Source organism: Sarcophilus harrisii, chromosome 1, assembly GCF_902635505.1.
Source record: "Sarcophilus harrisii chromosome 1, mSarHar1.11, whole genome shotgun sequence".
NCBI classification, from domain to species: Eukaryota; Metazoa; Chordata; class Mammalia; order Dasyuromorphia; family Dasyuridae; genus Sarcophilus; species Sarcophilus harrisii.
In genome coordinates this window covers 700,141,875-700,392,673 of record NC_045426.1, presented here as the reverse complement: position 1 = coordinate 700,392,673, position 250,799 = coordinate 700,141,875, and the positions used below count along the sequence as shown (strand labels likewise).

The following is a 250,799-nucleotide window of genomic DNA, read 5'->3' as shown; positions in this document are numbered from 1 at the left end:
GCAGACACTTGAAGGAAACCAGGGAAGTAGGAAGTAGGGATGACATTTTAGACATGGGGCGGTCAATGAAAACATCCAGAGTGGAAAGATGAAGCATCTTTCAACAAGGAGGCTGGTGTATTTGGGGGTGAGGCATAAGGTATAAGAAGAGTAGAAGGTGGTGGGGATAACTGGTTATAAAAGACTTTGAATGCCAAACAGAGTGTTTTATATTTGATCTTGGAGCCATAGAGAATCATGGGAGTTTATTTAAGTAGGAGAATGATATGGGATTAGACTTGAACTTTATTTTTTTTTAATTTAATAGCCTTTTATTTACAGGATATATGCATGGGTAACTTTACAGCATTAACAATTGCCAAACCTCTTGTTCCAATTTTTCACCTCTTACCCCCCACCCCCTCCCCCAGATGGCAGGATGACCAGTAGATGTTAAGTATATTAAAATATAAATTAGATACACAATAAGTATACATGACCAAAACGTTATTTTGCTGTACAAAAAGGATAAGACTCTGAAATATTGTACAATTAGCTTGTGAAGGAAATCAAAAATGCATGTGGGCATAAATATAGGGATTGGGAATTCAATGTAATGGTTTTTAGTTAGACTTGAACTTTAAGAAAATCAGTTTAGTGACTTAATGAAAGAGTGGGGGGTGGGGTGACTTGGAGCAGATAGATCTCACCCTCCCAGCAGCTATTGTAATAGTCCAGGTATAAGGGGATAAGAGCCTGTACCAGAATGGTAGCCATGTCAGGGGAGAGAAAGGCACACGTGTGTTCAAGAGGTGTTAAAAAGGTGAAATCAGTGAAATTTGGCATGATTGTTAGGAAGTAGAGAGAGCTAGTGAGGAACTTGTGAGCCTCAGGGACTGAGAGGATGGTGGTACCCTCAATATTCAACCCATTTTTTGCCCTCTGATTGAGTGATCACCCATGGGGGTCAAGCCTCAGCTTAAGGTCATGGCCCAAACTTTGAAGACCATTAGTGTAACTCTCATCATGACATACTTTATCAAACACTTGGCTAAAATGTAAATCCTATTTTCAACATTTAACATTAAACATTTAACAATTTGGTAACCCAAGGAACCTAACCTGCCAAGACAATGTAAATTGGGTCATTGATCCCAGAGGAAGTGCTACATTTAAGGAGATGGGACAGCAGTTACCCTTAAGCATAGGAAAGATGGTGACCCTTTAGATCTCCGATACCTTTTCCATCCTGCAAGATCATGCACACCTCATTAACCACAACTCAGACATCCTAGTCTTTTCATGGCTTGGAGATGTCATTCACACACCATTGTCTGATGGCAGACATTTTGGATGAGTGTAAGAGCCCCTGTTTTATGTCTTACCTGATAGGAATAATCAGTGCTTATCAAATAATGTTCACCTGGTTGTCTGAAGCCCTTCCTCCTCCCTTTGATGCTACCATCCAAATAAGGTGGCTAAAGCCAACTCGCACTAGCTCAACAGCCGACTGTTAAATTTTCAATGTAAATACTTACAGAAATCAGCAAATACTACAAACCAGGGCTTGGTTTATTATTTGTTATTTGTCTAACCAGGGCTTCTTAAACTTTTTCCACTTGTGACCCCTTTTTTCCCGGGAAATGTTTATGTGACCCCAGGTATATAGGATATAAAATAGGTATACAGATCAAACATTTAATGATTATAAATCATAATTTCACATCCCATTCAGTTATGCAACTCCATATGGAGTCATGACTCACAATTTAAGAAGCTTTGGAGACTTAAGAAAATTGGGGGAGGGGGGGAATGTTAATGATGTATATTAACTTAAGAGTGTGTCCTGTGCCCTTTTTTTTTCTTCTGGAAATCTGGGTATTAAACGTTCACTAACACACCCCTGATTTCAACTCACATTCATTATCTTTCTTACCTGCCCCTCACATCCTACAATTTCTGCAAATGGTTTAGAGGTTTATAATTAGTCGGGGAATAGCTGGCAATCAGCACCCACTCCACCTCATATATTTTATAGAATCTTGTATGATTTGAAGAATTGTAGACTCATAATGACATTATCATTTCACAGCAATTCCATTTCTGATTTATCTTCAATAAAGTCTTCAACTTGACATTTAAAGCCCTCCACAATCTGGCTCCTTATGACCTTTCCAGGCTATTATATGTTTCTCCCCTTCAGGCATGCTATAGTTTAATCCAACTGGCCCCTTTGCAATTCCTGGTACACAGAATCCCATTTCTCACCTCCATGTGTTTTTATAGGCTTCCCCCCGCCCATGACTAGAATGAACTCCTTCCTCACTTCTGTCTCTTAGAGTTCTCAGCTTCCTTCCAGAGGCCACTTCTTGTTAGCTGAAGCCCTTTCTGATACCTCTAGTGATCTCTTTCTGTTCAAAATATATCAAAATTATGTGCTTCAATGTTTTGTATGGAATATTCTCCCTTTTCCTCTCTGGCTCCTGGCTAGTTTCAAATCCTAAATTAACATCATCTGCAAAAAGCCTTTCCAAACAAAGTTCTAAAAATATTTTTACATGTAATTGGAAGAATGTAATTAAAAATAATTAACATTAAAAATAAATAAAAAATTATTGGCCCTTAATTCACCCCCTTCCTGTTATTTACTTTATGGCTATCTGGACAGTCTGTCTGAGGCATCATAGTTATTATTAAAGCGGTTTCTGTAGCTTATCTTTCTGAGCTCAGAGAGGTCCTTTTCCCCTCTGAATCTCTCTTGAAACAGATTAAATGACATCTATCCCATGTGGCAATGGGAAAATGTTTATTTCTTTTCTTTTCTTTTGTGTGTTTCTTTCCTTTTCAACAAGGGGCTTAATTTCTTCCCTCAACCTCCCTTCCTGCTCCAGTGTCCAACTTACAGGATCAAAGGACCAATTTCTCTTAATGTTAATGGTGTCTCTCTCTTGATTATTTCCAGTTTCTCCTGTCTCTATCTTATATGTACATAGTTGTCTTTATGTTATCTCTCCCTTGAGAGAGAATCTTGTACTTTTATTGTATCCCCAGTGCAAATCCCAGTATATAGTAGGGGATTAATAAATAAATATTCGCTGACTATTTTTTGCCTCTCCAAATAGAAAGTAAATTTGAGGGCAGGACTGATTTTTAGTTATTCTCTGAATTCCCAGAGCCTACCCCAGGACTAAATAACAAGTAGATTTGCTTACTAAATAAATATTTTCTGGGTGGAATTGAAGTGACAGAAGCTCCAGGTACTTTACCGTTAAGATTCTTTTTCATCAGACTCACTTTCAAAGCAATTAATGAAATGAAGACTGAGAAGGTTAAGTGACTTTCTAAGGTTAAACAGGCTGAATTGAACTTAGAAACCTGGTCTCCTGAGGTTTAATGCTCTTTCTACTGCAGCACACAGACTGAAGTCTTATAAATCAGATAATTTTTCATATTTGTAAGTGTTCTAAAGAAAAAAAAAAGGATCCATTCCTTCTCAGTCTTTTTTGCTGGATCCTCTATATTGTACCCTATGACTTTAAGATTTATCCCAGCCTTTTTTGTCTTTTCCCTCTATACCAAAGCTTCTTAAAACTGTGGGTCACAACTCCATGTGGGCTCTCATAACTGAATGTGGGGGTCACAAGTGTATGACTTATTTTCAATAAATGTTTGATTTGTATACCTATTTTATATAACTATATCTGGATCACATAAAAAAAAATTTGGGTATTTTATTCCAATTCTCTAATGTGGAAATATATATAAGTATATTAGATTACTTTCCATCTTGGGGATGGGAAGGAAAGGGAGGGAAAAAATGGAAATTAAAATAATATAAAAGTAAATGTTGAAAACTAATAAGTAAATTTTTTTTAATTTCTTGAGCAAAAAGGAGTCAAATGGAAAAAAATTTTAAACCTCTGCTCTATATGACTTCACTTGGTGATCTCATCAGTTTCTATGGATTGAATTACCTTCTCCATGCTGATGATTTTCAAATCATCCTATCCTGTCTTAACCTCTCTGCTAACCTCCAGTCTTGCATCTCCAACTGCCTTTAATACATCTCTAACCCGTTATCTAGTAGACATCTTAAACTCAATATGCCCAAAATGGAACTCATTCTTTTTCCTCCTAAACTCTCCCCCCCTTTTAAATTTTCTTATTGCTATTGAGAGCAACACCATCCTCTAAGTCCTTAACTATATGAATATCATTTCATTTGATGCAAATAGCATTTATTTATTAGCAAAGCACTGGACTAGATGCTGGTAATAAAATGATAAAACAGAAACCAGCCCTGTTATCTTCTACTGAGAAATCTTTCCTAACTCTTTCTTCCCTCTCCAGGTCTTCTTTCTTTCCTATAATTTTACAAGAGCACTTTGTCTGGCTTTCTCTTTTGTATCCTCCCCACCTTTCTTTCTATTATGTTTATTTGTAAAAATTGTAATCCCTGTCTAATGTAAGCTCTCCGGAGACAGCTACTGTTGCTATTTTCCTGCTCATTATGCCCAGCTTTTTGAAGCGTCAGCTTTCTTACTTGTAAAATGGGCACATTAATCCTCATATACTTAAACTTCACAAACATAGGGTCTTGAAAATGCTAGACATTTAATAGCTGCTTGGTGAATGAGCAAATGCTTTAGAGACATATTGGATGGCCTTTTGTAGCAGGTGAGGTCTGGCTACATCAGAAGTTAAGCAGAAAGGGGAGGAAGTCAGGAGTCAGTATAGATAAAATTTACCCTAAACAGATGAGCTCAGGCTGTAATTCCTTCCCAAGGTTCCTGCAGTAACTCAGACCTCTCAAACAGCCTTCTGGTTTATGACACTCTCCCAAGTTCTTGACAGAATTATCGGCCCTTAATTCACCCCCTTCCTGTTATTTACTTTATGGCTATCTGGACAGTCTGTCTGAAGCATCATAATTATTACTAAAGCGGTTTCTGTAGCTTATCTTTCTGAGCTCAGAGAGGTCCTTTTCCCTCTGAATCTCTCTTGAAACAGATTAACTGACATCTATCCCATGTGGCAATGGGAAAATGTTTATTTCTTTTCTTTTCTTTTGTGTGTTTCTTTCCTTTTCAACAAGGGGCTTAATTTCTTCCCTCAACCTCCCTTCCTGCTCCAGTGTCCAACTTATAGGATTATAGGACCAAAGATTTAGAATTAAAAGATTACATAGCTGATTTATGGGTGAAGAATGGAGATTGAGAAAGATTAATTGAATTTCCCCAAATTTTGTCACTATAAGAAGTGCCAAAGTCAGGATTTTAACCCCAAGTCCTTTGAATCAGAAAATCAGAAAGAACTGATCACGGCATAGAATGTTGTGGTCTTGGAAATGAGAAGAAATTCTATGAGAGCATCATGCTTCCAATTATCAATGCCCATAGAGATCTGACCCCATGAAGAAGGCACAATCAGACTCTGCTTGAGAATCAACTCTATTGTCTCTAGAGTAAATTATAAACTTCTCTGCTTAGATTTTTAAAGCCCTACATAGCTTTACCCCAAACTACCTTTCCAGTCTCACTTGGACGCTGCTCTTTCTCCTGAACACATGGATCCAAACAAACTGATCTCTTTGTTTTTCATGAAGCATCTAGGTTTATTCATATCCTGCCTCCTTGTTTTTGCCCTAGTCATCCTTCACCCCTGAAATGCCCTTTCTCCTTCCCTTTTTCTTTTCCTTTAAGGCACAGATCCAGTACCATCTTCAAGATGAAGTCATTCCTGATCTCTCCCAACTGCTGATGCTTTCCATCCCAAATTTCCTTGTGTTTAACTATTCTACACATATTTGCATCCATTCACTTCATATTTATATGTGTATATTTTCACACATATCCTTTATCTCCCCATTAGAATAGTAGTTCATTATGAGTAGAGATTACTCTTAGCATTTACCTTTAGCACAGTGCCTGGCAATAGCAGGTACTTGACAAATATTTGTTGATTGATAAATAGTGAGTTGATTTTAATCTTGTTATAGCAGAAAGAGCATTGGATTTTGGATCCAATAGAATGTAAACTCCTAAAGGGCAGAGCCTGTTTTTCATTTTTTCTTTATTATCTCTCCCTTTTTAGTTCAGACTGAGGATTTCATCAGTATGGAGATTTCCTCCTCTAACACAGATTTGCAAAACTCCTTTTTCAATTACAGATTTAAGAATTCTTAAGAATTCATCTTAAGAAAGATGAAGTCATTTGCCTAAGGTCACAAGGACAATATACTCTAATTCAGATTTTCTTGACTGAAGTCTGGTCCTCTGCCCATTAGGTCACACTGCTTTTTATCTCATATAAATAGGTGCTGAATAAGTATTGGTTGAATAGGGCTGTATTGGACTGAGTTCTAGTTTCAGCCTAGTTCCATAAACATTTATCAAACACCTATATACAGGGTACTGAGCTAGGTGCTGGGAATGAAAAAAAAAAACAAAAAAAAAATCCAGCCCTCAAAGAACTAATGTTCTACTAAAGATGTTCTTTTGCTTCTATTCTGGTCGTTTTGATGATGCTGTAGGAAATGGAGATTTGCTTGAAAATTATGAAGGACATCTCTACATGGACATGGGTGTGTCCATTGTTGGTCTGCTGAGAATCTATGAGTTAACCAGTATTTAACCAGTACTTATTAAGTACATACTATATGCCAAGCACTGAGCTAAACACTGGGAATACTGAAAAAAGGCAAGGAGTTCACAGTCTAATAAAGGAGACATAATACACACACACACACACACACACACACACACACAAACTATGTATATAAAAGGGTCATGGATAAGATAAACTGGAGATAACAGGAGGAAGACATTGGAAGCAAGGGAGGTGGGGAAGGCTTCCTTGAAAATATGGGGTGTTAGTTGGGACCTAAAGGAAGACCAGGAAGTCAAGAGAGAGGGATGAGGAAGGAGAGCATTCCAGGACCAGGAGACAGCCAGCAAAAGTGCCTGGAGTCAGAAGAGGAAGGGTCTTGTGCAAGGAATAGCAAAGAAGCTTATGTTTCAGGATTACAGAGTTGAGGGATAGGGAGCAAAAGGTGAGAAGAATAAAATAAAAGAAACCTGGAAAAGTAGGAGGGGGATAAATTATGAAGGACTTGGAACTCCATATAGAGAGTTTTATGTCTTCTAAGAGGGAGCGAGTAGAGTTCATTGAATGGGCATAACATGGTGGGACAGCTTGGTGATGGAGGTTGGAGTCAGAAACACTCATCTTCATGAGTTCAAATCTAACTTCCAACACTAACCAGCTGTGTGATGCTGGACAAATCACTGAACTCTGTTTGCCTCAGTTTCCTCATCTGTAAAATGAACTGGAGAAGGAAGTGGCAAACCAATCCAGTATCTTTGCCAAGAAAACCAATGGAGGCTGGAAAATGACTGAGCAACAACGAAAACATGCTTGGCTCTGTGCTACAGGAAAATCCCTTTAACAGCTGAGTAGAGGATGGATTGGAGTGGGAAGACTTGTAGTAGGGAGAGCACCAGCAGGCTATTGTAGTAGGCTAGGCATAAGATGGTTTGAAACTGTACCAGAGTTTGGTAGTGGCAGAGAAGAGAAGGGGATGCATGGAAGAGATGTTACAAAGGTAAAATCTACCAGACTTGGCAACAGATTGGCTATGGGGGAATGGGAGAGAGTATGGAATGAAGGATAGCAACCAAGTTCACAATGTAGCTGTTGACCTTGGTGGTTATTTAAGGAAATTTGAGAAGAGGTTAGAGCATGAAGGAAAAGTAAATGAGTTTGCTTTTGGACTGAGATATCTTATAGGAAAGAGGACATATGAGAATGAAAGTTAGGACTGGATGAGTGGGTCTGAGAGTTAGCAGCATAGAGATGATAACTGAATCCATGGGAGATGATGAGAATCCCAAATGAAATGGAGAAAAAGGTCTAGAAAGAGCCTGTGGAAGGCACACAGAATGTTCCCATGAACCCTTGTGAGTGACCTAGTCATAGATCCACGGATGGAGACCAAGGAGGAGAATCAGGGTAGAGCACTGTTACAGAAAACTAGAGAGAAAAGAATAAATAAGGATAAATCAGGAGCGATAAACAGTGGTCAAGAAGGATTGAGAAAAGGCCATTGTACTTGGCAATTAAGAAATCACTGAATAGTGACAGGTTTCTTCTTCTTTTTTCTTCTTCTCATACTCCTCTCCCTCTGTCCACATAGGGAGTCATATCTTTACATGTAGGTACACTGTCCAAAGAAATATAGTTTTTGATTGCTTATATTTCATAAAGTGACTTGGATTTGGGGGACAAATTTTCCCCCTATTTAATTATTTTATCATTTCCCCCAAAAAAGCTGGGATAATGAATTCTATCATATAGTTTTCATTTATAATTTCTTGAAATATAGTTCTAAAAAAACAGGCTTTGAAAAAGCCCATTATGATTCAAATATTTGAGTATACCTCTAAACCCAAATCACTTCTGATTTTCATTGATTGGCCAATAATAGATCCCAACTCCAGTCTCTCTTGCTCATTGGATTTTGATGACTTAGAGTGAGTGTAAGTAGCAATTGTTTTCTGTTCTGGCCAGAAACTGAGGGTCTTCCCCTCCCAGATTGATTCTTTTGTGATGACGATCTGGGCCATCTTTTATTTCAATTCTTGCCTAACCTTTCATCAATGGATGGGTATTGCATTAGACAGAGACCTGGGAAAGACGTTAGCTTTCAAGTTCAAGGTCTCCTATTCCATCTCGGGCCATTGCCAGTTGTTTTGACTTCTGTCTTGATGCTGGATTTAGAAAACTGCAGTATAGAGTGAGAAAGATGATTTTGTATAGCTCTGCTTCACTTGAATCCAATTCACTTGCAAGTCAAGACATTACCTTCCTGGTGTCAATGTGCATACCCTTTGATTCAGTGGTGTCTCAGTGTTTTGATCCATCAGTGTCTCTATGGGGTCTGTATCCCCAAGAAATCATAAAAGAGGGGAAAGGACCTACTTATGTAAACATGTTTGTGGCAGCCCTTTTTGTAGTGGCAAGAAACTGGAAAGTGAGTGGATGCCCATCAGCTGGAGAATGCCTGAATAAGTTCTGATATATCAATGGTATGGAGTATTATTGTCCTGTAAGAAACGATCAGCAGGATGATTTCAGAGAGGCTTGGAGGGACTTACATGAACTGATGCTGAGGGAAATGAGCAGAACCAAGAAAACATTATACATAGTAGCACCCAGACTATGTGATCAACTGTAATGGACTTGGCTCTTTTCAACAATGATGTGATCCAAGATAATTGCAATAGACTTGTGATGGAAAGCACCATCTGCATCCTGAGATGGAGACTGAATGTGGATCACCACTTTTTGTTGTTTGTTTGTTTTTTTCTCTCATGCTTTTCCCCCTTTTGATCTGATTTTTCTCGTGTGGCATGAAGAATATGGAAATGTGTTTAGAAGAATTACACATGTTTAATCTTATCAGATTGCTTGGTTTCTTGAGGAGAGGGAGGGAAGAGAGGGAGAAAAATTTGGAATATAAGTTATTACAAAGGTGAATGTTGAAAACTATCTATGCATGTATTTGGAAAAATAAAATACTATTTTAAAAAAAGACTGACGGATGAGTAACAATTACTGTCTTTCTGTGTCACTATATTTCTGTTTCTCTCTCTCCAAGAAAGCAGACCAGCACCAGGAGACTGATCACATTCATGATGGATGTGGGAAGAAGAAATCTGTGTGTATGCACAATTCCCTCTCTAGGTAGGAGTTTAAACCACATTGTGGTACTACAAGTCTTGGGAAGAGTATAAGACTCTACAAAAAACTAACCCACTAGAATACTGAAGGTTTGCTCCAGTCTTATCTTTTAGGCAAGCTCCCTTATAAGGAGAATTGATGGATTATTCAAGTGATTTTTGACATTATTTGTATTTGTTTATGGGATCTTGAGTGCTCTTAAATTTCATATATTTTCAATGTATTGTTCTATACCACATTTGCATTTGCTACCTTCAGTGTCTTTATGGGTGATAGGCAACTCTAGAGACAAGAAATTTTCTGAGATAATTGGGGTTAAGTGACTTGCCCAGTGTCATGCAGCCAGGAAGTGTTAAGTGTCTGAAATCAGTTTTGAACTCAGGTCCTCCTGACTTTAGAGCTGGTGCTCCATTCACTGTGCCACCTAGATATTCTGACAGAAGATTTTCTTAGAGTAAATTCTAGGTGGGATCAGTCAGCTAAAGAGAAAAAATGGTCTTTTTGGGGTCAGCTTCCATGTTTAGACTTGGGTCTATGTGAGCCCAGGTAGAATTCTGAGATTGCTATGGCCCGTGGGTTACATTTAAAATGCAAAGGTACATGATTTTGTCGGTATGGTTCTCCCAACCCTTCTATGACTTAGTAGTTGGTCTTTAAGAATGGCTGTTGTCAAAAAAATAATTACTCTGAAGCCAGTCTTATGATGATTACTCATCTGTAAAATGTGCCATTATAGTAAAGATTTTTTAATTTTAATACCATCAGCGATTTCTATCTTCCCTCAATAATTCCTTCAATTAGTTGAATAGGAAGGAAGTCATCTCCCTACTATAAGTGAGATAAATATATTATTCAGTTTTCTTCTTAGTATTTTTAAAATATTTAAATCATCCGTCTAGAATTCATTAAGGTATATTGTGTAAGCTGTAGCTAGAAACCAGTTTCCTACCTGAAAGCCAACTAAATTTCCCAATACATTTATAACATTGAATCCTTTCTCCAGTCCCTATTTTCATAAATTTATCAAATACTAATTTTAGTATATATTTTGTTGGCTGTCTGGAATATCTCCATTCTATTTCATTGATAAATCTCTCTATTTTTGCCTTGTTCCAAGTAATTTATCACTGATTTTAATATATTAAAAAGGCCAGTATATCTTTTATAAGCTAGCCTAATTCTTTTCTTCTCTATGCTTCTTGTCATTCTTGTCTGTTCATTTTTTTCCAAATAGACTTCATTATAATTGTCTGTAAATCTCTGGTTATTTGATTGATTTTGTATTAGACATGAAGAGCAATTGTGAAATATTGTCATTTTTGCTATTTATTCAACCAATCTATGAACATTGACTGCCCTTCCAATTATTTGCCTTTATTTCTATCATTTTCAATTTTGTGTTGTCATTATAGAAATCATATGCCTTACCCAGGTTAATTCTCAAATATTTTGGATGCTTTTAATAAGTACGGTTTCTACTACACTAGTTCTTAAATGATGTCAAAGTCATATAATATTTTATGGTCCTTTACATTGCTCCAATACATCCTCTGACTATGGATTTGCCCACATTATTTGCTTGATGTATGAAATCTAGTTAATTTAATTCTTTTTTGTTTATTGTTTTTTAACCTGTATTTCCTTCTTGCAAAAGGACAGAGATCCCATATTCTGTTGGCATTATGGAAGCTTGAACCTACTATTTTTCTTACCTGGGCCAGTATATTCCTCTTTAAGTAACCTGGTCACCCACTGCTGTTAAGAACTCGCCATTTTAGCACTAGACTAATCATAGAGATCCAGTTGGTTTTAGACCTCTTGGAGTTCAAAACTCCCAGACTCAGACTAATTCACTGACCCTAGCCTTTCCTGCAGTAGAGGTCAAAGGGATTTACCACCACACTTGGTAAAACAATTTAATTCAACAAACATGTAATTTCTAGGATTACTTCCCACCTTGCACACTGGATTCCTCAGATAAAACTGTTCTTGATTCAAAGTATTCTGTGGGCCCACATCTTTTCAGAACCATAGCTCACGAGTCCCTAGAGATTTATTCAGCCAGAAGATGCAATTAATTCTAAGCAAAGGCATTTCATGAAATAGCATAACAAGAAAAGTAGCAATAACAAATTTCTCCTGTCAATCTGGGGCACATGTTCTCATAAATATGTGTCACCAATGAGAAGAATGGACACATGTGACAAAAGATACATGGAGGGTTAGCCACATAAAGAACTCTGTGCTTCTGGCACATTTGTGGAGGAGTAACTAATGCTTCTGATACTGCAGGGCTAGAATGTCTTCTTGGGACATCATTGTACAGCTCCTCCTGAGCTTGCTTCCCAATAATCTTGAATGGTATACCGTCTCTGTTGGGTACATAGTCTCTAGCGGATATATGGGCATGTCATGGAGTCTTTGAGGGGCGTTGTTCCCTGACGACTTCATACAGTCGCTAATTGATGTTGTTCTACTTGTCCAGTGATTGCTATTGGTCAATGCCAAGTGTTAGCTCGACCGAGAATAATATTATGGACTTTCTTACTGCTTCTGTCTTCTGACCTGGAGATTTTAGCTGAGATGAGATCTCATCTCCATAAGAAGGAGAATGGACTTTGCCACCATAGTTTTTAGCTTAAAGCCCATAGGCTTTTTGTATATCTTTTTTAAAAAAAGCAAAGATCTCGGGTTTCCAGTCATTGGATTTAGGAAAATCCTGAAACGGGTTTTTTTCTCCTCTTATGAGAACTGTCCATTTTTTCTGAGCCTTTATTCCAAGGATGTTTTCTCCAGAAGGAAGATTGGTCTGTTCAGGTGCTAAGGTCTTAGGAAGATAGAACATCTTTAGCAAATCAATGCCTTCAGGTTTAAGTTTCTTTTCTTTCCTCTCAACTTTGTGGTCACCCTGGAAAGCATCTCAGTCAGAGACCTTATAAGCACTTAGGGTTAGAAAGCTCTTGTGACATTCTATTTCATTTCCATTGTTAATCAATAGTCAGTGTCTGTTTCTAGAAAACTACCAAGGGTTCTCTGGATTCTGGGTCCCCCAGTTTCTCCACTTTGAGTCCCTTTTGGTCTACCATGCAAATAAAAGGGGGAAAATAAAGGAACAAACTAAATCTAGAGGACAAGGTCATTGTTTTTTCCCATCCTAACCCCATTCCTGATTTTATTGTATATATATATGGTTGACAACAACAAGACATCCTATGTCATCTAAGTGGCAGTAGATAGAGCTCATACCTGGAGACAGAAAGCCCTGAGTGCAAATGTGACCTCAAATACTTACCAACTATATGACCCTGGGCAAGTCACTTAATTTGTTTGCCTCAGTTTCCTCTTGTATAAAATGGAGTAATAATAGTATCTTCCTCCCAGAGTTGTTGCAAAGATCAAATAAAATATTTATAAAGTACTTAGCACAGTGTCTGGTACATGGTAAATGTCATACAAATGTTAGCCATTATATTGAGACTGTGAATTCTTATGTGAATTTCAATATACTTTCACCATGGCAAGGGCTTTTTTGTGTTATATACTCAATAATTTCTAACAAAAAGGTAGTTAATAAAGAGCTGGCCTTGGAGTTTCAGGGAGACCTCAGTTCATGTTCCATCTGTGAAAGACACAGCCTTGTGTGATCCTGGGGAAATCACTTATTCTCTCAATCTAAAGGCTGTAAAGCAGCAAAGTAGGAGCTGATCTGAATTGTAGAGAGATTTTTTTTTTAACCAGGAATCTCCTAACCCAAGCGTATCACAAGTCCAGTTCAACCCACCCACCTATATCAGATGCTTAATTGTGCATTTCAGGAATATTTATGGCATTAAATAATTTCTAGTTGCTGAATCTCTATTTCTAGCAACCCCCTCTACTCACATTTCCACTTCAGTTCAAAAATTAGTCACTTTAAGTGACAACATAATTAATGTACTTGTAATTGGAATAGATGGATTTCAATCCCACCCCTGATCCTTACAAAGTGTACTCATAAGCATGAAAGCGGTTCAGTGAATATAACAATAGACACAGAGTCAGAAAAACCTGAGTTCAAATGTGACCTCAGATGCTTACTAGCTATGTGATCCTGAACAAGTCACTTACCTTTTGTTTATCTAAATTTCACCATTTCTAAAATAGGGATAATAATAGGACCTTTCTCCTGAGTTGTAAGAAACAAATGAGGTAATGATCAAAAAGCACTTTTAGGGTACCTGGAACATAGTAAGTGCCATATAAATGTTAACCTATATTACATTATATTTTGTTCTAAGGGCAGCTAAGTGTAGATAGAGTTCTGGGCCTGGAGTCAGGAAGATCTGAGTTAAAATCCATCCTCAAACACTTCCTAGATGTGTGTTTCTGGACAACTCACTTCATTCTGTTTCTCTCAATTTCTTCAATTGTAAAATCAGCTGAATAAAGAGATGTCAAACCATTCCAGTTTCTTTGTCAGAAAACCCCAAATGGGCTTCCAAAGTGTTGGACATGAGTGAAATGACTAAACAGCAAAAAATTATTATTATTATTATTAATCAATTTAATTCTTGAAGTATCAGCTTTCTTATCTGTAAAATGAGTATAATAATAATTATATGTTAGACTTCACTAGATTGTTGTAAGGAAAGGCTTTATAAAATGTTTTTGCCACTGAACCTATCCAAATACATTATGGAAAGATTATAAACTGCCTTATTGTAGGGAACTCAATATATTGAAATCACAGCTATTTTGGAAGACTTGAGATTTTGAACAGAACTGCTGTGATGCTCACTGGAGATAAGGTTCAAGAAAGTGCTTTGCAAACTTCAGTCATGATATCAACTTTAGGCATGATGTCAATATCCACTATTATATCTATATATGTATTTATATATATACCCACTATTATTTATATATATATATATATAATATATATGATATTATACATATATAATAGTGGGTATTGACATCTGTATATATATACATATATATATATATACACATATATATATAATAGTGGGTATTGACTATTGCTAAATGTGAATGTGTACATATAGAAGCACTGACATCTTCCCTATGTGACTGCAAGGTGAATTTGCCTCTTTCTATTCCTACCCATCTATTAACATTCTTTTTATCTTTATAGTTTTTTTTTTTCATTTTTAGCTTTTTGCCATTCTAGACTTTGCTAGTGGGTTTTATGCGGTCCCATCAACCTTCCTCTGGTTTTACGTTATCCAACTACTTTGAACCCTCTTACACAAGACAGCCCATTTCCCAAGTCCATGATGTTTTGTTGATTTTTCTTAAGATGCTCTCCTCCTTCAATTTTACCTATTAGTGTTTCTAGTTTCTTTCAAGCCTCAGATCAAAACTTTCCTTCTACAAGACACTTTTCCTCAACTGTTGGTGCTTTGTGCTCTGAGATTACCTCCACTCTAGTCTGTCTATATCTTATAGTGACCTAGTTATTCACATGTTGTCTTCTTCATTAGAACGTGAGTTCCTCAAAGGCGGGAATTTTGCCTTCCTTCGTGTCCCCAATGTTTAGCAAAATGGCACATTAGTAAGTGCTTAATAGATAGCCATTGACTGGTTGATTGATTGATTGACTCTTGTTCATCACTCCAGTATTAGTGTGAAGATGTGGAATGTAGACCTCTCCTGACAGTAGATCTAGAACTCTTTCCAATATTCCAATTTTCTTTATGTTAAGAATTAGATTAAAATTAGATAAAAATTAAAATTAAAATTTCTTTCCTATTCCTATTTCCTATTCCCCTTATATGTCCATACCCACTGCTACCTCTAGAAGCTTAGTGTGGTTTGTTAAAAAGAATGTTGGCCTTGAGATTGGTGTCAGGAAAGGTCTGAGCTCGATTCCTGACTCTAACTATTGATTCTTGGGTAGATGGTGCCAATTCTTCCCAGCCTTGGTTTCCTAATCTAAAAATGGGGGTATTAATCTTTGTACAACCTATTCTGTGGGGCCATTGTTATGAAATGGCTTTGTAAGCCTAGGAATGAATTAGCCTTTACTGAAAAAAATTATGGTGAAAATCACTTCACTCTATATTTTTGATTCTATGATGTTATTTTTTCTCTCTGAACCTCAGTTTCCTCACATGTAAAATGAAAGGTAGTAAAACACTTTACTTTTCCATGCCTTGATTTCCATTTCTACAAAATGAGGTGGAAAAATTATATGTCTTCTAAGGTTCCTTATGTCTTCACATTTTGATACTATGATCTTAAAAGCCAAATCTAGTGTAGTCTATATATGAGTTGGGGGTGACATTTGGTTCCCCCTTTCCAATTTATTTGACATAATTAATTGGAGATATATCCCAGAGGGAGTGCCATACTAGCAAGTGACAGAGATGAAATTTGAACTAGTCATACTTGCCTCCAGTCTAGTAGCTGTTTGATGGTAATACTAACTCCCATCTCTATAAAGCTCAATTTTTTACAAAATGATCTTTTTATCTCAACCCCAAGAGAGAAGTAAGGCAAGGATTACTAGCTCCATTTCAAAGAAGAAACTGAGCCTTCCGGAATCTATCCTTCGTCACAAAGCCCAACAGGGCTAGAATTTGAAATTAGTTCTCCTCTTGTTCAAGTCCACATTCTTTCCAAAAATATAGAAAGTCTTCATCAAGCAATTAGCAAGCCTTTATTAAGCTTTTAGGAAGACCTGTGTTCAAATCTGGCTTAAACACTTATTCGCTGTATGGCCATGTGTAATGTGTCTACATTATGTCCACACTTACCACATCTCCATTTTTTTCATTGTAAATGGGGATAATAATAGCATCTACTTCCCAGGGATGTTGTGGAGATCAAATGAGATAATATTTGTAAAGCATTTAGCATATGGCAAGAGCTTAATAATTCCCTTCCCTCCCTCCCTCCCTCCCTCCTCCCTCCCTCCCTCCTCCCTCCCTCCTCCCTCCCCTCCCTCCCTCCTTCCTTCCTTCCTTCCTTCCTTCCTTCCTTCCTTCCTTCCTTCCTTCCTTCCTTCCTTCCTTCCTTCCTTCCTATCTTTCTGCTAGGGATTGTACTGAGTACTTGGGAATACAGAGAAAGCCTAACCCGTCCCTTGACCTCGAGGAGCTTACATTCTAAGGTGATGAATAACAGGGACATAAGTAGAAATATACAAGATTATACAGGGCTCTGATGCATCCATATCAAGACAACCATTTTATAAAATGATACAGAGGAAAATCAACATCCCAGCTCAAGTGTAAAAACAACGCGGGGGTGGGGGGTGGGGCGCAGGGGGGAGGAGAGAAGAGGGGGCGGGAGGAAGGGAGGGGGCGGGGTAGTCGAGTGGGAGGGAATGGGCAAGTTTCTGCTAGCAGCAGAGCTATCTCCGCCCCCTCTCCATCTAGCAGCCTCCTCTTCTCTCCCCTCTCTTCTCCTCTCCAGCTGCTGCTATTGCTGCCGCTACCCTCCTCCTCCTCCCCCTCTTCCTCTTCCTCCTCCTCTTCCTCCTCCTCTTCCTCCTCCTCCTCCGCTGCTCTCCCCTCGGCCGCTTTGTCTCCAGGGTGCCCTAGCTGCATCCTTGTAGCTGTGGGGAGCTGTCCAGCAGCCCCGCTCCTGAAAGCCTTCCCAGCCCTCCATCCCCTCGCCATGTAAGGGCCATGAGAACACCGCTCCCCACCGCAGCCTGCCATGGAGGATGATGTGTTCCAGCTGAGACAGCTGCCGTGAGTACCACCGGGGGATGTGGGGAGACAGACAGATGTGCGTGCGTTTGGAAAGAGCCAGACCGCTCCGGGCGGGCGGCATCTGGGCTCTTAATTGCACCGAGCCAAAGGAGCCCCGAGAAAATGAGTTAGGCCCCAAGGAAGCAGGCCATTTTCTCGGATGGGGAGCCAAGTTGGGTCTCTCTGACTCAGTTCAATTTTCCCCCGCTGGCTATGGAAAGATAATATGGGGAGCCCTGGGGCAGGGATATTGTCTGGGGTTCTGCCCAGTTCTGGAGGGATGGATTAGCAGGCATCTGTCAGGGTTAGGATTTAAGGAAGGTGGAGCAGCTTATTTCAAATGCTGATAGCCTCTTAAAAGCCTGGACATTTGCCCTTAGCAGCTCTTCGCCTTCTCAATGAATGACTTCCAGCCTCCGAAATCTTTCTGCAAGGTCTGTCAATTGGGAATGATAAAGATGTTTGCAAACAGCATTCTCCCCCCTCCCCTCTCCCCGCCTTCATCCCTACCCCTTCCCACCGAGATTCCCATCCGAGAGGAAAAGATGGGGCAGAGGGCTGTTGTTTATGAAGTGTGTGAAGGGTAGATCTGGACTCAGAGCTGATTATACTAGATATTATCCCTAGGAATCTCCTGCCTTTTTTTTTGAATGAATGGAGAGAGGAATTTTTTTCAAACCCCCAGCTTCAATGAAGCCCACCTTCATCCACTGGCTTAAAAAGCAGTAGAAATCCACTGCTTAAAGGGAGTGATTGTTTCAGGGTAAGATAAAATTGCCCTGGAACCCTGGGAAACACTCTAAAGCAACTGCTCGAAATTGCTGTCTTTGGCAGGGGGCAGGAGTGGGGGGCGGGACGGGGGTGTTGGGTGGCGGGGATGTTCCCTCCATGAAAATTTCCTAAGATGGGGATAGAACTACAAGGAGAAAGCGGTTCTGTGGCCATTTGGCCAAATCTCAGCTTGCTGAATGAGATTCCATTTCGACCTGTCCAGAACCATTGCTTATTACACCTTCTGTGGGTGTCTTTTTGTCCATTCAGCTTTTAAAAATAAAATAAAATATTTCTTTGGAGCACTTAAGTATCCTCTAAAGTCATTTTGGGTGTGGGTGTAATTGCTTCGCTAGTCAGATATTCCATACAAATACTGTTCTACAAGATGATGAGGAGGGAGCAATTCCATGAGGATTTCACTAAAGAGGGTACCTTGTAATTTCTGTTTCCTCCCCAGTGTAAAATTATTACATTAGACGGGGCGGAGGAGGAAAGGAGAGGGTGACTGTGCTGGATGTGACATGAAGGCTTTTATTAATAGAATGATGCTAATAGACATATATTTTATTGTTGAACACAGAATGATTTCATAAATAATAATCACATCGGACATTATACCAAAGATGGCCAGTTATAGCTGCCAAAAGCTGGTTGTCAGATGAGATATGAGAATACCGAAATACAAGTACCTGAGTGGAATTTATATGGCTGAGTTACAGAACTATGAAGCTTGCAAAGGGACCTTGGAGACCAGTTTACAGGGAGGAAATTAAGGCCTCCAGAGAGGGCAAGTAAATTGCTTAAGGCCACACATTTTCTATGCTAAGAGCCACGACTTGAATCTCTTTCTTCAAACCCAATGCTTTTTTCCCCTCCATGTTGCCTACACAAAACAAGGACTCTCTATTCCAACCAAAAGTCAATTCCAAGGGCCAATAGAAAAACAGTAGCCCCAAATTAAATCATATTTAATAAATGTGGGCTCCTGATGACATAAGGGAATATATCTGGCCATGATATACGAAATCGACATAAGATTGTAATTATAATTTTAAAACTTTGTGTTCTGTAACAGATCTGGTCACATTTCCCCCTCATTCAAAAATTTTCAACAACTCCCTATTGCCTCTAGGATAAAATAAAATTTTCATTGGCTCCTTATTATCCCTAGGATTTTTTTTTTTATAATCCCCATCCAGGCATTTAAAGCCTTCCATAGTCTGTTTTCTACCACCAGCCTTATTAGTCTTATTTTGTATTATTCCCCTTTACACACTATCCACTACAGTCAAGTTGACATGTCAGCTGTGCTTGTATAGGACATACTATCTCTAGCCTCTTTGCCTTTGCACAATTTATCAAGCATGTCAGGAATGCCCTCCATCCTCACCTTTGCTTCTTAGAATTTCTAGCTTTCTTCAAAGCTCCCAAACCTCTGGGAATGCCTTCCATATGAGGTCTTTCCTCATACCCCAAGTTGTTAGCTTTCTCTGCCTCTTAAAATCATGTTGTTATTATTTTTACACTCTTTGATTTACTTTCCTGGATATATGTTGTAGCTTCCAGTGGTATGGAAGTTCCTTGAAGGCAAGGAGTATTTCTTTTTGTCTTTGTATTCTCCTCTGCCTCCCCTGCCTACTAAGGTAGGCAAGAAATGTTGGTTGAATTGAATATAACTTGAGTTTCTAAATATTGCTGGAAGTTGGGAGTCAACTACAAAATAGTAGATAGGTTGTAAAAAGAGTGGAGTGTTGGGCTTGGAGTCAGGAAGGCTAGAGTGTCCAAATCCTTCCTCAGAAAATAGTTATGTGGCCCTGGTCAAGTCACTTAACCTCCCAGCCTCAGTTTCCTCATCAGTAAAATAGGGATAATAATAGTATCTACTTGACAGCATTATGAGAATTAAATGAGGTAATATTTGTAATACATTTTGCAAAAATTAAAATACTATATGAATGCTATCATTATAAAAACAAACATGGAAAGTATGAGAGAGAGAGAGAGAGAGAGAGAGAGAGAGAGAGAAACTGTGTGAGAGAGAGATGGAAAATGAAATAGAGGTCCAGAAGGAGAGAACAGTTAAGTGGTGCAGTGGATGGATGAAGCACTGGTCTTATAATTAGACTCATGTTCATAGTTCAAATCTGGCCTCAGACTTTACTAGCAGTGTGAGCCCGCAAGTCACTTAATCCTGTCTGCCTCAGTTTCCTCATCTATAAAATGAACTGGAGAAGGAAATGGCAAACTACTCCAGTATCTCTGCCAAGAAAATGGGATCATGAAGAGTTGGACATAACTGACCAACAACAAAATGAAGGAGTAGATGGTCTCCTGGGGACCTCCCACCACTGACATTCTAATGTTCTAGTTTCTAAGGTCCGTTTCAGTCCTAGTACATTATGTTCTAATGTGCTTATGGTTCTATCATTTTTTTGTTCTAAGGAACCTTCTATCTCTGAAGTTCTATGATCACACATACACACATACACATACACGCACAGACTTAGAGTTGGAAGGGAACATAGAAACCATCTAGATTAACTCCTTTATTTTCCAAATAAGGTAAAAGAATCCCAGAGAGGAGAAGTGAGTTGCTTAGCATGGCACAGCTAGGAAGTAAGTATCAGAGTTGAAATTTAAACTCAGATCCTCTGGCTCCCAATCCTGTTCTCTTTTCATTGTACAATGATGCCTCCCAGGTCCCTTCTAGCTTTAAATTCACTATTCCGTGTCCTTAGGTTCCCTACAAACATAAAAGTTTATGAACAAAACACGAACAAAATATCCACAGATTTTCTGACGAGTGACTAGATTTCAGCAAGTTTGCAGCACTTGTGAAATTTGCAAATGACTCAAGGGATGCCTCCCTAACCAAAGAAGTTGCCTGAAATTACTTGGATATGTCTGTATTGAATAAAAAGAACTGACCGTAAATATAGAAGAGCATTTAGAAAAGAAACAAAAACATGTTAATGATTTGTCATTCAGTTGTTTCAGTTGTGCCCAACTCATCCCAACCCCATTTGGGGTTTTGTTGACAAAGAGACTTGCCAATTTCGTCTCCAGCTCACTTTACAGATAAGGAAACTGAGGCAAACAGGGTGAAATGCCTTGCTCAGGGTCACACAGTTATTAAGTACTTGGAGCAGGATTTGAACTCAGGAAGACTTCAGGTCCATCATTCTGCCCATTGCTCCATATAGCTGTCCATGTAATTTTATAAGGCCCCAAAGAGTAATTGTAATCTATAAAACTACATTTGACTGAAATCAGAATGAATTTTGGAATTTTTGACAGTAATTTATCCTTAAAACTCAGTTTAAAGAACCACTCTACTCCATGTGTCACAGTGAATCCTGAATTAAGTAGCATTTATGCCATTTTCCATGCATGGTATAGACAGATTGCAGACTAGAGGTTTCTTTGAAATGTGGTGTAATGGAAATACTGCCAGATGTGGAGTCAAAAGACTTAACTTGAAATCCCACTTCTTCTTAGCCAGGTATGTGACTTAGCCAGGTTGAAGAAAGGAAATAAACATTTATTAAGCACCTCCTATATGCCAGTCACTGTGCTAAGGGCTTTACAAATAATATCCTTATATCATTTGTATTTTCTTTTATAACAACCCTGGAAAATAGGTGCTATTATTCACATTTTACAGTTGAGGAAACTGAGGCTGAGGTAGTGTGACTTGCCCGCAGTCACACAGCTAATAAGCATATGAAGCAAGATTTTCACTCAGAATCCAGGCCAGCACACTAGCCATCATGTCTTGAGCAAAGCATTTAACCAAGAAGCACTTACTGCAGGCCAGGAATGATGCTGGGCAATGGGGTGACAAAGACAAAAGTACAATTAGAAAAAAGTAGAAATGGGCCCTGCCCTCATGGAGCTTTTTTTCTGTCAAAATGGATGATATATACATTTGTAAGTGCAACCTGACTCCCAAAGCCCACTTGTATGGGCTCTTTCTTTGTTGGTGGAAATCAGCACCTGAGCCCCTGAAGTGGGGGAGAGGGGAGAACCCCCCCCAGACTTCCTCAGTCTCTTTAGCAGTAGCTTTGGAGGCTTCTGGCTTTACCCTAAGAGAAAAGAGAGAAGAGACCAACCCCGTTTCAGGTTATTGAAGGGAGAATAGACTGTGGGAAGAAGCCAACACGAGAGAAGTTTACTATGTCCATCACATCCTCATCCACAGCTTTCTACATGAGTGATTTGGGAGAACTAGTCCTTGGGTGAGATTCAGAACTCTCTTCTAATTGAGCTGAGTGATCACCATCCCAATAGGAGAGAGTTCTTTGATTCTCTATAGGCTGGTGTGTATTCTTCTGCATATCTCTTCTCTGATTTCTGTTTTGTTACTGATTTAGATAAGTGGATTTCTTTCCTAGTTACTATGTGTGTTCATTGTGGAATTGGAATTTGATGTGAAAGGATCAAGCCTTGGATATAAAAGATTAGTTTTTCCTTTTCCCATTGAGAAGTAGCTATCAGAAATGTAGTTGGAACTTGAAAACCATATCCTCTTGATTAATAATCTTTAAGGGAGTAAATAAATATAATTCTAGCCAGCCTTTCTCTCTGTGTGTGTCTATCTATCTCTGTCTCTGTCTCTTTCTTCCCTCCTTTTTTCCTTCCAAAAGTTCTCTCCCCTTCTCCCCTTTCTTTCTTCTCCTCCCTCTTTTTCCTCCTCATCCTCATCCTCATACTTGTCATCACTATCTTCTTCTTTTCTCTCTCTCTCTCTCTCTCTCTCTCTCTCTCTCTCTCTCTCTCTCTCTCTCTCTCTCTCTTTTTTTTTTTTCTTGCTTTTTCCTTATATATTTTGGCAGTTTGCTCTAATTACTTAATTTATCTCCCAAGGGACTATCTATCGGTATTTTCTGATCATTTTTCTCATTTCTCTCCATGAAGGCTGGCTGAGACTGGGCCATACCCACCTCCCTTGGAGAATGATGGGGGAAGAGGAGGCTAAATGCTGAAGAGATAGGAAACGACCAGATTGTGAAGAACTTTAGATGCCAAAAGGAGTTTATATTTGCATCCAGAGGTAATAAGAAGCTACTGGAGCTTAGATATGAAGTATGGAATTGACATAGCCAGGGAAGAATGTGAGAGGAGAGAAAATGTTATGTAGTAGTGCTTCTTGCTTTCAGTAAATCCCCACCTCTAAGAGCTACTATAGTTCAACTGATTGATTAATAATGGGCAATATAAGCAACAGTACTAGAACTCCGCAGCCTCTTGGTGTTACTGCTAGAATTCTGAAGGGATCAATAGTCAACTTCCCTCTAGAGATCCCAACTAATGAGTGGGAATGCCTTCTTTGGGAAGGGGCCTAAAAAGGGTGCTACATTCAGGGCTGGATATCCCATTTTTAGGAAGAACAGGTGGAGAATGTTTAGAATAAATATGACAAAAGGCATTCAGATCATGCTATATGAGCAGCGAGCGAAGGAACTGGGTGATGATGAGCCTGAAGAGAACAATTAGAAGAGACATGAGAGCCACCCACTTTTAACTTTGTGAAGGCCTGTCCTGTGGAAGATACAATAGACATAAACTCAGAGGCCAAAATAGAGAAAACTAATATTATAGAGAGAAATAAACTTAGACTGGATGTCAGAAAAAATTGACTAATTTTGAGAGTTTTTCAAAACTGGAATCAACTGTCTTGGGAAGTTTCCCAGTCTTCAAACTCTTCAAGCCAAGTGGGAATTTTATTGAGGTATGTGTTGGACTAGATGGTCTCTCAGGACATTTCTATCAGTGGGATTCCATGAATTTGAATGGAATTAGAGAGGGAAATTCAGAAGAGCCAGAATCTTCAAGGAGAGCTTCCAAAGGGAGGCAGAGAAGCACAGAATTCTCCATGAGGGAAATGGGAGCAAAAGTAAGGAGGTAGGACTGGGCATGTCCTGGTGGTGGTACAAGGATGTGGTTCTGATGAGAGCTGAGAAAGCATGGTAATGAAGAGAAGTGAACTAGCTAACTACTACATGCCAGATACCATGCTAAATGCCTTACTAATTTTGTCTCACTTGACCTTCGCATCAGCCCTGAATAAGTCCTATTATAACCACATTCTATAGTTGAGGAAACTGAGGCAGGGAAAAGAAATGTGACTTACCCAGGATAACACAGTTAAGATATGAATGAGGTTGGATTCCAACTCAAATTTCCTTTACTCAGATTACTCAAACACTCTGTCTGATTCACCATCTATCTGATTACTTAATTTCCATGACCTAATGAATATGCCAGTGCCCCAAAGCTTTACCTGCTTATAATTTTACTATTTATTTATCAGTAGATAATTTCCAGAGGAAATTTCTTATCAGGAGTCAACCCCCTACCCCATTAAAATCAGAGGGGTATAAAAAAAGGGGGAAAAAACCTGATTTGGAAGCTGGGGATACAGAGATAGTTAATATTGTATTAGGGGAAAAGTCCTGAGATCTGTGTTCAAATGTCAGCTTTGCCACTTGGTTTTTTTATGCCTCAGTTCCCTCATAATAACAAAAGTTAATAATAGCTAGCATTTTTGTGAAATAGTTGACAGATATAGTTTCATTTGATTGTGAAATCAGTGTTATTATTATCCTCATTTTAACAATAAGAAAATTGAAGAGTGATTTGTATGAAAGGGTAGGCCCTTTCAGCTCTTGATCCAATTCCTGCCTTCAAGGAGTTTAGCTTCTTCTGAGGTGTGGGCTGAGATGGGGATAAATTATTCCCAGATAAATGGACATAAGGTCATTTGAGGAAAGAGAGGAGGTGGAGGAGTGAGTAGGGAAGACGTCTTGGTGGAAGTGACACTTGAGTCACCTACAGTAGAGGAAGGTTCCAAGAGGCACTGATGAAGAGGGATGCTTTCCAGAAATGAGAAACAACTCAGACAAATATGATGGCAGGCAATGGAAAATTGGGCTTAGGGAACGGCTCATGATCCTGCTGTATGCAGTTCAGGAAGGGCAGTAACATGGAATAAAGCTTGAAAGATAGGAGGCCTTTACCTACCCAGGAAAGAGGGGAAAGACTCTGAATATATTATTATTGTTAGCCTTCTTCTCCTGTAGGAGTAGTGATGACTGCATTCATTCTCCTGGGGTAGGCCACCTGGATGGAACAGGGGATAATGCTTCCCTAAGGCTTTTGGGATACCTTAAGTATCCAGTTATCCCTTCTATATTGCAACTTGGCCCAGTGCATTCTTGATATATTGTGAATCAGCACAAGAAATTAAATGTGAATTTGGGGGGAGTTTAGTGAAAGCTGCAGCTGAAATATGAAGGCCAGCAGATAGACAGAAAAAGTTGAGAACTCAGAAATGCCTAAAATTTATGTATAGCATTGAATAATATAAACATATTTTATCTTTTAATATCATAATTATTCAATCTTTTTCTCTGGTATGAAGGGAGGGCCAAAAAATGGATTTCCAGATCACGGGGAGGAGGTTTCTGTCCCCTACTCCCCATGATGGGAAAGGGAAAATTATACTCTTGTTCACCGGGTAAAGATAGCTTTGTCATAGAATTACCTCTTTCCAGCATCAGGAGCAGCCCTTACTCTGAAACTGAGTTGTGCTGACTTCCATTCTAAGCAGGGCTACCCTGCTGATGAAGGGCAAGAGGTCTGCCATGGTCTTTCTAGCTCAGATATGGAAGCTCCCCAGCTGCATCCCTGCCTGTGGCCAGCCATTCAAATGTCCCTGGCCTGGAGGCTTTCACTGGACTGCTGCTCAAGGGCATCCAAATGGCTTCCCTGCCTCTGATGTACTTGATGGACCTTTCAAAAGCACACTGGCCAATCTAAAAGGAAACTGTCTAAAGGTCACTGTTGCCAGCCTGGTTTTTTATATAACTTTCTGCATTCATCCTCCTTCTCTCCTCTTTTGCTAGCTCTTAATACTTGGAAAGCATATTATGTGCAAGATTCATTCGGATGAGGAAACTGAGCTACAGAGAGGGGCATTGCCCAGAATCACACAGACAGGATGCAGTAGAGGGATCAGAACCCACAGCTTACTTGCTCTTTGACTATGCAACTTTTTTCAAAGCCTCAGTTTCCTCATCTTGAAAATGAATACCTCCCAAGATAGTTGTAAAAATCAAATAAAATTATGTATAGGAAATTTTTTTTGAAAAGTTGATGCTCTCAAGAAAATTTGGAACTCAAAATTTTATTTAAAAATGAATGTTAAAAATTTTCTTTACATGTAAGTGGAAACAAATTTTAAAAATTAAAAAAATTTTAGTTAACACTGTAAATGTCAGTTACTAACACTCTTATCATCTTATTCAATGATGTTTGGCTAGAAGCGATGTTGGTTCAAATTTCTCTCCTGCTTTTATTTTAGATTGCATGCTCTATGTGCTAATGTAAGGGTGGATAAAATAACTGCTTTTTGTAACTGGATATTATTAGTATGTTAGGATCTTAGATATAGAGCTAGAAGGCACATTAGAGATTTTTAAGTCCAAACCTCTTGTTTTACAAATCAGGAAACTGAGGCTGAGAAGTGAAGTGACTTGCCCAAAGTCATAGAGGTAATAAATGTCTGAAATGGGATTTGAATTTGTGTTCTTGACTCCAATTCTAATACCCTAACAACTAAATAATGCTGCCACTTATCATTATCATCACCAATATTATCATCAACATCCTTATCATTATCCTTACCACCACCACTACTATCATCACTATTACCACAATCATCATCCCAATCATCATTACCATCACCACCTTCATCATCTCAATCATCATCACCATCATCACCACCATCAAAATTTCACTTAATGGAGTTCAGATATAAATAGTCTGGGGAAAAGTTGCTTCTTTTGTGTTTTTTTATGTTTCATGTTATACAGACAGTTTTTTTTTTGTTTTTGTTTTTTATGCAGACAATTATTACAAGGTAGACAAAAAGATTGTTGTTATTGTTGCTGTTGCTCTTATTTGTATTTTTTCCAATAAGGTCAGATGGTCTTGGGAAAAGTTGACTTTTCTTATTCTTTTATATTAAGTGGTGCAATAATGAGAGCACAGATAAACTACTTCTTTCTTGGTGTTCACTAAAAATGCGAAGATGTTAATCCATTCTCTCTGGAATCCACTGAAAGCATCTTCTGTACAATAGCAGTAGCAGACAGGTGGATGGGGATGGTGTGAACCTAAGCTTGTTCCTATAAGCTAGTCTCCTCAGCTATATTTCTATACTTTAAGGGTGTTGCTCTTGTTGTTTTCCCTCTTGGAACTTGGAAATTGTATATTTGGGGGATAATGATATCTAGGAATGTATTAGAGCTAGTTCAGACTAGCTCTTGAGAGTCAATGATTATTTTTTCAGAGTGATCATTTATACCTCAAAAACCAGAAAACACTACAGATCAAGACTTGATTTATTGTTTTATCGATTATCCAAATTTAAGAAAATGATGGAGGAAATATGAATAATACAAGCTCAATATAAATTTGTGTCATGCACATGTTTTATTTTTTGGAGAGCCACTTGTTAAACATTTATCGGCAGACTGCTGAATCTATTTAAAATGTTGGGTTTGAGTTTTTGTCAATCAGTGTTATTATGCAAAAATGATTATGGGAAATAGTTCGATCTGAAATAATGATCTGGTCCCAATCCAATTTATTGTTTGAGTTCTCCAGGATATTTTGAAGGTATATTTATAGTATGAGGATTTATAGTCTTTAAGTCAACAAAAAATATATGTATAATTCTGACAGAATTCTAACCACCAGATTTGGTCTTGCCGGGTATTCAGTAGGTGTTAAATTCTTACAGTTTGCAGTGATGTGTTGCATAATCTCCAGCATTTCTTTGTATAACCCATATTGATCACTAAAACTGGTTCCAAGGATTATCCCTAGTTTCTTATGACAATGACCTGGTTCTGAATGGTCATCAGAAACCCTTCCCTTTTTGCAAAAGAATCCACATGATTCAGCTGTTTGTTTCTTTATCTATATATTATTAGTTGAATCACCCAGAGAGCACCTTTGTGGGATCCCTGTCTGGAATACTAGTCGTTTCTTTGGCCTCCATCGAGAAGGAAACCACTTTCGGTTTGGAAAATCCAATACCATTTTTATTACTGTTGTTATTGTTATTATTATTACTCCAATGGTACATCTAACATAACAGTCCAAAACAATACAATACAATCTGAGTATGCAAGATACTTTGTTAGGCTCTGGAGACACAAAAATAAAACAGAAATCAGTTCTTGCTCTTATGAAGCTTGCATTCTACCATGACAAAATGGTTCCTTACAAGTACCTGCTGAGAAATGCATCAAACCCAAATATTTCTAAACACAAGTTTTGGAAGAAAAAGGGACTTCAGAACTTACATGCCTGAATGTGTGTGTATATGTATAATAATATGGATATTAATGTTCTCATCAACCAATTTCTCACATATCTATTTCAAAAGTATGACGTGTTTATTGTGCTTTTTAAGTTTGAGGATTAGTCTACACCAGAGCCAAACTGAGGTGAGGGATAGGGGTTTTGCTTCAAGGAACCAAATTTACAAATACTGACAGCATTTGAGATCCTTTGGGAAATTCTTCCCCCATTCTTCTCTGCCTTCCCAGAAGGTACCTCACGGCACATTTCCCAGATTTCTGGGACCCCAATATTATAGTGTCCCACAATCATCTCGAGTGTCTTTCGAGCCACTATCTTCAAATGCAAAAATTCCTAGTTTGATTCTAGTCCGACTCATTGGCCAAACAATTTTGAAAAATACTCTGTGAGGAGAAAGAAAAATCTAATCATGAAAAACCAAATTAATACTTTGTATTTGTAGAGGATTTAATTCCAAAGCATTTATACAACTATTTTCATAGTTTATTCTTTCTATAGTACTGTGAATTTGAAAGGATCGGATTTACTCTGTCACATGAGGATTATTTGAATGAACTAGGAATGTTTTGTCTAGAAAAGAGAAAATTCATGGAGATGAGTGCTGTATCTGAGGGACTGTCGGGTAAAAGAGAGGTTTTATTTGTTTCCCTTGTCTGCCAAGGATAGAACAATGGGTAAAATTTACAGATAGTTTAGGATTGATATAAAGAAAACTTTCCCAACAAGAGGAGCCATCCCAAAGTGGAATGGGCTGCAGGTATTCAAGCAGAGGCTTCGGAGAGGGGACTTTTGTTCAGGTAGGTTTCTAAGGTTGCCAGATGGCACCATGGATAGATGACACGTTGGTATCGGGAAGACCTGAATTCAAAGACAATTGCTAGTTGAGCAATTAAGTGGTACTGGTCCTGGAGTCAGGAGGATCTGAGTTTAAATTCTACCTCAGGCACTTTATGTGACTCTAGGCAAGTCAATTGATCCTGTTTGCCTCAGTTACTCATCTGTAAAAATGGGCTGGAGAAGGAAATGGCCAACGACTCGAATAACTTTGTCACAGAGAGTTAGACACGACTGAAATGATTCAATAAAAAAAAAATGCTGTGTGACCCTGGGCACTTACTAGCTCTCACTCGACCTCAGTTTCCTCATCTGTAAAATCAGGAACCTAGATTTGATGACTTTAAGGTTTCTTCTATCTCTAAATCTGTCATCTTGTAAGTGACTTTGAGGTACTTTTGGTTCAGTTCAATGCAGTGTTCATTAATTAAACACCTACACCTACAGTGTTTTAGGCACTGGGGATACAAAGACCAAATAGAGGATATGATCCCCTTTCCTCAAGGAATTAGGCATTTGTGATTCTGTGATATTCTCATTTCCATCATATAGATGAGGAAATTTATGGATAGAAATGCCAAAATCTAATTTTATCTCACTAATCTTGACAAGAATATAATGGCCAAGAGAAAAAAAATATCATGGGATAATTTATCAAGAGCTGGAATAGACCTTCTGAGACCAACAAATCCAACCTCCTTGTTTGTCAGATGAGGAAAATGAGACAGACATTGGTTAAATAACTTGCCCAGCATCACACAGCTAGGAAGTGACTGTAGGAGGATTTGAGTCCATGGCTTCCTGGCTCCAAGTCCAGTGCCCCCATCTGTTAGACTACACTGTGATATATCCAAGGTTACATTGGCAGTAAGTATCAAAAATGGCATTAGAACTCTGACTGCAGAACTAATGTTCTTTGTCTTGTACCACACTGTCTCAGGGACCTGACAAAGACACAGCCTTATATTCTAATGTGCTAGCTATTCAGACTCATCCAGTTTAATTCTCTGGACAAGTCAACAAGCATTTATTAAGTGTCTACTGTATGCCAGTCACTGGAGCTATAAAGACAAAAATAAAACAAAACAACAGCCTGCCTTCAAGGAACTCACAGTCTAATTGTCAACAAGAGAAAGTCTTTTCTATTGAACCAGATGCAAGATTTTCCCACTTAACTGAGAGTCAGGGAAACAACTCCCAACATAATCATCCCTGCTTTCCTCTAGAGTGGTCAAGTTCCGAAGAACAGGAGAGAGTTCCAGGTCTGATGACGATGCCATCTCGGGAGAGCATGAAATCCAGATTGAAGGGGTCCGGTCAGACTTAGAGGCTGTGGAATTGGAGGATGGAGCTGCAGTGCCCAAAGAGTTTGCCAATCCCACTGATGGTAAGTAAGGTAATAATAACAATAATAATAACAATAATCTTAGAGTGATGTAAGGCTTACCAAGCCTTTTACTTATGGTATCTCATTTAATTCTCATATCAATCCTATAAAGTAGTATATTTTATGTATAAAAATATAAAGTTATTATTCTTATTTTACAGATGAGAAAAGGGCTGAGAAAATTTGAACACTTTGCCCAGTATCACACAGAAAATAAGTGACTAAGACAGTATTTGGGTTCAGGCTTGCCTAATTTTCCATTCAGTGCTCTATCCATTGGACCACGGCTTTCAGAATCTCTCTGCTACTTGATAGAAATTAAGAAAATTTTTTTCAATGAGCAGAAATCTATCTTCTCTTCCCCAGTTTTCTTCCATATTAGAAAGAAAAGAAAAGAAAAGAAAAACCTTTGTGACAAATATGCAATGCAAGTAAAAATAATTCCCATATCGGTTATCTAGCTGCTGTTCTTAGAAGCTGATGTAAGGTATTTTTGAAGGTTGAAGCTCACTTGTGGGTTAATATCATCAAAATATGCCCAGTACAGAGATACTTGCTTCAGAGCTCAGTGCATCTAAGTGGAAAGGCAATGGGGACTAGAAGTTTCATTAAGAGTGATTAATTATAGTCAATTTCAAAAACTAGGGATTATGTGCTGATCCCTACCAGTTATCTTGTTGGATTTTTTTCCTTTTAAATGATTATTGATACATTTTAGACATTGCCTTCATTTTAATATATCTTTATTGTTCTTGCCATTCCATCCAGCAATCTCTCTTTTATCATTTAAAAAAATCAGTTTAGCAAAATTAAGGAACAATATCAACCATTTCTGAGAATATCTGCATTATTACATATCCGTATTTCTCCACCTCTACAAAGAAAGGGAAAAGAAATGTTTTCTCATTTCTTCCTCAAGACCAAGTTTGGTTAATTATAACCAAATTATAATTTGATTTATAATTATACACTGCTCAATTTAATTGTTTTTCTCATTCTTTCAATTGCCATTGTTGCAGTCACGTACGTTGTTTTCCAAACTCAACTTCCATAAGTCTGCATCAGTTCACAAAACTCCTCCCATGCTTCTTCACATTTATTGTTTCTTACAGCACTGTCCCAACCATCTTGTTTTGAATAATTTTAGATTATAGTGAAATGGGTTCTGGATTATTGAAGAAAAAGAATTTGGATGGTGCTTTACAAAGCCAACCATACTCTAAGGTGGAAATTCTTCCTCTCTATATATTTATATTAGATAAAAGGAGCACTAGTAAGGAAAAATTGGTATCATACATTTACGTAAAGCCTGTCAACGGTGAAAATTCTAAAGAGTCAATGACATTTGATTTTACTTTTATTTTCCAAATGTCTTATCGATGCCCTCTACTTTTTTTTCTTCTTTTTTAAAAAAACATTTGTTTAACACTTAAATACAAAATAGAAAAAATAACATTATCATGTGGACAGCAGAACATAAGAGAAGATTCAAAATGTGTAATAACAGATTTCTTTTTTCAAGAAATCTTAGTTATTTCTGAGTATAATGGCCTCTTCATCACTTATAGCAAAGAGAAACTGTTCATTCAAATTTGACCTACGGAGATCTTTGCTATGTGGAGTACTCCACCTCGGTAGTCCCCCACTTCTCAAGAGGGGGAGCGTGTTTCATCTTGGGTTCTCTAAGTCATTGTAAGAATCCAGAGTTCAGCCGCCTGCTAGCATTTCTATTTGCTTTATATAGAATAAGGCCATTATACACATTTTTCTCCAAGTTCTATTACATTCCCTCTACCTCAGTGCATATATGTTTCTTTAATTCCTGACCTTGTTTTCTACGGCCCAATAATATTCCATTCCGTTTATATACCACAATTGGTTTAGCTATTCCTTAAAAGATGGAGTAATAATATTCTCCACAACCATAAAGCATTTATTAAGGGCCTGCTAGGTTCCTGGCACTGAGCCAGGCAGGAGGTGACAGTTATGAAGATGAACAACCCTGAAAGGGGAGAAACGTGGAAGGGACTTTATTGCCTCCTTAAACCTCCACCATCTTCCAAATCATAGAATTCGATGCTACAATTTAGATCCCAGTGACCTTGAAACATCCCCCACCAGGAAAACTATAAGGAAACTGACTCCTTTGTCTCATTCCCAGATACTTTCATGGTGGAGGACGCGGTGGAAGCCATTGGCTTTGGGAAATTTCAATGGAAACTGTCTGTCCTCACAGGATTGGCTTGGGCAAGTATTTGGAATGGGGGCAGGGTAGGGCTTCAAAGTCAGCTTTTAAGCAATCTAAAATATGGGTTTTGATTGTTTTGGGGTTTTTTAACCAATAATGAAAGAATGAATGAAAAAGCATTTATCGTGACTGCCATGCATCTCTTCCCATGAAGAAGAACTATAGATTTTAACTAAATTAAGCAAGCGATAGATGGAGCCTTTCTATCCCTCTGGCTGCATGAGTAACTTGGGGAGCAGTTTCTTTATCCCAGCCTGGTGGGTTCCCCGATGCAAAAGAAGACAGTCTTGGAAGCTGGGGCTGAGGAGGTAGAGTCAGTCACAGCAGTGATCAGTGTGTCTGTCTACTTTCCCTTTCTGGACACGACTCCCACTTTCTCCTCCTTCTAGATGGCAGATGCGATGGAAATGATGATCCTCAGCATTTTGGCACCCCAGCTGCACTGTGAATGGAGACTCCCCAGCTGGCAGGTGGCCCTGCTCACCTCGGTAAGAGCGGGTGCATGTCTGCCACCTTCCTAGAGTTTAATTGGCCCCACCCCCCCCCCCCTGGTCCACGTGCACTTGTCTCTGTCACTCAAGCCCAATCCCAGCTCAGCAGAGGAGATCCGAACCTCGGTGGGGAGATCTGGTTGGCAGCCTTTTCCCCCCCAGCACAGTCTTCCTGTCTCCCACCACCCACACCTTGGACAGCGACACACCCCAAGTAGATTGCCTCTTTTGTTCATCCCTGAGCCCCCACTCTGGAGCTGTGCATCCGAGTAGTTAAAAAGTGCTAGAATTGGAGAAGCCAGGACATCTTACCTCTGCCATTTACCTGTGTGACCTCAAACAAATCATCTGTCCTATTTGTGTCCCACCTTCCTGTTTTTTTTTTTTTAATTAACTGTCCTATAACATCTCCCTAACCTAGTTTCCCCATCTGCAATAGGGATAGTAATGGTAGCATCTGTCTCCCAGAGTTCTTGTGAGTATGACTGGAGAGACAGACAGAGACCAAAACAGAGATAGAAAGAGACATAGACACAGAGAGAGACAGAGAGAGAGACACACACAGACAGAGAGAGACAGAGAGATGGCTCCAGAGTCCTGGATGAGTGCTGAGTTCTCTCCTAGATTATAATCTATGATCCTGAGCTTCCCTCAGAGCAGCAGCAGACACCCTTGGTGTGATCCACAACCTGGATCCCTCCTAGCCATGAGACCTGGGGTAGGTCCCATCTTATCTCAGACCCTCAGTTTCTTCATCTGTAAAATGGACCTAATACTAGTTGCATTACCTCCCTCCAAAGACTTTGGAAGGAGGTCTCTTAGGCTTATGGAGTCACAGGCCAAAGGCATAGAGCTGGAAGAGACCCAAGAGGGCATCAAGTCCAATCCTTTCATTTTATAGAGGAGGAAACTGAGTGACATACAGTGCCCAAGGTCCCACAGCAGAGGTCTAAAGTGGGATCTGAGCCCAGATTTTCTTGATTCCAAGTCCAGTTCTGACTCTGGTGTCAGGAGGACAACGCGCCATATTCTGGACAAGTTAAGTTTGCTTTGCCTGTGGCCTCCCAGTCCAGAATTCTTAGAGCACTGACATTTGTTCCACTCATCAAGTGATGGTCACTCAGCACATAATAGCGATAGTAAGAATAATAATACATGGATTGAGTTTTATACTGCTTTAAAGTTTACAAAACCCTACACAAATATGATCCCATTTTGCCTCACAAAGTCGTTTGTCCTGAATTCTTGAAGACAACCACGGCATCAGGGAGGTGACACTGTGACATGCAAGTGAACTGGATTCAGTGAGGGAGGGAACGGTCTGTAAGGTCACCAGCCTCCCTTTCTCCTCCAAAGCATCTTTCTCTCTTCCTGTCAATCTGCCTCAGTTGTCTCTGTCTCTGTCTCTGTCTCTGTCTCTCTGTCTCTCTGTCTGTCTCTTCCTCTCTCATTCTATTTTTTTGTCTCTCTGTCTCTGTCTTTCCTCTATGTCTCTGTCTCTCTGTCTGTCTGCCTCAGTCTCTGTCTCTGTCTCTCCAGCCGTGCTCACAATAACCCTAGGAGGTACATGCTATCATTGTCACCCCTACTTTGCAGATGGGAAAACCGAGGCTGTGAATGGGATGGGACTTGCCCAGGATCACATAGCTAGGAAGAGGTCAGATCTGAGCTCCCCCCCAGCACCACAGCTGTGCTCTTCCAAGGCTCCTTTCAGCTCAGCATCTATGATATCATGATCTTCCAGCACTCAAATGACCAGCTGCCTTGCCATGCACAGGACATTTGCTTTTATTTTTGGGAAAAAGGCGCGAGTGTTGGGGAGAATGTCGACCTTGGGGTCCGGTCCTTCAGACACTTACCCCTGTGTCAGCCTGGGCACATCGCTTAACTCGTTTACCTCAGTTCCCTGAGCTGGAAAATAGGAAGATAATCAATAGCTGAGTTCAATATTTGATGGCACTGACTTAGCTGTGTGGCTTAGGCCCAAATATGGCTCTCTGAACTGTCCTGAAGGTTTCAGCTCTGACATTCCCTGTCCCAAAGTGTCCTTCCTAGCTGTTCTAAGGCCCCTCCCAGCTCTGACACTCCCTGTTCTAAGGCCCCTGTTCTAAGCCCCCTCCCACTCTGACACCCCCTGTTCTAAGCCCCCTCCCACTCTGACACCCCCTGTTCTAAGCCCCCTCCCAGCCCTGACATCCCCTGTTCCGAGCCCCCCCCCCCCAAGCTCTGAAAAGCTGTCTGACTCTGAGTAACTTCCTAACAAATGGGGCTGGCCATGGCTTATTGGGGTTTTCCCGGATCCTTATTCACCTCTAACAGAAGTTATCTCTCCTGTCCTGCAGGTAGTGTTTGTGGGAATGATGTCTAGCTCCACTCTTTGGGGAAACATTTCTGACCAGTACGGACGAAAAACAGTAAGTCAACCATAATCAGGAGAACTTGTGTGTGTATTTTTCATTGTATTCAATCACTCAATGAGCATTTATTGAGCACCTACTAAATCCTAACCACTGTGGAAAGTGCTGAGGATGTAAAGCAAGGCAAAAGCTACCTGCTGCCCTCAGGGAGCTTCCATTTAAAGGGGAAATGACATAGAAACACAGAGAGGAGAAGGAAGGTGAGCTTTGGGGGGAGGGCACTCACAGCTGAGGTGATTGGGAAAGTTCTGCAGAAGGTGATGTCTGAGAGACATCCAGAAGGAAGACAAGGATCCTAAGAGGCAAAGATGAGGAGAGAAAAATGCTTCAAAAACCAGGACCACCATGGCAAAGCCAGGAGATAAGGGACATTCTTCTGGATGTCTCTCAAACATCACCTCAAAAATGGGGCAGCGAGGTGGCACACTGGTTAGAGCACCAGTCCTGAAGTCAGGAGGACCTGAGTTCAAATCTGGTCTCAGACACTTAACACTTCCTAGCTCTGTGACCCTGGGCAAGTCATTTAGCCCCAGTTGTCTCAACAACAACAACAAAAAAGGGGAGTAACAAGTGAGGACACTGGAAGGATCAGAATGAGTAGAGTGGGAAGAACTTTAAATGCCAAACCAATGAATTTACATATGATCTAAGTGGGAAATAGGGAGCCTCTGTTGTTTATTGAGCAGGGGAGTGACAAACTCAGATATAAACTTTAAGGGAAAAGAATAATTGTATGGGGGATGAACTGGCCTAGGAAGAGACCAAGCTGGAGGCTGATGCAGGGATCTTTGTAGAGTGGTGACTTGTATGAGTAGAGCAAAGGCTAACTATAATATGTGAAAGACATTGTAGAAAAAAGAAATGGGACAATTTGGCAGCTGATTGGCCTAGGGATAAGGATGACTGACTGTGGGAATCTGGGAGGCTGTTGTTCAATTGAGTTTGACTCTCTGTGACCCCATTTGGGATTTTCTTGGCAAAGATACCGAGGGGTTTGCCACTTCCTTCTCCAGCTCATTTTACAGATGAGGAAACTGAGGCAAACAGAGTTAAGTGACTTGCCCACTAGTTAAATACAATTTGGGGAGAGGGAAGGTACTAGTAGTTGGGAGGCACAGAGAAAGACTTTATGCAGAAAATAGGTGTCTGAGAAGAGAGTGGTTTCCAGGCATGGAGGGCATGGGCATGGGCCAGGGCAAAAATCTGGAGGTGGGAGATAAAGTCATGTGAAGGACAGAAAAGAGGCCAGTCTGTCAGACTGAGAGGAGGCTGAAGGGATGGGTCTTGGAGCCAAACTGGGCAGGACTTCATCTTATCACAGAAGCCACAGGAAGCTCAGAATCAGTAGAGTAGAAGAATGACATTATCAGATTGCTTAAGAAAATGACTTTGGCTGGAATGGGGAAGAGACTGGAGGCAGAGAGAACAATGAGGAAGCTGCTGCAGTACTCTAGGTGAGAACTGACCTCAGGGGGTGACTGGGAAAGGAGAGAAGGGGTTGGATAAGGAATGAGAGCTAGGAAGGTAGACAAGGCAAGATCTGGCAGATGAGGGATTAGTTGAGGGTCTGGGATCCTGCTCATGGGATCATCCTGGAGACCAGAAAGATTATTGCCCTCAATGGGAGATAACTGATTTTTATCTGGTGGAAGTGCAGAAATGGAGGTCATGGACATGGTCATGGTCAAATAAGAGTCTAAAGAACTCAGGTGCTCTCTTTCAAATCCAGCCTTCCTTCTTCTTACTGCCCTAACACCAAGATGCTGCTATCCTGGGATGCCTTGGAGACTCTGTTCCTCGATGAATCATGTGCACTGTGATGGGGGAGGTTGAGAAAAAAAGGTTTCCTCGTCTCCTGCAGAGAAGAGACTCTTTCCTCCTCCTCCTCCTCCTTGGGCTGGCAGACCGCCCCTGCCTGACACCTCCCTCCTACTCCTGTCCCCTTTTTTTGCTTTGGCTGGTGATGATCGCCTGTCTGAAAGTCTGTGCTCTGCTTCAGAAATCCTAGAGGAAGGGGCAGAATGCCCCCCCTCCTAACTGTGATTCCTTAGGATGCCCTTTCCCCATGCAGCGGGGACAGTCCCATCCTTTTCCTTTGGGGAAGCTTTGCTCTGTTTGTTTTTTAAAGAATGAATATAGGGAGGAGACACAGCCCCTGCTGAGGATTTATTTATAGTCCCCTTCCCCTTGTGACAGGGCAGGAAAGACATAACAATCACTAATTTGTACTAACCCACGGTTCCTCCTTCTTCTCATCATTGTGGGCAAAGCACTTTAGGAACTTGAAATGGCTACCCAGAGATGAGCTGGGCTTCCTGGGCCTGAAAGTGGGGGAGTGAGGCTGAAGCAGTGAAGCGTCTGGCTCACTGAGGATCCTCAATGCACTTTATTTATTTTTACCTGGTAACCCTGCTTGAGTCAAAGACCGAGTGTGGCCATGTAAAAGCCCTCAGGACCCTGCTTCAACGAAGGATCCTGCTTTAAAGAAGGACACTGCTTTAACGAAGGATCCTGCTTTAACAAAGAATCCTGCTTTAATGAAGGATCCTGCTTTAATCTTCAGGTGGAACGACTTTCAAACTCAATCTGGTCCAATCAGTATCTAAATAAGAATCCCATTCTTTTGGTGGCAAAGGGGCCATCCAGTCTTCTCTTGAAGACCTTTACTGAAGAGGAACCCACTGCCTGCTGAAGCCATTCACTCCCCTTTAGGGCAGACCTAAGAGTTGGGAAATATTTCTCACATCAAGCCAAAATCTTCTCTGCAACCTGGGGCCAGAACAAGTCAGATTATAAACATTTATTAAGCACCTTCTAACACTTTGCCAAGTGTTCCTTGAATCTAATCTATCTTTCAAATGACAAAGAATTTAAATTTAAAGCTGGAAGTCCCTTTGGGCTTAATCCTCTCATTTTGTAGATGGGGAAACTGAGGCAGAGAATTTGAGTGACTTGCCCAAGGCCATACCGCTAGTCTATATCTGAGGTGAAATGTGAACTTGGATCTTCCCGACTTAAAATGTCCTGCCCAATCTGACATATATATATATTTTTTTTCATACATACCCCCCATAGACACACATATATGTATTTCTCCCTGGAATCTTCACTTCTCCAGAACAAAGTTTCCAGTTCATTTTGTATGACTTCTAACTCACCTAGCAACCTAATCACTCTCCTCTGGACCTTGGCCAGTGTACCAAGAGATGAGATGATTTGTAATTCACCCATTACTTGTTTTGTGTAAAGAAGTGCATTAAAAAAAGGGTTTGAGGATCAAAGACTAATTTGTTCTCTTCGCTGCAAGTCCTGGGATCTTCATCCATCACTTATTTCCCATGAGGAATGGAAACATCTGTCTAGCTCCTCCTCCGATTATCACAATTTTGAACTGAGCTGGCTTTGAGATTCTCAAGCTGCTCCTGTACACAGCTTGGGAAGTTTGGGCTTCTCTCTTTTCTTCATCCATCTGCCCCCATTTTCTCCTCTCTACTAGTATTCATGGTCTTTCCATTGTATGGGACTAATTTTGTTAGTTGACTTGTCGGCCTTTCTGTATATGCCCAGAAATTAGTGGTATACAGTAGGTGCTGAATAAATCCTCATTGATTCCCATTAACTGCTCAGTAACAGATCTCTGGGTCTAGGACTCTTAGATTCCCTTTGATCATTCATCATCATCATCATCATCATTATTATTATTATTATTATTATTATTCAAATAGAGTTGTAGCTTGCAACTCCAGATCCCCAGAAAAAAATAGTGTAAACGGGACACACTTTTAACTATACCTGGTATTACTAACATTTTGTCCATCCCTTTCTTAAGTCCAAACAATCCACAAACCAAGAAATCAAGCTTCCTATTTTTTGAGATGTAAATGCTTGCTCTGAAAGCTTAGCACTTGGCTCCAGAACTCCCATGGCGGGGGCTCATGTGGTGTTCTTAGAAAAAGAAGTCACAGTGCTTCATAGTCTTTCCCAGAAGTTCCCAGAGGGCCGAGCTAAAGGGGGAAGAACCATAATATAAATTACCAGTGGATGAGAAAGAGCACCCAGTCTACAGTCAGGAAGACTCGAGTTCAAATGCAGCCTTAGACACTTCCTAATTGTGTGACCTTGGGCACATTGCTTTGCCCTGTTGGCCTGGGCTTCCTGATCTGTAAAAAGAGCTGGAGAAGGAGATGGCCAACCACTCCAGGATCTCTGCCAGGAGAACCCCAAATGGGGTCAGGAAGATTTGGACCTGACTGAGCAACACCAACCAAAAACAGCAAAGTTTTCAGTAATACTGCAGTCTAAATCTTGGGAATTAACCAATTAAACAACAGCTTATAATAATAACTAACAGCACCTACTATGTGCCAGACACTGTGCTAAGCACTTTATAGTTATTTTCTCATTTAATATTGACAACCACCTCCTCAAGTGGCTCAAAAACAAAAAAAGGACCTCTATCACTAGACCCATCTGACGTCCTTTTCCTCCCCTTTCACCAGGCCCCTTTCATTCACTTCCCCTCATTCTTCTCCAGGATCAGGGAATTCAAAGCAAAGTTCATCTTGGATGAATCAAATTAGGAGTCAGTATGGATTCCCCAAGAAAAAACTTTGAAAATGCCCACCCCTCAATCTGTAACCCTTCTCCCCGTGCCAAATGCCCTTCCTGAGCATGGGGAACCCTTTTCCTAAGCTCTCCGCAGCATGGACACCAGGAGAAATGCCTGAATGATCCAACTTTTGGTGAGAAAGTCAAGGGAACTCTAAGTATCTACCAGCCCATAATAATAATAGTAACTCCTTTCCACCATAAGAGGCAGCCTCCTTTTCTCCCTTTCTTTTGGATCCTTTGTTATAAAGGGAAGACTCTCTGAAGGAGATGGTGGGGAAACACAGTGGGAAATTAAGGAGCCGTAAAACCGAGAGATTCAGAGTGCTAAGATTCACACCTAAATTCACACTAAACCATCAACAGACTTTGACTGTTGCTATTCTAAATGTAGGAGGGCAGGGAAATGAATGTAGTGGGTGGAGAGCCTGACTCGACTTGGGTCCCAGTGCTGTCTCTGATACCCAGACTGGCTGTATGAATCTCTAGGTGTTTTAGGAAACTATGAGGTGAGGGAGCATGGGGTGGGGTAAGATCTGCCCCGGAGAGGGAGCTTCTTCACCTGGAAGGTTCCACCAGTAAAATCATCCTTATCTCTACTCTCAAAATGAGACCTCTGTCCAATGACCAGCAAGTGGACATGTTAGACAAGGAGATGAATCCTATCAATCTTAATGGTTTGGCTAAAAAGAAAATGGAAGAAAGAAGGACATTTTAGTTCAATGGGGGGTGGGCACCAAGCTCCAGTGGGGAAAAGCTGAGAAAAGAATTGGGCCAAAGGCTTTTCTCCTACCCCTCAAAGCTGCAAGAAGTATTATTTCACAAAACATTTTGTCTGTCTGTGTATCCAGTTTTGAAAAATATTTGCACAAAGATCCCCATGAAAAATATAAGATGTCAAAAAAGTTTTCAATGAGATGAATATTTTGTGTCCGTTATTAATATAACATTTGTTAACGTTAATATTATTATCATAGGAGAAGGCATTCTGGGAGAATTGTGTTGTACAGAGATAAAAAGAACTGGACTGGATGTTAGGAGCCTAAGATTTAGGGGCACAGTCAGGTCCCAAAGAATCCCCCTCTCCCCCAAAGAGATCAGAGTCTAGCACCCTCATTTGACAGATGGGGATCTAGAACTCGGGCTTTGGAGTCAGTCTGCCTGGTGGTATGTGGGTAGTGTTCTCTCGTGGAGGCTGACCTCCCTGTTCTCTGCCTTGCTTCTGCCTCCTCCCGCTGTAGGGGCTGAAAATCAGTGTCCTGTGGACTCTCTACTACGGCATCCTCAGTGCTTTTGCCCCCGTGTACAGCTGGATCCTGGTCCTCAGGGGCCTTGTGGGCTTTGGGATCGGAGGAGTTCCTCAGTCGTAAGTAAATATTCATTCATTCACTAAAGACTCCAATCCCTCTTCTCAGTGTGGAGGTGACCCGGGGCTCCCAGAGGGCAGGTCAGTGGAATGAAAGCTGTGTGAGTCTATGCATGTCACTGAACTTCTCTGCCTCAGTCTTCTCATCCATAACCAAACCATCAAAAAGCATTTATTAAGCACCTGCTATGTGCCAGGTACTGTGCTAAACACCAGGGATATAAAGATGGGAAGCGATGTAGACCCACCCTCAAGGACCTTCCAGGCTCCTGGGGAAGACTACATGTCCATGTGAAAGCACATACAGCAATTGTGTATGTGTGTGTGTGTGTGTGTGTGTGTATTTAGAAATACACAGCACACATATGTGCTTATATATAAATATCAGAGAGTTTGGAGCAGCAGGGGAATGAGGGAAGGCGCCATATAGACTTGTCCTGAGTCTCAAAGGAAGCGCCAAGGGCCAGAGGCAAGGAGTGAGCACATCCCGGGGCGAGGGGACACTCTTCTGTGATTCACTACCATTGCTACTATTATTTTTACTATTGTTACTACTGTTGCTACTTCTACTTGTACTACCATTACTACTGCTAGTCTTACTATTAGTACTACTACTCTTGCTACAGTATTACTATTACTACCATACTGCTCACTGCCATTATTACTACTGCTAATCTTATTACCACTACTACTATTTTTACTGCTATTACTCTCATTGCTGCTACTGCTTTAATGCCTCTTACTACTATCATCACTACTACTATTTACTACCATTATTACTGCTGGTGTTATACCTCTTACTACCATTATCACTACTACTGCACCTATTTACTACCATTATTACACTGTAACTAAACTTGTATTGCCATTACTGTTACTGCTTTTACTCCTCTTACTACCATTATTATCGCTATTACTTTTATTACCATTATTACTACTGCTCCTAAACCTCTTACTACCATTACTACTTCTACTGCTTCTAAACCTCTTACTACCATTACTTCTTGTTACTACCATTTCTTTTACTGCTGCAAAACCTCTTACTACCATTATTGTTACTGCTTTTATACCTCTCACTACCATTATTACTACTATTCTTATTGTTATTACTACTGCTTTTACTACCATTATTACTACTGCTTTTACTATATTACTACCAATGCTACTAAACCCCTTACTACCATTACTATTACTGCTTTTATATCTCTCACTACTATTATTACTACTATTCTTATTACCATTACTACTACTTTTACTACCATTACTACTACTGCTTTTACTACATTACTATCAATGCTACTAAATCCCTTACTATCATTACTTTTACTGCTTTTACATCTATTACTACCATTAGGAGCATTACTACTTTTATTACCACTGATACAATTCTTACTACCATGATTATTACTGCTATCAAATTTCTTACCTTTACTACTACTGCTATTGCGCCTCTGAAAACATTTATCACTATTACTACTCTTATTACTATTGCTACTACTACTCCTACTATCATTATACTATTCTTACCACCATTACTACTCGTAGTATTCTTAACTATCATCACTACTGTTATTCTTACTGCCATTACTACTATTACTACTACAGCTTGTCTTAATACCATTATTACTGCTACTTCTTTTAAGATTATTAATTATTTCTTCTATTCTTACGATGACCATTACTACTACTGCTATTATTACTATTTCATTGCACTACTTGTTGTTAGTGTTGTTCAATCCAGTCCAATTCTTTGTGACGGCATTTAAAGTTTTCTTGACAAAGGTATTGGAGTATTTTGTCATTCCTTTCTCCAGCTCATTTGACAAATGAGGAAACTGAGTCAAACAGGATTAAGTGACTTGCCCAGGGTCACACAACTAGTATCTGAGGCCATATTTGAACTCAGGTCTTCTTGCTCTACTCAGTGGGGTCACTTAACTGCCCCAGCAACTATTTTTACTACTACTACCATCATTATAATTATTCCATTATAACTACTATTACGGCTTCTGCTATTACTACTACTATTACTCTTACTACTATTGCTACAACTACTATTATCACTACTGCTACTATTACCACCACCATAAAGTCCTACCGAACTGAAAAAGTTTTTTATCATGGATCCAGTGAAGCTAGTCTAGCTGTTGTTGAAGATCATGTCTAGCTTCTAGTTAAGGGAAGTTCTGGGCTCAGTTGGCTGTAGAGGAGTGAATGGGAGTGGGTCAGGGAAATAGCATCTTTCAAAGAGCATTTGAATCACTTGTCAAAGGGTAGCTATCTGCATTGGTGGAGAGAGTGTCAAACCAACAAAATCACAGAGGTTTAAGTTGTAAAGTGGAATACTGCCAAATTCATTCATTGAACAAATCCATACTGAGGAGGAGCAAGATCCTGGGGGAGTCTAAGAGGTGGAGGTCTCGTTTTCTCCAAAATGAGGGGCTTAATGGAGGTCATCTCTAGGCTCTAAATCCTATGATCTCACGAGTTCTGGCTAGAACAGGGCTGGGGAACTTTTTTTTTTTCCTGCCAAGGGCCATTCATGGACCATACAAAATTATCAACTTAAAAACTCAGTGGGAGCTCGTGATCCCCTGTGGTTGCCTTAACAAATGATTCCACAGACCTTTTGCGGCCTGTGGGCTGGGCATTGCCTCCCCCTGGGTTACAGTAAAAGCAGAGAAAGCTTCATGAGGCCTTGGGCATGGGGGGGTGGGTGTGGGGGATGAGCAAGGGCAGCCACACTCCCATCTCCATCATTCTGGGACTTTACGCTCGCTGGGAAATGAAGGCGCTGGGAATTTTACCCCCAGAGCAAGTGGCAGCCCATGTTTCTTCCCCTCTTCCCTCCCCATTTATTATTGATCCTTCTCCCAAGGCTGTGGCTGATGGAGCACTGGACGGCAAGTTGTTCCAGGGGTTAGACTTGCCTTTAAAGCCTCCTCACCTGCGAGTTGGGCTGTGTCTAGGGCTCCGGTTGCAAATCTTGGGACTGATTCACTCTGCTGCCATCCCTTTCTCTCCTGCCTGGCTCACTTCCCAGAGCTGGGCCATCAACCTGACAGGATGGCAAACATCCCAGCCCCGGGCCTTTGTTCATTGACTACGGTGCAGCCATCCGCTGAAAGATGGTCAGACCGTGAGGATGCTCCGGCTTTTCCCTTGTCGTCAAGTGAGAAAGAAGCGACAGGGCAGAGCAGATCAAGATCAGCGTCTTTGGAGCCGGCAAAAGCTGGACTCTCATCCCACCCCAGAGCCCACTGGCTGTGTGACCCTGGGCACAGCTCCTTGTGGGCCCTGAGCAGGCAGGTCCCCAGGGCTGTGGGCAACTTGTTAAGATTATAGATGAAAAGGAAAAGGAGCTAACCTACCCCGGGAGGGGTTTGCTCACCCGGGAGCTCCTTCCTCTGTGCACAAGTCCTCGGGTGAAATTACAGAATTCACAGGTTTTAAAGCTTGGAAGGAAGCATAGATATTGCCCAGTCCCAATTCAGGAAACTAAATTCCTCCATGGGAGGTCACACAGCAGAAGGAACAAAACTGGGCTGGGCAGCCACGTACCTAACAAGAAATTGTACAGGAAGGGGACCCTTGAGGCTGGTTTTTCCTCCAAGGCTCAATGGCTCCCTATTGCTTTTAGGATAAGATTAAAAATGGTGGTGGTGATGGTTGTTTCTAATTCTTCACAACCCCATTTGGGGTTTTCTTGGGAGAAATACTGGAGAGCTTTGCCATTTCCTTCTCAGCCTATTTTACAGATGAGGAAACTGAGGCACTGAGTATTTTTTTTTTTTTGGTTTTTGGTTTTTGTTTTTTGTTTTGTTTTTTTTGCCCAGGATTTCACAGCTAGGAAGTATCTGAGGCTGGATTTGAATTCAAGTCTTCCTGACTCTATCCACTGAGTTACCTAGCTGCGCATTGCCTCTAGGACATGATAAAAAAAAGTCTTTAGTCTGATATTTAAAAGCCTTTCACAATAGGGCTTCTATTTACCCTTCCAGACTTCCTAAATGTTCCAGTCTCATCACGCAAGTCTACTAGCCATTCCCCGGGGCTCCATAGCCCCAGTGGCAAGCACGGTCTCTGGCACATAGTAGGTGCTTAATCCAGGTTTGCCCACTGGGCCTCCTCTTCCCAAGCAGAGCGGCCACATAAGGTCCCTGGTAAGAGCTCGCTGTGGTCTTAACAGCGAACATCAGGAAATTATGTCAAAATTAGTCAGAGACGGCTGCTCGGAGCCTGCTAATTTCATTGCTCGCTCATCTGTCTCTCAGCACGATCGTAATCATGACAGAGCTCATCGCCAAGCCAACGCGGTGCATCTTCCTCCAGCCTCAAACAGGGCCGCCCCTGAAAACAAACCCAAACCTTGATTTTCTCACCTGGGATGACAGCTGGCAGGGCGTTTCCTCCCCACTAAGAGAATTGCTTATACTTGATCTCTGAGATAATGGGGACTCCCTGGTGGGCACTGAAAGGAGGCAAGGAGAATGACAGGGTCAGAGTGGGCTTCAGAAAAACCATGCTGGCAGCTGAGTGGGGAAACAACCACAGGGACAGGAGAAGACCCAGAAGCTAGGAATCAGGGGGTCAAATCCAAGTTCAGATTTGGGTATCTTTCTGGGTCTCATTTTGCCTACTTGTAAAATGGGGATAGTGATAAAGCCATTTCCCTCTTGCCTAAGGTGCTGTGACTGTAACCCAGAATGCCAAGCTGAGTTTGTCTGAGCCAGGCTAATCCTGAAGACAGCTCAAAAAAAACCTTTATACACACACAAACATATATATATAATATATATATAATATATACATATGTGTAGCATTCACACACATATATATTTGTATGCACAGATATTCATGAGTATATTTGCATATAAGTATATATTATGCAGGTATATGGATGTGTGCAGATGTACAAATGTATGTGGGTATATAAGTATGTATATTTATGTCATTTTCTTTGGCTCATGATCCCACCCAGGGATTTATTTGGCTGGGATTTTTTTTTTTTTTTTGCTGAAGTAATTGGGGGTAAGTGACTCACCCAGGGTCACACAGCCAGGAAGTAAAGTGTCTGAGACCAGATTTGAACTTGGGTCCTCCTGACTTCAGGGCTGGGGCTCTACCCACTGCTCCACCCAGCTGCCCTGGAATTTCTCATTTGGACAATATTATATCTTCTGTCTAAACCTTCCCAGATGTAAAATCATGTATTCACTCCACAAGTAAGTAGGCAGCACCTATTCTGTGCCAGGTCAGTACTAGGCATTGAGCATACCAAAAGAGTGCCTGCCCTCGGGAGGCTTCCATTCTGTTCTATCAGGAGAGACCACATGCATGAGGAAGTGTGCCAGCTTCTCCAAGCTCCTGAACCTCCATTCCCGCCGGCTCTGATGGGGCAGAGGGCCCAGGGTGGGCCCGCTAGGCCCCTCGAGGACCTGGGACGTCGGGGCAACTATTCTTTCCTGATGCTGTCGGCCAAGTCCCCGCTCTGCCGGGTTCTCTCCAATAGTGGTGCTGGCGACGGGGACCAGCATCATTTCACCCGTTAACTCCCAACAGCTTTTACAAAAAGCTAGATTATTATTGAGATTATTATTGAGATTACTCAGTCCTCAGGATCCAAGTGCGGACATGTCCTCCCAGAGCCCTGAGCAGTTTTTCTCTGCCCTGTTCAGTGCCTGTGGAGCATGAACTTCCGTTGGAAGCGTCAGCTCCTCCACGTCCATTCAGATCACAATTTGCCCCCTTGTTTTCCAGGCCGAGCATCTCGGCTCCGGGCACTGCTGAGCCAGCTCGTTAATCTGGGCTCGGCCATGGATTCTGGCTCCCAAGCCCGTGGGGGGTCGCTGCTGCCCCTGAGAGGGCCGTGGCTGTCTCCCCTAGTCCTTCCCTTCTGAGAGGCAAAAACCAGTAAGAGTAGGGGCCAACGCCCGGCCGGGTCTCCCCTCGCCCAGAAGCGGACAGTGCGTCTCTAACTCCAAAGGCCGGAACGGCCTCGTCAGGGGTCTGCAGGTAATCCAAAGGCCAATAATGTCTATACTTGTCTAGTCTGTGTGGGGACTTCGGGAAGGGGGGCTCTGCCCTCTCAGAAGGATGAGCCTGTCTGCAGAACGGAGAGGGAAGGGGAGAGATGGAGCTCTGATTTCCCTGGTATAGGGAAGTCTCAAGTGAGAAACCGCCCTTCCCCAGGCAGGCTGGCACCTCCTCTGCGATTCAGAGAATTGCCCAGAATACTAACAGGTTAAGTGACTCCCACATTCAGGGAACGTCAGAGGCACGATTTGAAAACAGGTTTTCCTGATTCCAAGTTCACATCCTGGCCACAGGAGCACAGATTTTCGAGCTGGAAGGGATTGTCTTGTTCGAATCCCCTTGTTTTACAGAAAGAGAAACTGAGATCCAGAGAGGCTGGGGAATATGGGAATTCCTCCACAGAAAGGAAATCCCAGAACCAGGAGTTGAACTCTTCTCATACAAGGCAAGGACAACTTGTTTTTTCTGTCTTTGTACCCCCATATCGCCAGCATCTAAGGCAGTAGGTTGCTCCTTGAAGGCACTTATTAAAGCTTATTGAATGAATGTTCTCTTCTGCTTAGAAATCTTGATGCCTCCAGAATAATGCTCAGACTTTTATCCCAACATTCAAGGCCTCTTTTCAGATTGATCCCCCAAAACTCTCCCCCCCACTTACTCTGGCCATCAAATGTTTGCCATGTTTTCCCACTTATGTGCCTTTATCGACCCTGTCTCCTCTACCTGGAACTTGGTTCCTTCTACTTTTCACCAGTTTAATTCCTACCCTCCCTTTAAAGATCAATGCGAACGTTTCCATCTCTTGTGTTCCATGGTTCAGTTGTTTGAATCATGTCCAACTCTCCTTGGTCCCATTTAGAATCTTCTTGGCAAAAGGTACTGGAATGGTTCAGCATTTCCTTCTCCAGATCATTTTACAGATGAGAAACTGAGGCAAATAGGGTTAAGGGACTTGCCCAAGATCACACAGCTGGGACGTATCTGAGGCTGGATTCGAACTCATGAAGATGAGCCTTCCTGACTCCAGGCAGGTGCTTTGTGCACTGTGGTCCCCCCCAATCCCAAAATGACAATTTAGTGCCTGTTATTTGCCAGGTGGCCCTTGATGCTACAAAGATCGCAACGGGAAAGTTCATTCCCTAAAGGCACTTAGTGGGGAGCTGATGCCCTCAGAAGCACATAAATGACACCTCATACAAATAAAGATAGAGTAATTTTAGGAGGGAGAGAGTGCTAATAACTGGAAAGGGAAGAAGAGGGAGTCAGGAAGGCTTCCTGTAGGAGCTGGCACCTGGATTTTCCCAGGTAGTGGTCAGGAGGGCAGGGGTCTGGATACAGGGGACCTCCCTTGTACAAAGGCTTCCAGGCCAGAGAATAGCTAGCAGGCCATTTCATTTGTAACGATATTCCCCCTTCAACCTGCCCAAGCACATTATAGATCCTCAGCCCTGTAGGGTCCACTCCATCTAATCCCCTCACTAAGACTCAGTGACTTGTCCAAAGTCTACTATTGTCTGTCCTTCATTCTCAGAAGACAAGACATCAGAGAGGGGATGGCATGACAAGCAGTGAATGGGATTTAAAGGAGGGAGGGCCGGGCAAGGTCACCTGCCTCACTTTCCCCTCCGGAGCCATCTGGGTCCAGTGGCCAGAGAGAGACGAGGATGACTGAAGATGCAACGGGAGCCTAAGGGCAAATGCTTAGTAAATGTCAGAGACAGAACTGGACCTCAGGACCTCTCCAGCTCCAGAGCCAGTGTCCGTTCCACTGGAACAGTGTTTTAAACTTTCCATGGGCCCCCTCAAAATAATCTATATCTCTGAATTTTATCGTCCCTTCAAATAATGAGTCCTCCCATGACATGAACCCTTTGTTGAATGAATGAAGGAAAACAACATTTTTAAGAGCTTTCTATGTTCCAGCACTATGCTAAATTATGGGTATCAGCATAAACAAGACTTTCTCTGGCCCCCAGGGGCTTTACATTTTTTTACATTCTTTTTTTTAATTTTTTTTGGGGGGGTGATTTTGTATTTTAACAGAAGCAGACAGCACAGAAAAAAGAAAGGTGGCCCCAAAAGGAGTAGCGGGGTTGCGGGGTCAATTAATTTGATTGGCACTTCCTCCTGTCAATCAATAATCCATCTTTTTCTGAATTTCTCTTCCACAGGGTAACCTTGTATGCCGAGTTCCTCCCGATGAAGGCCAGAGCCAAGTGCATCTTGCTGATAGAGGTATGGCGCTGCAGCTCAGAACACCAGCAAGGGAGAGGGCTATATGTTTAGTCATCATCCTCGGGCCCCTGAAGCTTCTTCCCCATCACTCCATTCCTCCAGGCCCGGGAGCAGAGTCCTTTCTGGGCCTGGTGATACCCCACCAAGGAAGGGACAGAGCATGGACTGGGGATCAATGTGCTTTAAGGAAACTCAAGTATTCTATCCCAAATTTACAAATCACCAATTATCTGAAATATAAAAGGACTATTACTAGGGTGAGTGGATAAAATCAGCCCTTGAGCCTCAGTTTCCTCCTCTGTAAAATCTTAGAATTGACTCACATGGCCTCTGAGATCTCTTCCAGCTCTGCATTCATTGATCTTATGGAGAAGTAGCAGGTCAGAGAGAGACAGTGCTGAGTGGTCCTGGAAAACAATTGTGTCTAGAGCCCTGTTAGCATGGGATCTGAATTCAAATCCTGACTGCCCCTCCTTATAAATGATGTGACCTTGATTAAGTTAATTCCTCTCTGTGTCCTTAGTTTACTCATCTCTAACAGGAGGAGTTAGTTGGTTGAGAAGCTTTCTCGGATCCCATCCAACTTGAGGCTTTGGGTCCTTTAGCAAGTTATTTGATTTCTCTGTGCCTCAGTTTACTCATCTTTAAGATGAGGGTCTGAGATGGCATGAGTTCCAAGGCCTGTACTCCTTTACACTTCTTTTTCCCCTTCCAGTTTTATATTCGGAGCCAGTTCTTCATACTGGCCATTTCTGCTGCAGGCTCCCTGTTAACGGGAGACAGCCAGCTACTATCTTGGAACACTCCCTCCAGACCCCACTGGGGTCATCGCAGGCTCAATGTGGCTTAGGAATGGAGGGAGGGGCTCCCCTTCCCTGTGTTCAGTTATTTTTTCAGTTGTGTCTGATTCTGTGAACCTATTTGGGGTCGTTTGGGAAAATACTGGGATCATTTGCTATTTCCTTTTCTAGCTCTTTTTTTAAAAACAGTTCAGGAGCTGAAGGAATCAAAGTTGTGACTTGCCCACAGTCGCATAGCTAGGAAGTGCTTGAGGCTGAATTTGAACTCAGGTCTTCCAGACACTGACCTCTTCTTCCCCTTCTGAATACCCCCACAGCAGCTTAATTCTCTAATTAACTACCTCAGCCTCCTGCCACAGGCTTAGACCTGACCGCAATGGCCGACCTCTTCATCTTGGCCATCCCGACTTGGTGACTTTCCCAGCTGCTCTGTCCACCTTCTCTGCCCCGTCCGGGGGGCCCCCTGGCCGCCCTGTCCCCCCTTGGGAGTCAACCTGTTCCCACTGACCATCCTCCCACACTGGTGACAATGGCCGCGCTGTCCACTCACCCCATCCACACTGGCCCCATTATGTAGAGTCCTAGTCTGGGGTTCAAATAAGTCCCCCCACATTTACTAGCCTTGTGATTGTGGGCAAGTCTCCTTCCTGTGGAAAAGAAAAGGGGCTAAAATGGTGAGCACAGGACTTGGATCCAAATCCAGCTGAGTTAGCTACCATTTATGTGAACTCAGGGAAATCTTATAACTTCAAGGGGCTTCAGTTTCCTTGTCTTATAAAGAAGGGAACTGAACTACAGACCTCTCAAGGCCCTTCAAGCTCTGGTTTGATCCTGCTACCTCTCTGGGCCTTAGTAATCCCATCTGTAAACTGGGGCAAAGGACAGCAATTGGTATAAAGTCTCTGGAAAAGGGAGATTGAGGAGGCAAGGAGGCAGCTGTTGTTACCTGGACTATTCAGCCCCGTTTTCCTGTTCATTCTGACGTCTGATTTCTTCTCTGACAGGTATTCTGGGCCATAGGAACAGTGTTTGAGGTGGTCCTGGCCGTGTTCGTTATGCCCAGCCTGGGATGGCGTTGGCTGCTCATACTCTCTGCAGTGCCATTGCTCCTGTTTGCCATCCTGTGCTTTGTAGGTACCTTTAAAAAAAAACAAACAATTTTCCCTCAACCAACTGAAATCTGCCTTTGGTGCCTCAATTTCCCCCTCCCAGATTGAGAAAGAAAAAAGCAAAACCCGTCACAAACACAGGGGATCAAGCAAAACAAATTTCCAACTGGCCACATCCAAAAAAAAAAAGTCCTTCCCTTCTGACTTGGGAAGTGGGTGGGAAGTTTCCTTCTGAGCCCTCTGGGATCACAGTCGGCCCTTGTGAAGGTCAGAGTGGCCATATTGTCACTGTAGAAATTGTTCCCCTGGTTTTGCTCTTTTTGCTGTTTCCATTATACACATTCATACAAATCTACCTATGAACAGATCTACAACCCGCTCAGCTTATCTTGATATTCCCTGCACAGATAGAAAGGGGACCAACTGTGTGATCTTGGGCAAGTCCCTTAGCCCTATTTGCCTCAGCTTCTCATCTGTAAAATGAGCTAGAGAAGGAAATGATGAACCACTCCACTACCTTTTGCCAAGAAGATTCTAAAGCACCAACTGAGCCGCCATCATGAAGGGGCTGTTGTGCCATAGAAAGAGTCCTAGGGTGGGGATGTTCGGGGTAGGCAGGGGAGGGCCTGGCAGGACCTAAATGAAGTCACATTGGGCTTCCGTAAAACTAGGGATATCGATCTATTCAACTCCAATAGTCTGTGTTGTGTTTTCTGAAGTTCCATCAGCTCTGAGGCAAGTCCATGACCATTTATTAAACACCTATTATATTTTAGACACTGTACTGGGTTCTTGGAAGGCCCCTCCCACCCCTGACATTCCCTGTTCTAATGTCCCTCCCACCCCCCACATTCCCTGTTCTGTCCCTCCCACCCTGACATTCTCTATTCTAAGGCCCCTCCCACCCTGATATTCTCTGTTCTAATGTCCCTCCCACCCCTATACTCCTTGTCCTAAGTAATGGACACTGGAAGTAGGGTCCAGGTTAAGCTGACATTTCCTTCTCCTTCCTTCTCCTTCCTCTGCACCCTCTCAGTTTGCCGGCTGAAGACCAGCCCACCATCTTGCCCCTCGATTTCTAAATTGCTCTGGAGTTAGGCTGGAAGGCTGAAGGAGTTTCTCTTGAAAAGCCCAAAGTCCTTCTACAAACCTTACAAATGAAACACGCCCGCATAGGTATTCATTTCTGGGCAGAGTTAGAGAAAAAACTCCACAGAAACAAATCCCCATTGGCTGCCTGCCTTCCCCATAGCAGAGCATCTCTTCTGCAAGTGGGCAGGCAGGCAGCAAGCATTTATTAAGCACCTACTGCATGCTAAACCCTGTGCCAAGGGCTGGGGACACCAAGAAAGGCAAAAACGTGGTCCCCTGGGTCCCTCATTCAAATTCTAAGCCCGATTCTCAGGTTACACACTGATTCTACAGAATTGTGGTCAGAAACACCCTCCCAGTGAGACACCCGAGACATAAATGGGAATTTTTGCACCTGAGACAATTGCCACAAATCGAAGGGCTGCACTCACCCTCTGGGGAGGGGGAGGGGCGGAGGATGGGAAAGGGAAGAACTCTCTCCAGGCTGCCATCTGGCAGCTTCCTATTTTAAGGAACTGGTCTTACTGAGCTAAATTCTATTGTTTCTGGGCTACAGGCCCGATAGCTCTGGTAGAGCCCTTTAAACTCAGAGCCGTGTCCCTCCCCCACCCCTCCAGCCCAAGTTGGTCACCCCGGGGGGAGGGTAATGGTCTGTTCTCTTCCCCTTAGTTACAGCTCTCCCCCCCCAACATCATTAGCAGTCCCAGGGGGGCCTCTCTGAGCTTTTAGAAGCATCTGGGGCCAGGCTTAGGACTGATGAAGAGCTGGGTTGTGCTAGGCTTGGGGCAGGCCAGAGACTGGACCTCTGAGAACAAGCCAGGTCTGCACCTGGCCCAAGATGGAGCTTCCATGACAATCCCATGAGCGTGTGGCTTAGAGACTCCCAGGACCAAGGTGTTGGGGATCCCCGCATCTTCCTCCTGCCCTGGATGTGACAGTAGCCATTATCTGGCTGCTATATTTACTCAGATGTTCAACTGCTTCGAGCTAGCTGTGCTGTTATTTTTCAGAAATTGTCTGCACCAAGAACCTTCCTCTCTCTTTCTCTCTCTCTCTCTCTTTCTCTCTCTCTCTCTCTCTCCCTCTCTCCCTCCCTCCCTCTCTTTCTCTCCCTTTCTCTCTCTTTCTCTTTGTTTCTCTCTGTGTGTTTCTGTCTCTCTCTGTGTCTCTGTCTCTTTCTTTCTCTCTCTCCCCCCATCTCTCTTTCTGCCTCGCTGTCTCTGTCTCTCTCTGATAAGGTTAGTGGTGATGAGGTCAGTGGCAGTAGAGAGTTGTTAAAAATCCCCCCTCACAGAGACTCTTCATGAAGGAATTCACAAACCCAAAATTTTAAGCGGCACAAATGAAAGTTTATGGTTGTAGAGGAAGCCAATTTTACTAAGAGACTGACTTCTTTTATGGCAAAGCCCTATTAGGGAAATGGAGGCTAAAACTGAGAAGAGAGGGCCTTCTCAGCCAACAGGGTCCTAGAAGCAGGACAAGCTGCTATGGACCTTCTGGAGAGTGAGTTCAGAAATTGCCCTTTTATAAAAAGTCTTGAGGCTTCGGATTTCAGAAAGCCAAAGTTCCCAGGCCTAGGTGCTTATCGGTATCCAGCCCAGATCTCCAATTGGAATTCAAGGGTCTGGCATCCTCAAAAGATCAAAAGGGTGCTTTTTGACCAAGATTTCTAATTGAATAATGACACTTAACTTATCTGGGGGATATGCTTTCCTGAAATCAAAAGGGAACACAGTTTCAGAGAGATAATTTTAAAGGGAACACAGTTTCACTCCCCGTTCATCTCTGTCTCTCTCTGTCTCTCCGTCTCTGTCTCTCTCTCTTACACACACACACACACACACACACACACACACACACACACACAGCATACCTGAACAGAGTCCTGTATAGCTAGAACTGGAAAGAATTATTAGCAAATCAATGAAACTGTTTTTCTTTTATTGTGAAGAATAATCAAAAATCGGCTTAAGAAAAACCTAATGCCTTGATTTTGTAAAATTAGAATGATGACATCTGTAAAGATTTACCTCCTGGGACTGTAATGAGGCTCAAATGAGATAATATACATAAACCCCTTTGTATAACTTAAAGGGCTATGCAAATAGGAAGTTTTAAATGATAATTAATCACTTGGTTAGTTCTGCATCTTTATCCAGACATTGCTCCAGTGGAATGTCAGGGGATTTGAAATCAACAGACCTAATTTTGTATCTTGGTTCTGTGACATCCTACTAATAGAACCTGGAGCAAATTAACTCAGCCACTTGGGAACTTTGTCTACAGAATGAAGAACTCTGTATGCTAAAAAGATATCCTAGAAGATCCAAGATGTAAGGAACATTCAAACTTTGGAGAAATCCATTAAGTTGTGAACTCCTTGAGGGCTGGGACTGTCAAATTTTGGGGAAATTCATTAGATTGCAAATTTTGTAAGAGCAGGAATTGTCAAATTTTATAGAAATCCATTAGATTGTAAATTCTGTGAGGGCAGAAACTGTCAAATTCTGGAGGAAATCCATTAGATTATAAACTTCTGAGGGCAGAAACTGTCAGATTTTTGGAAGAAATCCATTAGATTGTAAATTCTGTGAGGGCAGAAACTGTCAAATTTTGTAGAAATCAATTAGATTGTAAATTCTGTGAGGGCAGAAACTGTCAAATTCTGGAGGAAATCCATTAAATTGTAAACTCTTGAAGTCAGGAACCCTCAAATTTTGGGGTAAGTCCATTAGATTGTAAATTCTTTGAGGACCTTCTTTTGACTCTTTTTGCATCCCAGGTACATAGTACAGCATGTTAGGAACAATATTCAGAACTCCCAACAAGGGCGCAGTGAATGAACACACTCAGGATAAAAACAATTTAAACTTTTAATACCTTCCAGCAGGAAGCAGATACTGAAACTCCATATAAGTTCCCACTTTACAGATACTAGAGCTAGCAGTTATACCCGGTAATTGCTCCCTAAATCCTCTTTCCCAAAGTTTCCATTGGGGGGACCCTTCAGAGATCTAACATATCACTACCCTCCCATACTTCTGAATATGACTCCCCTCCCAAATCACGTGTTGCATGTTATGTTAATGAAGTCTAAACTCCTCCTGGGGAGATGAAGCTTACATTAATAAGGCTAATTAAGCATGCTCAGTAGCAAGAGCATTATGATCAAAATTTGACCCCAGGGGGTTTGAAGGTCTGCCATGTCTTTATGGTATTTGAATTATGGATGGGTCACAGCCCAGGATCCACTCCAAAACTGCATGTCCTCTGGATGAATGTGGAGCAATAAAAATCTCTCATCTGTTACTCCTTATTTGTCCTCTGTAGAATGCCTATCCTGACTTTTTATTTGTCTTTTTGTAAAAGCTCTTACTTATCTCCTTCCCCAAATCACAATCTTTCTTAGCTCTTTTCTTTTTCAATTGACAACCTTGTAGGCTATGAGTTTACTACTCAAGCCCCACACTTTCAGTATATAAAGCCCTCTTGAACTTTCTCTATTTGCTAGACTCTTAGCCACTAATCCTTTGTTTTTGGCCAAAGAAAATCTTTTGTGAGCATTACTGCTGGGCAAGATAGTGTAGACCACTGGTTTGACTTTCTCCAATTCCTCCTTGCCCTCCCACAAGGATTCTTGTTGATTTAAAACATTTTTTTTTCTGGGGCAGCTAGGTGGTGTAGTAGATAGAGCACAACCCTGAAATCAGGAGGATCTGAGTTCAAATTTGGCCTCAAATGCTTAATATTCCCTAACTGTGTGACCCTAGGCAAGTCACTTGACCCCAATTGCCCCCAACATTTTTTCCTTACCATGGCGATTAATAAAATTTGGCTCAATGTTATAACTGGTCCAAGATCTATTTAGAGTTTTTCAACTGTGGAAACCAAACTTTACAAATATCCCAAGTGTCTGGTACATTGTAGGTGCTTAATACATGTTTATCGATTGACAATCCAAATATATGATTATTTAATGATAGCATTAATAAACAGAGCCTCGTGTGCAAAAAACAAATGATTTACCTTGATGATAAATGTAAAAATGAATGTATTAACTTAGCTTCAAATCTTATCAATGTATCCCACTCCCCAAACCATCCCAAGTTTCCTGACTCATATAATCCTACTTTAGTTGGTATAGCCAAAGTTTTAACTCAGGATGTATTCTACTTCCCATTTTCCCTTGGTAATCGAGTATCCAGAATCAAGCAAATTGAATGCTTACTAGGTGCTGGGTACCATCCAATGCTTTGGAAATGCAAAGATAAAAAGGCATCAGTCTCTGCCCTTAGGGAGCGTCCATGTCCAAGGAGTATCTGGAATGACTTTCCGGGAATGGCCGTGACTGGCTGGGATTGACCTGGATCTCAGACAATCAGCCCCACATATCGGGGCTCGATCATTGTCCAGTCTTACACTGACTCTGCTTTGGGTCTGATCTTCTCTGCCTTCCCAGTGGCTTCCTGAGAGCGCAAGGTATGACGTGCTATCTGGGAACCAGGAAAAGGCCATCGCCACCTTGAAGAGGATCGCCACAGAGAATGGCGCACCGATGCCCCTGGGAAAATTGATCATTTCCAGACAGGTCAGTGCTCTCTCTGAGTGTGCTGGTCCAGACGGGGCTGCAGCTGACAAGGACTGGGCGAGTGGGAGTGGAAAGAGAGCTGAATTGGGAGTCTGAGGACCCGGATTCAAATCCTCACTCTGCGATTTACTTTCTGGGTGATTCAGGAAAAGTTATAGAACATCTCCAGGCCTCTGTTCCTCATTAGAACTTAGCAAAGTTCTAAATTTATGATTTAAATTTTATGGTTTAATTTTCCAGGTTCCTTGGAGGGAAAAATTTATTCTGTTTTATGTATCCCAAGAATACAGGACGAGTGAGAATCAGTCCTTGCTACCTCTGCTGTCCAGTGTAGAATCTGAACTTTTTATTATAGTTTTTTATTTACGAGATATATGCATGGGTAATTTTTCAGCACTGACCCTTGCAAAACCTTCTGTTCCCACTCTTCCCCTCCTTCCCCCCACTCCCTCCCCTAGATGGCAGGTAGTCCCATACATGTTAAATATGTTAAAGTATATGCTGAACTTTTTGTAAGACAAAGGGGACTGTGGGGACTAAATATTTATTTACCACATAGGTGTGGTAGTGGATAGAACACCGGGTCTGGAATCAGGGAGACTCATCTTCCTGAGTTTAAATCTGACCTTGCTTACTAGATATGTGATTCTGGGCAAGTCACTTTACCCTTTCTGCCTCAGTTTACTCATCTGTAAAAGGAGCTAGTGAAGGAAACAGCCAACCATTCTAATCATGTCAAAAAAAAAAAAAACCCAAATGGGGAAGACAGGACTGAAAAGCAATCGAAAGTGATAGATAGCATTAATAAACAGCATCTTTGACAAAAACAAATGATTCATCTTGACAAAAAAAGTATAAATGACATTTTCTCCATGAGCTTGTCTATTCCCACTGATTTTAAACAATAAGCCCGTTCCTTGTTCAGATAGCAATTTTATTTTGAGTTGAGAATTGTAAAGAGACTTTGTCTTTGTTTTGAAACAGGAAGACCGAGGCAAAATTAGGGACCTTTTCACACCCCAGTTTAGATGGACAACTTTATTGCTGTGGTTTATATGGTAAGAAGTTCTCTTGTTCTGATGTTTGTATCCCATTGACCATGTGGCCTGAAGAACTTCCAAGTTTCTTGAAGACAGTCTTATTAGCAATTCCCAGGCTGTTGTGATATTCCCATTACCTTGGGTGGCAGTTTATAGACTGTGCACTGGAAAGCTAGGTTGATATAGGGAAAAGAACAATGGATTTCTCTAAGGGAGCCACAGCATGGAAGGAGCATGGGAAGGAGGTCAGCCCACTCTTCCATCTGCTATCATCTTATTTTAATCAGCTCTCATGAATTAGGCACTAATTATGTGATGAGGGAGTTGATGGAAAAGATTTTCACCACTTTTTTTTTTCACCATTTTCACCACATTTTCACCTCAATTTTCTTTTTTTTTTTTTTTTTTAATAGCCTTTTATTTACAAGATATATACATGGGTAACTTTACAGCATTAAGAATTGCCAAATCTCTTGTTCCAATTTTTCACCTCTTACCCCCCCCACCCCCTCCCCTAAATGGCAGGATGACCAGTAGATGTTAAATATATTAAAATATAACTTAGATACACAATAAGTATACATGACCAAACCGTTATTTTGCTGTACAAAAAGAATCAGACTCTGAATTATTGTACAATTAGCTTATTCACCTCAATTTTCACCACTAATGCAAGCCCCTTAACCTCATGGGCCTTGGTTACCTTATCTGTAAAACAAGACTGTTAAACTATATGACTTCTAGCTCTAGATTTAAGATTCAAAAAATCAGATTCACAGTTTCAAAGTTCCTTCTCCTTTGAAGGAGAGAAGGGCTCATCTCCTCAGAGCCCAGCCAACCTGACTCAGGTCATATCCCAATGAAGAGTCAGCCAGCCTGGAAGGGAAGCCTGTTCCTTCCTTATGAAGCTCATTCTGGGAGCAGCTAGGTGGTACAGTATGTGGAGCACAGCTCCTGGAGTCAGTAGGCCCTGAATTAAAATCCAGCCTCAGAGACTTACGGACTATGTGATTCTGGGCAAGTCACTTAATTTTGTTTGCCTCCAAAAAAAAAAAAATCCATTCTGCTTTTATATGGTTTTTAATTGTTAACATTGAGAAGAAAATCGACTATTGGCAATCTCCACATGTTATTCAGAATAATTCTCTGTTTGACTACATCTATGGATGCTGGGCACACCCTTTAAATTCATTCAGCACCCTAGGGGAAAGATTCATTTGCCCTGCCCTAGTTTTACTCTGGTAGTAGGGAGCACCATGGATGTGAGTCAGAGTGATGAATAAAAAGCAGAATGTATTAGTTCTGCCCTGGAGAGGCTTGGAGTCTATTTTGACAGATAAACTGTAAAAATGGGCATGGGGTGGAGACGAAGTTCAGTGCATGAAAATGTAGTCTTAAATGGTACCAGACAAAATTTGTCATTGTCAGTGGGGAAGGGGCATTGTGGATGATTTTGTAGAGATGGGAATATTTAAAAGGATCATAGAATGCATGACCCTGGGTAAGTCCTTTCTCTCCAAGTCTCGGTTTCCTCACTTCTAAAAAGAGAACATTGGGCTCAATGAAGTCTCAGGCTCTTTCTAGTGTTGACTTTACGTCTCCATCCATTTAGCAATCGGTGAACACATATTGTTATATAACGTTAATGCATAATGTTTATGTTATGTTCCTGCTCTGTACCTACAGGTAAGAACGGTGCTATGTGCTAGGGAAAGTAGGAAAGTAGCAACAAAAATCAAACAGGGTCTGCCCACAGGGGATTTGGAGACGGTGATCACGTTAGAATGGTTCTTGTGGTTCTGTGTGCATCGCCCAGTAATGTTTTCTGAAATTGAGGGCAGCCACCCCTCTCGATGTCCCCGGATCAGCACTCATGGTCACCACGTTCATATAATCGGCCCCTTTTTGGGCCCTGAGAAGTCATAGCTCTCTGGGATGGTTTGTGCACCCCATTTTTGTGAGGAAATAGGGATAATGTGTGGGGGAAGGGAGGGGCGAGTAGCTTCATAGCCATTCCTCCTCACTGGAGTCTCCTTGCTTCCTCCCTGACAGGTTTTCCAATGCGTTTTCATACTACGGATTAGTTTTGCTAACTACAGAGTTCTTTCAGGAAGGAGATGTCTGCAATAGTGAGTATCTACGCTTTCTGCTTCTTGTTTTCTAATGAAATATTTTAGAACCAGACATTTGTAGAATCTGAAGCTGGGAGGGAGCTTAGAACAGGGGGTGTCAGGGCTGGGAGGGGCCTTAGAACAGGGGATGGCAGGGCTGGGCGGGACCTTAGGTCATAGAGCTAGTAAAGACCATAGATATCATTTAGTTCAACCATTTAACAGATGGAAAAACTAACTCAGAGAGAAGGAAGTAATCTCTCATCTCTATCCCCTTCTCTTCACTTCTACAAACCCACCTTAGTTCTGGCCTCAGTTTATCTTGGTGAGCAATGGGGATTGGGCTAAGGATAGAGGGCAGACTGGGGCTGGGCCTGTGATTTCACTGGTGTAGGGGATTCCCAGATGAAATATCTCCACTGATATTTCCACGTCCAATTCATAACTCGGGCTTTTAGAAAATTGCCGAGGAAATGCCTTGTTTGAGGTCACACAGGGAATTCTTTGGCTCCAAGGACAGATCTCTGTCCGCCATACCAGGCTGCTTCTAGTTGGGGAAGTGGAAGGGGCAGGATGGACAGCCTGAACAAATACGATTAAATACATATAAGGGTATTGGGTCTAGTCTCGGGCTTGGTCAGTAATTTATGGATCGAACACAATGACAGAAGCCTTCTCATTAAGCCTCAAGGTCCCCCTGCCCAGCCTTTGTCTCTGTGTCTTCATCACAGAGCGTGCGATGGCCGCCTGGCTGAGGGCTCATGGTTTGAAAAAATGATTTGGGAGCTAGGGGAGGGGGAACAGGAGTGTCTACCATCGGAACTTAGGATTCAATGGCCAAGCTCTTGCCTTCTCCAGGAAGGAGAGCTGGTCAGAGCCCGTCTGCTCACCCTCTGTCCACGGGGTGTGGTGCTGAAGGCATTAATTTAGTCCCAGCTATGCCCAGGGGCTCCGGGACAAATGGAAGGTACCCACGGTCCTTCCTGACCTGTGGTTGATTTGTCTGGATTCTGTCAAGAAGAGATGATTCCGAGAGATCCTGCAGGAGGCTGGCCATTTTAGAGATGCAGAAACTGAGACTGAGAGATTATTAGTACACATATATATGTGCGTGTATATACATATATAGCATTAAATACAAAGTGACTGGGAGAAAGTCACACAGAAACTGTGTCGGAATCAGAAATTAAGTTAGAATTTGAGTCTCAATGATTAGTGTTTCCCAGCCTACCTGTGTATTAACAAAGTTACTATGTATTAACATTACGTGGCCTTTATATGTATTTAAATTTATATGTACTGTATTGTAGGAGCAAGATGATGCAGTAGATAAAGGATGAGGTCTGCAGGCAGAAAGACCTGAATTCAAAACCAGTCTAAGATGCTTCTTAGTTGTGTGATCACATGACCTCTGTTTGCCTCCGTTTCCTCATCAGTTAAATAGGGATAACAATAGTATCTACCTTTCAGGGTATGGTGTCCCACTTTCTAGAGCCCCCAAGTTGGGGTGACAAAATGTACCATTGCTTTCTAGAGCCCCCACACCAGGGTGATTAAAATATCCCTTCCTAGTGGAGAAGTGATGAGGTGGGACTCCCGAGGATGGTGGGAAAATGGTGTCCGTTTATTTCAAGGGCTTTCCCCTTTATATAATGTAACAAAAACAACACTGAGCACATGGGACCACATAAACAACTTGCTATTGAAGGGAGTTTGCCACCTGGAATCACTCTGCCTCAATCTCCACACAGGTTGTCACACCCCCTGACTTCTCAGGAAGGCCCAGGGACCTCAGGGTAGATGGGGAGCTGAACCAGACAGTGTCAGCAGGTTCCCTCTGGGCTGAACGGTCTTTAACCTCAGCCAGAGTTCGCCCACTGACTGTGACCCTCTACACAGGGTGGTTGTGAAGATCAAATGGGATAATAATTGTAAAGCTCTTAATATAGTGTCTGGCATATAGTAGGTACTATATAACTTATCAATTGTTACATATATATATTTATCTTCTTCCTTAATAGAAAGCAACCTCCTTAGGGGTAGGGATTACCCTCTTATTTTAGTCTTAGCATAAAGGCTTTTGTTGTTGTTGTTAAACCATTTCAGTCATGCCCAATGTTCTATGACCCCTTTAGGGGTTTTCTTGGCAAAGATTTTAAAGCAGTTTTGCCCTTTCTTTCTCCAGTTCATTTTACAGATGAGGAAACTGAACCAAACAGGGTTAAGTCACCTGCCCCGGGTCACACAACTAGAAGTGTCTGAGGCAGGCTTTGAACTCGGGCAGATGAGTCTTCCAGAGCTCTAACCACTGTGCCACTTAGCTGACCTGGCATAAGGACTGGGAGCTTCATAATTGCTTCTTGGATCAACCAACTGATATCACGTATACTAAGTGCTTTTGCAGCCTTGTAGCTCTATAAAATTGAGCCCTTCTCAGCAAGCTCAGTACTCCCGTCATCTTACCGAGTTCAGACAGAAATGGTCTTGGTACAGGTGGCTCTCCCCTGTTGTTCTTTTATGTTTAACGTTCCAAGGACTTCTGTGCAGAAGGACGGAACGATTGCCCTCGTCGACATTTTTCCTCACATGTTTATTGTGGACTTCGCCATCACCCAACAAAGCGGGTAATTCTTTATTCCTAGAGAATAACGAGAACTGCACACAAAAGCCCAGCTCTCTGCCGGGATCTGCAGCTCACCTTTTCTTCTGATGTAAATAATAAGTTAAAGCTCTCGTCCTCAGAACTGTCCTTCTCTCTGATCCCTCCTGGTTTTCCCTCTCGTCCCTTCTCTGTTTAAAAACAACATAAAACAAAAACCACAATTTCTACCAAAACATCAGTACTGGGAAAACAAGCAATTACTCTGATAAAGGCAACGGCCAGCCATGATGTCAGCGGGCCAGTAGTGAAGAGCCTGCTCACCTCCCGTCGTAGGGGTGAAGGACAGTTATACACAATGAGGAACATTTTGGGACATGATCAATGCAGCAATTTTTTGCTTGACTATGCTTCTAGGATGGGCAGCTAGGTGGCGCTGTAGTGTGTAAAGAACTAGACCAGAGTTCAAATTTGACCTCAAAAACTTAACTACTTCTGCCTCGGTTTCCTCTTCTGTAAAATGGGAACAATAATGGCACCTACATCCCAGGGTTGTTGTGAGAATCAAAATAATCTTCATAGAGGCCTTTGCAAACCATAAAATGTTATCTAAATGTTAGTTAACCCACTTATTACTAATTATTAAAAATGTTGTTGATTGTTATTGAATTTGGAACAAGACAGTAAGTAATCCTGAAAGTCCCAGATGAAGCATTGAAATGTCCTTTTCCTCCCTTCCCCTTTCTTCTTGCCCCAGTGTCCAGCAGAAGGAAAGCTGTGAAGGCCAAGTGCAGCCTGGCTTGTGAGTACCTAACTGAGGAAGACTACATGGACCTGCTTTTGACGACTTTATCTGAGTTTCCAGGTAGGGGACCCACCTACTTCTAGAGAGGGGGCCACTCTCTGACTGACCTGTGCCCCTCCCACATCTGGAGCAGTCGTGAGTTCATTTACCTCCCACTTATCTGCGCTAATGCTAGGTGGGACAGTGGACAGAGAGTCGGGCTTGAGTCTGAAAGAACTGAGTTCAAATCTGGCTTTAAAAACTTATTAGCGTGAGATTTTCTATTCATGTCAATACACTAGAGAAGGAAATGGGAACCACTTCAGTGGTTTCAGTGCCAAGAAAACTCCATGGAATCAGCCGTAACTGAATAAATGAACAACAACAAAAGAAGCATGTGGAATGAAGGAAGGAGGGAGGGAGGGAAAGGGGGAAGAAGGGAGGGAGAAAGGAAGGGAGAGAGGAAAGAAGAAAGGAAGGAAGGGAGAAAGGAAAGAAGAAAGGAAGGAAGGAAGAGAGGAAGGAAGGAAGGAAGGAAGGAAGGAAGGAAGGAAGGAAGGAAGGAAGGAAGGAAGGAAGGAAGGAAGGAAGGAAGGAAGGAAGAAGGAAGGAAGGAAAGAAGGGAGGGAGGGAGGAAGGGAAGAAAGGAGGGAGAAAGGAAGGTGTAGGAGCAGTTTGTGGCCTTGAGGTCAGTAATAGAACAAGGGGAAAATGTCAGGAGTGTGGGGAAGACTCGGCCTGTCCCCCCACAAGCTTCAGTTTTTTAAGGTGAATGCTTTCCTAGCCTGTTCTAAGCCAGGAGACTGGTGTGGTCACGACTAGGGACCTTCCGCAGCTCCCTCTGACTTTACCTCCCCAATTAGGCTGTGGAATTATGTATTTAGGAGGACTGGAATGGTTTTTACAGATCTGGCATTCATGAAATGGTGCGTCGGACATCCCCAGCTACAGTTAATGGAAGGACTGGAGAGAACTACGGATGATATATCTTCCCCGGGCCCCTGACGCTTTCCCAAACCCCAATTTGTTAGGGATCTGTTTACTGTTATTCCTTTCTCCACAGGCATCCTTGTGACTCTGTGGATCATCGATCGCCTAGGCCGCAAGAAAACAATGGCCCTATCCTTTTTCGTCTTCTCCTTTTGTAGTCTCCTGTTGCTCATCTGTGTTGGAAGGTAAGCTCAAGAATGGATACTGGGTTAGGGGGTCCACCATCCCATGTCCTGACCACCAGGTTTGGAAAGGCAAGTATGATATAACGGATAAATTGTGACCCTGAGTCAGGAGAACCCCATATCCATATCCTACTTCCAACGCTTCCTAGGCTTGTGACTGTAGGTAGATGGCTCTCAGATACTCAATTTCTCCATCTATAAAATGGGAGCAACAATACCCATTAGAGCCTGATTCAAAGGGTTATAGTAAGGCTCAAACAAGATGAGATGTAGAAAGAACTTTGAAAACCTAAAAGCACATAGAAATGGCAGTTATTATTATCTGATTATGTCTTAAGAACTATAAGAAATTTTGGATACAAAAAGGGCAAAACCAATCCCTGCTCTCCAGGGGCTCACAGTCTATAAGAGACAACCAGCAAACATACAAAACACACGCAGGGTGAATTGGGGAGGATTTCAGAGGGAAAGCTCGCGGACCTTCAAACTAGCTCAGATGTTGTCTCCTACAGGAAGCTGCCCTGCCCCCTCCTACAAGCATAGTTCTTTTCTATGTACCTCTTGGTGCCCCTGTTTTCTTTTTTCTTTTTTTTTTTTTAATAGTAACTTTTTATTGACAGAATCCATGCTAGAGTAATTTTTTTACAACATTATCCCTTGCACTCACTTCTGTTCCGATTTTTCCCTCCCACCCTCCACCCCTTCCCCTAGATGGCAAGCAGTCCTATATATGTTGAATATGTCCTAGTATATCCTAGATACAATGTATGTGTGCAGATCCAAACAGTTTTCTTGTTGCACAGGGAGAATTGGATTCAGAAGGTAGAAATAACCCGGGAAGAAAAACAAAAATGCAAACAGTTTACATTTATTTCCCAGTGTTTTTTTCCTTTGGGTGTAGCTGCTTCTGTCCATCATTGATCAATTGAAACTGAGTTAGGTCTCTTTGTCAAAGAAATCCACTTCCATCAGATTACATCTTCATACAGTATCGTTGTTGACATGTATAATGATCTCTTGGTTCTGCTCATTTCACTTAGCATCAGTTCATGTAATTCTCTCCAAGCCTCTCTGTATTCATCCTGCTGGTCATTTCTTACAGAACAATAATATTCCATAACATTCATATACCACAATTTACCCAACCATTCTCCAATTGATGGGCATCCACTCAGTTTCCAGCTTCTAGCCACAACAAACAGGGCTGCCACAAACACTTTGGCACATACTGGTCCCTTTCCCTTCTGCCCCAGTTTTCTTTCCCTTTAGAATGAGGACAAGATTTTTACATGCATTTGGGAAAAATATGATACTATGGAATGAGGGCAGGGACGGCATCTCCCTAACCCCTAGTACTGTGCCTGGCGCATAGTAGGTACTTAAATACATATTGACTGATGGATGGTACTTGCAGATATCTCCTGTTTTGGGGCACAGATTAGGCCCATTGCTTGTTTTGTGAGATTCTTGCCCTTGCTACCCTGGGAGCCCTTGACTACCTCCCCTCACATCATATCACTCTGTCTGCTCAATCCCAAACTAACCACACTCCTACATTACTCAGGGTACTTGGAGACAGTGATAATGTCGAGGTTAATCTAATAGGACTAATATTATTTACATAATGCTTTCAAATGTGCAGGGTGCTTAACATGCAGTATTTCATTTGAGCCTAGAAACAACCCTGAGATCAGTACCACAGATACTACCACTACTACTACTCCCCTCATTTTACAGATGAGAAGGTTCATTAGTACCACAGATATTCCTCCTCCTCCTCTTCTTTCTCCTCCTCCTCTTCCCATTTCATAAATGAGGAAGCTCATCAGTACCATAGATAGTACCACTACTACTCGTACTACACCTACTACTACTCCCGCTATTTTACTGATGAGAAAGCTCATCAGTATCATAGATACTACTATTACTACTACTACTACTACTCCCCCTATTTTACAGATAAGAAAGCTCATCAGTACCATAGATACTACTACTATTACTACTACTCCCCCCATTTTACAGATAAGGAAACTGAGGTTCAGAGAGTTACATGACTCACTTAGGGTCACATAGTTATTATCAATGGTGGGATTTGAACTCTGCTCTTCCCGACTCCATGTCCAGCAAGATCACAGATAGAGAGCCCAGAGATCAAAGTCCAATCCTCTCTCGTTTCCTAGGGAAGTGTCAGAGAAACTAGATGTTGAGCGTCAGAGGCAAGACAAACCTAATGCTCCTTGACTCAGTATCCAATCTTGACTTGTAAACCATCCTCCCCCTCTCCATCAAGGGTTACCGTCTACCAGCCCTGATCTTTGTGGAGTAGTAAAGATGAACAGGGCAGGCCTTGGGGGATGGGAAATGGTCCCAGAACTCACCGCAGGTTATTGCTGGTGTCTGGCTGAAAAATGTCCTCCTGCCAGACAAACTCTTGATTCACTTCTTTCTCCTTTCCCCCTCCAGAAGTGTCCTCACTGTGCTCCTCTTCATCTCAAGGGCTTTCATTTCAGGAGGATTTCAGGCTGCCTACGTTTACACTCCAGAGGTAGGAGGGATCTGGGCAAGAAGGGGCAGCTTTGGTGCACCGAGGGGGCAAGGGCTGGCCGATCCTGGGCACACAGAAGCAACGACTGCCTTTCAGTGCAATCGTATTCCTTTGTTGTCCCATGGATTTTATTTTATCCCTTTAAAAGCATTGTTCCCCCTTTACCAGACCACCAAAGGGGTCCATGACACCAAAATAGACACGATCTCTTGGATGAGGACTTAATGTTGGGCTCCTCTTTCTCAGGTTTACCCTACAGCTACCCGTGCCCTGGGATTGGGCACCTGTAGCGGCATGGCAAGAGTGGGTGCCCTCATCACTCCATTTATTGCTCAGGTAGGTGACATCATGGGGAGGAAAAAGAGGAAGTCAGAGGATGAGGGATGGGACAGCAATGACGGCCCTTTCTCCCAAGCAAGCCAGTCTTAATGAGGGGGCCAGGCAGGGCTCTCTATAACACTGATTCTAAGCTCAGAGCAAGCTTCACAAAATGCATCTTCAAAACCACTTTGGCAGGAAATACAGAATTAGTTATTTTAACTGTAAATGTGAATGGGATGAACTCTCCCATAAAGTGGAGGCAGATAGCAGACTGGATCAAAATCACTTGACAAAAATGTCCAATAGTATTTCCTTTCTCTAAATATGGGTAAAGATGGTTTTCAGCATTCGTTTTTATGATTTTGAGTTCCAGTTTAAATCCATTTTAAAAAGCAAATTCTGAAGTCCAAGAGATGAAATGATGGAGTCAAAGTCACAAAGGACTAGGGTCAAGATTTGAAATCAGGTCCTGTCATTCCAAGCTCAGTGCCCTTTTTAGCCCATCCTCAAATTCCCTTGACAAAAATGTCCAATAGTATTTCCTTTTTTAAAATATGTGTAAAGATGCTTTTCAGCATTCATTTTTATGATTTTGAGTTCCAATTTAAATCTATTTTAAAAGGCAAATTCTGAAGTCCAAGGGATGAAATGATGGGGCTAACGTCACAAAGGACTAGGGTCAAGATTCAAAATCAGGTCCTGTTGTTTGCTAACCCTCAGGCCACATCTTGGGAAGTGTTTGGAGCAGGGCACCATGCTCTCTAGATGTAGGGGATCCCTATACCCCAAGGGGTCTTTGAGCAGCCTCTTGTGTCTCTCCCTGAAGGTGATGCTGGAATCATCTGTTTACTTGACTTTGGTGGTGTACAGTGGCTGCTGCCTCTTGGCCGCCCTCGCCTCCTGCTTCCTGCCAATTGAGACCAAAGGCCGTGGTCTGCAGGAGTCCAGCCACCGGGAGTGGGGGCAGGAGATGGTGGGGAAAGGGTCCCACAACCTGGGCGTGACCAGGTCCAACTCGGGATCGCAGGAGTGACGGCGCCTCGAGAGGCTGGATGTCCAGGAAGGCCGGAGGGAGGAGGTGGGGGTGATTCCCGGAGGGATCAGGCTGTCACTGCCAATGTCACGGGTCACGGGTCCAGACCTGTGGATTTGGACCGAAAGGAATTTGTGTCTTCAATACCGTTCACTCATATTCATCCAGTGCCACCTCGGGGATGGCAGGGGAGGCATTTGTTCTGGGGTCGCTCTGTCGGTGGGAGAGGGGGCGAGGTTTGTTAGCGCTGGCCCACTGCCAAGCTCCAGAGGTCCAGCGATGCCACGAGCCGACCATGCCGACCGGATCCAGGTATTCGACGGGAGAGCCAAGAGCCAAACGGTCCGTGTAGATAACCCAGCTCTGGGCTCATTTGCCAAGGAAGAGGACTCCGTCAGTCAGCCTGCTGGGTCCTGGGTCCCCACCTCGGGGGCAGTTTTCATGGGCATTGCAGAGAAAGGTCACTGGGAGCTAAGCGACCCTTATCCGGGTCTAAACTGGAGACAGAGGGGGAAGAAGCCCACGTGGGAAAGGCTCCTGGATCTCGCAGCTCAGAGTCCTCCCCACACTGCTCACTGCGCTATCACATCACCATTGCTGACCGTGCATTGGGACCCCGCTCCTCCCCCCAATCCCATCTCCACAATGCATGGGGGCAGGTCTGTTTTTGTCCATTGTACTCAGGCTTGTTCCCGATCCCGACCCTTTCTCACTCACTGGGGAGCGGGGATCCTTCCTGTCAGACAGCCCCCTCTGACAACTGCTTCCAGCTGGGCTGGGACATCGGGACAGAAAAAAGGAGGGATGGAAGGAGGGATCTCGCCTCTGATCCCTAGGGAGGTCCAGGAGGAACAGGGCTGGTGATGTCCTTTCTCCCCCTGGGAGGGCAGTTTGGGGGCCCGGTACCTTTTGTGGCTGGCTCTTCTGTGGGGACGAAAGGTGGGAAGAGGAGACCACCCACTTGAACGGCCTCTCTTTACCATTCACCAGCCATGAGGGCAGATTCCCATTTTGAGCCTGGACAGATGTACAGAGAAATCAGAAAATGTGCCCAGCCAACCCCACTTCTCAGTATTATTCCGAAGCTGGGGGGTGGGGGTGGGACTGAGTTTTAGGTCCTCCTCATCCCTCAGCTCCAGTTTCGTTGCTGCCATCCCTTGCCAGTGCTCATGACATCACCATCCCGAGGTGGTCCGGGGTGCCACTCATGCCCCCCGGGGGGGATGGTGGCCCTCTTTGATGGACAGAATGTGGGGGTCAGCAGAGAGAGAGAAAGAGAGACTGCCTTTTGAACTCAGCTTCCATCTGGGTCAGGAGAGGGGGACTAACTGGGTTCCATGTCAGTGTCATTCACCCGCCTGCAGTACTTGGTTCAGAATAGGATGTTTCCCATTGGGAAAGCAAAGGGATCAAGTCAGAAGGGAGAGCATCCCCATCTCCCATCAAAGGCCAAAGAAGCTGCTGACATTTTTTTTTGCTTGGAGATGTGTTTTCGGTAAACATTGCAAGGGAACAAAGTCTGTAAGTTCATTTATTATTAAAACATGTTGGTGATGGACCTTCACAAGCTCTGCCTTTGTCATTATGCCATTTCGTCCTCACAGGGGTCTGCGTTAATCCTACATTAAAAAAAAAAAAAAAACAACAACAATTCTACAGCTGGGAATCTCTTGGATGGAAAATTAATGAAAAAACATTTAATAAGCATTTATTACGGGCCAGGCACTGGGCCAGTTTATCGCTGGGATATAAATGAAAAGTGAAACCCGATCTACCCTTGGGGAGCGCACATTCTAATTGGGAAAGATGGCAGATAGGGGCAGATTCAGCTTCAAGGTGTAGAGGAAAACCTAGGAGTCTTTAGAATGTATGGGGAGCTTGGAGGGGATCCAACATCATCTGTGGGAGGAGGATAAGGATTGGAGTAAGAGGGGGATTCTGGATTCTCTCTGGTCCATTCTCCAATCTGTCGGAAACATTTATTAAGCACTTAGTATATACATAGTAACAAAGACTTACAAAGGCAAACCAATTCTTCCCTCCCCCCCCCCCAAAAAAAAATCTTTGCTCTTGAAGACTTAAATTCTACTATAGGGATCTAATAATCTCTTTAATTTCATCTGTAACTCTTAGTCTCCATGATGAGCTTCCAGTTACTTAAATGGCTACGGGATTAGTGACTTCTTTTTTTTTTTTGATCAATGACTTCTTAAAAAATAGTGTTCTATTAATTTTCCTTCCCCTTCCCAAATAGCCACACTCATAATAATTAAAAAGAATTAGAAGGGGAAAATCAGTTCAACAAAACTAACCCAATACATGAACCAATCTGACAGCTTATGCAATATTGCCTTACCCATAGTCCCCTGCCTTTACAAAGAAGTCAGAAAAAAGTGTGTTTTCTCCTTTTTTTCTTCAGGACCAAGCTTGAACATTATAATTACAGCGTTTAGTTTCTCTCTGGAGGTGGGGATGAGGTGTATGCCAGATTTTATTGATAGATTTGTTTTCATATTGCCTAGATTTCCTCCTATATTTTGCTCCTCTTCTGGAGAGTCCCCTTCCCCCTTGTAAAAAAGTAATCTGTTTCTAAATGAAAGAAAAATAGAAGTGAATTTAGCAAAGTCCATCAACATTTCAAAAAAGTCCATCAGTCCTGGGAAGAGAGTTATACCCTTCTCTGCAAAGACGTGTAGGTGAGAAAGGAAAGGATGTCTTCTCATAACCTTCCTTTAAAAGGTTGTTCTTTATAGTTTCACAACATTCAATTTTCTTTTTTTATGATAGTTTTTTTCTCCCATTAATGTTGTTGTCATTGTGTAAATTATTTTCTTACATCTGCTTATTTCTCTCTACCCCAGTTCATGTAGAAATTTCCATTCTCCTCTGCAGTCATAATGTACATCATTTCTTACAACAAGGTGATATTTTATGACATTCATGCACAACAATTCCGCCACCTCCCAACTGATGGGCATCTTCTTTATTTTCAATTTTTCTTGTAGTTGTTCAATTCTTTCTTAGTCATGTCTGATTCTTTATGGAGTTTTCTTGGGAAAAATACAGGACTGATTTGGTTTTTCCTTCTTCAGCTTATTTGATAGATGAGGAAACAGGTTTGAAATAGGTAAAGTGACTTGTCTAGACACAGCTATTGACTGAGGCTGGATTTGAACTCATGAAGCTGCCTTCCTGACTTCAGGGCTGTCTCTCTATCCACTGCACCACCTAGCTGCCTTTTTCTTTTCTTAGCTAACACAAAGAAACGCTGCTGTACATATTAGGAGGCCATCTTTTCCCCAGTAGCCTCCTTGGAGTATAAGTGAAATTCTGGGTCAAAGGGTATAGATATTTTAATCACTTCATTTGCAGAATTCCAAATTGCTTTCCAGAATGGTTGTACCATCCATAGTTCACAAACAAGGCATTAGTCCCTACCATTAATGATTTTCAATCAATCAATACGTATAGACTAAGCACCTACTATGTGTCAGGCTCTGGGCTAGGTATTAGGAATGAAATGATCTCTCCTCTCAGCTTCATTTACTTCTGCAAAAGGACTTGCCTAAGATAATACATCCTTCCCATAGCCCAAGGCTGGCTTTCTTTCCAGTGCTCTTTCTAGTCCTGGGGAAATAAGGCCCGGGACTCAGCTCCTCAAAGTACATTGAACCATCCCTCATCCCTGCAGCAAGATCAAAGATTGAGAAATAGAGGGGACTTCAGTAGTCCCCAGTCCAACCTCGGATTTTATTGATTCAGAGGAGGAATTCCTCTGAATTTCAGAGGAGGAAATTCAGAGAAGATCAACTTCTCCCAGGTTATATGCAGGTTCCTGAGCTAGGGAAGAAAGAGACATCAGGGGTCATCTGCTCAAGCCCTTTTATTTTACAGAAAAGGAAACTGAGGCACAGAGAGGCCAAGGGATTTGCCTAATGTCACAAAAGTCATAGGATCATAGACCTGAGTTGTGCCATTTATGACATTTTGAAGCATGACCAATGAAAGAATTTGTATCTTTCTTTCTGTCTGTCTCTGTCTCTCTTTGGGTCTTTTTTGTCTCTCTGTCTCAGTCTCTATCTCTCACTATTTGTCTTTCTCTTCTGTCTTCCATTTCTGTCTTTCCCTCTCTCTTTGTCCATCTGTCTTTTCTGTTTTGCTGTCTGTCTCAGTCTCTCTGTCTTTCTCTCTCTCTGATTTTTTTTTGTTTCTGTTTCAGTCTCAATCTCTCTTTTCTGTCTTTATCTCTCTGTTTCTCTCCCTCTCTCTTTCTTTTTGTCTCTCTCCCTCTCCTGTCTCTGTCTCCCTCTCTCCCTCTCTCTCTCTCCACCTTCTTTTCCCTCTCCCTCTCTTTGTCCCTCTCCTCCTCCCTCCCTCCCTCCCTCTCTTCCTCTCTCTTTTTCTCTCTCTCCCTCTCTCCTTTCTCTGTCTCCTTCTCCTTTTTCTGTCTCCCTCTCTCTCCCCATCTTCTTCTCCCCACCTCCCTCTCCCTCTTTGTCTCTCTCCTTTTCCTTCCTCCTCCCTTCCCCCCACTCTCTCTCTTCTTCTCCTTGCTGTCTTCCTTCCTCCCTCTCTCCATCTCCCTTTCCCTTTCCCTCTCTTTGTCCCTCTCCCCTTCTGCTTTTCTCTCTTTCTCCCTTCCTCCCTCCTTCTCCTCTCTCTCCCTCCCCCTCCTTATTCTTTCCCTCCCTTTTCCACCTCCAAAGGTACCAGCAGCTTGGGCTGAGGCGCATTTCTAATTATGATCAGGTGACTGAGCTCTCCTAGGCAATGGGAGTCATGTGGGTTTTCCCTGTAGAATACCAGCTGGCAATAACAACAGTCGGATGTACGGGTCAGCTCAAAGGCTTTCACCACATGGAAATCAGCGTTTCATGACAGTGTTGCGTATGGTGGGCCACAAGGTCTTTGTGGCAGGGATAGGAGGGGCAGGCATTGGGGCAGGGGATGAGAGAAACCGCCTCTTACAAAGTTCAGAGCATCTTTCTTGAAAGGAGTTTATGTCTTTGGAATAACCTCTCATTTACCAAAAGCTAGATGAGCATCACGCTTGAACATACAGCCTTAAAAAGTCCCAGACCCTGTTATTTAAGAGCTCCCCATTTAGTGGCCTTAGGGCCAAGAGAATACTCCTGATTCTCCTTCTGTGTCAGGACTTCCAGAGCTAATTTTCTCCTTTGTACAAGAAGGGGTGGGCCCAGTGGCCTATCTCCTGAGGCTTTGTGATCCTGCTTTTCGGTGGATTCGGTGGCCTGCCCCTTCGGGCCCTGTGACCCTGCTTTCAGGGGACCCGGCAGCCTGCTCCTTCAGGTCCAGTGACCCTGCTTTTGGTGGATTCAGCAGCCTGTCCCTTCAGGCCTGGTGATCCTGCTTTCGGGGGACCCGGCGGCCCATCCTCTCAGGCCCTGTGATCCTGCTATTGGTAGATTCAGCGGCCTGCCCCTTCAGGCCCGGTGACCCTGCTTTCAGTGAGCCCAGCGCCCTGGCCCTTCAGGCCCTGTGACCCTGCTCTTGGGGGACCCGCCGGCCTGCCCCCTCAGGCCCTGTGACCCTGCTTTCTGGCTTGGCATTCTGCTCACAGGATTTAGCCCAGGAAGGGACCGATCAATCATCACAGGCTCATGAAGTGCTGACTCTGTGCCCGGCACTAGGTTAAGAACTGGAGATGCTTTTAAAAGAAATAGAAAAACAGATAGGTGCACACATTCTAATAGGGAAGACGCCATGCAAGTAACCAGGATGTGCAAAGCATAAAAGAACCACACCTATTCCTGCCTCCTTCCTTTACAGAAAAGGAAACTGAGGGTGGGAGACTCAAAGGGATCTATCCAAAGTCATGCAGGAGGTGAATGGCAGAGCCTGGCTCATCTGACTCCAGAGCTAGCTATGGTTTTAAGCTGAAAAAGCCTAAATGGTGTCAACCCATAGTGGCCCTGGATATCAGAGGGTGGCCTAGTGGATAGAGTGTCAGACCTAGAGGTGGGCAAAGCCAAGTTTAAATCCAGCCTTGATCCCGGGCAAATCAGCATCTGTCTTAGTTTCCTCATCTGTTGATTTGTCCAGCATTAGCTCTCAAGGGGGACTGAGGACATCCCAAGTATAATGTCTTGACTTGCCTATGAATTGGACTGAAGTGAGTGCAAAGTTATCATCTCCCTTTCTCCTCTGGGGTTATCGAAGTCTGGGGATATAATAGCACCCTCTCCCAGAGTCATAGTGAAGATCACATGAGGTAATTTTTGTAATTGTCGTTGTTCAATCCTTTAAGTTGTGCCCAATTCTTTGGGACCCCATTGGGGGTTCTCTTGGCAAAGACGCTGGAGTGCTTTGCCATTTCCTCCTCTGGCTCATTTCACAGATGAGGAAACTGAGGTAAGCTGGGTTAAGTGACTTGCCCAGATTCACACAGCTAGTAATTGTATGACTCTTTGTGATCCCATGGACTGTAGCACTCTAATACTATCCATGATGTTTTGTTTTTTTTTTTTCTGGCAATGACACTGAAGTGATTTGCTATTTCCTCCTCCAGCTCATTTTACAGATGAGCTAACTGAGGCAAACAAAGTTAAGTGACTTCATAAGCAGGAAAACCCTAGATAAATGCCAGTTTTATCATCTGAATAATGAAATTTTAGTTTGGCATCTGAGATAACCTCAGGGGCCATCCCTCCTACCCATACTTGAACAATATCCCCCTCTTCAGAATCCCCTATAAGTGTCTATCTATCCAGACTGTGCTTGAAGACCTCCAATGAGAGCTCTTCTCCCCCCGCCCCCAGTCAAGTCAGCCCATTCTACGTTGGGACGGTTCCAGTTATTAAGAATCGTTCCTTTATCCAAGACTCCATTTTTCTCTTGTCGATTTCCACTCATTTTTCCAGGCTTTCTCCTCTGGGACCAAGTAAAAGCAGACCAACATGATAGCCTTTCATAGACTTGAAGACAGTTATCATGTCATTTCCCCAACCCCTAATAATTTTTTTAGCTTCTCTAGACTAAATATCCCCAGTTCCTTTTAAATACAGCATGGCCTCCAGTTCCCTCATCATTCTATAAACTTTCTGGTTTATCAAAGTCTTTTAAAAACCATGATTCTCTTCCAAGGCAAGGCAAGTGGGTGACAAACGAGTAGGAAACCCCGCAATCCCAGAATTTAAGGGTCAGAAGAGTCCTTAGTGGCTACCCCTGCCATCCAAAAGGAATCCACCTTATAATATCCTTGACAAGGGCTCATCCATCCCATACCTGAAGACGTCCCCTGGAAGGGAAGTGGACAGGAGCAGGCGGCAGCAGCCGCACAGGCTTGACACTTTGGGGTGTGAGCATTTACATTTTGGAAATCATCTTGTCAAAGCTATAAATGAGTTGATTTATTGTTTCATTGATTGTCTCAAGAATGTTAAGAATAGAAATTAAACTTAACCGTGTGTGATCTATGTCGAGCGTTCATCTTTTACCATTCCCTACTCCCATCCCACTCCCACCCACTAGCGTTAAATATTTCCCAGCCCAACCCTGGAGGAAACCCACCCACTCTAGTCTGCCCCTTCCTTCTTTGGCCGGCTCCAAGTCCTAGGAAGTATTGTGAGCAGATACTCTTTGTTTCTGCTTCTGCTCTCCAGGCCCAGCAGAACAAGTCCAAGTTCCCTTAACTTAACTTACTTTTCAGAAAACTGAAGACAATAAATTTGGGGGCTGCCAGGTTATTTTGCTAACTCACAATAAAGTGGTCCTCTGATACCCCCAGATCTTTTATAAACAAGTTGCTACTTAACCAAGGCTCCCTTGATGGGTTGATTTTTTTTTGAACCATATTTAAAACTTTAAATGGATCCTTGTTAAATTTCAGCTTCTTCGATTCAGCCACTCAGGGCTCCAGCAGGACAAGATCTTTGGGGATCCCGCCCGAAAGATCTTGTCTCTGGAGATTAAAAAATTTTAAACAATATTTCACAGTGGACTCCGGCTTTGTTTTAGGAAAGGAACCTTTTGGTTCACGTTATTCATAAAAGACAACAGCAGGAAGGTTTTCACAGACAATCTGGTTGATTGTGAAATTCAGCTTTTGGGGAATAAATAAAAGCAGAATGACTTGGAGTGAGAAGCAGAGGCTCTGAGGCCCGGCTTTGACACTTACTCCTTGAGTATCATTGGGCAAGTCATCAAACCTCTCTGTAAAATGAGAGGGAAGGAGAAATTAAACTGAATCATTCCACAAAGTTTCTTCCAGCTTTAATCTTATAATTCTTCACACAATGTGTTTCTATGAAGAGGCAAAGGGAAGGGAAGTTTCCAACTAGACTTTGGGAAATGATGCCGTTGCCTAAACTCAGGGCTTACAGAAAGGCCTCAGAAAGGTCCTGGGTTCAGATGGGAGTGTGAACAGACTGAATCCTTCCTGTCTTTGGACCCTGGGTGCCCTATTCTTGAGGGTTTCACATTAAAAACCAGCTAATTAGTTAGTTTAAATTTATCTTCCTCCACATATTTGATCTTGAGAAAACAAAAACAAATGGATTTTTTTTTTCTGAGGCAATTGGGGTTAAGTGACTTCCTCAGGGTCACACAGCTAGAAGTGTTAAGTATCTGAGGTCAGATTTGAACTCAGGTCCTCCTGACTTCAGGGCCAGTGCTCTAACCACTGCGCCACCCAGCTGCCCTATGGTCCCCCCACATGGGCAGACTTGGTTCTGTGTAAGAACTGTTCCTTTGACGTGTCACTAAGAATGTATAGTCCAAGGTCAGGACTCTCTCCCATAGTACCGTTAGACATTTGTCCAATGGATTAAACGGAATGAAATCAGGGGCTATGATTAGGAGAGCAATAGAGGGAGAGAAGGAATAGAGGGACATGAAGCAAGACATGAAAGGCACTGAGGGTGTGTGGGGAAGAGACATAGACTCTAGGGTTGGAAAAAATGGCCTGAAGTCTTAGTTCTTCCATCATCTACTAGCACTGTGAGCTTGAGCAGGACTCACTATCCCTCTGGGGCTCCCTCTCTCCATCTATAAAGTGAAAGGATGGGACTGTGTGATCTCTAAGGTCCCTTATAGAGTCAATGATCTATGTTCTAAATTAAGTCATTGGATTTAGACCTTCAAGAACCTTAGAAGACGTCTAGTTCAACGTCCGAATTTTACAGATGAGGAAACTGAGCCATAAAAGCTTACATATACCTTCCAAATTCTAAGGTCCCTCCCAGCTCTGCCATCCCCTGTTCTAAGGGCCCTCCCAGCTCTGCCATCCCCTGTTCTAAGGGCCCTCCCAGCCTTGACATCCCCTGTTCTAAGGGCCCTCCCAGCTCTGACATCTCCTGTTCTAAGGGCCCTCCCAGCCCTGACATCCCCTGTTCTAAGGGCCCTCCCAGCTCTGACATCCCCTGTTCTAAGGCCCTCCCAGCCCTGACATCCCCTGTTCTAAGGGCCCTCCCAGCCCTGACATCCCCTGTTCTAAGGGCCCTCCCAGCTCTGACATCCCTGTTCTAAGGGCCCTCCCAGCTCTGACATCCCCTGTTCTAAGGGCCCTCCCAGCTCTGACATCCCCTGTTCTAAGGGCCCTCCCAGCTCTGACATCCCCTGTTCTAAGGGCCCTCCAAGCCTTGACATCCCCTGTTCTAAGGGCCCTCCCAGCTCTGACATCTCCTGTTCTAAGGGCCCTCCCAGCCCTGACATCCCCTGTTCTAAGGGCCCTCCCAGCCCTGACATCCCCTGTTCTAAGGGCCCTCCCAGCTCTGACATCCCCTGTTCTAAGGGCCCTCCCAGCTCTGACATCCCCTGTTCTAAGGGCCCTCCCAGCTCTGACATCCCCTGTTCTAAGGGCCCTCCCAGCTCTGCCATCCCCTGTTCTAAGGGCCCTCCCAGCCTTGACATCCCCTGTTCTAAGGGCCCTCCCAACTCTGCCATCCCCTGTTCTAAGGGCCCTCCCAGCTCTGACATCCCTTGTTCTAAGGCCCTCCCAGCCCTGACATCCCCTGTTCTAAGGGCCCTCCCAGCTCTGACATCCCCTGTTCTAAGGGCCCTCCCAGCTCTGACATCCCCTGTTCTAAGGGCCCTCCCAGCTCTGACATCCCCTGTTCTAAGGGCCCTCCCAGCTCTGACATCCCCTGTTCTAAGGGCCCTCCAAGCCTTGACATCCCTGTTCTAAGGGCCCTCCCAGCTCTGACATCTCCCTGTTCTAAGGGCCCTCCCAGCCCTGACATCCCCTGTTCTAAGGGCCCTCCCAGCCCTGACATCCCCTGTTCTAAGGGCCCTCCCAGCTCTGACATCCCCTGTTCTAAGGGCCCTCCCAGCTCTGCCATCCCCTGTTCTAAGGGCCCTCCCAGCTCTGCCATCCCTGTTCTAAGGGCCCTCCCAGCCTTGACATCCCCTGTTCTAAGGGCCCTCCCAACTCTGCCATCCCCTGTTCTAAGGGCCCTCCCAGCCCTGACATCCCCTGTTCTAAGGGCCCTCCCAGCTCTGACATCCCTTGTTCTAAGGCCCTCCCAGCCCTGACATCCCCTGTTCTAAGGGCTCTCCCAGCTCTGACATCCCCTGTTCTAAGAGCCCTCCCAGCTTTGACATTTCTATGATTGTATGAAGGAAGCCAATCACGTCCCAGTTGTTAGCAGCAGGAGGGCTGGGAATTACTTGCCCAGGGAGCCCCTTGTCCTTAGATGCTCCCCTTTCTCTGCAAGATGGCCCCGAGTCCCCAGAATGGGCAGTGCCTCTAGCTTCAGGAAAGGGATCATTTCTTCTGTTTATCTTTTGGTTAAATATCCGGATCCCATGAATCACCCCCAGACAGAGTTTGGGGCCAGAGACATTAATTCCTGATTCTCAAATAAGGAGGACGTTTAGTGAGTTCATTTTTCTTCTTGCTACAGAATTTCCATGTGAAGCGATGCTTCCAAGAGATGGGAATATGGGCCAAGGGAGAGTTAGGTGGGACTGTTGCGGCCCCTGGGCTGAACTGGCTGACTTAGGTTCTGGAGGGCAGGATGATCCTTCTCTGCTATTGACCCTGGCCTTTCCCCTTCTCTGCTCTCCCAGTTCCAGCTCTGCCCGCTGTGGTCCAATAAGAAGTGCCCTAAGCCAGGAGCTAAGATATGTACATTCTAGAACTAGCTATGTGACTTTCAGTAAGTCAGTTTCTCTCTATGGACTCAGGACCTCAGTCTGCCCATCTGTAAAATGGAAGCTCTGGATTCAGTGATCTCTAAGGTCACTTCTAGCTTATGATTCTGAGTGTCAACCCCATATCTAACATGTTTGATATGACCTTGAGCAATCACCTTCACCTCTCAGGATCTCAGTCTGCCCATCTATAAAATGGAAGTATTGGACTCAATGACCTCTAGGGTCATTTATAGCTCTGAGATCCTATGATTCTGAGTGTCAATCCCATGTCTAACACCTTTGGTGTGACCCTGAGCAATCACCTTCACCTCTGAGGGCCTCAGTTTCCTCATCTTTAAAATGGGGGAGGTTGGGTGAGATTGCCTGGGAGATCCCATCTGTGATCCCACAAACAAACAAACTCTGCTCTTTCGTCTTTGCACACTCTCTTCTCACATGAAACCTTTTGGGAGATGACCATGTTTCGATCCGATCTGCAGGGCTGGAACAGCTCCTCCCAGTGTACCCAATGTGGGGGCCCGGTGACCCTGGGCTTCTTGGGCTGTACATTCTGGCGAGCGGGAGAACCCTCTTGGTTGCTCAGTTTTTTCTCGAGGCAGGCTTCCTGGCACAAAGGGCTGGGGATGGGGAGGAGGGGGTGGGAATGGCGGAGAATTGGGTAGAACAGCTCCCTTTGGGAGCTGAGATCCGGGCCCCTTCACAGGTGGGATGGAGGGATCCCGGACAGCTTCCGTTCTTCCAGGATTTGCCCAAAGACCCTTCGGGCGGCCCCAGTGGATTGAGCCCGTCCCTTTCCTTGCCATAGTTGTGAATGAGCTGAAAGAACCAAGAGATGCACGGTGGTCACTGCGCCTGCTGCGGAATAGGGAGAGAGCTTCTCTGGCCCAGAAAGGCCAGCTTTTAGAGTCCACTTACGTGGGGGGGGGGGTGGGGACTGACCCGGGAAAGTCCTGGGTCTCTGGTTTTCTTCTCCATCTTGGAAGGGGATGGTGAAACTCTCTTGTGGAACCCCATAATGCTTTTTGGAAACACTTTAAATCACCTCTTCTCAATTCTGACATCTTCTGTTCTAAGCCCCCTCCCAGCTCTGACATCCCTGTTCGCCCCCCAGCTCTGACATCCCCTTTCGCCCCCAGCCCTGATTCCCTCTTCAAGCCCCTCCAGCTCTGGCTCCCTGTTCTAAGCCCCCTCAGCCCTGATTCCCTGTTCGCCCCCCCAGCCCTGCATCCTCTGTTCTGCCCCCTCCAGCTCTGTCCCTGTTCGCTCCCCTCCAACCCCAAACCCCCTTTCTGCCCCTCCCACTCCCACTCCCTTTTAGCCCCTCGCCCTACATCCCTTTCTAAGCCCCCCACCCATTCCCTTTCAAGCCCCTCCCGCCCTGATTCCCCTGTTCTAAGCCCCTCCCAGCCCTGATTCCCTGTTTAAGCCCCTCCTCAACATCCCTTTCAAGCCCCTCCCACCCTGTCCCCTTTTCTAACCCCCCCAGCTCTGACATCCCCTTTCGCTCCCTCCCCCAAATTCCCCTTTCTAACCCCCTCCACTCTTTCCCTTTCCCCCCCTCACTCACATCCCCTTTCTAACCCCTCCCACTCCCCATCCCCTTTCTCCCCCGTCTCCATTCCCCCATTCTAAGGATTCTCTCCTTTCAGTTCTGACATTTCATATGTTCCAGTGGCCAGAGAGCTGGCTTTGAAACCAAGAAAACGCATGTTTGAGTCTTGCCTTTAACACATACTGACCAGGCAACTATGAGCAAGCCATCTAACCTCTAAGCCTCATTGGCGGAGAGGGGTGGGATGACATTGGAAGCTCACCCTGGAGTGCGGGTCTCCCTCCAGTCTCCCTCTGGCCAATGTGCGTCTCTCCCTCCTGGGGCCATCTCTCAGCATCTCCATTTCTGGGCACTGCTCCCCTACTTCATACCTTTGCTCTGACTGTCCTGTGCTCAGTCATGTTTGATGGATTGGGGGCTGGGGGAGGGAGAGGATTGTCTCTCTCTAAATGAATCCTGCTTCTACCCAGCCTTCTTTGGGATTCTGATGCCTTTCCAAGTGCCATGACTCAGGGTCATCTCCAAGCTAAAATAGGAATGGATTTTCAACTCGATTTCAAAAGCCGAGTCATTTGATTTTTTTAAACAGGGGTAAAAAAAAAAATTAGGGGAAAGAAAAGATGATGAATTTAATTGAAATGGGGTCCCACGGAGTGTGATTCTGCTTATAGACCAAGGAGGTCATTGCTAAGAAGCGAGTCTCCGTATTCACCCAAATACGTACGACAGTACATTTTGTGATGGCAGAGCATCGGAAACAGTAGAAATCCACTGACTGCAGGATGGGTAATTGTGGTACATGAAGGCAAAATGCAATGTTACTATACTGTAACAAATGGGGGGATGGGTCTGGGGTCAAGAAGACTCATTTTCTTGAGTTCAAATCTAGCCTCAGACACCAGCTGGGAGATCCTGGGCAAGTCACTTCATTCCGTTTGCCTCAGTTTCCTCATCTGTAAAATGAGCTAGAGAAGGAAATGGCAAACCATTCCAATATCTTTACCAAGAGAACCCTAAATGGGGTCACGAAGAGTTGGGCACAACTGAAACAACAACATAACAACAACACAATGACGTATGATGAATGCGGAGAAATGTGGGAAAGATCCCTAAGAGCAGGGGCAAAGTCAGCAGAACCAAGACAACGATGTACCCAACGATCACAACAATGGAAATGGAAAGAACAGCTATATACACATAGAAGTCAAAAGTGAAAGTTGCAAAATTAAAAAGATTATGAGGAGAAAAGGCATTTATATAGTCCTTCTATATACCAGGCACTGTGCTAAGCACCTCACAAATAATATCTTTTTAATTGTTACAACTACCTTGGAAAATAGGAGTTTTACAATCCCTATTTAACAGATGAGGAACCCGAGGCAGACAGAGATTAAGTGACTTATTACACAGCCAGGATGAATCTGAAGCTGCATTTGAACTCAGATCTTTCTGACTCTAAGCTCTATCTCCTACTGCTCAGGAAGCAGGAGTGGGACATTCATCAATGTTCTCATTGCACATATTTTCAGACTTTTTCAGCATATTTATCAGTTTTACTGATTTTTTCTCCTTTTCTTATTCTTTCTTTTATATTTAAAAGAATATTCTTTATTATATGAAACGGCCGTCTGGGAGGAGGAGGGAGAAGTATACTAGGGGGAAATATGGTTAAAAAAAAGACAAAGAATAAAAACATTTCCATTTTTTCTTTAAAAGATTATCCCAGGATCCCTATGTTGATCACCCCTGATATCTCTCTTATGACTTTGGGTAAATCACCTTCAATTTCCCCAGCCGAAGAGGCACCCTATTCCCTTCCTACCTCTTAGATCTTCCCTTGGAAGGAAAAATACTAGGGGAGAAATGGCAATATTAGCATTCTGGCCACAGGAGACCATACCTCTGCCTTGAAGGGCCCACGTGACAGTTTCTCTCTCTCCAGCCGGACTTGAGATCGCACTGGCCGGAAACCACTCCATGAACTTAGGATATCTGCATCCTGAAAGGCAAAGCTTCGGTAACTTGGCTTTTTTCACATTTTGTTGTTCTTATTGTTATTTAGGGAAAAGGAAATGTACGTTGTCACTTATTTATTCCTGTGTAACTTGAACAAATGACTTAACGGCTTTGAGCCTCAGTTTCCCTTTTTTGTAAAATTTTGTAAAATTACAAAAATTTTTTGTAAAATTTGTAAAACTCTTTTTGCAAAAAGAGTTGAACTTGCGTCTCTAGGATTCTTTTCAGCTCTCTGATGGAGACTGGGGATCAGCTGTTGGCATTTAGAATAGAAATACCCTGGGGAAGGGAGATCAGTGAAAAGGGATGGGATTCTGTAGTAAGCTCTGAGGAAAAAGCACTATGGACTTGGGGACTTCAGTACACGCCAGCCATATTTATGACTAGGGTGGAGCAACTGGGTGCTTCCCCCAGGTGCTGAAATGCAGATGGTGTCGATCTTGGGAGATGCTTTTTCCTTCTGATGGCCACACTCAGCTGAGCTCATCTACATCCCCAAATGAGTTCTGTCCTTTGGCAGAGTAGAAACCTCATCAAGTCTCAGCTGTACTTCCTCTCCCTGATGGATATAACCCAGGAAAGCCCCCACAATCACTCATTTTTTACGATGAAGAAACTGAGTGGTAACTGGCAGGTACCTTCCATGGCTACATCAAATTATCCTTACCTACCTAGCTGCAAAAACTTCCTTGTTAAATTTCTAATGATGGCAGCTCTTAGCACATACAGAGCCGGCATGCTTCCAGCTTGATGAAAATCAAGGTCCTTCATGTATACTTAGGTTGTATTTAACTTATACTTGAACATATTTAACATGTATTGGTCATCCTGCCATCTGGGAGATGGGGTGGAGGGAAGGAGGGAAAAAATTGGAACAAAAGGTTTGGCAATTGTCAATGCTGGAAAATTACGCATGCATATATCTTGTAAATAAAAAGCTATAATAATAATAAAAAAAGATAATAACAAAAAAAAAAGAAAAGAAAATCAAGGTCCTTTCTCATCCCCATGAAAATTCACCCAATTTATCCAAGTTTTGGTGCTTTTCTTTGGCTTCAGGAGCCCCAAAGTCAGGATGTCATTACAGGAAGTAGGACCCGTTGGTCTTGTCTTACCCGCAGTGTGGGCTCCAAGCGGCAGCAGTTTTCCCAAATGGTATTGTGGTCTTGGGGATCATTGTTCTCATTCCAGTTGCCCAACTGAAAGATCCCCCCCAGGGTGACCGTCTGGCTCCTGGGTCAAGAGAGAGGAAGATGGAAGTAGAATGGAGTGGTCCCGAGCCCCCCATTGTCTGCTCTCATCTCTCCCACCAACATAGACTTAATTACCTCCATCAGTCTCATCACTGCTGTTTGAATTCATTATATTTACTAAGTATTTATTATCATTTATCTTCACTATCATTACTGCCGTCTCCACTACTACCATTGCCTCTGTCACCACCATCAATCTTACCACCATCATAACTGGTGAAAAGCACTTTTCTGGGCTCTGGAACAGACAGGACGACTGGAAGAGACATAGCTCCTGCCCTCAAGAAGCTCACAATCTTCGTAGAAGGAAGATAGGACACACACACACACACACAGAGAATACTCCTTCTTCTCACTATATGAATTAAGTCCTTTCTTTGAAGACAGTATATAAGGTGAAAATCCAAAGTAAGAAAACAGAGAATAATCAGAAACAGACACTTTGGAGGATCGGCAGTAGGGATTGGAACCAGCTCAACCCAGCTCACAAGTCACGATTGTTAAATTTTCACGTTGAGCATTTACATGAATGAAATCATAAAATGCTACAAATTAGGGCTTGATTTATTATTTTGTTGACTATGGGCTTAAGGAAGTGAAGGAAAAATGGTCATGATATAGGCTAAACTCAAAAGTGTGTCATGTACATTTTTTTTTTTTCTTAAAGAGCTGGTTGTTAAACACTTAACCAGCACCTCCCTGCCTGGTACCATATTTTTGCTCAGGTTGAGGAAGACTTTCCATAACGCAAAAAATAATCCATGGAGTGAAAAAAAATGTAAATTATTATTTAGTAAAATGAAAATTTCTAAGTATCCATGTGGCAAGGGATGAGTATTCATAATATCTTATGAAAGGTTCATAAAAGGGGTGCATGTAAAGAACTTTGTGGAGGACAAGGGGAAAATCATCCATGAAAAAGAAGTCTTCATGGAGGTGGAGGCATTTGACTTGGGTTCCAAATCATGGAAATTTAATAGGCAGATTACATTTTTGTTTTTTTTCCCAGGTTATTTTTATCTTCTTTCTAAATCTGCTTTTTCTTGTGCAACAAGAGAACTGTATAAATATATACACATATATTGCATTTAAGATATACTTTAACATGTTTATCATGTATGGGACTACCTGCCATCTAGAGGAGGGGGTGGGGGGAAGGAGGGGAAAAGTTGTGACAGAAGGTTTTGCAAGGGTCAATGTTGAGAAATTACCCATGCGTGTGTTCTGTCATAAAAAGCTACAATAATAAAAAAGGTAAAAAGTTATAAAAAAAATTTTAATAGGCAGAGAGTGAGTAGAATATCCCAACTATAATCAGCAGAGTGAGCTAAGGAAGAGAGATGGTAAAATATGGAACAGTGGGTGCAGAAGCTTGATGGAAATATTGAGTATTGAAAGGGAGGAGCATAAGATCTAGCCAGAAATTCAGGATGAAAAAGGAGCACTGGGGTCTTGCATGACCGTTATCATCGTCATCACTGTCACCATTACCACTTTTATCTTTCTACCACCAGCATAACCACCAACATCAACACTTAACATCATCACCACGGCTTTCACTATCACCGCTCAACACCATCATCTCCACTACTGTGACCATGACTGTCACTGTCACCATTACCAAGACTCTCATCTCCACCACTGCCATCACCATCACTTCTGTCACTGCCATCACTACCATAGTCATAACTATTATCATCCCCGGCTCCAGCACCAGCACCATGACTATTACTAACACCACTAATCACTACCAGCACCATGACTGTGTCACTTTTACCATTAATACCTACATCATTACCAGTGTCACCATCATCACCCCCAGCACCATTATCATCACTTACACTACCATCACTACAATTATCACTGTCACCAATATGTCATCTCTATCACCACAAACACAACCACCAATACCACTGCCTTCATAACTATTACCATCACTACCAATTCCATCATCTCCATAACTATTACCATCATCACCAATCCCATCATCCCCATAACTATTATCATCACCACTAATCCCATCATCCCCATAACTATAACCATCACTACCAATCCCATCATCCCCATAATTATTACCATCACCAGCAACCCCATCATCACCATCAACACTATGACTGTTGTGATCACTGTCAGTACCTCCACCAACATTACTGTTACCACCCCCACCATAACGATTACCATCATCACTAACGCTATAATTACTACCAGCACCATGAGTATAACTTTCACTTCACCACACGTCAGTGGGTAATCAGTATCAATGCAACCATCCACACCATCACCACCACCATCATCACCAGCATCATCACCATGATTATCACTGTCACCATGACCATTGCTTCCATCATTATAAATCAAAAAGAATGGATTCATTCATTGTTCAATCTACCCCTGTTCCCAGAGTCTGGTTGGCTGGGCCTTTCTCACCAATTCTACTTGACCCTAGAGTGCAGAATTAGTGATAATCTCAAAAAGGAAACTTTGAGCTTGACATCAGGAAAATATTTCCCAACAATGAGAACTGTGGAAAGAGCTGTCTAGAGAGAGAACAGGCTCTTCCTCCTCCATTGGAGATCAGCCTGCAGAGGATGGGATTTGTATTCATGGTCAGATTAGACTAGATGAAGTCTCGTCTCTCTCTGACTTTGTGTGTGTCTAGGAAAAGGGTAACATCAAGCTGGACAGAGATCCCCAATCTTGGAGGACAGTTCATGGGGTAGCCCCATTATGAAAGGTTATGGAGGCCTACTTTGCTCTCTTCCCACCCCCAACTTCCCACCTTACCCTGGGATGATATAGGGAGTCTTGTAGATCCCAGCATCTGAATCATGAGTGATAATAAAGTGCTTCATCCAAGGGGCAAATACCTGAATGGCACAGAAGGAAAAGATTTTGGACGGCCTCGCCCCACCCGTACATCATGACCAGAGACTCCATCCGGACTAAGTAGGACGACATTTCTTGGTCCAGTACCCTGAGTTCCCCCAGGGGTCCTGACTTATGGAGAAGCTCACACTGGCTACACTCTCTGTAAGGCCCTGCTTCCCCAGCTTCTTTTGGGAACCATGTCTCCCCAACATTGAAAACAGGTGGAGGCTCACTCTAAATCTTCCTAGATGGACAGCTGTGGCGGAGCCAGAAAAAGTCATTAGTAGATCCTCGGCAAGGACAAAAAATTCTCAAACTCTTCTCCGCTCCATGTAGAAAGGTGTGATTTCCCATGGAGCCTTTACTATAACCCTATCACCTATTTCTGTAGTGTCGTGAAGTTTACAAAGGGCTTTTCTTATAACAACTCAGAGATATAGGCAACTTTTTTTCAGAAAAGAAGACTGAGGTTCAGAGAAGTGACCTGACAGTTTGTAAATTTCAGATGTCAGAGTCTATGCTCCTTCCACTCTATCATTTGTCATAACTTGTTCCATAATATGTCTCTGCGTTCTAAAAAGTGGGATTTTCTGATCCTAAACCTCTAGGTGTTCATTTTTTTTTTAAATCACCCTTCTTTCCAAGGCAATCTTAATAGATTTTGGACAGAAAATGCCATCTGCACCCATCAACATATGCGATATTCACTTCTTTTTTCTGTTGTTGTTTTTTTAATCTCTCCTATGGTTTTTCCCTTCTGCTCTGTTTTTTCTCTCCCAGCCTAATTCATAAAGTAATGTATACTAAAAATAAATAAATTTACTAGAAAAAAAATCATCCTTCTTGCTCTCCCATGGAGTGTGAATGCCAGATAGCTGCCCCTTCTTCTTGCCCCCCCATTCTCTCCCTTACCATGTTTTCCCATACTCCACCTACCCCTAGCTGAGAACAGAACCCTAAGGTGCCAGCTTGAGTCAGTCTTCCAGCTTCTGTCCTTCCTTCCCACAGTTCTCCAAGCCAGCCCTTTCTCTGAACACTTCCAGCCTCCTCTCTGAAAGACTTTCCATCAAAGCCCGCAGAGGTCAATCTAATCCCCCAGGCCCTGGACCCTGGGGCATGACGCAAGGAAATCTCTTTTGCCACCACTGCTCCCCGACACCCCGGCCGCCAGACCCACCTTGAGGACCTGACCCCGTCCAGGTTGCAGCAAAGGGTCAGCTTGCAGATTCCCAGCCCACACCCCGGTGCAATTGATGATGACATCTGCCCCTTCTCTTGCCACCTGAGGACAAATGACATATGGGGTTTCTGCCCCTGGATCCATCCCATCAAGGTTTATTCCCCAGATCCACCCCCATCAAGGTTTGCCCCAGACAGGAAGAGTGAAATTTTCAGGGACTGAACCTGATGCTCCATTATCCTTTTTAAAATTATTCTGAATTTAACAACTTAATGTTGTCATTAATCACCAGATTTAGCAGTACCAGCTGACTATAAGTTCTTTGAAGGCAGGGACTGATTTCTTTACATCCTCCATCCCTGGCATAGTACCTGGCACACAGTAGGCATTTAATAAATGCTGATTGGATTGAATCAAGTTGAGTTGAGGTGAAAGAGCCAGCAACTAAACACAAGGTTTTATGTGTTTTATAATAAACAAAATAATCCACAAATTCTTGCCATGTTTACAAATCCCTTAATGTTGAATCTTGGTTTCCTTATAAAATAATAATATTATTGTGTATAATAAGAATAATAACTAGGTAGCATTTAATAAATGCTAATTGGATCGAATCAAGTTGAATTGAGATAAAAGAGCCAGCAACTAAACACAAGGTTTTGTGTGTTTAATAATAAAATAGAACTGAGGTTCCCCCTGATCTCACTTTGGCTTCTTTCCCTCTTTTCTGGGTGGCTGGTTTCCCTGCTTTCACTGAGTTTGGAGCAGGGATGGCAGAGGGTTTGACACACGGTCCCTAAGCACTAGACAATTTCTCTGAAATTGTCACTTAACACCAATTGCCTCAGTAAAAAATAATAATAATAAAAATAAAAATAATTAAGCTTTTCTCTGCCCTTCATTAATCTCAAGGTTATTGATCATCCATTTTGTGATGTCACCTTGGAACGAAGACAGAAGAGTCTTAAGGGGATGGGGCAGAGGGGAGGTTCCTAACCAGGGACCTGAGAGGGTGTTTAGTCCAACCTATTATTCATTTTGTTGATAAGGAAACTGAGACCCGGGAAGATTGACTGACTTGTCCACACTGTCAGTAACAGTTAAAGGTTGGATTTGAACTTAGATCCTTGGATAGAGACTCAATGGTTTTTCCTTCATATCCCAAATGCCTCCAGTCACTTGACCTTTTGAGTTTTAGTTTTCTTGCTCTAAAATGGAAATTATTAAGACTCATAATAAAGGACTGTTGTGAAGTTTATTTAAATGTCTGAAGTCTGTAGTAGTTGTTGAGTTGTGTTGGACCCTTCATGACCCCTTTGGGGGTTTCTTGGCAAAAATACTGGAGTGATTTGCCTCTTTTTTTCTCCAGTTCATTTTACAGAGGAAGAAACTGAGGCAAACAGGGTGAAATGACTTGTCCAGAATCACACAGCTAGTAAGTGTCTGAATCTGGATTTGAATTCAAGTCTTCCCGACCCAAGGCCTGGCGTGCTATCCATTGTACCACGTAGCTGTCCGAAAGCCACTTTAAATACACAACATAATAAACAATACTCATTCTGTGTTCTACTTGGCTATGGAAATGCTCAGGGTAGAGTTTATTTTGTGTGCGTGTTTCGGAAGAGAAAAATGTAAGCACTGTGTAAATGATGGTTGTTTTTGTCCACAGTTACACAAAAAAGGGCACAGAATGAGCAGTTGACCTCAGGTCCTCTGCTTTCAGAACCAATATGCTTTCCACTACAAGCATTATTATTAAGCAACTATTGCACTTGACGTGCCCCATGTTATTGCTTTATTGATTTTTCTGTCAAGTTTATGGGACAAGGTTTTTAAGAAAGAAAATCAATCCATTATTTGTCTGCCTCTGTGTAGATAGTGCACATGTACCCACATGGCCTCTTATAAACTGGTAGCAAGAACCAGGAAAATTCATGACTGGATTGTCAATATAAGACCAGAGAGGTGTAATTCTTCTTCCAATTAAAGCAAAAACCAGACCGATTTCCTTCATTTCATTTTAACTATTTACCAGGGAACTTTTATGACAGAATATGAAGAAAAATACCATTTTGTTGACAGACGTTATTACCTAAGTTTGTCACTGATGGATTTTTGGCATGTTTTAATGCCAAAAATAATGGTTTTGCTGTATTTTAAGACTTTAAGCTTTGGGGGCAGTTAGGTGATGCAGTGGATAGAGCATCAGCCCTGAAGTTAGGATGACCTGAGTTCAAATCTAACCTCAGACATTTAATACTTCCTAGCTGTGTGACCCTAGGCAAGTCACTTAACCCCAATTACCTCAGCAAAAAAAATAAAAAATAAAAATAAATTAAGCTTTTCTCTGCCCTTCTTTAATCTCAAGATTATTGATCATCCATTTTGTGATAATGTAACTATAAATGTATGAAGTAAAAGAACATACAGAAAGAGATAGAGAGAGAGAGAAAGAGAGGGCCCCATTAAGCCCTGAGGATATAAAGAAAGGCAAAAACAGTCCCAGGCCTCAAGGAGCGTATAGTCTACTTGGCCAGACAGCATGCAAATAACTATGTAAATACAGATAATACTAGGGAATATATACAGGTACTATACTATATTATACTAAGTACATACATACAGAGTAGGTATCAATCACTTAATCAACTAATATTTATTAAGCATCTACTATGTGCCAGGCCTGGAGCCCCCTTGAATTCAAGTCTAGCCTCAGACGTTTACTAGCTGTGTGACACTGGACAAGTCACTTCACCTTATTTGCTTCAATTCCTTTGATTATAAAATGAGCCAAAGAAAGAAATGGCAAATCACTCCAGTGTCTTTGCCAAGAAAACCCCAAATGGGGTCATGTTTGACTTAAAAAGGCTGAACAACAAGTGCCAGGGACTGTGTTAATTAGGTACTTGGACTACAAAGAAATACAGAAGCATCCCCTGTCTGCCAGGAGCCCACCGTCCATAATGGAAAGTCCTGAGAAGTCAGGAAAAGGGGTTTCTGCAAACCAGAAGCCTGCTGAATTGGAGGGTTCTGGATCCTAAGGGAGGGGAGGCAACTAGAATCAAGAACAGCCTTGGGACCAGAAACTGGAAACTGAGTGGATGCCCATCAGTTGGAGAATGGTTGGGTAAATTGTGGTATATGAATGTTATGGAATATTACTGTTCTGTAAGAAATGACCAACAGGATGATTTCAGAGAGGCCTGGAGAGACTTACACGAACTGATGCTGAGTGAAATAAGCAGGACCAGGAGATCATTATATACTTCAACAACAATACTATATGATGATCATTTCTGATGGACCAGGCCATCCTCAGCAACGAGATCAACCAAATCAGTTCCAATAGAGCAGTAATGAACTGAACCAGCTATGCCAGGGAAAGAACTCTGGGAGATGAGTATGAACCACGCATAGAATTCCCAATCCCTATATTTTGGATTTCCTTCACAGGCTAATTGTACACTATTTCAGAGTCCAATTCTTTTTGTACAGCAAAATAACTGTTTGGACATGAATACTTATATTGTATTTAACTTATACTTTAACATATTTAACATGTATTGGTCAACCTGCCATCTAGGGGATGGGGTGGGGAGAAGCAGGGGAAAAATTGGAACAAAAGGTTTGGCAATTGTCAATGCTGTAAAATAACCCATGCATGTAACTTGTAAATAAAAAGCTATAATAAAAAAAGAAAAAAGAACAGCCCTAGGAGCCTCCCACCATTAACCAATCCATTCTCCCTCCTCGATTTACCTCCTCAAAGGACTGCACTTTCCTCAGGAAGAACTTGACTCCCCGCTCAGTTAACCTGCAAGACAATGTTTCAGCAGAAGGTGGCTAGTCAGTCACAAAGCCAGAATCCTGCCCAGTCTCTCTCTCTGCTCAAGGAACTTCCCTTCCACTGGACATCTTGGTATAGGGAAGACCTTCAGACAGAGTCCCGGTATCTCTGAGGCTGAAGAGATCTCAGAGGCATCTAATCAAACACAGACTGAAACAACAAGTGGCCATCTTCTATTTGTCTGAAGCGGTCCAGGTCTAGTGGATACCTCCTAAATTGGCCCGATAGAGAAGGTGCTAATGGAGCCAAGCTTAAATCTGTCCCCTTGTAGCACCTACCCTCTGCTTCAATTTCTGCCCTTTGGAGTCAGGCTGCAAAGATGGAATCACTCTTGGGTCTTTTAAATACAATACTGTATTATTTTGGGGACAATAGATATCGTCCTAAGACTGAGAGGCTGACATCTTTAGTCATATGAAAAAAATGCTCTAAATCAATAATGATTAGAGAAATGTAAATTAAAACAATTTACACCCCCCCACCCCTCAGATTAGATAAGATGAGGAAAAGATAATGATAAATGTTAGAGGGATGTGGGAAAACTGGGACACTAATACATTGTTGTGGAGTTGTGAAATGATCCAACCATTCTGGACAGCAATTTGGACCAAAAAACTATCAAATTGTGCATACTCTTTGATCCAGCAGTCTGGATCTATACCTGAAAGAAATCATAAAAGAGGAAATAGAACCCACATGTGCAGTAATATTTGTAGCATCCTTTTTGCTAATGGTAAAGAACTAGAAAATGAATAGATGCCCATCAATTGGGGAACAGCTAAATAAGTTATGGTATATAAAAGTAATGGAATATTGTTCTATAGAAAATGATGAGCAGATTGATTTTAGAAAGGCTTGGAAAGATTTACACGAACTGATGCTGGGCGAAGCAAGCAGAACCAGGGAAACATTGTACAGAGCAACAAATTTGTGCAATAATTATGATAGGCTTGATTCTTTAAAAAAGAATTCCAATTCCAATAAATTTTGGATGGAAAATGCCATCTGCATCCAGAGACAACTATGGAGGCTGAATGTGAATATTATTTTCACTTTTTTTTCCTTCTGTTTTTTTTTTTTTCTTGTTGTTTTCCCTTTTGTTCTGATTTTTCTCTCTCAACATGACTCACATGGAAATATATAAAAAATGAATATATAGGTATAACCTAAAAATAAATAATAATAATAAAAGACTGAGAGACTGAATTTCAAGCCTGCTGTGTTCCTGATGGGGATGGGGGAACACTCACCTCTGGGTAAGCCAGGGCAGGTAGCTCTTGCCCTCCAGGATCATTGCAGTATTGAACCACCCATAGCTAAAACAGTGAGGAGCAAAAGAAAGGAGAGGTTAAGAGGGAACAAGCACAAAAATTATTGTAAATTTTAAAAATCACTTTACTATAATTTGTCCTTTTTGTGCAAATACACTTGAAATATAAACAATTATGAGCAGATATTATAATTTTACTTTAAATTAAATATTTTTAATTTAATAAATTAAATTATTCCATCAGTCCTACCTGTAACCAGGAAACAGATCGAGCTCTCGGGATGTCAGTTTCCGAAACCCCAGAACTGTGTCCTTCCAGGTGGGATCCTACAGAGGGAAAAATTATGGCCTCATCAACTCTAAAGAAAGTTTCTAATGAACTCCCACCCATTCAGATATTTTCTATATCAAGCAACCAAAAAGCACATTGTGTCTGGGTTCTCAGTGGGCACCAGGGACTATATACTAAGCTCTGCGATGGGAAAAAAAGGCAAAAATAGCTCTTGCCCTCCAAAAGATTACATCTTATGGGGGGCACAATGTAATCATCCACTACAATGTATTCAAAATAGATACAAAGGAGCTTGGAAGGGGAAGATTGATACTTGAACTCCTCTGGGGCCACCTCCAGTCATCCTGATCTAGAACCGGCCACTAGACCCAGATGACTCCAGAGAAGAAAGTGATCTGGTGACTTTGCACAGCCCACCATCACCCAAATCCAATTCACTTGCAAATCAAGCTGTCCTGGTCTTCTCTGAGAATGAGAACAAGGGATAAACAATAACAATGATACTTGAACTGAATCCTGAAAGGAACTGGGGATTTCATCACATCACATGAAAGTGAAGAGGAAAAGATTTCCAGAAATGGTAATGAGACAGAAGAGGGAGTCTAAAATGTACAAGAGAGGTCAGTATGGTTTAATCACAAAATTTCTGGCTGGAAAGCAAAGTGTAAGAAGAATGGAAAGGGAGGAAGAGGCCATATTATATATAATTATATATGTGTGTGTATGTATATGTATAAATATATATATATGTATATATATATATATAATATATATGTCTATATATTATATATATATATATATATATATATATAAAATCTAAATGTCAGACAGAAAAAAAGCAGTCACCAGGATCCTACTTGAAAATTTCCAGGAATGGGCTAAGGTAGCCCATCATATTTATAGACAGCTCCATGAGGACCTTCTTCCTTATAATAGTAGCTGACATTTCTAAAATGATTTAAAGTTTGCAAAGTACTTTTCATGAATTTATCTCAGTTGAGTCTCACCACAACTTTGGGACATAAGTGCTAGGGGGATTATTGTCACCATTTTATAGATGAGAAAATTGAGGCTAGCTCAGGGAAGTTAAGCAAATAACCTAAGGTGACACAGCAAGGATTATCTTGTATCTAGAGCTGGAAGGGATCCAAGAAGCCATTTAAATCCATTTTCTAGATAGGCAAATTTAAGCCATAAGATAAAGGGACTTGGCCAGTATCACACATGTAAAAGTGAAAGAACTGGGATTGGAATTCCAGTCCTGGGACTCAGTTTAGCATTCTTTCCTTTCTACCACAGTAGGTTTCAGAAGCATATTTTGAACCCATATCTTTCTTATTCCAAGTCCAGCTTAATTATGTTTGCATTGTACCTAAATCTGTGTGGTAGTATATCTTCTCTATCACTGGCATTAATTCTACTTTCCAGAGCGATAAAGAATATAAGCAATACTAGAATCACAAAGACCTGAGCTTTGTGACTTCAGGCAAGTGACTCAACTTTTGCCTCAATTTCCTCATCTGTAAAATGGGGATAATAATCACACCTCCCTGCCAGGGTTGTTGTGAGGATAAAAAGGGATAATAATTATAAAGCACTTAGCCCAATGACTGACACATAGTAAGCATTATATGAACGTTAGCTATTATAAAGATAATATTATTAAAATCCTTTGTAACCCTTAAAGCTTTATATAATTGCTTGTTATTATTGTTATTGTGTCCCAGCCCCATCTAATCCAGACCCTCATCCCCTCTTGACTGTATTATTTCCATAGTAATGTAATCCCAGAGAAACTAAGGCAAGATAGAGATTAGAGAGTTTTTAATATTTTATTTGAGAGGGAGAAATTGGGCTGGGGGCAAAATAGGATCCATGTTACCCCTAGCGGCTGAATTGGACTCATGTCTCAAAGCATCCAGCAGCGAGTGATGGATTCCAGGGATTTTTATAGGGCTCCAGCGATCAGGGAAACAAAGCAGGGTGGGGGTGAGCACTGGTGAGCAGGAACTTCCAGGAACGGACCATAAATTCGGTTCTGACAGGTTGGGGGTAAGGAAGGATCATAAATCCTGATAAGTTGGGAGGGCTGGGAGCCACTCAGTCTGAGATAGAGATATTCCCCCCCACCCCCATCTGAGATTAACCATCTGTAGTTTATGGCTCTATGGAATGCTAGTGGTCAGGCCTCCCAACCCTAATTTATATCTGTCCTAATGATGAGGAAGGGGGGTTGCAACCAGGGAGACTGAGGCAGAACAATTCAAGGAACTGAGGCAGAACAATTTAGGGAAACTGAGGCAGAATAATTCAGGGAAACTGAAGCAAAGCAATTAAAGGAAACTGTGGCATAACAGTAATTGTATCCTAAATATATCCTCTTCTATCCAGACACATTTTAGATAGCAACACATTTCATCTCTGGTCCTCTGGAATGGTGGGTAGTTATTGCATTGATCAGAGTTTCTAAGTCTTTCAGAGTTGCTTATTTCCACAATATTCTTGTTATTCTATAAATTGTTCTCCTGATTCTGCTCACTTCATTTTGCATCAGTTCACAAAAGTCTTCCCAGTTTTCTCCCAAACCATCTCCTTCATCTTTTGTTACAGCCCAATCATATCCCATCACATTTTTACATACTAACTGTTCCACCATTCCATTTGATGAGCCTCCCTTTTGGTTTTTCATTCTTTGCTGTTTCCAAGGAAGATTCCCTCCCTCCCAGAGCAGTGGTCAAGTTGACTTACTGGGACAGCTTTAGTGAAGAGATTGTAGCCCGAGAGGAGGAACAGACCCATTTTCTTGGCTTCTGGAGAACTGATGTAACCCAGTAGGTAGTCAAAGGTCTTTTGGTTCCAAGCCCTGCAAGGACAGACACAGACATCAGAAAAGGGGATGGAAACAACAGTGGGAGTAGCTGCCAGCTCATCTCCTTGTGCTAGCCCCAAGAAGGGCTCTCAGTAGAGTGGTGAGCTGGTCAGGGTTGACCTGAAAAGGGATGGGGCTGGAGAAGGCCTTAGAAACCAGCTAGACATGTTCAATGGTCAATGGATCCTAGATCTGGAGCTGTGTGGGACCTTGAAGACCATCAAGTCCAACCCCTCCATTTTACAGATGAGGAAACTAAGCCCAGGGAAATAAAAGATCCCAAGATCTAGACCTGACAGGACCTCAGAGCCCATGGAGTCCAGCCTGTTGTGTTCACTTAACTCTGTCAGGATTCCTCTGCTCTCATTTTGTGTACCACCCCCCCATAACCTGACATCACTCACTCTTGCCCAGCTGCACCCAATTGTAGCCTCCTAGAGGCAGTATGATTCTATGGGAAAAGAACAGAACCTGAAGCCAGAGATCCTGAGTGCAAACATTCAGTGCTTATTATTTGTGCAACATTTATTAAGCACCAGGAAGCACTGTATTAGATACTGGGGATACAGACAAGGAATGAAAGATCCCCTCCCCTCAAAGAGTTTACATTTTATCAGATTTATATCGTGACATGGGAAACTCCGTTACAGGACCAGCCAGCACGGCCTGCCCACAGCAAAGAAAGCCCCATGCTCTAGGAGCACAGCAGAAGTGCAGTAGCTCAACAGTAATGCAAGTTGCTCAGATCTAGAGTCATCTCCACTCCGGATGTTCACAAGGAACATTTGTTTCCCACTTCCTTCCAAACTTGTATTGGTCTGATCAGCCACAATTGGGCACACTGCACCTTGACCCCAACAAAATTATTTTGGTCCTCTGAGAATGAAGAACCACAACTATATCCTGATGGGTGTTCATGTATCCATATGGATATAGTTATATTTATGTATATATATATACATATATGTATGTGTATACACACACACACACACACACATATATATATATATATATATATATATATATATAGGGACATAAATGAATATATGTAAAGTAAATATAAGGTGGTTTGGGAAGGGGGTTCACTAACAGCAGAGAGGATCAGAAAAGGCTTCATGTTGAAGGCATATCAAATCATACTTCTGAACCTCAGTTTCCTCATCTGTCAAATGAGTCAATTGGACTCAATGACAGCTAAGGCTTGCTCCAGTTCTGAATCGATTAGTCAGGGGTCCTAACTCCAAATCCCTTCTCGCCAAAATTCCCCGTACTCCGGTTTTCTTCCTCTATCACTAAAGAATAGGAACTTATTCTCACTAAAGTGTAAATGATCAATTTGGAATTTAGAGTTAAAGAACTGGTATAGAATCGTGTTTCTACCATTCTTTGCCTGTATGAGTAGGGACCAATCCCTTAAGTAACTGTACATGAGTTCCACCTCTGTGAAATTCCCTAATTAATTTCTGGGATTAATTAATTAATAATTTTATTTATTAGGATTAGTTATTGCATCAATTAAGTAATTATTGTTAATAAAGTGGGAATGGCTGTGTGTTGGTCTGAATCTAGATTGTACTCCTACTCACCCCAAAATATAGCTTATGGGAACAATTCCCAAACTTTTTGGTTGCAGAACCCTTTTACCCCTTAAAAATTATTGAGGATCCCAAAGAGCTTGTGCATAGGTGGGTTATATCAAACAATCAAAACACATTAGAAATGAAAACTGATAACATTTTAAAACATGAATTTATAATTTATCAAAAATAATGTTAAATTTATTACATGTTAACATGTTTTATGAAAAATAGCAATATTTTCCAAAATTAAAAAAAATGAATGAATAAAATAGCATTGCTTTATGTGTTTTTGCAAATCTCTTCAATGTCTGGCTTTAAGAGAAAATAGAGCAATCCTCCCATCTGCTTTTGTATTTAAACTATTGTAACATGTGGTTTTGGTGAAGTACATAAAGAAAATTCAGAGAGCAGCTAGGTGGTGCAGTGGCTAGGGCACCAGCCCTGAAGTCAGGAGAATCTGAGTTCAAATCTGGCCTCAGACACTTGACACTTCCTAGCTGTGTGACCCTGGGCAAATCACTTGACCCCAATTGCCTCAGAAAAAAAAAAGAAAAGAAAAAAGAAAATTCAGGTTCCTACACATACATAGTTCGAAAAGGGAGGAGTATTTGTAAGTAAATTATGTCTTTGCCTTATCATAAAAATAATTTTGATTTTAAATTGTTGTCATTGTGTGACATTTTATTGGAAAAGATGCTGGAGTTGTTTGCCATTTTCTTCTCCAGTTCACTGTACAGATGAGGAAACTGAGGCAAACAGAGTGAAATGACTTGCCCCTGATCATACAGCCAGTATTTGAAGCTGGATTTGAACTCAGGAACATGAACCTTCCTGATTTCAGGCCTAGTGATCTGTGCACTATGGTGCCACTAGTGGTACCTTTGACCTTGAGACTCTGGCTAGATCTTGGGAATCCCCAGAAGGCCACAGACCGGGCTTTGAGAGCCATTGGCTTGTACAAAATATGAGCACAGGGAAGTAAAGGAGAGAACTAGAATCAAAGTATTAGTGAGCTGGCAACAATGGAAATAACGAGGATGAGGATGTGAACAGTTGTAGTTGTGAATAAAACTGAGAAGATTGTATTGTTCTGGCTTAAAAAAAAAACTAGGAGGAAAGGACACAGGATTTAGAGTCAGGGAAACCTTCAAATCCAGCCTCAATTACTTACTAGTTATGTGATCTTGAGCAACTCACTTAACCTAGTTTTCCTCAATTTTCTCATCAGCAAAATGGGGACACACTGGACAAGGAAATGATAATCCCCTCTGGTATCTCTGCCCAAAGGGTCATGTAGAGTCAAATCTGACTGAATAAGAACAAGCTTTGTGAAATCTTGGGCGAATAATTTTGAGCCTCAGTTTCCTTCTCTATAAAGGGAAGGGGGTTGGGCTATATGACTTCCTGAACCCTCTTCAACCAACTAAATGTGCCATCCTATAAATGGAAAGCAAACCACAGTAATTCTGCTGAGTTTTTTCCCATGTATGTCTCTATTTTTGCTTTCATAGCCAAAAAGACTTCAGTTGAGAGCCACATTTTGTATTCAGGGATTCAGGCCTATATTGAGATTGTCCTCATCTCTCAGCTCCCTGAGGCACATTTGCACCAGGCTGCCTCTGTTTGGGCCCCGTTCCCCTTTCCTGCTCAGTGCTGTCATTCCTCGCTCCTCCTTTCCCTAGCATTTCCTCGTCTGTAACAGCACAAATGAAAAACCATTCAGATGGATCTGAGCAAGAATCTATCTCCTCATAAGTGCAAAAAAAAATGACCTTTGGGCCCTTTTGAGTTGTTTATTGAGGGGGAAACCTCTCCCATCCTGACAGGGAAGGGCTTGGGGGAGTCAGAGGGTTGTTAGAAAAGCTTTCGAGGCCACTGAATCCAACTAGCCCATTTTATAGCTAAGAAAACTGAGGTCCCAGAAAAGTGAAGTGGCTTATTGAGCATCACACAGCTAGTAAATGGAAAAAGGAGGATTCAAATTCAGAGCTTTCTGACTTATAGCTCAGCTCTCTGTCCACTAGGCCATTGGCTCCCTAATTTGGGTATATTCAACTCAAGGGTGACCTTTGGCTTTCACTGACACCCATCCCTGATGCCCACTGCACTTGAGGCCCCAATGCCCATCACTTACCTCAACTGAGGCCTATGTGAATCTACCCTTCTTCTGCAGCTTAGACCCTTGGTACTGAGAGCTAAATCTTGTTAGTCAGTCTCCTTCCTTAGCCTTTGTAACCTCGTTTTATACTGTGGACTTAAGAAATAGATAGAGCATAAATCAGAACATAAGTGACTAGTCTGTGGTCACATAAACAATATGTCCTGGAGATAGGATTTGAATCCGAGACTTCTTGTCATTCTTGGATGCTCTGACCATTAGACAACACCACCCTCCGGTGAGTTAAAATATCAATAATAATAACAATACCATAATAAAGGTCTATTTACATCTTGTGATCATAGGATCAGAGACCTTAGAAACTAACCCAACTCCCTCATTTTATGACTCTCAGTGATGTTAAGTGGTTTGCTCAGGGTCAGAGGCTGAAAAGGACCTTAGAGACCAGTTTTACACTGAGAGAAACTGAGGCTTACCATGGTAAGTAACTTGCCCAAGAATATATAGATGGAAAATATGAAAAGTATTTTCTGCTGTTTCCAGAACTAGTGTTTTTCCCCGTCTCTGGACAATTTGATTCTTTTTGTAAAAAAAAAAAGTCTTCTGCAAGTTCCCAGAGTAACAGAAATGCTGACAGATGGGCCACCACAATGACCTCCACATAGTCAGTAGAAATGAGTATTGCTGTTATTACTGTGGCGTCAATTAGATAATTTTTCCTGCAAATGAGTTGAAATGCTCAGTGGCCAAGGGGCAGATTGATATAACCAGTGCTTGTCTCTCTCGGGTAAGTACATTCAAGCTGCTAGCTCCACCCCACTCCTCCCTACTTTTCCTTGCTCTCTCCTTTTTTATTTATTTATTTATCTTTAATGAAGCAATTGGAGTTAAGTGACTTGCCCAGGGTCACACAGCTAGAAAGTGTTAAGTGTCTGAGACCAGATTTGAACTCAAGTCCTCCTGACTTCAGGGCTGGGGCTCTATCCACTGTGCCACTTAGCTGCCCCAACCTCTCCTTAATATATATATAATTTATTAATTTTAATTAATTAAATTTTAATTTTAATAAAATTAATTAATTTATTAATATTATTTTCTTTATTAATGTGTTATTTATTAATATATTAGTATAATATGTTATATATATTAAATATATATATATTTAATATTCTCCCCAATTACATTTTTAAACAATTTTTAAACATTTCTTTTTAAAACTTTTGAGTTCCAGATTCTCTCCCTTATCCCACCCCCAGCTCCCATTAAGAAACCGAATGTGAAGTTATGGAAAACATTGCCATAAAAGTCATGTTATGAAAGAAAACCTAGATCTCCCACCCTAATTAAAATGAAACTTCAAGAAAAATTAAAATTAAAAAAGAAAAAGAGAGTACGCTTAATCTGTATTCAATCACAATCAATTCTCTGGATATGGAGAGGATTTTTCCTCACAAGTTTTTCAGAGTAGTCATGGATCATTGTATTGTTGAGAGTATCAGTCTTTCCAGCTGGCCATCCAGAACATTGCTATTACCTTGTATGCAGTATATTTCACTTTGCTTGAGTTCGTGAAGCTCTTTCCAGGTCTTACTCACCTCTCCTGTAGGTTCTCTGAAAGGTAGGGCTGCCAGAGGCCCGCAGCCCCATCACTGGTTGTGAGTGGAGTGAAGCGGTCAGCATATACCTCGATGGTCAGGGGCCGTAGGGTGTGGTGGTAATGTTCATGGATGCACAGGGCCGTGGAAAGTCCGATCACTCCTGCCCCAATCACAACCACACGCATCGTGGAGGCTGTAGGGAGTGGAGAGAAGAGGGACGTCCTCAGAAGTGAGACAGAATGGGAACTGACTGCTTTCCAAGAGAAAAGAGCAAATGTAGTGAAATGAGCAGGACCAGAAGATCATTATATACTTCAACAACAATATTACATGATGATCAATTCTGATGGACGTGGCCCTCTTCAACAATGAGATGAACCAAATCAGTTGCAATAGAGCAGTAATGAATTGAACCAGCTACGCCCAGGGAAAGAACCCAGTGAAATGAGTGTGAACCATTGCATAACATTCCCAATCCCTCTATTTTTGTCTGCCTGCATTTTTGATTTCCTTCATACACTAATTGTACACTATTTCAAAGTCCAGTTCTTTTTGTACAGCAAAATAACTGTTTGGACACATATACATTGTATTTAATTTATACTTTAACATATTTAACATGTATTGTTCAACCTGCCATCGAGGAGGGGAAAAGTTGGAACAAAAGGTTTGGCAATTGCCAATGCTGAAAAATTACCCATACGTATAGCTTGTAAATAAAAAGTTATAATAAAAAAAAAAAAAGAAAAGAAAAACAAAGAGCAAATGAGTATGATTTGATTCTTCAGAATTCAAATTTCCTTCTTCAAAAATGGAGGGAGTTAGATTAAAGGGCACTCCCTACTCTAAGACATATCTCTTACCCTTAATAGCTGTGTGACAGTGGAGCAATCACTTGCTCTCTCTCAGGTTCATCTGCCTCATCTGTTAAATGAGAAGGTTGGACTAGACAACCTCTGAAGACCTTTGTTTGACTCTAGATTTGTACAAACTAGAGTAAGCCTCATAACATCCCTGGGTCCCAGTTTCCTCCTCCATAAAATTTTGGGATTGGACAAATGGCCTATTACATTCCAGCTCTGGGTCCATTTTCCTAGGTCACCTCTAAAGATTTATCCAATTTATCCTGCATATAGTTTGTGTGTAAATGGCTGTTGGCCTGTTATCTCCCAGATTAGACTGTGAACTCCTTGAAATGAAGAGCTTTCTTTTCCTCCAGAGCTTGACAATGCCTAGCATATAGTAGGTGCTTAATAATTGCTTGCTGACTGGCTAGCCAACCCCTCTAGGCAATCAAAATATCATTACCTTCTGGGGGCCACAATTTAAGAAGATACTTGAGCTAAATAATTATATGGAAGAGGTCAGTCTTTTAAGGTGAAGGGTCTTGAGATCAGATGGGTTGATGTCAAAGAGGGACTAATCTTGTTTTGTTTAGCCCCAGGAAGACAAGAACTAAGGAAAATGAGTGGAAGATGCAAAAAATAGATGGTTCAATCATTCCTTATAATGAGAGAGTCTCCAAACTTTGAGGAGATGGAGGGTAGTAGGTATGTTGTAAAAGGAGTCCTTGTTCAAGTATAAGTTGGGCCAGATGGCCACTAAGTAAACTTTCATTAGTTAGTCAATCAATAAAAAAGCTTTTATTCTTAGGTCTGGGTTGTATTATTCTGTAAAGCTGGTAGCTACCTGCCCTTTTCTGAAAAATCTTCACATAATGAAAGTCTATTTCCCCTGTCTCTGAGCTTTATTACCATTAGAAGAGAGAGAGAGAGAGAGAGAGAGAGAGAGAGAGAGAGAGAGAGAGAGAGAGAGAGAGAGAGAGAGAGAGAGAGAGAGAGAGAAGGGAAGGAGGGAGGAAGGAAGGGAGGGAGGAAGGAAGGAAGGAAGGAAGGAAGGAAGGAAGGAAGGAAGGAAGGAAGGAAGGAAGGAAGGAAGGAAGGAAGGAGAGAAAGAAAAAAGAAAAAGAAAGAGGGGAGGGGGGAGTAAGTGCTTAACTGAAATGATATTACTCTCTAATCCAGGTGACTGCAACCAGTTATTCATAGTCTACTAGTAAATATTCAAGTGTGACTTGGTTAATTACAAAACTGGTCACTGTAATCTTGCCTTGTCTGCTGGGTTAGATCATAGACTCCTAGATCTAGAAATGGAAGGGATCCCAGGGGCCATCAAGCCCAACTACCTCATTGTTTTATAGAAGGGTAAACCAAGGACCAATTTCAGTGACTTGCCCAACAGCACACAACCAGTAAGTGTCAGAAATACAAACACAGATTTAGAGCTGGAAAAGACCTTTGAGGCTTAAAGCTTTCATGTTACAAATGAGGAAACTGAGGCCTAGAGAATTTAACCTTCCTAAGGTCATAGAATTGATAAGTGAAAAAAATATAGGCTCAAGAATTATAGTTTTAGGAGTACAGGCCCCCAGAATACTTTTCTAGTCCACATCTGATCCCTTTCCTCTAATTATAGACTTATCACCTTAAATGAAACTCTCATTACCTCTTAGTTTACCTCTCAGTTCCCTGCCTGAAGAATCTCCTCCCTCCAATTCATTCTCCAAATAGCTTCCAAAGCTATCTCCTTAATTACAAATCTGACTGTACTTTTCTTCTTCTTTACTGTCTTCTCTACTCAAAAAACTCCAGTGGTTTCCTAATGTCGCTAAAATAAAATATAAATTTCTTGATTTAAATTTTGAATTCCTGAGTTCAAGTCTGGCCTCAGACACTTTAACAAGTGTGTCTGTATGAGCCTGGACAAGTGGCATCACCCTATTTGCCTCAGTTTCCTCCTCTGTAAAATGAGCTAGAGAAGGAAATGTCAAACACCACTCCAGTATCTCAGGAAACTACTCGATATCTCAGAAACTCCATTTAAATATTGAGGTGACTTCTGGATTTTAAGAGAGTGGCAAGTTTTCATTCAGCTCGATTGGTAGATGTTATTTTATCATGCATTGTGTTCTTGCTAAAATACTATTTTTTAAAACAAATTCTATATTAAGATTAAATAATCTGTCGATATCGTTTCAGCCTATGTCTACTTGTCTGGAAAGCTAAATCCATGGTGGCAGAGTCACCTGACTAGCACTCACCGAACTAGAGGAAGTCAGATAGATTTGCTCTGAGCCTGGACTTCCCTAGCACACTCGGAACCAGTTTTGATTGGGTCGATCCACGTGTAACAGAGGACTGGCCAATGATCTCAGTCCTTATGTGCTAAGCATGCTGGATGTAGGTTTCTCAGCCTCTTCCGTGGGGAGCCAAGAATCATGGTGCTACTGCACAAGCTCCTAAGCTTTGGGCTTATTGGACGGTCCTCCTTACATACAAATACACGTGTCCTTTGACCACGGATCAGTCCAATCCTATTGAAAGAGGCAGAGTCAAAGAATAGAAGGTTGCTGGCCGGTCACCCTAGAAAGCCTATTTTTAGGGCCTGTTTCTCTCCAATGGGACAAGCACAAACCACCAGGGAGTGCCTAGAATTCCCCAGTGAATGGTACTATCAGCACCATCTGGTGGTTAAATGTATAACTAGCATTTCTCCCTCACTGCAGAACTCTTTATAGAAATGATCTTTGAGATTCAGAATCCCATGAAATGAGTTCATATAATACTAGAATCTCCTCAGTCAAGACAGTTCTTCCACGGGTGCAGATCACTACCCAAACACATGTGTTGTTTGTTGTTCTGTCATTTTCCAGCTTTGTTCAACTCTTCATAACCCCATTTGTTTGTCTTTTTGGCAGAGATAACGAAGCATTTTCTATTTCCTTTTCCAGCTCATTTTATAGATGAGAAAATTGAGGCAAGCAGGGTGAAATGACTTGCCCAGGAGCACACAGGTAATCAATGTCTGGGGCCAGATTTGAACTCAGGCATCCAAAAAGTAAATGGAAATCTTATATTTGATTTTAGAGTCACCAGTGTCTGAGGACATATTTGAACTCATGAAAATGAGTCTTCCTGACTCCAGGCCCTGTGCCCTATGGTATCATCTAGCTGACCAAAGGAGATACTAATTATAAAGTTTTTAACACAGTGCCTGGCACTTGGTATTGTTTGTTGTATAATCATTCAGTCTTATCTGACTCTATAAAAAAAGATTTGTCCATAGGATTTTTCTTTTCTTTTCTCTTCTCTCTTCTCTTCTCTTCTCTTCTCTTCTCTTCTCTTCTCTTCTCTTCTCTTCTCTTCTCTTCTCTTCTCTTCTCTTAATGGGCTTTTCTTAGCAAAGATGCTGCAGTACAATTCACCATTTCCTTCTCCAGTTCATTTTACACACAGAACCTGAGGCAAACAAGGGTGAAGTGATTTGCCCAGGATCATTGCAGCCAGTAAGTGTCTGAGGCTGAATTTGAATTCATATCTTCCTGACTCCAGGCCTGACACTCCATCCACTGCCCCACCTGGCTGTCCCACCCAAAACTATCCTGTATTCCTCTTGTCCTAATTGCCTCAAGGGATACATTATGACCAGCATTTAGAGCCATTTACAATTTGGCTCCTAACTTTATCTAAATTAAGCATACATGATAAGACTGCTTGCCATCTAGGGGAGGGGGTGGAGGGAGGGAAGGGAAAAGTCGGAACAGAAGTGAGTGTAAGGGATAATGTAAAAAATTACCCAGGCATAGGTTCTGTCAATAAAAAGTTACAATTAAAAAATAAAAAAATAAAAATAAAAATAAACTAAGTATCCATGACTCCCCAAGTTACCTACTTACAGTTATCTGGACATATCAGTGTGCTGGAGCCAGCTCTAATCGGCTCCTGAGAGCTTGTTCCATTTTCAGGGAGAGCATTTAAAGCTTTGAAACTGGCAACTACCCACAATTCAAGGCTCGGGTTTCCTGTTTTATTGATTTAGGGAAATGATGGAAACAATGTTACTAGTAGAGATTAAAACTTAAAAGTGTATCGTGTCAACATTTTCTTCCCAAGAGCCAGTAGTTAAACATTGCCCAGTGTTTACATTCCAGCCTGTCTGCAGCCTCTGCACAGGCAGTCACTTCTCCTGTGCCTCAGTCTCCCCTTCCTCCCCATCATCTGGTAGAATCTTTAGGTTCCTTCAAGGCTCAACTGAAGCCTCTACAAGAGTTCTCCCCACTCCCCATCCTTCAGAATTACTTTGTATTCTCACTGGATATACCTTGTATATACCCAACTGTATACATGGCATCACCTCCTCCACCTTCACTTTTGGAGCCTGTGAACCTGAGGCATTTCATTTTTCTTCTTGGGGTTCTCTCATTATTTCTATCTCCCAGCACAATTCCTGGCCCCCAGGTTTATGGATTTATCCCTTGCTCATGGTTGAACGGCAGGAGCTCGGCAGGGTCAGAAGATGCTCTCTGTTGAATAGGATCATGGGTATGCGCTGCCTAGATTTGTGCTGGAGTTCTGTTTGCCCTTACGGGAGAGGAGGGAGAGGGCGGGGGTGGGGGGGGAGGGGGAGATCTCCCAAGAGTCGTCACTGACCAAGAGCAATGCCCCAGGACAGTCCAATTCCACTTCCCCTCCCCTTTTCTGCAAACTCTCCTCCCACAGACCCCACCTCCTGGCAGCTTGGCCGAGAGGCCTGAATGGGGTTTCTGTTACAGTGCATTCTTTAAAAAGGTCTTTTTTTCCCCTGGGGGGAAAGAAGGGGGGGGGGGGGGTTAATAAAGGTTCCAGCCCACAAAAATTGGACACGGGACAGTCTTCCTCAGCCAAGTCCCCGGAAGAAACAACCAACCCAGGAAGTTTAATCATGGGACTTCTCCAGTGAACAGTGGGCACGTGTGATTGGGCTTCCTGCCCACCAGAACCTAGGCACACTAACCCCCCCCCAAAAAACCAACCTCTATACTTTGAAGAAGTGAACAGGAACCACTGACAAAGCCAGAGGAAAACAGTCAATTGGTCAGTCGATCAACAAACACTCATTAATCCCTTACTATCAATCAGGAATTGGACTTGGGGCGAGGGGGGGTGGGGGGGAACATAAAGCAACAAAAAATACAAATAAAAATAATTCAAGTCAATTCTTAATGAACTCTGAATACAGACTTTTTTTTTTTTAATTTTTTTTATTTAATAGCCTTTTATTTACAGGATATATACATGGGTAACTTTACAGCATTAACAATTGCCAAACCTCTTGTTCCAATTTTTCACCTCTTACCCCCCCACCCCCTCCCCTAAATGGCAGGATGACCAGTAGATGTTAAAATATATTAAAATATAACTTAGATACACAATAAGTATACATGACCAAAACATTATTTTGCTGTACAAAAAGAATCAGACTCTGAATTATTGTACAATTAGCTTGTGAAGGAAATCAAAAATGCAGGTGGGCATAAATATAGGGATTGGGAATTCAATGTAATGGTTTTTAGTCATCTCCCAGAGTTCTTTTTCTGGGTATAGCTAGTTCAGTTCATTACTGCTCCATTAGAAATGATTTGGTTGATCTCGTTGCTGAGGATGGCCTGATCCATCAGAACTGGTCATCATCTAGTGAATACAGACTTTTAAATCTCATTTTTCGTGGGTTGTTTGATGAGTTTAGATGAGTTTGATCTCATCATTTTTCCTTTTTTATTTAGTCTGTTTTCTTTTGCAACTTGGCTACCTGGAAATATATTTTGTATGATTTCTCCTGTATAATCGATATCAAATGGCATTTCTTCCAGAGGAAGGGGGTGGGGAATAGAAGGAATGGGAGGAAAAGAGAATTTGAAAGTCAAAATTAAAAGAAAAAGGATTGTTACAAAATTGTCACCTGTAATTAAGAAATATTTAATGAAATAAATGTATATACATGTGTGTACATATTTGTTTGTTTGTTTATATTTACAAAAAGAGTCAAACAACAAAAATTTGTTAAATGACTTCCATGTGCCTAGCACTGTGCTAAGCTCTGGGAATACAAAGAAATGCAAAGGACAGTACATTCTAAGTGGGATGGGTGTGGAACAGAATATGTAAATAATTAGGTATATAGACAAGTAAATAAAGGTAGAGGTCGCTAGGTTGCAGTGGAGAGAGTGAAGGGCCTCTGGTTAGGAACTATTGAGTTCAAATTCAGTGTCAGACACTTACTAACTGTGTGACCCTGGGAAAGTCACTTCCCCCTGTCTGCCTCAGTTTCCTCATCTGTAAAATGAGCTGAAAAAGAAAATGACAAATTCCTCCAGTATTTTTGCCAAGAAAATTGTAAATGGGTCATAGAGTCAGACCCGACTGAAAAACAATTCAATAATTACATCAAAATGAAAGTACCCTGAAAGGGGAAGTTGATAGTAGAGTCAGAGCACTTGTTTGGAGCAAAAGATAAGAATTCTTAAGTAAGCTTTGTCACTAAAAGAATGAGTAGCCTTTATGATTATCTACCCTGCACCCTCCCCTCCAAAGTCTAGATGTAAGGTTGATCAGGCAATTCCCAGGTCAGCCCGATGAGCTTTCAGCAAATAAGACAAGCTCCTTGGGGACAATGACTATTTTATTTTTGCCATGGGTATCCCCGCCCCTGTGGTATATAACAGGTGCTTAATAAATGCTCATTCATTCATTCTAAGGTTTGAGTCTTTTTTTTTGGGGGGGGGGGAAGGAATGGGTTGCATTTCCCCATAATATCTTGGCTCTTTGCTTCATTTATGCCTTATTTACAAATGGTTGAGTCACAGTCAGGATAAATGAACCGAGAAGCTGGATGGTATGTTGAATAGGGCACTCAGAGATTTAATGACTTCAACTCAGAAAGATCCCAAATCCTGTCTCAGAAACTAGGTTTTTCCTTTTTTCTTCCCTCCCCCCATTTTATTTCTTACATTCAAAATAAAAAAAAATAATAATAAATTTATTTATTTATTTGCTGAAGCAATTGGGGTTAAGTGACTTGCCCAGCATCACACCCTAGGAAGTATTAAGTGTCTGAGATCATATTTGAACTCAGATCCTCTGACTTCAGGGCTGGTGCTCTAACCACTACACCACCTAGCTGCTCCAATAAATTAAATTTTAAAAAAGAAACTCATTAGCTGTGTGATGTGAAGTAAGTTCTTAACTTCTGTGTGCCTCAGTTCCCTCACCTGTAAAGTGTGGACTCCATGGTCTGTAAGGGATCTTCCATCTCTGATTCTATAATAGTAGGTAACTGTGGGCTGCTGGGGCTTGGCGATACCCCCTTAGTCTTAAATTTACCCAAAGGGGATCAGTTATGGAGTTGCCTTCTATTCATTTTTTGGGGGGAAGAGATCAGAGAGCATCAGAGCTAGGAGTAGATGTGGCTCTCCAGTATTGGAGCCATGTAGTCTCTTCCAACAGAGACTGGATGATCCCCTATTGGGCCTGTTATGGAGAGGGTTCATTCAGCTAGAGAAGCTGGGCAGGATAGTCCCTGAAGTTCCTTCCCATTCTCTAATCCTGGGCTAAGGGAAAGCAGCTGTGGAGCAGGACTCCCTCTATAATTCATTGTAGAAATGTTATCATCCTCCTTACATTTATAAACATTTAAAGTTTATGTTTATGTTCAACTTAATGTTACTTTTACATCCATGATCTCTTTTGAACTTGACAACTTGTAGTAGTAAATAGATACTAGAAGCATTATAATCCCCATTTTACAGATGAGGAAACAGACCCAGTTTTCCATTTGCTTACCTAACACCCAACTCACACCTGTGACTCCAAGAAGTTGTAGCGTGTGCAGGGTGTACACCTTGGTAAACCTGTCCCAGCAGATGGACTAAACCAGGATATGGGTAACCAATAGATCTCAGACCTGTCAATGAGTTGGGAAGGTATGGACCCCTAGGGTGCCATTTCTGTGGCAGAATGGGCAGAGAACAATTTGTTCCAATGGCCACGAGGGCGGCGCTATGGAGCTCTTAGAGCTGTCAGGCTCATCCACTGCATCCTGGGCCATCTCTGGTCATCCTAATTTTTGTCTTGCTACTTAGACCCTGATTATTCTGAAAGAGAAACTGACAACTGCCAAACTCTGCCTCATTTAAATCCGTTTCACTTTCAATTCCCCTAGAAATCATCTGTTTTTTGAAAATCAAGGACAAACAACAACAATAGTAGGAAGGTAAGGGCAGCTAGATGGTGCGGTGGCTAGAACACAGGACCTGAGTTCAGATTTCGCCTCAGACACATACAGCTGTGTAACCCCAACTGCCTTGAAAAAACAAACAAACATATGAAGTAGGTTTTGAATCCTGATCTTGATGTTACCAGAGTCTGTATTCTAACCACTGAACCACACTGCCTCATTCTATGAGTCTCTTAAGGTCTCTCCCAGCTCAATATTCTCAAGTTCTGATATTTTCTGAGAGAGGGACTTCTGCATTTTGGCATCTTTCTGCTGCCTTTTTTTCCCTTCACTTTCTGGTAGTTAAGCAAGATCTGACAAAACTAAGGGCATATCTTAGGGCGTTTGGCTAAGTTTCTAGGGGTTCCAGTCACTGAAGTCCCTGCCCCAACAAGAAAAGTAAAAGAAAGAAAAAAAGCAAACCTCTATTTCCCGATGTCCTAATATCCCATCATGGCGCTACTCAACTCACAGATTAACGGGGTGACATCCCACAAGCTGAAGCACAACTCTGGATCTCAATTTCTCGGCACAGTATCTGATACATACTAGATGCTAAATGAAAGTTTATTGAATGAGTGAACTTCACAGTCACTGAATGTCAGAGCTGGAAGGGACCTTAGAAAAACCATGTAGCCCAATCTCTTTTTCAGAGAGGAAGAAATAAGTTTGAGAGGGAGAATGACTTACCCCATGTTACCCTAAGAAAGCAAATGTCATATTGTATTTAACTTATACTTTAACATATTTAACATGTATTGGTCAACTTGCCATCTGGGGGAAAGGATGGGGGGAAGGAGGGGAAAAATTGGAACAAAAGGTTTGGCAATTGTCAATGCTGAAAAATTACCCATGCATATATCTTGTAAATAAAAAGCTATAATAAAAAAAAAAAAAAAAGTAGAAAACAAAACAAAAAAAGAAAAAGAAATAAAGTCATTAGTTTCCATTTGCTGAAATCTAATTTTTAAGGGGAAAAAAAAGGCAAATGTCAACGATCATGAGCAAAGTTCAAATTGTCCCCAGATCACTTCTTCTGTTCAGAATCTCCCTCTCTCTGTCTCCCTGTTCATGAGCACTCTAATCTCTCTGACCCTCAGTTTTTCCATCTTTAAAATAGAAATAATAGTACATTCCTCATAAGGTTCTTGAATGAAGCAGTACATGAAAATTATTTTGCTTTTTAGCCACTAGGATTGTCATCCCAGAGGAGGTAACATAGAAGAGAGGAATTCTGGGAGTCAGAGTTGAGGAAGGGAATGCGTTCCAGAACTGGAAGATGATCTGGGTAAATGAATGAAGACAGGTCAGGGAACAGTGATTTCAGAGAATAAAAGAAGGCCAATTTGGCAAGAAAATGGAGTGTAGGAGGAGAAGAAATGTGCAGTAAGATTTTAAAGTTTTTTTTAATTTTTAAAAATTTCAGCAAAAAAAAAAATTCAGCAATTTTAAAGAGAAATAATCACTGTTAACAAAAAAAAAATCTGAACCTAATAAATGGCAAATAAAATATTTTTTTTCCTTCTGCATGATAAAATAGAAATAGAAAATTGGACATGTGGGGCAGCTAGGTGGTGCAGTAGATAGAGCACCAGTCCTGAAGTCAGGAGGACCTGAGTTCACATCTGGCCTCAGACACTTAACACTTCCTAGGTCTGTGATCCAAGTCACTTAACCCCAAATGCCTCAACAACAAGCAAAAAAAAAAAAAAAAGAAGAAGATTGTATATGCATCCTCATACAGCTTACTTTTCCTTTTAAGTACATAATACTTTTTTTTTTTTTTTTTTTTTTTTTTTTTAGGCAACTGGGGATAAATCATTTCGCTAGGGTTACACAGTTAGGAAATGTTAAATGTCTGAGACTGGATTTGAACTCCAAGGCAAGTGCTCTACCCACTGTGCCATTTAGCTGCCCCTAAGTACATAATACATTTATCACATCACTCTCAAAACTGTCCTGGTGCCTTTTGGCCTTCTTCCTGTTCTCTTCAGTGCATTTTAAAAAATATTTCAATGATCCTCTTTTAAATTTTGGGGGGGCCATCTTATGGCTACCCCATTAAATTGTAAGTTCCTTGAGGGCAAGGATTGGCTTTTGCCTCTTTTTGCATCCCCAGCTCAACACGATTATGTGATGATCAGTTCTGATGGACGTGGCTCTTTCCAACAAGGAGATGTTTCAGGTCAATTCCAATAGACTCGTGATGGAGAGAGCCATTCAGAGAGAGGCTATGGGGGCTAAATGTGGATCACAACATAGGATTTTCACTTTTTTGTTGTTTTTTGCTTGCTTTTTTCTCATTTTTTTCCTTTTTGATCTGATTTTTCTTGTGCAGCATGATAAATGTGGAAATACGTTTAAAAGAATTGCACATGTTTAACTACATCTGGATTGTTTGCTGTTTGGGGAAGAGGATGGAGGGGAGGGGGGGAAATTGGAACACAAGGTTTTGCAAGGGTTAATGTTGAAAAGTTATCCATGCATACGTTTTGAAAATAAAAAGTTTTAATTAAAAAAAGAAAGAAAGAAAAAGAAACTCTGGTGACTCCCTATTACCCCCAGGATCAAATAGAAAACCCTCTGTTTGACTTTTAAAGCCGTTCCCACCTTTCCAGCCTTCTGCCATTCTGCTCTGCTTCCTGCACACTTTGGTTTAGCTGTCCCCAAAAACAACACTCCATCTCCCATCACCAAGCCTTTATATTGTCTGTCTTCCATGTCTGCCCTCCATCCCTTCTTAGAACTCCAGTTTTTGTTGCCAACTTCATAAAGCTTTTCCTGATTCCTCCCCCCACTCACTGTCTTCCCCCCCAAATTACCTTGTAGATATTTTCCTTATAATTTATGTTGATCAGTCATGTCAGACATGCCATAATCCTTTTGAGGTCTTTTCTTAACAAAGAAACTGGACTGGTTTGCCATTTCCTTTCTTTTTACAAATGAGGAAACTGAGGAAAAAGAGGGTTATGTGACTTGCCCTGGTCATATATCTGAGGCTAGATTTGAGCTCAAGAAAATGAGCCTGCCTCTGGACTCTATCCGCTATGCTGCCATCTAGCTGCCACATGATTTATATATATATTTTTTGTATGTTACTTTCTTGGCTAGATGTAAGATCTTGAAGGCAGGAACTGTTTGCCTTTTGTATTTATAACCCCTATATCTGGTACAAGCTTAGTTAATTCTTTTTGGTAGAGCGATTGTTATACGAACGTTTATGGCAGAGTATAGCAGGTCTGTTGCCTCCCTCGTGATAACTCTTAGAGAGATTGAGGCAGCCCAAGAACCCCACGATTTTGGAGGCAGCCCAGGTCACCCCGAGAATCCGTGCTGTGTTTGCACGTCACCAAAACTCCCAAATCTTTTTCATATGAATTGTCGACTAGTAATAGCTCCCCCATCTTTAACTCGAAAAATTGATTTTTTGAGCCCAAGGTAAGATTTTACATTTATCCCTAGTAAAATCTTCAATTCGATTCAACAAACATTTATTAAGTACTACTACATACCAAACAGTGCTTAGGGATACTATATACACTCACACTTGTGCATATACATTTGTGTGTATTTATACATATATTTATGTGTGTATACACACAGAGCAAGGCATATATGGGATAAATAGGAAGTCATTAACAGAAGGAAGGCCCTGGAGTTAAGAGAATTTGATAAGGTTTCCTGTAGTAGATGGGATCTTAGTTGGGAATTAAAGAAAGCTAGGGGAAGCTAAATGGTGCCATAGTGCACAGAGTGCTAATCCTAAAGTTAAGAACCCATCTTCTCGAGTTCAAATCCAGCCTCAGATACTTCCTAGCTGGGTGAGCCTGGGCAAATCGCTTCACCCTCTTTGACTCAGTTTCCTCATCTGTAAAATGGCTGCAGTGGGAAATGGCGGAGCACTCCAGTATCTCTGCCAAGAAAGCGCCAACTGAGGTCAGAGGGAATCAGACAGGACTCAGCAACAACAAAAAGAGCCCAGGGAGGTGAGTAGAGGGAGTGGAGGAGAGAGTGTTCCAAATCTGGAGAACAGCCAGAGAGACTTATTTGCTTCAACCCACTGCTCCAGCCTGGGAAGGAGTGTTCAAATCCCACTTCTGCCATCCCGAACATTAGCTCTCCTTCCCAGCTTTGGGTCATCTCCGTCCATAATAAGCGTGTCTTCTATACCTTTATCTGAGTCATTAATAAAAATGCCAAACAACATGGGATCTGGGAAAGTTGCTTAAAGGCTCTCTTGGAGACTCCTTAAATTAGCACTGAAGCATTCATTCATGATCATACTTTGGCTTGAACCATTCGCCCAATTCAGATGGAAATCCTTCCAATTGTGATATCACCTAGGACACATTTCCCTGTCTTGTCCCTAAGAACAGCATGAGAAACTTGGTCAAATGTTTGTGTTTGTGTTTTTGTTTTATTGAGGCAGTTGGACTTGCCCAAGGTCACACAGCCAAGAAGTGTTAAGTGTCTGAGGGTCAAATTTGAACCCAGGTCCTCCTGACTTCCGGACTGGTGCTCTATCCACTGCACCACCCAGCTGCCCCCAAATGTTTTACTAAAAGCCAGGAAAACTATGGATCCAGCACCGCCCTGGCCTACCAGTTTTGGATAAGGCTAGTCAGTTACAAGCTGTTTCTTTGATGATCCCTTTTTAAAAGCTCCTGTTTTATATCTATTTTACCATGTTTAACATATATTGGATTCCATGCCATCTAGGGGAGAGGGGAAGGGGAAGGGGGAGGAAACTGGAACCCAAGGCTTTTCAAGGATCAGTGTTGAAAAAACTATCCCTTATACTGCGACATATTTAACATGTATAGGACTGCTTGCCATCTAGGGGAAGGGGTGGAGGAAGGGAGGGGAAAAATCGGAACCGAAGTGAGTGCAAGGGATAATGTTGCAAAAAATTACCCTGGCAGGGGTTCTGGCAATAAAAAGTTATTATAATAAATAAAAATAATAATAATAAAAAAGAAAAAACTATCCTTGCAAATGTTTTGAAAATAAAAAACTTCAATTAAAAAAAAAGCTCCTGTTTTCCTTTTCTAAACATTCATTGTTCAGTCATTTTTTCAGTTTTATCCAACTCTTTATGACACTACTTGGGATTTTCTTGGCAAAGATACTGGATTGGTTTGCCCTTTCCTTCTCCAGCTCATTTTACAGAAGAAGAAACTGAGGCAGGCAGGACTAAGTGACTTGCCCAGAGTCCCATAGCTAGTATCTAAAGGCAAATCTGAATTCAGGTCTTTCTGATTCAAGGCCCAGCGCTCTATCCACTGCACTACATGTTCATGACCCTTAATAATCTGTCCTTGGATTTTTCCGGGAACCCAAGTCAAGCTCAGCCTGCAGTTTGTGTATTCCATCCTCTCTCTCTCTTCTCTTCTTGACCTTTGGGAGAACAGTGACCCTGCTCCCATCCTGTGGTCCCTGTCTCAAAGGCCCCTGACATTGGTTGACCCATTGGGGGATGTTGTTGTCTGGGACTTTTTAGTCAATTTATCCAGGCTGGGTAAGTGCTTTCTTATTGTTTTGTTTTGTTTTGTTTTGTTTTGTTTTAATCTAAGGTACCAAGTCCCTAGTAGCCATTTTTATTCTGTGCTTTTCAGTCCAAAGGCCATGGTCCTTGGCAGGAAAAACCAGAAACAAAGATCTGGGCAGCTCAGCCTTCTGTCTGCCCCAGCAATGATCCCGTCCACCCAAAGCCACAGTCCTATTCCTTCTTCGGTTTTCCTCTTTTACTCAATATTAGTTAAAACAAGAATGAAACAAAGAAACATTAACTCCTCTCATGTTCTGGGTACTGTGGTTAGGTTTCTTTGGCAGGCACCAGTAAATAGAGGGCTGGATTTGAAGACAGGAAAATCTGAGTTTAAATACAGCACCAGACCCTTGCTGGCTGAATGCTCCTGGTCAAGTCACTTATCTCAGTCTGCCTCAGTTTCCTTAACTGTAAAACAGAGATAAGGTTGTTTTTTTTTTTAAGTATGTAAAACATTTGGAAACCTTAAATATTAGTCTTTATTGCTAGCACTTTTATAATTAGAGGATGCCATAGGGCATAGAGCACTAGGCTTGCAATCAAGAAGGCTCATTTTCCTGAGTTCAAATCCAACCTCAAACACTTACTAGGTCACCTTGGGCAAGTCATTTTACCCCGTTTCCCTCAGTTTCCTCTTTGGTAACATGATCTGGAGAAGAAAATGAGAAATCACCCCAATATCTCTGACAAGAAAATCCCAAAATAAGCTCAAAGAGCCAGACACGCCTGAACAGCTACAAATGCACTTTGGCTTAAATGAGGAAGTCATGCTCAAGGTCAGACAGAAACTGAATTTCAGGATAGTTCAGCGATCGCTGATTGGACAAGATGATGGAGGGAACCAGCAGCAGAGAAATCTGGAGGACATATTGGGGCTATTTAGTGGAGCAGATTCGTTTTACTTGTGGTACGAGTGAGGTCCAGGTCCCCAGAGCAGCTGAGCAGGCTCCCTCTAATCCAGTTTCTCTCAGCTCTAGCTCAAGCCTGGACCCTCCAGGGAGACCATTTGCCTGAATCCTTCCCTCCTGCCCAAGGCCTCCCTCCTCGCCATGGCTGGCACAGCAGAGGTGCTCTGACTAACTGTCCATCATCCATCTGTCTCTGTAACTAGCTCTCTCTTTCCCAATCCCCATTCCAAGGCTTTTCCCAGGATCGGAAGCACCGAGGCAGAGTTGGGTCTGAAAGTCAAATCCTATAATGTCAAAGCTGGAATCTTTGCCATTCCTGCCCCTATCCCCCCACGATGCACCATCTTTCCTACAAGTCATTTTTATTGCTTTGACATGGGCCACCCTTTCCTACTTCAGCTAGCAGGCCCAGAGATCCAGGAGCCTCCCATCCTCCAGGGAAAAACCCTCTCCTTGCCCCCTCTCCCAGGGCTCCCCACCACTCACCTGCTCTCCTAGGCTCCTGGGTACAGAAGTTATGAGAGCAATCCCACAGCCCAGATCCTCTCTGCCGCCGGGTCCCAGCCTCCTTTCTGCAGACTCTCTCACCCCGTCCCGAGGCTGCAGAGGGAGGTCAAAGTCTCCCAGTGACTTTAGCAGCCCAAACAGCCAGTCAGAAACAGGGCAGGAGTTGAGGACAAGGTGGAGCTGAGCCCTTTGGCCTGACTTTGGAATGAAACTGGAGTCGGGCCAGGTCTTGGGGGATCTCTTGCCTCTCTCCCTGATCCAGGTCCTGAGAGGTGGCCTGACCTCTCTGTTTCATAAGGACGGCTGGCTGTGCCTGAGCCGTGCCCTGGCTGGCTGGTTTGATTGGGGGATGGGAGGGAAGCAGAGGGGGAGGACAGAAAAAATGAGGGGGGGTTGCCCTAAAACAGGGACTATCCCCATAAGCTCCTCTTCCCAGAGTCAGAGGGGGTGGAGTTGGGCTTTCAGGGTCCACATGGGCCTGGGCCCCAGGAGGCCAGAAAGCCAGGCCACAGGCTACCCAGGACCTTTGGCCAGGGGCTGCTCCCTAGGAAGGGCCCAGAGCGATGCCATCTGGGACAATGGGCAAGCCCGGATTCTCTGTGCTCAGGGAGGCGCCTGGCTGTGCCCGGGAAGATGTGTGGGCCTCCACTGCCGTCTCCCAGAGACACTTGCCATGGAGCTGACCCCGAGTCTGCTCTCTGGCCTGCTTTAGGTCCAACCTTATTTTGCCCCAGGTCCGGTTTCTAAGCCCTAGGTTCTGAGGTTTCTGGGCCTGCTCTGTCTGGAAGGCCCGAGCCCAGAGGTAAGTCTGGGTTATGATCATCAATAATTCCTGTTTGTTTTAAAAAATACAACTCTTCCCACCCTTCCCCCAGCACCAAATGAGGTCACGGTATCTGCCAGTTGGAAGGCCTCTCTGAGATCACTCCCTCCAGACCTCCCAATTTATTTTATTTCTTTAAAAATAAACTTTATGGATGCTTTTTCTGCTTAGATCTCCATCTTTTAGAATATAGATCCATTCACCATCCCCACCGCCATCTTTTGTCACAGAGAAAAACAGTTAAGCAAAACCAACCAACACAGCGATGATCCGGCAACATAGCCAACGTTATGCACCTGTAACCCCCCACCTTTCTGTGCTTCCTAGAATCATAATCTAATCCAAAAAAAAAAAAAAAAAATCACCCCTGGGTCCAATAGGACTCAGGCACTTCCCTCTTCTTCCCATGGGGCACCTAATTCTAGATCCATGCTCAAAGCCCAGGTTCAGGCCTCTGGGAATCTGGCATCTAAAGAGAAAAGTCAAGTTCTTTTCCGTAACTCTAAGACTCTTTACACTCCCATGAGTCTTGGAAAAATCATTTTAAGTTTAGTTTTCGTTCATATCTAAGGACGGCCCAAAAGAGTGAAAGTCCTAGATGTACAATAGAGATCAGATATAGGTCAGCTATTTATTTCCTCCATGCTAAGGCTCACATTAATAAACCATAAACTATTTATAGCAGCAATTTATAACTACTCTTATTCTCTCTCGGGAGGTTGGTTAAAAACAAGAAGCGTTGTGTAAGTCTGCTGAATAATCATTTCACATGATATTTGGGTTCTGGAGGGATGTCTACAATCTCATGGTCCGTGACGCCTGGGGGTCTGTGACTCCGATCTTCTCCATTAGCGTTATGATGAACGGAGGAGATACTCCCATAATGCAGTTAGTTTTAATCAAGGGGCTAGGGAGGCCCCCACTCTCATAGTCAGACGGCTAGACAGCTCCATCTCAGGACCACGTCTGGTCCCCCATGTTCGGGCGAGGAAACAAAGCAGAACCAGACTCAGGCCCCTGGGTCAATACCTGCCTTGTTGGTCATAGGAGTGCGGTCGCTATTTCTGGAGGGGGCAGAGGGCAAGTTGACCCTCCCCATTTCCAGGCCAAGGGAGCAAGAGACCACCCAGAGTTTGCTGTTACCCCAAAATGCCAAGTCCTTCAGTACTGAACCCCATTGTCCCCCCCCCCAAATTACCAAGAGGAACTCAAGGTCTTTGCTCTATAGATTGAGTTACAATCCAGCCCATGAAACAATAATAGCCTAGATAGCGAACTTATCAACGATCATATCCAGGGGTTCTTAACCTGGAGTCCGTAAACTTTTTAGAAAAACATACCTTGGTAAGTATATTTTGATCTAATGGGTTTACTTTGTAATTCTATGTATTTTATTTCATTTATTGAACGACATTTGTCTGAGAAGGGGTCTGCGGATCTCATCAGATTGTCAAAGGCAATGGTTCTCAAAGTCTGGTCCGGAGCATCCTGGGAATCTCTGAAATCCTTTCAGAGAGTCTACAAATTCATAATTAGTTTTTATTTTTAATGTGATCAATATCTAGAACTATAAACCACACAATCAAAAACTCTTTGGATAGATCCTCAATCGTTTTTAATAGGATAAAGATATTGAGGGCAAAAGTTTGAGGACCACTGGCCAAAGGGGTCCCTACGAATGGGGGTACGGAGGAATAAACCTATATACGTTGCCTACTATGTGCTAGGCACCCTACTAAATATTTTTTATAGAGATTATCTTATTCAATATTCACAACAATCCTGGAAGGCAGGTGCTATTATTATCCCTATTTCACAGAAGAGGAAACAGTAGCAAACAGGTTAAGTGATTTGCTGGGGTCACACAGCTAATAAATGTCAGAGGCAGCATTTGAACTCAGTTCTTCTTTACAGATCAGTGATAATATTAAACAGTCATATAACTGCCCCCTAGAGGACAGGGATTGTTTTATTTTAGCCTCTGTAATCCTAGCCCTGAGCATAGTGTTTGGTATACAGTAGGTGTTTAATAAATGTATTGAGTTGAGTTTAATCGAATTGTTCACATAATCTCATCAAAGTTGAAAGGGACATTAGAACTCCAGCTGGTCCATCCCATATCCTTAAAGAATCTTCAGTCCTATGTAACCTTCCTGTGCTCAACCTACCTTTGTGCTTTGAGATCCCTACAGAGGGACTGACCAGTGCTCCCTGAAGACCATCCTCCCCATCTGGATAGCTCTGATTGGTAGGAAAGTTTGGGTTATGATCTTAGATTTTCCTTTAATTCCACTCACACTTTTTAGACCTTTCCTTTCCAAGTAGGGCAACCCTTCAAACACTTGAAGGCAATTTTGTGATCCCACCTGAATCTTCTCAGTTAACAAGTCAGCCAAGCAGCATTTATTAATCACCTACTGTATGCCAGGTGCTTTGAGAATACTGTCTCATTTGATCTTCACAGCCTGGAAGCAAGCGCCATTATTATCCCCATTCTTGATTCGCTGGTTGTTGTCCGTTCTTGAGGAGGATCAAAATGACTTCATTTTGTTAGAGTCGAGTTGCGTATTGACTGTGACCAGTCAGACCAATATACTCTCAGAATGCTCTGCCACAGGTAAGCAGAATAATTATTTCTCCCTTGTATTACTAACTATTGGATCAGAGCCAAAGGTTTTCCCTTTTCAATTTCCTTACCCAGAAGTCAACCAGACTAGGAAATCTTTCTCAAAGACTATTCGTACTCATTATTTCCTCAAGTTGAAAAATTGCAGCTTCTCCCTTGTGTCAGATGGGCAATATGGAAAGTGAAAAATCTTTTTGACCAAGATTGGGTGGTCCAATCATGGACCCCCCAAGACCCTCATCGGCATAGAGCCTGGGCCTTCATTATAATATTCATTCTCACATTAATTGTTAACCAATCAAGAGCTGGTTGCCAACCTCAGGAACATCTGTTTTTCAAGGGCATATAAATTGTGAGCCCACAGCCATGGCTTTCTTTGGCACTGAAGAGTGTCACTGAGTTACTTTTATTACTAATGATGGCCTTCTTGATAAAATGCTTAAATTATGCAGAACTTTTTCCAAGGAAACTGAGGCAAACAGGGTGAAATGACTTGGTTGGGTCACACAGCTAGTAAGTGCCTAAGGCTGGATTTGAACTCATGAAGATGAATTTTTCTGACTCCGGGTCATCTTCATTCCCCATGGGTAGATCAAAGGATCCCAGATTTGGAGCTGCAAGGAACCTCAAAAGCTATCTACCCCAAGCTCTTAAATTTATGAAATTCGATACAAGGAAATTAGATATCTTGCCTAAGGTTATACGGGTAGTTACTATCAGTGGTAAGATTTGAATTCAGCTCATCTGACATCAGAACCGATGTCCTTTTTCCTAGATCAAGATGATTTTCCCATGAGCCCTTTGAGGCTGGATGGAGACAGGCAGAAGAATACAGCACAAACACCCCCAGGGAGACATCAATGAGATATTCACTAATTACATTTTTAGATGAAGGATTAGACTCTCCAATATTCCTCCCAGCCCTGACATCCCCTGTTCTAAGCCCCCTCCCAGCCCTGACATCCCCTGTTCTAAGGCCCCTTCAAATTTCTCTGATACTCTCCCTTCTAAGGTTCATCTTCACTCTGAGGCTCTGTGCTCTAAGGCTCCTCCCAGCTTTGATAGTCTGTGTGCTGCTGTCCATTCTGCTAATCCCAGATTAGTCCCCTTCCCACTCCCGAGCTCTGCTCTCCTTTCTCTAGGCCAGAATGAGGAACAATATTTTCACTGGGCTGAGTGAGGAAGAAGAGTTCAGTGAACCCACTTAGACACACTCAGGCAAGAGAAGCAGTGCAGTGAAGGGGGATGGAGGGAAGAAGGGGAGAGATAGGAAGAGAAAGGAGAATGAGAGAGGGGGAGAGGAGGGAGACAGAGACAGAGAGACCAAGACACAGAGAGGAAGAGAGAGGAAGACAGACAGACAGACAGACAGAGACACAGAGAGAAAGACAAGACAAATACAGAGAGAGACAGAGACAGGGACAGAGAGATAGAGAGAGGAGGGGCCTGGTGCTGACACTGACTCCACAGCAGAGGGCCCAGGCTGCCCGGCCACTGCAGTGCCCATCAGATTCCTTCCTGGAGAATTCCTTGGCAGGGCCCCCGGGCCTGATCTCCTGCCAGAACCGGGCCAGCGGCTGAGATCCAAACAGCCGACGCTTTGTCCTCGCAGAAACCCATTCCCCGCACTTGTGGTCCTGTCCCGGGAGCCCACTCCTGGAAGGGATCGGAAAGAGGAGCCGGGAGGCAGATGGGTCTCACCAGGGCCGGCCCCCACGGCTGGGCCTAGACTGCATGTCAGAACTATGATAACAGTCATGTTGTTCGTTGTCTTTCAGTCACGTCTGATTTTTTGTGACCCTTTGGGGGCTTTTCTTGGTGGAGATACCAGAGGAGTTCGCCATTTCCTTTTCCAGCTCATCTTACAGATGAGAAAACTGAAGCAAACAGGGTGAAGTGACTCACCCAAGTTCACCCACAGTTGTTTGTGATCCAATTTGAACTCAGGTCTTCCTGATTCCAAGCCTGGCGCTCCCTCCATGGTACCACCTCACTGCTCAATAATAACCAGGGCTGACATTTATTTTAATTTTTCATTTTTAATTGAGATCTTTTGTTTTTACATTACTTCTGTTTCTAAACATCTCTTCTCTCCCTACCCAGCGAGCCCATCCTGGCACAAAGATTAAAAAGAGGGAAAAAAAAAATCTTTCAACAAAATCAACCAATATATAAATTGGATCTGCCAGCATATGTAGTATTTCACCCCTGTAGCCCCCCACCTCAGCAAAGAAGGGATTGAGATGCATTTTCTCAACTCTGCTCGGGGACCAAACCTGGTCATTTAAATTCCACAAATTGGCTGCCAATTCTATAAAGTTTGGCCTGTTGCACAGGCCAAATCCAGGAGCTTTCCACCTGCTTTCATTCAGCCCATGAGCTAAGGATGGTTGTTACTTTTAAATTAAGTAGTCTGGGATAGACTAAAATGAAAGTCTCCCTGGAAGGCAGGAGTGGGAGTAGAAGAGGCCGGAGACATCTATTTTACCTCCCTTTGAGCCACCAGGGACAGAGTCCTCACGACCTGTGGAGCTCAGGACAAATGATGAGAGTCTGGCAGATTAAAGGGAAAATAATCAAAGGGTCTGGGAGGCAGGAGGCAGGGAGGCAGGGAGGCAGGGAGGCAGGAGGCAGAGAGGCAGGGAGGCAGAAGGCAGGGAGGTTGGGAGGCAGGAGACAGGGAGGCTGGGAGGCAGGGAAGCAGGAGGCTGGGAGGCCTTCCGCTGAAGGTATCTTTTGAGCCACGTTTTAAGGAAGCCTGGAAGTAAGCTGCTTGAGGGAAGGAAGTTTCCTTCCTAACTTTAGGACCTGACCCATTTATTATTATTCTGTCATTTGGATGGTGTCCCATTCTCCCTGACCCCATTTGGGATTTTCTGGGCAAAGATACTGGAATGGCTCGCTATTTCTCTCTCCAGCTCATTTTACAGATGGGGAAACTGAGGCAAACAGGGTAAAGTCTTGCCCAGGGTCACATAGCTAATTAATATCTGAGGTCAGATTTGAACTCGTGGAGATGAATCTTCTTGTCTCCAGGCCCCTGAATTATATCTACTGGATCATCTAGCCCATAGCAGAGACCTAAATGTAGCTAGGTGTACCAGGGTATGGAAAACTGGACGTGAAGTTAGAAAATCCCGAGTTCAAATTGGACTTCAGACATTTAATGGCTGGGTGACCTTGGGCAAATCATTTCTCTGCCTCAGTTTCCTTTTCTATAAAATAAGTATGATAATAACATCTCTTTCTCCCACTTGTTATGAGGAACAAATGAGCTATTAATTGTAAAGTCCTCACCATAGTGCCTGGCACATAAGAAGCACTTTAGAAATGTTTGCTATAATTATTATTATTAAATGAGATTATAATTGTAAAATACTTAATACAGTACCTAGGTAGCACATAGTAGGAGCTATATAAATGTGAGCTTTTATTATTATTATTATTCAATGAGATAATTATAAAGCACTTTGCACAGTGCCTGGCACACTATAAATGCTATATAAATAACTATTCTTGTTATTATTGTTCAAAGAGATAATTACAAAGCACTTGGTACAACATGGGGGCATGGTGAGTGTTATATAAATAAATGTTAGCTATTGTTATTAAATGAGATAATTGTAAAGTTCTTAGTATAGTACCTATGTAGCACATAGTAGGTGTTCTATAAATGTGAGCTTTTATTATTATTGTTCAATGAGATAATCACAAAGCACTTAGTATATCATGTAGCCCGTAGTGTTATATGAATAAATGTTGGCTATTATTATTATTAAATGAAATTATCATTGTAAAATATCTAGCACCATAATCAGCACATAGTAGGTATTATATAAATGTGATCTTTTTAAAGTATTCAATGACATAATTATAAAACACTTGGTACAATGCCTGGCACATAGCAGGTACAATATGAATGTGAGCTATCATTACCATAGTCAGTGAATGAAGGGCAATTGGAAGAAGTTGACCACACCAAGATATGGTAGGATTACAAAGACTGGGGTCTGCCTTTGCCTTTCTCCTCTTCCTCCCTGTATGACCATACACGAATCCCTTTTCCTCTCCCCATCTGTAATGGGGAAAGTTGTACCTAATTCACAGTTTTTGTGATTCTTTTATGAGATAACCTGTTAAGAGTTTTGCAAATCTCCAAAGCTAATATAATTTTAATTATATTATTTCTTTTAATTACATTTTAATGAAGCGATTTTCATGTGTAAGTACTGGGCCGGGCACCTGAGAGTCAAAGACAAAACCAAACTGCTTCCTGAACTTAGTCATCAGACATTCATTTATTAAGTGCCTGCTCGATGTTTGGGGCCCAGTGCTAAGCAGTGGGAATACAAATACAAATAAAAAGAAAGCTAGGGCCTCCCCTCAAGGAGTTTCCATTCTTTTTTTTTTCCCCCTGCTACGGCAAAAGGAACTTTATTTAAAAATAATTTGGGAACGTACATGGGTGCATGGAAAAGCTCTTTAGTTGGTTATATATGGGAATAAAAAATAATTAATAAATAACATTAGATCTCTAAACATGAACAATGCATTGGCAAAGTGGACTTGATCAAAAATGAGTCCTAAAGGTCTGTGAATTATTCGAGGAACTTCCATTCTAATGAGGGAAGACAATGGTTAATAGTGAGAAGGTGCCATGGAGAAGATGGGAGAATAGGGAAGTTAGAAAGTAGACTGACACCAGGCCTAGGCTCTCCCTAAAATGGAGAATCTCCAGAAACTGACCAATCAGAGGAAGAGACTGAGGAATCTTCCATCTTGAAATGGCTGCTGGGGAATAGAAAGACAGACCAGTACTTCCATGGGTGTGGACTTCTATCCATGGAGGGATTGTTCCCAGGGGGGATTGTGGAATCTCAGAGTCGGAAGAGATTTCTGAGATTGTCTAACCCAAGGTATTCCTAATCAGGAAGCTCCTCTGGCATTTCTGATAAGTGATCAGACTCCTACCTCTGCTGAAAGAACTCCATTAATGGGAAACTCACTGCCTCCTAAGGCATCCCAGAACACAAGCCATTCCCACTTTCTGATCCTATTCTCCTCTTGTCTGGTCCCTTAAATCTGCTCCCAACGTTAGAGAGAGCCCTGCTCAAACTTTCTCAATTACATGATGGCCAGGGATGCACTTTTGGCCCCCTTTTCACTCATATGCTCCTTGATGACATCCCCTTTTTGTGTGCTATTGGCCACTGAGGACTATTTACGCACCCCTTGGGTTCCCATTGGCCTTTGGAGTGATGGCTAATTCTATTTCCCACCTGTCCCTGGAACTGGCCCTACCCTTTCTGGGAAGCTTTCCTCAGTAGACTTTCCTTAAGTCTTATTTAGACTAGCATTAGATCATCAGAGCTGAACTGATTTGAATTGAATCAAATTGAATCTATGGCCTCATCTAGATGGATTTTCCTTCCACTGGCACACATTGTAAACCTATTCTTGCCTCCCCTTCCTGCTCAGTTCTCATCTATGATCTTTCTGGGGCTAGGACTGGGCCAGAAGCAGCTGTAGTAACCTCAAAACAGGGGATGTCAGGGCTAGAAGAGCCTGAGAACAGGGGATGTCAGGGCCAGGAGGGTTTTGGAACAGAGGATGGCAGGACCAGGAGGGCCTTAGAACAGGGGATGTCAGGGCCAGGAGGGCCTTGGAACAGGGGATGTCAAGGCCAGAAGAGGCCTTAAAATGGGGTGACGGAGTAGAACAGAATGCCCTCTGCATCTAGAAAAAGATCTGAAGAGACTGAATGTAAATCAACACATCCTGTTTCTCTCTCCTGTGATTTTTGCCTTTTGCTCTGATTTTCCTCCCCCGACCTGATTCATGAAGCAATGTGTATTTAAAATAAATAAACTTACTGCAATGAAAAAGAAAAAGAAAAAATGAGATGACAGAGTTGGGAGGGGTCTTAGAACAAGGGATGGCAGAGCTGGGGAGGAACCTTAGGACAGGGAATGTCAGAACTGGGAGGAACCTTAGATCAGGGATTTCAGGGCTGGGAGGGGTCTTATGATAGAGACTGTGGGGCTTGAAAAGATTCCTCTTTCACAGATTTAGAGCTAGTCAGACGAAGAATCATCCTGTAGAATTCATTTTTGTTGTTATTTGGCATATTGATTTTCTTGGCAGAGACACTGAAATGATTTGTCATTTCCTTCTTCCAACTCATTTTAAGATGAGGAAACTGAGGCAGACAGTGAAATGTCCAGAGAAACACAACTAGGAAGTATATGAAGCCAGATTTGAACCCCAGGCTGAAGGGGTGGGGGTGGAAGGGAGCGGGGCTCTATCCACATTATCACCTAACGGCCCAGTGAAGTTCAAACCTCTTATTTACCATAGAGGCCCAGAGAGGGTGAGTTGTCCATAATGAACTGAGAACAGTGAATGTTAAATAGGACCTTAGAAATCTTCTGTTCCAGTCATCCCCTTCTCCCATACCCCATCCCCCGACACTGTACTTCCAGCACCCATCATAGGGCCTGGCATGCAGAAGGTGCTTAATAAATACTAGTTGACTGATTGCCCAGAAGAGGAAACCTTGGACTAGAGAAGAAAATTGATTTGTTGACATGAAAGAGGCAAGACTAAAATGGCCGTTCCCTTGCTAATTTTACCCAGCATCTCCAAGTTTGGGGCAATCGTATGGCACCCCCTCCCCTCCCCCCCCCCAGGAGGACCTTTCTAGCTGACAGCGCCTTTCAAGAAAAGGCAGAAACCATCTTTTACTCAGTTGTATCCTCTGTTTTTAGCATAGCGCCTGGCACACAGTAGGCACTTATTAAGTGTTTGTTGACTCTTTGATGGTGGTGAGGGGTCAGTCAATAAACACTTATGAAGTGCCTACTGTGTGCTAGGAGCTGCTCCAAAGAAAGGGCATCTACTTTAGACTAAGCCGATTTCCCCCCCTCCCCACCCCCCGGCTGTTTCCCACTGAGAATCTCTAGATAGCACCGGGGAGGGGCCGAGCAGGAAGGGAGGGGGAAGGGCGCGGGGCGGGGGCGGGGGAGTCTGTGCGGGGATGTCTGTCTGTTTGGGTGCGCGTCTGGGTCATGGGGAGCTGGCTGAGCCGGGGCCCGGCGCGAGGATGCGCAGATGTAGGCGGAGAGGCGGCGGGGCAGCCAGAGCTCCCGCCCCGGTCCTGACTGGGGACTAGGAGCACGGGAACTGCGGCCGATCGCACCGCCCCTTCCCGGGGCCCTCCCGCCGGCCCTGGGCACTCGCCGTGCTAGGCCGCCTGCCCGCCCCCGGGCCGGAGGAAGAGGAAGAGCGAGAGCGGCGGCGGCGGCGGGAGGAGGGAGCAGGAGAGGCGGAGAGGGCGAGCCGGCGCCCGCGGCCCCCCGCCGCCCGCGGCGCGATGGAGGCCCCGGAGCAGCCCCGGCGGCCGCAGCAGCAGCAGCAGCAGCAGCGGAGGCCACGGCGGCGGCGGCAGCGGCAGCAGCAGCGGCGGCGGCAGCTCTAGCCCGGCGGGCCCCCGCCGCGTGCGCCCGTGGCCATGGCCTTGGTGACCCTGCAGCGCTCGCCCACGCCCAGCGCCGCCTCCTCGTCCGCCAGCACCAGCGAGGTGAGTGAGGGGCCGAGTACCGAGCGCCAGGACGAGCCCCCGGCTCGGCGGCGTCCGCCCGGCCCCGGCCCCGGCCGCTCCCTGGCTCTCCGGGGCCCAGCCGCCCACCCTCCGGATCCCCCGGAGGACTCTGGGTCGGATCTCGGTCTCCCCGGGGCTCTGAGCGAGGCTGGGCGTCTGTTTCCCTGCGGCTCTCCCTGGTTTCTACGTATCTCCTTGGAGCTCTCCCGAGTCCCTCCGCGTGCCTGCTGCCTCCGGGGTCCTTGCTGCGTCTGGCTGTCTCGGCTTCTACGTGTCCCTGGATCTCTTCTAAGTGTGCGCCTGGGCCCGCGGGCTTCCTTGCTAATATGTGCATGTGCGCGGTGCGGGGGCTTCCTGCAGCTTCCTCTGGGGCTTCCTGCAGCCTCCCCTTGGTCTGGCTCGTCCCTCATTGTGTCTGTGTGTTTGCTTCCCTCCGGGTCTTTCTCCTGGTCTCTCGGGGTCATTTCCTGAATCTCTGTGTGCCTGAAAGCCTCTGGATGTCTCCTAGTCTGGCCTTTCTAGATCGGCTCTGTGTGTAGCGTCTGTCACTTCCCTGCTGGATCTCTTAAAAATCTGTATTTCTGGATCTCTTTCTGCCTTTTTCTCCCTGGGATCTCTGGGTGTCTCTGGGTCACTCTAGATTTCTTTTTGAATCTCTCTGATTGCCCTGGGTTTTTCTCGATTACTCTGGGTCTCCTTTCAAGTCTCTAGATGGGTTTCTGGATCCCTGTTTCTCCTGCTTTCAGTGTCCTGAGCTCTCTGGTTGTGTTTGTGTGACTGGGTCATTCTGGGTAATTGATTTTTGAATCTCTACCTGTGTTTCCATATATGTGAGAGTCTCCGGCTCTCTCTGCCTTTGTGTGTGTGTGTGAGATGGAGAGACAGAGACAGACAGAAAGAGATGAACCTGGCTGTCTTTCTTTGCCCCTTTTTTCTTGGTTGCAGTGGCCAGGAAAGAGCCCGGGGCCCCTGATGGTCTCCCCCACGTCTCCCCTCTCCACCTGGCCCAGGCTGCCCTCAGGAGAAGGCTCGGCCTGGAGACATTCCCTGTCTGGAGAAGGGTGTAAGGAAGTACTGGCCCCAGGAGGTCGGGAGCCTACTAGAAGACTTGCCAGACTAGGAAATTGCTTAGTAACTTCTGGAGGCCTCCTGCTTGGGGGAAACTAGGAGGAGACCGGCGGGAAATGTTGCCTGAGGTTGTGGTGAATGTGCATTTGAATGACCTACCTCAGTCTCCTGGCTTCCAGCTCTGCTTTCTTGGGCTACAAGCCTAGGCCTGTACCAGGAGGCCTTGGGTTCAAATCCAAACTCAAATAACCTCTGAGCTTCATTTCCTCATCTCTAAAATGGGCATAATAATCACGTTGCTCTGAGACTGGACCTGGAGGTTCGCAGGAAACTCCCAGATAAGGAAAGTCCCTCTACCTGTGCTTATTTCCTTCCCCTCCACAGAGTCACTTGGTAGTTTTGAGCCTAGGGTCAGTCACACTGTCAGTCTGGGTCAGAGATGATATCTAAACCCAGCTCTTCCTGGTCGGTGTGACCAGATGTGTGTAAAGCCCCTGTAAATGTCAACTAATTATAATTAATTATGGTTATTCTCTGTCAGAAGAATCTAGGGCTCAACCCTGGGACCTCTAAAGGGAAGTGATAGGGAGGAGGAGTGGGTGGAGCCTGTACATCAAGTCAAGGACATGAGTTCTAATCCCAGCTTTACCTCCTAACTGTCTGTATAATTCTGGGCAAGTCACTTAAGCTGCCAGGACCTCACTTTTCTCAGCTATCAGAACTCCAGACCTTGCCCTTTCTGGCCAGGGAGCAGAGCCTTGATCGCCGCTGCCACCGGACACGGAGGAACTGCGTCCCTCCTCCCTCCCCCTTTTGTCCACTCATTCAATAAAGTCCACTCCTTGAAAAAGCAAAAGTGCAGATCTTGGGCCGGAGGAGAAGGACCGGCTTTAGCAGCGCCTCCTGCAGGTTCTTTAAGACTGTGAGGGGGACTCCCTCTTACTGAGGGAGGCAACCCCCCTGTCCTTTCTCCCTCCGGGGAAAAGCTGGGAAAGATCTCAGCTCAGTCCCCTGCTGCCCTCCCCTGTTGCCAGGTCTCTGGGCCCGTCGTGGTCAAAGTTATTGTTGGCAGATTCTTTTTATTAAGGACCAACAGTGGGCCCCGTGAAGAAGGTACGATTCGCTTTCTTTCCTATTGTTTCGATCAGAATTCTCATGAAACAACAGGTCTCAGAGGATGAGGTGCCCCTGGCTCCTAGAGAGAGGACAAGGACCCCCAATTCCTGGAGAGAAAATGGGGACCTCCAGCTCAGACTGTGGGGGATGTCCAGCTCCTAGAGACACTATGGGGGATCTCCAGCTCTCAGAGAGAGGACGGGGACCCCTGGTTCCTAGAGAGAGGATGGGGGACCCCAGCCTCAAGTGAAAGATGACTATTATTAAATGGAGTAAATGCCCTCAGCTCTAGGCTATTTATCAGAATCTCTTCTGGGGTGATCCCTGGGGTACTTTGTCTTCTCTGTTAGACTGTCATCTCCTGGAAGGGAGAAGATGGGGCTTTATCCAGTCTTTGCTCGTTGTCCCTTCCCTCAAGAGCATTAACTTCCCCTGAGTGTTTATAGAATGAATAAAGGCACCAAAGCAGGTGCTGTTGGAAGAAAGGAAAGGGGATACTTGATCCCTTCTTTGGTCAAGAGGATGTTGTTCTGAGCACACGAGGGGAAGGAGAGCTGGCCGCGGGTGCCGGGCACTGGCTTCAGGCTTCTCCTGCACTGAACTCATGGGGCCCACGGGAGGCCTTTGGGAATCGCCTTCCTAGGAGGGCAAGGTCGGACCACTGGTCCTCAGGGCTCTGATGGTCCCTGTTCTAAGCCCCTCCAGCTCTGACCACGAATGATGCCGTCATTTCACCCTGAACAAGGCCCTGCCATGATCTCTCAGTGTCTTTCCCCCAGAGACCTCAAAGGGCCCTAACCACTGACACGAATCATCATCTCCTCACAAAGCTGACTTCATGTTGCCCTAAAATGCAGCTGCTTTCTGGGGTGAGACAGAGCAGACTCAGGCCTCAGAGCCTTCCTGGCAGCATCTCCAACTCTCCCTCTCCCTTCTTCCCCCTCTGTCTCTTTCTCTCTGTCTACCCCCTCTTTGTTTCTCTGTCTCTCTCTCTCTGTCTGTCTCTCTATCTCTGTCTCTATTCCTTCCCTGTCTGTCTCTCTTTTATATATATGTATATGTGTGTATGTGTGTCTGTCTCTCTATCTCCCTCTTTCCCCATTTCTCTTTCTGTTTCTATTCTTTTTGTCTTCCTATTCTCTCTCTCTCTCTCTCTCACACACACACACACACACACACATACCCACATACCCACACACCCTCCCTCCTTCCCTCTTTCTGTCTTCCTCTCTCTTTCTCCCTCTTTCTGTGTTTCTTTGTCTCTCCCCCTTCTTCCCTCCCTGTCACCTTTTCCCCTCTCTCTGTCTCTCTCCCTCTTTCTCCCTTCCCCTCTCCCCTTTATCTCTCTCTCCTCCCTTCCTCTGTCTCTGTCTCTCTTTTTCTCTCTCTCTCTCTGTCTCTCTTCTTCTTCCCCGTCTCTGTCTCTGTCTCTCTCTCAGTTGTGAGTAAATGAGTGACATCAGCAGCTCAGGGCATGGAGGACAGAGACAAGGCCTGGCTGCTGTCCTCTGCCTAGGGCTGGATTTGAAGTGAGACAGCACCAAGTGATTGGACAGAAGCCGAACTCCTCCTCCAGAAGAACTGGGGTCGGCTCTTTCCCAGGGGGCCGGAATAGCAGCTGATCTGCTCTTGGTTGAGGGTATTTTCCCACTGGAGTTTCCTGACATTGATGAAAGCATTCAAGAGCAGTTAAAGTACCTACTATGTAACAGACACTTGGCTAAGTACTGGGGATAGAAGAAAAAAGGTAAAGTAGAGGTCTGAACAATAACAGAGACCAGGGTGGTTGGACAAATTTGAACTGAGCTTAATTCTTAAAAATGAGAATTTCTACAAGTAGACACAGATGCTTATTGTAGTAAGTTGTTCATTGGAATCACACAATTGTAGGGGGAAATTTACTCCATGACAAGGGATCTTAGAAAGGACCTAGTCCAACTCCCTTATTTTACAGTGGGGGAGACTGAGGCTCACAGGGTTGCAGGGTAAGCCACTCAAGGCCTCACAGACCAGACATAAAGGATACAGAATTCTAACCCAGTCCCTTGATTTCAAATCCAGTGGTCTTTCCCCCTGTACCGCATCTGTCTTTATCTTACAGAAGAATAAACTGAGGCTCAAAATGAGATCAGTTCAATTCAATAAATATTTATTAAGTACCTACTATGTGTCAAGCCCTGTGCTAATCAGAGAATCCTGTTTTAGAGCCAAAAAGAGTTTGGACCAGGCCCTGCCCAACCTTATCATTTCTCCGAGCCCCGCAGAGGGGAAAGGATTTTCCCAGCGTCCCGCGGGTCAACAAACGGCAGGGTTCTCTTGTCCTCAAGTCTACCTCTCTGTCCGACAAGGTTTCCCCATTTCTCCGGGTGTGGCAGGCCAGGCCGTAGGCGCCAAGCTTGGGCCGGGTCTCCCAGCCTTCTCCCTTGGAAAGAAGTCCGCAGCTGGCTCCCTGGCCGGGTGTCCTGTTCCTCTGTCACAGCGGTGCCAGTGGCCAGCTGCCCTCTCGGCTCGGCCTCCCATCTCTCCCAGCCATCGCTGCTTTCCAGGTTTCTCTTTCCCCTCTCAATGGGCAGCTCTGTGTGACGGATGGGATCTGCCAAGCCCCAGCGGGCTGAGCCGTTGGGGATTTTTTTTCTTTCCGGTTTTCTGTGTACAAGGGGAAAAATGAAGAAAAATAACTTCAGGCTCCAAGAAGCAATAACTCTTGACCTTTCCGAAATCCTTTAAGGCATATTAAATATTCCTGGGCTGCCTTTATATAAATAAACCAACCAGCTAGAATATTTCATAGTTCACATCTTGGTGATTTTCAAGGCAATTTTAAAAATTGTTTTTTTTTTTTTTTTTTTTGTGGGGGGAGGAGAGGGATTGGATGGAAAAAAAAAGCCTTTAGGTTTGGAGACAAAGGACTAGAATTTCAATCTGTTCTTATCAAGATTCAAACCACTTGCTTGGCGAGTCTCTTCTCCCTCTCTGCCTCAGTTTCCTTATCTGTAAAATGACAGGATTGGTTTTGAGAGCTCCCTAAGGTTCCCTTCAAGTTCTAGATCCACGTGCCTGGCTTCTTATGACTCGAATTTAAGGCTCAGCCCTACTTTTTACCACACCTGTGATCATGAGCAAGTCAGTCCCCTTGTTAACTACCCAGTGCTTCAGTTTCTCCATGTGGAAAATCAGAAAGGGCTAATCTTTGGGCTACCTCAGACTGGGCTGTGGGGACAGAAGGGCTTTGTGAATTTAAATGCACCGAGGAAGGGGACTTGCCCTTCCTTCTGACATTCCTCCCCGTTCTCTTGCCTGTAGCTGTTTGTACTTTGTCTTCCCCATTAGTGGGTGAGCTCCCTGAAGACAGGAAGTAGCTTTTGCCATTCCCTGGATACACTCAGCATAAGCACAGGGCCTGATACATAAGTCACTTAAAAAATGCTTGTTTTCATAAATTAATTGTTATTCCCCTCAGATGCTAATAATGATAACCAGCATCCCTGTTGTGTTTTTAAGGTTGGCAAAGTATTTTTAGATAGACTCTCTCAGGCAGCCTGGGTCTACAACCGTCATTGTGTCCCTTTTAGAGAACAGGATAGGAAAGGAGAGGATCTTTTTCCTTCAATTTTTTTTCTGGTTTCATTTTTATATCACCTTTCTAAATATATTGCCTCGCCTGCCCTCTTCAGAGAGCCATTTGCTTATGATGAGGAGTACAAAGGGAAGAGAAAGAGAAGAGGAGGGGGAAGGAAGAAAAAGAGGGGGAGAAGAGAAAGGAAGGGGAGAGTGAGGAGAAGGAAGGAGAAAACAGAGGGACGAAGGGAGGGAAACAGACAGAAGAGGGAGAAACAGCCAGAGAGAGATAGAACAAAGACAGACAGGGATAGGGTGGGGGAAGGAGAGAAAGACCCAGAGAGGGAAGCGTGAGAGAAGGGAGAGAGACAGAGAACAAAGACAGACAGGGATGGGGGAAGGAAAGACAGAGACAAATAGACAGACCGCACTTAAGAGCTCAAGGACACAATTCAACAAAACTAGGAAATGGACCAACTCAGTCTGACAGTATATGCATCTATCCCATTTTTGGGTGGTTGTGTTTTCAAGTGATGCTTAGAATAGGAGAAGGAACTTTGGACTTGCAATCCACAAGTCCTGGATTCAAGTTCTAGCTTCGCTCTTTAGCTGTTACTCTGTCCAAGTGACTTTCCTTCTTGCCTCAGTGTTCTCAACTGTAAAAATGGGGTTGATTGTACCTTTTTTGTGTTATTGAATGGATCGCTGTGAGGATCAAAAGAGATAGTTGTAGAAGTCATAAACCTTTTAACCTTATAGAAAGGACCTTAGATACCTGGTTTGGAATCTGGAATTCTGGGCTCCACTCTTGGTTCTGCTTCTGAATGCCTATAGGTCATTGACCAAACCCAGCAGTTAGCACAGTATGCAGTAATTGCTTAATAAGTGTTTGTTGACTGATTTAACTTACTCATGCAAACTGATCCAGCTAGACTGGATAATCTCAGGTGCCTCTTGAAGCTCTTAATTCTTTGATCATGCAGTGCTGTGGTTAGAAAGACATGGAGCCCAACTCCTTCAGTTTACAGAGGAGAGAACAAAACCCTGAGGAGCAAAGTCTCTTGAAAGTGCTTTGTAAGGCACAGAGGAGTCCTAGGGAGCTTGTTCTAGAGCTTGGCAGGTCCTTCTAGGCCAGGAGTGAGGAGGGACTTATTCAAGGTTAGAAAAGAAGCTACTGGGCTTGCCCAGAGTCCCACAACCAGAAAATGCTCGAGGCAGAATTTGAACTTGGATCTCACCGACTCCAGATCCACTACATCATCTGACTCACTAGTGGTTAGACATTACAAAGAGGCCAGTTTCAACTTGTTGTGGACAAAATCTTCTCAATCAGAGCTGTCTCAAAGGGTCATGGATTGCCTCGAGAGATAGTAGGCAAGTCCTCATCGGAGGTCTGCGGGGAGAGGCTGAATGACCATTTGTCAGAGATGTTGTACAGAAGGTTTAGCGTCAAATACGTGTAAGCTGGGCTGGTTCCTCATTCTGAGATTTTGTGAAAGAAGATTCATTTTCTTTTTCAATTCCAGGAGTGAGCAACTGATCATTACCTTTTATCATTTTTTTTTTCATTTTTTCTTAAATAATAGCTTTTTTATTTTCAAAATATATGCAGAGAGTTTTCAGTATCCTGCAAAAACCTTATGTTCCAAACTTTTCTCCCTCCCTTTCCCCCATCCCCTCCCCTAGACAGTAAGTAATCAATATATGTTAGACGTATGCAATTCTTCTATACATATTTCACAATTATCACGCTGCATAAGAAAAATCAGAACAAAAAGGAAGAAAATTGAGAAAGGAAAAAAAGCTAGCAAATGATAGCACAAACAGTGAAAATGAATTTGACACTCAGTCCTCACAGCCCTCTCTCTGGAAGCAGATGGCTCTCTCCATCACAAGTCTATTGGAATTAGCCTGAATCATCTCATCTTGAAAAGAGCCACGTCCATCAGAGCTGATCATCACATAATCTTGTTGCCATGAACAGTGTTCTCTTGGTTCTGCTCACTTCAGTTAGCATCAGTTCATGTGAATCTCCAGGCCTTTCTGAAATCATCCTGCTGCAACAATAATATACATCATTTATTCATCCATTTCCCAACTGATGGGCATCCACTTGGTTTCCACTTCCTTGCCACTAAAAAAAGTGTTGCTATGAACACTTTTGTGCATGTGGGTTCTTTTCCCTTTTTTAAATCGATCATCATCTTTTAAAGTCATGATAATGAAGTTGATAATATTAGTTTCTCTTTATACATCAGTCAAATCAATGAGCAAGCATTTAAAAAAATATATTTAGAACATAAGTACAAAATTGAAAAGAAAAATTGCCATGTGCATAACAGAATATAAGAGGTTTCAAAATAGTGTTAAATTTCCATTTCAAGAAAGCCTATATGATAAAAACAAGCATGTATTAAGTAGCTCTTATGCCAAAGCCCCATATTAGGTGCTGGTGACACAAAGATAAGAATGAGTCAATCTTACTCCTTGTGTAAGCTTGAGAAAGTCATTTCTCACTGCTGACCTCAATTTCTATAGAATGAGGAAGTTGGATGAGCTGGCTTCTGAGGTCCTAAAACCAGCCTCCTAAGACCTCTCTTTGGTTTGCAAAGCATTTTGAAGACACTTTGCTCTTCAGGTTTTTGTTCACTCCTCTGTAAATTGAGGGAATTGGACTCCGCATCTTTCAGGCTGGAGTATTTATTCCATAAGTACCAACGTCAAAAGTGAGGTTAAAATGAGGTCACATTTGTAAAGCGCTTTGTAAACCTTAAACACTATATGAATACTAGTTATTATTCCTATTGCTATCTTCTGGGCCCAAGAACGAGTCTATTTTGTCTTGTGTGAGACAGCCTTTCAAATATTTACAGAAAAGTGGCAACTGGGTTAGATTAGATAGCATCGATTTGTAATGGACCCAGTTGGGAAAGTTCCTTCAGGTCCATTGTCTTTCCACGAAAAGGAAGCAGATGGTGGGATTTATTTAGTCAATAGGCATTAAATGGCGCTGTAACAGGCCCAGTGCTAAATGCTGGGGACAGAAAAGTAAGACAGTCCCTTCTCCAATAAGTTCACAGTCTAATGGGAAAGATGGTCTGTAGGCAATTATGTACAAACAAGCTCTCAAGAAGATATATTGGGGATAATCCACAGAAGGAAGGCATTAAGATTAAGAGGGGTCAGGAAAGACTTCCTGGAGAAGGTAGGAATTTACCTGGGACTAGAAGTCAAGAGGTGATGATAAGGAGGGAGAGAATTCTAGGCACGGGAGAGTCGGTAAAAACAATCCCACTCTGAACATGGAATATCTGGTAGAAGAAACAGTTAGGAGGCCAGGGTTACTGTATCAAAGAGTAGTAGGGTGTGAGAAGATTGGAAAGGTGGGGGTCGGGGGGGGAATTGGGTTTTGAAAAGCTTTGAATGGCAAATAGCATTTTGTATTTGCTCCTGGAGGTGATAGGGAAGACGCTGGAGTTTATTGAATAGGAGGTGACAGAATCAGTCCTGGGCTTTAAGAAAATCCCTTTGGTGGCTGAGAGGAAGATGGATTGGGGTGGAGAGAGAGACTTAAGGTAAACAGCTATTGCAACAAGCCAGGTGTGAAGTGATGAGAGCCTGTACCAAGGTAATAGCAGTACCAGAAATGAGAAGGGAGCATGTTTGAGTGAAATGAAATCGACCAAGTGAAATGCACAAGAGATGCTGGAGAGGTGAAATGGACAAGAGATGATTCAATGGTGAAATCAACCAGAGATGGTGTAAAAGTGAAAAGGTCAAGAGGTGCTGCATAGATGAAATTGATTAGAGATGCTACAAAGGTGAAATGCACAAGAGAGACTGCAAAAGTGCAATTGATGAGAGATGCTACACAGATGAAGTTGACAGACCTTGACTTCAGCTTGGAAGTGAATGAGAGATAGTGAGGATGACTAAGTCTAGGGAATTAGGAATCTGGAAGATGGAAGGGGGAGAGGGTTTAGGGGGAAAGATAATGAATTCTCTTTTGGCTCTGTTGAGTCTCAGATGTCTTTGGAATATCTGGTTCAAGTTGTTTTATAGACAATTGGAAATGTAAGATCAAGAGAGGAGTTAGAACTGGATAAGTTGATGTGAAAGTCTTGAGAAAAGAAATGATTGAATCTATGAGAACTGATGAAATCACCAAGTAAATTATTAAGGGAGAAGAGAAAAAGGTCCATGACAACCCTGAAGGGCACTTATGGTTAGAAATCATGATCTGGATGAGGATCCAGCAAAGAAGGTAGAGAGGGAGCTGTCATAGATTGGAAGAGAACCAGGACAGAGTGGTATCCTAAAAACCTAGAGAGAAGAGACTATCAAGGAAAAGAAGGTCATTAACAGTGAGAAGTCAAGAAGAATGAGAATTAAGAAAAGACTATTATTAGATTCGGCAATTAAAAGATCATTGGCAGCATTCCCCAGTTGATAAATGGTCAGAGGATATGAACAGGAAGTTTTTAGAAAAAGAAATCAAAGCTATTTATAATGATACGAAAAAATGTTCTAAATCACTATTGATTAAAGAAATGCAAATTAAAACAACTATGAGATGATACCTCACTTAACAGATTTGCTAGCATGACCAAAAAAAGGAAAATGACAGGTGGTAAGGATGTGGGAAAATTGGGACACTGATGCACTCTTGGTGGGGTTGTGAACTGATCCAGCCATTCTGGAGATCAATTTGGAACTGTGTCCAAAGGGCAAGCTGTGCAAACCTTTTGACCCAGCATTATCACTACTATGACTGAATCCCAAAGAGGTCAAAAAAAAGGGGGAAAGACCCATATATACAAAAAATATTCCTAGGAGCTTTTTTTATGGTGGCAAAGAATTGAAAATTGAGGGGATGCTCATCAACGGGAAATGGCTGTTGTGGAAAAATAATGTGCAGTTTGAAATGACAAACATGATAGTTTCAGGAAAAAATTGGAAACACTTATATTAACTGATGCAGAATGAAGTGAGCAGAACCAATAAAACCTTGTATACAATAATAGAAATATTCTAATAATAATTCTGAATGCTTTAGCTTTTTTCAACAGTACAATAATGATTCAGGACAATTACTTATAAAAAATGCTATCCATCTCCAGAGAGAGAAACGATGGAGTCTGAGTACAAACTGAAGCATTATTTTTTCTGTATTTTTCTTGGTTTTTTGCCACATTGCTAATATGAAAATATATTTTGCATCATCTCATTTGTGTAATTGATATCATGGAAGGAGAGAATTTGGAACTCAAAATTAAAAGAAAAAGAATGTTAAAAATTAATAAATAATAAATGTGTTTAGTTTTTTTAAGAGAATTAATTCATTGGCAACTTTGCAGAGAGTAGTTTCAGTTGAATGAAGCCAGACTGGAGAGAGTGAGAGGAAAGGAGACACTACACATAGATGGCTTATCCAAGGAATTTAGCAATGAAAGAAAACAGAGATATAGGACAATGGCTTGTGGAATTAGAAGGATCAAGTTTGGGCTTTTTGAGGCTGTAATCTAAGGTTGGTCATGGGACAAGGCCAGATGGATGATAGGACACCACAGGGAGTGATCTGAGACTGGAAGATGAGGTCCAATTGAACTACTTTGTCCAAGGCTTGACGTTGGGAAGGGAGGAGATACAATCAGTGCCCATTCTGTCACTCTTCTATTGCTGATGTAATTGCCACTTCCCACAAAGGCTTAGATCAAATCACATTTTCCTTATGGAGCAAAGCATCACGGACAGTGGAAAATTCACTGGATTTAGAGTAAATTGGGTTTGAATACTAGTTCTATTAAAGAAAATCAAGCATATTGCAATAGATGGCATAGTTCTCCTAAGCCTGCAAGCTTCTTTTCTCCAGGTTAACTTCTCCAGTTCCTCCAGCCACTTCCCTGCGCTATCAGATCAATATGTCCTCTGACCAGGTTATAGATCGGTGGGATCTCTAGAGCTGGACATCGCACCTCCCTCTCGATGCATTTGGTGGTCAGATCAGCTCTTTGGTTGCCATTGTGGACAGTTATTGAGCTTACAACTCTAACCTTCCCAGGGATCTTCAAGTGAATTTCCAGGCTTCATTCAGACATAACCTGAAGAAGGATGAGAGGTCACATAACTGCGGCAGATGGAGGTTCCTTTCTCTTCCAGATGGGGCCAAATAGGGAATGTTCACACGTCATCTGCTGTGTTGTTTTGAGGGAAATAGTGCAGTTTTAGACACCATCGGGTTGTGGATTTAAAGTTGGAAATGATATTACAAGTAATAGAGTCCGTGACCTTTATTCTGAGACCCAGAGTTCAATTGGTACGGGATCACACAGCAGATAAGAGTCTGAGGTAGGATTTGAACTCAGACCTTCCTGATTACAAGCCTGGTGCTGTATGCACTGTGGCGCCCTCTAGCCGCCCCCAAGTCCAGCATCTGAGCAGTATTCTTTGGCAGTTACTCACACGGTCAAAAGAGGAGAATTTGAATGAGAAATGAACAGTTCATTAGAAGTAGGGGAGACATGATGGGTTAATGACTCAGGAGCTTCTTGCCCCAGGGTCAGAAACTTGGCTGATCAGCTACTAAATCTCATTGTGAAATCTGGGTGAGATAATTCCTCCTCCGGCCTCAGTTTCCCTATTGTAACGGAGATGGTTGGACCGGCTGTTGGTTCTTTATCCGAGAGCCCTGAGCTCTGGGACTGGGGGTGGGGAAGGTGAAGAGAAGATGGGAGTGCTTGTTACAAGCATTATTGAGTACATCCATGCCCTGGCCCAACCATCAAGTGACTCATGGTTAGTGGAGACTGAGTAAATCATCTGTTTTATACAAACAAACAAAAACCACTTTCAAAGGAATAGAAATACTTTTAATAATATAGTTTTATTTTAAAGTTACCGGATTCTCAAAAAAGGTCTTCTTGTATTTTTTGTTTAATAGTTTCTAAAATGACAATGATTATCCTGGGGATAGAGGGAGGGAGGAAGGTTTGAAACATTTGTATTGGTTGGAAACCTCTGGTCTGTACAGTGTCTCAGACCCCCCCTTCCCCCAGCTCTGCCATCCCCTGTTCTAAGGCCCCTCCCAGCTCTGACATCCCCTATTCTGAAGTTCCCCCCGAATCGTGACATCCCCTGTTCTGAGGCCCCTCCCAGCCCTTCTGTGTTCTGAGCACTCTTCTAGCCCTCAGTCTCCATGATTACAAACACAGATTTCACAATTTACAAATGCAAAACCTGATTAAGCATCTGCTGTACAGAGCCCTTGATTTAGCCATTAAAGAGGGAAAGAGTTCAGATACAACATGATTCCTAAACTCAAGGAGATGACTTGCTTGGTAGAGAGGGAGACAAAATAGAGAACATTATTCTGCAGCCCGATGTTGTAGCTAAGATGCCCTTGAGAGGGCCCAGGGCGCCGTGTTAGGGGAGGGCCTGTTAGTACGGAGCATGGAAGGGCCAAGAGAGGGTCCCTCCACAATGGCAGCATGTAGGAGAGGGCTAAACAAAGGTGTGGGAGGGATGCCGGGTGGGGAAAGGCCTCAAGTGCCAGGCAGAAGATTTTCATAGGAGACCTTAAAAGTCAGGGTTCAAGCCCTTTGCCAGGGGAGCCCCTCAACAGGATTCGCACCTGGTTCTTTCTGACTCCCAAGTCCGGCCCTCCTGTCTCTGCAGAATCTTGCTGCCTTTCACCCCTTCTCTGTAGCAACCCCTGAGAGCTTTGTCCTGATCACCAAGGGATCATTGGGGACCCAGGGTAGCACCTGCCCCCTGTGATGACCGTCTCTCTCTCTGTCTCTCACACTCGTTCTCTTTCTCTGTCTCTTTTCAGGAGGTTGGCAGCGATGAAGATCGAAAATTAAATCTCAGGTAAGTGGTGAAATGGCACCATCCCCCCGCCCCCTGCTCCTGCCTCCCGTGTGTCCGCGGTCCCAGGACTTCCTGTCCGTGCTCACTTTCCAGTGAAAAGCCCTTAAAACGGCCACCGATTTCCCGGCTCCTCGCCTTTTCCTGGGCTTGGGAGAGCCCAACTCCACCTGCCTTGTAAAATCAAAACAGAAAACGGCAAATTGTCATGCTTGCTTAACACACACAGATATATGTTCTTTGGGACAATAGACCTGCTGCCCTGTGGTTCGGGTATTTATTTTCTAAAGGCCTCAAGCTTTGTTATGATCGGTGTCCTAGGAACCAGAGAGGGGGTGGAGAGGCCTCGTGGTGCGGGGAAGGAGGGCTGGAAAGATGTCCTCTATCTCCTCCCTGGGCCTCAGTTCCTTAAACTGTGAAACGAGGGAGCTCACTGACCTCCTAGGCTCCCTCTGCCTCAGAAGCTCTCCTCTTCCTCCCTATGTGCAAGTGAAATTGCAAATCAGTCACAGATTTCTGGGTCTCAGTTTCCCCATCTGTAAAATGTAAAAGCCGGACCAGGTGATCTCCAAACAGATCAGTCAACAATAAGTAATATGTTTTGGAAATAAAATAGCTTAAAAAAAAAAAAAAAAAAAACTATCTCATTTGGGCCTCACAACAGCCCTTCAAAGTAGGAACTGTTATAATGTCCATTTTACAGTTGGGGAAACTGAGGCAGATATCATTTGAGTGCCTTGTCTGAGGTTACACAGCTAAAAAGTGTCTGAGGCCAGATTTGAGCTCAGGTTTTCTTGACAGTCTGTCCACTACACTGCCCAACATCCTGAGACCACAGTGGCGGCGTTCTGTGGTCTCATTCTGGGAGGATCCCATCGGAAGTGGCCTCCGGTGTCATTGGTAGAGTCACTGATGGAACAGCTCAGCTGGAGTTTGGACCGGGCTGCGTTTCTCTAAATCTAGAATCTGCATTTCTACACACAGAATGAAGGGGGTGAAGGCTCGGAGGGTGACGGTGCAGAGAAGGGAGCTGTGGGCACTCACGGGGTCAAGGCAGGCGGTCCGTGTGTGAGTGTGTCTGTGAGTGTGAGTGTGTGAACATGTATGTGAGTGTACATGTGTGTGCTGGATGAGTATGTGTGTGTGCTCATGTACGTGTGCGAGTGTGTTCAGGAGTAGGGAGAAAACCATTTTCGTCGTCCACTTTGCATGGAAACTATCTCTGAGGGTCCTGAACAGGGAGACACAGGGCGTCCTTGGTCTGTTTTCCTGTGGGGGGGCCCTGCATTTCTCAGAGTGAGAGGCCGGCCCAGGGGTTGCGCCCCCTTCGCTCCCCGGGGGCTCCAGGAGGGTGTCGCAACGGGAGTTTCTGGGACTCTGAGCTTTCCAAGGGAGGGCAGCAGTGGACCGCAGTGGAGCTGGCTGGAGGCACTTCCTGGATGACTTAGTCTATGGGAATGAGGGTGGAGGGTGGAGCAGAGAGCAGCAGAAATCTCTTTGGGAATCTCCTGATCTTTCCAGAGGAAGAGGAATTGGGAATGAGGACTTCAGTTAAGAATGTGAATTCTTCAGCCTAAACTGACTTGCTCTCTTTGTGAGGGAGGAGTCTCAGTTGCTTTATCTGTAAAGCGAGGGGAGGGACTGGCTCTATGGTTTCTAAAACCCTCCTTGCCTTCCTAGCTCTGATATTCTGCTCAAAAGTTTCTTCTAGTTCTAATGTTCTCTTAACTAAAGTCTTTCCTAAATCTGACCCCTGTTCTAGGGCCCTCCCAGCTCTGACATCCCCTGTTCTAAGACCCTTCCAGGTCTGACATTCCCTGTCCCAAGGCCCTTTCCTGTCTCCCAGCTCTGACATTCTCCATCCTAACCCTTCTAGAGTCGAGCCTCGGTGTCTCCCTTTAATGGCCCCAGCAGTTCGCCAGAGATGGGACCCCTCGGTTGCCCCCTTTGTGGTACCCAGGAGACACCTTTGTCCCATCACAGATTCCACAGAACTGGGAGCTGGAGAGGAGCTCAGCCGCCATCTTGACCGACCCACCCGCTAAAGGCCTCCTCACGATTTCAGAGCATTATTTTTTGCTTTGAAATGACCTCTCTTTGCGAACAAATTGCTTTAAAACAGAAGAAATGGCAGTCAATCAGTTCTAATTTCACTGATGAAACGATGGCGGCTTGTTCTCTGAACTTAAAACTTAAAGCTAGAAATCCCCTCATTTTTCAGAAAGGGAAATTGAGGAGTGGAAGCACACTCCATCCCTCAACTCCCCAAACAGGGCATCTGATCCATCCCCTCCCAACTTTCCTCCTCGGACATCCCAGATTTAGAGCAAGGCCTCTTATTCCCTGTGACTTTGAACACATCACTTAAGCTGTCTAGGCTTAGGTTCTTCCTGATGGAAAATACTAGGGAAGAAACATGGCAGAGGTCCTAGACTTGGGTTCTAGCCTCTACCCCTTGAATGACATTGGCCAAGTCATTTCATGAATGAATGGAAATTGAGACAAACAGGGCGAAATGACCTGCCCAGGATCACACGGCTACTAAGTGTCTGGGTCTAGATTTGAACTCAGGCCTGAGTCTTCCTGACTCCGGCCTGGTGCTCTGTGTACTATGTTACCTCCTAGCTGCTCTTCCTGATCACACCTTCAGAGCATCTTCATTCTGGCTCCCACTATCATGTCTTCCCACTGAGTCACCTTTGTGTATATAATGTATGCAGTTATTCACATATTGCCTCTCCCATTAAAAGGTGCCCTTGGAAGGCAGAGGACCCTGATTTCATGTCTGGTGTATTCCAGGCTCTCAGTCCAGAACTTGGTATACAGGAGGTGCTTAATCATTGCACGTTGGCCACTATCCTTTCTTTAACCCAGTCCGTTCTGCGGTCTTGATCTGCCTCTTGAGTAACAAGTGAAGGAACATTTAACGAGACCCCCAGTCTGGTAGAATTATCTAGATTATCTAATTATTTAGAATTATTTTTTCTGGTGGAACAACTTAGAGTTTAGGGAGTTTCTTCAGTCCCTTGCTGTTCGAGGAGCCTCTCAGCCCCGATATCACCTGAGTGCTGATAGAGCAAAATATTTCCCTCACTTTTTCCTTCTCCTCCTCCCACCTCCTCCCCCTCCCCCTTTCTTCCTTCTCTGTGTTGCTACCTACTCCTGAATTACCTTTTAAGAGATTGGCAACCACACTGCCCGCAGGTGTCAGGGAGCAGATGGTCCCATTTCCTCTGGCTTCCTTCCCATCAGGGGAGCATCAGGATTCACTGGGAAATGTTGTTCTGATTTAATCCGGATGCCGGGAAATCGAGTCAGCCGAGGGGCCCTGGAGGGTGGTCCCCGACTGGGCTCGGCCCTTCCAGGAGAGAATAAACTTGGGAGGAGAAATCGCTGGTTGGCGCTCATTCCAACATTCCCCCCTTTTTTGTGCCATGAAACTTTTGAGTTCTTCAAAGGAGTTGGGAACCTAGATTTAAAGCTAGAAGAGACTTTCTAGGCATCCATTTATTTTACAGATAAAGACCCCAAGGTCCAGAGGGATACATGACTTAAGATTATGAGTTATAGGGAGCAGCTGGGTGGTACAGTGGATACCAGCCCTGAAGTCAGGAGGGCCCGAGTTCAAATCTGGTCTCCAACACTTAACACTTCCTAGCTCTGTGATCCTGGTCAAGTCACTTAACCCCAATTGCCTCAGCAAAAAAAAAGAAAAAGATTATGAATTATAATTGGATGGGACCTCAAGAATTATTGAGATGAAGTCCCTTGCTTTACTGAAGTCCAAGGAGCATGGAGAGGCAGCTTGAGGCAGCCACCCAAGACCTGGTCTTGAAATCTGTTGAAAATTAATTTGATTCCCAGTGACCCTGAACAAGTTAGTTTCCTCATCTATTAAATGGGAATGATTATAGAGCCTACTTCACCTGGTTGCTATGATACTCATATGTAAAGTGTTTTTTGAAACATTAAAGAGTTATTATTATTTTAATTATTAATCATTAAAATGATTTAAAGCATAAAGCATTATTATTGTTGTTGCCCCAGATCACACAAAGAATAAATAGCAGGGCTGATCTGAACTCAGATTCTGTGAACTGTGAGAGTTGTCGTTTCTCTCCACTGTTTTTGCACAGATTTTAAGGATTCAGTCAGTCTAACTGGGAATTATTCTCATTTATAGAATCTAGTGTTAAAAGGACAGTAGTCAGGTGGGGATTTCCAGTGAGTTCCTCCCCACTCCTACTCCCTCCCCTCAAACCCTGTTCCTGGCTCCTGAATGATCACGGGGTCTGGGGTGATGTTATAAATTTCCAACTGACTCCTAAGGAGCTGATGTTCTTAGGAACACAGTTAACCATCTGTGTTCCCAAGACGCTAAATTCTAAGGTTACAAGATCCTTTTTTCTTCTATTTTGTCTTTTCCAGGCTTCCAACATTCTACAATCCAAGAGACTGTTTCTTGGAATTCTAGACCCTGGGTCTTTGATTCTTAGGTTCTAGGGGGCCATAGTTCTAGATTCCAGGACTCTTAAGACTGAGTGTTCCAGGATTCTTTCTGTGATTCCAAAACTCATAAGTTTGTTTCTTAGATTTTTAGGGGCTGGAGGTTTTAGATTTTGGAAATAAAACAAAATTCACAGTCTCTGATCTTTATTTCTCAGATTCTAGGTGTCTAGAATTCTAGATTTCCAGGATTCCGTGTTTGCAGGATTTAAAAATTTAAAAGTTTTTTTTTAATAGTTCTAGATTATGGACTTGGGGATCCTGCTAAAATTCTTGGTTCTGAGATTTTGTCTTTTTAAGATTCTAGGATGGTGGGTTTGTTTTTTGGGGTACATGTCAACAATTCTAGTGTTGGAGGAATATCTAATAAGTTAGATTGTGGGATCCTAAAATGGTGAGTTTTTTTTGATGTATCAAAGGTTCTAAGTTGTATACTTCTAGGATTCTAAGGGGAAATTTTTTTGTATCAATGGTTCTAGATTGGATCCTGCTGAAATTCTAAGTTGAGATTCTGTCTTTTCAAGATTCAGGTGATGAGAGGATTTGTTTTTGATATGTGTATATGTTCTGTGTCATTCTAGATTGGTGAACTATCTCATCATTTAGATTGTAGGATTGCAAGATAGAACCTACTTCACCCAGTTGCTATGATACTCATATGTAAAGTGTATGTGTAAGGTTCTAAAATTTAGCTAAACTTCTAGGTTCTAAGATTCTGTTCTTTTAGGATTCTAGGGTGGTCAGGTTTGGGGGATTTTTTGGAGAGATTAACAGTTTTAGATTGGAGGAATATCTAAAAATTTAGATCCTGGGATCCTAAAATAGGAAAGGGTTTTATGTCAAATATTCTAGATTAGATCCTGCTAAAATTCTAGGTTGAGATTCTGTCTTTTTAAGATTCTAGTTTGTGAGAAGATTTGTTTGTTGTAGGTTTGGGGGTTTTGGTCTGTGTGTCAACAATTCTAGATTGAAGGACTATCTCAAAATTTAGATTCTGGGATTAAGATAGTGAGGTTTTTGTGTATGTGTGTGTGTGTCAAAGGTTCTAAAATTCTAGATTGTTGGTTTCTGTACTTTTAGGGTTCTAAAATGATCTGGTTTTTGGTGTCAAGGTACCCATCATTCTAGATTCCAGGATTCCAAAGCACCGACCATTTCTAGATTCTTCTCATTGTTTAGTTGTTCAGCCATGTTTGACTCTATGTGTCCAACTTTGATTTTCTTGGCAAAGATACTTGGAGTGGTTTGTTATTTGCTTCTCCAGCTCATTTTATAGATGGGGAAATTGAGATAAACAGAGTGAAGGGTTGTGTAGTGGATAAAGCACCAGTCCTAAAATCAGGAGGACCTGAGTTCAAATCCTACCTCAGACACTTCCTGGCTGTGTGTCACATAGTAAGTATCCGAGGCTGGATTTGAACTCAGATTTTCCCGTCTCCAGGCTTAATGCTCTGTTGCGCCACCTAGCTGTCTCCAGTTCTAGATTTTAGGATCCTTCATTTCTTTAATTCCCAGACACTAGGATGATCTAGAATCTAGTACTCTGAAGTCTTCAGTCCTTGTTCCTAAGGTTATATGTTTGGGAGGAGGAAGGGAGAGGGAGGAGATTAGGATTCGAGATTCTAATATTTCTAAGACATTAAGATGTCTAAACTCTCAAGATCTCCTGTTCCTGAGCTATCTAAAATTCTAAATTCTTGGCTTCTGAGACTTGAGGGTTTTGGGGAATAAAGAATAGGAGATTGCCTGAACCTGTTCTCTGCTGGTTGGTTGGGATTTTTCTTTTTCTTTTATTTAATATATAATATTATGTGAGATGATATAATTTGTATATGTATATATAAATATACACGTACATCTATTTAACTTAATTTAAAATTAGAAGACTCAAAGACCTGCCCATCCTTTCCCAGATGTTCTTAGGAGTCTCTTTGCTTTCTGGGTAGCAGCCTTATTGCCGCGATGCTCAAGTCTCTAATTTGGGGGAATGAGATACGTGCGAATGGGCCATCTTCTTGTTAGTTACTGCTTTTCGCTTTAAAACTAGTCTCGAATCCTGGCAGTTTTTAGTAGGGGAGAGGATTTGAATAAAACTGCCTTTCTCAATGTGGCTCGTTTAAAGGGAAAACAAAAGGAATCTCCAAATTCAGCAAGTTCCCTGGCCAGCGAGCCGTCACCCTTCCACTTGTGGCTCAGGACAGAGAAGAAACGTGGCTAAAAAGTTAATTTTTAAGTTGACCTCGTTGGAATTTAAACCCATTTCTAAGAGTCAGCTGGAAATCCAGTGTTTGTGAGCAGAGAAAAGTCCCATCTGAAGTCCTGTAGGAGTCGGCCGGTTGCCCTCATGCTCAGACCCTGGCTGGAATATACTGTGCCCATGGACGGAGAGAAAGTTTGTGTTTGCTTCCATGTTCACATCTGTGTGTGTGTGTGGGGGGAGATATGGTTTTCAACACGCTTTATATCCACGATCACATGAGCGAGATCCCTTATAATATGAGCCCTCTGCAGGGGAAGAGATCCTGGGGCTAAAGAAGGGAAGATTTATTAAGCACCTACTAGATACCAGATACTGGTTGAGCACTTTACAAATATTATCTCACCTAATCCTTATACCCTTCAAGGTGAATACTGTTATTATCCCCATTTTACAGATGAGGAAACTGAGGTCCTGGGATAGTAAATGACATGGGAACACAGGATGATAGGAACCAGAAAGAACCTCAGAGGCTGAGTCTAATTTCCTCTCATAAGCTCTAGGAGCTGAAGGGATTCAAGGTCATATAAAATAACATAAGGAGCAGTCAGAATTTGAACTCAAGTCCTTTGTATCCCAGTGTTCTTTCTGTTCATTGTGTGCTATTATCCATCCCTCCCCTCTCTTGCTACTCCTGCTGCCCCAAAACTTATGCTCATCTATACATAGACACAGTAGACTTTGAGCTCCTTCTTTGTCTTTTTGTTTATTATGAAGGTAATCAGAGTTAAGTGACTTACCCAGTGTCACACAGCCAGTAAGTGTCTGAGGTCAGGTCCTCCTGATTTCGGGACCAGCGCTCTATCCACTGCACCACCTAGCTGCCCCTTGTCTTTGTATTTTTAAACCCAATACCCCATGGTGCAAGGGATAAATTCAAATCCTACCTGTGACAGTCACTTCCCTCTGTTGATTATCTCCTATTTGTAGGAGACATTTTGTTTTGTTTTTTAGTTTTTTGACAGGTTTATACCTTTAATAAAATAATTATTAATAGTACATTGTAACCTCAGACAGTAATTTAAAGATTACAATGAAACTGTAATCTTTGAAACTGGGAAAGAAACTCCCATCGCAAACATAGTTTGGGAAATACTGATTTCATTTTCTATAATTATCAGAAGATCTGAAAGGTGACTGGGTCTCTGGCTTAAGTCCCAAAGATGTAAAATAATCCGCCGATTGTCTCTCCGTCCCTCAGCACACACAACATAGCATAAGTACATTTCAAATCAAATCTTTATCTTCACATCTAAAAAAGGGACATTTGGGAAACCCTGAATAAGCCCTTCCGTAACTCTAAGACACTGTAGAAGGCTTAGCCGTTGTTATCACTGTTAGGCCATAGGCACTTTGTAAGTACAGTTTTGATTGGATCAAGATTGGATCAGAACCAAAGCTTTTCTTGACGTGGAGCCCAAATGGATCTCTTTGCCCTTCTATTCGTTGTTCCTCATTCTTAGCTCTGAGCCTGGGAGACTTGGGTTCAAAATCTCTCTGTTTATTATTTATTATTTTATTTTTTTAATTTTTATTATTTATTAGCTTGAGATCCAAAGCAAGATACTTCTTTTCTGCCTCAGTTTCCTCCGCTGTAAAATGGGGATAATGATGATGGAATCTGAGAAACGTCGAATTCTGGAATTATTTGATATTGGAGTTCAGAGGGTTTTTGTAAGGATCAAACAAGTTCGTATCTGGGAAGCACTTTGCAGACCTTAAAGGCAGTGTGCGAACGCTTGTTCATCATCCTTATTTCCCATGACATCCCTTTCACTTCTTGAAGATGGCCAGTTGGTCCTGCCAGACTCTTCCCTTCCCCAGGCTACGTGTCCCCATCTGGGGCACATTCTTGGGGCTCTGAGCCACTCCCCCCTTTCCATACCCCGAGTCCTGCTGTCTGTCTCCGGGCTGAGGATCGGAGAGAACAGAGCCTGTCCCTGGGAAACATCACAGTGTGTTTACATTTTTTTTTAAAAGCAGGGCTATTTTTGGAAGGGTTTCTGGGTTCGGGTGGCTGGTTTTTGTTGGTTTTGAAGGGCTCCTGTTGTCTCATCAGTGTGTCAGGAGTGAATATGTTCTGTTCTGGGAATAATTAATCCAGACGGGCAGCCGCAGCAGCCACCCGAAAGGTGGCTCGGGATATTGAACAGAGCCAGACCCAGCCCTTGACCGTTCCTCACTGGCCAATTCTGGAGGCCGGCTCTAGCCACTGCCTTCAGCCCCTTACGACCCCTACTCGGCAGAAGAGACTGAGCCCTTCAGAAATCAGAGCTTAGATACGATGGCCGTTGCGAGGGTCCTTCCGACTAGCTTTGTGACCCCCTCCTCTTCCATGACCTCATCCCTAAAATGAAGAGGCCGTGAGATAAATCAGAAAGACTGACCTTGAGCTGGTTCCTGGCATAAAGGGAGCCCTCTGTAAATTGATCTAAATCCCTCTCAGCCTCAGTTCCCTCTTCTGTAAAATGAATGGGAGGAGTCTGGGACGCTGTGACCCCCGAGATTTCTTCTGGCTCCAGATCTGTGATCATATGGCCTCCAGGACCCTATGTGTGACCCGAGAGAATTATCACAGTCTAGCCCTGCTCTAGGGGGGTTTCAGTAGATAGAACTCTGGGCCAGGAGTCAAATCTTACCATTGACTTAGACACACAGATTTTCCTCTTACTAGCTTTTCAATCCAGACAAGTCACTTAATCTCTGTTTGCTTCATTTCCCTATCCCTCAGTTTCCTTATCTGTAAAAAAAAAAAAAGGGTGGGGGGGAGCTGGACTAAATAGTCTCCTAAAGTCCTTCCAACTATGAAATTTTAGAGATGCTAGGGCCTGGGTGCAAGTTATACCCTCTACTTTATTTATTGTATGCCTTTGGATAAATTAAATACCTTCACTTCTCTGAATCTTAATTCTCCAATCTGTAAAATGGGGACATAAAGCCCTTAAAGGGGCTGCTAAAAGTGTGTGTGGGGGGTTGTAAACTGTTTAGGACTGGGAAGGGGTACATGTGCACACTCTTGTTTTCTGGCCTTTTTACTCATTCATCTAACAGATATCCTTCATGGGGCGCTTGAAGGCGGTGTAGGGCAGTGAGAACAGAGCTCGAGTCAGGACATTTCTGCTTCTTCTTGGGTGATCTTGAACAAAGGCTTTTCCCTCCTTAGGCCTCAGTTTTCTAATCTGTTAAATGAAGTGCCAATCAACAGGGAATTTCAGAGCTGAAAAATACGCTTCCATACTGTGGTAGCTCTAAGGGTTATAAAGTTTTTTTTGACATCAAGCCTAAATCTTCCTCCCTGCAGCTTTCTGCCACCATCCCTTGGTCTGCCCTTTGGGACCCCTCAAAAAAAAAAAAAATCACAAGCATTTATTAATCACCTTCTGTATACCTGGCTTTGTACTAAGCACTGAACATATAAGGACAAAGAATGAAATTATCCCCACTTCAGTGAAGTCATGAGATGGAGAAGCCATTGTCACTGCATCTTAGCGTATGTCTGGGGGTGTGGGGCAAAAGGAGGAGGGGGCCAGGATATGAAGGAGATCTGGGAATTGTTCTCCATGGGAGCTGATGAGATGCCCAAGAGGGAGGGTGCAGAGGAAGAAGAGAAGAGAGCCCAAGGGAACAGGGGGAAAAGAGAAGAGAGTCCAGGGGAGTAGAAGGAAAAGAGGAGAATCTGGGGAAACAGAGGGAGAAGAAAGCCCAGGAAGCAGAGGAAAAAGAAGCTTGGGGAGCAGCCACATTTAAGGAGTGTGATATAGATGGTGAGATCACAAAGGGGACTGAGAAGAGTGGACTAGGAGGGAGGAGAACTAGGAGAGAGCAGTGCTCAGGAGGAAATGGGGATGGGCAGTGGCCAATCAGCAGAGAACCTGAGGAGGGTGAGAACTGAGAAAAGACCATCAGATTTGGCCATTAAGTGATTCTGGGTTCCTTTGCAGAGAACAGTCTCAGTTGAGTCCGTTGGAAGCCAGATTTCAAGGAGGGAAGAAGAAAGAGTTCAGGGGCTAGAAATGGAGGTGACAGGTGTAGACAGCTTTTTCTTTTTGATCATAAAGTCATTTACTAAAAGCACTGTTATTCAAACACCAGGCCGATCTTTTGTTTTCTGATAATGTACATCAGCATTATTTTAACATGACAAAAATGATTCCAGGAGATAAATTGAAGGATGATGGATGGTTCGATCTTCTGAAATCCACAGCCTCCCTCCTTAACTAGATCACGTTCCCCCAGGTTCAACCAATCTTGGATTTAATGCAGTGATGCTCTATTTCTTGCCCAGTCACCCTGGAGGGGAGCTTCTGCTCCTAATTGGTTCCTGAAATCTGCGTGACTGGGATCACATGAAGCTCCAGCGTTATAAAGTAACCTAGAATCTATAATAAAATAATAGTTTAATGGCTATATTTGCAATCCAACACACTTAGAAGTGGTAGCGATTGACTGTTCCCCTTCAGAGCATTTTCCATTCTAGTGCCAGGTAGACGGCTTTCGCAAGCAAGCTGACACGATCCGGAACTCAACGGACTGGCTGGGGATCTCGAAGGGTTTATTTTAATGGACGAGAGAGGAATCGGTAGCGGATCGAGTGGGGCTGGAGATTAGTAGGAAGGAGGTGACCGGTTGTTCCTGGCCGGCTGGTTGGCGCTCCGCTGGGGCAGCTCCTGGGGGCTAGAAGGGATGATTCTCACGTCAGCCCCTTACTTTTCTCTCCAGTTTTACAAAGAACTTTCTTCCCAGTTCAAACATTATTGCAGATTTGGGGACACTGAGGACCACAGAGGTGATGGTTATTGCTTAACAAGAACTTGAACTCAGGACGTCTGCCTGGGGGGCTGCTAGATGGTACAGTCGGTTGGAGTCAGGAAGACCTGAGTTAAAATTCAGCCTCAGATGATCACTAACTGAGCAACTCACTTAACTTTTCTACCTCAGTTTCCTCATCTGTAAAATGGGGATAATAAGAGTACCAACTTCCCAGAATTGTTAGGATCAAATGAGATAATAAATATGAAAGACTTAGCCCAATATCTGTTTCTGCAGCAGATAATGTATAAATGTTGGGGCTGCTGGGGGGCTCTATGGTGGACAGAGAGCACCTGGCCTGGAGTCAGGAAGCCTCATCTCCCTGAGTTCAAATCCAGCCTCAGACACGTAGCAGCTGTGTGACCCTGGACGGGTCATTTCACCCTGTTTGTCTCAGTTTCCTCATCTGTAACACGAGCTGAAGAAGGAAATGGCCAATCAGTCCAGTATCTCTGCCAAGAGAACCCCCCCAATGGGGTCACAAAGAATTGGACATGATTGCGATGACTGAACAACATATAATATATAATATAATATAATATAAATGTGGGGCAGCTCAGTGATACAGTGGATCGAGCCCCAGCCCTGAAGTCAGGAGGACCTGAGTTCAAATCTGGTCTCAGATTCTTAACACTTCCTGGCTGTGTGACCCTGGGCAAGTCACTTAACCCTAATTGCCTCAATGCCCCCCTCCCTCCCCCCAAAAAATATATATATATATAATATAAATGCTGTCTGGGTTGTTCTGACTTATCCATGTCCGTGTGCTCCCGTGCTTCCCATCCTCCACACCAAAAAAAGTAAGCTCCTGAGGGCACGGGTTGTTTTGTGTCTCTGCGTGTCCAACACCTGGTTAAACAGTAGGTCCTTAATTAATTTTTGTCAAATGTTGTTTAATGAGTCCTCTGGTTTCCCTGTCCAGGCCTGTCCTCTGAGTGCCCATGGGACCCACAGTTTGCCCCATCCAGAGTCACAGGAAGAAAGATTTAGAGCCAGAAGCAGCAACAACAACAATAATAATAATTGCTGACATTTATGCAACATTGAGCTTTACTTATATGACAGTAAAATATGGAAAATCATAATAATTGTAATGGGAGCCACGTGGCATTTACATAATGCTGAGCTCTGTGTATATTATTTGATTCTCACAAAACACTTGTGAGGGAAGAGAGGAAACAAACATTTATTAAGCACCTACTATGTGCCTGATCAATACTGAGCTTTGTGTATATTATCTGATTCTTACAAAAAACTTCTGAAGGAAGAGAGGAAACAAACATTTACTAAGTACCTACTATGTGCTTGGTCCCATGCTAAATGCTTTACAAATATTAAGCCGGGATTTAAAAGCAGACCCCGACTCCTGCATTCCCCAACCCCCAAACCTTCCACAGGCCTTTTGGTGACCCCCTGCCGCCCTTCCCCCTCCGCGTGAAGTCGAGGCCTCCGGCCGGCCCTCTCTGTGAATGTCCTGCAGTGTCTGAAATGTTTCTGGACATTCCTTCGGCCTGAGAACAGCCCACGCCTGTCCGCCAAACAATACGGGCCAGCACGGCAAAGGCGTTTGTCCCGCAGCCTGCCAGCTTCTCCAGCTCATGACCCCCGCTCCCCGAGCCCCATTCCCAGCTCCCTGGGACCCCCAGGCTTCCCGCAGGTCACGGTTCTGCAGCCCTGCCAGCCAGGACGTCGGGAGCCGGAGGGGCCCGTGTCTCTCCCCGGGGAGCCAGAGGGTTCCCGTGTCTGTCTCTGGGGTGCAGGAGAGTCCCTTGTCACCGGGTGCTGGAGGATCCCGTGTCTCCCTCCGGGGTGCTCGAGGACAGGCTCAGCCACTCACTCCAGCTTTTTGTCCCTATCCCCCGTATGGAAAGCGGGCTGCTTCTAATCTGTCTCTGCTAATGATGCCATTGGGCAAGTCAACAGAAAACTGGTCTCCAAATCAGGAAGGCCATGAATTAACGTCCTCACTGTGTGACCCTGGGCAAGTCACCTGCCTTCCCAAAACCCCCAGCCACTCTCTAAGATTCTAAGTGGAATATTAATTCTTCTCCTTAATAATAATTACCATTTTATTAATTATTATCGTTCAAGTGAGTTTTTCTCTCACTGCGAGTTCCCTCTGCCAGTGAAAACCAATCTGGACGCTGATAAACAAAAATGTCCACCTGGTTTTATTTAACTAAGATGGTGGTTGGTAAAGGGCTCAACAGACATTGATTAGGCACTTACTGTGTGCCAGATCCCGGTCTCAGTGTGGGGGACGCCAGAACGAGGAGTGACATAATCCCTGCCCTCAGAGAGCTTACGTTCTCTGGGGAAGACAAACGTATTATGGGTTTATACAGACTGTCCCCCAAATCTTAAGCTCGTAAAGCTTATAACTTATTTTTGAAAAAAAAAGTTTGCTCATTTACTTTCTTTTTTTATCTGGTTTTTCTTGTGCAGCAAGAAAATTGTATAAATATGTTTGAACATATTGGATTTAAGATATATTTTAACATAGATTGGAATGCTTACTATCTAGGAAAGGGGGTAGGGGAAGGGGGAGAAAATCTGAAACACAAGGCTAGGCAAGGGTCGGTGTTGTCAAGTTATCCGTGCGTATGTTTTGAAAAAAAAAAAACTTTATTAAAAAAAAAAAAAGAAAAGTGAATTTAAAAAATAATTCTGCAAAAAAGAAAGAAAGAAAAAAAGTTTGCACTTAGGGTTAAGTGACCTACCCAGGGTCACACAACTAGGAAGTATCTAAGGTTGAATTTGAACTTGGATCCTTCTGATTTCAGGAATTGTATTCTTGCCACTGTACCCCCCAGCTGCCCCTTTCTTTTGCAGCTAATATTGTGAATATTAATTAATTATTTAATTAATCCGTGTTGCTACATTAAGAGGTCAGTGGAACTGGTTCCCAAGGGGTCAAGATGGATGAAGGAGAAGGAAGGGTGGCTAGTTCAGGGGTTATGACTGGAAAGAGCAGAGAGCTGGAGGATTGGAGGTAAAAGAACAGTTAAGGTCAGACAGCAAAGGGAAAGATGGGATCATGTATGATTATTATCATCTAAAGAAACTTCAGAGTTCATGAATGTGGAGATGGGACCCTTGTGGGTGATAATGGGAAGGTCCAAGGTCTGACCGGCTCCTCATGTGGTTGAAGTTCAGTGGGATAAATTGGATGGCTACAGTGGGTAATGAGTTCCCCATTCCTGGTAATCATTAAGCAAAGATTTGATAGAAGGACACTTGTTAGTGAGAAAATTGTTGTTAGGCTTGGGTTAGATTAGCTAGTTTCTGAGGTTCCTTCCAGTTAATCAGTAAACATTTATTAAGCACCTACTGTATGCCAGGTATTGTGCTAAGCGGTGGAGATATAGAGAAAGGTAAAAGATAATCCTCACTCTCAATGAACTCGCAGTAAGAGGGGAGACCGATATTTGTATCTTGGGTAGAGAAAAGCATTTACAAGCTCTTCAATCAGTAAACATTTATTAAGTGCCTACTGTGTATATACCAGTCACTGTGCTAAGCATTGAGACAAAAAGAAGGAAAGATAATCCCTTCTCTGAAGGAACTTATCACCTAAAGGGGGCAATCACATGCAAAACACACAAAAAGCAAGCTCTGGGCAGATTATTTGCTGCCTTGCTATAAGAAAGCTCCGTTCTGGGAGAGGAGATGGGGGGGAACATCTAAAGCCTTTTTCCTCCACACCTCTCTGCAGTACCCTCATTGTACCCCCAGTCAGCTCCCCCCTCCCCAAACCTCGTTCCCCACAGCCGAGGCAGCTCTGGGTACACTTCCTGCTGTGGTGAGATCCTCTGGAGTCAGAGGTCCTGCGTTCGAATCTCCTCACCGATGCTCACTCCCTATGGTGGCCTTCGTGGTGCAGACCCTCATCACCTCACACTGGACCTCGCAATGGCTGCTGGGGACTCTCCTGATCCCCTTAATGCCTCTGCTGATTAGCTCCTAATTTATCCTCTGTATACTGTTTGTACATAGTTGCCTGTGTGTTGTCTCCCATTGGATTGTGAGCTTCTTGAGGTTCTTTATATTCTTATATAAGATCTATAATATAATATTTATATTAATATAATTTATATACAATATATAAAATGTGTATTTAATAGAAACATAACATATTAATAATAAATTTATTTATATTCCCAATATTTAGCCCAGTGCCTGGTATATAGTAGGCACTTAATAAATGCTTATTGATTTGGTTCTCTCCCATCTCTGGATATTAAATGGATTCTCCTAAAACATGGCCCCAACCACTTCACCCTAACTCCTTAAAAATCTCCTTGTTTGCCCCTTGGCTCAAATACAAAACCTCCCACCTGGCACTCGCAGCTTGAGCCTTGCTCAGTCTGGCCCCTATCCTCCTTTCCCATAATGCCCCTCTTCGCCCTCCCTCCCTTCTGGTCACACCAACCTGCCCCGTCCCCTATGAGCGACCTCCTGGAACAGCCTCCCTCTGGCTTCCTCCCAAGGCCGGGTCCAGCACCCACTTCTAGGAGCTGAGGCCCCCCCCCACTTGACAGGTCACCCCCAAATTACTCAGCATCAAGTGTGGCTGAGTTGCCCTTCCCGGGCGGAACATAAATAAGCTTATTTATGGCCATGGAGGATTTCATTGGGTTCTGCCCAGTCTCTCCAGCTCGAAGGGAAGGCCTTTAAATATTTATCGGATTGAATTGAAGGAGACAAAGCCGTGTGTGAGTGTTCCCCGAGGGGCGATTTATTTCTTCGCTCGGCTTAGCCCACTTTGCGCTTCTTGATGATATCACACCCAAGCACAGTCCCGAGTGCTCCTTCAGCCCCTTTTCCCAAGAGCCGCCATATTTTGGTAGGTGTTGGTTTATCTGTCATTGTCCCCCACGCAGCCCCTAGGAGGGAGACGTCCTTGGGATCCTCGGTGGAAGGATGACATTCTTAGCTCTTTTGGCTCAGATTGGGCAGCTGTGTGGTGCCAGGAGTCATAATGGAGCCCAAGTTTGGAGGCAGGCAGACTCAGCTTCCTGGGTTGACATCCAGCCCAGCTGCGCAATCCTGGACAAGTCACTTCACCGAATCTGCCTCAGTTTCCTCATCCGTAAAATGAGCCAGAGAAGGAATGGGAAATACCTCCAGTGTCTCTGCCAAGAAAACCCCAAATGGGGTCTCAGGGTGGTGAGCACAATGGAAAACAATTGAACAACAAGGAATATCAGCGGAAAGGATGCGAGAGATGATCTGTCCTTAAAATATGAACTTAGAGTGCCGATCTCGAATGCCTTTTCCTGCCTTAAAATTCTGTTAGAGATGGTGCACTGAGTTTAGAGCCTGAAAGACCTGAGTTCAAATTTTCCCCTGGATACTTGTTAGTTGTGTGATCCTGGACAACTCACTTAACTTGTAAAGTGGGGGGAATATTCATAGTTTTTTGTGAGGATTGAGGATTACATCTGTAAAAGACTTTGCAAACCATAAGGCAAAATATACATTTTAACTATTCTTCTTATGTGCTATGGTTCCTCCTAGACCTGAAATCCCTCATTCTAAAGTTCCTTCCAGTTCTGATATCCCCTGTTCTAAGTTCCCTCCATCTCTGACACCCCTTGTTTTAAGGTCCCTCCCAGCTTTGATATCTCCTGTTCTAAGGACTTACCTAACACTGACATCCCCTGTTCTAAGGCCCCTCCCAGTCCTGACATCCCCTGTTCTAAGGCCCCGCCCAGCCCTGACATCCCCTGTTCTAAGGCCCCTCCCAGCCCTGACATCCCCTGTTCTAAGCTCCCTCTCAGTCCTGACATCCCCTGTTCTAAGCTCCCTCCCAGCCCTGACATCCCCTGTTCTAAGCTCCCTCCCAGCCCCAACATCCCCTGTTCTAAGGCTCCTCCCGCAGCTCTAAATGTCTTCTTGGGCTCTCAGTCATGCCCCAGAAAAAAAGACTGAGGTACCCCTTCCTGGTAGGGCCAGGCACCTGGCGTCTCTAATTGTCCCCTTGGCTGGAGGAAAACCTGAAGCCCCAGAGCTTTCTCTGGCTGAGAGATTCTGTTTGCCTGAATCATCACTTTTCTTTGTTTGCTTTCCATAAATAATGGATGAGAAGGCTAGGACAACTAGCTCTGTGATTAGTCTTTCTTCTGGCTTTTAATGACCCAGACTGTAATGGAGCTCAAGCTTGGAATGGCCTGGATGGCGAACTCCGGGCTGGGGACGCCTCTGAGACTCCCTCTCTAGGAGCTCCACGAGGGACACAGAGGGACACTAAGGCTCCGTTATCCAGCCTTGCTTAATTACCACAGAACGTTCTGATTTTCTGAGCCATCAGGCTCAGAACCCACAGAGATACCTGGAGCTTCTGCTTGGAGAGTATTGTCATGATGTAGTAGTCAAAAAAAGAACTGAATTGGAAGGAAGAAAGGGAAAGGAGGAAAGAAGAAAGAAAAAGAAAAAAGGAGGGGAAGGAAGAAAAGAAAGATAAAAGGACAAAGAAAAGGAAGTGAAGAAAAAAAGGAGTGAAAGGAAAGGAAAAAGGAAGGAAGAAAGAAGATAAGAAAGGGAGAAAGGAAAGAGGAAGGAAAAAGAGGGATGGGAAGGAAGGAAGGATCGGAAGAAGAGGAGAAGGAAGGAAAGAAAGATAAAGGACAAAGAAAGAGAAGTGAAGAAAAAAGGAGTGAAGGGAAAGGAAGGAAAGAATGGAAGGGAAGAAAGAAAATAATTAAGGGAGAAAGGGAAGAGAGGAAGGAAAGAGATGGGAAGGAAGGAAGAAAAGGAAAGATCAGAAGAAGAGGAGAAGGAAGGAAAGAAAGATAAAGGACAAAGAAAAAGGAGTGAAGGGAAAGGAAGGAAAGAATGGAAAGGAAGAAAGAAGATAATTAAGGGAGAAAGGGAAGAGAGGAAGGAAAAAGAGATGGGAAGAAGGGAAGGAAGGAAGAAAAGAAAAGGTGGGAAGAAGAAAAAGAGGAGAAGGAAGGAAAAAAGAGGTAAAGAGGGAAGAAAAGATAAGGGAGAGAAGTAAAGGAAGGAAAGGGAAGGGAGGAAGAAGGCAGGAAAGAAAGGGGGATGGAGAAAGGGAAGGGAAGAAAGAAGGAAGAAAAGGGAGGAAAGAAGGAAGGAAGACTATTATGTAAAGAATGAAACCTTTTCCCCTTAAGAGACCACTGCTGAGACTCTGATCCCAGTAATACTGGATAGAGTTGTAGGTTTAGAGTTAAGAAAACCTAAATTCTAATGTAATCTCAGATATTTTCTTGCTATTTGCCTGGTCAAGCCATTTTACCTTGGTTCACCTCAGTTTCTCCCTCTGTAAAATAGGGCTAATGGCAGCACCTCCCCTCAGGATTATTACCAGGCAGCACAGGGCCTGCTGCGAGTAAATGTCTAATAAATGTTTCCCTTCTCCACTTAGCTCTTCTGACTTGTGCTGTTATTGTGTATTCTGCTGACCTACTTTGCATAATGTGTTTGCACACTTAAAATCGCTCAGATTTGCCCATGGTTGTTATTCCAGAACATAGTATGTTCCATTTCCCGTTTCTTCCAAGGCTTTTAATTCCATTTATTTCATACAAGTGGTTTAATAGATGAGGAAGCTGATGCTCGGGGGCATTGATTTCTCCATTGAGCATGGTTCAGTTCAACCAACATGGAACCTAGAAAAAGTGGGATGGACTTTCTGGTCGAGTTCTCCAGTCTTAGCTTCTCATTTTCCAAAGAGGTTAAAGGTTAGAGTGCTAGAGGTCACATGGAGAAACGGTTGGCTGAATCTGCATCCAGAGGGAAGACTATGGGAGTGTGGATCACAACATGGTATTTTCATTTTTTTGTTGTCGTTCGCTTGCATTTTGTTTTCTTTCTTATTTTTTTCCTTTTTGATCTGATTTTTCTTGTGCAGCCTGGTAATTTGGAAATAAAATTGCACATCTATCTAAGGGAGGAGATGGGGATAAAGGAGAGAGAAAAAAAATTGGAAAATTGGAAGGGTGTTCCAACACCCTTTTGCAAGAGTGAATGTTGAAATCTATCTATAGATATTTTTTTGAAAATAAAAAGCTTTTTAAAAAAGAGAAAGAAATCATGGCTGAGTCAGGAATAAAAGTCAGAGCTCCCGACTTTCTGGCTCTTCTTTCCTAATTCTTCATCGAGAACCAGGATGCTGACTCAGGCGTGTGCTCCTCTGGTTGATTTCCATTAGTCAGAGGCCTAGGGATGCTGTCATATCCAAGCACAATGATAGTGGTCTTGGGCTTTGGTTTGGGGCTTTGGGCTTTTAGGTTGTTTGCCCCCAAAAGGGCTATTCATTGATAACTTCCTTGCTGCCTGTGGGTCACTTTGTGGGATGCTGAGCTAAAAAGCGGCTGCCCCACAAGGAGCTCGGCTCACTGTCAATCAGTCTCCCCCTTTTTGTTTTCCCTGATAGTGAATAAAAAATATGATAGAAAAGCATTCTGTAAATACTAAGTGCTTTAGAAATGCTAAGTGATAGAGTCATTGACAATGTAATGGGATTGTGATTTTTGACTCAGAACATCAGGTATTCACACTAGGACTCGGTCAACTTGGGTCTTAGAATGTCAGAAACAATCTCAGAACGTGGGATGTCAAGACAAAGAACATTAGACTGTCGAATATGAGGATGCAGCCCATTAGAGCAGAATTGGACCTTAGACTGTAGAATAGACCCAGGCTGTCACAGATGGAAGAGATGTAGAACATGAGGTATTAGATCATAGAATGTTAGAACCCAGACTGTCAAAGCTGGAAGGAATCTAAAACATAGGATGTTAGATCATGGGATGTTAGAATCCAGATGGTCAAAATTAGAGGAACCTTAGGACATAGGCTTTTAGATCATAAATTATAGGAATAAATCCATGATAACTGGATGGGACTTTAGGACCTTAGAATATAGAATGCTAATGTCAAAGCTGGACAAAAACTTAGAACATGGACTATTAGACCATAGAATGTCATAATTCAGTTTTTTGGCATTATATGGGACCTTAGGATATAAAATTTTAGAACATAGGATAGTAGAACTAGTCTGTCAAAGCTGGAAGGAACTATAAGACATCGATACTTTTAGACCATTGATTGTATAATTAAATCAATTAGAACTAAATGAGTCTTTAGAACCTTAGAACATAGAATGCTAGAACCCAGACTGTTAAAGCTAGAACACTTTCCATGAACTATTAGTCCATGAACATGGACTGTTAGATCATAGAATGTCATAATTCAGTCTTTTGGAGTTATAGGGGATCTTAGATATGAAATCTTAGAACATAGAATAGTAGAAGCTAGACTATCAAATCTGGAAGGGACTTTAGAACAGTGGTTCTCAAACTTTTGTTTTCAGTATCTTTATCCTATTAAAAAATGATTGAGGATCTCTCCAAAGCATTTTTGTTTATCTGGATTATATTTATAGACATTTACCATATTGGAAATAAAAACTATTTTTGAATTTGTAGACCCTCTAAAAGGGTTTCAGAGATCCCCAGGATTCTCTAGACCATACTTTGAGAACCACTGCTTTAGAATATGGAATACGAGAATCCGGATCGTCAAAAATTGGAAGGTACCTTAGAACAGAGAATCCTAAAACCCAGATTGTTAAAGCTGGAAGGGACTTTAGAATATAAGATGTTAGAATAGAGTACAAAGACTTGTTTGAACCATTTCTTAAAAGACCTTAGAATGTGATTTAAAAAAAAAAAAAAAAGAACAAAGAATGTTAGACACAAGGATATTAAAAACCAAACCATTCGATCTAGAAGTAACCACAAAACATAGGATGTTGGATTCGAATCTTAGAGCATGGAATACTAGAACCTAGAAACCTTAGAACCTAGACTGGGAGACCATAAAATGTCATAATTCAGATTGTTAAAGCTGAATGGGACCTTAATTGGAAGGGAATTGGAGCGGTGTGAAGGACAAAGGTTAGACTGAAGAACGTTAGAAACGAGATCATTGGAAGGAACCTTAGAATCCGGAAAGTTAGAACCCAGACCGTTGGAATTGGAAGGGACCTTTAAGGATCAGTTTGCTCAAACCTGTAGATGTGGTTGAGAGAAGCCCTTTTTATCTACCGGGGTCCAAATTGTCGGGGGATTTGCTCTTTTGAGCCCCAGCTGTTTTTCTGCACTTCCCCCTTCCCAAGACCCACTGAGCTGCTTTTAAAGCCGACGACAAAAAAAAAAAAGTCTGTGGGAGGAAAGTGATGAGAGGACCTTCAGCTGCCTGCCCCTGCCTGAATGGCCTTCTTTCATCAGGAAATACCAAGACAAGTGCATTTTCAGCCCCAGATTACAGGCGAGCCATTTGCCTCTCGCTCGCTTGGGTCTCCAGACACAGGTCATCGGGCCTCCAGGCCCAGTAACCGGCCGAGCTGATTTCTGCCCCGATCGTGGGCCCACTTGGGGGTCGCTCTGTAGGGGCTGGGGGAAGGAGAGTCACTTGGGAAGATGTGAGCATGTGCGGCCCCTCCGGGATGAGCCCCTTGAACCTGGCCGACTTCTGCCTCTCTCTGCAGCCCGCGCCGCATCCCCGCTGCCGGGACCTTCCCCGGCCCCACCTGTACGTATGCTCCCCCCCTCCACCTGCTTCCTACTGGCCCTGGTTTCCCGGAGGCCTGGGCTGCTCTGGCTGACGTCTGGAGGGCTGGGGTTTGGGAACAGGATGGAGACTGAGGGTTTTATAGCTTTGTGCCTAAACTTAAGTCTTGTGTGTTTCTTAGAGAGTGATGGGGGCTTGGGAAGCTTCTCCCACTGGGACAACTTCCTTATCCCCAGTTTGCCTCAATTTCCTTATCTGTAAAAGGGGGCAATAGTAGCACCTATTCCCAGGGTGGTTTTGAAGATCGAAGGAGATAAAAAAAATTATAAGGCTTTTAGCGCAGTTAGCTGGTATTGTTATTATTGTGGTTATTATTACATTCAGGATGAGGACTATAAGGCCAGGAGACTGTGGAGTGATGGAGAGTGCAGTGACTGCAAACGGAGGTCTCAGGTTCAAATCTCTGCTCTGCCATCCACCATCCGGGGGGCGCAGGATAGGCCTCTCTCATCAGCAAAATGTGGGAGCGGGGCTAGACAGTGTCAGGGCCTCCAGCTCAGAGTTTCTGAGTCTGATGGCTTGTTTTGAGCATTTATGGGGGCAGAACAAAATCTTTCTTGAGATGGGGATGGGGGTAAGGAAAAAAGAGACACAGAGAGAAAGGAAGAGAGAGAGACAGACAGAAAGAGAGGGAGAGAGAAAGGGATGGAGAGGGAGAAGGAGAAAGGAGGGGGAGGAAGAGGTGAGAATATTAAGAGCTAGGTCAGTGAATCTGTTTCTTTAGGCAGAGATGCCAAGATTTTATATGTTTGTACACACTCACACTCCCATGGAGAAGCTAAATTAGTAAGCGAGGGTCGTATCTGGTCCTCAGTTTCCCTAACTGAGTTTCTCTGAGGCAAAGTTTCCTCTGTGTAGAGGAAAGATTTAGGATCATATTGTCATCTGTCATTTGCTTGCCATATTGTTATTTCCTACTCCATGAAAAAGTCGTGGACCTTCTTTGGGCCTTAGTGTCCCTAACTGTAAAATAAGAAAGTAAGCTGGATGCTTCCAAGGTGTCTCTGACTCCGTGGGGCACAGGGTGCTGGGGGAGATCTGGAGGCAGAAGCCTGGACTCGGCTTGGGTGGTTGCTGATGACTTGGGCGGATCCAAGTAAATGCCTTGTTTGGGGGGCTTCTGGTCCCTCTTCTGTAAAAAGGAAGGGATGGGACTGGAATGACCACTAGGGTCTCTCTTGGCTCAATCTGCATCAGAACAGAAAAATCCTCTACATCTGGAAGGGACTGTCTTTTTCCACCTTTTGTATCCTCAGCACTTTGCGTAGAGCCTGGCACAGAGCGGGCACTTGGGTGAGTGATGAAAATATAAACATTGAACTGAGGGAACCTCCTAAGCCCATCCGCCCAGACCTCTCTTTGTAGGTGAGGAAACTGAGGCCCCGGGAAGTTTTAAGTAACTCGTCTAAGGTTACACAACTAATAAGCACGAGACAGGACTTAACAGCCTGACTCCAAGTCCAGTGCCCCTCCACTGGCAAAAGTCAGGATTGAATCATCACGGGCTCAGACGTGGGCGAGATCTCAGTAGTCTCCTGTGATCTCTGACTGGCCCCCAAAAAAGAATTCTCTCGGCCCATTCCCCTCAAGGGGTTACGGGTCCAGTCTTGGTTCGTGGACCTCCATGGGTGGGGAGCCCAATGTGCTGTGGGAAATGCTTTCCTACCAAAGATGCCTAAGCTTGGTTCTCTGCAACGTCCCCCCAGCTTCTGGCTCCGTCTCGGGGTCAAGCCCAGCAAGGGCTTCCTCCTCCGGCCTTTTAAATTCCTGAAGACTCTCGGAACGTTTTCAGAGTCGCCTAGAAGGTCACATTCATCCCCTTACGCCGAGGATCTCTGGTTCCTCCGGTTTTCTAGGTATATTTAGTATATTTTTGGATTTCATCTGTTTTGAAATTCTGGGTGTGTTTTCTGACATTGTACCTGTGCTCTGTGATCTCTAACTGGGTGGGAATGAGCAGAATCATTTTTCTCTCTTTGTGTGTGTGTGTGTGTGTGTGTGTGTGAGACAGATGGGGGAGGAGGGAGACAGAGAGAGCCAGAAAGGGAGGGAGGGGGAAGAAGGAGGAGGGGGGAGGGGGAAGGCAGAAAGAGAGACAAAGAGACAGAGACAGAGGAGAGAGAGACATACACAGAGACTGAGAGTAGAGACACAGAAAGATGAGAGAGACATGGAGACAGACAGAGGAAGGAAAGTCACACACAAAGGAGAGAGAGAGAGAGAGAGAGAGAATGAATATGAATTATATGTTTCACAGAGCTAGGGGAGTGTGGGCTATCAAAAGAATGCATTTTTCTTAAGAGACTCCACAAAAGGATGCTTTGAAATCCCAATGAATTAAATTTCCGTCCTTCCCCGTAAGGGGAATTCCGCGGGGGTCCGAGTCCTTCGTGGGGGGGTCCAGTCGGTCCCCTTGGGGAACCCGGAGCCCGGGAGCTCGGGCTCCCTGCTGCCCAAGCATCCTGTGGCCGGCCTTGCCTTGCCTTTGTGTGCTTGGCCCGGCCCCCTGAGCTCTCGAATGGAGCATGACCTCACGGCCCCCTGGCTAATGCGCTGCCCGGCTGCCTCCCTGTGAAATGTTCTTCCAGTAAGTGGCTCTCATTGATCGCCCGGGAGAACAGAGGCAGTGGGTTAAAAGGCAGCAATCGATGCTGTCTGGTTGCCCTCCATCAGAGGGAGGGAAGCGCCCGGCACTTACATGGAGGTCGTCGGCTCGTCCTGAGTGGAAAAAGCCCTGGATTCGCAGTCAAAGAGCTGGAGTTTGGGTTTGGATCCTGCCCCTGCCCTGACTGGCCGATTTGGGGGTGGCGTGATTGTCCTCTCCAGGCCTCAGTTTCCTTTTCTGTTGGGTGAGGGGTTAGACGTCCTCTGAGGTCACTTCCAGCTCTGGGGCTCCGCTTGTAGCACAGAATGAGCTGGTCCTTTGTGTGTCGCAGCGTTTCCTTTGGGGGGATGGGAGAGGAAGGGAGACGGGGTCATTTTTGTCTGTGATTCACCCAGCAGAGGTCACTGAGAATGGCTGTAAGGTTGACCACTTCCAATGGGCTGTGGAGGGAGGGGGGAAGGGTTTGTTGTTTTTAAAAGTCCTGAACAAAAGAGATGGCTGTTGGATGGGAAAGCCTTCCCTCCCCTCCCGGCTCTCCTTCCTTCCGCATCCACTTTGATGTACCCAGGGCAGGCGTGGAAGGACATTGTTCTCCTCGGGGTCTGGACGCTTGGTGGCGGGGGTCCCGGGTGCCCAGTCAGGAGTCAGAGACCTGGACTCTGAAGAAGACTAATTCTTCACCGTCTAGCCCCGAAGTGGGCGATTGGGGGAGAGGCGAGGGAAGAGTTTACGGGGAGCTCCAACCGTGCTGAAACGAACCCATTGGAGCATCGGTCGTCCCAGACGGGGGCTTGAGGACTCCTTTCTCGATCGATCGTGGGTGAGTGTGAGGCTGCCGAGCAAGGCGAGGTTCGCGATCACTCATCCTGTTTGAAGACTTTGGAAAATCTGGCCCTAACAATGAGGAAAAGGCCCAAGTAAAAGGGTGAGAAATTGAAGTAGAAAGTAGGGATTCCAGTCCTTCTTCTATCACAGTCTTCATGGCGTGGTCTCAGAGAAATCCCTTCTGGGTGGGAGAAGTGAAGATTGTCTACCTTCAAGTCTGACTTCCTGGGGCCTCAGTTTCCTCATTGGCAAATTGGACCATGTAGCCTCTGAGGTCCTTCATCTCAAATTGAAATGAGGTAATATTTGCTGGGGACAGAGCCTGGCACATAGTAGGTGCTTAATGAATGCTCTTTCCCATCACCTGGCCCATGGTAGGTGCTTAATGAATGCTTGTTCCCATCACCTGGCCCATGGTAGGTGCTTAATGAATGCTCATTCCCATCGCTTCCTTAGATCAACAAACTATGACCCAATCCTGACTTTGTGATTCCTGTGAGGGTGTTTGGAATAATGGATGGTCCAGAGCCTCATGGAATCACAGGCTGAGAGTGAAGGGGGTTTTCGTGTAGAGGCCGTATAACCTGGCTCAGCCTCTTCACTTTGCAGTGAGGAAATCAAAGCTCAGTGACCTGTCTGTGCTCGCATAGTGTCAGAAGTGGGATTTCATTCAAAGCTGGGGGGACCTGGGAAGCCATCACAGCCAACTTCCTAATTTTACAGACAGGGAAACTGAGGTCCAGAGAAGTCAGTGGCTTGTCTCACAGCCAGTCCTGAACTCTGATTTCCCAGGGCCAGCATTCTATTTTATACCTTGCAGTTATTCCAGTACCCAGTGTAATTCAGGGCCCAGTGGAGTAGTTCTTGAATTGAGAAGAAACTAATCCAAACGTTCATGTGCTCGTTTGATTGTTCGATCCAGACCTGCTTTTCCTCCCCATGGGAGCTCCCAGTGTAGAAATGCATTTCTTAGTGATTTGAATCACTAAGGTCACCGAGGTGGGGCTCCCTTGTGCAGAGCCAACCTGCGTCGCTTCCGAATTGCTGTTTGATACAGATATAAGCAGAGGGAAAGGAGTTTGAGCTCAGCAATTTCAAGGAGCTTGGTTTGGATCTAACTTAGGGCCAGAGATGAAAGGGTCTCATCCAGCCTAATCTGGCCCTGAAGGGTCTCGTCCGGCCTAACCTGGCCCTGACGGGTCTTGTCCGGCCTAACCTGGCCCTGAAGGGTCTCGTGCGGTCTAACCTTGCCCTGGAGCATGACTCTCCTCCATAGCACCCATGAGGAAGCGTCATCAATCCTCACCTTGATGGCTTCAGTGATGGGGAGCCACGTTCCTCTTCCTCAGCCCCACCCCGTCAGTCCAAGTGGTTCTCACCCCTCAAGAGTTTATAATCTACTCTGGGTGGTGGGGTGGGGTGGGGGGGTACAAATATATGCTGCTGTTCTTCATTTTTCAATCACATCCTCCTCTCTGTGGCCCCATTGGAGTTTTCTTGGTAGAGATACTGCCACTTCCTTCTTCAGCTCATTTTACAGATAAGGAAACTGAGGCATACAGGGTGAAGGGGCTTGTCCAGATAGAAAGTGTCTGGGGACCAGACTCACAAAGATGACTCTTGTGACTTTGGGCTTATAGTAAGCTTCAATTGACTTGGAGTCACGTGGTGAAGGGCTTTAAATGTCAAATAGGGAACCACAGGCAGGGTGACCTTTCCCATTAATGGGAGCCTCCTCTCTCTAGCCCTTGAAGGTTTGCAAAGCACTTTCCTGAAGAAGAAAAAAGACTCTTGAAATTTAAGGTAGTGCAGGTATTTTTTTCCCCATTTTACAGATGAAGAAGCTGAGGCTCAGGAGCAGAACTTGGCCAAAATCCTCCAGGTGTTCCTGGCTCCGATCCTTTTCCTCAGTCTCGTGGCTTCTGTTCATTTTTAGAACTCAGATTTTTTAACGTGTCGGACTTGCAGAAGCTTTGGGACAGAAAGAGTTCCCGTGCTCTTCAAAGCTTTATCTCTTCCGTGGGGGGACCGCTGGTCCCCAAAGGGCGGAAGACTCTTTTTCCAAGATGAGGCTCCCCCTCAGGGAGGCTGCTGGAGGGTCGGTGGAGACACAGGAGGAGAGGAGGAGACTTTGTCTCCAACATTAAGGGTACTCCTGTTCTGTATGGCAAAGTATCTGTGCTGTAGCAGGAGCACTCTGGCTTATGGGTAGCTGGGCTCTCTGTTCCATTACCTAGAACCATGTAATGAGCTTAGAACCTAGAGTCTAAGAGCTAGAAGGCTCCTTAGAACATGGAATATCAGAACTGGGAGGGAGCTTAGAACAGGGGATGTCAGAGATGGTAGATTAGAACACAAAGCGTAGGCCGTGAATCGTAGGAATAGGGATCCTTTTGATGTTCTCTCTGCACACAGAAATCTTTCAAATTCTCTCTCTAAATTCTTTGCCTCGACCGTTCTATATAACCTAACATGATATAAGGTAATAATGTAATGTAGTCTTAGGCTACATTACATAGACTCTGTGGGAAAGTTGATATGAAGCTGAGAGTTTCCCAGAGACACGGGGGTGATGGGGGGTGATGGGAAAACTTGGAACTAAGCCCTTATTTCAGCCCCTGAATGCGGCCTTTCCCATCCCCTCACCTGATGAAGTACGCCCCCTCCCATTACACTGTACATAGTTTGGATGTCTTGTCTATCCGTGTCTGGATATGGTCAGTCAACCAATAAATATTTATTAAGCGCCTACTGTATGCCAGACACTATGCTGGAGCCGTGGACTCACTGGCTCCCCTCACAGAAAGTGAGCTGTAGGGGGGCCAGGACTGACTCATCTTTCTCCATCTGTCTTCAGTGTCTAGCACAATTATTGGTAGCCAGTAGGTACTTAATAAATGCTCATTGATTGACTTATGTCTGAGGACCTTGGACTCAATATTGGCCGTCCCACTCATGTCTTGGGCGCTCCTGCAAGTATGAAGCTTACATTCTGGTGGGGAACGCAGCAAGCGCATAATGAAACACATACAGCATCAGTGCAGATCAAACCGGTACAAATGTATACAACCTGCCTGGTTTGTGACCTTGATCTTGTTGGAGGCTAGGGATTATCTCATTTGAGTTCCACAACCACCCTTGGAGCTGGTTGCTATTATCCCCATTTATAGAAAGGGAAACTGAGGCAGACCCGCCCAGGATCACCCTGATAGTGTCTTTATGATTCAAGTCTTGCCCTCTATCCTCAGCATCGTCTAACTCCATAATCAGTATTGATTGATTAATTGGCCAGTTCCCTACATCACCCACACCTGAACCCGGGTCCTGGGATTCCCCACTGACTGTGTGACTCCCACCTCGCTTCTTGCCAGTTCCCTAGAACATCTAGAACCAGGCAGCTCAGTCCTAGCACCCAGAAGTCCCTGAGACTGGAGCTGTACGTGCAGCCGGACGGGGAGGAGACCCAAGCTCCGGTCCAACCGCTCCCCTGACTTCCCAACCGGGGGCTCCACAACCAGCCACCTCAGTCTCATGTTCCTCCCCCGGAGGCTAAAGGCGGGCGTTCTTGACCCCACAGCCGGTTCCGAGGCTCATGTGCAGTTAATGAATGTGCAAGATGTTTAGTCACTCTCTGAGCTTGGGCCATTATTAGGTGGGAGGGAGGGGGGAAGAGGAGGAGGGGGAAAGAAGGAGGAGGAAGACTGAGGAAGAGGAGGAGAAAAGAAGGAGGGGGAGAGGGAGGAAGGGGGGGGAAAGGAAAAGGAGAGGAAAGGAAGAGGAGGAGGATGAAGAGGGAAGAAGAGGAGGAGAAAAGGAGGAGGAGGGAGAGGGAAGAGGAAGGGGTAAAGGAGGAGGAGGGGGGGAAAGAGAGAAGGAGGAAAAGAGGAGTGGGGAGAGGGAGGAAGAGGAGGGGGGAAGAGGGGAAAAGAAAAAGGAGGAGAAAAGGAGGAAGGGAAAAGGGAAGAAGAGGAGAAAATAGGGGGTGGGGGAGGTTATCCTGGAAGACTGGGCCCAGGCTGTACATGGCGCCGCTGCTTTACCTTTCATGCCCGGCTCCTTCCTTTGTAGGACTCCCCTGCAGCGGCGCTAGCCTGCGTCTTGGGACCGAGGGACTAGTAGCCGGTGTGAGTTTTGTTTTCTGTTCTCCTTCCAGCCTCAGTGAGAGTTTTTTCATGGTGAAAGGCGCTGCTCTCTTTCTGCAGCAGGGAAACAGCCCTCAAGGACCCCGGAGTCTCCAGCAGCCCCACAAGCACGCCGGTAAGTGCTCGGACCGGGACATCTTCCCCGGGGCATCCTTGTTCTCCGTCCGTGGGGGCCCAGCTCAGGGGTCATCTGTCAAACCAGTCCCCATCTCTTGTCCAGGGTGACACAGGAAGGGTTAGAAGCTCTTCTGGGCTCTGGGTCCTTCTCTCCCCATTGTCTCGCCTCAGTCCCCAAGTGCATTGGGCTGCCTTGGGGGGCATGTGCTCCCTACCACCCTTTTCAAAGATGTCATAAAGGGGACTTTTGTCAGGGTCCAAGTGGCCTCTGGGTTCTTTCCCTACTTTGTGACCAAGGGCTGGTTGCCTGGAATCCACGGGCCTGTGGCCCATTCTCTTCTCTACCTTTGCCTTTAAGGCAACTCACTTGGTGAAAAGAAAGCCGGAGACCTTGAGGGCAGGGGCCCCTGAAGAACCAGGTGGGGGGCACAGGGCTGAGCTCTCTGTGCCTGGTATTCAGTAAATGTCTCAGAATAACAAAGAAGGAGCACGGGGACCAGGCTTGGGCTGGGATTTCCATCTGTCGGCACTTCCATAAATCAGCCACAACTGACTGACCACGTTTATCCTTATGGAAAATATCCCTGGCATGGAAGCACTTGTCAGGCGGGGCCGGCAGAAGTGGCCGTTCACAGTTACTTTGCAGTCCCACTCTAACCGTGGCCGTCGACAGTCACTCCCACTGAATTCATGGGTTATGGGGTGGAGAGGAGGCCGGGCCGGCTCTGGATAAGGAGCAGGTAAGGGCACTTGCTAGAGGAGAGCCAGGAGCTTCATAGCATGGGGCAGTAGCAAGACAGCGGCACTTTCGGTCAGGAAAGCCTGGGCTTGACTCTTACCCAAGACACAATCATCTCCCCACACTTTGGGGGCCTCAGTTTCCTCATCTGTAAAATGAAAGAGAAGGACTTTGTGATCCTTGAGGACCCCTGCCAGCCTTCTTGATCTATGATCCTAAACCTGATGATTCTGGGATTAATTGTTGCAAGGGAACATCTTTGCAGTGTGAGGCTTTGTAGCGCTCAGTTTCTGTGTTAACTTTGAAGCAAGAAATGACTCTTGAGTGTCCTGCCTGAACTAGAGAGGTGATGTGGCAGAGAGGGAAGAGGGCACAAAAATTGTAGTCTGGAGGACCTGGATTCCAATCCTTCTATAGCCACTTAAAAGCTTGCATAAATTATTTAACTTCTCTGGGCCTCAGTTGCCTTATCTGCAAAATGGGAGAGAAACTTGAATTCAATGCCCTATAACTCTAAATCTATAATCCTGTGATTCCCAGAATACTTTACAGGACTTTCCTTGAATCTCTTTCTCCTTTTAATATACATTAATAAACTGGAAATATATAGAACATACATTGGAAAATTTTGTGTGCCTTCTGGCCCTTGCATCTACATTATCTACAAACGTATATATGTAATTTTATTCATATATACAATTACATATGCACAATATATTTAAACATGTGTGTATATCTATACATACGTGGACATGTAAACTGCATTAAGACTTTTGGAACACATGTATACGTATTAAAATATATGTGTGTGTGTGTGTATTAATATATACACACACACATATACATATATATAAGTATGCTTTCAGTTTATAGGGGGTGGGGTAGAGGATTTCTTTGTGTACAGGCTGTCCCTAGAGTCAAAATAGAGTTTTAATACCTAAGTAATGGTAACATCTAGCATTTCTACAGCACCTAATGCATGACATATATTGTGCTAAGCACATTACGATTATTGTTTCGTTTGTTCCGGGAGAGCGATACTATTATTATGCTTATTTTAGAGTTGAGGGAACTAAGGCAAACAGGACTGAGTGACTTGCCCAGAGTTGCATAGCTCATCAGTGTCTGAAGTTGAACTTGAACTCAAGATAATGTCTCCCTGTGTCCCGGCCTGGCCCTCTGTCCCCGTGGTAGCTCGCTGCCCATTAGAGACGCAGAGACAAAAACGAAGAAATTATCCCGGCCTTGGAGGAGCTGACTTTCTTACGGGGGATTCAGCCCATAAACACAAGGTGGAATCATAGATTTATAGTTAGCAGGGAGCTTTGTCAAGCCCAGTCCCTGGGGCCCAAAGATTTGAATGACTTTTGAGTCACAAAAGTAATGACTGAAAGACTCAAGATTGCCGCTGATTGCTCTTTCTGTGGCCCTCACAGGTGACCTGCCCCAGCATCTTCAAGTAATGATCAACCTTCTTCGCTGTGAGGATAGAATCAAACTGGTAAGAAGACATAATTGAGCAGAGGTCCCGGCTTGTCAGGGCCCGGGCCAGGTCCGTGTAGCCGAGCCACCGAGGGACACGAGCCTGAGGCCCTTGAGAGATTTCCCTTCACAGAAAAGTGATTACTTGTCATTTGTGTCCATTACTGTTGCTAAACTGTATTCTTCTTTGATATAAGGAAATCTCACTAGAGGAACAGGAGGAGGGTTGTGCACAAATGGCCGAAGTAAAAACAAAAAGATATCCAGTCAAAATTAAAAGCTGATCGAAGTGGGAGTTTACCCATTTTGGTGAGAAAGGAGCTGAAATGAATGGATAGATGGACAATCTGGATGGATGGATGGAAGAATGGATGGATGGATGGAAGAATGGATGGATAGATGGAAGAATGGATGGATAGATGGAAGAATGGCTGGATGGAAGGAAGGATAGATGGATAGATGGAAGGATGGATGGATAGATGGAAGGATAGATGGATGGATGGATGGAAAAATGGATGGATGGAAGGATGGATGGATAGATGGAAGGATGGATGGATGGATGGAAGGATAGATGGATAGATGGAAGAATGGAAGAATGGATGGATGGATGGATAGATGGAAGGATGGATGGATAGATGGATAGATGGAAGGATGGATGGATGGATGGAAGGATAGATGGATGGAAGGATGAATGGATGGATGGAAGGACAGATGGATAGATGGAAGGGATGGATGGATAGATGGAAGGATGGATGGATGGATGGATAGATGGAAGGATAGATGGATGGATGGATGGATGGATGGAAGGATAGATGGATAGATGGAAGAATGGAAGAATGGATGGATGGATGGATAGATGGAAGGATGGATGGATGGATGGAAGGATAGATGGAAGGATAGATGGATAGATGGAAGAATGAATGGATGGATGGATGGATGGATGGAAGGATGGGTGGATGGATAAATGGATAAGATGGCTAGGTGCTTGAAACAGCATTTATTAATGATTTACTCTGTATTGAGCGCATTATTAAGTGCTGATTTCAAACCATAACGAAAACCAAACATTTCTTGTTCTCAGGATGCTTAGACTCTAACTGAGAGAGAGCCGACACATAAGGGGAGGTCCGAGAAGAAGGATCCTAATTAAGCATCCAGGAAATGGTTGGCAGATAGCAGCAGTTCTTTGTGTGTGTTGGAGTTTCTGCCCAGTTGAGCAGGGCATCTGGAGGGGACTGGCCTGCCCTTTTGGGGTGGGAGAGTGAGCCTAAGCTTTAGAATGAGCAAAAATTCTGAGGTCCTTCTGACAGTGATGAGGAATGGGGTATCGGCGTCCAACCAGAAGGAGAAGAGGTTTGGAAAACTGGGGAAGTGATCCTTGACTCTATTTCAGGCCTTCCAGGTAACTCTGAAAGAACTCTAGGAGAGCTTGGGGCAAGAAAAAAGGAAGGGGACTTCACTTAATGATGTCCACCTGAGCTCTTTAACATGAAGACATAGTAGGAACAGCTAAAAGAACATTTTGGCACTAAGGATGATGAAGAAATTGGATCTGAGATCACAGGATCTGAGAAAGTGAAGGAGCCTTAGAATGGAGAATGTCAGAGCTGGGAGGGGGCTTAGAACAGGGGGTGTCAGAGCTGGAAGGGCCCTTAGAACAGGGGAAAAACTAGGAGGGCTTTAGAACAAAGAATATGGGGATTAAAAGGAATCCTAAAAATTTTGGATTTTAGGGTTTCCCAATTTGTTTTCCTTGGAATCCAGGTGTTTTGCTTTGTGAAGAAATTTAATTTAGCCTTATTTTTCTAACTAAAATACTAAATTTAAAATTGCACCTGTACCATTCAGCATTGTTGACATTTCTCCCCTTGGCAAAAAGATCCAATGGTGGCTGACTAAGGTGCTTTTTATGATTTTTTATTTGCTTCCATTAGGGCATTTATTTACTTCCATTAAACTTTTGTGTGATAATGTGTCACTTTCTTTATCCATTTTTTATTTTTTGTCATTTGCTTAAATGGATCAGGTTACAGTCACTTTAGTAAAATGTTATGAAATGGGATTGGTTTGTATTTTTTTGTTCTCCATCCTCCTTAACCCCTTTATTTCATACTTTTAAGACCAAGATCACTGATTTTTGAGATCTGCTAGATAGATCGCTGGATAGAGTATTAGTCCTGGGGTCAGAAAGATCTGAGTTCAAATCCCACCTCAAATACTTACTAACTGTATGACCCTGAACAATTCATTTAATTTTTCTCTGCCATCTGTCATCTGTAAAATGGGGATAGTAATTATAGCAATTACCTCCCAGGGTTTTTGTGAGAATCAAATGATACAATTTTTGTCAAATACTTAGCACAGGCCTGGCACAAAATGCACGCTCAATAAATGTTTGTTCCCTTTCCCCTTTCCCTACTTCTGTCAGTATACTTCAAACATAAAAATGTTCGCTATCCAAATTATACTGGGAAACATTGCTCTAATTCAAGTCTTTTTCTTTTATGGGTGGAAAAACTGAGTCCCAAAAGGGGAAAAGTAAATTGTCCAAGTTTAGATAAAATGTTAATAGCAGAGCCAAGTCTGCATTCTAGGACCCCATACTCCCTGTTTACTTTGTTGAGATCATATTTGTTTTATTATTATATTCATTTATATATATTATTGTTCATATATTATTATATTCATTTATAATATTCATTCCTTGAATCTCATATGAATTTCCAGTTCACAAATATGTGAAAGGAAAAATGGAGAGAAACAAAACAAAATTTCTTCATTTTCTCCAAGGGCCTAGCAAGGAACTTTGCTTATCCTGGACAACTTAATAATGGTGAGGGAGTGGATAGTTGGATGGATGGATGGATGGATGGATGGATGGAAGGATGGATGGATGGATGGATAGATAGGTGGATGGATGGATGGATGGATGATTGGGTGGTTGGATGGATGGATAGATAGGTGGATAGATAGATGAGTGGGTGGATAGATGGATGGATGGATAGATAGGTGGATGGATGGATGGATGGATGGATGAATGGATGGTTGGATGGATGGATAGATAGGTGGATGGATGGATGGATGGATGGATGATTGGGTGGTTGGATGGATGGATAGATAGGTGGATAGATAGATGAGTGGGTGGATAGATAGATGGATGGATGGATAGATAGGTGGATGGATGGATGAATGGATGGATGGATGGATAGATGGGTGGATAGATCAATAAATGAATTTTTCTCATTCTGTGTAAAATTTTACCAAAGAAAATGACACCGCCTCTTTGTTAGTGATTCCCTGTTCCTCATATAATTGTGTCTATACTTATAGGATGGGAAATTTAGTACTAGACAGACCTCAGTGGTCATATGCTGCAAATCTCTCATTTTGCAGATGAGGGAATCTGAAGTGTAGGAACATTAAATGACTTACTCAGAATTACATAATTAATAGATATAAAAAACATGTTTCAAACCCTGATTAGAAGCAGTGACTTTTCCCAGCAAATCACATGTTTTCTTACTCATCTTATTCATTTTATGACTTCCTGTAGGGTTGAAGTTTCTCAAAGGCAGGGATTGCTTTAGTCATGTCTTGGTATCCGCAGCCCCTAATACAGTCAGCATTCAATAAGTTTTAGTTAAGTTGAATACTGTATGCTGTTATAAAATGTGAACTCCCAGAGAGCAGGGATTTTCTTCCTTTTATCCTTATATCTCCGACTCCTGGTTTAGTAAATGCTTATTGGATTGGTTTGCGTCTTATCTTGAGCCCCTCCAAAAGACGTGACCGCATCATTGCTTTTTTGCAGGCAGTGCGCCTAGAAAGCGCGTGGACGGACCGCGTCAGGTACATGGTGGTGGTGTACAGCAGCGGGCGACAGGACACAGAAGAGAATGTCCTTCTGGGAGTGGACTTTTCCAGCAAGGAGAGGTATGCTTGCTGGGGGGTGGATTCCAGTGAGGAATGCTAAAAGCAAGATTCTGAGTATTTTTAGTGGGAATTCTTGGCCCGCCAAGGACTCCCTGGATAGCTTCTAGAAACTCCATAAAGTTTGGTTTATTTTTAAAAATATTTTGATCACACATTTCAATAGAATTGATTTCCTTTTATAATTCTTTGCATTATATATTATGTATTTAAAACATCATTCGGAGAAGGGGTCTAGAGGCTTTATCAGACAGTAGTCAAGGGGTTCAGAACACCCACCAAAAAAATTTGTAGATAAGTCAACTGACATGGGAGCATGAAGGATGTAAGGGAGCCTGCTTACTGAGCTTCCCATTCCAAAGGAACTATAGCTGAAAAAGAGGCTCCCCTGGGTCACCCCTTCCTGCCAAGAAGTGGCCCCACCCAGTCTATATTTGAAGAGCTGAGCTTTAGAGCTCTATGCATCCAATCCAAGCCTCTTATTTTTTACATATGAGGAAATCGAGTCCCAGTAAAATAAATGCAGTGCAATTTTGGAGCAATCCGAAAGGGTCTCATATATGGGATGGGAGCTTTGACACTGAGCCCATTGGAAGTAAGGAGGACATTAATTTCTAGCATGGGGCACATCCAGACATGGGAGAAAATATGGGATCTGAGGGCAAGAAGGTCAGGTTGGTTGGACCATATATGGAACAGGTGAAGTGGAATGATGGTGAATGAGGCAGCTGGGGGGTGCCCAGAAAAAGCTGAAGAAAACCTGAATTCAGATCCAATGTCAGACACTAGGCTTTTTGCCTCAGTTTCCTCATCTGTAAAATGGGAATCATAAGAGTACCTTCATCCATGGGTTATTGTCAGGCCAAAGAGAGAATAACTCTAAAGTGCTTAGCACAATTCCTGACACGTAGTAAATGCTCTCTAAATATTAGTGTTATTCAGTCATTTTTAAGTTCATGAGCCTATTTAGGGTTCTCTTGGTAGATATCAGAGTAGTTCGCCGTTTTCTTCTCAAGCTCATTTTACATATGAGGCAAACAGGATAAAATGACTTGCCCCCCAATAATTATCTGAGCTTGGATTTGAACTCCTGGAGATGAGTCTTCCTGATTCCGAGCCAGGGCTGCGTGCACTATGGTGCTCCCTAGCTGCTCTATGTCAGTGTTAGCTATTGCTATTATTGTTGTTACCATTATTAGCTCTAGAGGGTGAAAAGTAAGTCGGAGCCAGGTGGAAGTCTCCAGTACTGAGTAGCTCTGGAGTTGAGCGAGCAGGGCAGAGACATAATCAGATGCGTGTTTGAGCGATATCACGTGGGCAGCCGGTGGAGACCCTTTGGGATGGTGGCAAATTTTCCCTTACATCACGCCTAAATCTATCTCACAACTTCCACCCATTGTTCCTTTTTTCCTCCTGCCTGGCAGGACGTAGCTAATCCCTCTCACATTTTGTTGTTATTCAGTCATTTCCAGTCGTGTTTGACTCTTGGTGACCCCATTGGGGGATTTTCTTGCCAGAGACAGGAGAGCAGTTTGCCATTTTTTTCTCCGGCTCATTTTACAGATGAGGAAACTGAGGCAAACAGGGTAAAGTGATCGTCTAGGATCCCACGACAATTAGTGTCTGAGACTGGATGAGTTTTCCTGCATCCGGGCCCAACACTTTATCATTACGCTACTTACCTGCCCGGTTCTCCATGACCAAGTGGAAGGTCCATTGGGTTTTCTTGGCAGAGATACTACAGTGGTTTGCCATTTTCTTCTCCGGCTCATTTTACAGATGAGAAAACTGAGGCAGACAAAGTGACTTGTCCAGGATCACACAGCTATTAAAGTATCTGAGGCTGGATTTGAACTTAGAAAGATGAATATTTATGATTCCAGGCCCAGTGCTCTGTTCACTATGGCACCCCCAAGCTGCCTTTTAGCTAATCCTTTAAATATTTCTTTTAAAACTGCGATGGAGTCAGAAGGCCTGGATTTGAAAGCTGCCTTTGCTTTGAATAAGTCATGGTGCCTCAGTTTAATCAACTTTAAAATAAGAATTGGATTTAATAACCCCTGCCCAGGTCCCTTCTCACTCCAGACCTCCTATTCCTCTCCCCTCCGTGCCCAGTTCCATTGGGTAGCCTAGATTCTAAGGCTTTCTCTCACCTTGCTGTGGGGCCACCTGAAGTTGAAATAACGAGACCCGAGTTCATATTTCACCTGCCACTTGCTGACTATCTAACCTAGACATATCCCTTCTCAGTTTTGTCATCTGTAAAATGGGATCAATAATAATAATGTCCCCACGGGGCTGTTGTGAGGGTCCCATGGGTGTAAGATGCTATGAGTCTGCCCGTGAAGATGACTGGACTTGGACGGGGCAGGCCCATCAGCCTCTCTCCAGCCTCAGTTGCTCCTTTGTAAATGAGGAGTTTGGGCTCTGAGCTCCAGCTGCCCCATCTTGACTCCAGTGCCGGGGGATGCTGTTCAGAAGAGAGCTGCTGGAGAGCTGCTCTGCCTTCTGGGCCCGCTGGATTGGAACCCAGCTCAGCCCCTGGGCGACTGTGGCGGGGCCCTGTCCTAAGCCCGCCATGGCTCGGCTCCTAATGCGAGGCCTTCGTTGGTCCCTGGTCCTCAGCAGTGTCGAGGCTGAAATCCCATCCCAGCCGGGAGTCCGGGAGCCTGAGAGCCAGATTTCGGTCTCTCTTGACCCGGGGGCACCTTCTCTGCGTTCCTGTAAGACAATTCTCTAGGGAGTCCATTAAAAGGTGCCCCCGGGAGGTCGGCGCCACTCCCCGCCACGGCACAGAGCCCTCCCAGGCTTGTTTTTCCATGCCCAAAGAGTTTCCATCATCACCAAGAAGGCTTGATGAACAAGAAAATAGCAACAGAAAGCCACTCAGGCAGCCCCAGGGGACCATGTCCCCAGGCCAGTGCCTCCCTGAGGGGGAGGAGAGACCCAATAGGGCACCAGCCTCCTCATCAGGGCTCAGGCTGTGCGCCAAGGGGCCCTGTCCGGGCTGCTGGGCCCTGTGGCATAGAACAGCTCCTGCAACTGGAGCCCAGAGCCCTGAGCTGCTCTGCCCAGGGTTTCAGGGGGACAAGTGTGGCTCACAGAACAGTCATCCTGATTCAGTCTCCCAGCTGGGAGGGAAGGGAAAGAAATAAGCATCGACGTGGCACCTACTGTGTACCAGGCACTGTGCTAAGCAGTTTTTACAAATAAACAACCACCCTGGGAAGTAGGTACTATTGTAATCCCCATTTTATAGTTGAGGAAACTGAGGCAAACAGGTTAAATGACCGAAGGTCACAGAGCTAGTATGTGTCTGAGGTTCGATTTGAATTCAGGCCTTTCTGACTCCCCTCCATGGCTGTAGCCTCTGTGCCATTATAACGCTAAGGAGCCTGGGAACAGGGGATGTGACACCTGGGAGGGGTCTTAGAAGAGGGGGGTGTCAGGGCTGGGAGGGGCCTTAGAGCCAGAACCCAAGAACTGTCTTGGATTCAAATCATGTCTCTGACTTTTCCCTATTGGATTATATGTTATTTATCTCTCCTGAACTCTATAAAATGAAGGGGTTGAACCTGGCCCCTGAGGACCTTTCTATCTTCAAATTTAGGATCTTAAAAATGAAATGACATTAATCTCAGGATAAATTGATTTGTCCAGGATCACACAGATACTAAGTGTCTGAGTCTGGATGTAACTCATTTTTTTCTAATCAAACAAGCATTTATTAAACTCTTCCTGTATACCAGGTACCACGTTGGTTGCCAGAAAAACAAAAACAAAAGTGAAGTAGTTCCTCCCCTCAGGGTGCTTACATTTTCTCAAGGAGTCAACCTTCACACATACAAACATATACATAATATCATGGGGAAAAAAACACACCAGGTGGGATTTTTAGCTTGGCTGGACTCGTAGCTGTGGCCAATTAAGAAAGTTCTTATGTGGAAGGTAAAGTCAGAGCTAAGCTTTGAAGAAAACTGAGGATCGGAGGAAGAGAAGAGGAAGAGAAAGTGCATTCTGGGAAGGGGGGCACTGCCTGGGCCACAACCCAGAAATAGATGAGCTATTGTGTGTAAAGAGCTTCCAGAGAGGTAGTTCTCCTGGACTGTCATTATATTATATGTGAAAATATATTATATGATATATATATTATAATAATTGTATAATATAATTATGTTATATAATTATGTAGAGAGATTGTGTTCAATATTTTTCAGTCCTGTCTGACTGAGTTTTTGGCAGAGATACAGGAGGGGTTTGTCATTTCCTTCTCCAGCTCATTTTTGAGGAAACTGAGGCAAACAGGGTGAAATGACCTGCTCAGGGTCACACAGCTAATATCTGAAGCCAGATTTGAATTCAGGAAAAACAAATCTTCTTGATTCTAAGCCTGGTGCTTTATCCACTATGGTGCCACCTAGCGACTTTTGAATTGTAGAGGGGAGCTTTTTAATAAGCCAGGAAATATAAATTGCAGCCAGGTTGTCTTAAAGCCCCAATAGAAAAGTGTATATTTGATCCTAGAGGTAATAGGGAACCGTTATGTTTATCAAGTGATCACAAGACGAGTCTTTTGGAAAATCACTTTGGCAACTCCGGAGGATCCCTCCGGGGGGCAGAGTCTCAAGACCAATTAGATGGCGGTTCCCATTAGGATTCACTCGGTGTTTCTCTGTGAGAGAGAAAGGGACGCGTATAAGAGACGTCGTCAGGACAGAAACAGCCTGACTCGGCAGCTTGTTGGTAGGTTGGGGTGACCGAGAGCAAAGAGTTAAGGGTGTGAGCCCGGGAGAGCCAAAGGTTGGTCACATCCTCCTCAGGAATGGGAATCTAGGGATCAAAGGGAAGGACTGATAGAAGGGAAACAGAAGTATTAGGGGAAAGGTGTAAAAAAGGGGGGGAGGGCGGTTTGAGGGAGGTGGTCATCGAATGCAAAATCCTGGGGAGGAGGAAAAGGGGGAAGGAAAGAGAAAAGGAAACTAGGGATCATTGTGGCATCAGGATATGATCCCACTGTAATCTCTTGTCTGCCTTTTCTTCCCAACAGCACAAGCTGCACCATAGGGATGGTCCTTCGTCTGTGGAGTGATACCAAGATACATCTTGATGGTGATGGGTGAGTGGGTGAAAATGCTCCTTTGAGGAGCTTAGAACAGAGGATGTCAGAGCTGGGAGGGAGCTTAGAACAGGGGATGTCAGAGCTGGGAGGGAGCTTAGAACAGGGGATGTCAGAGCTGGGAGGGGCCTTAGGACAGGGGATGTCAGAGCTGGGAGGGAGCTTAGAACAAGGGATGTCAGAGCTGGGAGGGAGCTGAACAGGGGATGTCAGAGCTGGGAGGGACCTTAGAACAGGGGATGTCAGAGCTGGGAGGGAGCTTAGAACAGGGGATGTCAGAGCTGGGAGGGAGCTTAGAACAGGGGATGTCAGAGCTGGGAGGGAGCTTAGAACAGGGGATGTCAGAGCTGGGAGGGAGCTTAGAACAGGGGATGTCAGAGCTGGGAGGGAGCTTAGAACAGGGGATGTCAGAGCTGGGAGGGGGCTTAGAACAGGGGATGTCAGAGCTGGGAGGGAGCTTAGAACAGGGGATGTCAGAGCTGGAGGGGCTGAACAGGGATGCAGAGCTGGGGAGCTTAGAACAGGGGATGTCAGAGCTGGGAGGGAGCTTAGAACAGGGGATGTCAGAGCTGGGAGGGGCCTTAGAACAGGGGATGTCAGAGCTGGGAGGGGGCTTAGAACAGGGGATGTCAGAGCTGGGAGGGGCCTTAGAACAGGGGATGTCGGGGCAGGGAGGGAGCTTAGAACAAGGGATGTCAGAGCTGGGAGGGAGCTTAGAACAAGGGATGTCAGAGCTGGGAGGGAGCTTAGAACAGGGGATGTCAGAATTGGAATGGACATGTTCTCTAGACCCTGGCTTCTTAAATTGTGGTTCACAACCCCATACTGAGTCTCATAACTGAATGTGGGAGTCGGGAAATTATGACATCATCAGTGTTTGATTTCTATCCTGTTTTAGAAATCTTTATATCCAGGATCACTTAAAAATTTCTTGGCTGAAAAGGGGTCACAAGTGGGAAAAGTTTCCGAAGCCCTGATTTAGAGAATATTATTCCTCCTGTGCAGCGAATTTCTTTTCCTTGATTTTTCTCAGTGGGTTCAGTGTGAGCACAGCGGGAAGGATGCACGTCTTCAAGCCGGTGTCTGTCCAGGCCATGTGGTAAGTGGCAGTGGGCTTTCTCACGGGCTAAGGGCAGAAACTGGGGAAGAAGCATCATTTTCTATTACTGCCTCAAAGGCCGGTCTAGCTCTCCTGGGTGGACATCGATGGCTAGGGTGTCAGTCCAGCAAGCTAGAACGTGGTCAAAGAGCCTGTCAGAGGCTTTCCTTTCCAGTTACCCTTGGGCATCCCCCAAGAAGTGAGCTGGGAAGAGCCTTCGGACATAGAATGTCAGCGTGGGAGGGGCCTTAGAACAGGGGATGTGAGAGCTTGGAGGGGCCTTACAACAGGGGATGTCAAAAGTGGGAGGAGCCTTAAAACAGAGAATGTTGGGACTGGGAGGGCCTAAGAACAAGGGATGTTGGGGCTGGGAGGGGCCTAAGAACAAGAGATGTCAGGATTGGGAAGGTGCTTGCTAAATGACATTTCAAGGAATGAATGTTTAAGTTCTGTCTGGTCCAGTGCCTTCATTTTTACATAAAGAGAAGATGGCCCAGATCAGAAAATAGGTCTATGTCCTTAGAGTCAAGAAGTCCTGTGTTCCAATCCTACCTCAGGCACTTACTCGCTGTATGACCCTGTATAAGTCTCTCCACATTGTTGGCCTCAGTTTCTTCATCTGTCTAAGATGGTTTAGATGGACCTTTCGAAGGTCCTTTTCATTTATCCATCTATAATTCAATTAAAATGAGTCCTCGGGGAAAATGAGAGTGTATAGTCACTCGGATACTTGAGTCCCCCTTCAGCGTGCTCACAGGCCCGGGTTTGCGCACAGTGCATCGTAGGGCTGTGACCGGGAGTTCCGTCCCATTTCTGTCCCTACCACCGTATCTCACGCTCGTGTCCTTACCTTGCCCACTTAGGGAATTCCAAATGCTGAGGCTCCCTGCATGTGTAAGAGAGACGTTCAGCCTCCCCACCCCTGGAGCCTTCCCTGCTCTGGCCCCACTTTCCCCCCCTTCAAGACTTGCTCTCATTGGTCTGAGAGTGGAAGCGGCTTTCGTAGGGAAGGAAGCCATCATGACGACCCTGTTGGGCTGATGCATTCATGCTAATGGTGGGTTCCTTGTTTTACAGAGGCCCAGAGACCTCAGTCATTTGCCTGAGATCATCCATGTAGTAAATAGCAGGCGCGTCCCAGCTCAGACCCCGGTGCTTTGGTTCCGGGGTCCCTGACCCCGTGTCCCAGAATGCATTGGGGCGGTCCCATCTCTTTCACAGCTTGGTATTTCCCTGGTACTGAAAGCTTCCTGTCCACAGCCCTGTGAGGCAGAAATATTATTCCCATTTGATAGATCAGCAAACTCAGGCTCAGGACTCCCACAGCTAAGCTGTGATGAACGAATGCATGGATTGAAATGGAAAAAAAGCGCTTATCAAGCGCTCAGCATTGGCCAGACACAACCCAGCAAACAAAAGGCAGCCCTGGCCCCCGGGGGCTCACGTTCCGATGGGAGAAGCCCACCCGTAAATGGGAGCGATGGCTGAGGGAAGGGAAGGGAGGCAAATGGAGCACAATGGGTTGACGAGTCTTGTCCAGGAATGGCAGCATGGGATACGATCACTGTTCTCTGGAGTTGGTCAGCCAGCAGGCATTTATTAAGCACTTACTGTATGTCAGGCATTGTTCTAAACATCGAAGATACAAAGAAGTCATGGAAAGGGTTGGGTGGCAGGAGGGTCAGGGATGCCAGGAGGTGATATGGTCTGAGACCAGGCTGCTGAGGGAAGGCAGAGGATTTCGAGGCATCCAAGGCACAGGGGGCAGCTGATATCAGGCTGGTTCTCCTGAGCGGCTCCCATTACGCCACCCTGCCTCTCCTTTGGCCTGGTCTGCTTGGAGGCTGAGTGATCCATCGGGGGCTTGAGACTCACCTCCACGGGTGCGCACACAGAGGGACTGCCCGCTGTGACAGGAATAACCCCCGCCCGTCTTGCCCCCAGCAGCCCCCAAATCCTCGCCCACAGAGGGCTAATATCAATCTTTGCTTCTCCACTGCCCCGTGCGGTGCCGGGGACACAGCAGAGTGTGATGGACTCCCTGAGTCCCAGGGACTGTCTCATGTTTGCGTTCTTTGTGTCCATTGGTCGGCACATAGACGAAGGTGAGCTTTGTGAACCCAGGTGCATCCTGTGGATAGAGCGCTGGGTCTGGGCTCAGGAAGACTCCTCTCCCTGAGTTCAAATCTAGCCTCAGACACTTGATCAGCCCAATGTGACCCTGGGCAAGTCACTTTGCCCTATTTGCCTCAGTTTTCCTATCTGTAGAATGAGCTGGAGAAGGACATGACAAATCCCTCCAGTAACTTTGCCTGCAGAATCCTGGCTAAAGAGAGTTAGACAAGACTGAAAAACAATAACAACAAAAGCTCCATGAAGGGGGGGACAGTATCATGTTTATCTTGGTATCCCCCAGCCCAGCACAAAACACTGCTTTTATTTTATAATTTTTATATTATATTTTATTATTAAGAACATGGTTCTTTTTGAGCTGAATTTAAAAATATTTTTAATGAGGCAATTGGGGTTAAGTGACTTGGCCAAGGTCACACAGCTAGGAAGGGTTAAGTGTCTGAGGTAGAACTTGAACTCAGGTCCTCCTGACTCGAGAGCTGGTGCTGTATCCACTATAGCGCCAACTAGCTGCCCTGAGCTGAATCAAGCTGAAAGAAGCCAGATCTCCCTCCCTCACCCACCTTTCCTGCTCCGGTAACCCCGGAGCTCCCAGAAGCCCCTGCCCGCTGCCAGAGGTCCCCCTTCTCTCCCCCGCAGGTCGGCCCTCCAGATCCTGCACAAGGCCTGTGAGGTGGCCCGCAGGTACAACTACTTCCCCGGAGGCATGGCCCTGGTGTGGGCCACCTACTACGAGAGCTGCATCGGCTCCGACCAGAGCTGCATCAATGAGTGGAACGCCATGCAGGACCTGGAGTCCACCAGGCCGGACTCCCCGGCCCTCTTTGTAGACAAGTAGGTGCCACGGGCTCCGCGCTGGGTACTGGGAAGGCCAGACCTTAGAATATACTAAATCTATAAAAATCTATATGTCTATATATTATCCCCTTGGAGGGGCCTTAGAACAGGGGGTGTCAGAGCTGGGAGGGGGCTTAGAACAGGGGATGTCAGGGCTGGGAAGGGGCTTAGAACAGGGGATGTCAGAGCTGGGAGGGGGCTTAGAACAGGGGATGTCAGAGCTGGGAGGGGGCTTAGAACAGGGGATGTCAGTACTAGAAGAGACCTTAGAACAGGGGATGTCAGGGCTGGGAAGGGGGCTTAGAACAGGGGATGTCAGGGTTAGTTTTTTAGTTTTTAGAGGTCACCTAGCCCTATTCTCTCACTTCAGAGGCTACTAATAAACAGGGAAGAATTAAGGAGACAATGATTGATCCAGAGTCACTCAGATGTCAATAGTCCAGGATCCAAGTCTCCTGACCCCTAGGCAGGAGCTTCCCCAGCTCCTCACCCTCTCACCCCTGACTTCTGACCCCTCAGCCTTGGCTCTTTCAGCTGCTCCCACCTGCTTTTCCAGAAGAATCTCTTTTCTTCTCCAATTCCATCCCTGACCTCACCCGCGACTGGTGGCCATCTTTGACTGGGACCCCAGGTTTCTCCCTTTTTTTGTTCCTCATCCAGGGCCCCTCTCTTTTTCCCAACATCTTTGAGGGACTTTCCAGAGACGCAGTCTGAGTTCTGACCTTTGCCCCACTCCCTTCCTGTTAAGAAATCCTGGCGCCTCTGACCTGGGCGGGTCACAAACTGACCCCCCGGTGTTCGTCAGCTATCGGCTTCCGCATTCGACCCCCCTAAGATTTCTCACGATTTCCTCAATATTCTTTCTTCCCCAGGCCCACGGAAGGGGAAAGAACAGAGCGCCTCATCAAAGCCAAGCTCCGAAGCATCATGATGAGTCAGGACTTGGAAAACGTGACCTCCAAAGAAGTAAGAGAATGGGCGTCCCACGGCTTGCGGATCTCTTTCAGATTCATAAAAGCGCTGTCATCAGGAAGTAATCTTCCCATTTTACAGATGGACAAACTGAGGCGCAGAGAGGATCTGACTAGCCTGGCATCACAGCACTAATAAATAGAAGAGCTAGGTTTGTAGTTCATGACCCAGAATCCCAGAGGTAGGGAGGACCCCAGAGATCATCCAATCCGTCCCTAAAGGACTTGCCCCTCTAGAATGTGGTCATTCTTCTGGGTGTCCAGCCCCTCCTTCCCAGCCAGCGGCCCGTTCCCCTTTTGGACGACTCGGACTGGGGGGAAGCTTCTCCTGATCTCGAGCCTCAGTTCACCTCTTTTTGGTTTTAGTTTCTCCACAAGCGTTTCTTGAGTGCCAGGCCAGGGGAACACAAAGCAGCAAAGGGCGTTTCTGGCTACTGCATATACAGGATGGGGCGTCCCAAAAGTCTCCGTGCAATTTAAGCTTATTCGAGCCTAAAGCTTGGGATCTGTGAAATTGTTTTTAAAATATTTGGATAATTGGTTTCCTTGACAACCCTGTGGATTGTATTTTATGTATTTAAAAACATAAAACTGATCAGGTTTCACCAAGATGCCGGAGTGATTTATGATCCGAAGCCTTAAGGACCCCTCATCTAATCCAGTTGGGTAAACTGAGGCACAGAGAGGTTTGTTGAGCTTGCAGTCCAATAGAATTTCCATATATGTATATTTATACATATATATATATATATATATATATATATATATATATATATATATTTTTTTGGCTGAGGCAATTGGGGTTAAGTGACTTGCCCAGGGTCACACAGCCAGGAAATATTAAGTATCTGAGGTCAGATTTGAACTCAAGTCCTCCTGACTTCAGGGCTGGTGCTCTATCCACTGCACCACCCAACTGCCCCTTTTTTTCTTGTGACTCTATTTCTTAGGGAATTGTCATTTTCTTCCCTGGTCCATTTTACAAATGAGGAAAACAGGGTTAAGTGACTTGCCCAGAATCATACAGCTAGTAAGTGGCTGAGGCCATATTTGAACCTGGAAATCTTCCTGACTCCAGGCCTGGCGCTCTAACCACTGCGCCATCTCACTTCCCTGTCTGCCCCAAACAAACTTAATGTGTTCCCAGGTGGTGGCTGCAAAGAAGTCGATTTAAGCTGTAATAAGGCAAAACTACCTTAGAATTAGAGCCGGCCAGAAGGATGGTAGTGAGCCCCTCATCCCCTGAAGTCCTCAAACAAAACCTGAGTGACGCTTGTCAAAGATGTTGTCATGAGAATTCTTTGGAGGATTTGCTGTGGACAGAGCTGCTTCTGGGCCGCCCCCGGCTCTGAAATCCTGCCCTGGAAAAAGGCCTGGGACCAGAATGTCACGAAATTACCAAGCTTTTAAAAAAGAAAGAAGGGGGAGGACTTACTGAGTTAATTTGACGAAAAAGCCTTGAGAAAAATTTGCTTCTGGTCTTATTTTCCCCCGAAAATAAAAAAAATATCACCCAGGACTCCAAAAATAACAAGCTTCCCAAACCTTTCCTGTGTGAAAATGGGCCTAATTTCCTCCACGGTTTTCCTATCTCCTCTTGACTTTGAGTATATTCCATGCCTTTGATCCCTGTGGATAATCTTCTGTGGCCTCAAGAATACATTTGAAGACTTAAAGCAGGCTGGGACAACATGCTTTGGCTCATCAAGCTGGTGGAAATACCCGTATTTTACAGAGGGAGAAACTGAGCCCTTGTCATCAGTACGTTTGAGGCCGTCCGTGAAACGGATCAGGCAAGATGGCCTAAAGGGCCACAATCTGCGCCTTCTACCAGTTCTCATGGCTTAATTAATATTGGGGCCTGTGTGTGTGTGCATGTGCATATGGACACAATGCATATATACACATACATAGTCATATATACACGCATACATATCCCTCTACTCTCTTGTCTCTCTCTATCTCTGCCTCTGCCTCTCTTTTTTCACTCTCTGTCTCTGCCTCTCTTTTTTCTCTCTGTCTCTGCCTCTTTTCTCTCTTTCTCTCTCTCTCTCTCTCTGTTTCTCTCTCTGTCTCTCTCTGTCTCTGCCTCTCTTTTTTCTCTCTGTCTTCTCTCTCTCTCTCTCTCTCTCCCCCACCCCCTGCCTCTGTGTCTCTGTCTTTCTCTCTCCCTGTTTTACAGAGAAGGAAACTAAGACAAACAGAGGTAAATGACTTGCCCAAAGTCACAGAGTTAGTGTTTGAGGGAGGTTTATAACTCAGGCACTCCTGACTTTAAATCCAGTACTCTGCCACCTATTATTAAGCACTTACTGTATGCCAAAGTAGCTGGGTGGTGCAGCAGATAAAGCACCAGGCATGGAATCAGAAGGACTTAGCTGTTTATAACTAAAAATTAATTCCCACACGCAAAATGTCCACAATAGCTTCTTAATCCCTCCCTCTTTATCCACTTTTGAAATAATAGATATCTCATTATTATAATCAATATGCAGAACACTAAGATAGTGTATATTAGTATGTATTTGTGTCTATGTATAGCAGATCACCTTTTTTCTACCATCACATACTCAGGTTATGTTCCTAGTAACAAAGATTATTGGGGTCAAGGTTATTATTATTTTTCTGACTATTGTTATACTCTGTTCAGCTCATCTTTGGAAAAGAATCCTAATCTGCAATTCCACCAACAATGTATGAGTTTACCCACTCTCCCATAACATCCCTTTCCTCCAGCAGCAAGTTTGGTCACTTCTACTTCTTCTTGGGAATCTAATTAGTGCAAAATGATACTTTCATTTGTATTTCTCCAACTGCTAATGATAGTAATCACTTCCTTGGTCAAATGTTTATTTTCGGTATTGTGTACTCTTTTGTAAATTTTCTCTTCATATCTTTGACCATTTCATAACTCTGTGTTGCCTTTGAAAAATTTTCATTTCCTCAGAAATTTGAAATGTTAGGTCTGAACCTGTCATGATAACACAATCCTATCACAAATTCACATTTTTACTCATTAGCTATTATAATAGCGAATAAATAATAAAAATATATAATAAATAAATAAATTTTTAAAAAGCTAATAATAAAATAAATAAAAATTTTAAACTCATGTCTTGCTAGGTTACCACCACTGTAACACTGCTAATTTTGACTATGTTCTTAACCTCACTGACCTGTACATACGCTTTCTATTGCTTTTCCTAGTAACATGACCTGGACCTGGGAGGCTTTGTCAGTTTAGTTTTAATACAGTGTCCTGTATATCCTAAACACTGTTAAGAATATACAGTATTGAACCACAGCCTTTCAACCATTAGAACAAAATTTTGAAGATGTGAAAGTTGCAGAATTGTGGAGTATTTTTACATTCATCTTTTTCTGATGCAATCACTAGTATGTTTTGCATCTATCATTTAACGATCCTTGAATCACATTTTTAAAAAAAAGTTCATATTTCCCATGGTGCTGTAAGGTTACTGCTATAGCTAGCAGTACAAGAAATACTGCCCTCCTTTTTTTTTCCCCCTGAGACAATTGGGGTTAAGTGACTTGCCCAAGGTCACACAGCTAGGAAGTGTTAAGTATCTAAGGTCAGATTTGAACTCAGATCCTCCTGACTTCAGGATTGGTGCTCTATCCACTGTGCCAACTAGCTGTCCCTCCCATTTTTACAATCGAGGCTAAATTACTTGCCTGGAGTCACAGAGCTAGTAGATAATAAAGCCAAGTGTTAGACCCAAGATTTCCACTTCAGAGTTTTCGAGTCTTTTGATAGTGGGAGAAGACCCATGAGTGATTTCTGAACTTCCATCTTGAGTGAGATAGAGTTAAAAAAAAGCCAGATACAATGTGTTATAGTGTATCGAGATCTGTCTCGAGGTAAAAAACAGGGTTCAAGTCAAGTGATTTATAACTTCTCATGCATCCAAGCATTTAAATTGTAAGAGTTGCCATTTTATCTCCGTGGAAGAAATTTCCCTGCTAGGAGTTCACTGATGTGATAAAAATTTCTGGTCTAGCCCCAAACCCCAAACAACACAAAACTCATTTATGACTTCTGGAAGTATATGGGACATTTTGTATCCTCTCTGAGAGGAAAGAGGAGACATGGCTTTCTTTTTATGAATTGTGGCTGGTGCTGTGGATTTTTTTTTTCCCTTTGGGAGAGAAAATTGTCTCTTAATTATTTTTCCTGACATTTCACCCCTCCCCAGATACGCAACGAATTAGAAAAGCAGATGAATTGCAACCTGAAGGAGTTCAAGGAGTTCATCGACAATGAGATGCTTCTCATCCTGGGTCAGATGGACAAGCCCTCCCTCATCTTTGATCACCTTTATCTGGTAAGCGGCCCAAGTTCTACGTGTGACGTCTTTTTTTGGGAACACGTGTCAATCCCTGAGGCTCCTTTGTGGCAAGTCAATAAGAAAACAGCAGGCTAAAGCAGTCAGTGACTTAAGAAACCAATCTTTTTTTTCTTTTTCCATCAGGCAGAATCCCCTGTAAAGTTTTATTTCTGGAAAGAAATCTGTTTGAAATGTGACTCCTAACTCTTAAGCTGGTCCTCAGGTTCTCTTGCACTCCTAGTAATATGTGGATTCCTTTGAGTGCCCTCTAGAATGCTAGGGAGTTTTCAGCAAATACTAAGTGATCATTGTTTTGCACCCTGTACTTTTTGATACAGGACATTCATATTTAAAGAAAACAATCCATCTTTCATTAGGAATCATGTGATCCCATAAAAAGTGATAAACCACTTTCATATATAAAAATATTATTAAATTGAAGGGGACAAATGCCCTTAAATTTACCAAACCTTCCTCTCCTTGAATCCTGTGTCTACAGTGCAGTGTGTATTTAATCCCTATTTTATAGAGGAAGAAACTAAGGCTTAAAAAGATGATCTGGGGACAACTAGGTAGCACAGTGGATAGAGTATTGGCCCTGGATTCACGAGGACCTGAGTTCGAATGTTCCTTCAGACACTTAACACATTCTAGCTATATGACCTGGGAAAGTCACTTCATCCCAATTGCCTCTAAAAAAAATAAAAAAAGAGGAAGAAGACTTACCCAGAAGCCAGGGGATTGATTGTTTGAACCAGGATTTGAACCCCAGTCTGGATTATTCTTCCTGTTATACCTCCCTGCTCTGGAGTCGATCCCCCTCATCTATGGAAGAAGAAATTGAGACTCAAAGAGATTGGACCAAGGAGTGACTTTAGAATACAAGAGCTGGGAGGAAGCTTAGAATACAAAGAATGTTAGAATGAAGAGACCTTAGGACAGAGTGTCAGAACTGGGAAGGGTCTTAGAACAGGGAATGTCAAGGCTGGGAGGGGCCTTAGAATGTGGAATGTTAAAAGTGGAAGGGAACTTAGAATAGAGAGTATCAGACCTGGGAGGGGTCTTAGAACAGGGGATGTTGGGCTGGAAAAAACCTTAGAATAAAGAGTATCAGAACTGGAAAAGGTCTTAGAACAGGGGATGTTAGGGCTGAAAGGAACCTTAGAACTGGGAATGTCAGAGCTGGGAGGAGCCTTAAAGATCACCTACTACATCACCCTCTTGTAATCGGGCAGTAAGCAGGCCCAGAAAGGTCAGATGATTTGCCAGTTGGGCAGCCTGTTTTCGGGCCACTAGGTGGCATCCCAGGCTAAGGAAGGCTGCTTTCCTTACCCGGGTAGCAGGAGCCGGGGCTCTGGATCACTTTTTCCATGATCGCTCCTAAAGGAATTTCAGGATTTGAGCCATTTTCCCCCCACCCTTCCCGTCCTGTGAAGTGAATTCTGGGTCAGAGCAGCTTAGCAGAAAAAGCAGGAGGCAGGGGATGTTTGGGAAAGGAGAAAAGGCCCTGGGTACTTGTAAAGGCCCACTTTGGCCTTAGAGAAGACCCATAACGTGGCTTCTGTCTTCTCTGTAGAGAGTGGGGGGTTACAGGGATAAAACGCTGCATACGCAGGCAGACAGGCTCACTGTGCAGACCGCTGGCTTAACTCTTGCAAGGTCGGGTTCAGTGTTTGGAAATGATAGTAGTAGAAAAACAAAAGCCACTGGATTGAGAGGACCTAGTTTATATTCTCCGAGCCTCCAAGGGAAATCAGCCCATCTTCCTAAGCCTCAGTTTCCCCATTTGTAAAATGAAGATAGTAATGCTTGTACTACCCAATGTAGTACAAGCAAACATTTATTAGGCACCTGCTGTGTGCCGAGAACTGTTCTCATGAGAACGGCCCTAGGAAAGTGTGTTTACATGATTGCTCTATTTACATTGTCTAAAGTAACATATTAACCCCTTAAGGGTGGGCGCTGTCTTTTATTTTGTGTTTGTATCCTAGGCGCCATACAAGAGCTTGGCCATCATAGGCATTTAATAAAAGTTCAGTTAGAAACTGACTTGTCCTGGCTCGACCAGTGCCTTGTCTTGTGGCCCTGAGCAAGTCCTTTCCCTTTTCTCCACTTCTATTTTCTCTTCTGTGAAATGAATCACAGAATTAGAGGGTTGACTGTGACCTCCTTCACCGCCTGCTCCAACCGGTCTTCCATTGCTGACTCGTGTCTGCAGAGGCCCTTCCAGCCCTTAGTTCCCAGGTGTCTTTGTACTGAGAGCCAGGAAGGCTCTTGGAGGTCACCTCGATCCTCCCCACCCCTACTCCTCTTATCCTTCCTCCACACAAACACACACGTTACAGGTGGTGAGCCCAAGGCGCCGAGAGGGTAATGGCCAGAGCTGGGGTTTGAAGGTCATTCCTCATGTTCTGGATCCTTTGCTCATCGTTCAACATTGTGATCTAGGGTTCCATGGCATCCACTCAGCCGTGGGAGGGAGCTGAGTATGTGTGTATGTCTGTCTGTCTGTGTGTAAGTCTGTGTCTTGTCTCTGTGTGTCTGTATGTCTCTTTGCATATCTGTATGTCTCTGTGTGTATCTGTATGGTCTTTGTGTATCTGTGTCTATCTGTGTCTTGTCTGCGTGGGTCTGTCTGTGTCTGTGTGTTGTCTGTGTGTGTATGTGTGTCTATATGTGTCTGTATGTATCTGTAGGTTTCTTTGTGTGTTTGTGTCTGTGTGTGTGTCTGTCTTTGTGTGTATGTGTGTCTGTGTCTCTTTGCGTATCTGTGTGTCTGTCTGTATGTGTCTTTGTGTGTGTCTATATGTGTCTGTATGTATCTGTGTGTGTCTCTGTCTCTGTACGCACACACACGCCTCTGCCATTGCTAGGCCTTTGCCTCCATTAGAGGAAGCCTAGGCCACAGGTGCCCTTTGCCCCTTGGGGAACCTCAAAACATTCCACGTGGTTACTGAGAATGGACGTGGAACCCAAGAACCAAGTGATGCTCTTCCAAGTCTTCCCAGAAATCCCCTCACTGCCCTTAGGAGTGTTTTTCCAAAAGGGGCTTCCTCGGGAAGGTCTCCTGATGTTGGAAGTCCAGGAAGGACTGAGCTCCCCTTGATTCTCTGTTTCCATGAAGCTGATTGGTCAAGTCAGCAGTTACCCCGTGGAGAAAGCCTTTGCTTAGGACAGAAAGGGTTGCTCAGTTCAGTTCAGGGATAGAAGAGGACTCGGAATAGATTTTGTTTTAGACCTAGCAGGAATATTAGAATTTGTTGGGACTGAGAACAGGGGATGTCCAAACTGGGAGGGGGCTTAGAACAGGGGATGTCAGAGCTGGGAGGGGACTTAGAACAGGGGATCTCAGGGCTGGGAGGGACCTTAGAACAGGGGATGTCAGAGATGGGAGGGCTCAAGGGCCATTACATCTATTTCAGCCTCATTTTACTGATGAGAAGACTGAGTCTCAGAGATTAAAGAGTCTTCCCACAGCCAGAGCCCAAATCTCCTGCCTCCATCACTGCCTCTAAGCCCCCAGCGGCTCCTTGACTCTTCCACTTGATACCCAGGCCTTGACCAAACCCTTCCCCGGCGGAGCCCCTGGGGCCAGGCCACAGGCACTTCCTGAGGCTTCAGCCCGCCAAACTTGTCGAATTTTTGTATATTCTTTGCTTCCTAGGGATCTGAGTGGAATGCGTCCAATCTGGAGGAACTTCAGGGCTCAGGGTGAGTACATCGGGGCCCATTATCAGGGAGGCTTCATTTAATCAGGCCCTTCCTCATCCGAGCCCAGGGAAGGCTGCCATTGACCTTCAGACCCAGGAGCAAAGGCCCCTCGCAGCCTGCCAGGAATGGGCTGTCGTCCCGCTCCGCCCGTCAGTCCCCGGCAGCTGGCAGAAGCAATTAGTGGCTCTGACAAATGCACTTCAGAATGTCACGCCCTGAATAATTCATGAGACTCAAATGGTCGCCTTTTCATTTTTTGGTGGGGAAATGGTTTTTTAAAAGAAACACAAGTGCCACAGACCATTGTTGAGGCTGCCACGGCTGTCTCAGAGCAGGGAGGGCTTAGAATAGAGAATGTCAGGCCTGGGAGGGGCCTGGGAACAAAGCATCTCAGAACGGGTAGGGAGCTTAGAACAGGGGATGTCGGGGCTGGGGACCTTTAGAACAGGGAATGGGAGGGGTCTTAGAACACAGAATATCAGAATTGGGAAGGGCTTTAGAACATGGGATGGGAGGAATCTTAGACTAGAGAATGTCAGAACTGAGAAGAGCCTTAGAACAGGGGATATCAGGGCTATGAGGGCCTTAGAACTTGGGGTGAGAGGGGTGGGATGGGAAGGGCCTTAGTACATGGAAAGTCAGGGCGTTCTCACTAGCCTTTTCCAGTTCCACTTTTCTACCCAGAATCCTAGAAGCTCAGAGCCCGCAGGACCCTCAGAGACCCTCCCCTCCTCCTCTCCTCTGCTTGGGTGCCTTGGATCATAGCATCAGAGGTTTGGAGCTGGAAGGGCCTTCCGTGGTGGTCCAGGCCGAGCCCTCCGCTTTATACACGGATGGGCGAGCATCAGCCGCCACTTGCTCTGGGCCCTGCTCCAGGCTAAGCCCTGGAGACAGAAACGCTAAGGAGAGACAAGCCCTGTCCTCCAGGAGCTCTCGTTCCAATTAGAGAAGAGGAAGAGGTGGCCAGGAAGGGGAGAGGACTTGGCAGGAGCTGAGGAGGGGAACCAGGCTCCCCTTCCCGAAGCTCTGATGGCTTTGGTTTGGCTCTAGCACCTGGGAGAGAAGGAGGGCCCAGAATGGCGGTGCAGGGTGAGAGTTTGGACTCAGGGCCATGGAGGCCCCTGGGAGGCTGAGAGGGGCCCTGGTCAGACAGACCATACCCAGAGGGCCACGTCTAGTTCTGGGAAGGACTGGGACCCCCAGGATGGTGAAGGGGTCGGAGCTCGCCCCAGATGCACCAATCTGTCAACTCGCATAAGCACCCACACTGCCCATCTCTGTACCGAGCCCTGGAGATACAGATCCACAAATGAGCGCTGGTCCCTGCCTTCAAGAAGCTTCCGTTCCACCAGGAAGGTTAGCTGGAAGGCAGGTGGCTCTTTGGCCTGAAGAAGAGAGGGCCGGGGTTAGGAGAGTTACAAATATAGGAAGCAGCTGGATGTCACAGTTCATACATCACTGGGCCTGAAAGTAGGAAAACCTGAATTCAAATTCAGAAGCTGACAAGTCTGCCTCAGTTTCCCCCTCTCTAAAATGGAGATGATAATAACACCTCCTTCACAGGTTTCCTCTCTTTTTGAAGGATAAGGTGAGAATATTTGTAAAGTGCTTTGCAAATCTTAAGGTAATATCTAAATAAAGAAGTTATTTTTAGGAGTCTTCCCTCCTTGGAAAAATAAGCAGGATTGCTCTGGTTGGCCCCAGGAGGTGAGATCCAGGAATCAGGGGGAAAGTTCTAAAGAGGCCCATTGAGGCTTCCTAAGGAAGCTGTCCAGGAGCGGGACGGGGATGGGCAGAGCTTCATGGGCACTTCCTTGCCTTCAGGCATCGACTGGACGGCCATTTGTTGGGTTATTATAGGCTGGTTTTTGGAGAACCACTAAGATCCCTTCGAGTTCTGTGTAGCAAATCCGTAAATCCTTTGGTGGATTTTATGCAGGGGATCAAGTGATTTTTTTTCTTAAGCTCCTGATAGTTTATGATCCATAAAGAGGGATATAACACAGAAGGAGTAATGGAGGTGAAAAGAAATTCAGGGAGATTTGAAAAGGGAAGCTCTCAACTCAGTAAATATTTATTAAGCTCCTACTGTATGCCCGACACTGAGCTGAGCACGGGGGATTTGGAGACCAAAACAAATCAGGCTGCGCTGTTGGGGAGCTCCCAGTCTGACAGGGTCAACCTCCCCTCACTGCCTTGAACAAGCTGGTGATAGTCTGAGGCTGTCTTTGAGGCTGGATGGGATTAGACGTGGTTTGAGGTGGGCAACCAGTTAGGAGGCTGATACAATTGTGAGATGACAGTTATGAATTAGAAAAGCAGAACCAATACGTCTTAGCAGCTGGTTGGATGTGGGAGATAAAGGGGGTAGATGAGTCAAGGATCAGAAATAAGGACACACATGATAGATGGTGCCGTCCTCCCCGAAAGAGCCAACTTAGATGGAGAGACTAGTTTTGGGGGGAAGATGAAGAGTTCAAGTTCAGCTCATATTGAGTTCCAAATGCAATTGGGTTTACCGGCACTGCTGCCCAGGGGAGAAATCAGGAATCTTTGATTACTATTCACTTGATTCCATTGGTTTTTTAAATAATTTTTTAAAAATTTTTATTTTTAAAAATTTTTAATTAATTTTAAATATTTAAATATAAAATAAATATCTATATAATAGATTTACATAAATAAAAATTTTAATTTTAAATATTTAAATAATTTTAAAAAAAATTTTTTGCATCTCCCAGTATCCCTCCTCCTTCCTCTCCCAGAGAATGAACTCATATAACAAATAGTATTTTTTTAAAATAACAAAAAAAGAGAGGAAGAAAAAAATCAGCATAACTGATCAAGACGTTGAAAAAGTCTGAAAATATGTCTGTACGACATATAAAATGTACAACACTTATGGAACTCTCCCCTCTGCCAAAGCATGAGGTGAAAGTATCTTCTCCTATCTCTTTATTCTATCCCCATTTGATCTTTATAATTTTATAACTCTCCCTTCTGATTTTTTCCCTTATAATTTTATTTCTTTTACTTTTCTTTTTTTTTAAATAACATTTAATTTTTTCCAATGACATCCAAAATACATCCAAAAACATGTAAAATGTACGTGGTTCTTTCCATCCTGTTGTAGTCCTTTTTCCATATAGTTTTCTTGACTCCACTTCCTTCATCCTGCATCAGTTCACGTATCACGTAGATCTTTGTCCACTTCTCTATATCATTATTTCTTAGATTGTATCGAGTCCTTCACGTTCACCTGCCACTACTTATTTCTCCATTCCCCAGTCCATGAGCTTCTACTTTGTTTCCAATTCTTTACTGACACCAGAAGTCATTCCAGTAACTTTCAAGCTTTAGAGAATGTTAGAGATATTCTTTTCTTTAAAAAAAAAAAAATTATTTCAGTGAACAAAAATCTTGTTTTCCTTCCTACTCCTCACCATTTAAAAAAAAAAAAAAAAACTAAGAAAGAAAAATAAAATCCTTGTAACCAATACGTAGAGTCAAACAAAACACATTCCCACATTAGCTGGGTCCAAGAAATAGATGTCTCATCGTGTGCCCACAGTTGCTGGGATTTTCTGTATAAATACTGGCCTCCTGCCTGCCAGGAACAGTGTGGGGAGCCCAGAAGCCTTCACTCCATAGCAGGATGAGAGACGAATGTTCCGATCTGGATTCCAGGGAACAGATGTCTGAACGTTGCTATTATATTTTTTTTTAAAGGGGGTGGAAGGACAAAAACAAACTGTTCAGGGAGACCAGATCCCCCTTCGGCGGGTCTGCCCTCATGACATCCACGGATGACCACATTTAAAAGTCAAGACTAAACAAATCCTAAAATACATTTCTGGGGCTACTGGGGATGTTTTCTTTCTCTGGAAAGTTTGTTTGAAGAGCAAGGGTGGCGATAAGCCGTGGGCTTGGGCCCCCAGGTCCGGAAGGTGCACTCTTATGGTAATAACAGCTTACGTTTCTGCCGCACCTGACGGGGTTTTTAGACATTAACTCACTGGAACCTCCCAGGAATTCTGGGCAGGAGGAAAGGGAGGAAACGTTAGCCAGTTTTTACAGGTGAGACTAGCCGGGGCCCCGGGAAGGTGAAGTCACTGGCTGAACGGCATCCCCCGTGTCGGCCGCGGGGCTGGAGGCCCCGGACTCTGAGCGTGAGGGTGTCTCACTCCCAGGAGATCCGAGTTCAGGCCCTTTCCCTTTCTTGCTCTGTAATTGCTCCGAATCCACAGAGCTCCTGAAATGAGAGACATCAGCTGAGGGAGAATTGCAGGATTGATGAGAATAAACACACCCAAGGAACCAGCACACGGGCCTGACTTTTAAAAACAAACGTTTTAAATAGGGTTTGTTCTAGAGTGTTTGTGTGGGTAGAATCATGGAATACCAGATTTGGGAGGGAACTTAGAACAGGGTATGTCAGGATGGGAGGGGGCTTAGAACAGGGGATGTCAGGGCTCAGAGGGGGCTTAGAACAGGGGATGTCAGGGCTCAGAGGGGGCTTAGAACAGGGGATGTCAGGGCTCAGAGGGGGCTTAGAACAGGGGATGTCAAGGCTGGAAGGGGGCTTAGGACAGCATATGAAAGACCTGAAGGGGGCCTCTAGAACTGGCTATAGAACATTGATGCTGGAGGGAACCTTTAAGACCTTCTAGTCCATACCCCAACTTTGGTGTCAGAAGCCAAGACCCAGAGAGAAGTGAGTTGCTTCAGGCCCGCTGGAGCTTGGGACCAGACCCGGAGTCCCCTTCTCCTGCTCCCCGGGTTCTTCCTATCTCTCTGGTGGCCGGGGTTCAGTTGGGGGGAGGGGGGAGTGTGTTCTGGCCCCGTTCTCACCCCCTCGTCTCATGCTCTTTATCATCCCAGCGTTGACTACATCTTGAATGTCACCAGAGAAATAGATAACTTCTTCCCGGGCCTGTTCGCCTACCACAACATCAGGGTGTACGACGAGGAGACCACGGACCTCCTTGCCCATTGGAACGAGGCGTATCATTTCATAAACAAAGCCAAGTGAGTGGGGGGGGGGGATTCAGGCTTGGGCTCATCCCATGATGGGTCAACATTTATATGGCACCTACTGTGTACCAGGCACTTTGGAGAGCGTGGGCTGTTCTGAGGCATGAGCCCAGGAGGGGAAAGCTACACGGTGAGCGTCTATTAAGGATCTCTCTGAGTCAGCCTCCGAGCAGCAGCCAGGAAGCTAAAAATGCCCGTGGGGGTCTCTGCCCTGAGAAGTTACACTCCCATCAATCCAATGTCAAGGCCATAAGCGTTGTGCCTTCTCCCCGGGGTTCTCAAGAGAATCAGAAGCAACTAAAGCACTATAGCAGGCAGCTAGTGGTGTGGTGGGTAGAGCACCAGCCCTGAAACAGGAGGACCTGAGTTCAAATCTGCCCTCAGACACTGTGTGACCCTGGACAAGTCACTTAACCCCCCCTGCCTCAAAAAAAAATTAAAATAAAAAAAAAAAAGCACTTTATAAATCCAAGTTAGTATTGTGACTTTTAATGACAGGGCAGTGTGGCCAAAAGGGGAGAGAGCTGACCTTGAAGCTTAATTCAAGCCTTTGTCAGTCCCGCCCTTTGAGAGTCTGGCCAACCTGCAATGCCCCGGGCAGCTCTGCTCTCCCTTTCCAGAGCAAATGCCATGATCTTTTTAATGGAGGGACTTTCCTCCTTCTGGAGTTCCCATTACCTGATGAATCCCAGCTCAAGCCCCTGCCTCCTCCTTAGGCCCTTCCCACTAATCTGAAATGAGGGAGGCAGGTCAAAAGCTCCCAGCAGCCCCAGGGAGTGGCTTTCTCACCTATAAAATGGGTATAATATTTGTAAAGTCAGTTTAACTCTATGAGCCTCAGTTTCCCCATTTGTACTACCTCCTTCACAGGTCAACTGCGGGGAGAGCCAGTGTAGGACTTAAAGCCTCCTGGAAATAGGATGTGATGATGCAAGATACTGTGGTCTCTTCTTAGCAGCTCTGACAGGCGGGTGGGAAACATTGCATCGTCCCCATTTTAGGGTGATTTCCCTGGTTCAGGGATGAGCTTTTGGTGCCTAATAAGTGCTTGTTGATGGAGTGACTGTACTCATGCCCCGGCAGAAAGGCCCAGAGCTCCCTGAGGAGACTCTTGCGGATCTGGGGGCTCCCAGAGCATGGTTGCGGGATGTGGAATCTGAAGGGCGGGCGCAGCCCCATCTGATGCCCCCCTTCCCCTGATGCCCCCCATCCCTTTATGGCGCCCCCCAGCCGGCTGAGCAGCTGTGGGTCACATAAACAGTCTGGCGGCCAGATTGTTCCCTTGCGCCCAAATAAAGCTTTGCCCTCTCCTTGTTCATGGGCTGCCTCCCTTGCCCGCTTCTCCCCTGCCCCCAACTCCCTTCAGATCACAGGCTCCCCCAGAGGGTCTTCTCCGGGGCATTGGGCAGCTCGTGACATTGGCGGATGTCTTCTGGGCTGCCTGATGGAGAAGCTGCTGTGGGAGCCCAGGTGAGGGTCTCGACGCCCTCCCAGCTGCACCCACCTCAGCCCTGCCCTTGCCCGGCTCGGCCCGGCTCCCCCTCAGGCCCTGATGTACTTTTCAGTTGGGGGATCTGCTCTCCCAGGTGTGCTGGTCGGTGTCCGTGAGCATCCAGGCTGGGCTGGGGGTGGACAGTGGGACAAGGTGACCGAGCACTAGAAAACCCGAGCGTTTTTCCCATGCGCTCAGCTGGCTTCCCCCCTCCTCAGCCTCCCTCCCTCCCTCCCTCCCCAGGAAGAACCATTCCAAATGCCTGGTGCACTGCAAGATGGGCGTCAGCCGCTCCGCCTCCACGGTCATTGCTTACGCCATGAAGGAGTTTGGCTGGCCCCTGGAGAAGGCCTTCAACTACGTGAAGCAGAAGCGCAGCATCGCCCGGCCCAACGCGGGCTTCATGCGCCAGCTGTCCGAGTACGAGGGCATCCTGGACGCCAGGTGAGGGCCCAGCCCGGGGGCCGGACAGCAGTGGGGGGGACAGGGCCCAGACCCCCCAGCAGCCCTCACTACTTTCTGGGCCTCTGGGACTCTAGATCACCGAGGGTCAGGGTGGGAAGTTTCTTCACAGAGAAAGCTGAGTGTGAGAGCATCCTGGGCCCAGCCCAGCCCAACAGCAGTGGGGGGACAGGGCCCAGATCCCCCAGCAACCCCCACTGGCTCCCTGGGACTCCGGGGTTCTAGATCACCAAGTGTCAGGCTGGGAAGGGCCTTCACAGAGGAAAGCGAGTGGTCATTGAGACCTTCAGGTCATTCAGGCCAGTCCCCCCATTACCCTCAGGGAGGCAGGCCCAGGGGTCCAGTGGTGCAGTAGAGACAGAGGAGACGAGAGGCCGGCGGCTCCGAGCCCCTGGGGCCAGGACCATGGCTCCGGGCTGACCTTCTGCCTTTGCTCCCCACAGCAAGCAGCGGCACAACAAGTTGTGGAAGCAGCAGACTGAGAGCAGCCTCCCACAGGGGCCCGACGAGGTCCCCGGCCCTGGGGCCTTCCCGATGGAGGGCTTGGAGGCGGATCTGGAGGCCCGGCTGGTCGCCCCAGACAGCCCCAAGCAGCCCGGGCTCCCGGACGGGGCGGCCCCTGCGGGCTCGGCCTTCCCTTACTGCTTCCGCCAGCTCTCAGACCCCCTCCCCAACTCCTCAGGCCACGGGGGCGACTTCCTCCAGCTGGAGGACTTGGAGAGAGATGCTCTGCTCGGGGGGGAGGCCCGGCCTCTCGAGGCAGCGCCCGAGCCCGCCAGACGTCCCCAGAAGGGGTCCGGCTCGTGTGACAAGGAGGTCAGGAAGAGGCTGGAGTTTGGGGCCCCCCGGCCTGCGAGCGGCTCCGGGGCCCAGGTGGAAGAGATGGAGCGGGATGAGAGCCCGGGGGCCGAGAGGCGGGCCCGGCCCTTGAGCCTGCCGCTGGACAGCCGCCTCAACCCCAAGGAGAACGTCAACAACAACAACAGCAAGAGGAGCTGCCCCGAGGATTTTGAGGTACATTGGGGCCAGGAAAAGGGGGGTACGGGGCTGCCCTCCAAGGGTCCCGCCAGCTCCGAGCCTGGCCGAGTCCTGTCTCTCTGAGGGAGGGAGGGAGCTGTGGGGGCTGGGGCTGGAATCACGAAGCCCTGGGTTTGGATCTTCCCTCAGACCCTTTATAAAGCAAGGGGGTGAATTTGGGCCTTCTCAGCCCCAGGTCTGTGACCTTCTGCTCCCGGCCTCAGTTTCCTGCCCTGTAGAAAGAGCAGGTCGGCCCTGGGCGAACCCCTACTCCTGACTCCCTGATTGGCTGTTTCTGTAGCAGTTGAAGCTTTTGCCAAGCGCTCGCCCCCTTTAAGGCTCCGCAGTGGGAGCTGGCGAAGCCGCTGAGATTTGAGTCCCTGCTGGCTTCCGGCTCAGGGCGAGAGCCACGTTTGGAAAAGAACTCGGTTCAAAGCCCGGCTCTGGGACAAAATAGCCACATGACCTTGAACCAATGACTTCTCTGGGTTTCCCCTGGGCGATCACGTGCAGAGTGACCACAGCAACCTCATCGCCGCTTCTCTGTTCCGCTTTAAGGCTGGCAAAGCACTTTGCAAATGCTCTCATTTGCCCTCCCCCTCCCCAGAGGTGGATGCTACTATTGCCCCATTTTACAGATGAGGAACCTGAGGTAGCAGAGATTATGTGACTGGCCCAGGATCACACAGCTAGTCCCTGAAGGTGGGTTGGAAGTCGACCCTTTCAGACTCAAGGTCATGGTCCATCCGTCAGATTTTTTTTTCACTTCCCAGTGAGCCGCGGCATGGGGCAAACAAGGGTACGGGTTCCCTGGCCCGCAGATGTTGTCCCGTTTTACAGATGGCGACGCGGAGGCTCGGGGTCGCACAGTTAGTAAGGGCCGGGCAGGATCTGACCCCGGGCCTTCCCCCGGTGTGAGGCGGGCGGCTCTCCTCCCCTCAGGCTGCCGCCCGCCGGCCCATCTCACTGTGTTTTCTTGCCTTCCAGCACGACGCCATATTTGGGATCCTCAACAAGGTGAAGCCTTCCTACCAGTCGTGCACCGACTGCATGTACCCCGCTCCCAGGGCAGGGCCAGAGGCTTTTGGGGAGCGGTGCGAGAAGACTCTCGGCCCCCCCGCCATCTGTACCCAGCCCCCCCTGCTGCCCCCTCCCACGCCCTCCCCCGGGGACCAGGCGTCTGGCAAGCCCCGGCTCCTGGAGAGACCATGCTCAGGGCCCGGGACAAACCCCCCCGGCCAGGCCGCGGACCCCCCGGAACCCCCCAAGGAGCCACAGAAGGGCCCGGCCAAGCCGCCGGCCCTCCTGAAGAACTGTGACAAGAGCCCGCCCGGCCCGGAGGCGCCCAAGGAGGAGCCGGGCTCCCGGAAGGAGGCCCGGACCGCCAAGGACCCGAGGCTGCTGCTCTTCGCCAAGGAGCTGGCCAAGCCCAGCGCCAGCAGCTACCTGATGCAGCACCAGGAGTCCATCATCCAGCTGCAGAAGGCCGGCCTGGTCCGCAAGCACACCAAAGAGCTGGAGCGCCTGCAGGGCGTCCCCGCCGAGGCCGCCCGGCTGGAGGCCAGCATCCCCGAGGAGAGCCCCGAGTTGCCGCTGTCCCGGGGTGGGCCCGGCCCCCCGGCCTCGCCCCCGGGCCCCCCCGCTTCCCCCCCCTGCCCCGGCGAGGCCGCTCTGCCCCTAGAGGGCGCCTCCCAGAAGAGCCCGGGGCCCACCCTCCTCTGCCGCCCGGACCACACCAGCAGCTTCTCCAAGGACTTCCTCAAGACCATCTGCTACACGCCCACCTCGTCCTCCATGAGCTCCAACCTGACGCGAAGCTCGAGCAGTGACAGCATCCACAGCGTGCGTGGGAAGCCAGGCCTGGTGAAGCAGCGGACGCAGGAGATCGAGACACGCCTGCGGCTGGCCGGCCTGACCGTCTCCTCCCCGCTCAAGCGCTCCCACTCACTGGCCAAGCTGGGCAGCCTCAACTTCTCCTCGGAGGATCTGTCCAGCGAGGCGGACGTGGCGACCCTCGTGGATGCGCAGGACTCCAAGGCCGGCCGTGCCTCCTCGTCGCAGGAGCCCCCTGGGAGCCCCCCGAGACCGTCGGGGAAGCTGGCCCTGGGCGGCCTGTGGGCGGGCCGGAGCTGACCCGGACTTCCCCTCCCCCCCCAACACACGTGCTCCTCACTTGTCACGGTCGGCTCCTGACGGCTCAGTCATCATGGGAAACTGAAAAGATCTCGGCCCCCTCCTCAGCCAGGCCCTAGCAGAGGGGCCCAGGGACTGGAGAATCGGCGGTGGAACATAGCACAAGGACACTGGTGGGCGGCCGCCGGCTTGGGAGAGCCAGGAAGGAGCTCCCTCCAGGTCACGGCGGAACCCCCGGCCGCCCACTCGCTCCCAGAGTAACAGGCCGGAGACGCGGCTCCTCCTCGGCGCCTGTGGGCCCCGGGCTGGCTGGGACAAAGTGGTCGTGGCGACCCCGTCAGAGCGGCCATGAGGGCCCGGCCCGGCGGGCGACATAATTCTACCTCTGCTCCGGCGGGCTTTGTGCTTCGGTTTCATATTTTGTTTTGGATGCTTGGTCTTGTCTAAAAAACAAAGAGAAACAGAATCCCGGGGACCCCGAGGCTCGTTCCTGAGAGGGACTGTGTCTGAGGGGCTTTCCTAACAAACAGCCCAGGGGGTGTTCTCTGGTACCCTGACCACCTTAGAGACGGAACTGCTGTCTGACGTCACGGATGGAAGTGGAGGCGCTGGGCTCCCTGGCCACTGCCCAGGCCGGCTGTGCAGGATTCGACCCCATCGTCTGGCCATGCGGAGGGATGGCCGCCGGAGTCTGCCCAGGCTCTGACCCCGTCACGGAGCAGGCGTCTGGATTGGAGGTTGTGTTTTTGTGGGCGGACGGGCAGGGGATTGGGTGTCATAGTCTGACGCCGTCAACACTGGCCGCTCAGGCCTGAGCTCCATCCCAGAGGCTTGGAGGACTCCGCCGTCCGGTCCCTCCCGAGTTCTTGTCATCCTGGCCTGAATATCTCGGATTCCCATATTTTGAAAACTGGCGGCTCTGGACCAGGCGCATCCTCCACTTTCTCTGCTGCGGTTCCTTCATGGAGACCTCAAGGAAACGGTTCCCTCAGGAAAAGGGCCGGCCCTCGCCCTTGCGCCCGTGTCACCCTCCGTGAGGGTTCCCATCCTTCCTAATGGATCTGCAAAGGTAGTAAGGCGGCAGGACAGGGATCAAGGATTTATCTGGCAGGCCCTGGGCCAAGCGCTCTACACAGAGTATGTCCTAGTCTGTCTTGGCACTGGGTCCTTGGGGGCACCCAGAATCCCCTTCTGCCTGCCTCGGGCCATTTCTTTACCGACAGCTCAGGGTCAGCAGCTCACACTGATTTCCTATATCAGGAGGAGACGAAAGTAACTGGGGGGGCGGGGGGTCGTTTGTTTTTTGTTTTTTTTTAATTGAGTCATTTTTGGATTTCTATACCTCCTCCCGGGGCATCTGGGAACACATTTCTCTGAGACAAATGAACAGGTCCTGAAGCGCTCCAGAGACGTTTACACATGTTCCATGGCAACCACAAAGGGAATGGGGAGGTGCAATTGGGGAGCTCTGGGGCTCCTTCTAGTCCCAAATCTGCTTTCTGGGATCCCAAGGCTCCTTGTGAAGGTCACAGGGGGTAGATTTAAATCTCAGACCAAATGGCTCATTTCAGGCAGCATAGGGCCCTTGGGGGATTAGAAGCCAGCTTCCCAAACTCTAAGTCTCCATCCCCCTGCAATGGGGTCCAGTATTCCATGACTCCAACATCCCCTGTTCTAAGCCCCTTCCCAGCCCCGACAATGCCTTTCTAGCTCCAACTTCCTGTGTTCTGTGTTTCTAATTTCTCCCCCAATCATCTCCACCCCTTCATTCTAGCATCCTCTCTCTCTCTTTCTCTCTCTCCTTCTCTCCCTTCTTCCCTCACAGAAGTTCTTCCCGCTGCCAACTATGCAAGCTCAAACCTTCAAAAGAGCTGCCTTGACATTGAGAGGGGAAGTGACTGACTGGTGATCACAGAGTTAGTAGGTGTCAGGGCAATACTTGAACCCATGTCTTCCTGACTCCATTTATGGACTTCCATAATTCTCTTCCTTCCTCCCTCTCTCTCCCTTTCTCTTTCTCTCTCCTATTTCTCTTTCTTTGTCTCTATCCTTCTCTCTTTCTCTCCTGTCTCTCTCTCGCTCTCTATCCTCTCTCTCTCGCTCTCTCTCTTTCTCAGAGAAAGAACCATTTCTGATACACAGAGATCTGGCTCAGGATGCATCAGGATGGGGGTGGGCACAGATTAAAAATAAGTGACTTCAGGCCCAAGGTCCAAGGGCTTATGGACAGTGCAGGGAAGCTCTTAAACAACCACATCTCCTCAGGAAAGCGGACTCCAGGTTTGGACGTGAGGAAGGGGGCAGCCAGGGATGCTCGGAAGTACCTTATTAAGAGGCCTTGGGGGAAAGCTTCCCCAAAAGGTCACATGCAGCATGGAAGCTGCCCCCCACCCTCTTCAGAAACCATATCCCCGGAGAAAGCCGGTCGGGGCCCTTGCTTGCTCCCCTCGCGGGGTCTCCCCCTGCGCAGACTTTTCACCCATCATCCTCTCTTTGGGGAGCACAGGCAGAAGGCTGGGTGAAGGGAGTGCCTGCCCTGGAGGGTTTCCATAAGGGCATTTTTGCCCTGAGCCCAGACTCTGGAAGCTTCCATGAAACGAAGGAGCCGGAGGGCTGGGGAGCGGAAGGAGCGGGCTGAAGCAGCTGGTGGCCCAGTGGCCGCGGCCGTTCCCCGCTTCTCCTCCCGGCCTTGCAGTGAGGGTGACAAAGGGAGCCGGTTTTCTTTCAAAGAAGCTTTAAAAGTGAGTTCCCAGTCACAATTAAGAGTCCCTGAACAGGATGATCTCAGGAGAGTGGAAACACTGGATTTTGGAGCTGGAGGCCCCAAGGGTCAGTCTGCTTTGCTCTTCACTCCTTGTATGACCTTGAACAAGGGACCCCTTAGCTGGAAAATGTACCTTTTTTAAATGTAAAGTTTCTTTCTAGCCTCTACATTCTGCTCCTCTGCTCTTTCCAAAACACCATGATTCTGACTTTCTGCTTCTGTTATTCTATTTTTTTTTTTTAACCCAGTCATGTCCTATTTGAGGTTTTCTTGGCAAAGATACAGTAATTTGCCATTTCCTTCGATGGCATTTTATAAATGAGGAAACAGAGGCAGACAAGGTAAAGTGACTTGGCCAGGGTCACACAGTTAATGTCAGGCCAAATTTGAGCTCAGATCTTCCTGATTCCAGCTCTATCCACTCACTGCCCAGTTTTCTTTTTCTATTCTACTTCTGTTATTATTTTTACTTTTATTATCATCCTCTTTTAAAACGGCACAAAGTCTAAAAGAAAGTGTGATCTAGACAGAAAGCATTGTGGGCTGGGATTAGCCATGGCAGAGACAGCTAATTCTTCAACTTGACTTGGACTAGGACCTCTAAGACTTTCCCATCCACCATCTTATTTTTAAGACATCCATTCCCCCCCGTCCTAAATTTTCACTTTCCCCATTGAAATCCACCGTCTTCCCCCTTTATGTTTGATGATTTTATCAGTTCAAAGACTTCCACTGACTGACAACTATGCAAGTCCAAACCTTCAAAAGATTTGTCTTGGGGCAACTGGTGGTGTAGTGGATAGAGCGCCGGCCCTGAAGTCAGGAGGACCTGAGTTCAAATCTGGCCTCAGACACTGTGTCTGTGTGACCCTGGGCAAGTCACTTAACCCCAGTTGCCTCAGCAAAAAAAAAAAAAAAAAATTGCCTTGACATTGAGAGGGGAAGTGACTGACCCATGATCACAGAGTTATCAGTAGCAACATTTGAACCCATGTCTTCCTGACTCCAATTATGGATTTCCATTTGCTCTAGTATATCCTCCTAGAACCCCCATGGGTGGTTTTTTTCTTCCCCCCCCCCAAAAAAAAAAAAATCCAAACCTGTTCTCAGAGAATTATCACCTTTTTTGCCCAGTTACTTCTCATGGAAGAATGGTTTTCAGGTTAAAAGTCTTTACAAAAAGAGGATGATGGGAAACTCATTTTCCATCCATCTCTGTCAATGAGAGAGTTTTTTCCCAAAAGGTTTTATCGGGAGAGCCATGCAGCTTCTGCCATCAGAGGAAGAAAGTTATGGGATGGGGGGTCTTACAGACATCGCTGTACATTCTGAGAAGCCCCTCAAGGAGATTGGTCTCCGCACTGGCCAGTCTGGCACCTGGGTTGAAGATGCTCCCAGGGTCCTGCTGCTGACGCTAGGACCTCCCAGTCGGAGCACAGAGGGGGCCCTGAAAGTTTCTCATCTTCCATTCATGGGCCAGAGACCAGAAGGCAGAGATTAGTGATTCTCCTGGCCAGATAGCATTTTTAAGGCCTCCTATGGACAGAACTGTGTCAAAAAAAAAAAAAAAAATGGAGTGGGCTGGAAACATGGTGAGTGCAGCCTCTTCTCTTGGGCTACCTCCCTCTTCTCTCAGGGTTACCCACAAACCATTGTTCCAATTGCATGACAGCCTTTGGTAAATGTCGAGAATGCTGGGGGCAGCTGGGTGGTACAGTGGATAGAGCGCTGGCCCTGAAGTCAGGAGGACCTGAGTTCAAATCTGACACTTCATACTTCCTAGCTGTGGGACCCTGGGCAAGTCATGTAACTCCCATTGCTTCAGCATAGGGGGAAAGTTGAGAATGTTGGTTTTTGTTGTCAGAGGACTTCGTTCAAATCCTGCTCTAAGTCACTTCCCTGGGCATCAGGTCATAGGTAGAATGAAGGTATAGCCCTAGAATATCTTGGTATGTTCCCATCCAGACCTAACTCTGTGATCCTCTGCATATTGTAACTGTTTTAGGGCTTCCTTTCCCTGGCTCCTGGGGATGAGGAGGAACTCACTCTGGAGATGGGGACCAACTTCGTCTTCCTTTGGCAGATGTAGGCTTTCCTTTTGCCACTCCTTCCAAGGCCACTCGATTGCCTCAGTTTCCCCGGTTTGTTTCATTTTCCTCCCCATGGCTGCCCCTGACTCTTGGCCCAGACATGGGGCAGAGTGCAGCGGCGGTGGTAATGATGGGGAAGGAGCTCCGGGGATGCTTCCCAGCTCCACAAGCACACAAGTCACCAGTGGAATCACAGTCCAGTACTCAGACTCTGGCTGCTTCCTCCACTGTCCCCATACCCCCCAGTTTTCACTCTTGACCTCAGGCTGCTCAACTTTTCCCACAAACAAGGCAATAGGCTACGTCCCCATCTCCCTCCAGACTCCCACCTCCTGGCGGGACGACTTTGTCTGCTCTTAACAGGCCACGGCCCAGATGGCTCTGGTTTTTCTAGGGTGAGTGTGACGTTGTATGTTTGTTGTAACCCACCCCACGCCCACCAGGGACCGGGCCCCTGGACATCCTTTGGGACAGAGAATACAGCTCCCTTTGACCAGCCACGTGTTGGGGCCCCCCAGTCTGAGACACTGATCTCTCCCCAGAGAACGCCGGTCTGCGTCCTCGGGGGCCTCTCGGGCTGGAGCCGTGCCGTGTCCCCATCACCCACGGATGCTCTGGCTGCTCACTGCAAACCAAACATTGCCGCCGGGTCCTGCGTCCAGCTGCATTTAGTTGTCTGTCCTCCGTGAACATGTGTGTGTGTGTGTGTGTGTGTGTGTGTGTGTGTGTGTGTGTGCATGTGTGCATTAGTGGGCGAGGGTTTATCCTACAGCTGCGTGTATATACATATATGTACCTAAATATATATATATGAACATAGAGACAATTTGAACCTGAGTTTCCCCTTCCCCCATGCAGATCTCCCAGATGCCATCATCCCGAAAGATCTCCAGTAATACCTGCTGTAACTCTGTCCTTGGTTTGGAGGAGGGTTTGAGCTTGGGTTTTGGTGGGTCTTCGGTCTGAAGAAGGGATGTCCCTGACTGACGAGTTCCTCCTCTCCTTCCCCTCTCCTGCTTGGGGCTTTCTTAGCCTGGCTGCATGAGAAGAGCTGTCTTCCCTCTCTCCTTCCTTGTACTGTAATTAGTTTTTTACAATTGAGTGCCTTAATGATACTTTACAAATACTGTGTATTTATGCTAAGCCGGTCCCACTCCGCTGATCCCATAGGGGACGGCTTTTTTGGTTTCTGGGGGCAGCCCACGGCAATGACATCGAGCATGTCGGGGCTCCATCGTTGCATTTCTCCTCGTCCTGCGCTGAACTAGGGATGTGTGGACACAAGAGCGTCTGTTTGGGCTGGGGATTCCCAAGTCCCCTCTCTGGCTCTCAGAAGATTCAAAATTCTATCTCTAGAGAGACAGTGAGACGGGTTAGTGAGACTTGGCTCCTTTCTTCAGACCGGATCCTTGGGACCCTTGAAAGCCATCAGGGCCAACCTCCCGGTTTGGGCCGAGGCGTGAGGGGACGTCTTATTTCAGGCGACCACGACCCCCGAGGTCCCCGGTTCACGGTCTGTATACCTCTATTCAGGGGCTCGACCCGATCGATCCATGCTCAGTCAAGGCTCGCACTTTAGCCTTTGGAGTCCAGTCTGGGGCTCTTAATATGGTGCCCGGAGGTCTTTGGATAAGTGAAAGCCGATCTGCGCGGGACATCATAACTAAAACCTGGCACTTTGCCCCTCTGTCCCCCGACTCATCACATATATTATTTTATTCTTCCTTTTTCCTATTATCTGAGCCAGCTTTTATTTCCCTTTCTTTTGGCCATTGGGAGCATGTTAATAAAGTCAACCTATCCACCACCAATCCATCACCTCCCATTCCCCCCCAAGCCTAAACTGGTGACCGTTTGATTTTTCCAAAGGGGTGAGTGAGTAACAAAAGCTGTCACCAAGCATTGCTCTTATTACGTATCAATATTCATCAACTTCCTTCTGGTCTTTTTTTTTACATACATATTTAAGAGGCAGTATCTTTTGTACTGTGAATTTATGGTAGAAGATGAATAATGCACTTTTTTGGGTCCATGTGTATTGTATATAACGTGTGTGCTTCTCATAAGGAAAATAAACTTTTTTTTTCCCGTGCAAAAGACTCGATAATCTGTTTCAAATTGTGTGTTCCGTGGTACGACCAAGCACTTGCAACCAGCCCTGACTGACAGGAAGCCAAGAACAATTATCATCAACGTTATTGACCCTGGCTTACTAATAAATTCCGTTTTAGCGCCTGGAGAGATGGGAGGGTATAGCACCACAAGCCCAGCACAAGAACCTCTGTTTGAAGCTGGTGAATGAAATCCCCCTCCTCTTATTAGCAGCTCGGATTGTATACTCATTGGTTGGTAGACAGTGCAATAATTAGGGTAGGGCAACGGGGTTCTTTGCCCAGGATGCTGAAATTCGAAGGGTACTGACCCTTGGTAAAAATTAACATTACGTGTTTACTCATGCATATTTTGTATTTATATACATAGTCATGAGTTGTTAATGCCAAATTCCCTTCTCTGAATATTAGAGAATCCAACATTGCCAGAAAGCACTAAGGGCAAGGGAATAGTTAAGCAGTATTTCACTCTGAACTTTGCCCCCAAAGTAAGCAAGAATAATTAATTAAAATGAGTAGCTACCAGAGGTTGTCTTTCTCCCTCAGGTACTGTATCCCAGATGGATTCCTCCCCAATCTGAGCCCCCCAGCAATGTTTTCCCCGGGTGCGTTCCCCCCCCCCCCGCCCCCCATTACAACAGGATTCCAGTTCCTTCTATTCCTGAAGTCTTAGGATTCCCTCCATCCTCCACAACACACACCGTGCTCAACTAAATTTGGCTTAAGAACTAGATTGGAGGACGTGTTAAGTGCTGTTCACCCCTAAGCACCAGAACAGATAATTATATCTCTGCTAAGCAGCCCAGACTCGTGACACATCCAGCAGTCATTCAACGAACTTTGGCTAGCACAGCCCTCCCTCGCTTAAGTCCATTTGGCTCACATGTCAAGGATTGTGGTGGTCCTCGAGAACGGGGGACAATCCAAGCTTAACGGTCCCCCCGCAGGCTCCCGCTGCCAGGCTCCGTGGGAGCTCCTTGGGAAGCTCCAGATCTGGGAGGGAATATTCAAGATTTAACCATCACCTTCCCCTCCCAGAGTCGCTCCTGCCCCCAAACCCCCAACTTCCCAGTCTGGGAACTGCCTGGGAGCTCAGCGACCCGCCGTGAACGCATCCCCTCTGCAACTTCTCCCCCTAACCAGCCTCGGCTTAAAGATGGCGCCCAGTAAGGGAGAGCTCACTACCTCCCAAAGCTCTTGTGCCTCCTTTGGGTATTTGTAATTGTTTCCTTCTCTTTGTTCGGTCCCATCCAGCTCTCCATGACCCCATTTGGCGTTTTCTCAGCAGGAATACTGGAGTAGTTTGTCCTTTCCTTCTCCAGCTCATTTTACAGATGAGGAAACTGAGGTAGGATTAAGGGACTTGCCTGGGGTCACCTGGCTACTAAGTTTCCAAGGCTGAATTTGCACTCAACTCTTCCTAGCCTAGACCTGGCACTCCATGCACAAGGCCCATCTCGCTGCCCAGTGTTTCCTTATGAGAAACTAAATCTAGCACTTTGCAGTTCCCACCATGGCTTCCAGTCCAGCCTTCTGAAGGGAAACAGGATTTTCCCCCAAGATGACCCTTTATGTCGATGGAGAATACTGGCCCACAAGTCTTCTCCAGGCCTAGAATCCCTAGTTCCTTCAACCAGTTCTCACAGGGCCTCCTGAGGCCCTCGGTCATCTTGTTGTTTTCTCCTCCCAGTTTTCTCTTCTCCCCATGCTTCTTCCCCTCCCCTGCCCAGACCTTTGACTCCAGCCCTGTCGGAGATTCCAGGGCCTGCTTCGTTAAGCCTTTGCAGGCCCCCGTGCAGCTTCCCGGCCTGCTCTGAACCAGGACATCTCCCCTAGAAATGTCAGCGTCCCTCATTAGTGGGAAAGCTCTTCGAGGGCAGGGATTGTCTTTCTCCTTCTACTGCATCCCCAGAGTGCTCAGCGCAATAACCGCCACGTGGTAAGTGCTTCATAAATGCTTCCTCCATCTGTTCTTTCTCCTCAAAATTTCCCAAAGCACCTTGTTCCCTTCGCTCCATACTGTGTCCTTACTGCTCTGCCGTCCAAGTGCCGGCCTCTAGTGGGCAGCTACTGATGTTTTCATTTTTATAACCTTGCATTTAGCACAGTAAGAGAAATGTTAGGAGCCTTTGGAGAAGAGAGAGAGCTGCCCGGAAGTGACATTTTCCTCTGGACCTGAAGGGGCGGAACTCAGGAGAAAGCGCTTTTACTTGGAGGGAACAGTAGAGAACAAAGGCCTGAAATGGGAAATCATCCAGTTCACCTAAGAATGCAGAGAGCCTGAGAGTCAAGTCAAATAAGAGCAACAAGCATTTATTAGGCCCCTTCTGTATGTTCGGTGTCATCTAAGTGTAAAGTGTACAAAAAAAAAGGAAGTGCGGTCCTCCCCTCAAGGAGCTTCCAGTCTAATTGGGTGAGAATATGCAGAGCTGTTGTGAAAGATGCACCCTCTGAGGAAAGGGACTACCTCTGGTGGCAGGAGCCTGGGAAAGGCTTTTTGTAGAGGATGGGGTTTGAGATGAGACTAGATGGGAGCCAAAGAAGCTAGGAAGGAGAGAAGAGGAGGAGGAAGAGCAGAAGAGGGAGAGAGAAAGGAGCAGAGAGAGGAGGAGAATGGAGAGAGAAGGAAGAAAGAAAAGAAGAAGGAGGAAGAGGGAGAAAAGAAGAGAAAGTCAAGTTGTGAAGGGCTTTAGAAGCCAGAGGCTTTTGTATCCTGGAGGTGATTGAATCTCTGGTTATTGAATAGAGGGATGGCATGGTCAGTCCTGCACATGAGGCACTTTGTTGGGTTTGGGTTTTTTTTGAAGGGGAGAATGATGGTGGGGAAAGCTACTGGGGTCCAATGATTTGCCCAGGGTCCATAGCTAATAATTACCAAGTATCTAAAGTCAGATTTGACTCTAGTAACAAGGTGGTGAGGGGAAGGCAAGGGGCTACCAGGGGTCCTCACACTTTTTAAATAGGGGGCCAGTTCACTGTCCCTCAGACTGTTGGAGGCCGGACTATAGTCAAAACAAAACTTTGTTTTGTGGGCCTTTTTATAAAGAAACTTCATAGTCCTGAGTGAGGGGGATAATTGTCCTCAGCTGCCACATCTGGCCCATAGGCCATAGTTTGAGGACCCCTGGTACACGATCTCTCCCCAAGCCATCCATCCTCCATTAGCCACTAAACTCTTCCAGCTCTAAATTTCATGCCAGTGACGACTGTCCATCCCATCCCTCCAAAAGAAAGAATTCCAGCAGGTTGTCATCCAACCTCTGCTCCAAGACCTCCAGGAGGGCGTCCCCTTATCCATGAGACAGCAGCCCAGCTCTCATTATTAGGAAGCTGCTCCTGCCAACAGGTGCTAGTTTGCCCCATTTTCACCTCTCTTTTCCAGCCCTGACATCCCCTGTTCTAACCCCCTCCCTCCCCCCCAGCTCTGACATCCTGTACTCTAAGACTAAACGTATGGACATATAGTGCCTCAGTCTTCCCACCCTCCTTGCTCTAGATTCATTACCTCCTCCCAGAAGGGAGCTATTTTCCGCACTGCCCGTACCCAGCAGCTTCCACCCACCCCAAATCTAGGACTGTTTGAGAGGCAGTGTGGGAGGATCAGAGGGGGGTCTCTGCAAAGCTTCCTGGGGTCTGCTGTCATCTGCCTCAGAAAGAAGAATTGGGGGCAGCCTCCCCGAGTCCCCTCCCAGCCCCAGGAAGAGGGAGAGAAGAGATAGGCAGAACCCCTGAACCCTGCCTGAGCCTTTTGCATGGTGCCTTCAGGCCCAGGCCCTGCATTCTGCCTTTAAAGGCAAAGCTCTTGTGCGGCTTCTCCGGGGCTTGTAAAGAGGCCAGTTTGGGCCTTGAAATGGTTCTCTCCGTGAGCTGCTGCAGTAAAGACAGTGGCAGTGTTTATATTGGCAAGGGCCGGGCTCTGTCTGAGGGCGCTGGGAGATTTGGCACCTAAGAGAATGGCCCGTGGGAGGCTTGTCAGTTTGATGTATCCAGCTCGGATGGATGATCCTGAGAGACCAACAGGTCCAACTTTGGTAGGGACCTGAGGACGTGGAAATAAGGGGATGGAAGAGCTCTTGGAATAGGGGATGTCAGGGCTGGGAGGGGGCTTAGAACAGGGGATGTCAGGGTTGGGAGGGGGCTTAGAACTGGGGATGTCAGGGCTGGGAGGGGGCTTAGAACAGGGGATGTCAGGGCTGGGAGAGAACACCCAGTCCACCCCACTAATTTTGGAAAGGAGAAAATTGCAACCCCAAAAGGGAGCCAGATTATCCAAAAATATTTCCATTTAATTCCTAGAATTTGGAGCAAAACCTCCAACACTTCCCCCTCAAAGAGAAAGAGCATTAGTGGCTAGCTAGCCCAGTGGATGAGCATCAGGCTTGGAGTCAGGAGGATCATCTCCCTGGTTTCAAATCTGGCTTCAGACGCTTCCTGGCTGTACGACCTCTGCTTGCCTCAGTTTACTCATCTGTAAAATGAGCTGAAGAAGGAAATGGCAAAACCCCAGCTCCAGCTTTGCCAGGAGAACCCCCAGGGGCTCAGGGAGAGTCAAACACAATGGAAATGACTGAGGGCCCTGCCCAGGATCACTTTTCTCTGTTTCATCTGCCCTAGAGGAGACAGGAGCCCTTCTTTATCTGGGTCCCCATTGGTGCTTTCGAATGGCCTGGCCAGTGAAGGGGGCCTCCTGTGACCTCTCGTCTTGGATCCTCTGGAAAGAGGCAGCTCCCAGGAGTGGGGCCGGTCACAGGGGACCCACAGTCCGTGGGCCCTCATCCAGTTCCTCCCGTGGGCGCCCTGTGAGTGGCTGGGGGAAGGCCTTCCGGGGCTCACAGCACCCCCCACCAGCGAGCCCATCCTTTGGTACTAAGGGGACCGTCATCCCTTCTCCAAACGGACTCTGACCTATCTGACCATCGAGGGGTGAGGGATGGAGCCCACGCTGGCCAGGTAACAGCGGGTGACTCCCGCCCCCTCTCTGAGGGACAGAACCTCTCACTTTTTTTCCGTGGGACCATATTTTTCCCTGTTGTTTCCATCGCTGCCTCAGAGCTTCTGTGATTTCTCCAGGAACACAGACCTCACGCCCACCCAGGGCCCTGCCCATGTCACTATCCTGACCCCTAGAGAAGGCGGGTCCCGGGGGGCCGGTCCCACAGTTGCCCACAGGAGAGTCCCAGGCCCATCTGGGTCCCAGGGCTCCTCCCTGTGAGGAGGCGACTGCCGAGCCTGGGAGGGGGCGGCCCCTGGGGGACAAGCCACAGCAGGGAACACCATGTTACCGCTGCCCTCCCCGTTCCCGTCAGGAGCAGAAGTCACATCCTGTTATGGGGTTGCCATGGCAGAGATTCACAACATCTGGAGGAGCAGGCCCCGCCCCTGCGGGATGGGTGGCAGAGGATATTTATAGGCCTGGTCCGACATCAAAGGCCTGGAACACCAATGAGCTCTCGGCCCCATCCTCGGCTGCCCCGGCGGAAAGTCCCGGCCCCACCTGGGAGGAGGGGAAGGACTGCGGACCTCCACGGGACCCTTTTCAGTGGGCACCGTACATGGCCCAGTGGCAACCTTCTGTAGTTCTGGGGGGAATCGGAAGCCCAGAGTCCTGGGTTCAAATCTCACCTCTGCCTCAATTCAGGCTTCTGAAATTTTTTTTAAACATAGGCCTCAGTTCCCTTTTCTGTACACTAAAAGATCTAGACAAGATGGGCTTCAAAGGCCCTTCCATCCTGAAATCTCTGCTACCATGATCCTCTACACCAGGAGCAGGGAATAGAACGACAAAAATTCAGCCGTTCCCGCCCCTCATCCTCCCTGTATGAACTCCGAGGAATGAAAGGAGTAAGGCTTTATATCAAGCCTACTATGCGCCAGGCCCTCCACTCAGGGCTTTTAACAAAGATTTTCTCATTGATCCTCACAGCAACCCTCCATGATTGGTGCTATTATCATCTTTATTGATAAAACAGCTGGTCAGGAAGCCCCGGGTTCAAATCCAGTCTCAGAACTGACAAGCTGTGTGACCTTTAACTTCCGCTGGCCTCAGTTTCCTTAGCTGTCAAATAGGGATAATAATAGGGCCTACTTTCTAGAAATGTTGGGAGGATCAAATGAAATAATCATTGTAAAGGGCTTAACATTTAGGAAAGGCTTTACAAATATTAGCTAGAATAATAATATTGTTACAATTTATTTATTTAAATTTATTAAAGTATTGAAATAAAATAATTTCTTTATTATGACATAATTATAAACAGGTGTTAAATGACTTGCCAAAGATCCCACAGATACTAGAAAGTATCCGAGGCTGAATTTGAACTCAGGGCTTAATTGCAGGCAATCTTACCATAGATGTCACCACTAGCCCTTCATTTTGCCGTTTGGGGCATTCTCACATGTTGCTGTGACTTGTGCTAGTGAGCGTCCCAGATGGGATTACTCTAATCTAGTGCGATGAGTTCATAAGCTTTCGGGCTGGAGACCTTCCAGGCCGATCCCCCTGATGTTCCATCTTCTCCCTGTCTCTGGAAGTTACTGTCAAGGCTGCTATTCAGCCTCAGCTGGGAAGCAGATGATCCTTTCTCACGTTCCCACAAGCAGAGAGAATTAAATGGTCTTTCTGCTGACATCGGACGATTGTAGGATCTGAATTCAAATCCACAGTTCTACATTCTCCCAGAGCACCTCTGGGAAAGTTGCAGGAAAGGGAAATCAGTTAGTATTATGACATTTCCATCCCATTTTACAGATGAGGACACTGAGAGCCATTTACAGATGGGAGTCACCGACTATGGCCTCAGCTCCTCAGCTCAGAGTTTCCTTTGAAAAGCTGCCTTTGCAAGAGCTGAGCATCCTCTATGCCTCCTGGACCCTGACCAAGTGGCCTGTGGGGCTGAGGCCCAGATTAACCTTCTCCTCCTCCTCCTCCTCCTCATCCCTCAAGCCTAAGGCTCTGGTCCTCTGGGACCAGGACTGAGAGAGGCAGTGGGATGACGAGGACATAACATGGGCTCTGGAGTCCAAAGAACAAGGGTCAAATCCTGGCTTTGCCATTGGGACCTTGTCGGTCACTTCCCTTTTCTGGACTTAGGTTAATTGCTCAGACATTTCAGTCGTGTCAGATCCTTCATTTGGGGTTTTCTTGGCAAAACTATCAGAGTAGATTGTCATTTTCTTCTCTAGTTCATTTTACAGATGAGGAAACTGAGGCAAACAAATAGGGTTAAATGACTTATCCAGGGTCATACAACTGGTGTCTGATGCTAGATTTGAACTCTTCCCAATTTCAGGTCTGGCACTCAATCTACTGTGCCATCTGGCTGCCCAGGACATAAATTTACTCCTACTTTTAAGAAATGGAGGGTTCGGATTAAATTGTCAGTTCCATTTACTGGGATCTGGGAGAAGTTGATGAGCCAGACTGAGTTCTACTATTCACATCCCGGTCCTCTCCCTCATTTGTTAAAATAATTTTTTAAAAAAGGGGGGGAGTTCTTAAACCAGGGTCAATGAATTCTAAGAAAAATTTGTTACAACTGAATTAGTTTATTTTGTTTTCCTGAGACTCACTGAGGCTGGAAGGACAGGACCCAACCCCCACTGTGGATTGTCACAGAGACTGACCCACTCTGCTTTTGGCTAAGGTGGGTTTACCCTTCCTAAGGCAGTGCGTTGGCTCCCACTTCCTGAGGTTCGCCATATTGGGGCCTGACTTGGGATTGGCCTTAACTCACTTTGATTCAGAAGTCCTAAACCCAAGCAGTCTGGCAGTCTCAGGCTCCCCCAGTAGCAAGAACTGAGGGCATGGGTCACTCAACTTAATTATTGTGTTTCAATATAATTCATTTCCTATGTATTCTGTGCATTTCAAAACATGATTTTTAGCAGGGTCCATAGGTTTACACCAGATTGCCAGTGGGGGCCCAGCCCCCTTTGGCCCTTTTCCAGTTGGACAACCATGGGCCCTGTGACCCCAACCCAGTTCTGGCAGAAAAGCTGATCCTTGGAATCCATACAGAGATGGGGTTGCTTAGGTCTTGGCCAATTTTGATCGGAGAGATCCCTGAACTCTCTGCTGGGCTCCTGGCCAGCTCCCATTGGGGGAACCAACAGCTGTGACCCCCATGGCAGGTTAAAGCTAAGCCGGGGACGTGTGTGTGTGTGTGTGTGTGTGTGTGTGTGTGTGTGTGTCTTGGAATCACAGGGCTCCAACTGAGACCCAAGGGCATGAGTGCTGGCAGCTCCCAGAGAGAGAGAGAAGCTGGGAAATTATAGCGACCCTACACATCGAGAGGCGGTGACTGTGCCCACAGCTGCCTCCCTCTCAGCAGCCTCCACAATCTGACCCCAGGAAATCTGGATGGGGCTGTGACCCCTGAAGCCCTGAGCCAAAAGTGACTGATGGAGGAAGAGGTAGAGCAGGTGAGCAGGGCTGAGCCCTAGAAAAGTGGAGAGACTTCTTCTTCTGACAGGGGCCCAGTGCCTACGGGTATTTAACTGGCTTTTTGCCTACTTCCTCCCCTTCCTCCTACTCCCTCCTCATTATCTTCCCTCCCTCCCTTTCCTCCTTCCTCACTTCCTCTTCTTCCTCTTTCTCCTCTTCTTCCCCTTTCCCCTCTTCCTCCCCATCCTTGCTCTCCTCTTCCTCTTCTTCTTTTCCTTCTTCCCTCTTCCCCCTTCCTCTTTTCTTCTTTCTCTCCCTCCCTTTTCTCCCCTTCATTTTCTTCTTACCCTCCCCCTCTTATTCTTCTTTCCCCTCTTCCTCCCCTTCCTGCCTCTCTTCTTCATCTTTTTGATTCCCTCCTTCCTTCTCCTCTTCTTCCTCTTCTTCTTTATTTCTCTCTTCTTTCCCTTCTGCCCTTCTTCTCTTTCTTCCTCCTGTTCTCCATCTTGACAAGTCATAGTGCCATGGAAGAAACACTGGATATGGAGTTGGAGGTGATCCTGGGTTCAAATCATGATGTTATTTCCTGATTGAACTTTGGCAAGTCGAAGCTCTCTGAGCCTCAGTTTCCTCACCAGTACAATGAGACACTTGAATTGGTTGACCTTTAAATTCTAAATTTATGATCTTCTGCTTTTGAAGAGTATTATAGCTTCTGAACTGTGGGATTCTGAGCAAGACTCTTGCCTTTCTCAGTCTCCATTTCCTCTTTTGTAAAATAAATCAGTCATGAGTCATGCTGGAAGGAAAGCTATAATTGAAGTCAAAAGATCCTGGCCACATTAATTCCTAGCTGTGGGCTCCTGGGCAAGTCACATAACCTCTCTGTGCCTCAATTTCCATATCTGTAAAATGAAATTGGACCTCTACAATCCTAATGATCAGATTCCAAATCATTCCACTGTTTAGCAGGCAAAGTGCTTCAGTTCTCAGTCACTATAAAGTTCCTTATAATTATAATATTTTCCCCCCTGAGGCAATTGGGGTTAAGTGACTTGCCCAGGGTCACACAACTAGGAAAATTGTCTGAGACCAGATTTGAATTCAGGTCCTCTTGACTTCAGGACTGGTCCTCTATCCACTTGATATAATCAGAATGTCCAGGATGGAGGAGGTGACAGGCCCACTTTCCCCTGCCCTGGGAAGGCCACATCTGGAGCCTCGTGTTCAGTTCTGGGGACCAATGTCACAAGGAAACTGAGAGGCTGCCACTGGCCTCCTGGCTCTTCCACAGACAAGACCATCTCTCAGTTCTGGGCATTGTCTCTGGCTAACCCCATGCCTGAAACACTCTTCCTCTTCCTCTTTTACCTCCCTGACTTATCTAAGATCCAACTAAAATCTGACCTTTTACAGGAAGCCTTCCTCAGTCCCTCTTATTTCCAGTGCCTTCCCTCTTATGTATATTACATGCTTTGTATATATTTGCCATTGTTGGTTCCCCCTCCCCAGCCCCATTCGACTAAGTGATCATGCAGACCCAATAACCCAAGAATAATAAAGTATGTTTCACATTATATACAATAAGAACAAGATTATATGATGATCCACTGTGATGGACTTGTCTCTTTTCAATAACGAGAAGATTCAAGGTTGTTATTGTTATTCGTTTGCTTTTTTTTTCTTTCTCATGGTTTTTTTCCCTTTTGATCTAATTTTTCTTGCACAGCATGATGAATGCGGAAATATGTTTAGAAGAACTGCACACTTTTAAGGGGAAGGGAGGGAGGGAGAAAATTTTGAAACACAAGGTTTTTGCAAAGTTGAATGTTGAAAACTATTTTTGCATGGATTTGGGAAAATAAAATACTATTGAGGAAAAAAAGAAAGTATGTTTCAATATGCATTGAGACTCCATCAGTCCCTTCTCTGGAAGTGGAGAGCATTTTTCATCATGAATCCTCTGAAATTGTCTTGGATCATCATATTGCTGAGAAGAGGTAAGTCTACCATCATCGATCATAATACAATGTTGCTATTACTGTGTACAACGTTCTCCTAGTTCTGTTCCCTTCATTGAACATGAGTTTGTGTAAGTTTTCCTTGATCTTTCTGAAAGCATCCTGATTGTCATTTCCTATAGCCCAGTAGTATTCCATCACAATCATCTCCCGCTACTTGTGCAGCCAGTCTTCAACTGATGGACATGTTTTCAATTTCCAATTCTTTACTATCACAAAAAGAGCTGCTATAAATATTTTTGAATATATAAGTTCTTTTTCTTTTTATTTGATCTCTTTGGGATCTAGTAGTGGTATTACTGGGCTAAAACTTATTCATAATTTTATAGTCCTTTGGGCACACAGTTCCAAATTTCTCTCCAGAATGATTAAATCAGTTTTTTACTGATGGTGCATGCGTGTCCCTATTTGTCCACATCCTCTCTATTTGTCTTTATTATTTTTTTTTTTTGGTTATATTAAGCAATCTGTGAGGCGATGCCTCAGAGTTATTTTAATTTACATTTCTCTAATCAACAGTGATCAGAATTTTCCCTCTCTGATTATGGATAGCTTTAATGTCTTCATCTGAAAAGTGCCTGTTTATGGTCTTTGATCATTTGTCAATTGGGGAATGACTTATATTTTTATAAAATTGGATTATATATTTGAGAAATGAAGGTTTTTGTCAGAGAAATGTGCTGTGTTCTGTCCCTTTGACTCTCTCTCCAACTTCCCCCCAACCTAGTTTCTTGCTTTCCTTCTATTCCTGGCTGAATTGGTTTTGTTAGGGCAAAAAAAAAAAAAAATTTTTTTTTAATTTAATGTAATCATAATCATTCATTTTACATCCTGAAATGCTCTCTGTCTCTTGTTTGGTCATAAATTCTTCCCTAAACCATACATCTGACAGTTGAAATTTTCTATGCTCCTCTAATTTGCTTATGGTATATCCTGAAATCATGAACCCATTTTGATTTTATCTTGATATATGGAATGAAATATTGGTCTATACCTGATTTCTGCCAAACTCCTTTCCAGTTTTTCTAAAAATATGTGTCAAATAGTTCTTGTTCCAAAAGCTTAGATCTTTGCATTTATCAAACACTAGATAACAATGTTCGTTTGTTACTGTGTGTCATAAATTTAATCTATTCTACTGGTCCACTGCTCTATTTTTTAGTCAGTGCCAGATTTTTTTTTTAATTATAGCTTTTTGTTTACAAGATATATGTATGGGTAATTTTTTAGTATTGACAATTGCAAAACTTTTTGTTCCAATTTTTTCCCTCCTTCCCCCCACCCCCTCCCCCAGATGGCAGGTAGACATGTTGTATATGTTAAATACAATATATGTATACATGTCCATGCAGTTATTTTGCTAAGGCCAGATTGTTTTGATGAATACTACTTTGTAATACAGTTTGAGATCTGGTACAGCTAGGCTTTTTTGCTTAACACTTTTTTTTTTTTTTTTTTTTACTGATTCCTTTGATATATTTGACCTTTTGTTCTGTCAGATAATTTAAAAAAATTTTTTCTAGCTCTACAACATGTTTTTTTGGTAATTTGGTTGGCATAGCTTAAGCAAATTAATTTAGGTAGAATTGTCATTTTTATTATATTGACTCAGTCTGCCCATGAGCAATTAATATTTCTCTAGTTGCTTAGATCTGACTCTAATTGTGTAAAAAGTGTTTTGTTATTGCATTCATTCTATACTAGTTTCTGAGTTTGTCTTGGCAGGTAGACTACATATTGTCTATAGTTATTTTAAATGGAATTTCTCTTTGAATCTCTTGCTCTGGATTTTGTTGGTAATAGATAAAAATGCTGATATTTATGTGGATTTATTCTATATCCTACAACTTTGCTGAAATTATTAATTTTTTCAACTAGTTTTTTAGTTGATTCTCTATGGTTTTCTAGATAAACCATCATTTGATCTGCAGTTTTGTTTTCTCATTGCTTATTCCAATTCCTTAGATTTTTTTTTCTTCTCTTATTGCTATAACTAGCATTTCCAATAGCATATTAAACAATAGGAGTAATAATAGGCAACTTGCTTCACCCTTGATCTTATTGGGAAGGCTTCTAGCTTATCCCTCTTACAGATAACACTTGCTGATGGTTTTATATAGAAACGACTTGTTATTTAAAGTAAAGCCCCAATACCTTTTGATCCAGCAGTGTTTCCACTGGGTTTGTATCCCAAAGAGATCTTAAAGGAGGGAAAGGGACGGACATGTGCAAAAATGTTTGTGGCAGCCCTTTTTGTAGTGGTAAGGAACTGGAAACGGAGTGGATGCCCATCAATTGGAGAATGGTTGAATAAATTATTGTATATGAATGTTATGGAATATTATTGTTCTGTAAGAAACAACCAGCAAGATGATTTCAGAGAAGCCTGGAGAGACTTACATGAACTGATGCTAAGTGAAATGAGCAGAACCAGGAGATCATCATACATGGCAACAGCAAGACTATATGATGATCAATTCTGATAGACCTGGCTCTCTTCAACAATGAGATGATTCAAACCAATTCCAATTGTTCAGTGATGAAGAGAGCCATTTACACCCACACAGAGGACTGTGGGAACTGAGTGTAGACCACAACATAGCATTCTTACTTTCTCTGTTGTTGTTTGCTTGCATTTTGTTTCTTTCTCAGTTTTTTTTCTTCCTTCTTGATCTGATTTTTCTAGTGCAGAAAGAAAACTGTATAAATATGTATATTTATATCCAATGATTTAACTTAATATATTTAATATATATTTTAATGTATTTAACATGTATCGGACTACTTGCCAGCTAGGAGAGGGGGTAGGAGGAAGGAGGGAACAAAAATTTGGAACAAAAGATTTTGTTTGCAAGGGTCAATGTTGAAAAATTACCCATTGATATGTTTTGGAAATAAAAAGCTTTAATAAAAAAAAATAAAATAAATAAAGTAAAGCACCATTAATTTCCATTCTTTCCAGTGTTTTTTTTTTTTAATAGAAATGAGTACTGTATTCTTTCAAAAAGCTTTTTCTGCACTTGCTGAAATTTTGTTGATAGTTTTCATAATATTGAACCAGCCCTGAATTACTGGTATAAATCCAACCTGGTATAATCTTTGTGATACATTGCTGTAATCTCCTTGCTGTTATTTTAGTTAAAATTTTAAGCAACAATATTCATTAGGAAAATTGATCTATAGTTTTCTTTTTCTGTTTTTGTTCTTCCTGGTTTTGGTATCAGCATCATTTTTGTGTCATAAAAGTAATTTGACAGGACTCTTTCTTTGCCTTTTTTTCCAAATCGATTATATAGCATTAAAATTAGTTGTTCTTTAAATATTTAGTAGAACTCACTTTGTGAATCCATCTGGTCCTGGGAACTTTTTCTTAGGGAGCTCATTTATGATTTATTCAATTTCTTTTTCCAAGATAGCATTATTTAAGTATTCTGTTTCCTTTTCTGCTAATCTGGGCACTTTATATTTTTGTCACTCTCCATCCATTAGATTGTCAGAGTTATTAGCAAATAATTGGGTAAAATAACTCCTAATAATTACTTTAATTTAATCTTCATTGATGGTAGATTCATCCTTTCCAATTTTCAGTTGATGAACATCCTCTCATCCCATTCTAATAAATGTTGATTGATTGATTGATAAGTTGGAGAGTATCCACAGCAGGATGGTGAAGAACCTGGAGTTCATCCTATTTTAGGATCAGGGCATGTTTTTAATCTGGAAAAGATTATAATAATGTTAATAATAATAATAATAATAGAATGTGAGCTCCTAGAGAGCAGGAACCAGTTCATTTTTTTAGTCACCAATACTTAGCATGATTCCTGGTACTTAATAGAATTTTGATTGATAAGATGATAACTATCTCGAGTGTTTGAAAGTCTGTCTCATTGAAGAAGGATCAGTCTCATTCTGCTTGGCCCCAAAGGGCAGAACCAGGAATTATAGAGAAATGTTGCCCAAGAGCCTCTTTTGATTTGACAGATGAAAAACTTCCTAATAATCAAATCTGATACAGCCAAATGTATCAGAATTAAGATGAACTCAGATATTCTTGTCTCCAAGGAAGCTTTCTACTCACTTCTCAAATACAAAGTAATTTTTGGGGGAGGAGGCCCCTCAAAAAGGGGAAATAAAGACAAATAGAGAGGATGTGTCCAGGGGTGCCAAATGATTGGGAACCAGGAAGACTAATCTTCCCCAGTTCAAATTTGATCTCACACTTAGTAGTTGTGTGATCATGACCAAATCACTTAAACTTATTTATCTCAGTGTCCTCGTCTGTAAAATGAGCTAAAAAAGGAAATAGAAAAACACTCTAATATCTAATATCTCTAATACCAAGGAAACCCCAAATGGGGTTGCAAAGAGTTAAACACGACTGAACGACAACAAGCTCTTTCTCCATCTTCACCAGCCTTGGGAATGGGCCATGGGCCAGAAAAGGCATTGCACTTGTAGAAAAGAATGGCCCTTTACTAGTGGTTTAGGGTGTGTGGACCAAATGCTTAGAGCCTTGAGTCATCTTCTCTACTAATGAGAAATGATGGGAGGGAAAAAGTGAAAGGAAGGTGGAACATCAGGGTGGAAAACTCTTTTAGGTAGATACCTCCCTTCCTAAGCAGCTCTCAGGGAGGAGAGCTCTCTGGTATCATCCATAGGTGTGGGGGAATTTTATAGAATGTGTTCATGTTCTAATGCCCGTGGAGATGTTCTGGAGCCTCTGGAATCTGCTTCAGATTGGTCTAGAACACCTAAAGTGCCAGTTCTCCAGGTTATGTATGTGCAAGTTGGGGTGTGCTGGAGCCAGACAGTCACTTTATATACAGAAGCAGCCCTTAGCATCAGAAATAATCAAGGTAACTCAACATTCCAAAAACATTTAAGTCCCTATTATGTACCTATTATTACCATTACTATTATTAGTACCTATTATTACCATGCTAAGTATCTGGAAGGCAAAAATGAAGCTCATCTTCTATTTTTATTATTATTATTATTTTAGCATTATTATCATTTTCATCATTAATTATATTAATATTGGAGCAGCTGAGTGGTGCAGTGGATAGAGCATCACCCCTGAAGTTGGGAGGACCTGAGTTCAAATCTAGCCTCAGACACTTAACACTTCCTAGCTGTGTGACTCTGGGCAAGTCACTTAACCCCAATTGCCTCAGCAACAAGAAAAAATATATATTAATATTAATAACATTGAAAGGGTAGCAAGGTATAATGATTACATAGCTAGCCCCAGAGCCAGGATAATCCCAACTGTAAGTCTCATATTGAAATACACTAGTTAGGTGACTCTGGGCAAGTCATTTGAGATCTCAATGATTTAGGAAATACTAGGAAAATTTTAATTTTTTTCAATAGTATTTTCCCCCAAATAGATGCAAAGATAATTATCAACATTCAGTTTTTTCTCTTGAGGCAATTGGGGTTAAGTGACTTGCTCAGGATCACACATCTAGGAAATATTAAGTGTCTGAGGCTAGATTTGAACTCAGGTCGTTCTGACTTCAGGGTTGGTGCTCTATCCACTGCATCACCTAGCTGCCCCACAACATTTGCTTTTACAAAACTCTGTGTGCCCAAATTTTCTCCCTCCCTCTTTCCTCCCCTCCCCAAGACAGCAAGCAATCCAATATCGATTAAATATGTACAACTCTTCTAAACATATTTCCATATGTGTAAGACAGGGTTCCTGTCTTACAAGGGTGTAAGACAGGTGAACACTAGAATGTTCACGCCAAAAAAAAAGAAATTTTTTTTTTGCTAATTTTTTTTCAGTATAGTTGGTGGCAGCCAGATGGCACAGTGAATAGAACATCAGATCAAATATCAAAAGGACTGAGTTCAAATCCAGCCTCAGATACTTAGGACTAGGTGGTGCAATGGCTAGAGCACTAGGCTGGGATCCAGAAAAACTCTTTTCCCTAGTTCACATGTTATCTCAGAGACTTTCTAGTATCTGAGTAGATTTTTAATTTAGATAGTTTCTAGTATCTAAGTAGATTTTTAGCGAGGTAGTGCAATGGCTAGAATACTAGGTTGGGATTCAGAAAAACTCCTTTTCCCTAGTTCAAATGTTATCTCAGAGACTTTCTAGCTGTGTGACCCCCTGGGGAAGTCACTTCACCCCATTTGCCTCAATTTTCAAATCCAAATCAAAAATGAGCTGGAGAAAGACATGACAAACCACTCCAGTATCTTTGCCAAGAAAACTCCAAATGGGATCATGAAGAGCTGAACATGGCTGGAAAAACTCAACAAGACAAATTTCAATATAATTAATCTCCCTTTGTAATCCTGTTTCACATATTTAAAAATATTATTCTGAAAAGGTTTCCATAGGATTTGTCAGATTGTAAGCCCACAGGGACAGCTAGATGGTCCAGTGGATGGAGCCCTAGCCCTCAAGCTAGGAGGAAAGAAATTCAAACTGGGCCTTAGACACTTGACAGTTACTAACTGTTTGACCTGCACATGTCACCTGATCAAAAAAAATAAATAAATAAAAAAGGAGATCCACAACACACAAAAAAGATGAAGGATCCTTGCTCTAAAATTATACTTTATGAATTGCACATATTTAATCTATATCAGATTACTTGCTGTCTTGGGGAGGGGGGAGTTAAGGGAGGAAAGAAGAAAAATTTGGAAAACAAATATTGAAAACTATCTTTACCTTTATTTGGAAAATAAGATACTATTGAAAATTTTGAAAAAATAAAATTATACTTTGTAGCAAAGGTGGCAATCTGTATTAACAGAGGAAGTTTCCTCACCTGGGATTTTCCAAGTTTGGACCTTATCCCCTAATAACAATAACTGATAATATTTATATAATACTTTGAAGTTTGCGGATCATTTTATGTCATTTGCTTAGGGGGAGGGAAAACAAATTGTTTTTGGAGAAGATGTTATAAACTAAAGGGATAGGAAGTGGACTTGTGATTTCATTGTTAACAATAATTCCCAGAGAAAGCAAGTTTTTCCACCAAGGCTTCTCAGCATCTTTGGGGCGAGTTACAATGGTAGAAAGTTGCTTCAAACCATTTAGAGCTTCAGTGACTTGTCCAAGATCACAACCAAATGTATCAGAATTAAGATGAACTCGGATATTCTTGTCTCCAAGGAAGCTTTCTACTCACTTCTCAAATACAAAGTAATTTTTGGGGGAGGAGGCCCCTCAAAAAGGGGAAATCAGAAGAAGCTAAAATAAGGATCTTTTTTAAATTCCCCATTTCCCTATGTATATATTGCTGTCTTGTTTTTACCTCACTTCCATTTCCAAATATGTCCCCACCCCTTCTCTACCCATTGACCATCCCTATGCACACATGGAGCTATCTCTATTAACAAACAAATGAGAAAATGCACATATTTAACCTATAGCAGAGTGTTTGTTGTCTTGGGGAGGGGGAAGGAGAGAGAAAAGTTTGGAATACAAAGTTTTACAAAAACGAATCTTGAAAATTATCTTTACATGTATTTGGGGAAAAAATATTATTGAGGAAAAAACATTTTTAAATACATCTTTCTTAGCAGGGATGAGGAAACCTTCCCTCTACCCAATGCAGACAATTACCTGTCTTGTAAATTCTAATCTCAGGAAATTTAAGCCTGAAACAGGGATAAGTTAAATGACTTGCCCAGGTTCGTATGTCCTGAGATGGAATTCAATCCTGCTTCTTCCCATTTGCAAGCACAGTCCTCTCTGCTCCGGTTCCCTTTTGCTCCTTCCCTTCTGTGGACCCAAATCCTTGCTCTATAAGGTCCTTTCAAGTTTAAATCTTATGATTCACAGTTTCAATGGAGCAGTAATGAACTGAACCACCTATACCCAGGGAAAGAACTCTGGGAGATGACTATGAACCACTACATAGAATTGCCAATCCCTCTATTTTTGTCTGCCTGCACTTTTGATTTCCTTCACAGGCTCATTGTGCACTATTTCAAAGTCTGATTCTTGTGCAGCAAAATAACTGTTTGGACATGTATACTTATATTGTATTTAATTTATACTTTAACATATTTAACATGTATTGGTCAACCTGCCATCAGGGGGAGTTGATGGGGGAAGGAGGGGAAACATTGGAACAAAAGGTTTGCCAATTGTCAATGCTGGAAAATTACCCATGCATATATTTTGTAAATAAAAAGCTATAAAAAAAACAAAACAAAACAAAAAGAAATTCAGTTTAACAAACAAAAATAAATAAATAAATAAATCTTATGATCCATTCAGTCCATTTTGTGTTACATCCTATCCCCCCTTGAGAATTTGAAACTGTTTTCTCCGGCACCCATTTCTTTTTTCCATACACTTTCCTCTAGCAAACAAAGCCTTAACAATATTGCCTTTTATGCTGAGATCTGGGAAGCTGCCTCTGACTCATCGTATGGGAGCTCTCCTGGCAAGGGAGCCAGATCCCTACTTCATGGACTCCTCCCCTTAGAAGGGACGAAAGGACATCAAGGAAAGTCAGGGACTTCAGTACCTACTCCTGTCATTGGAAAGGAAAGGTTCACATTTCAGGACTCAAAAAATAAAAACAATAAAATTTCACACTTCGTGGTCTGATACAAAGGTAAGATTGCTAGACAAGAAATCAAAACTCAAACTCTACTCAGCTACTTTACATCCCTGCTCCCCTAATAAAATAGTCACTTTAAGGTTTGTACTTCCCACACTGAAGGACAAAGAAAGGTAGATCTATCATCAGGAAGACCTGAATTCAAATTCTGCCTCTAACACTTAACAAATCACTTCATTTCAGCCTGTATCAATTTCCTCATCTGTATAATGGGGATAAAACAATCTCCCTCTCAGTATTGTTGTAAAGATCAGATGAGGTCATTTTGGTAAAGTGCTTTGCAGACCTTAAGGAGTTATTAATTCTAGCAATTATTAGTAGGAAATGAGCTTTATGGAATTTAAAGGGCTCTAGAAACATGAGTTATTAACATTATTTTGTTGGATTCTTTTTGTATCCATATCTCCTTCATTTCAAAATATATCCCTCCCCTTGTGGCAAAGATTTAAAGAGTAAAGGCAGAACGTGGATCAAAACATAATATATTCGCCTTTTTTTGTTGTTTGCTTTTTCTTTCTCGTGGCTTTTTTTTTTTTAACTCAGGATTTGAATTTTTTGTTTTTTTTACTCAACATGATGAATATGGAAATGGGTTTAAAAGAACTCAGGTCTTCTGAAACATTGTGTGAATAGTGAAGTCAATGATCCTTGTTAATTGCAGATATTATCTTGAGAGGAGGATAGGAACTAATTAGCTGATTACTTAGAATTATAACATGGGAGATCCCCTCTCCCATTTTACAGATGAGAAAACAGAGGTCCAGATGAGACAAGTGACCTACCCCAAAATCACAGTCACATGTTTAACTTGTATGGGATTGTTTGCTGTCTGGGGTGGGGAGAAGGAGAAAAATTTGGAACACGAGGTTTTGCAGGGTTGTGTTGAAAAGTGCATGTAGTTGAAAAAACGGAATACTATCAATTAAAAGAAAAGTTTTGAACTAAAAAAAAGTGAATAAAGTCAACATGCATTTATTTAGCGGCTACTGTATGCTAAGTGATACAAAGAAAGGTAAAAAACTGCCCACACACAAGTGAAAGTCTAGTGAAAAAGAAAACAAGAACAGTTCCACAAAGCCAAACAAAACTATATTCTCACCTCTTCTATCTTCCTTACTAAATTTAGTCATAATCACACAGAATTCAGTTTCAATTTATTTTGCTCTTTCTGTTTACATTGTAGGAGTTATTATTGAACCATCCATCAACACAAAGCACCTATGTCGCATTGTGTATGTAATGATCATCTACATAAATTTTTTATGTATAACTTTTCTTTTTATAGGTCAGGTATTTGTAAGAGTTATATTTACACAAATGAAATTATTATAATAAGTACTAATATATTTTTCATGTTTCATTGCCTGACTAAATACTGTTTATCACTGTTAAAAAACACAAACATTAAGCACCTACTATGTGTCATTATCCATATTGTTTTCCTAGTGCTGCTCATTTCATTCTGTTCACTTAAGTCTTCCTGTGCTTCTCTGAATCTTTGCTTTTGTCCTTTCCTTATAGTAAATTAATATTCCATTAAATTCATATACAACAATCTGTCTCACCATTCCCCGATCAATGGGCACCTCCCTTTCCCAGCAGTTCTTTGCTACCACAAATAATTATATGTATGTAATATATATATATATTATATATAACATATATAATAATTATAAATATATATATATATATATATATATATATATATTCCATCAGACCACTGATCAAGAGGAAAGGCACTGGGGGCCATCAGGTCCAACACAGAACTTGGCCAAAAACCCTTCTGCATTCCCAACCTGAGATCATCTAGCCTTTGCTGGAATATAAATGGTGAGCAAGAATGTGTTTCCTCTCCAAGAAGTGTTTGCTTCTCCAGGATAGTTTTTACTAGGAAACCTGTTGCCATATCAAGTAGAAAGTTGTCTCTTTGCAATCTCTACTGTTTATTCTTGGTTCTGACCTCTGGGTAGAAACAGAACAAATATAATCCTTCCTCCAGATGGAAAGATCCCTTCAAATATCTGAAAACAGACATGTTCTTTGCTATTCTTCCAAGGGCATATAAATGTTGAGTGGTTCCGTGAAGGGTCTTTGGCATTCAAGTGTCACTAATCCCTTCTATTAATTTATGTGCTTATTAACAAAATGATTGTTATCCAGAAATTACTTCTTGAACCCTTTGGAAAAAATCCTAGGAGGTAAGTATGCTTTTTATCCCTATTCTACAGATAAGAAAACTGAGGCAGGGAGAGGTTAAGTGACATGTCCTGGGTCACATAGCTAGTAAGTGGATGAATCTGAATCTAGATTTGAACTCGGGTCTTCTGAAACATTGTGTGAATAGTGAAGTCAGTGATCCTTGTTAATTGCAGATATTATCTTGAGAGGAGGATAGGAACTAATTAGCTGATTACTTAGAATTATAACATGGGAGATCCCCTCTCCCATTTTACAGATGAGAAAACAGAGGTCCAGATGGGACAAGTGACCTACCCCAAAATCACAGTCACATGAAAGGCAGGATTGGGACCCTTTTGCTCTGATTCCAGAGTCAGATTTGCTACAAGACAGAGTACTAGAAGGCTGGGGCAGACATACATGCTACAGCATGGTAGAGAACATCAAACCTCCATATCAAAGCACATAATGTCAAAGCCAGGGGTTACCTCAGAACCAAGAATGTCAGAGCTGGGAGGAGCCTTAGAATTGGGACTATCAGGGCTGAGAGAGAGCTTAGAACTGGGGATGTCAGAGATAGGAAGGGCCTTAGAACAGGGGATGCCAGAGCTGGGAGGGGCTGTCTTAGAACTTCGAATGCTTCAATGTAGAACCACAGAATCCTAGATTTAGCCTTGAAGACACGTTAGAAGTCTCTATTTGCACTTCCCAGATGAGTAACTAGGTCTGGGAGAGGGACTAGCCTAAAGACGCCCACGTGAAAGGATCAGGCTTCGTTCCCGGGGGCCCGGACCCCAAAGTCCAGCATCCTTTCAGGCTGCGTCCCTCCAATCCTCTCATTTTACAGAAAAGGAAACCGAGGTCCGGTGGCTCCTGGGAAAGGCAGGCTGTGGCAGAACTAGCCGAAGCTCTCCCGGGTGAGTGAAGGGCTGGGGGAGGGGAGGGAAGTGATAGGAAGGGGGGCAGGCAGCGGCTCAGCGGAGCCCCCCCCCCCCCCCAGGGGAATCTCCCCGGGTGTCGGGCTCGGGGCTGTTGCGAGCAGGCTCTGGAGTAGGGGAAACCGCGGGCAGGATCAGGCTGGGAGAGAAGAGAAGCAGTTAGCCTGGGGAGCCTGGAGGCCCCTGCAGGTTCCCCCGAGTCCCCATAAGGGGCTCACTCTCCACCCACCTCTGCGCGGGCGCCACTCTCTGCCCCCCTCCCCCAAAGTCAAGGACACCTCGCGCACCATAAAAGGCCCTGATCCGAGAATTCGCTGCGCCGGAGAAGCCACGGCGTCGGCGGGGATGGGGGAGGGGAGCCCAAAGCACCCTTCCCCGCCGCCCCCCCTACGTCCACCCAGGGATCCCGCAGCCCTCGCAGCTCCTCTGCCGACTTCCCAGTGCGGCAACAGAGGTTCTGATCAGCGGCCCCCGGCCTCCTGGTGCCCCGGGGAACCCGGGGCTGGGGGAGCTCCCGTCGATGACACCTGCCTAGTAGACGTCACCCCTCATTTCCCCCTCTCTTCCTCGTTAGAGCTAAGAGCCAGTCCCGGAGCCTCGCGGGGAGCAGCCCCTCCTCACTCAGCACTCCCCCTCCGGGAACCCAGCTGCTGCAGCTACTAGGAGGGGCTTGGGGGAGAGCCTCCCTCTCCCTCCTTACTCCTCCTCTTCTCCCTCCTCCGCCCAAGGGGCAGCAGATGGTCCGCCAGGAGCTCGGCAGCCACCCCTCCCCCTTTTAAGCACCGGGAGCTCCAGGACTCCGCCGGGCGCCCAGGGGACCAAGTCTAGGGGTAGAGAGGGAGGGGGTTCAGGGCCACCGCTCCCTAGCCCCGCCCCCTCCGGGGATGAGCGACTTCGGGGCGCCGACCCGAAGTGTTTGGCCTTGACCGGAGGGCCCTACGGGAGAAGAAAGCGGGTGCCTCCTCTCCATCCCTTAGCCACCTCATGCAGACCTCTGTCTGGCCCCCCCGGGGGGGCGCCCCGAGCGATAGGACTCGGGCCCCTAGGCCTGACGAGGAGCCCCCCGAAGCCTCCAGTCTCCTGCAGGTCTCCAGTGAGACTCTGTGGCTAAGCCGGCCTCTGAATTTCAAAGAGGCAGCCCGGCGGGGGCCCGTGATGTACGTCCGGGAGGAGAGCGAGCTCCGCGTGCATAGCCTGGCGACCCACGAACCCGCTGGCCCAGTGGTGAGCAGCGCCCGGGGCTGCCTGAGCCGCCAGGGGAGCAGCTCTTCCGACGGGGCGCCAGACCCCGGCCGCCAAGTGAGCCGCCTGCCGTGCGCCCTGGCTGGAAACTGGACTCCCGAGCCCCGACGGCTGCAGATCTCTGTGACCTCCTCTGTGATCCGGGGCTCAGAGAGGCAACCAGAAGTGACCCCACCGCAGCCTCTGGCCCAGACTGAGAACAAGCGGGTCACCCCGACGCCCCCTCCCTTGGCCTTGACCCATGACAAACGAGTCACTTCGATGCCTTCTCTCCTGGGGGAGACCGAAGACGAGCGGGTCACATCGACGGCCTCTCTCTTGGCCCGAACTGGGGACGAGCGATTTATATCGACGCCCTCTCTCCTGATCCGGACCGGGGACGAGCGGGTCACTTCAACGCCCTCCCTCCTCCCCCGAAGCGGGGACGAGCGGGTCACTTCGATGCCCTGTCTCCCGGTCCGGACAGGGGACGAGCGGGCCACATCGTCGCCCCTTCCCCAGACCAGGACAGATGACAAACCAATCAAAGTGTTGGACATGAAGAAGAACTTTGAGACGCCCGCGGCGCGCCCACCGTCTGCACCCTTAGCCCGGAAAGGTGAGAGGTCGCCGAGTGGCTGAGGGAGGGGTCAGCAGGGAGGGGTTACTTACCAGGTGAACGGTGGGAGGGGCTAAGAGGTTAGGAGAAAAATCACTGGATTTAGAGCTGAAAGCGATCGAAAGAGATCCTCAGGCCCGGGGTTCTTAACCCGAGCTCAGCGCTTCCTATAGCTCTGGGCCCAGTCTTAGAGGCCAGGGAGACGGGGAGATGCTTTGGAGGATGGTTATTTGCCCTTCCTTTAAAACCAGGATTCTTAACCTGAGTCTGTGGGCCGATTGTTTTTTTTTTTTTTCTAATATTCTGATAACTATATTTCAATATAATTGCTTTCTTTTGTCATCCCGTGTATTTTGTGCATTGGAAAACATTCGGAGGAGTCTCTCGGTTTCACCAATTTTTCACTGTAGGGGAGGGGAAGGGGCGTGGCCATAAAACCCAAAAAGGTAATATCGTCCTGTTTCTGACCTCCCACTTTTTCTGGTGGAGAAAACGGAAGCCCGAAGAGGTCAAACTACACAGGAGGTAATTAAGGGTAGTAATTTGAACCCAGCACTTCTCATCCCAAATCTTGGACTTGCTCCATTATGCCTGATTGCAGAGAAAGGATGGACGAATTAATAACTCTCCTTTGGGTCAGAAATCTTTTATTTCTTTTCATTCTTTTCTGGTTGTAGAATCCTCCGAGGTGGGAGGCGGGGAGGGGAAGGGGAAGGAGGGGGCACTTTCCTCTATATTCCTTAGCAAGTGGTCAGATTTAAGATTAGCTCACTTTGGAGATTCTTCCCCCTCTCCCCCTCCCCCATCTTGAGGCAGTTGATCTGAAGGCCTTTTATGTCTTAATGCTGAGATTACAAAGCTCAGAGAGAGATAGAGGGGAGGGAGAGAGGCAGACAGAGAGATAGGTAGAGAAAGACAAACACAGAGAAAGAAAAAGAGAGAGGGAAGAAGGAGGGAGAGAGGGATGAAGGAAAGGAGGGACAGAAAAAAGGAGGGATGGAGGAAGAAGGAAGAGAGAAAGGAGAGAGAAGGAGTAATCAATGGAAAAAAAGCCTTGGGCATCTGCAGAAGTGGAATAAAGGCAGCTCAGATCATTGTGGCTGCTATGGGACAATTTTATCTTTTAAAAAATAGGTGCGATGGTATTAACCCGGGCAACAGATCAAATGCAAATAAAGAGGTAGGACTGAAAGATAGTCCAGGTGTCCCTAGGTGTCAGCTGGCAGTGGTTACCTCGAGATTCACCTGGGGCTTGTCAGGTCACTGAGGAGTTCTCCAAATTCATTTTCCAATAACAGGCGCAGCTGAATCCTTCCTGTACTCTCAGCTCGGTTTTAAGGTAACGTGCAAATCTAACAGAAAGCTGATTTTTAAGCCAGACAGTGAGTTCCATTCCAGTCCAGTTGGTGAACTTCCTATTTGACCAGGAACAAGGAATATTACTGCTCTGGACTCAGCTTCCAAAGAAATAACTAGAAAATAATGGAGCAAGGTGTCTAAACTGCTTCTGGGCCCTGATATCCCCTATTCTAATTCCCTTCCCAGCTCTAACATTCCCTGTTCTAACCCATATCAGTGGGTTGCAGAGTTGGAAAAAAATTAATTTCAAAAAATGTTGTCAAAGAAAACAAAATCAAACTTCCAAAAGCTGTTCCAAGGTCCCTCTCAGCTCTGACATTCCCTGTTCTAAGGCCCCTCCCAGCTCTAACATTCCCTGTTCTAAGTTCCTTCCCAGTGTTCTAAGGCTCCTCCCACTTCTGTCATTTGCTGTTCTAAGACCCCTCCCACTTCTCATATCCACTGTTCTAAGGCCCCTCCCCTCTTGTCCTGGTAAATATGTAAACTCCTTGAGGATTTGGAGCTGTCACGCTTTTGTAACTGTATCTTTAGTTCCTGGTGATTACCTTGTTTTATTCGGGCATTGGAGTAGATACAATGCTGGTGGCGACCTCAGAGGATACCTCCATTCTTCCTCTAAGGGGAAGGAGCCATGGATCATGCTCTTTCCCCCTCCCAAAAGAAATGATCTTTTTAGTAAGAACATTCTTTAATCAGACTAGTCAATCTCAACTGAGCAAGAAGATATCCCTCCTTGCACCCAAGTCATCACCAGAGCATTGTGCATCCTAAGAAATTTGTCCTAAAAGGTGGAATGATCCCAGAACCAGATGAAGATCCAAAGGGTCCTTTTCTCTCCTTCTCTCTTCCTTCTCCCTCCATCCCTCCCTTTTTCTGTCCTTCCTTTCCTTCATCCCTCTCTTCCTCCTTCCCTCTCTCTTCCTTCTCTCTTTTTCCTTTCTCTGTTTGTCTTTCTCTACCTATCTTTCCGTCTCCCTCTCTCCCTCCCCTCTATCCTATCCAAGAGGAAGGAATTGAATCCTGTAGAGCTGAGCTATGCAGTCCAGGGGGCAGCCTGAATATCACCTAAGCTGTGGCAAAGAATAGAACTAGCCAAGAGGGCTCACAACTGAAGTCCAACACTAGCAGCCTCTCAGAGGAGGAGGCGAGAACTGTGGAGAATTCTGAGAAATGGGGCAGCTCCTTCCCTACTTCCTGAATATACCAAACCCCTCTAAGAACTGAATTTGGACTCACCCACGAGGTCAGCTAGAAATAGATGGATATTAAATAAAGCAGCAAGCCCAACTTAGTACCCAGAGCCTAGCACTTTTCCTATTTGGGAGCTTGGAGTCACATGACTTGAATTTATAACTCTATGCAAATAGTCTCTATCTTATGTGCGGCTTACCTCCAGACGGAAAGCTGATAGACCTGGAGGCAATTTGTTGGGTTGGGAGAGGTGGATTTTTATTGGGAAAAAAATTTTCAAAAAAGATTTTCAAACTAATTTCCAAAAGCTGTGGGAATATTGGGCTTAAATCGGCTAATTAATGCAACGGTCTTTCAAATGACAATGGTGGACAAGCCCTGGTTCGCATCAAGAGTTGATAGATGGATTTCATCAAGAAATGTTCTAACTTAACAAAATAATTAGTTTAAAGCAGGAGGGGAGACATAACCAATTGAGTTCAAGTTCAGATAAAGAAACAGGCATTGAGGCTTGGGGAGTTTAAGTGATTTACCCAATTTTCACAGGTAATAAGCATCAGCAGTGGTGTTATAATGGTATCATAATGTTAAATGCTCGGAACATCCTAAGGTCCCTCCCAGCCTTGACATTCTATGTTCTAAGGCCCTTCCAGCACAGACATCCCCTGTTCTAAGGCTGCTTCCAGCCCTGATATTCCCTGTTCTAATCACCACCTGATATTCCCTGTTCTAAGGCCATTCCCAGAATTAACATCCAGTGTTTGAAAGTTTTTTACATTTCTATGTTCTAATATCTCCTCTTGGTCCAATGTTTTTTGTGAGTTTTTGTTGTTTGTTTTTAAGACAGTGTTTCTTTCTGGTCTTAAGCATTCTATGATTCTTTGCTCTAATTCTATGCTCCATCATTTTATGTGCCCCCTGTCTCGGATTTTCTCTCTTTCTTTGTCTCTCCTTGTCTCTGTTTCTCTCTCTATGTCTCTCTGTCTCAGTCTCTGTGTCTCAATCTCTCTGTCTCTCCCTTTCCCTCCCTCTGTTTCTCTTTCTCTGTCAGACTTAAGACCTTGATCCTCCAAGCATCTGATACAGGAGGGCCAGGAGGCTTGGGAGCTGCCTCCTTACCTGCCTTTGGTGTTTGGGTTTGTAATTCCACCCTGTTTTCGTCCCCAGAGCGTTCTAATCCCCTTTGAAGCAGTGTCTGTATTTGCATATGTGAAAAACACTGTCAGAAATGGAAGCCTCTGGGAACTGGGAGCAGATGTGGGCATGGGTAGCTTTGAGAATTGGGTTTATATTTGCCTCTGTCCCAGAATAATGAACGCTCAAGGGGCACGAATGGCCCATGGGGTGGGGGTGGGAGAGACAAATGAGTGTCAGTTTCCTGCCAACAGATGGCTCCTAGTTCATCTGGTCATAGACTTAGAAATGGAAGGGACCTTAGGGATCATTGAGTCCGACCTCCTCATTTTACAGATTCAGAAACCGAGGCCCAGAGTGGTTAACTAACTTGGCCAGAGTCAACCAGCCAGCAAATATCTGAAACAGGATTTGGACCCGGATTTTCTGGCTCTCAAAGCCAATGTCTTTCGATTCTGTCCACCATACTAGGGTGCCCACTTACTAAATGCAATCTGCAGACAGGCCCTATGCTAGGTGAGTAGGATACACAAATAAATGGAATTACATCTGCTTTCAGGAGGAGCAGAATGTCAAAGGGGAGGGCTTGGGGATCCGTCAGCTGGGATAGGCAGTGATTATACTCCACAGACAGATGAAAGGAACCCGTTCTCTCCTCCTCACCTTGTACTGGCAGGAGGGAATCCAGGGGGCAAAACTCAGCTCGGCCACTAATTGTGTGGCAAATCCCCTGTGCCATAATGGATGGGAGCAGCTTCAGCAGTCAAGTCAGAAAGACCAGGGACCTCGTGCAAGATACTAGATCTTTCGGGCCTGGGCAATTCTATTAGGATATAAATGACAGAGCAGGTACTCCTGGCACTGGAAGAAGGAAGGGCTCATTTTGAGAATCAAATGAAAAACGCAAGTGACAGTTGTTTTTCTAGCTGGCAAATGAGGAGTTGGCCCCCTGTTCTAAGCTGTTCCTAGCTCTGACTTTCTCTGTGTTCTAAGGCCCTTCTCATCTCTAACATGCCCTGGTCAAAGGCCTCTCCCAGCTCAGACATTCTCTGTGTTCTATGGTTCTTCCCAGCCCTAACATCCCCTGTTCTAAGCTCCCTCCCAGCTCATAATTTCTAAGGTCCCTCCCAGCTCTGACATCTCTTCTATGTCCCCTTTCAGCTCAGCTGTTCTCTGTATTCTAATGTCCCTCTCAGCTCAGACTTGGTATTAAGTCCTTCCAAGTTCTGACATCCCATATTCTAAGGCCCCTCCCAGTTTTGACATGCCCGGTTTTAGAGCCCCTTCCAGCCGTTCTAAGGCCCTTCCTAGCCCAGATGGAAGGAAAGAAGGAAGGAAGGAAGAAGGGAAGGAAGGAATTCTTTGTCTTACACTTCTGTTCTAAGACAGGGATTCAATCCACAGAGGAGAGTGGGACCTGAGAGGGATATTTGGAGATAGAAGCTAGAAAGAACAGGGATTGGCACTATGGCAGGGGATGAGATGTTGGTCCACACCAGGATTTTCAGCACAGGTAATCGATGACTGTTCCAGGGCTGGAAGGGGAGATGGGAAGGGGCAGTTCACAAGTTGTGTCTCATGACTCATTCAATTTATAGATGAGGAAGCCAAACCCCAAAGAGTGACTTTGGGACTCAGGATCCCACAGATCAAAAGTGATCTCAAAGAATCAAGAAGCCTGAGAGAGCAAAGGACCGAAGGTCAGTCTTAGGGTCAGGAAAATCACTGGAGCTGGAGTCCTGGTTGCCTCCAATTGTTCAAAAACCATATACTTATGTTACTTTGAGTAAATCATTCGCCTTCTTGGTGACCCAAAGCAACCCTCTAATTCAATTCAAGTCAACACACATTTATTAAGCACCTACAGTATGCAAAACTGTGCTAGGTGCTAGGGATACAAAGAAAAACAAATTAATCAGTCCTACTGACATATTCTGTAGGACACTCAGGTGCAGAGAAGCATAGATGGAGGGACATGCCATACTGGATGCTCCACCCTTTGGAAAAAAATCATTCCTTTGGACAAAAATAAACCAAAATGAAATAATAAAAACGGGGTTGAGCCAGATAGTCCCTAAACTGCCTTTCTTCCTCAAATGACACTTATGAGGGTGATACACGTTTGATAGCACTTATAGGGTTATATCTCCAACTTTGAGTTTCCCCAGTAGAACCCAGTGCTTTTCCCCACATTCAGGGACTTTGTGTAAGAGCTTGAAGTATTTGGGAGCCCAATCCTCCTTTGATATAATCACTCCGTCTAGAGCAAATAAAACCAGTCCTTCCTCCCTCTGATGGGGGTAAAAGGGGAGATCATATCCCTCTGATCTTTAGATCAGGTGAGGTTTAAAAAGAAAGAAACAGAGAAACAGAGAGAGAGAGGAAAGAAAAAGACACACACACACACACAGAGACAGAGAGAGAGAGAATGTAAAGTCAATATTTGGCTTTGGAAAGTGAGCATTAATAATAGCCTTGAAACCTGAAAACTGAATGATGGGTAATTATAGTGACCTGAGCTTGACCCTGAGGAAGAGATGAGAAAATCCACCTCCTTCCTTCCTCTTTGCAGAGATGTGGTCGGTGGGTGCTTAGTAATAGCATGTGTGCTGAAAGATCTCAGTGGGTGGCTGAGTTTGCAGGATTTCCATCTTTTTTCTTACTTTTTATTTCCTTGCTACAGAGCCTAGGGCAGGCTTTCCAGAGTGTCCCCGAATCTTCGCACAGTTCATTTATCCTTTTGGGGGGAATACCCTGTATTTGGCAATGGAGAAGACAGCAATACAAATTCAAAATTCAAAAAAGGGGGAAATAACAGAAAAGTAAACTCAAAGCTATATTATTTCAGAAAGGAGAAATAGTATCTTGGAAAGGATTGACATGGAGTTAGGAAATAGCTGGGTTCATATTTTCCCTCTATCACATTCTAGATCACATTGTAATCTTGGGCAAGTTTGACTCTTCAGAGACTAATGTGGTACAGAAAAATGAATCTGCCTTTGGCGTCCCAGGAGACATAAATCTTGAGCTGGAAGAGAATTTAGAGGTAGTTCAGTGGCTAGCAGCAAGGACCTGGGCTCAGAGGAAAGACTTAAATTCAAACCTAGTCTCTGATCTTTACTAGCTATGTGACTCTGGGCAAGTCATTTCATGTCTGCTTGTAAAATGGGAATAATAATAGTACCTCCAGCCCAGATTTTTGTGTGCAGATTGTGAGATAAAATTTGTAGAGCACTTTGCTGATCTTTAAAGAGCTCTATAAGTGCTAACTATTATTATTAGACCAAACTTTTGGGCCTTCAGAGGTCACTAGTGAAGTGACTAGATGTGACTAGAAAGATGATTTTTGAGATCTAGAGAAATGACTAGTCTAAAGTCATAGTCAAGATCCTCTGATTCCTAACTTTTCATTGAATCACTTACATCTTAGAGGTCAGTAAATACTATAAATCAGTTCTTGATTGTTTTTGTTGATTGTTTAGACTTAAGAAAGTGTTAATATTGCAGATGAAACTTGAAAGTTAGTGATGATAACATTTTTCCTTTCTAGGGAGAATGTTATTAAACTTTGGCCAGGCAACCCCTATCTATTTCTTGATGGAAGATGCAGATTAGTGAGTGATCACACCAGCAAAGGAACTTAACCTGTTCCCTTCAGTGCTCTCCCCCTCTCTCCTCCCCTCTCATTTTACCCAAGGATAAATTTACCTTTTAAGAATAAATTTACTCTCCAAGAAATGAGAGTAAATTGTCTATGATCATACAGCTAATTGGTGATAGAGCTAGGAGTAAAAATCAAATGTCACAGAATCCCAGAAGCTGAGTATTGGATAGCTCCTCAGCCTCCATCTTGTCCAAATTTGACCCAAAAAAGAACAATTCTGACAAGTGTTCAGTTAGTTAATACGCATTTATTAAACACCTATTAAGCCAGAGGCTGTGCTAAGTGCTGGTGAGGGTGACAGTCAAAAAAAAAAAAGACATGCCTTTAAGCTGCCCCATTCAAAGGCTCCATATTCACAATTAGAAGGCCTTCCTATTCAAATATTTCTTTTTTTATAGAGAAGTAACTGAAACCACATTTTAAGTAGAAAGGGGGAAGGCAATAAACATTTATTAATCACCTACTATGTGCCGGCTTTGTGCTAAATTAATTATATTAATTAATTTGGTCCTTAGGATAACCCTGGATGATATAGTACTGCTATTATCCTACCATTTTACAAGGTAGATTTGAATTCAGCTCTTCCTGACTCCAAGCCCAGTAATCTATCCACTGTGCAACATAGGGAGGACAATATATAAGTAACTATGTACCAATAACTATGTAACGAAATAACTGTAACTATGTACAAGATAAATGCAGGATGATTTCACATTTATAATTGATATTATATTGTTTACTTTTTCAAGGGGTTGGAGTGGGGCTGGAGAAAGCAAGAGAGAATTTAGAACTCAATTTCTTTTTTGAAAAATTAGCGTAGGGGTAGGTAGGTGGTGCAGTGGATAGAGCACCAGCCTCGAAATCAGGAGGACCTGAGTTCAAATCTATTCTCAGACACTTAACATGTCTTACCTGTGGGACCCTGGGCAAGTCACTTGACCTTGATTGTCTCAGTTAAAAAAAAGTGTTAAAATATAATAAAAATAATTTTTTAAAGAGCTATGTAGGAAAAAATTGGAGGCAATCACAGAAGGAAGAGAGTAGTAGTTGAGGGAAACTTAGAAACTTAGATTTGAACATGAAGAAAGCCCTACTTCAATACTTCTTGAGAAAGAACCCATCATCCCTTTTAGCAGCCGTGGCCATTTTGGACAACTCTAATGACGCTGGGAAAGTGAAACTGTGACCTTGTAAAGCCCTCCCTCACTTAAATCCAATTCACCTGCATGTCATGGCATTGCCTCCCAAATGTCAAGAACAAATTAGCTTAAGACATAGGGCAAAGAATGTTGGGACTGGAGTCAGGAAGACTGATCTTCCTAAATTCAAATCCAGCCTCAGATACTCCCTAGCCATGTGATTCTGGGCATCACTTCACCTTCAATTTTCCTCAGTTTCCTCCAGGGTAAAATGAACTGGAGAAGGAAATGGCGAACTACTCCACTATCTCTGACCCAAACGGGGTCAGGAAGAATGGGACATGACTGAAAAATGACTGAACAACGGCAAGATTGTTAGGAAGCTTCCCCTTGACATCCAGCCTAAATTTCCATTTTTTTTTTTCTTCTGATTTCAAGTCCAAAATGTCTGTTCACAGAATGTCTCCGCACCAGTCCTACTTCCAGTTGAAAATGGAAACATTCACACAAATATCCAGCTGTTTTTTATGTAGCGTTTGGCTTTTTTGTTGTTGATGGGACAGGACCAGGGTGTGTGCGTGGGGGAGATTGACGGACATTTCCCGTTCTATCTTTCTGCTGCCATGCAGCCAAGGTCAGAGGGTCTTGTGAATTAGGAGCTTCTGTTGTCCAAAGTACATGGAGTTCACTGCATTGATTAGAAAGCCTCATGGTGGTTGTGAGCTGCTCTGGTGCCTTCTATTTCCTGTTTGTGAGTAGCTGGGACCCTCTGATGTTCACTGGGGAGAGGACTTGGCTGGCTTGGATGTTGTGAGCTCAAGCCAGCCCAGATGTAGCCTCTGGGTCAAGGGTTTATGAGCCCAATGACGATAGATCCATGCATGAAAGAACCTTCTTCTTTGCCAAGATGGATCCAAACTCAAATACCACCTGGCAGGGATTCATCTGAGTTTAACTAGAGTGTCATTTTTCTTATTGGCATTTATCAAACACCTTAGATTTACGTGGGGTCTTCTTTTGGAATGGTGTCAGGGCCCTAACCCCAACTCTGACTGGCTTTTCTTTGGGGTTCTATATCAGGTGTTGGGGAGGGAAGAAAACACCCCTCCTCAGGTCGAGACCTAGAAAAGGAGGATGGGAAGAGCCTAGATTTGGAGCTAGAACCTTGGGAATCATGGAGTCTAACCTTCTGGTTTTAGAGATGAGGAGAGTGAGATGACCCAAGTGTCTGACCTGAGATGACACAGTTTGTTAAATTTTTGAAGGGAAATAGTCTCTGGTTCCTGAGACAAGCTCACAGTAGAGTTTGAACAAGTGTTTTGTGAGGGAATATTACCCCAGATGATTGAGGAAGATGGGAGGGAAGAGGTGAGGGGGACAGATGGCCCCTTCATAGTTATCTCAGGCCCCATTCTCCTTTTTCCTCTGAACCAACTCTCCCTTCTCCATTTCTGGGTCATTTTTTCCCCTTATTTATTTATTTATTTAATACCCTTTTATTTACAGATTATATGTATGGGTAACTTTACAGCATTAACAATTGCCAAACCTCTTGTTCCAATTTGTCCCCTCTTAACCCCCCCCCCACTCCCTCCCCCAGATGGCAGGATGACCAGTAGATGTTAAATATATTAAAATATAAATTAGATACACAATAAGTATACATGACCAAACTGTTATTTTGCTGTACAAAAAGAATCAAACTCTGAAATATTGTACAATTAGCTTGTGAAGGAAATCAAAAATGCAGATGGGCAAAAATATAGGGATTGGGAATTCAATGTAATGGTTTTTAGTCATCTCCCAGAGTTCTTTCGCTGGGCGTAGCTGGTTCAGTTCATTACTGCTCCATTGGAAATAATTTGGTTGATCTCATTGCTGAGGATGGTTCTGGGTCATTTTTCAGTATTGGTAGCAAAAAGCAGAGATTCTGTGGGGTGAACACCAAACATGCATGAGAAATGAACAACTATCCTCCTGGTCTCCCGATGTGGAGACCCTGACCTGGGGCAACTCTGGTTCGCCTTTACTTCGGCCTCCAGTGGGATGTTTATTCACACACCCCCACCCCCATAGCTTTCCTTTAGAGATAAAAATTTCCAACCTAGAAGTCCGAGGATTGGTCCCTTTTATGGGGAGGGGACATATAATATAACAGAAAGTGAGCTGGATTTGGAGGACTTATAATCTTGTCCCAGACACTTCATTAAGTCACCAAGCTTCTCACAGGCTTAGTCGTCTCATCTAAAAAATGGGAATAATAATAGCATCTACTCCACAGGGCCGTTCTGAGGATCCAAGGAGATAATCCATGCAAGGCATTTTGCAAATCTTCAAGTGCTATGTAAATGCTAGCTAATATTATTATGATCTGTTTATGTTTTTCCCACTCTGGAGGATATAAACTCCTGGGGACTGGAACTAGCACAGCGCCTGGTTAAACTGGATTGAATTCCCTTCAGTGCAGAAAAAGGCCGGTGGGAGGTTTTTTTCTCCTTTTTCTCCTTTACTTGAGGCAATTATCCTTCCCCGCTTACAAATTCTTCACTGGCTTAGCCACCATTGCCCATGCCCAGGGCATGCTGTCCTGGAGAGCAGTGCAAAAATCAATATTCCTGATAGTGCATTTTCATTTTCCCCTGAGAGTCTCCAGGCCCTACCTCCGGGGGCTCCCCATTTTGTTTTCCTTCCTTCTGGGGGCTTGCCGGTGCTTCTGATTTGTATGGTTTCCATAAATGTTTCAGAAGGAGTAACTAACTCCTTTTTTCCCCAGATTACTCATGGCAAAACGGGGATCATGGCTTTCTTTCCTAGAGAGAAGGAGCGGGGGGTTTTGCAGAAGGTCAGCTGGGGACAGTCCCAGAATTCCCCATCTCTTTGCAAGCATGTCAGTTTTAGTTGCTTCTGCCCATCTCCAATCCAGGTTGCTGAAGCTTGTGCCCGGCTAGAGCATCTTGCTTGTTTGTCCTAGGTGCTCCAGCTTACAGAGAGGGAGAGGGACCCTCCGGGGCCTCCTTGCCAACTGTCACTTCTTCTGAGTGTTTCCTTCCTCCTGGTTGCAATGGAGGCTTTGCTGGGAGGCTCTGGATGGCTGGGTGCTGTTTCCGCTGGTGTGGCTGATTGTGCAATCTTTTCCTGCTCTCTCTGTAAGTAAGCAGCCACTCAGCTGACCAGCTGATGAGGTGGCACTCTGATCCTTGGGCAGCCGCCAGAGCCAGGAGTAAATCACCAGAAACGACACTTATGTCCTAAAATTAGGAGGGAAAACATCCAACGGAGCCTTTCAAATGCCATTGCCATAAATGTGAAGCAGGTAGCCTGGAGCAGTCGGTAAACGTT

General features: G+C 44.4%; 3 protein-coding genes across 6 annotated transcripts; 2 read left to right on the top strand and 1 right to left on the bottom strand.

Annotated features, from left to right (window-relative positions):
• Nucleotides 1-17,106: 17,106 nt before the first annotated feature.
• Nucleotides 17,107-70,969, top strand: SVOP (SV2 related protein). The gene is made up of 16 exons (XM_003761139.3): nt 17,107-17,417; nt 30,647-30,807; nt 32,969-33,054; nt 33,445-33,543; nt 35,889-35,960; nt 41,813-41,937; nt 50,145-50,208; nt 52,013-52,138; nt 57,669-57,797; nt 58,782-58,855; nt 60,890-60,966; nt 64,305-64,412; nt 65,395-65,506; nt 67,970-68,051; nt 68,298-68,387; nt 69,199-70,969. Exons 1-16 carry the CDS (start codon nt 17,383-17,385, stop codon nt 69,403-69,405), a joined length of 1,647 nt encoding a protein of 548 aa, XP_003761187.1. The 5' UTR covers nt 17,107-17,382; the 3' UTR covers nt 69,406-70,969.
• Nucleotides 70,970-79,891: 8,922 nt separating this feature from the next.
• Nucleotides 79,892-119,384, bottom strand: DAO (D-amino acid oxidase). Its single transcript, XM_003761140.4, is given in 13 exon segments — nt 79,892-81,287; nt 81,289-81,300; nt 81,302-81,336; nt 83,973-84,071; nt 85,204-85,321; nt 88,126-88,208; nt 89,387-89,491; nt 93,149-93,203; nt 94,487-94,552; nt 94,757-94,833; nt 97,547-97,661; nt 102,962-103,157; nt 118,997-119,384. Coding segments are annotated over 12 exon segments (1,023 nt in total). The 5' UTR covers nt 103,150-103,157; nt 118,997-119,384; the 3' UTR covers nt 79,892-81,217.
• A 10,087-nt stretch (nt 119,385-129,471) lies between these two features.
• On the top strand, nt 129,472-210,058 carry SSH1 (slingshot protein phosphatase 1). 4 transcript variants are annotated; one of them, XM_031948752.1, is made up of 15 exons: nt 129,472-130,045; nt 143,640-143,677; nt 173,435-173,538; nt 175,716-175,780; nt 179,573-179,694; nt 184,739-184,807; nt 185,841-185,906; nt 188,679-188,873; nt 189,749-189,842; nt 194,065-194,193; nt 197,861-197,907; nt 202,789-202,935; nt 204,677-204,877; nt 205,339-205,909; nt 206,900-210,058. In XM_031948752.1, exons 1-15 carry the CDS (start codon nt 129,977-129,979, stop codon nt 208,043-208,045), a joined length of 3,063 nt encoding a protein of 1,020 aa, XP_031804612.1. In that variant the 5' UTR covers nt 129,472-129,976; the 3' UTR covers nt 208,046-210,058. The 4 variants fall into 4 exon arrangements, with proteins under 4 accessions (XP_031804612.1, XP_031804613.1, XP_031804614.1 ...); XM_031948753.1 differs by lacking the exons at nt 129,472-130,045; nt 143,640-143,677 and adding an exon at nt 164,730-165,812; XM_031948754.1 differs by lacking the exons at nt 129,472-130,045; nt 143,640-143,677 and adding an exon at nt 167,998-169,276.
• The last annotated feature ends 40,741 nt before the right edge of the window (nt 210,059-250,799 follow it).

What these genes read in the sequence shown, in the direction of transcription:
- SVOP (XM_003761139.3), top strand. Translation starts at nt 17,383, where the DNA reads ATGGAGGATGATGTGTTCCAGCTGAGACAGCTGCC. An exon ending in AGTGCATCTTGCTGATAGAG is followed by an intron (nt 50,209 to 52,012) that starts GTATGGCGCTGC and finishes CTTCTCTGACAG; the next exon opens with GTATTCTGGGCCATAGGAAC. An exon ending in GGAAGGAGATGTCTGCAATA is followed by an intron (nt 60,967 to 64,304) that starts GTGAGTATCTAC and finishes TTCTTGCCCCAG; the next exon opens with TGTCCAGCAGAAGGAAAGCT.
- SSH1 (XM_031948752.1), top strand. Translation starts at nt 129,977, where the DNA reads ATGGCCTTGGTGACCCTGCAGCGCTCGCCCACGCCCAGCGCCGCCTCC. An exon ending in GAGGAACTTCAGGGCTCAGG is followed by an intron (nt 197,908 to 202,788) that starts GTGAGTACATCG and finishes TTATCATCCCAG; the next exon opens with CGTTGACTACATCTTGAATG. An exon ending in GAGGGCATCCTGGACGCCAG is followed by an intron (nt 204,878 to 205,338) that starts GTGAGGGCCCAG and finishes TGCTCCCCACAG; the next exon opens with CAAGCAGCGGCACAACAAGT.